The sequence below is a fragment of the Pteropus medius genome, unplaced genomic scaffold (genome assembly GCF_902729225.1).
Source record: "Pteropus medius unplaced genomic scaffold, Ma_sr-lr_union100, whole genome shotgun sequence".
Lineage (NCBI taxonomy): Eukaryota > Metazoa > Chordata > Mammalia > Chiroptera > Pteropodidae > Pteropus > Pteropus medius.
Window position 1 is genome coordinate 20,597,239 of NW_024344378.1, and position 288,358 is coordinate 20,885,596.

Consider the following 288,358-nt stretch of genomic DNA (forward strand, 5'->3'; position numbering starts at 1 on the left):
CTTCTAAAGATACTATCAAGAAAGTGAAAAAGCAACCCACATAATGAGAAAAATATTTGCAAATTACATATCTGCTAAGGAACTAGTATCCAGAATATATAAAGAACTCTCACAATTCAACAATTAAAAAATAATCCAGTTCTGGGAAAAAATGGTGTAGATGATAGAGGCTTTGTTCATTCCTCTTATGACCAAATCAAAGTAGTGACAGAAACACAGAACAAACAGCAAGTAAATTCACCAGGGATCTAGACAAACAGAAGCACTACAATTAGGGAGAGAAATAATTAATCCTCCTGCAATGGTAGAAGGTAGGACGGGGCAAAGACGCGAGGCTGCCCTGTCCTGAGCAGCTGAGTGGGACAGAGACTGCAGCAGCAAAAGGCAGCTGCAACTGCCTCTTAGAGGGGCCAGGTCCACAAGACTTTCGTGGTGATGGACCTGCTTTCACTGAGCACCAGCACTGGATGAGCTCCACAGGGGGCACCAGGGACTTACAGCGGGGCACTGAATTGTCGGAATGAGGGCCAGAGGTGAGGATCTCTCCTGGGCAGAGGTGCCAGCAGTATCCATTGTTCCTCTGTTGAGCCCTTACTCCCCACTTCAGTGTGTGGATGCAGCGCCACCATAGCTGAGACATCATCAAACTTCAAACTGGATAACAGAGGTCGCTCCACCTAGAGGAGCCTCCCGCAACTTGTGACCCCACTCAAGCCACATCCAGTTGTGTCCTGGGGAATCTGGTGTGCCTTGCTGAGCAGTGCCAAGACGCATACTGGTGACAGCTGTCCTTGGCTTCTGGTGTGGCCTCTTGAGGCAACTATAAGCACAGCATCTGTGGATTGCTTGCTGAATCTTAACAAGTGGCCCAGAGGGGCACAGGCTTGGGCTAAATTTGACCTGCAGCTGAACCCTTCAGGACTGGGAGACTTAGGATCTTTGCCTAGTACATAGAAACAGACACAGAAAGGCAGACAAAGAAGCGAAACCATATGAGAGAACAGAACAGAAATCCAAGAATAATGGAGTCAAGCAATTTAACAGGTGCAGAGTTCAAAATACTTGTTATAAAGATGCTCAATGAACTTAGGGGAAATGTAGAGGAATTCAGTGAGAATTTTAACAAAGAGACTGAAAAAGCATAAAAATGGAAATGGAAAGTATAAAAAGGATTCAGTCAGAAATGAGGAACACATTATCTGAGATGAAGAGTATATTAGATGGAATCAACAGAGTGAATAAAGAAGAGTTTCAAACAACTGATATAGAGGATGGGAAAGCCAAGGACACTCAATCAGAATGCCAAAAGAAAAGAAGTCAAGACTATAATAATTTAAGAAGTATATGGGACACTATTAAATGTAAAAATATCCATATCACAGGGGTACTTGAAGGAAAACAAGATGTTGAAGAGCTATTTGAAGAAATAATGATGGAAAACTTCCCTAATCTGGTGAAGGAAAGACATAAAACCTCAGGAAGCTCAGAGAGTTCCAAAAAAGATAACCCAAAGAGGCCCACACCAAGACACATCATTATTAAAATGCCAAAGGTTAAATATAAAGAGAGAATCTTAAAAGCAGCAAGAGAAAAGCAGTTAGTTACCTACAAGAGAGCACCCATAAGACTGGCAGCTGATCTCTAAAAAGAAACTATGCAGGACAGGGCTTGGCATAAAATATTCAATGTGATGAAAACCCAGGCTCTACAACCAAGAATACATTATCCAGCAAAACTATCATTTAGAGTCAAAGCACAGATAAAGAACTTCCCAGACAAAAATAAGCTACAGGAATTTATCAACACCAAGCCAATAGTATAGGAAATGTTGGAGGGACTTCTTTAAGAAGAAAGAACATGTATCAAAAATGTGAATAAAGAATGGTAATAACTACATTCCTATTAACAAGTACCTCAAATGGAAAAGAAGTAAATGCTCCAAAAGATAGAGTGACTGAATGGATAAGAAAACAAGACCCCTACATATGCTGCCTACAAGAGATTCGCTTCAGATTAAAAGACACTCACAGATTAAAAGGAAGGGGATGGAAAAAGATATCGCCTTGATGGACCCAGAGGATATTGCATTGAATAAAATGGGTAAGATAGAGAAAGATAAATATCTCATGATTTCATGTACACATGGAATCCAAAGAACAAAATAAACACTAACAATAAAAATGGAAATAAACTCATAGATACAGAGAATATTTTGAGAGTTACTAAATGGGAGGGTGTTTGGGAGGGACGGCAAAAAAAGGCAAAGGGGTTGAGAAGTACAAATGGATAGTCACAGAATAGACATGGAGACATAAACTGTAGCATAAGGAAAATAGTTAACAATATTGTAATAAACATGTAAGGGGGAAGAAGGGTACTAGATTTAGTGGAATGATCACTTTGTGAGTTATACAGATCTCTAATCACTATGCTGTACAACTGAAACAAATATATTATTGTATGCCAACTATAATTGAAAAAAACTAATTGAATTGTACAATGTAAATACGAGCAACTAATTGTCTATTATATTTCGATAAAGCTGGGGCGGGGCGGGTGGGGAGAATCTGACATCAAAAAAAAAAAATCCAATTTTTACATGGGCAAAGAATTTAAAAGACATTTCTCCAAAGAAAATATGCAACTGGCCATCAGCATATGAAAAAATGGTCCACATCATTAGTCATTAGAGAAATGCCAGTGAATGGGAGGAAGACATTTTCCTCTACCCTTCTAAATTATTCTGGCTGGTCTAGTAATTAAATTGCTATGAGACAGATTAACAAGAGAAAATAACCAAGTTTAATTATACACGTCCATGTGGGAATCCTACATATATGAGAGAGTCAGAGACCCCACATACATGATAGGTTTAGAGATAGAAAGATGAAATGGTATATATATATATATATACACACACACACCATTTATGTGAATATATATATATAAGAGGTTGCCTAGGACTGGGTTGGGGAGGTTGTCACTGGGAGGATATGAGGAGTAATTGCTAGGGGTAGGGGCAACAAAATGTGGTATGTATATATAGATATATATCTATATATTGCTCTGCGATAAGGAATGAGGTCAGGAGCCTGGGGCTTTAGAGGGGAGAAAGGTCGTTCACAGGATGATGAAAAGAGCAAGATGTTCAGTAATTAGATGTTTTACATGCCCTATTATTATAGAGAGGTCAAAAAAAGTTACTTTCTGGTAATAACTCTCATTATGGGCAAGGCCTCAAATTTAAATTCGTTAAGGGAGAGGTAAAAATCTCTTGAGCCTGCATGGTCTCAACTGTCTTCAGCTCAAAATAACTCACATGCCAAGTAACATATCTTGGGAAGGCCTGCTCTGAACCCCTTCACCAATCAAAACCATAATGAGATACCACTTCACACTTATTGGGGTTGCTATAATAAAAAAGACAGATAGTAACAAGTGTTCATAAGGATGCAGAGAAATTGGAACCCTCATAAACTGCTAGTAAAAATGTAAAATGGTGATGCTTTGGATAACTGTTTGGCAGTTTCTGAAAGGGTAAACATAGAATTACCATTTGACCCAGCAATTCCCCTAAATTGTTGTACACAAGAGAATTGAAAATAGATGTACACACAAAAACTGATTCATGAATGTTGAAGGCAGTATTATTCACAACAGTCAAAAAAATATAACCAACCCGAACATCCATCAACTGATGAATGGATCAACAAAATGTGGTATATCCATATAATGAAATAGTATTCAACAATTAGAATGAAATATTAATATATGCTATAACACAAATGAATCTTGAAAACATTATGCTAATTAAAAGAAGCCAGTCACAAAGGATTGCATATTGCCTAATTCCATTTATATGAATAGGGAAATCTATAGAGACAGAAGGTAAAATAGTGAGTGGTTGCCTAGGACTGGGTTGAGGGGGTTGTCACTGGGAGGATATGAGGAGTAATTGCTAGGGGTAGGGGTTTCTTTTGGGGGTACTGAAATGTTCTAAAATTGATTTTGATGATGGTTGATCTTCAAGTGAGTGAACTTTATGGTGTGTGAATTATATCTCAATAAAGATGTTATAAAAAATTGAGGACTCTGAAGAGTTTTTGTTTATATGAGTTATATCTATTAAACATTAAGCATATTAGAAGTTAAAACATAAATGTTTTAAATATTTATTTGTTTGAGATAATAAACCTATTCATGTTAACATAAACAAATAACAATAATTTTAAAAAATAACCATATTTTTCATAATTAAAATCATTTAGTGAGAGTAATGTTATTGTGCTACATTTTTATTAATATCTTTAAAGTCTGACTTAATAGAAGATACCTGAATTTTCATATCTGTTACCATATATTGTTTGGTTGAAGTATATGAAGAAAATCTAATCTCACACAGGCATATAGTAGGAAAAGGGAAGAGTATTTTAATAGCCTTTTAAAAGATCATTGTGGATATTCTTTGATACTATACTGAAACTCAGCAAGTGGTAGTTTCTTAAAGGTTAGTTGCAATGTGTAATCTGAAACCCAATCAATGAACTTTTCATCTTCTTTCACATTGGAATCCATTGGTCTTTTGTATATTGAATGTACCTTCCAATCATGCAAGATTCTGTAACATTGTACTTTGGTAATTTGGAAAATATTGGTTCACTGTTATGTAAATCTTCCAAAATGCTGACACATTTCATTCTACAATATCAAAACATCACATTCATAATATCATCACTGATTCCAACAGATGAGTCTTTAATTATTGGGAAGCTGTCAAACTTGGTGTCACATGTAAGATTTCCAAAATTCTAATTTTTTCTTGAAAGCATAATTTTATCATTGAAACAAATATTGAGAGTTGTTTCCTGGAAGTAATGATCTAATGTTCTGGAAAATGTCTGCCAAATATTCAAGTCTGAATATTTATAGCTTGCCTGTCAGTCATTCTTTCAAGTCAAAATGATGTTATATGAAAAAAGTGATTAATTCAACTCACGACTAAAATGATCTCACTAATGCTTTTCCTCAAGACATCCATTATTTTTTGATATATAGCAGAAGTGCTTTATGCATACTTCCTGTTTCATGACACAGAATTTTAAAAAGACATGTTCTCAAGGGTCATGTCTGCCTTGATTCCTGTCGAAATGTAAAGAGTTTACTTTACCCGCCATGACTTTGGTACAAATGTCAACATGATGGTGAAAAAATGCTTAACGGCTTAATGGCTTAATGTTATTATGAGACTCATTTTGGCCTCACAGGTCCCCTGAATGGTTCTTGGGGGATTTTTAGGGGTCCATGGATCACATGTTGAAAACTTCTGCATTAAATGCTTCTTTCAAAATCACGCATATAGAAAGTAATAGAACTACTACTTGAAACTAGGTCCTATTGCCTCCTAGTCTTATAGTTTCTCCATTGTACCACAGAGTGTCAAAATGAGTGTTATAGATATGAAGTATAATGTGAACTCTTATTAAAACCAAATAATTAACTTTCTACTAGAAATATAATCTACTAGAGGCCTAGTTAGAAATTCAGTTAGTGGTTATCAGCCAGATATGATATTTTAAGCTCGCCTAGCCCTCATCATAAAGATAGTTTAAATGGATGTTTTGAAACCATGAAGAGATAGGATATACTAGATGGGATACATCCATTTCATAGACAAAATAAAACTTAACTCCTATCGCCTTTGGTTAAAGGGCTTTCATGTACTTGAAATCATAGAGTCTTAAAACTAGGTGGAACTAGTTTTAAGAGGTAATCTAGTCCATTACCTCACCACACAGGAACGTCCTCAGAACATCTGGGACAGGTTGAACAATTCTGGTGAGGAGTGGCTTACCTTTTCAAGACATCATAAAAACTCAAGTTACTTTGACTTGACCTGAAATCGGCCCTCCTCCCTTCCCCCAGCACATTCTCAAATTCCCACATTTTCACTCCTTTATTCAGGAGCAATAAGGAATGGGTCTATTTCCTCTTCCGTGGCATATTTTAATCAGCTTCCCAGTCCCCTCATAAACTTTCCCCTTTATCAGTCTAAAAATGTTCAGTTTCTTCAACTTTCTTTTTGTCTGGACCCACTCCAGGGTTATTCGTTTTTGGTTTTGATTTGGAGGGCCAGGCATGGTCTTTCCTTACCTTTCCAGGTCTTGCGGCCAGTCTCACCTCCTCTATGCATTGGTCCTTGGTCACCATTCCCTTCTCTACTGATCGAGCCCTTCTTGTGTTCCAGGCACTGTGCTGTCTAGTGTCTTTAATTCTCAGAACATCTCTATGAAGTAGGTACCATCAACATCACCCCGCCCCCACCCTTTTTAAGGCATTCCAGTTTGAAGATTTTTGGTAACTATATTCAGCTGTATAACTACCACCCCAATCAAGACAGAGAATAGTTTCTTCACCCTAAAAGTTCCCGCATGCTTTTTTGCAGTCACATATGTGATTTTTTTAACATAAAACAACTTTGCGTATACAATTTTTTGACACTAGTGTTTCTCTTAACAGTATATATTGAACATCTCTTGATAGCAATTAATGTAGTTTTATAACATAATTTTAATGTCGACATAGTAGTCCATTAAATGAAGTTTTCATAATATATTTAACCAATGTCTTTTTGTCAGAGATCTACTTTTTACAACGTCCTGCTCCCTCTTCCTGGAATTATTTTTCTACTTCTATTATACTAGTCTATTTTTTTTTTTAATATCTCATCCTTCTTAGTCTGTTTGCTAATTCTGCCCTCTTTCTACCTATGAAGTGTTGGTACATCACAAGATTTTGTTCTTGAATCTTCTTACTTCTGTAACTCCTTCCTAAGTGATTGATTTTCTCCCTAGTTTCACTACAAACTCTTTGTATTTCATCTCTATTTCTCTTCCAAACACCAAGATCCTTATTCCCTACCGTCTACTGGGTATTATTTCCACGTGGATACTCTTCTTGCAATTCAAATTCTATCTCAAAAGTTGAACTCCTATTCCCTTTCCAAAACTTTTTTTTTTTTTAAATTTACTACCTATTTAGTAAATAGGTAGTAACCTATTTAGTTAGTCACCCTCTTCCAGTCACTCTGGCTAGAAACCTCAAAGTCATCTCACTCCTCTCCTCCCTCATATCACACACCTAATCAATTAAGTACTATTGATTTTACTCTAAAACGCCTTTCAGCGTGTGTCCTTCCCTTCCATTTTCACCACTATCAACCTAGTTTTTAGGTCTCAGGACCTAACTGATCTCTTCCAGCTCCCTCTTCTGGTCCTCCTTTGATCTGCTCTTTAAATTGCCACCAGAATTAACTTTCTGACACATGGAGATTATTTTCCTCTCCTGCTTGAAAAATATCTGATGGCCCCCTATGGCTTACAGAAGCAAGTCTAAACTTTCCAGGCGGCCTTTCAAGGTTTCCTTTTTACTTTTCCCTCCCACTCTGCCACTCCACCTTCCTGCTCCGTTTATATCACCACGAACGTTTCTGAACACACGTTCCTGCTTCTGCTTTACCCGGTGACTATCCGATCTTGAGTCTGTCTAGCTGTTTCCTTGGCATCGGCCTCTTACGTGATAGGTGTTTGCACGGTTGAGACAGAATTAAAAACAAAAAACTGGCCTTGCCTACTAGCCTGTGCTGGTTAGCGAGGTCTCACACCATCTCAAAGGCAATTATGGATTAAATGCTGGTGTATGGATAGTCCCAAGCTAGGAAGAGGCTCGGCAGGGGAGGAAGCTAAAGTCTCTACATTTTTTCATAGCAAAGAAGCATTGTATTTGTGCTGGGAAGGAACAATGTTCTCTATTCCGATGTAAAACTCTTCTATAGTTCTATGGAGCAGATGTCTCCCCAACCGAACCGTAGATATTTCAGTATTTTCCCCACTCCAGGGAATAGCACACAGATAGAACTAGGAGAGCAGAGCTCTGAGTCAGGTTCCCCTCCCCATAAGAGGCGACAGCCGACCTTTGATTCAAAGAGGGAGAGGCTGTAAGGATAGCATCTCCTGATTGGAGCAGATAGAGTCATACAAGCTTGGAGGCTGCTGATTGGCTCTGGCCGGGTCAGGCGCTTTTGGGCTGTTGTAAATGTAAATAGCTCTGTGACCGACAGTAACCCCGGTGAGAGAGGGTGGAGAGGGAGGCTCTTCCTCTCCATTCATGATTGCTACCAGCCAGGCCCAGACAGGCAGGCCCTTTAGCAGAGGGGGCTGGGCGGGACAAGGCTAGAGGTTCTGTCTTCGCACATCTTAAGCTTGAGCTGAGAGTTAAACCCCCACCCACCGGTCTGAGCTAGGGTTGGCAGCTTCCACACGCAACTGCTTCCTTTCTGTGCTCAGCTTTGGCTATTTAAGAGGGTTTAATGGCATGTTCCGTGCTAGGATAGAAGTGTTGGAGGTCGTTAGGAGGGTAGTTTTATGGGGTAACATTTATGGCTGTAGTGGGTGTATCACAGGGAGAGGGGAGCCTGTCTTCGCTTGTTCCTGGTCACAGAACCCTATTTGTCAAAAAGGCAAGAGTGGAGACAGTGTAAGGCCAGAGAGGTTCCTGCTACTCAGCTTTGCCTGATGATAGTCTTTTTACTAAAGGTGCAAATTGTCCCACCCTCTACTCCAGGGGAAAAAAGAAGACTGTGGGGTTGGAAATAGGGGGGAGGAAAGGAACAAGTGGGTACATGTTAAGAATAAAGGGTGACCTTTACACATTGCTGGTTGGAATATAAATGCTGCAGGCACTGCTGAAAATAGTTTGGTGGTTCAACAAAGAGTTAAACATAGAATTGCCATATGATCTAGAAACTCCACCCCTAGGTATATATTCAAATGAATTGAAAACAGGTATTCAAATATTTATACACAATTGTCCGTGGCAACACTACACATAATAGCCAAAAGGTGGGAACAACTCAAGTGTTCATGGAGAAACCAATTGTGGTATATTCATAGAATGGAATACTATTTAGCAATAAAAAGGAATGAAGCACCGATACATGCTAAAATGTGAGTGGACCTCCAAAGCATTATGCTAGAGATGGAAGCCAGACACAGAAGGTCACATATTGGCAGATTCATTTATATGAAATATCCCAAATAGGTAAATCCATAGAGACAGAACAGGTTGGTGGTTGCCAGGGCCTGGGTGAAAAGGAGAAAATGGCAAGTGACTCTTTAACAAGGATAATGTTTTCTTTTGGGGCAATGGAAAGGTTTTGGAACTAGATAGAGGTGGTGGTTGTACATTGCGAATGGACTAAATGTCGCTTTAAAATGGTTAATTTTGTATGTAAATTTTACTTCAATTTGTGTGTGTGTGTGTATGTGTGCGTGTGTGTGTGAAACAAAACCACTGAAGGGTGAATCTTCACTGCTGTCCAGAATTCTCTAAGAAAAGAATAGGACTACAGTAATGAGCAATTCTGTGCCCTTCACTGCCATTCACTTTCACTTTCTTCTCATTGCTCATTTTCTCTTTGAGTACAAAAATTTTTTAAACCTGGCAAGGCCCTGGCTACTCACTGCTCCAATGGGAAATGGCCCCTTTGGCCCCTCTGAGACCATCCTAGCCTAGGCCAGGAATCTGTGAGTCAGCACGGCAGACACTTTGCCTTTGTGAGCTCTCTGCGGCCTGGGTGTAGCAGGCTGGGCAGGACTGGGTGGAGGAGGGATAGGCCTGGGTCCTGAAAAGGGAAGGCTCTGCCTCCAGCAACCCCAGTTTAGAATCTCAGCTCCTTAGAGCCTGCAATTAAGGCCTCTGTCATTTGCCCCTAAGTCAGTGTACAAGAATCAGCTCTTTGCCTGTAGCATAGGTCACACCCCTCCCATTGCCTGTGACATTTCACACAGTTTGTCCCAGAGACAGAATTTAAAACAAGACATGAGATCTTTCAATAATTTAACAAGCACTGATTGTTTAGGTGCAGGAGACTTTTCTAAAAAAAAAAAAAAAGACGCCTTTAAGAACCTCAAAATCTGACAGTAGGGTGGAGTATTGTTTGGTAAAGTAGAGGAAATGTCAGATACCCTTCCACAGTCTGAAAGGAAAGCCCAAAACTCAGGTGCAATTAAATGTTAAAAATGGGTCATCAGGAGGAGTTGGTTCTTCCAAGAACAAAGGATGCTTCTGGAGTTTGACTTTGCATAAATTAAGCTTTGCCTCTGAATATAATTGAATATCACCAGCATCTACTTGAATATATTAGAGCTTTATGCATTCAGGGCTTATCTAGTTTGTCATCTACTTCACACCCAATAAAGAGAGTAGTTCTAGAGCTGGATCACAATACCATTATTCACAGCTTACTTTCTCTCTCGAAGAAATAAAATTGGGGTAATCATATTACCTGATTTCAATACAGCGTGATAACCACTGCATGCACGCAGTACCATGCCTGGCTATCTTAAATGTTGTTATTGCATCCACAGGTCTGGTGTGCTCAGAACTCGGATTTCTTGCATCAAAAGGTTGTTAAATTGGCATTTATGCAGGAGGCCTCAACCCCCTTAACTAATGTAGAATGTGGTATATGAATTTTTCTGAAGAATTTTCTATAGCAAGAATATCATCCTAGACTCTAGTTTATAGCAGCTTGCCTTCTCTCATGTGGCTGGTGTCTTTGTCCCTTTGTAGTTTGAGAATAGAGACCACATCACTATATAATTAAGAGAATATGGAGTGTTTCTTTTTATTATATTGGGAATTTCAGCTATTTACAATTAATGGTAAAAGTATTAAAACAGGGAATTTTTTCTCATACTTTTTTTATTGAGATGTATTTTATATTCCATAAAATTACCCTTTAAAGTATATGATTCAGTGGTCTTTGCATATTCAGAGTTGTGCAACCATCACTAAAATATAACTTTAAAATATTTTCATCATCCCCACAAAAAGACCATGTCCACTAGCAGTCACTGCTCATTCCTTGCCCCCAGCCCCTGGCAACCAGCAGTCTGCTTTCTATTCTAGACATTTCATATAAATGAAAGCACACAACATGTGGTCTTTTGTGTCTGGCTTTTTTTCCCTTAAAATAACAATACTAAAATTCTTCTATGTTGTAGAGGTATCAGTACTTCATTTTTTCTGGCTAAATAATATTCCATTATATGGCTATTAAATTGTGTTTATTCATCTCTTCATGGACATTTGGGTTGTTTATGAACTTGCATAGTTTTTGTGAAGACATGTTTTCAATTCTCTTGGGTATATATACCTAGTAGAATTGCCGGATCATATGGTAACTATGTTTTAACTTTTTGGGGGAACTGCCAAACTTTTTTCCAAAGCAGCTGTATAATTTTAGATTCCCCCAGCAATGCAGTAGGGTTCCAATTGCCCTACATCCTCACCCACACTTACTATTAACTCTTTTTTATTGTAACCACTCTAGTGAGCTTGAAGTGGTATCTCACTGTTCTGATTGGCATTTCCTTGAGAACTAATCACGTTGAGCATCTTTTCATGTGCTTATTGGCCATTTGTGTATTTTCTTTGGCAAAATGTCTATTCAAATACTTTGCCTATTTTTATTTATTTTTACAGATACTTATGGATCTTTATTTTTACATTTGCTTGTCACATGTAATATTTTATTGAAGGAAGACAGCTATAATTTCTCTCTCCCACAAGTTAATAATGTCAGCACTGACATTTAAAATCAGTAAGAATCCTGAATTATTATTTTTTCTCTAACAAAAAATTTTATTGAAATAGCAGAAAAAGCAACAAAATAACATATTTCAATATAATTTATGATATAAAATATATACATATCATACTCGTTTTTATTTTCATTTTTTAATTTACTTTAGTAGCTTAGAAACTAAACCTTTAAATGTACCATGTCTAGTTTCAAGCTTATCAATCTTCTTTTAGCACTTTTTATTTTACTTTGCCTATTTTTAAATTGGGTTGTCTTTCTAACCATTCAATTGTAAGAGTTCCTTTTATATTTTGGGTTCTAGTCTCTTATCAGATATGTGATATGCAGATATATTCTCTCATACTGTGAGTTGTCTTTTTACTTTCTTGATAGTATCTTTTGAAGCACAAATTTTAAAATTTTGATGAATTCCTATTTTTTTTCTTTTGTTGATTATGTTTTTAATGTCTTATCTAAGAAACCATTGCCTAACCCAAGGTTACAGAGGTTTATACTTTTGCTTTCCCTCACATGTTTTATAATTTTGGCTTTTCTATTCTGAGTTAATATTTATATGTGATGTCAGGTAGTGGGCCAATTTCATTCTTTTGCCTGCGGATTTCAGGTGTCTCAAAACCATTTATTAAAAAAACAATCCTTTCCTCATTGAATTATCTAGGCATCTTTGTCAAAATCAATTGACTAAAAATGTATGGGTTTATATTTATACTCTCAATCTATTCCATTGATGTATATGTCTGTCCTTATGCCAACACTACACTGTCTTGATTACTGACCCTTTGAAGTAATTTTGAAATCAGGAAATGTGAGTCCTCCAACTTTGTGCTTTTTTCAAGTTTGTTTTGGCTAGCCTGGTTCCCTTGAATTTCTATATGAATTTTAATACAGCTGTCAATTTCTATTAAAAAAAAGCAGTTGGAATTTTGATAAGGATTGCCTCGAATCTGTAGATCTTTGAGTAGTATTACCAACTTACATGAACATGAGATTTCTTTCCATTACCCAGGTCTTCTTAATTTCAATAATACTTTGTAGTTTATAATCTATTATTCTTATGCACTTCTTTTGTTAGATTGATTCCTATTTATCTTATTCTTTTTGATGCTGCTATAAAATGAAATCCTTTTAACTTAATTTGCATATTATTCATTGCTCGTTTATATAAATACAATTGATTTTTGTATATTTATTTCGTATCCTGCAATCTTGCTTAACTTATTGGTTCTAAAATATTTTTTGGTGTAGACTCTTTAGGACTTTTTTTATATACAAGATCAAGATCTGCATACAGAGATAGTTTTACTTATTCTTTTTTCAATTTGGATTCATTTTATTTCTTCTTATGCTCTGGCAGATTTTTTTTTTTTTTTTAGGGACTGTCATGGTCTTTCCTGTGGGGAAGGAGAAAGCTAGTGGCCACTGGGCATCAGGAATTTTATTTCTGTGCTCTTCCTCATTCTTTTCTTAAATTACTTTTTATTTTTTGTCTTATAGTTAAATCTTGATTAAACAGAGCCTTAACTTTTTTATATTTTCCTATACAAAACACGTCAAAAACAAGGGTTCCTTATTTTGCCCCTACGTGCTCTTATTTTACAACTCACCCTCACAGATAAACTCATACTTCTTTCCTCTCTCTCTCAATCTTGAATTCAACTGACTGAACATATTAAGTAAGTAATTAAGTTCTAAGAACTCTCCCCTTTTCTCTTCTTTCTTGGAACTTTTGCAGATAGGAATAAAAAAAAACAGCCCCAGGATTAAATAATAAACATATACAGATTACCTGGAGGAAGCACAGAAGTATGAATAATCTGAGGGAAAATAGCCAGGTGTAAAACAGGAGGAAGTGAAAAGTAGCAGAGCTTAGTAAGGATAAATTGTTTAACTTAGATGCCAGTTAATGGGAAACAAAGCAGACTTAGAAAGAACAGTGCACTTATAGAACTTATAAAAAAAAAAAGCACAGCCTGAACATTTTAAACAAGAGGGAAAGGGGTAGAAAGCCAGATATTAATTGATGAAGAAAATACCACTATCAACTTAAGTTATTAAGGTGCGGCAAGGCCTCGGTGAGTACACTTAATTTTGGATATGCAGAATTACTCTGTGAGAATCTTGCTTCCTGTCCAAGGCAAGGGCAACCTTACATTAGAAGGTGAGGGGGGATGGTTCTAGGAAACTCTTAGAAGCTTAGGTATTAATTATTAAGGTGATTCCTGTTGGAAGATGGAGCTTCTTCAAATTGTAAAACCCCACCTTTTCTTTTCACCCGAGGATTCCCAGGTGAAATGGTAAAAGCTAAAGCCTTTTCCGCCTTATGATCATGAAGCCCTCTCTATTCCGCGAATTGACAAACTTTCCCTTGGATTATTTTTCTTTCCTTCCTGTTGTTGTTAGTCAGCATTTCCAGGAAGCCACTTTATTCTGAGGAGGGACCACGTTTTGGAGAAATGACCTGGACGGCCCAGCCTAACTTGCAAGGTAAAAGACTGCCTTCCCAGAGAGTGCTTTTCCTCCTTCTAACTTCCTCTTGGGTCCATGTGACCATGTGACACAAGAGACTTGGCATTTCCCCAAGGCCAAAGTGTCAGCTGTTGTTAATGTGCTTGGTTTAATGGTAGCAGACTCCTGGTTTCCTGCTGCCAACGCTGAGTTTAACCTAAAGTTACCCTTCGGGAGGACAGGACGGGTTACTGGGGTGAGTCAATCATTGTAGCTTTTACTTCTTCTTTACTCTTAAAGGTACAGGAACAGGACCTAGATAGTAAGGTGGACCATAGAGATAAGTACCAGGAGAGTTTGAATCACAGCCAAAAAACTCCCAGACACAGTGCAATCGGATTCACTTCACTTTTATTATGAACAAACACAATCTCATCAGTATGACTAGCTTCAGAGTTATTAATAGAAATTATTCCAAAATTATTTTCGGGTCACAAATAACTACTATCCCACATAAAAAAGGAAAAATCCCACCCAATCAAGGAAAAGGTATCCTGTGTATGTTTCCATGGCAATGAGTTCATGCATTCTCAAATTTTGTCTGGCTAGTTATCCACCACTTATCCATTGGATTTATTCAATCTCTCAGAGAGAACTCTATAGATTAATGATAGTATCTGGGACACATGGTTCATGGTGGACACAAATTCATGGTGGATACTGCTACTATAAAAATAGTCAGGACTTAAGAGAATTCCTCTGCTGAAAGATCCCAAAATGCTTTATAAAAAGCATTAGTCACGCCTCAAAACTGCCCTTTGAGGTAGGTCAGTATTATTATCCCCATTTTAACAGAAGGAAAACTGAGGCACATTATAGTTAAGTGACTTGCCCTAGGTCATATAGCAAGTCAGTGGCACAGTGGTAGAAGAGGCCTTGGCCTTAACCACCTGCATAACATTGACATCTTGCTTTCTTTAACTTTTCATGCTGACCCATTCGAGCTACACTTATAGAGAATACACTCAGGATACTAGCAAATCAAGGAGAAAAAGTTTCCATTTTAAAATGCTATAACCACCTTTTAATCTAAAAGATTTATAAATCAAATACATTCAAATTACTTCCACCCTCCATCAAATGTGGGCACTTTAATACACACAGCCCTAAGAAAAGTTTCCAAAATGAAGCCCAGAAGGGAATCCTGCAAATAGCTGTATAATAATTCTCCAGCCAGGCCCCCTTTTATACCAGCCACTTCTGTAGGCTGTTAGGTACAAAGGAACCCCATAGAGGGAGTAAGGAGGGAGTGAGAGCAGGCTCATATGCAACACTGATTAGAAAAGATGTAAGGCACCCAAATAAGTTGTCAGCATACCCACAAAGCAAAGACAGTTAGAAATTCAGACTTGATCATATCTGAGTTTCCGGATCATTAATGCATCATTTGAATTCAGCTTTAGAATCTTAAAAAGTGTTCCTTACTCAGCAGACACCCCCTACCACACACACACACACACACACACACACACACACACACACACACACAACACACATCTATACACTGGGGTCCTCAGCCTGAGGACCCTGTCCAGCCTTGTGTAGGGTCATGGTGTGGATCAGATCGATAGAACATGATTAGAATAGAAAGATAAAGTTGTTTTTTTGATCATAAATTATAAAGTAGGCAACTGATGATCTGTGAAATTAAAACTATCCAAGACACTTCCAGGGGGTAGGTACACACGTCAGCAGATCAAAACTATAGTCATCTTTTGTTAGATTCTTTTCTACTGAGGAACAGCTCAAAAGACAAAGATACTTTTCGTCCAGGCTTACCCCTGTAGCCTCTATCTATTCAGTTAATACAGAAAGAAAGGCCCTCTTCCCTTTCACCGTTTTGGCTCAGCAGTGGACAGAGCATTTGGTATTGTACATTTCCAATCTTGATAAGAGTAAAGCCGGGCTTCTGCACTGATGACTGAGATACAGGGACAGGAGTGGTCCAAGGTTCTAAAAACACGTTGTTTTTTTCCAGATCTTTTCTATACTATTGTCTGCCCTAGGCTGTGTGGTGGGGAATGCTGGTTAGTTTGCTGAACAGAGACGCTGTTCAGCAAAGTTCATGGCATGTTAGATGCCAAGTCTCAACCAAAGCTTTGCAGCGTACTCTGGCTCCAGGGAACAAACAGGGCCTCCTTTCGAGTGAGGCACTTTGGAACTTGCCTTTGCTTCTTGTGCTTCCCAGAAAAGACAAAGTTCTCTCTTACTTCTATCAGCATTGCACTGTCAGCTAGGAGCAGAGACTAGAGCTGGGCAGGGGTAATGAGCAAAAAGGGAGCATCTAGTATTCTCTGTGGTTCTGACCCAGACAGAGGAGACTGAAAACAAACTCTCTTTACTCCGTGGCTGGCTCACCGGCATGACACAAGTACTTGGCTTGGCTGTGCATTGTGAGAGAGCTCTTGAGCCAGGGATGTTTCTAGTAGGGCTTTTCAGCCTCGTCTTGAGTCATCAATGTGGCAGGAGAGCACAGGGTTGTAGGTGGAGAGACTCTGGAGGCCAAGTGAAAGTGGCAGCTAGCTTAACTTTATAAAAAGAAACAGTGGTTCAGTGACCCTGAGCATTCTGTCTGCAGGAGAGGGAGCTGCCTGGACAGCAATAGCCATCACTGCTTCTGAATACACACAAAGGAGGCTGCCTGTCCAGAGTGGGGAATAAAAACATCAAGGAAGAGACAGAACCAATAGGAGAAATCTGACAGATAGGGTAGAGCCGGGAATGGATAATCATGATAGTTAAGACTCCTATCTGTCCCCAGGCAGTCCTATACTTTAGGCTAGATGTTAACAGAGAAGGAATGAGTGAAAGGGTCTGACGCTATGGGGAGAAGTCTTTTAGTTTTTACTCATTCCAAGGAGAAATATAAGAGAGTTAACATCTAACTTGTTTGAATAACCAGCTTTAATATTAGGATACCCAGTAACTTGTTTAGTAAACTTCCAAATCCAAAATCCCCAGGCAGGATGTTCTCAAAGTCCTTCTTCTGTAGTCATCTCTCAGGAACTGCCTAAGACCCTGTTCCTCAACCTCTCCAACTCCTGTCCAGCAGTGAGGGGAAAGTTGACAACCTACCTAATTTCTCCTGTTATTCAAGCATCCCTCTTTCAGAGGAACTCTAATATTCCAAGCAAGGTATACCTGTGTGTGTGTGTGTGTGTGTGTGTGTGTGTGTGTACACACACACACACATCCCACCAAGGCTGTATACTGCTAGCGTGACCCAACTCCACCTCCTAAAATCTTTCCTTTTTTGGAATGCTAACCACTACAGCACAATGCATTCCTTTTTTGGATGTCTGGAAATGCTGCCACCACTTTATTACTACAAGGGGAGCTGACCAATATCCTGATGGTGAAATGGCAGAACAGAAAGATGAAAGATGTCTGATTGCAGCAGAAGCTGCTTCTTGCTTTGTTTCCCACCTTATTCCATCCTTACTTATCGATCATACCATGCATGCTAACTCTCTCCTCTGACAATTTACCTGCTTTAGAAGCTTCATGCCAAACACACTTTTCCATTCCAGCTAGCAAATGCCTGGACTGAAGATAATTAACAGATGATTTCCCAGCTCTAGCTTGAGCCACCTACCTTGAAGCTCAGGACAGCTCAAGGAAAGAGTTATCTAGGGTAAAAACCACTAGTTTTGGATGACAGAAAGGTTGTCTAGGCTTCAGAAGCTGAACACCCACCAATGACTCACCAGCTGCTTGCCTGGGAGGCAATGAGGGGGAAGAGAAAGGAAGGTGGTAGGAACAAAGCAAAGGGCAATGGGTCTAGAAGACAGAGAAGAAAAAAAATAAGAATATTAGCTTAGCATCATGAAGGCAGAGTTGTTGGCTTTCAATACTTTTGCATTTTAAAAGAATACTGTACTGGAATGGGTTAACATCATTATCTTTAGCATCCTTTTAGCATTATTCAGTAGTTAATAAAAAGAACATTAAACCTCTGCCTGGCTGGCTTTTGGAAAAGGAACCCGAGAGACCCAAAACTCAACCACTCTTGTAGCTTCCATCTCCAGTTCTTTTAACCCTAGCCAAGATGGCCGCCTTGGATACCTTCTTCCGGTCATAAGCCAGACCGATGGCAGCCATGCAATCGATGAACAATGTGGTCAGGTTTAAGTGCCAGCGATATTCACTGGTGGAGTAGTCATAGGGAAAAGTGTGGTGGTAATTGTGGAAGCCCTCACCTAGAACAAAAACAAGGAGAAAAGTTATGGAGTTTTACTGTGGATTTCTGTCTTCCTGATCTTGGCACAATGGTTACTTAGCAGAGTATTTCAAACCTACTAGAAACTTGCTGTTGTCCAATGAACAAATAAAACCTGTCTCCTCTACTCTGAACCAAATAGATCCCCTCGGAGGCATCTTAAGAAAGGAATGGGAAGACCCTATTCACCCATGGATGTCTGGGAGCCTTTGTGGGAGGACTGGCAGTTTCTCTGAGGATAAGATCACTGGAGATAAACAGCTATTGCCAGATATGGATTTTAGATTGGAAACTTCCAGGGCTTTACTAAGTATTGGTCTGAGATCCTCAAGGCTCTATGGGTGGGGAGAGGAGAAAGTCCGGAATGAAGGGCTTTTGCTGTGTTTCTTACAAAGGTGAGCAGAGGAGTACACTTGCACTGGTACTACCCCAAGGGTGCAAGAGACCAACAGAATTGGGCAGCAACAGCCACAGGTCAGAAGAAAGGAATCCCGGCCCAGGGGCCCAAGATTTCTCAGCCACTACTGGTTCAATAGATTGCTCTGACTTTGAATTCTTTGAGCTTTGCACGGTGATGCTGATAAAACATAAGCTCTCTGAGGGAATCAGAACCAAAATGCTTAGATATTCCCTCTAATCGTTGAGAGTCTGAGATGAGTAGTTCGCTTTGCTGGATAGAGGAAAAACAAAGATTCATGATAATTTCTGTAACGGGCAAATCTTTGGAAACTCCACAGAGACTTCTTCACGCCTTAGCAGGACTCTTCTTTCTGAATTGCATTCAACAATAACAATACAGACAGACCCTTCTGAGGCCGGGGTAAAGCCAGGTAAAGAATAGCTAATAAAAGAGCATATTGAGCCTGTTGAAGATAAAAGAACCTCGGTAGAGTAGTAATGATATATTAATAATGAGCAAGTGAAGGAAGTCCTGCAAAGTAAATGACACCATCCAAGGCATCTCAAGGTACATCCTCTGTGACACCTAAATATCCACAGTGTGAACTGAGTAGGAGGGTGGAATGATCCCAAGGCTAAAGGTACTGACAGAGGATTCCTAAAATTTCCATAAACGACTTTGCAGCTAGGCTCTATATAAAGTACTAACCAGGCCTATACTTATCAGATTTAAAATTGAATCAGACACACATAGCCAAAAGGGGTTATAGGGTAGAGAAAAGGGGTCATTGGGTAGAAGAAGAAAAAGACTTTGCAAGTGGGGCAGCAAGATACAGCCCAAGAAAGGCTCAAGGGAGGTCAGGTTTGGCAGAGAGATGAGTATGTGACTGTAGGGAGGTAATTCAAGAAGAAAAGATTAGAAAGGGAGCTACAGGAGAACAAAGAGTGAAGTGATAAGGGAGGGGAGCAGCAGGTCTGGAGAAATAAGTAACTGAGACAAAATAAGATATTGGGAGCCACTATGAACTGAGAGAAAGAGGTCGAAGTTGGGGAAGCTTGCTCTAGATCCATTTCAAGTACAGGATAAATCTCATTTCAGAAACTTCCATTTCTATGAAAATCTTAGACTTATAGGGCCTAGGTGATTTATTTCACACATGGTTCAGGGTTAAAACAGGCATGATGGTAGAAGATGCCTGAAAGGAGGGCAGAAAGGCATGGAAGTTAAAAAGAGATGGAAAAAAAATACCTTTAGTACAGATGGTAAAGATGGCCAGGGTTGAGAATATAAAGGAATATTTTAAAGAAAAAAAAAATGAATGCTAGGCCATGGTGTGTATAAACATGGTGAACAGTGAAGTTGCCTAAACTGGATGACCAATAGCACTGATCACTGGGGAGGAAGAGGAGGCCATTGGGTTTGCTTAAGGAAAGCTCATTTTGGGCCTTAGTCAAGATCTATATTTAGTTGAAAAGAGTGGAAAAAAAAAATGGAGACAGATAGTAGAACCCTATTGTGCTAGACTGGCTATGGAGACCCATATTAGAGAGAAAAAAATTCATGAAGAGCTAGCATTAGATCAGCAAGCAGGCACTTGTGATCAAAGTAACTGCTTTATTGGGGGTTCCTTAAGCCATATTGGGGGGAGGGGATATTCTTAGAACACAATAAAGCAGAAAAAAAAAATAAACGACAGAAAACAAGAAAGGCAGGTGGTGAGAAAGGTCACCAATAGTTGCTTTGATGTCCATCTTGGAATAACCAAACGATAAGGCATGGCATACGCTTCAAGTATGGCCTATCTGAACACAGCAAGGAGATAAAAGAGAAGTTTACTGAATTAATTTATAAGTATTTAGTCTGTATTTTATAGAGCATATTTAACTATGAACCACTAGGCTTACTGCCACTGACACTATTGTTCTTTTTATGCATTCCCTGCCCCAGACAAGACTGTAGTGTAGCCCTGAAGTGACTGGAAAAAGGAAAACCCAAAGGGGCTCATTATACATAGCGTCTAGAGATTGTTTTAGAATCTAGAATCAAAGACATTATTATTTTTTACCCTTTCCTTTTTATGTAAGACTTGCTGCCTGACTCCCAAGAGTTTTCTAAGATATTGCCCCTTAGTTTTAGGGTGGAAAAACAGATAGAAAGAGGTCATAAACAGGTTAATCTTGTCTTTCTAGCTCCTAGCCTAGCCTAATACCCCAACCAAGAGACCACTAGATGTGGTCTAGCTGTGGACTGCTGACTTACCCACAGCTCCCAGTGAAACCAAGATATTCTCTCGAGGGTTAATGGTCTTGTCATAAGGGCGATATCCGTAAAGGTGGGCAGCACTGTTCACCAGCCAGGTAGCATTGAGCACTAAGATATAACGCAAGAAAGTGGCGACGTACAAGCTGTGTTGAAATGTTTCACCCCAGAAATACCAGGGCACAAGTGTGGGCAGGATGAAGCATAACAGCAAGATGCCAGGCTTGTAATACCTACATTGAGAGACCATATACAGAGTCAGTGGAGAGAGGACTCTTAGTCCTACCTGCTTTCTATTATCGCTGGGTTGGACTGTCTCTTTCCTTTTACGTTGTGAGTACAGTGTGGCATGAAAAAAAGCAAGAGGAAATGGAGTGGGAAATCTTGTGAGAATGTAGAGTTATTACCTCACTTTTTAGATGAGGCAATGAGGGGTTAAATGACTTTTCTAGGACTGCACCACTAGGAATCTGTGGAGCGAGAACTAGAATGCAGGTCTCCAGACTCTAAATCCATTGCTCTTTTTTATGGTAGCGTAATACCATGTAAAACAAATGAGGTACAAATCACAAAGTTCTCCTGCTCAGGCTGTTTTTCCATTCTGCCTTTGGGCTCCTTTCTCTTTCCTGCCAGTGTTCTTTACAGTCTCTGTTTAGCGTCTTGTCTCCATTTCCTGCCAGCCATCCTCTAATCCTTCCTCTTCTTGTCTCTCAGAGAGGCACCCTCAGTGTCCTTGATGCCTGTGGGTCTCTGTCCTTCTGGAGGCCCTGTCCCATTATTCATTGTCTCAATGAAGGCCACTGACTTGATTTCTTACATCTCTTCAGCAGTCAAGCCTTATACTCTTACATCATTGGCATTCCCTGCATCCAACTCCTTTCCATTCCTGCCACTGCTCCCCTAAAATGGACCCCCACGATCTCCTAACTTGTGGCCCTGCTTCTCACTCTTTGGCTCAATGATTTCCTTCACATGTCACGAGAATGACCTTTCTAAAGCATACCTCCAACCATGTCACATTCCTGCTCAAAAAACTTTTAACGGTTTCCATCCAATTGCCAATTGAATTAAATCCCATTTGCTTTTAAGACTCTATAAGAATAGCATCAGTCTCCCTCTCTAGTCTTAATCTGACCACACCCTATACTTCAAGCAAAAGGACTCTGTTGCTAGAACATGCTTTATGCTTTAGCTCATTCTGTTTTGTTTGTACTGTCCCTTCCCCTCTTGCACCTGTGAAAATCCCTATCCATCAGTGGATTCCAAAGCTACTTTCTTCATAAACCCTTCCCTGATGTTCCCTAGTACTATGAAATCTTCCTCCCCTTTGTGCCTTTTATTGGTACAGAAAATATTCTTCATGCACCATAGTTATTCAGACACCTGACTTATCTTTTCAAAGCCCAACAGGATACAAACTCCTCGAAGGCAAAGCCTATGACACACTCATTTTTGTATCCATGAGTTCCTAGGTCAATAAACATTTGTTGAATTTAACTGGTTTAATTAAGATAGCTCAGAAACGACAACAGTCTATGGCTGTGAACCTTGGGCTGTTAAAAATTAGGGTTTTAAATTATGATTTTGAACATACAGACCATTTTCTCAGCTTATGTTAAGTCCTAGAGGAAAAAAAGGGGGGGGTCCCCCAAACACCAGGTGCCCAGCTCCATCACTACTTCACTCACCTCCTCTGGAACATCACCAGCTTCTCGGCTTTTAGGTCAGACAAATCTAGCAAACCACCCTTCTCTTTGACGTCTGGGTGTTTGCGCACAAGCAGCCAACCCACATGAGAGAAGAAAAAGCCACGTCGGGCATTGTGGGGATCAGCATCTGTTTCTGAAAACTTGTGGTGGACACGGTGATCTCGGGACCATTCATAAACATCATTCTGGAGGGGCAGAGAAGAGGAAGGAAGGCCTGAGGAGAAACATACCTTAGGGAACTCCTAATAGATAGGCTTCAAGAGCCTGTGGCTCTCAGCCCAACCTGACAAAATACCCAAGAGCCAGCACTCTAAAGGAGTGTCATGGAGTTGCCTCCTCTTTTCCCCCAACTTGCCACTGAATGCCAAGTGGAAAAGCCACTTAAAGTCCCAGGACCACATGAATAGGACTGGCTGCTTCACGAAGGTTATACGATAGGCAGCATGGAGGTAGATCAGACAGTTTCATTGTGAGAGAATATTGCAATTCTTCAAGCAACGAATGTTGTAAAAGGTCTTTGTGGGGTGCGTAAGCCCTGGGCAGGGACAACATGAAACAGGCAGCCTTGTGTCCTAGGGTCCTGGTCAGTGGATGAAGCTGCAAGAAGCTCCATTCTGATGCCTTGGTAAGACACAGCTTGTACAACTCAACATGTCTAGGCATATAAATCATGAGCATGGCCACATTCCCAAATGACCTCTGAGACTCTTTCTATCCCTTAAAGAATGTGCCAATAACTTCCTTCTCACGGCCCCAACATCAGGAGCCCTCAAGGTACAAAGTGTTGTGGCACAGATGATTATGCAATCTGTTAAGTACCTGGGATATTGCCACGAAGAAGGGGACAAATTTGGTTGCTTTTTCCCCCCTTGCTACAAGCTATCCTTGGCCCACTGCTACCTTTTAATAGCGAGGAGTTTGCTTTCCCCAATTTCCTTCATTCTATCTCTGCCATAAACTTTCTGCCTCAACAAACCTCAAAACTTGACTTAGCCAGCCTGGCAGCCCAAGATAAGACCATAATGTTGGTCTCCCTCACCTCTCAGTGACACAATTTACTCATCTATAAAATGGGGATAATAATAGTAGCTACCTCCTAAGACTGTTATGTGGATTTAATGAGGAAATCTATGTCAAGTGCCTAGAATAGTGCCAGGCACATAAGCCAGTGCTATAAAAGTATTTGCTCATGACCCAAAAACAACAGAGTTCATGAGTCTGTGAAACATCCACTTCAATCCCATCATGGTGGAATCCTAAAATATTCACCTAAAATGGTGACTCTATTGCCCAATGTCTGCCCAGGAAACCAGTGTCAGTTCCTGACACTATGGCTCCTGAGAAGAGAGAACCCTAACAGCCAGACTGTGTGATAACAGAGGGACCTTACGGTAATATGTAAATCCTGTTAACAGAGAGTATTTCCTATTTATCTTCTATTTTCCTTTCTCAGTGACTCAGAAGTATGCTCGTGCTTTATGAGTTTAAGGACTGGGCCTGAACCTGAGGTGACCTTGAGGAGAGAGGAAAGCGAAATGCTTTGTCCATGTGTTGCTTCTCTTCAGGTGCTGATCTCCTCCATTCTGCTCCTGGATCACCGACAGAGTGGAGAAGAGAGCTGAGCAGAGCCAAATTCTTACCTGGAATGCCATCGTGTTGGCAATGATCAGGAAGAGCCGTAGGGGCAGCCGAGCTTTGTAACTTCGATGACTCCACAGGCGATGGGCTCCTGCGGTTATGCCCAGGGCACTGAACCCATAGCAGGAAACCACTGCCAGGAGGAAACAGTAGGGGGGTGACCAATCTGGGCAAACATGATGTTCTCTGTATGGCCGAGTCTGTGTCTTCTGAGACTTCGGGTGAGGCTCTGCTTTTCCCTGAACTTCAGGGACACCTTGGTCTCTTAGGTCTCTCTGATTTTACTAATCAAAAAATATCATCACTCTCATCCCCTTGAACTAGGAATTGGAATAAGCTAAGGAATCCCAGGAACTTCAGAAAGGTAGGACAGCCAGTTGTCATTCTCTGTCATGAGGGACATTATCCTGGGTCCCATTTCCTTTGGGTCTCTCTCTAAGTTGTTAAGGACCACAGACTACTCTCTCAGAGCTTAAGACCAAGGGTGGTCTTAAAATACTTAATAGTCAGTACGGTCTGGGCACTCACCAATTCGAGGGGCTCTGGGTTCTAGGGGACACTTGGGGAGCTCAGATCTATGGCTATTTACCAACTGGTACAAAGTATTTCAATATTTTAGCAGGTAGTGCGGCCACATTAGGGGACAATCCACCCTGTACATAAGTCATATCTGCACAGTGTCTTAAGCTTAGCTAAGAACTTTACATTCTCTGATTCAATAGATACCTTAAATGGGCTTGCATATCTTCACTTTGCAGTAGAAGAAAAAGATGCTCAGAGAGGTTGTGTTTATCTATAGTTACAAGGCCAGTAAGAAATAGAGCCACAGTCTGAAACTAGGTTTGCTGTCAACAAGCAGTTCATATTCTAACTATACTATCCACCTCCCCAAGATATACACACAGTTCCTGTGTCCCTCCTTTCAGCCTATACTCTCTTTGGCAAGGCTAATTCTAGACAATGGTGGGATATGCTCAAAGCTGTCAGTGGAGCACCCCAATACTGTCCTCCTTCACCTTCCTGGAGGCCTGCCATCTCACAAGGTGCCAGCTATAATCTCTAACTGGGAAGCAGTTTGCTGGGTATACCCATCTTCCTCTGCTCTAGTAGGCAGGGGCTGAGGCCTTGGTAGAGCAGTGACTGTTGACAATGTTTCATTCCTAGGGAAACAGCTAGAGACAATGGATCCTCAGTAGCCATAGAACCTAGCTGCAGTTGGAGACACCACACATTGTAACAAATTGTCCTGTGTTCTCCAACCATAGTTAGCAGTTTCCTAAACAGCCCTCATCCCCTCCCCTACTCTATTTTCCTCCTCCCTATCCTATTCCTCCTTCACGATCTGGAGGAAAACCAGGGAGCTGGAGTCAATCTCAGTGAAAGTTCTATCTCGTAATTCCTCTGCGCTAAGATTAGGGCTTCAGGTAATTTGCTGGCCTCAAACTATGTGGCAATTATCTTCCCAAAGACAGTATCTGCCTACATCTGTACGTACAAAAATGACAAAGTTGAGCCATAGGCAATGAATCACTAAGAAGGAAAAAAAAAAAAATGGCTTTGGACATGAAAGCAGAAGCACTCGGCTCAGAACCAAGGAAGCTACTGGGGTTGTTTCATGCCACAGATGACCCTGGCACGTTGACTCGGAAAGCAAGTAAGATCTTGGTATTAACAGGGGAACTGAGAAAAGAACCCAGGCACTCTGGTGCCTTTTCTGTCAACACCTCTGAGCTTGTCAAATAGAAGGCCTTATGTCAGTCAGTTGACGACTCATGCTCTACTAAAGTCCAAATAGATGGTTAAGCAAAATCTCATAGCTTTGGCCCTAAGAAAGAGATAAGTTTTGCCCCTTGGCCCTCGGCCCTCAGCGTCCTCAGGGCCCATCTCAGATGCTTTCCAAACTGCCCTGAGTCTGAGAAATGCTGTAAACATAACCAGTCCTTAATTTAACACTGTCCTTAGGGATAAAAGGAAAGGTGAGGCCAAGCTCCTAAAACTCTGAATGTGGGAACTCTGACCCTCCCCTGCTCTGTCCAAAGGTACAACACACACCCATGGGCAGGGCACAAAAAGGTGGCAGGCATGGCCTTGGTTTAGGGATAGCATTCTGCCACCTACACCAGCAGCGAAGGGTGGGGTGCAAGCAGAAGCAGTCTGGCCAAACTCTGGACTTAACCAAGCCTATAGGGAGTGCTGAGGCTGGAAGGGGCTTGCAGGCAACAAATCTACTTGTGAAAACTCCTCTCCTGCGGAGGAGGAGTGGAGAGAGGAGTGCACAGTCTCCCTGGGGAATCCTTATCCTGGCTCTTGATTCCTCATGCTGTAACTGAAGTTGGGCTGGGTTTTCAGAGGGGCTAAAGAACAGATGTCCCCCTCCTCTCACAAACAGAAGAAGTCTTCTGGTCTGCAGATGAACTGATTTCCTGTGCCTAGCCAGCTCCAGCAATGATACACAAAAAAAGCTAGGAGCACTACCTTCCTAATCCTAAAAAAGTACTGGTGTCCCCAGTTTGTACCTGGAAATACTGAGATCTTGAAGAGGGTATCACCTCTCTGTCTGTGGCACTGAGAGGATTTCCCAAGACAAAGCTCTAGGGAGCAGATCTCACCATCTTCAAACCTAAGAGGTCCTGGGAGAATCAGCTAAAACTTGGTCTACTAGCCCTTCAACATACCTCCTCTCCAAGAGTGCAGCGGCACCTGAGATTGCTCTAAAAACCCTAAAATTTCCTTGAGAGAGAGTTCTAGCTCAGCACTCTCAGAGAGTGGTAATGCAGGGCCCCTGGGTTTTTAGATTTCTCTGCTCTCCTCTCCCCAACTCAGGCTTATGGTGGCAGAGGTGAAAATGCCTGCAAAGCGCATGTGTGTATCCAGGGGGCAGGGCCCTGTTATCAGCCCATACCCATGGATCACTGAAAAGGCTGACCTAACGGCAGGCAGGTCAGGGACAGAATTGGGAACTCATTGCAGCAGCCTCAAGGCCAGGGTTGCTTAGGGCTCTCTTTTCTGGCTTCGTCTGGCTGTCCTGGGAAAGAGAGACTGCATGGCATCAGAAGGGAGGTGCTGGAGCAGGATAGATGGGGAATGGGACATAAAACAGTACTTCGACCTTATTTAATTCTAAAGACATTTCGCTGAGTGTTGCATACAGTTCCCAGGAGACCTACATGGAGTTACAGAGCACTGCAACTGTTTAACTTGGGTCATACAGGAGCCTTCTTCATCTTTTTCTCTAACAAATGAGCCTGGTTGGGCCAAGAGTCAGGGCAAAATAATCTTGTGGATAACCATCTCTCTGTTTCTCTCTCTTCTATTAACTCTCTTCCTGAGCAACTTCTCTTGCTCTCCCATGACTGTGCTCCGCATATACTCCACCCCTTGGAACCGCTGGTCTTGTCCCATGTTCCCATGCCTCCCAGGTAGGGGCCTTGATTCTTTTGTGGCTTGCAGGGTTGGGACAAGCAGCCAGAAAACTCTTTCAGGGAAAGCTAACCCTGACACAGGTCTACTCACTTCAATGTCCAAAGCACATGGTCTCAGGGCTCCCTCCCCAACACCCATATGAAAGGACCCCCAGCACTGACACTCTTGCCTCCCAGTTTCCCTAGCCTCTGTTCCCAGCCCACTTGGCCTCTCAAGCCATCAAAGAGAAATGGCTGGGCCTGAAAGGGCTGGCGTCTCTGTTCCATACAAGCTCCTACTTTATTAAAGAGTGGAGAGAACCTGCAGTACTGAGTCAGGAGGATATGAAAAACTCTTACCCCAGAGCCAGGTGTAGACCTGGCAGGTGGGGATCAATAGGATCCCATACAGGCCTCCCAAGTGTAGCAGAAACATAAGGATGATGTTCCTCCAAACATATTCAAGCTTGGGCCTTGGGCCCTCCTTATCCTTGTAGCTTGGGTCATAAATGTCATCTTTAAGTTCAGGGCCGATGTCTTCTTCCAAGTGTAGGAGAGTCTTCTCCAACTTGCCTTCTCCATTCTGCAGGATCCTGGAAGGAGGCGCTGTGATGGTGGTGGTGGTTGTGTAGGAGCTAGAGATCTGGGAGAGGAAGGGAGAGTCAGGAGAGAGACTACACGTGGAGGCAGCAGGGGCCACTAACTCCCTCATGAAGCTGGGGGAAGTGTGATGTATTGGAATAGACCCTGCTCCAATACCCAGGTTAACTGAGGGCTGGGTCTACCCTGATGGAAGAAAAGTAAGTCCCCAGGAACTGTGCAGATAGATAGATTGGGGAGGGCCGTGAAACCTCAAGAAGGGGCAACAGGAAGAAGTAAAACACTCGCATCCCTACGAACACACAAAGGAAAACCCGCAGGCATACATACGTAAAGGTACCGGCACGACCCAATTTTTCTTTAAAGCTTAAGAAACAAAAGTTGGAGAACCAAGTCCCGAATTACAGTCCACATTCCCAACAAACGAAGGCAGTACAAGTAGCAAAAGATGACCATGTCCTCCGCGGAGATCTCAACTCCTCCAACGAGTCACCTAGAAGCCCAGCTAGTGCCGGCGAACTCGCGGTCTGGGGCCAATGCTGGGAAGCTCACCTCCTCTTGCAGCAAGTGGGCCGGCATCTGGACTTTCTGATGCTGGGGTCACTTTCTCTGGGCTGACTGTGGAGTGGAGTTCGGGACAGCCCCAACAGCTGGGAGACTTCGGTAGCCGAGCCCGCTTTTGCGCGACGATGGGCGGCGCTGCGCTCGGAACCCTTCTGGCGCTGTGTGCGCTGGATCGGTGTTCGGATCCGACCCGCTGTGCGTAGATCTCTCCACGCTGGGGATTTAAAGGCTAGAGCTGGCAGCGGGAGACCGTAGCCCGTATTTCCTCAGACCCCTTTTATTCGCTGCCAACCGGGGCAAAGTACGAAGAGTTGGCTCGCCCTGCGAGCCCCGCATGGGCGGAGAGGGGAGGAGACAGAGCCTAGGCGTACTGGGGGCTGCAGACATACCGCGGCTAAGCCGCCGCAGCTCCTGCCCCTGGGGAAATGCTAATAGGCTTCTGTAGACTCTGGCGCGTCATTGGCCGAAGGGAATTTGGTGCCACCTCGTTCTGCGGTTCTCATTGGCTCGGCGCAATCTGCTGTTCCCTCTGCCGCGAGCTACTCGCTCCCCCTCCCATCCCTTTCTCCTCGGCTTCTCTTCCACCGGCCACTGGGTCTCTGCCCGGCACCCTGCTGCCTCGGAGGCACTTGGGAGCTTCCTCTCTGGAATATGGAGAGACCCCCTGTCCGGGAATGGGAAGTGGGTACCAGCCCAGGACTGGCCCCCAGGCACTTCGCGAATAGACGGGCACTGGGGAAGTTTCACAGAAAAAAGTAGAGAAGCCACGGGGGTGACCAGTATGCACAACTCTATCCTGCCTTCCAGTTCCCAGAGACCCTTGGGAGTGGGGACGTGGCTTTAAACCCAGGGTTGGGATTATAAGGGGCCTCTCTAGAGAGCGCGAGGGGCTCGGTTGGCTGCGGAACAATGGCTCTGCCCCGCCCACCAGCTGCGCGACGCTAACCAGAGACCGCTGAACTCTCCGGATCTCAGGGCGGGCGGTGCACGTCCATCCACATATGTGTGGACCTGCACGCGCACCGGATGTTCAGCCACTAGGCACGCCTGGCAGGGTCGTTCACCGCCAGGCACCAGTGGGAGATCCCACCCTTATGCTCAGGCCTCCAGAACGTGTGCGGGATGTTCTGGAGATTCTTTAGATTGTCAGTTTGTAATTCTGAAACCTCCATGGAGAAAAAGGCAGAAAGAACAGACGTGCTTTCACCCAGAAGCAGGAGAAAGGGCTATGTGGAGCAAAAATAGCTAACAGGTATGGACTTGTTACTGCAGGCCAATTCATAAGAATCATTTTATTTCATCCTATGTGACCCTATGAAGTGGATAGTCCATTATTCCCTTTTAAAGATGAGGAAAGTGAGATATGGAGAGATTAACAGCAGCTAGTAAGTGGTGGAGCTAGGAACTGAACACAGAAATGTGATGCTAGAGCCCAGACTCTTCATCCCTGCTCAGAACCGTGGGTCCTTGAGATGCTCTGACCTCAATGACCTGTACCTCATGCCCCCCGTCTTTTCTGGGCCTGTGGGAGCCTGACCATGAGAATAAGCTGAGAACCAAGCAGGCTATGCATTCTCTTAGCATCCTTCTGCACACATGCCTCCCCAAATACTATCCCAGAATCCTTCCTCTGGGAAGAGGAGAAAATAAGGACTTTTGTGCCAATGATTGCCTTCTCAGGAAGAGAGGCACCTGGGATTCCCTGGGAGGAGGACTAAGGAGCTCCTTGCTGGCTACTGGTCTCAGGGTCCTGCCAACGCTCTGACTAGTCACCAGGCACCTCCATTCCAGTCCCGGATCCCTGTCTAGCGCAGAAGTTTTGGATGAGACTAGATGTTTTCAGAAATGCTTGGCGTGTGGGAGAGAAGTCCACACACATGCTACTCCTTTTCAGGCTCTCTCTGCAATGTCTGATTTGCCTAATTCCTCCACCAACCTCAGCATTACTCTTCAAGGGAGAAGATTCAGGGTTTCTTTTGGGTTGTACCTTTAATCGTGGCTGAAAGTGGCTTTACCATTGAGACCAGCTTTCTTTCTCTTTAACAGCCTACATATATTTGACCTCGTTTCTTCCAGACCCTGGACTTCATCAAGGAACAATCTGAAAAATCAAGATTCCCTGGAAACTGCCCTCTTCACCATTTAAACTCTGACAGATATTACTGCTGATATTACTTAGTACTGGCATTATTACTTAGGTCAGGTGCTAGATCATTCATTTTCTGTCAGAGAAAGGGGAGGCCTGCCAAGACAAAAAAGTCGAAGTGGAGTATTTTATCCCTCTCTAAAGACGAGATACTACCCTGTGGGGCAACCTTTGGTTGTCTAGGGAAGGTTTGGGTTAGGGAGAGAGTTTCGGGAGAAATGGTCAGAGCCCATCTCATTGTTGATAACTACAATAGAAAGGTGACTGGTTCCATAGCTTGGACTTATTCCCTGAAGTGCATTCAGGGCATATCACATAGCTATAAGTGTGTCACCTATTACATTAAAATTCTCAGTAGCTTGCTACTGCCCACAAAATATGGCTGCATGTTAGGAGAGATTTTATGGGAAAAGCATGAGCTTTGATCAAGAAGTATTAGGTCAGTAACAAGTTAGAGTTTATAAATAAGTATGGGATCTGTCTGATCTCGGAAGCTAAGCAGGGTCAGGCCTGGTTAGTACTTGGATGGGAGACCACCTAGGAAGACCAGGTGCCATAAAAAAATAAAAAATAAGGGATTGTAAACTGACAAAGTCCTTGCAATCTGCGAGGTCAACCAAGGGTTGCCTCACCTAATAAATAAGTATGAGATCAATATTTGTATACAATCGAGTTTATATATTGACTAAGATAATAGATATTTTAGTAAATAAGAGGAAAGTACAATGCTTGGGAGCTGGGGATTAGAGCTATAAACCTTCCTCTATGAAAAGAGGCACAAGATACCATCCCAGTTTTTAAACTTCATTTTGATTCTTTAACTCAAGAGAGCAAGAAGAAACAGACCTCCTTTAGCCATCTTATATAAATAAGGTATCAATAGCAAGAAGTCACAGAAAACGATCTTCTTGTTCATTCAACCTGACTTGTGTTACTAGATTTCATAGGCAAGGAATTGTTCATATTCAGGACAGGGTCAGGAATTCAAATATATGCTTGGAAAAGTTCTCTGGTTCACTCCCATTTCTCTGGGTGTCCTGCTACTCTGAGCCTGGAAATCCTGGGGCCCTCTTATCCAGCACAGCCAGGTAACATAATGGACCCAGAGGGTATTTCAGTACAACAGTTTGCCAGAATTATAATTGTTCCTCATACCCTTGGGAAATCGTAATGACTTTTAACATGAACCTGATGAAAAGATAACTTAGTATTGAATGATACAGTTTTTGTGTCTATTTCAGCCACCACTCCCTTTTCCTTCATTAGCATAAAAAATTTAGAGGTGCTTATGCTAGAAAAAGAAAAAAAAACTATCTTAAATCAAGTCTTTGGTAGGAAGATAAATTGATTCACAAATATACTTACCATAGCATTATTTATAATATTAAAAATAATGTTACAATACATAATATTATGAAAAAACTGTAAACTTTGATACAGCTTTATGTAGCCCACACCAAAAAAATTTTGTATAAGAAGTATCTCCAGTGACATGGGAAAATATCCATACAATAATCTGAACAAGGTAGTAAAACAGTATTGCAAAAGGGAGAACAAAAAGTATTAGGCTGAGATCCTGGTTCTGAAATTATTGAAACATCCACTAACCTTGTGCAATTTACTTTGTTCTGTTAGCCTCAACTTCCTCATTTGTGATATGGAGATATTTGTTTTGTTAAATTGTGTGACAGTCACAGGGAGGTAAAGTACAGCATAGAGAATATTAGTCACTAATATTATAATATTCTAATAACTAATATGGTATCAGATGGGTACTAGACTTATCAGGATGATCACTTTGTAAGTTATATAAATGTATAATCACTATGCTGTACACCTGAAACTAATATAATATTACACGTCAACTGTAATGGCAAATTAAAAAAATTTTTTTTTGAAGATCATCTCAGGAAAAAAAACAAAATTGTCACGAATATTAAAGAATTTGTTAAGGTGATTAATATGCTGTTGGACACATAGCAAGTTGGAATTACAGTATTTGAAATGCTCCATGGTTTGACCCTAAACTTCTTCTTTCAGCTTTAATTCTTACTACTTGCTTGGTATAACTTACACCTTTGTCAAACTGTACTTTTACCTATTTCTATGATGGATGCTCCATCCTCCAACTTTTCCTCCCCCTCCACTCTGCCTGTCAAAATATTACTCATTCTTCAAGGACAAATTCAAGCTCTGTCTCTTTCTTAAAGCCTCCTCTGATTTTCACCAATGCTGGAATATGCTCTCTCTCATCTAGGGGCCTCCAGAGAGTTTACTCAATCATTTATGGCACTTCTTATGTAGACTTAAAAATAATTACTTACATGTATTTTATTTCTCCTATCAAACTTCAAGCTCCTTGGGACAGACAGGGTCTTTGCTGCCAAAATTGCAAAATAAATTTAGAAAGATCAAAGATACAATGTCAATATAAAAAATTATTCTATTCTACATACTATTAAGGAACAATTGGAGAATGAAATTTAAAAATATACTGTTTGCAATAGCATCAAAAATATCAAGCAAATACAAAAGAATATATCGAACAAAACATGCGGGATATCTACAATGAAAACTATAAAACATTACTGAGAGAAATTTTAAAATTCTTAAAGAATTGGAGACAGTCCATATTCATGGATAGGAGGACTCAATGTTAATCCATGGGTTAATTTAATGCCTACAAAAATCCAATAGGTTTCTCTGAGGAAATAGACAAGCTGATTATAAAATTGAAGTGGAAATGCAAAGGGTCTAGAATAGTCAAAATAATCTTTAAAAAGAACAAAGTCGGAGGGATTAAACTATTTTACTTCAGGACTTACTATTAAATTAGAATAGTCAAGACAGTATGGTGCTAGCAAAAGTGGACAAATTAATTAAACAAATTAGAAATATCAGAAATACAACAACACATATATGGTTAACTGATTTTTTACAAAGGTCCCAGGTCAATATAGTGTGGAGGAGCAGTCTCCTTAACAAATATTTCTGGAACAACTGATACCCGTAAACAAACCTTAACCTCCAGCTCACTCTATATGCAAAAATTAATTTGAGAGGGGTCATCGAGATAAATGTAAAACCCATAACCATAAAACTTCTATGTAAAACTACATGAAAATTCTTTGTGATCTTGAAGACTCTTAGGATAGGCCATAAAAGCAATAACCTAAGGAAAAAAATGGATAAATTAGATTTCTTAAAAGTTCGAGTTTCCTGCTATCAAAAAGAACTATTATATAACAAATAGACAAGCCAGAGAATAGGAACATATATCACAGCACACAAAAAGATAAATAACTCAATAAAAAATGGCAAAAGTTTTGAACAGACATTTCACAAAAAAAGATATAAAAATGGCCAACGAGCGCATGAAAAATTGCTCAACATCACTAGTCTTAGAAGTGATCCTCAAAGCATAAGCAACAAAAGAAAAAATATGTAAATTGGACTTCATCAAAAATAAAAAAATTTGCACTTCGAAGGTCATCAAGAAAATGAAAAGACGACCCACAAAATGGGAGAAAATGTTTACATATCATATATCTGATAAGGACTTATATCTAGAACATACAAAGAACTCTTACAGCTCAATAATAAAAAGACAAATAAAAATTGCATAGACTTTTAATTGAATAGACAGCCAATTAAAAATTGAATAGACATTTCCCCAAAGAAGATTCACAAATGGCCTACAAGCACATGAAAAAGATGCTCAACATTGTTAGTCATTGGGGGAAATGCAAGTCAAAACCAAAATAAGATACTTCATACACATTAGGATAGCTACATTAAAAAAAAGATAGATAATAACAAGTGTTAGTGAAGATGTGGAGAAATTGGAATCCTCATACATTGCTGGTGGGAATGCAAAATGGTGCAGCCACTTTTGAAAACAGTTTGGCAGCTCTCAAAAGATTAAATCTATAGGAATGGAAAGTAGATTAGTAGTTGCCTAAGGCTGGAAGAGGGTAATGGGGAGGCAAAAGAAGTGGTGATTTCTAAGAAGGGCAAGATTTCTTTGTAGGGTAATGAAAATGTTCTAAAATTGATGGTGTTGGATGCACAACTTTGTGAATATACTTACTAAAAGCCACTAAATTATAAAATTTAAATGGATAAATTGTATGATAAGTAAACTTATCTCAATAAAGCTATTAAAACAAAAACTACAATGAGATACCACTACACACTAGGATAATTAAGTTTAAAAAGACAGAACACTAAGTATTTGTGAGGACGTGGAACAACTGAAACTCTTATACATTGCTGGTGGAAGCATAAGATAGTACAATTACTTTGGAAATTGTTTGACAGTTTCTTATAGCATTAAACACCTATCTAAACTAAGATCCAGTGATTCCACTCCAAGCAATTTCTTCAAGTGAAATAAAAATGCATGTCCAAATAGATTTGTACAAGAAAATTCATTGCAGCCTCATTCCTTATAGCCTCAAATGAGAAACATCCCAAAGTTCGCCAATAGGAGAACAGGTAAATAATTGATGGAGTAGTCATATAATGGACACTCAAAATCAAAGAGAATGAACTACAAATACATGCAACAAAATGGATGATTCTCAGAAACATGCTCACCAAAGAAGTTAGACTCCTAAATTTCATACTGACTGATTCTCTTTGTATGAAATCTAATAACAAGAAACACTATTCTAACAAGAGAAGTCAGAATGTGGTTGCCCAGGATAGTAGTGCGATTTGATTTGGAAAGGGATCTGAGGGAAGATTTGGGTAATCGAAATGTTTTATATTTTGTTTTGGGTGCTGGTTACCTGAATATATACAATTGTCAAGATTCATCAGACCAAACACATGTTCTGCACATTTTATTGTATGGTAATTATACCTTAACTTGACTAAGAAATGTTAGGAACCAGAGTATGAGCCCAGAAGAAGGAGTCCTAAAATTTGCTGCTTCATTCATTCATTCATTCATTCATTCATTTGAAATGCAATAAATATTAAGTACTATTCTGGGAGCTGGGAACACTGGTGAATAAATCCCATGTTCTCTCCTTTATGGAGCTTACATTTTGGTAGCTCCACTAACAAAATAAACATATACGATGTAAGGTGCAGGAGGAAAAAGGATAATGGCAGTTCTGGGCATTGTCTTTGCTCAAGAGGAACTCAAAGCTTTTTTTTTTTTTTTTTTTTGTCTCCCACTTGCCCTATAAGCTTGGTGCTTCAGTGTTTATGCCTAATAATTCTCCTAGCTGAGTTCCCACTTGGCTGTGACTTTTCTGAGAACCCCTTTGGGGCATAGATATGATTATCAGGACTTGCCCATGTGTTTCCTGGGCTCAGTGCCTCCATCAGGTGAGGTCGACTTATAGAGTGCACATAGTTTGCTTGCGGGGGACAGTCTTAAGGCAGAGGAGCCAAGTTTCTTCACCTGGCTTCTCATCCCATCCTGACTTTGTAAGGAGTAAGAGTCTTTCTGAGGAATTTTGTGCCCTAGCTCTCATTTGATTTTGCTTCTGCTCAGTGTCCTGACAGCTGAACTACCTCCAGCACCTGCGCTGTTGCATTGGTCTGACCTGACTCACAGGGACACCTGACAGGAGGGAGGACAGTTAAAGGAATTCTCTGTTTCTTCCTACTGCTAAGAAGACAAAGATGTTGATTGTCCTGTCAAAATTTCCTTCTACCTGCAAAGAAAGGATATGATCCTAAGCAGGCCACTGCCAAGAGAGGTAAGAGAGAGTGCTATGCCTATTGAATGTGGCGGCAGTCTCAGAATGGTATCAACTCTCCCCGCCTCTCGTGTGGTGGCCTCTCTTTAGTGATGTCACTGCTACAAGCATGGTTTGGGCTTCCCACTTTAAGCACCCCAGAGAAAGTGCAGTAGACTTCCCTGGGAAGCCATGATCTCTCTGAAGAGGAGTTGTCCCGGTGTGGGGTGTGGGGAGAATGGCCCACTCCCAGAGCTTTCTAATGGAAGCAGACTTATGGGAGCTGTTGTTGCTTCTCCCTTTCTTACCTTCTATGGCTGTGAGTCACTCTTGCCTGCAAAATTGGCTGCCATGTGTGTGAAGATGTTCCTTCTTATTGACTCTGACCTGGCCTGAGCAAGAGTTTTGAAATGTACGGGCATACTCAGTTGATTAACGTCTCTCTGCTTCCTGGATTCGTGTTGAAGACTCTGGAATACTGGGACTTATGATACTGATGCTGCATTGTTTTGTGACCTAAAAAAAAATCACGTCCTTTGTAGGTTTCAGTTTCTTTCTCTGTGTCACAGTAGGCAAGGGGGTGACACAGTAGCTGACCATGTTTGGGAAATAAGTTGACCCTTGGGAGGATGGAAAATAACAAGAGCCTGTTTCTTTCCTAATTCTAGTCCCAGCTTCATCCCTGACTTGCTCTTTCAATGCTTTGTCCTTTAGTTTCCCTTCTGTGAAATGGGGCAAACTGACTTCAATTATCATGTTCTTCCCTCACAGGTGGGAAGTCAATCTACCTAGCTCTGGTCTCCCAGAGGTTTGGGGAAAGGATGAGGTCCCCTATGATAGGCTTTCTGCATATAAGTGACCTTTATCTCAGGAAATCATGTGCTTCTCACGGATGCCTACTTACGACATACAAGCCCTGGCACTGGGCACAGTTTGGGCCTCTCTTTTCTCTCCTCTTGACACATTTAGGGAGAGGGAGCATGGAGGCACATGCCTGGGATTCTGGGACATTCGTCTACAGAAAGAAAGAGAGAGAGAGAGTTGCAGTTCGGGATGGAGGCTACTCTTTCTGTAATACCTACCTTGAAATCTCTAATGTCTCCAGCCAGATGTCAAAAGGAGAGTAGGATGTTTACAGATCTTTAAACAACCTGGCTAGCCCACTCAACATGCCCTTCCTTTTGCCCTCTGGGATGACTGCAAGGAGAGGCCAGCAACAACCATAAGGATCCAAGCCTGGGGAGGTATGGTTTACAGAAGGACGAGCTGGGAGCCCCAGGGATGCTCAGGGACCTCAGGACTATCTCCTGCCACAGCTGCCTTCTAAGCTCTGTTCTTCATTACCTAAACTCTTTCCTCACTCTCTTACACTTTTTCACACAGAGCTAAGCCAAACTTTGGATTAGTAAAGATAAGTAAAGATAAAACATACCCTTGACCTACCCTATGAGTGACAGAAACTTCTCCCAGGTGCTGTCACTTCAGTCTCTCCAGATCTTGAGATTCAAATGTTACCTTCCTCAAATAAACAAGTGCACTGAGACAAATTGTGATCCAGCGAACCCCACATTGTCCATCCACATTGCCCATGGCATTGTGCTGTCAGGGTGAAAGGCCAGAGCTGTGCAAACTGTCCTCACAACCCTAATCTCAGGGCTTCCCATGGGACAGAGGGCAATGTGAACAAGGCATGAAAACCATCTCCCAAAGTCTGGGCCAGCGTTTGTTCCAGCCAGTTCTCTGTGCTGAGAGAAGGTGACAGGACGCTCCCAGGCTGTGAGCTCTTCCCTATACCGTAGTCCAAGCTGAGTCACAGGCAGCAACAGCTAGGAGAGCTAGTGTGGTTGGACTCCTCTCATCCTGCACAGAGGAGAGGGGACTGGGGGTGGGGGCGGGGAGGGGTCTGCCTTTCTGGAGCCTGTCTGGACACCACTGGTTTCTGGAGAAGTTTGAGTAAAATGGATGGGGCCCCTACATTTCTATAAGTATATTGGTTCACTCATTCAGCAAGTGTTTATGTAGAACCACGTGGACCTCTGCAGACACAGTGGTAACGCTAAGAGGGCCCTGACCTTGGGCAGTTCAGCCTAGTAGAGGAGATCCTTATGATGCTGGATAATGGAGCTTAGTGCAGGGTGCTATGGACTCCAGAGGAGAAGTGCACAAGACCAGCTTAGGAGGATCAGGGAAGACTTCCTGGAGGAAATGGCAGTGCTAAATCCCCAGGGGCCATTAGGATTTAGATGTGGAGAAGCTGACAAGTTTAGAGGCCCAGAAGAAGAAAAGAAACTCTAAATTGATATGCCACTGACTAGAACCCTCAAATATGACTCTTCCTGAGCCCCAGGCCAGAGAAATGGTGCAGCAGGCCATCTGCTGACTGACCCTGATCCAGAAGAGGCAAATGCACTTGTCCAGCCAGTTCCCAGTGTTACCACGCTGTCCGTAAAGCCATGACCTGCATACCTCTCCAGCCCTTTCCCCCCAGATTCTCCCCTGTCAAACACAGGACAAGTGTGTGCATGTGTGCATGTGTGTGCATGCTTGTATATGCTGGTGTATGTACCAGAGGAGGGGCTTCTACCAGGTTATTACTACCTATATCTGGGATCTAGGGATATGTCTGCAGGTCAGGTAATGAGTGTGACTGGAAACAGTTAATATCTTGGGGCAGAGTGTATGACCTCGGGGATGGACTAGACAGACAAGACCTGGAGACCAAAGTCTTAAAACCAGGGCTAGGCCGGAAATTTTTGCGGTCGCCTGACCACCCACAGGGAATCTTTCTCCAGCCTTGGGAAGCTAGCCCACAGCAGAGAATTCCATCTAGGATGGACACACAAAGTGGACAAGCAGATACGGTCCCAGGGCCTACAACAATAAATGAGCTGAAAGGGAAGTCTTTCCTGCTATGACTCTGCTTTGGAGTCAAAGTGGGAAGAAGAGACAGGCTGGCCCCAACCTTGCCTTTGTGGTCAGAGAGAGGTATACCCCCATTTGCTTTCTGTAGTGCCTGAAGGAGGTCACAGCTGTCTTCCGGAAGTCCAAACCAGGGCCTCCGTCTCTCCCATATGTGAAAGGTATTAGCCAATCCTAGCCCTTCACTCCCTTACCCTTGTTTCTTTCCTCTCCTCTTTCTCTCCCTACCAGTGGGCCCCTGCAGGAACTCTCTCCTTCCCCGCAAGGCAATCTTTCCCCAGTCCACCTAGTAGCCTCGTGCACTGGGGGAGCACAGACAGTCAGCCTACTCTCTTCCTGCCTTCCCTTTGCCTGACAGTAACCTCTTCCACAGCTAATGTCACTCCTGCTTTGCACTAACACCGCAGCTGAGCCAGGCCCAGCAGGGTTGCAAGATCCAGAGGGCAGCTGGCTCTGTCTAGAGCCAAGCTTCCGTGTCCTCCCCTACCCTCCCCTGTCCTCAACCCTTCAGCCTTCCTGTCCAAGAGTCTGCTCTCTCCCATTCTGTCTCTCTGAGTCAACGTATCCACGTGGGGGTTGAGTGTTGACTGGGCCCTCCCTGTGCCTAGGGGCAAGTCAATTCTCTTCTTGCTCTGTGGGAGGGAGAATGGAGCCAGAGTTCTGTGCCTGCCCCCAGGGAGCTCACAGATTTCTAAGAGAAATAGGACAAAGCACAACAGCCAACTGGGCAGGATAGTATCTGATGACGGCAGAGTATAAACAAACCATATTAAGTGGGGTACGTGTTCAGGGAAAGGAGTGGGCCCTTCCTTATGGAGGGACACCTAGAATTAATTAAGAGAAGAGAATGTGGTTTGACATTCTATTATTATTTACCCACATATTTACCCTTCTTTTTCAAGGCTAAGAGAAGATGTACAAGCTTGGGGTTACTGGGCAGAGGGATGATGTGATGGGGATTTATCAGGTACATCTGCTAGGTGTGTGGTAGGTACTTCATAGATTTTGTCTAGCAAAGTAGTTCTTTCCAAGCACAGAAACAAACATGCTAAACAGGGAGTGGGAAGGAGACTTGCAGAGTCTGGCTCCTCCATTCTCCCACCATCCATCACTGCCCCCATGGTCCCATCCAGCCTCTGTCAAACCTAGAACCTAAGGTCCTGGCTCCTGGGCAAGTTATAGCCTGAAAAGCCCCCTGGATCACCTAGAGGCATCATCCTTCTACTTTACTCCCCACCATCACCTTTCTTCTCCATGTCTCCCTGCCCAAGAGGGGAAGGGGAAATCCCACACTTGCCTTCGACTTCATCTAAGATGTAAAATAATGATGTCTAAGATGTAAACTGATATCATCGTGGTAGATTTCCAAGCAATTTCTCTGCTGCCCCCACACCAGGGATTAGCTGGATTTCTTTTTGAAGCCTGGAGTTATTTCCTTCTATTTCCCCAGGAGACTCTGAGTTTGCAATGTCATCCGGCCCAGACATGCTCTTGCAGAACTTTTGGTTTCCCCATGTCCTCCTTACAAGCAGCAGCCCAGAGAGCCAACGATATTTATTACATCTTTCTCAAGTCTATCTTTCAGCTGCGAACTGGCTGGGAGAAAAGAGGAGACACAGTAGGGCCATCAGCTGAAAGAACATTAGGAAAGCCCACCAGGTGCTATTGACCCAGTCGGTCCCTGTCATGCTGGACACTCAGCAGTCTTCTCCCCTAGCAAACTCCTTACCAAGCCTCTGCTTTCCCCAGACAAATGCCAACTTCTTCCTGAACCCCAAGAGCTACCTGGCCCTCTGGACCACCTGGTAAAGCTATGTGTGCCCTACTATGTACTTGGCTTTGGCTGAGGTCAGAACTTGGTGCCAAGGGAGGGTCACCTGAGATAGTGGGATTCCAGGAAAGGGGTGGGGCCTGGTGCTAGCCAGTTTCCTGCTAGGACAGGCTGTCACCTGGGCCTATGGGTCAGGGCCGAAGACAACATCCGGGTAATCCCATTACCTCTCTCATGGGTTCGGGGCTTATAAGCAAGAAGGAGCCAAAGGCAGAGTTATGGAAAAGGTAGGGCTTGCTTGGGAAGATACAGGCTCCTGAGTTCATCCAGGAGAGCAGAAACAGAGTCAGATGCAGGGGATGGGAAGAGCCTATTCTTTGGTCACTGGGGGAGGGGTGGGGAGAGGGGAGTGAAATAAGCAATGTGGTGAGAGGTGGAGTTTGAAATGTCCCCCTTAGAGGTGGAGAACACAGATGGCATTTGGTAGAGACTCCTAATGGCTGAGGGTATCCCTTCTCCACTGGAAGGTGTGGAGGCCACAAGAATAGGCCTCGCAGATGTCCAACTATCAGTAGAATAATTGGCCAAGAGCATTCACCTGGGCCACACTTCCAGGCAAGCAAGCAGCCTAGGAACTTTTACTTCCTAGGAGCAGCCCAGCCAATGATTGAGCTCAGCAGGGATACTAAAGTAGGCACTTTCCTGGGAGACACAGAACTCCGTGATGGTCTATTTTGGTTCTTTGAAGGTCATGGCAAACCTTTCTTAGACTAACTGCACTGCAGAAATCCACCCAACCTTCCTACTCTCTCTCCTTCACTCACGGTCAGACCTACATTGCGGTCTGACAGCGCTCCCTGCCTTCCTTGGCTTCCTCATTTCCCCTCGCAGGTGTTTCTTCCACTAAAACCCTCACAACCTTATCCAGTCCTGGCTTCTCAGAGGACCCAGATTAACGCAGAAGGCTACTAGGCCTTCAGAATGATAAATCCTAGGGGCTATGGACCTGTTAGCAGGGCCAGACATGAACCTTTAGAGTTACCTAAAAGAAAAAAAATAAGTCACAGGAAGGAGCTGAAGAGAGAACAGAGCTTCTGGTTAGGGACCCTCTGAGGGCACCGCCTTAGGCAGAGTTGATTTTTCTGCTCTTTTACAGAGAGACAGGGCAAGGGTTCTGCTGTCACCTGGTGGCCACTGTGGGCAAAGCACCATAGTGTCTTCCCACTCTGTTCTGTGATTCTGTTCAAAAGAATACGAGTGGAGAATTTGTTCTGGTGTTTGGGGTCCTCCGTATCCCTCATTTACAGCATAAATTATAGGAATTGATCCCAAACTTTACATTCAAACATTCCTCCTTTAAAATCAGCACTATATATTTTAGTATATCTGTGAATATACTAAACACTATTGAATGTGCACCTTAAATTCATGAATTATGTGGTATATGAATTGTATCTTAATAAAGCTGTCTTAAAAAATTAGCACCATAAGAGGAGTTGGAATGAACTGAGGCTTTTAGAACATGAAGATGAGGACAGTGGTTTCAGTTTCTTTGGACATCTTTAAACAGATATGCAAGAAGGTCACACAGTAAATGTTCAATAAATACTTAATAAATGACTTGTGCAGTTAATGGAGCCACTTCTTTCATTGTCTCACCACCCACCCTTTAACTTCTATACCCCTCCTTCTCCTAATCAGGTATCTATAGCCTTCTCACTTTCCAAGGTCACCTGGGAGATTCTAGTCTGAACATCCAAAGGATTTTATCAGAATCCTTGACCTTTCAGCACCATTTGATACTGTCAACTGCCAACTCCTTCTTAAAACACTCCTCTGACTTTTGTGTCTTGAAAATCCTTTGTTCTTCTCCTATTACGATTTTTTCCCTTTCCGGCTCTTCTTCTTTTCCCCAACTTCTTAAGCTCTTTTTTCTTTATTCAATCCTTTGGCAATCTCAACTGTTCCTGTGGTTCCAATAAACACTTCTAGCTACATGATCCCACCTCACACTTCCTAGTCTTTATTACTCTCTCAAACTTCAGCTCAAATTGCCCAACAACTTCTCAGATTTCATCATCTGAGTGTCCCATTAACACTTTAGACTCAAACATACTTAAAGCTAAATTTATCACCTTCATGCTGAATCCTACTCCTTTTGATCTTTCTCCCCTACTCCCTTTTAATAGCATCATTGTCCTTCCAGTTGTCCAAGTTTGAGACCTTAGATCTACCTTCGATTTCTCTCTCCCTTGCACTGTACTTCCCAATCAGGTGCTCGTCCCAGCACTCTGCCTATGAGACATCTTGTGTGTCTTTATATCCCTTTCTACTCTTTTTTCAGTCGTTCATTATCCGTCCCTAAACTAACAAAGGAAACTGCCAACTGATTTCCTTGCTTCCAATTTCACCCATCCTATTGTCAGACTATTTTTCATAAAATACTGCTTTGATTTTATTACTCTGTTCAGAAGCCTTCTTTGTCTTTCTATTGCCCAATGAATTAGAAATCTGGCATTTGAGGCCTTCCATATTTCTCCTAACCCTCTTTCCACTCTTAATTCCTATTCTTTAGCCAAAGTGGAATTGTTCTTTTAAAGCAGCACACAGTGTTCCTACCTGCCTGCCTTCGTACATACTGCTGTCCCTGAATGAACAACACCCAGGAAGTCATTATTATTGTAGTCAGACAGTCCTGAAGTCAGAAGTCTGATTCCAACATAAATTATCTCTCTGATTCTCAGTTCCTTCATCTGTGAATGGAAATAATAAAACTCTATCCCATAGGATGGTTTGAGAATTAACTGAGGTAACGCACGGCAAAGTGTCTGGCATGGGGTAGTTAATAAATGGCAGCTATACTTTATTTCTATCTCTTAAAATATTATCCATCTTTCAAAGTCTCAATGCCATTCCATTCAGAATTCCTCTTTTGACCTTCCAATTTTTAAACCCAATCTTCTTCCAAACCTCTGTTAGATGCTATGCTTCTCATTACATTACTTCTCATTGTAGCCATTTTCATACTTGTCACACATTTCACCCATATTCTTCCCCAACTGTAATCTCTAAGGAAGTAATTAACACGAAGTCTTGGAGTAAGCAGGTGATAAGTACATCTATTGCAGGAATGACTCCCATGTCAAGAAATGAACTGTAAAGATTTTTTTGCTGACATGGAGAGCTAATGTGGTGAAGGCAACCAGCCAAGAGGATCTCTGAGTCTGAGATGAAAAAGAACCTCGTTTTTATGAAAATAAAGCTCTTGGTTCTGAATTCCTGTTCAGGAAATTTTAAAAAAAGTTTTTGAGAACTTTATTGAGGTGTGACTGATACACAAAAAGCTGTACATATTTAATGTGTACAACTTGATGAGTTTGGAGATGAGTATACATCTATAAAACCATCGCCTCAGAAAATTTTTAATCAGTTTGTAGTTTCACCAGATCCTCTAGCTTGCTTATTAATTTCTGTCTCTTTTCCAGGTGTTGAGGAAATAATCAATTTCAGGAGTGAAAATGTGGTTGGATTCCATGTTTTACGAAAGGATCCAGTGCAAGAGTTCAAGCTTAGCTCAACTCACATTCCAGTGACCATGAGGGACAAAGATTACTGTAAGTCTTAACATTTCTTGCAGTGACATAAATTCCTCCTTGTTTGGTCCCTTAACTCGGTCTGTTTCCTTGTGCATATTAGCAAAAAAATATTTTTGAATCCCAGAAAAACTTGTTTGTTGCAGGGACAAGAAGGGGAAGGAGAGGTAGAAATCAGTAGTTCATTTCTCATTAGCCCCAGAAATTCGTGTCTCCTGCTGTATATCCTTATAGCACTCTGTATTTCTCCCTTGCAGAACTTTTTATGATTACAAATTATAAATTATTTGTGTATTTATTTAGTACCTATCTTCTTTACCAGAATGTAAGGTTTACCAGAAGTTAAGTTTCTGATGGTTTTATTTGCTGCTTCATCCCTAGAGTTAAGCATAGTCCCTACCATAGAGTAGGCATGTAGTAATAAATTATGTAGGCATGTGGAATAAATTATGACTGGAATGAGGACTCAGGATGGAAAAATATGTGTCTTCTATAATGGAGTCCTCAGAGGCTGGGACAAGGAGGTGTCCTGGGTGATTGCCCTGAGACCCTGACATGATGCTGAAAGTGAGCGCCAGGGGGATCTGCTCTGGTGCCCCCATCTCCCCTCTTTACAGGCTTGGGACATTTAGACATTTGGTGAATGGCTGTGAGGGAAAGAAGAATTGCATTCTCTCAGGTCCTCTTCCCCAAGCCTCTTTGTCTTCTCTGTCATATACCCCCTTTCTCTCTTGTGTCTTTTTCTCCTTCCCTCCCTTTTCCTTCTAGCCTGGTGTCTCAAACTCACATGGAGCTCTTTCTACCCCACTCTGCCCACGCCAGCAGGCAGCCTAACACTTAACATCAGTTATAGAACCCTGCTTGCCAAAGCTGGAATTCTGTCAAGAAGTGGTAATGCTGATGCATTACTTCAGGACCATGTGAGCACTGCATGTCTGGACTACACTCAGCAAGGACACATGAATATGGCCTCAGACTCAAATTTTCAGGCAACTGAAGACTGACTTCCTATTTCTGTTGATGGCATCATCTGTCTCCTATCACCTGGATTTGATTGGATCCTTCCACTTTTCTAATCTTCTGTAGAAGGCATAGACAAATGGACATAGGTATCCAGGAGATCCTCTAGAAATGAGAGAAAAATTGGAGGGTTTCATTCGAAAGTTTCTCTTGGGAGAGATGGAAAAAGCAAAATGTATTCTAACAGGATTTGTGAAACTGGGGAAGGGCTAGGAAGGAAGTAAAAGGTTAAAGTGAGTCATTTGGATGAGGTAGGTGGGTTGCCTACAGCCTCTCTGTGAGATCCTTGATGAAATAGAACAAAATGCCATTTTCTTGGCTTCCTGGGTTGGGACAGCTGCAACAGGATTTTGTACACCCAAACCTTCCAATGGATCTGGGTTGGTCATTCTGATGTATTGAGACTCGGGCTTGTGGAGGCCCCTGGGGTACTGCTGTGGTGTTTGTTACACAAAGAAAGGTAGGAGAGGACTCCCTTAGACTTACTCAGGTCTGCTTGCTTGGTCCACCATGTTTGTTGCTTTAAACTTGGGCTACTCAAAAGTCCAGAATTTTTTCTATGCGGATGACTCTGGTAGTATATTGATGAAGGTTAAGCTCTTACATGCAGGGTTCTTTCTTATAGATAAGTGATTTCCAATGTCTTCCATTGAGAATCATTGCCATAGTGGGCCACGTTTATGGAGTGTGTCCTAATATTTATGATTATTGGGGGGAAAAAGGTTGAGAGTCACTATGTGGAATTCAGAAAGTGGTTTGCCGCTTGCTTCTTCTTGTAGAATCTAGACTGTAGATTCCTTCCTCTAGAATATGGGAGGTGGCTTATCCCAGAAGAACATATGTAAAGAGCTTATAGGGAAATGGACCACCAGTTTTCATCTTATAGACTGTGATATCTCTGGGTTCTTTGTCAGGGCCTAGTAGATCTTAATAGCACTGAAGAATTTGGCTGTGTGGGCATAATGTGAAAAGGGAATGCTCTGGTGAAGGAAGTGGGCTAATCTTTGTCTTGATGTCTGCACTAGGATTTCATGTGACCAAAAAATTTATCTCAGTGAAGCAATGGGACCAATTCAATAAGTGAGCTGAGAGGCATCATGATAAAAAGGACTTTTGGTCTTATTATGTGTTTATAAAACTCATCTAAGAGGTGCTTTCATTCCAGGACTTTTATAATACTCTCCAGCTGAAATGCCATCATTCCATTCCATTGGCATCAGCTGGAATGGAATGGGGGCAACACAGAGAGTTATGAGACTCTTGTGCCTCTGAGAAGATAACAACGGAATCCTGGCTTAAGGTATCTACCTTAAACATGAACTGCTGTGCATGAGGAAATGCACAAGGGTGGATGCTGTGGTAAGATAACTAAATTTATTCTGTGCTTTATAGTATAGTGCTTATAAAGACATTAGATATTCTACTATTTTAATCCTAAAATAGTCCTTAAGGTCAGCAGGGTGGATAGGTTAACTGAGTCCCAAAAGGGACTTGGCCAGAACCATTCAGTCAGTAAATTGCTGAACCAAGAGTTAAACCTAGGAGTTTTGGTTTCAGGTTCAAGCCTCTTAGGTTTTGCTGAACTGATAAGAGGCAACCTGAGCCACGGGACTCCCCTGAAATTGGTTGCCCTCTTTAATAGGGTACGGTTACTCAAGAAAAGTTAAGTGCTATTAGAAGCTTGAGAACATAGAGAACGGTTGGACACAAAATCATCAGGAGATCCCACCTGATTACAACATCTGCAACTTCTTGAGTAAGATTAAACATCCTAGGAATGAAGAGCGCTTTTTGAAAAAATTCCTCAAGTGATGTTGCATAACCTGTGCTCCCAGGGTTATTATGGGTTGATCTACACCCATGGTGAGTACTCAGGACTGACAGAGAAAAGGAATGTTACCTAGGTAGGTGACCGTGAATAAAGCAGTTCAGCTCTGGCCATAAGCTCTCAGGAGTGTGGAACCTGTCACATGAAGAACCTCCTTGAGTTCATCCAAAGCCCCACTGATCACAGACCTCCCTAAGATACAAAATTATCCCAAAGGAATCAGAAATCATCTCCTGTTCCTCTCCCCACTTTGCTGGACTATACTGCTAGCTTCCTGTTCATCACCCCTGTCCCAGTGCTTAGTTTTGCAAGCCAGGGGTTCTTTTGCAATTATTTGAAAGCTTCTGGGTGAGAGATAAAAAAATCAGCTGATTTTATACAAAATGGTCAATACTGGCATGGTTCCTTATTTTTTGTCTTCCCAAAGAAAACAAGCACCTTAGAATGTGCCTCACTAGTCAATAAAATAGAGAGATGGGGACTCCTCCATCCAGGGAGGCTCACAGGCAAGCCTTAGCTCCAGCTCAGACAGAGTTAATTTCTTTAATAATATCTGGGCTGGGGTGGGAGATTCACAGAGCAGGCCCAGTGGTAAAACAGCCACTGCTTTTTTAGCTTGGTCTTGGATTTATCAAGGAGCTGAGCCCAGCCTTGGATTGTCTGGGGTCAGAATCTCTTTATGAGGACATTCAGGACTGGTGACTTCCACTTAGGCTAATGTTGGCTTCGGGCCTATGCAGCAATAAAATAGCCCAGATGGGAAGCCAGGAGTTGGAGAGAGGGCAGCCACTACTCCAGTCATCAAGGAGGATGTAACCACCCACACTTGTGGGGCCAGCCCCATTCTGGGCCACAGTACATACCTGTAGGCGAGCCAGGCAGGCGAACAGAGGTTGGAGCAGGGTGTGGTTGGGGGCTCATATCAGGGTTTTAATTCAGAGACCTGAGATTAAAAAGAAAGCAGAATAGTCCTGATATCTCTCATATTTCCATTTTGTGCTCACGCTTGTAGTTATAGGTCCACTACTAAGCAGAGCCATAAGATAAGGTTGTCAGCTGAACTGGGTCCAGATATCCACTCACCTTAAGGAGTCACAAGTTACAGTGTCCTTGCCCTTTGCTCTCTGATTTATCCTCCCATTCAGGGCTTAGCCTTTTCACTAGGCTAAGCCCCATACCCTTAAGAAGCACCTTTCTATCAGTCTAGCTTACCCCCAGGCCATGAGAGGACAGACCTCAGAAAAAAGGATACAGTCTGGAACTCTGAGGACCTTCTCCTATCCTCATCAGTGGTTAGAGACCCTGTCTGTTAAGTATATGAAACAGGGGGTTCTCCTTTTCCCTGAGCTATGGAGTGGAATAGGGAGGGGAGCCCCTCTTTTCCATCTCACTAGGGGACAGCTCAAGGTGAGACATTAAAGGAACCTCAGACATCATTGTCTGAGTCTCGTAGGGAGGCAGTACTTGTCAGTCTCCAGTCCTTGGCCTTGGTCCCCACCTCAATCCATGTCGGCCCTTTCAGGAGCTTTTAGTGGAAATGAGATCAGACCCACAATGGAGTATGCCAGCCTCCCTCTTCTCCCAGCTCCTCCCATTTCTCTTTCATCGCCTCTTCTGTCCAACTGAACTCCGGACCATCCCTCTATCAGGCCCCATCTGCAAGCAGCCCTCCTCTCCCTCCAGCATTCACCTCTTTCACCCCTCCTTCCTCCAGCTCTCAGTCTCCACAACTTCCTCATATTCCTCTCTCTCCCCTTGTCAAACCTCTGCCTCTCCCCCACCACCGTTCCCTCCCACTCCTTTCTTCTTGTCCCCTAGGACTTGTAGCAAGAGGGAGAGAGAGAAAGCCCCTGCCAGGATTGATGGTCATCCCTACCCGCTCCTCCTTATCCGCTCCCTCCCCCAAGCAGGCACAGATTTCCCCCTACAAAAGGCAGGAGGCAGATGCTGTGTTAGATCAGCTGCTCTAAGAATCCCTTTGCCCTCTGCTGGCTAGGCTGGGCCTTTGCTCCCTCTTCCTCCAGGTGGAAGTGGGTACCTGAAGTGTCAGGTCTCCCGCCTCATTCCCCATGAATTCTATGGAAAGTTCCGAGGGACAGGAGCTGCAAAATCTGGGGAGTGGAGCCTGGGACAACCCTGCCTACAGTGGTCCCTCTTCCCCGCATGGGACACTGCGGATCTGCACCATTTCCAGTGCAGTGCCCCCCCACCCCCAACCTAAGAAGCCAGAAGATGAATCTCAGGAGAACACACACGGGGTCCTGGTGTCCAGCTGCTGCCTTCAGATCCGTCGTGGAATCAGAGGTAACTGGTATGGGGATCATAGAGTCGGAAGAAGGGGTCACCAAAAGCTTTTACAGTGGGGAATGTGATCTGAAGAAGAGGTAAAAATCTCAGTGTCTCTTTAGGGTTTGTAAATTGTGTTTGAGCTACATGCCCCAGAACACAGAGCCCAGTCTAGTGGTCTTCCAGAGGTGGAACCTGGCACTGTCATCACTTAGGGGTACAGAAAGGGTATATGGGAGATAGTTTGAGGGAGGGCATGGATGTAGATACTCTAGATTGCCCCCGCCTAGAACAAAGGCCTCCTTTCCATGCCTTCATTCTTTCTGACCTAGTGTCTTCACCCCTGTCTACCTCAGGGACTTTGATGGAGGAGGGCAGGCATGGTTAGAGTAGCCAGATTCTGTCAAGGGATACGATAATAGGTGAGGAAAAGGGCTGGGTGGAAATAGGAGTAAAGACCAGGGATAACTGAGAGGAACCCTGCTGTTGGAGGTCCTGGGCACCTCTCCACTACCCCTTAGGACTTTGGGGAACGACCCTGACTGAGAACACTGCTGAGAACCGGGAACTTTACGTTAAGACCACCCTGCGGGAGCTTTTGGTGTACATCGTGTTCCTGGTGGACATCTGTCTCTGTGAGTAACATCTGTCTTTGTGTACAGTAACATCTGTCTGTGAGAAGCATCTATGTGTAAAACACCTGTGCACATGCTTCTTTGGGCAATATCTGTGGGGACAGCATCCATCTGTGTGAGCAAGTTGTGTCCTGAAATTTTGATATCGATTAATAAAATTCTATTTATTACCTTTCAGCTTAAGATCTTTTGTCTAAAAGGAACTTATCACTGAGTTCGAGAGAAGAAGGCAGGTTGTTATAAAGCTTTTAATAGAAGTTGTTTTGTCAAGAGTTACAGGATTTAAGTTCAAACCCTGATGCCTACTCAGCAGCCACTGTTTTCTATTGGTATGTAGAAGTTTTTACCCTTCTTTAAAGAGTGGAAAACCACTTCTTCCTGTTTGGAAACAAAATAGTTTGGTGGGTTTCACATAGTTATTATACTATGTTTGATCCATGTTTCTTAAGATGCAGGAAGAAAAAGATTCAGCAAATCTTAGAGCTCAGATCTGTAATTAAAGGATTAAAGATGCAAACAGTGTGGTGGTAGTAAATACAGTTAAGGTTCGCCCTTGTGAGAGACCACCATGCTGTAGGCACTGAGGAAAGCTACTCTGAAACTCTGGTTATGGACAAAAACTGGGAAGGTTTGGTCTCTAATTTGAGAGAAACAAGATAGAATAGCGAACCATGAAAGGATAGAGTCAAAGAATCATAGATAACAATAAAGTTGGACTCAACAGATCCGTAAGGCCTATAGATAAGGATGCTTTGTACTCAGTGAATTACTTCTTTAAAACCTTGCACAATAAGTGAAGTTTGGCTAGTTTCCTAGAGTCGTGTGTATATGTGTGTGCTGATTAAAGCTGCAGCTTAGATAGTACAACTAAAGTGCCTTCGATACTAGGTGGCCTTTATACCACAGAGGGTGCTATTCTTTTTAGAATGCATGACTCTTTTGAAAGTGGAATTCAAAGGCCTGATAACATCAGTGTTGATGGAAAATTTTATGATCTTTGTGAGCCACCCGCATTTGTGTGAACCCTCTAGGAAAGCTGAGCAGAAAACACTTGCTTCTGGCTGTCTTCTGTTGAGACTCACTCTGTAGGGACAGAGGGGGAAGTTCTGAGTGTTTACCATGGGCCATCAGCATGAACTGAAAGGAGACATTGCATGTAGAGAACAACGGTTGGCCCTGTGGGCACATTGTGGGGCCCATTTGATTTCTTTCAGCAAACGATTGTCAGGAATTCATTTGTTGACATACTGATTTTTGTCTTCACCATCTGCTAGAAAAGAGTTCCTCTCCTTTTTTCAGATCCCATGACAGCAGCTGAAACCCACAGGCAGATCCTTTCTTTATAAATGACTCAAATGTCTATATTTCCAGATTAGCCTTCGGAGCAAAATTACGAAGTTTCTAGCTCCCCAGAGTTATGGTGAACCAGTTCTAACTCTTCCATTTGGGGCTAGAAGGGGTGGAAGCATGGGTTATGGTAGCCTGAAAGTCCCATCCACCCATGTTCTCCACTTTTTGAGATCTCAATGCACTGCTGAATGCTAGATGGTCTGTGATTTCCTAAAGTCTGAGTTATAGACTCAATCCAATAAACACATTATTCTTGAATGGTCAGGAGCTTTAGAGGTCATCTAGTTCAAGGATGCAGAAATCCCTTCTCTAAAATCCCTTCTGTGATGTTTTGTCAAGTGACCATCCTGGGGAGTATTCATGAGGAATTTGCTGTTTCATGGCAAACCCATTCTACTGTCGGGCAGCTCTGTTTCCTTCCATCTGTGAAGTCCCATCCTCTGTGTCAGATTTTGGACTGAGGGATACAGAGATGACTGATTCCAATGTCTTTTAAGGGCTCACCTTCTACTTTTTAGAACTTTCTTTCTTCTCTTGAGCCATTTACTTCTGTGTTACTCTCTAAAGCCCTAATGGGTTCAAGGCCTGGCACTTCCAATTATCAGCTGTGTGATCCAGAGCAAGTTTGCTAACCTCTCCTAGCTTTGGATAATGATTATACCCACCTGACAAGATTGCTGTGAAGGTTAAATAAAATGTTCCACTAACATGCATAGTGCAGAGCCTAGCACATGATAAATAATATCTATTATTATTTTCAGCTCACAACACACTATAAAACCATACTGCAGTGTCATGAACCCAACCAGCAATGGAGGGTAAGAGAAAATTAACTTGATACCTTTAAACTTCTGTAAATCTCCAACTCCTATGGAGTTGGGCTCTCAGTAAAGACCTTGCAACCATTAAACTACTTGAAGGTGTGCCATTAAGTGCCTTTGACTTCGCAAATTGAAGTCCCTCTCTACAAAACTCCAGCCCCTTCAGGAACTTTCTTACAATAGAGAATTTGGAGGCCTTCACATTCTGATGTTCCTACAACAACATGGTAAAAGAGTACTTGTACTAGTTTCCTAGCCCCCATCCTCTCTAGGCATCTTCTTTCTTTCAGGCAACCTTGAGCCTTGGGCATGGTCTCAGTAGGACTACTTTGGCACTCTCCAAGGTCCTGACCTTACCTCTCTGGCATCCAAACACCCTGGACTCTGGCCATCTGCAACGAGACTGCATTCTAGTGAGGATGATATAACCCCTAAGGGGGTGGAAATAATTTCTTGAAGGGAAAAAAAAACCTCTTGGGTATTACAATAGATTTTGGCTCTCCAAAAGCCCACAGTAAATAAGTGAATATAGGGTATATGTGTAGTATTAATATTCAATTGGGGTAAGGGGTTACTTAAAAAAATGTCTAATGAGGCTCCTTGGTTGGGGGATAATGCAAAAAAGGTTGAGAAGCACTGAACTAGACCCACCTAATTTTGCTAATGGTAGGCCAACTGATTAAGCTCTCCTGTCTAAGAATAGGGATGCGAGTCCTGGCTATAGAGTCTGGCACAAAGCAGGGTGGCTGTTGTGTCGTTCTGTGGTGTACTGTCTTTTAAGAGCTGCAGTGACATGTGGTTGGATACGCATCTTTACCAGTGTGCTTTTCCATGTCAGCTCCCGTGACCAGGTTCAGATGTTCTAGGACCCATGTTCATTATTAGGGTAAGCACTATGGCATCATGAAAAGATATGACCACTGGAGTCAGACAAACTGATTCAGATACCAGCTCTGCCGCTTACTGGTTTTGTGACCTTAGGTACTTCCTTTTTGATAGAACAAGGATAATCACACTTATCTTGTGGAGATAACATGTATAAAGAATCTAACAGAATGACTGGTAGTAATTATCTTTGTATTATCTGGTGGAATTTCAAAACACTCACTTGGTCTTCTAGACTGGTTGTAAAAAATATTTTTCAAGAAAGAAGCCAATTTGAAAAGGCTATGCACTGTATTATTCTAACTATAAAACATTCTGGAAAAGGTAAAACTATGGAAATAGTGAAACGATCAACCTTTGCCAGGGTTCAAGGGGAGCAGGAGATGAATAGGTGAATCACAGAGGATTTTTAGGGAAGTGAGACCACTTGTATGATACTGTAATGATAGATACATGTCAGACTTTTGTCAAAGCCCATAGAATGTGCAACATTAAGAGTGAAACCTAATGTAAACTATGGACTTCAGGCGATAATGATGTGCCACTGTAGGTTCATCGATTGTAACAAATGTGCCACTCTGCTGTGGGGTTTTGATATTGGAGAAGACTATGCATATATAGGGGCAAGAGGTACAGGGAAAATCTCTGTACCTTCCACTCAATTTTGCTTTTAATGTACAACTACTCTAAAAAGTAAAGTCTATTGTTATAAAATACCTTTCAAGGTTTGTAGTTAGCTCCACATATAGGGATAGTGTCATTTGAGCAGCATCCACTTCTGCCATTAGACCTTTAAATTAAGGTGTTTTCTCCAGAAGACTCAGTTTATCACCACAACCACCACCATCATTATCATTAACACCACAAACAACAAATCTTTATTGAATACTCTTTCAATGTGCCTACCACTGTGCTATCTACATGATCTCATTGATTACTCTTAAGGATTCCATGAAATTGGTTCTGTTATCACTCCCATTTTACAAATCAGAAAAGGTTTAGGTATGTCAAATAGCTTGCTCAAGACCACACGTCAGTAAGTGACAGAAGCAGAAATCCAATTCAGTGACTTTTGGCTTGACTCAAATTCTAAGGCTTTTATCTGCTAAAGTCTACTACAGCATCTCTGCATACAGATGTGTGTTACACATTAATTTGTTAACACCCATCAACATCTTAGCAAAGATAACTCCCTGCCCTACCATAGTAGAAGCAGAATCTTGAGAGAATTCTACCAGCTGATTACTTTTCTTGTTGTGTTGTGTTGTCATATTTAAAAGATAATCTAAAAATCCTTAAAGAACATCTGAAATATAATTCACCTGTAATTCACCACCACAACACCGAAGATATTTTCACTTCTTCATATTGCCAGTTGTTATCCAATATTTTACTTAGTTATATCATGCTGTACACTTTCACTTACATAAACATTTCCTCATGTTTGTAAGTAGTTTTTATATTTTCATTTAATGATTATAGTCACACCACAATTAATTAAAACATTTCTCTCGTTATTTCAATATTTGCCTATTATAGGTAAATATGTCTATTCTTGCTGCTTTCTCCCGACTTTTGTTGAATTATTTCCTTGGGAATTTCCAGGGAGAGAGATTACTAGGAAAAAGATAGGATATATGTGTACTCAGTACTTTCTATTTGTTGTCATTTTACCTCTGTAAAGTATCATACAAATTTATTATGCCGCCGATACTGTAAGATCACACCGGTTTTGTCACAATCTCACCAACAATGAATATTCTCATATATGTTTTTTATTATTAAATTGGCACAAAATGTTACAATTTGCCTTAATTTATTTGTCATGATCACTAGTGAGGATGGACACTTTTCTCATGTTTTTATGTATTATGTATTTATTTTTGTGTAAATTGCATAAGAAACATGTTATAAGAGGGGCAAGGGAGAGGTTGGGGGCGGGGGTGAAGTTTGGAGAATTAGACCCTAGGTGAGGGACCAAGCACCAGGGGCTCATCCTCATGATCTGAGTTCTTAGGGCAGAAAAGAACAGCTAACAAGGTTGAAAATCACTTGTACAGCAATTTGGCCTGGGAAGGGCTCTAGTAAACTATTATGGTCAGCCCCACTCCCCACATTTTTTCCTCTCTTATGCTTTATTCTAGGAACTGGGTGGATCTAGATACTAGGGCTATTTGGAGAGTCATTTGGCTAAAACAGAGCTATCTTTTTGATGCAAGCAATGTGGGTGGACCATCAATCTTCTCATAATAACCATATCAGTTTTGCAACCCTTAAAAACCTTACAAAGAGCTTCCACACCTTTTATCTCAATTGATCCTGACGGCAGTCCTGTAAGGGATAGATATTATTATTTCTGTTCTACAGATTAGGAAGCTGTTATTATTGTCATTATGAATAGTTGAGGAATGATCAGTAATTCAGAATGGTCCCTAATGGGTTGATTAGTCCTATTCCTAGGCAGAGAAAGTGCTAGAGAATGATATTCCTGCCTCTACCCTGCCCCTCTCACCATCATGATATTTATGAAAGGGCTTCCAGCGCTTTGTTTTCTTGGCAGGATGGCTGTAGCCTTTTGTTGATGGAGGAAACATTGAGAGTCATTGTGTGGAAACAATGGCTGTTTGTTTTAGGAGACATTGTTATCTCAAAGGTGCACCTGGGACTGGCCCTGGCTAGGAGAGGCTGTGAGCTAGGACAAGCCTGGGTCTGGTCACCATGGAGTTGAGGAGGAGGGCAAAGACCCTTGGCTTTTGATAACTTTTGTCTACATGCCAGTTACTATCAACTGGATGCTCTTTATCCATTGCTGGTTGTAAGGAAATGCAGGCCTCTGTTCTTTTAGTGCTTTTAAGTTTCTGTCCATAGCTTGGTGGAATCTTGCATTAACAGGAGATGCTGAAGCAAGCTTGGAGATCGGGAAGGAGATGTCTTTCTTTTTTATTGAGATATAATTGTCATGTAATATTGTATTAATTTTAGGTGTACAACATGATTTTATATACATATATATTGCAAAATGATTACCACAATAAGTTAACATCCACCAGCACACATGGTTATAATTTTTTTTCTTGTATGAGAACTTTTAAGATTTACTCTCTTAGCAACTTTCAATATACAATACAGTATTATTAACTATAAGCACCATGCTGCACATATACCCTCAGAACTTAGTTATCTTTTAACTGGAAGTTTGTACCTTTGGCCACCTTCATTATTTCACCCACCTACCCTCACCCCGTCTCTGGCAACCATCAATCCGTTCTTTCAACATCTAGGTTTAGGGTACCTTTTTTAAATTTTATAAAGCAAAGCATGCAATTTTGTCTTTCTCTGTCTGATTTATTTCACCTAGCGTAAAGCCCTCGAGGTCCATCCATGTTGTTGAAAATGGCAGGATTTCCTTTTTTGATGGCTGAATAATATTCCATTACACATATAAAGATCATATTTTCTTTATCTATTCATCTGTTGATAGATACATGAAAGATCACATTTTCTTTATCCATTCATCTGTTGATAGATACATAGGTTGTTTCCTTATCTTGGCTATTGTAAATAATGCTGCAATGAACATAGGGGTGAAGAGATCTTTCCAAAATAATGATTTCCTTTTCTTTGGATAAATACCCAGAAGTGGAATGACTAGATCATATGGTAGGTCTATTTTTAATTTTTTTAGGAACCTCCATATAAGATGTCTTTCTTGACTGAGCATTCCTAGAATTGACAGGAAAGGATAGAAATATATTGGAGGTTTAGGAAATTATCTGTGGGTGAGCTTCTATTTCTTATATGGCTGTAATGATGGCAGAAAATAATTGGTCACATAGAACTATGACATTAATGAAGGCCTAATGGTGATGGAGACAATATAGGACTTGAAATAAAATGACTTGGTTCATATGATGGTACAACCAGTTATTAGCCATGTGCCTTTGGCAAGACAAGTCAAGAGACTTAAGCTTGATTTCCTTGTATATCAAATGAGGATAATGTCTGCCTTTTTGAGATTGGTGGGAAACAAATAGGGTACTTGGTATAGTGCCTGGCATATAGTGAGATTTCAATAAATATCAGTTTTCATTTCACATCAAGGTATAAATTAGGGAAATATTAAAATGTAAAGCTTAACCCACTACAAGACTGAGAACTGTTTGAAAGCACCCTGGTAATACTTATCAAGAATCAGAAAGACCCAGCCTTCTAGGAGTGGTTGCCAGAGATTAAGAATGGCCATGGGATGATGATGATTTCATGCCTTTCCTAGCATGCTCAGTTATCTGTGGCCCATCTAGACACAGAGAGTTACAAAGTCCTTTTAGTACCAGGGTGAAGTCATCTGAGCCAGCTTAATCTTAATAATAAGAATTTAGGCCTTGCCAGCAGGCTTTGGCCTGTGTTTTCCATAGCTGAATCCCCTGGTGTCCCAGAATTCCTAGGGCATGGATTACTGTTACAAAACCGGTGGGCCTGGACATATCCTATCGTCTAATGCTGAGTGACAGCCTAACATTTAGTTTTCTCCTTTGTTGGGCTGTCACTGGTTTCTAAGAATACAGCAGTACATTTAAGCGTCAGAAAAAGTTTTTATCAAGAACTCTGCTTTGATCAAGTACAGAAGAACAGGTCATACTAGCTGATGAAATTTAGAAAGTCTAGATTTTTATAGATGAGATTAGGCTAGGGCACTGCCAGTGTACGTGGCCAGAGAAAGGCGTAAGTCTGAGTACTGACTGACTCTGCCTCATGCCAGCTGAATGACCCTGAGCAAATCATATAAACTCTGAACTCCATGGTTCATAGGAAACTGCTCATGGGTAAGGTGAAATAATTAGGTCATATCTGACAAGCTACTAGGAGACATTGTGTGGGAAAGCTCTTTGAACATTATAAAATGTGGTACACAGGTAAGAGATTATAATAATATTAATAATCTCTTTATGCAATCGGGTAGTGGCAGCAGGAAGGCTAGAGTTTTAAGTTCGGACAGATCCTCAGGACTGTGGGAAGTTTCTAGAAATAAGGCGTAGTTTCTAGAAATAAGGTGTAGGACAGTAGTTCTCAAAGGTGTGCTCTAAGGGCCCCCGGAGCCTACTGAGACCCTTTTAGGGTGTTCGTGAGGTCCTCCCTTACCCAACTACATATTTGCGACAGGTCATGTTTCTTTCATAGACTTTAACCAAAATGACATATTACAACAGATTGAATGCTGAAGTGGATATGAAAATTTTGCTGTCTTCTATTAAGGCAGACTTTAAAAAGACTTGCAAAAATGTAAAACACTGCCACTTTTCTCACTCAATTCTTTTGCTTTGCTTTAGAAAATATAACTGTTTTTCACAAAAATGTGATTTATGTTGACATGAATTAATTTTGTTATCATTAGTATTTTTAAATGAATGAATTAATAAATATTTAAATTTTTCTTCTATTTTAATTTCTATAAGGTAATTATTGATAGATATAACCCAAATAAACAAAACCTTTTTGGGGTCCTCAATAATTTTTAAGAGTTTCAAAGGGGTCCTGGGAACAAAATGTTTGAGAACTACTGGCTTCAAGAATGAGTCTGAGCTGGTCAAATCAAATTATTTCACAACATGGAGGAAAAAGACAGATGAGACCATAAGAGCTTATTAGCAAAAGGTTCAAACTAAGGACAAGATTAAAGAATCAGGGTCATTCATCATTCAAATATTTATGAAGTCCTACTGTGTCAGGCCCTAGGCCAACTGTTAAAAACTTTGAGATACATGAGACACATCCCCTGCCTTCAAGGAGCAAAGGAGGCCTATATGTAAACCAATAGTGTGATGAATGTTTAGTGGAGGGGTGCTCTGGGACCAAAGGCAAGATGTGGGGGACCAAATAGTCATGGAGAGCTGAGAAATCTTGCAAATCTCAGAGGCAGACAACTGTTCAGTATGAGGAGACCCAAAGTCATTGCCAGGGAGGCCTAAAATCATTGCCATTTGCTTGCTTATTTTAACATTATTGGTTCTCAGCCTGGAGGAGGCAAGGGTTAGAGGGATTAGCAGATCTCAGGGCTTTGCCATAGTCAGAGTTTCAAAGGTCAAATATGAGAGAAAAATGTAAAACAGTATTTCTCTAAATTCCATAACAAAAAATTCTACCCTTCCGCATGACCATCTAATCAAATACTGATTTGTACTTCTTTAACCCTTCACCCTTTTCTCCCAGCCCACTAAACCCCCTCCCCTCTGGCTGTCCTCAGATTGTTCTCTATATTTCTGAGTCTGTTTTCAATTAGTTTGTTCTTTCTATTCCTTAGATACCACATGTAAGTGAAATCATATGGCAGTTATCTTTCTCTGTCTGACTTATTTCACTCAGCATAATACCCTCTAATCCATCCATGTCACTGGGAGTGGTAGGATTTCATTTTTTATGGCTGAGTAATATTCCATTATATATATGAGCCATAACTTCTTTATCCAATCATCTGTTGATGGGCATTTAGGTTGCTTCCATATTTTGGTTATTGTAAATAGTGCTGTCATGAACATGGGGATGCATAGATCTTTACAAATTATTGTTTTGGATATATCTTTATTAAAATTTTAACTAATACATTGTCCTTGTTTTAAAAAATGCACCAAATAATTTGGAGACTGTTAAAGACCATTGTTATTAACCACTGTTAATACTTTGGGTATATACCGTTTCAGCCATTTTCTAAGCACATATAAATATATGTGAATTTTAGAGAAGAGGCTTTGGTTGTTCTGCACTACAAGGCTGTGTGAAGTCACATGAATGCTGTCTATGAGATTAAATGTTCTTTGGTGGTGATAAAGTCAGTGTAAGAGGCTCTCTTAAGCTGTTAATGGCCAAGGCATAAATGCAGTATAGGAGGATGTCTTGAGGCACTTTGTGGGAAATAACCCATATTTTGAAATAGCTGCAAGGAACTGCCAGTTTGCAGCAAAAGTCAGGCTCAGGGACAATGAATGCTTCTTGCTGGATGCTTCTGCATCCTGGACTGCTTCTCCCAGCACCTCCTTTCTTCTCTTCTCTCTCCTTAAGCACTAGTCCACTTTGTTTTCTTCTTATCTAAATCTGCCCACTGCTTTGAACTTCTTCCTTTCTGTCCATTGTCTCATAGTCTTTGCCTGTCCTCCTGTCCCTGACACAGCCTATGGCTTCTTGAGACTTTTTAAAGGAGTCTCCCTGCTGGGAATTCCAAGGAAACATTTTTTAGTGTTGGTTCTTGAACCCCAGGGAAAGTTTGATAATGTGTTTCAAGGAGTTCATGCCATTCAAAGTGGCAAAGACATTGTTTCTATTTAAATTATTTAAAAATCAATCAATATATTAATTTCTTAAATGTCTTCCTTTTATATAGAACCACTTGAGAGCATCCTTGCTGTGTATTGAGTGAGCACACTCTATAGTAAAGAAGGTGATATATTTATCAGCAATGACTAAAGCCGTCCTCATATATTCTTCCTGAATTGCGTTGAAATTTTTCTTTTGCTATATATCTCATGAGCTAAGCATTGATGAGGCTACCCTTAACAGACCCCGTAAATCTAGAAAGAATCAACTCTTGGCAGTGGATGAAAATATGGTTTGGTCATATAATCTTTACAGAATCTTTGATGCATGTACCTTGAGCTACAAAATTACAGGTAAAGTCCAGGGCTTCTATGTAGTGAAGTCACTCATTACCTACCAACTCTACTACTTTAGGCACCATTCTCTGATTGTTTGTTATGACATTGCCTGAAATGGTAGCATCATAATTGGGGTAACCCCTATGTACATGTGGTTTTAGATCTGTGTTGCCTAGTTTCCCATCTTTCCTTGGGTCCACATTTTCAAGGACTCTACCTCTACCTATGGTACTCTTTAATATCAAGGGCTCCTCTTCTTATACTTCCTCAGTTTCTAGTATAAAAATCTCTTTTGTGCAGCTGGATATAGGTGGCAAAAGTCTTTAAACCTCAGGTCTATACTACTCTCCACGGCCTTAGTTTTTTCAAGATGATCAGTTTCTGGGAGATCTCAGGCAAAATTTTTCAAGGAAACACAAATAAGAGCAAGCGGTATTCTTCTGTAACCTTCTATGGCAATATGTATATAACCATCTCTGGCTCATCAGCCAGAAAAACCCCCATACTAAAGCAGGTCACTTATGTTATACTCCAGTTAGGAACTTCAGCTCTTGAAACTGTGTGCCCTTTCTCTTAGAGACCAAAGCTATATATGTCTTATATCTCTCTCATGGCATTGACTTAAATTCATGCTATGTCTTGGAGTTTCTGGACAACATAAGGACTATGTTATTTGGAGGGTGGTATTTTTCTTTCTAGGCTGGCTCTAAAGAATACTATTCATCTTCATCAGGACCTTTGACCTCCTGATTTGACTGCTGTCTTAATAAACTCTACAAGCTGTTCTGAAACCATGTAATAGTTTATAAACCATCAGCTAAAGTTATAATAAATCCATAGGAATCAATTACTTTGCTCTCCCTTGCATCTGAACTAAAGATTGAATGTATTGGAGAAGTTCCAGCAGCTAATCAACAAGTATATCCTTATGGCCTGTTCCTTAGTCCATCTCCAATCATGTAGATACTTGATTTTAGTATTTCCTCACCTGAGATAATCTGTTACATTAATTCAGCACGAACAAGTATTTATGAGTCTTTTATTAGTCCTCTCCTAAGATCTCAGAACTACCAAAAACTTTAGGGAGATCACTAATCATTTCCTGAATTCATTTTCCATTTCTCAGAATGATCACCTTCAGCCTGATTGAATTTCCTTCAAAAATGACTCAAAATTCTTTGGCCCTGAATCTAATTTCCTAAGCACAAACTAGCCATGTACAGTCATAGGTTCTCTAAAACTATAATCTTCTGAACCTAAATCCTAAACAGCTTGATAATGCTTAAAGACTTAGTTACTAAGGCCGATGTAAGTGATATAGTTCTCTTGGCTGTATTCTCTGTGGATACACTGATGTGAAATGCACTGGTTTTCTATAATACTCCGGTGACTACGCTGAGGACTTAACCCTTTCCTCACTTACAGGTCCCAACTTGCTTCTGCCTACTGTCCACCTTAAGAAACATGAGGCATTTAGAGTGCAACTTTGAATGACCTAATAGCATCAATCAGAGCGTGTAGGTGGAATAGAGAGAAAAGAAGAGAATAGAAGGAGGGATTGCCCAAGATCAACGACAACATGGTTCTTAATGGGGGACTTCCTACTGGGAAAAAGAAAAGGGTTCTTTGTGCCTAGTAAATGATTTTATCCAAGAGATCTGCAATTACGTTGGACTTCTCTTTATTTCAAGATAAGAATTTTGTGCTATCAGTTTGTTGTTTTAACTTTTTTTTTCTCTATGCCTATTTTAATTTTCTTAGAAAAGTTCCTTTTGCAAAGTACTCATTTCACATAGATGTATTCATATGAAATGCTTTAGTTGGGATATTGATTTAGCTGCAATAACAGTGGCTTAAATAAGGTAGAATTTTATTTCTCTCTCAGATAACAGTCTGAGGTATAAGAAGTCCTGAACTTTTTCACAATAGGTTTGACACCAGAACACAGGTGTCAAGAAAACCAATGCTAAGTCAAGCCAAAATGGGAAAGGAAAAGACTCATATCAACATCGTTGTCATTGGACAGGTAAATCCACCACTACTGATCACTTATTCTACAAACGTGATTAAGATCGACAAAAGAACCATTGTAAAATTTGAGAAGGAGGCTGCCAAGATGCCTGGGTCTTGGATCAACTGAAAGCTGAAGTGAGGTTGATATCACCATTGATAACTCCCTTTGGAAATTCAAGACCAGAAAGTATTATATGAACATCATTGATGCCCCAGGATGCAGACTTTATCAAAAACATGATTACAAGTACATCTCAGGCACACTGTGCTGTTCTGATTGTTGCTGCTGGTGTTGGTGAATTTGAAGCAGGTGTTTCTAAGAATGGACAGACCCATGAGTGTGCCTTTCGGGCTTACATACTGTGTGAAACAACTAATTGATGATGCTAACAAAATGGATTCCATTGAACCATCCTATAGCCAGAAGAGGTATGAAGAAATCGTTAGGGAAGTCAGCTAACTACAACCCTGACACAGTGGCATTTGTGACAATTTCTTATTGGAATGGTGATAACATGCTGGAGTCAAGTGCTAACATGACTTGGAAGGTCACCTATAAAGACAGCAATGCCAGTGGAACCACACTGTTTGAAGCTCTGGCTTGCATCCTGCCACCAACTCATCCAACTGACAAGCCTTTGTGTCTGCCCCTCCAGAATGTTTGCAAAATTTATGGTGTTTCTACTACCTCTGTGGGCCACGTGGAGAATGGTGCTCTCAAACCCGGCCCAGTGGCCACCTTTCCTCCAGTCAGCATCACAAACTGAAGTAAAGTCTGTGAAATGCACCATGAAGTTTTCAGTGAAGTTCTTCCTGGGGGACAAAGTGGGTTTCAGTGTCAAGAATGTGTCTGTCAAAAATGTTTATCATGGCAATGTGGTTGGTGACAGCAAAAATGACCCACCTATGGAAGCAGCTGGCTTCACAGCTCAGGTGATTATTCTGAACCACTCAGGCCAGATCAGTGCCTGATATGCATCTGTGCTGGATTGCCACACAGCTCATATTGTTTGCAAATTCACTGACTTAAAGGAGAAGATTATTTGTCTTTCTGGGAAAAAACTGGAAGATGGCTGAAATGTTTTGAAGTTTGGCAATGCTGCCATTGTTGTTGTGGTTTCTGGCAAGCCCATGTGTGTTGAGAACTTCTCTGACTGTCTTCCTCTGGGCCATTTTGCTGTTCATGACATGAGACAGTTTCTGTGAGTGTCATCACAGCAATGGACAAGAAGTCAGCTGTAGCTGGCAAAATCACCAAGTCTGCTCAGAAAGCTCAGAAGGCTAAATGAATATTATCCCAATACCTGCCACCACAGTTCTAATAAATGGTGGAAGAATGGGCTCAGAATTGTTTGTCTTAACTGGCCATTCAAGTTTAATAGTAAAAGACTGGTTAATGATTACAATGCATTGTGAAACTTTCAGAAGGAAAGCAGAATGTTTTTTGTCGACTGTTTTTTTTTTCATGCCTGTGGCAGTTTTCAAGTTATTAGTTTTTAAAATCAGTACTTTTTAATGGAAACAACTTGACCAAAAACCTGTCACAGAATTTTGAGACCCATTAAAACAAAGTTTAATGAAAAAAAAAGAAGTCCTAGACTAACACGGGACTCTACGATCAGGCTTCTTCTACTTTAGTGCTTTGCCATCCTCAACATATGGCTCCTATCTCATGACCCAGCTCTTCATCTAATGTCCATACTCCAGCTATCAGGAAGTAGGAAAGTAGAAAGAGAAAGCACATTCCCTCCATTTAAAGACATGAGCCAGAAGTTGTAAGGGGAAGCACATCACCCCACTCACATTACATTGGCCAGAATTTACTCAAATGGTCACCATACCTAGCTATACAGGAGGCTGGGCAATGTGATTTTCAGTTGGGCAGACATGTGCCCATAGATAAAAGTACATTATTGTGTAAAAGGGGGAGGAAAAGCATTGGGGGATAACGAATAGCCTGTGCCAGATAGTGGGATAAGAAATCTCGTCCATAGTTTGGAATCGGAGCAGCAAAAATTAATGGAACCCAGAGAAATCAAGGCACTTATAATCACTCTGATACAAAATCAGCATGGAAGCTGATGAGACCTGATTCTTTTCCACCAGGAGTATTTAAAGTGTTTAGCTGAGCTGTTGTGAACCTATTATCAGAGGTGGTTGGGGAGGCATATGAAGACAGTTTCAGAGCATTGCATTTTATTTCACTAGAAAGTAGAGATATCCATAAAATTTCCCTTCCCCCCAAATTATTTATGTGACCAAAGCCAAACTGGATCATGTGCCTAGAAATAGGTAGAGATGTTTCAGAGAGCTCCTCAGCAAGCCATGTGATAAGAGGGGCTCAGGAAGAGGACATCAGGAGAGCTCCAGGGTAAATTTATAGAATTGGTAAAGCCCGAGGAATTTCCAACTGTTCATTAGTTGGAAGATTGGTGGAACAGTGAAGTTCTATCCACATAATGACTTTCAGGGCTGGGATTGGGGGTTGAAGAGACCCCCAGGTTTCTAGAGATGCATCTTCAATGCTTTTCCTCAGTGCTGTCCAGCTTAAGAAGGGGCAACTGGCTTTTGAAAGGCAAAACTTGAAGGCACAGAATTTCCAACAGAGGAATAGCACAGAGACATAAAGGAACTATACTCTTGCTGGCAAAAACACCTCAGCTCTTTAAGTTTCTTTGTCAGTTAGTTGTAAGAAAGGATCTCACTCCTGCCGAAGGAGAGAGCTGTTAGAAAAGAACCGCTTTGTTCCATTAAATAGTAATTAGGGACAGGGAAGGAGCTCAGTAGCATAGGATGGCCTATACGGCCATCACCTGGGAAAGGAGGAGCACAACGCAACTGCTAACTTCTTGTTATTGCTCTGAGCTGGGAAGTTCTTCCAGCAGTTCAAAAGAAAAGACATTTCAAAACATTGGAATGGAAAAAATCAAGTTATTACCCAAGCTCATGATTAATAATTGTTACGATCATACTTTTTTAATAATAATATATTTATGCCCCACCTATGTCTAAAAGGGATCTGAGCCAACTTACATTAAAAAGCACAGATGCAATAAGATATAGCCCATTAGAACTATAATAAGAAGACAGAAAAAGAAGTGGGAAAAGATAGGGGAGGAAGAGAAACAGAAGTCCTGTAAATGGGAACAAAGCCTGAGCTTCCTGCAACCAAAGAAAAGAAGAAAACAGTTCTTATTGAGTAAGAAAAACATGCCAGTTAATAAGGAAATGCTAACTCTGGGAAGAATTGGCTTTGTTAAATTTTATGTAAGAGACATAGAATATTATAATGATAAAAGCCATGTTAAAAATTGAAGCTACCCTTCTTTTGACTGTTTCTTATACCTGGCCCCCTTAAAATTTATATTAAATCCTCATTCTATAAGGGCAATTTTTAGGAGTAGGGATACATGTGCATATACATACAGACACACACATATATGTGTGAGTATACATACACATATGTATATGTGTATGTATATATGTGTGTATGTACATATATACATATTTATAAACATATGTACACACATACATATACATACCCAGCTGCAATGTATATGTGTATGTGTATGTATATACATTTTTATTATATTTTAGAGAACTGCTTTACCCAGAAATAAAGCTTGGAGAGCCTCTGGGAATGAATGGTAGGTATGTTCCTATAATATCATCATCAGTTGGCTTGGTCAGCAAGCCCCTTTTAATATAGGGTAGCAATATTTTAATTAATGTGGACTTTGGTACAGATATGCTAAAGTCATCCACTGACCTCTAGGGATATCCAGAGACTAGCTCCATTTTCCTAAGAAATGATGCAATCTTTTTGAAAATGTCACTGTTTCCATATAGTTAAGGACTGTGTTACAATCAAGTAAAACCCAATAAAACCTGGCTTAAACTATAATGGGATTTATTGTCTAGGTAATGAAGGTCAAAGTAGATCACGGTAAAGGGTCGATCAATCCAGTGGCTTGTTGACATTGTCAATTACTCTTTCTGTTTCTGTTATCCAGTTCTGCCAGCTGCAGACTTTCATCCTAAGGCTAACTCTTGGGGCTTTCTCATTTATATCTAATATGAGAAAAAAGTTCCTAAAAAGTTCCAGAAATCTCTCTTAATGACTTCTTGGTCTGAAATGGGTTACATGCTAATCCCTGAACCTGTGATGGTGCCAAGGGAGAGGATTAGCTTAGGTCCAAGCTTCCTGTAGCGTCCTAGAGCTAGGGTTGGATTCAGCTTCTAGTAACATGTGAGATGATCCAGAGAGGTGAGATGCCTCAAATAAAACTATGGATGTTAGGGAAGCAGTCACAAAGTCCAGCACAGCATCCAGCACCTGGAAATTTCATCTCATAACTTAGAAACAAGAAGATTTTAAAAATGATTGTATTATTTTTATATTCTGTCATTACTATAGCATTAATTGAATGCCATGGGAATGAAGATAAACAAAATCTACCTATTATACTATTCATTATTTTTAAAGATCATTTTTTCCTTCAAGTTTTTATATTCTTGGCATTTAAAATATATTTAATTGTAATGATAGCGTGGAAATACTTTTGCATTGTTTTTATCACCATTTAAGTGGCTGTATCATACTCCATCAAGTGGCTCAGTGATATCATAATTTACTTATGTTTGCAATTTTTTACTATTATAAATAACCCAGGTAACATTTTTGCATATGTGATATTTTTCATTCTTTGGAACTCATCTATGTCAGAAGATGATTTTTGAGACAGATATTTTTATACAATATCCATTCAAACCAGAATGAAGAAATTTAAAAGTTCTTTTAAGATAATGATATTCTGAGTTTACCAAGTGCTTTTGCAGTTAACCTCCTGACTCAGATATTAAACTCTTCAAGTAGAGTTTTCTTATAAGGAATCTTATAATTTTGCATAATCCTAACCATTCAGACTGAGAGTCAGGGTCCCTAATCAGAAGGATTTTGAGTGGTAGATATATTAGTGTAATGTAGAATAGTGGCTAAATTCACAGTCTTTAGAGTAAGGCAGACCTGAGTTTGAACCCAAGTTCTACTTGCTTGCTATATGATTTTTGGACAAATTATTTAATAACATTTTGGATCTCAGTTATCTGCATTAAATGCAAATGGTAGTTCCTACTTTGTGAAGGTTTTTCAGGATTACAAGAGACAGATTATGCAAAACCCAATGAATAATAAGTATCAAAAAATGGTGGTTATTGTTATTGTTATTCAGAAACTATGAATTGAATCTGAGGCGGAGGTTAAAAGGCATGATATAGTTTGTCTAGAACTTAATTTCTGTCCAAGAGAAAAAAAAATCAGATACTCTTTATTGGATAGTGAAACCAACACCTGGTCTCTAAATCCCCTTCATAGCATTCTCATGCTGTTAATGTACTGACATATTGATATTTAATATACTGACTCAAATTCTGACTCCTTCTAGCTCCCACCCATTCTCTGATCCAATGTCATGTTTTAAAATACACAGAGCAATTCCACTCTTTCACTGGATTTTAAAGGAAGGAACCAGGAAGGCCAGCCACTGCCCATAGCAGAAACCCCTTTGCTGACACTCTCAGAGGTGAAATGGATGTTTGTGAACTGGTCTATTTCATAATTGAGAGCACTAGTAGTTAGGAAGTCTTTGCCTTTTGGGGAGGCAAATTTTCCCTCCTGTAATTTCTACCCCTTAGATACATTTCTGTCATTGGAGCAGAACAGAATTAGTTTACGATGGAGGCAGGCAGATTTGCATTTAAATCCTGGCTCTATTAGTTTTTTATGTTGGGCAAGTTACTTCAGTTCTCTGAGATTGGAAAATGGGGATAATAATAACACCTAATACACAGGTTTGTTGTAGGATTAAATGAAATAATCACGTAGAGTACTTAGCATAGGGCATATAAGATGTTCTGAGTGTCAGTGGGCATTTGACCAGGTGAAACCATTTCTCTCAGAACACATAGTCTTTACTGTCTTGGATGATAGTCGGAGATGTTATGCTTGGATAAAATGTTGACAGCCAATTCAGAGTAATGTTAATTCTAAACAGTAACTTAGAATTGGAGAATTAGAGAAGAGACAATGCTATAGCAACGAGTACCACCTAGTGGCCATCCAGAAGGTATAAGAATTTAATCAGGAAAAGTTCCCCTCACTGACCATCAGTTCCAACTGGGCGATGGGCTCCCAGCAGACAGAAGTTGGATTTCCAGCCCGTTTTCCAGATTCAGAAAAGTTCAGCCTGAGTACTCCAGATACTAAAGTTAGATAATCACAGATCTGAGTTAGAGAAAAGTCATTTATTGGACTTAATAGAGTGGAATGGGGAAATAAATGTGAAGTAATAATACTTCCTTCTTTGCCGATTCCCACCCCTGCCCTCCCTCCCCGCCGACCCCTGCCCTGGGAAAAGTATGATGTTGCTTGTGTGTAATCTGGGACCACATAAGCCCCTCTTTCTTCCAAGACTATGGACAAGCTCCAGTCCACCCAAGTCATTCCTTTTCCAGATGAGATGATTGGAAAAATATAGCCCAAGATTTGAAAAAGAAAATTCTTGAAGGGAATTGATCATGAGAAGCCGACAAATGCTACTTACATTTTTTTGGGTGTAATTATAGACTTAAAGAAAAGTTGCAAGAATAATACAGAGAATTCTTATACACATTCACCCTATTCAATCAGATTTCCCAAATATGAACATTTTACCATGCTTGTTTTCTTTTATTATTCTCATTCTCTCTCTCTCAGTCTCTCTCTCTCTCTCTCTCTCTCTCTTTCTTTCCCCCTCCCCGCTTTTTACACATACACAAACACTGGTTGGGAGTAAAATGCCCCATTACTCTTAAATACTTTAATGTGTATTTTCTACAGGACATTCTCTTATCAAAGTTAGAAAACTATCATTGATCTGGCATTATTACCTAATGAGCAGAGCTTATAATAATTTCACTAATTATTCCACTAATAGCCTTTATAGAAAAAGAAAAAATTATAGTCCAGGATATAATCCTAACTAAATGCACATAGTGTATTTAATTTTTGTTTTTCTTTGCTCTCTTTTAATTTAGAACAATTTTTTAGTCTTTCTTTGTCTTTCATGACCTAGATAAAATGTTGAGTAATCAAATAAATCATATTAACAAATTACAAGCTATAGAAAAAACCCCAAGAATCCATGAATTTATACTGACATACATAAATGAATAAGTAAGTAAGGAAGAAGCAAAAACTCTTCATGAAGAGAATATATGCAGAAAAGATGATGTAATGAGAAAATCACAACTGGACAACCATAACAGTAATAATCAGGCAAAATTCACCAAAAGATGCTAAAACTAGTAGGTGAAAGATTGATCAGTAACAGGATATTTACATAGTTTTAAAGTATTTCCCCACAAAATATGTATAATTACAAAGAGAAAACTAAGACTTTTACATTGGAGAAAGCTGGAAGATGCCATCTTAACAGAGATCAAAGTTAACATTACATAATATGTACCTTTGGTATTCCTTGCCAAATGCATAACTTGAATTTAAATACAAGGGAACATCACACAAATCTAAACTAAGGGACATCTGTTAAAAAATGGCTTATAATCTTCAAATTCTGCCTTTAACCAGAAAGCTCTACTTGACAGCTCTACTGTATGTTGGGTGTTAGTGTGGTTGAAGGAGAACCAATTCTTCAGAGCAATGGCCAAGTGTTTTTTGATCTGGGGATGCTCTGAGTCCTCTCAGAAGGCAACTGTGCCCTTCAGGATGTACCAGGGCCAGAGGTCCCATGCCTACCTCCTACAGAGTCTGCACAGTCTGTGGCTGCAGAGTCACTGACTCCAGGGTCCAGGAGACCACATCTTTATTGTAAGGTGTTTAGCCAGGGCCTTGTAGTACTCTAGAATTTGAAGGCACATGCCCAAGGGCATAAATATGACAAATAAAGGAAGCACTACCTGCTGCAGAAGGTGAAAATGTCTTGACTCTGGGGAGTAAGAACTAGGAAATTAGCTGGTTCAGGAAAAGAAAAGTGAATTTTCAGAAAAACAGTATCAGAGACAATTTCTGAGTGTTCAGTCCTTCTGAGGTGAGTTGGGAGGAAAAGAGGAGACCTTGTAGGCACAACTCTTCCTTAATGCAGTCCCTAGTTTCCCCAATGCCACCATCAGCCTCCCTGGCCCATTCTAGGGGGTGAATCTGATGAGCTCTCATCTAGGTAGCATCTCTGGTCCCAGGGCAATGAGATTTCCTCTGTGTGTGTGTGTGTGTGTGTGTGTGTGTGTGTGTGTGTGTGTGTGTGTGAGTGCGCGCGCGCGTACGCGTGCGCACGTGCGCATAAATGGAGATGGGAACAGAGAGCAGGACACAGCCTCTTGGGTTGATTTTTAGTGACCTATGGAATGACAAGCTCCAGTGCCTATTACTACACCAAAGTGATGTCTGAGCTCTTCTTACACACCTCTTCGAACACTGGAGTCTCCTTCCAGGCCATCAGCAGCATGGAGGACTTCTGGGATGTGAGTATGAGATTGCCGCTATCCCTCCCCTCTTCTTCTCAATGGTCTACAGACTGAGGTCACAGGCCAGGGTTCAGGGATATTAGACAGTGGATGATGCCATATTGAGACCAAGGTCATTCCAGGATCAGGCTAAGTCAAAGGTTAAGGCAAGAATTAATGAGTCAGACTAGAGTTAAGGTGGAGGTAGGTGAATGATCTGGGTGATGATCATGGAATCAAGCCATTAGTTAGACCAGTATTGGGAGTCAGAGATAAGGCTGAATTTCTAAATGCATTTAAAATAAAGAGTAAGGCCACATCAGGTGTTCTGATAAAGGTTCAGGAGTTGAGGAGTCCAACAGAAGTAGGCTGGAGACAGGCTGCGGCTCAGGGAGTGAGGGCAAAAGTCATTCTAAGGGTAGGGGTCTGCGTGAAGCTGGGATAGGCCCAACCCAGCTCGTGGTCTAGTTTGCCCAGGGCCCACTACTGGACAGTTTGTATTGGACCAAATGGTACAACAACCAGAGCCTGGGCCATGGCTCCCACTCCTTCATCTACTATGAGAACCTGCTGCTGGGGGTTCCAAGGCTGCGACAGCTGAGGGTCCGCAATGACTCCTGTGTGGTGCATGAGGACTTCCGTGAGGACATTTTGAGCTGCTATGACGTCTACTCTCCGGACAAGGAAGAGCAGCTCCCCTTTGGGCCCCTCAATGGCACAGCGTGAGTCCCCTTACCAATGTCACAGGGCTTGCCCCTCTGAGCCTGACACCATCCCACCAAGGTTTGGGAACCACTTCCTCTGAGCCTTAAGGGGAGAGGTAGAGGTAGAGCCTTGGAACACTCAGGGGAAATGGGATGGGGGCATCTCTCTGAGTCTCAACTGTGACTGTTTGGAGACCTTGATCTGGATCACTCAGGAACAGAGAAGGTACATGAGCAGACAGAACCATAGCCTCTGGACTTGTTTCAACACATAGTCAGAGTCACATCTGCCCTACTCTGTAGGTGGTCCTGCCAGAGAAAGCATTCTTTCTTGTCCAGAAGTTCCTCGGGGGTATGGAGAATGAATGAAGCATTGACACTGCCATATAAGTCATGGTTGGAAGAGTCTGACCCTTGGAACTGATAGGAGAGAGGGGTCAAGTGTGGTTGGGGAATTAGGGAAGAAAGGGGGAAAAGATTGATAGGACAGGAAAGAAGAGGGAAGAAATAAGGGTCCAGGGGGGAAAGTTTGTCATCAGAACAGAAAATCGTGGGGTGCACAACCTCAAGAGCAGAAATGGTCTTTTCTGGGTTGTACAGGGACTATTCAGGCTGGAGTCAAAAGCTTGGGGCTTGGGTTTGTCATCCATATCCTTAGGTAACATTATGAAAAATTAGGAGAATTATATTTGAGTTTCAGTTCTGCCACTAACTAGCTGAATAATCTCTGACATTTCTGAGTCTTAGTTTCCTCATTTGCAAAATGTGAATAATGTTTACCCTCAGTTCTCAAACAGTTGTTAGTATCAAACAAGATAATATACGTGAAATAGACATATATATGATTTGTATATATAATATATGTGAAACTGTAAAGCCCAATCTTGAAGTGTTGTCATTGCCTTGGGAGATCAGCTTTAGCTTGGGTCAGATCTCTGCTCAGATGGCTTCTTCCTTGGCAGGTGGACATATCACTCACAGAATGAGCTTGGGGGCTCCTCCCACTGGGGTCAGCTCACAAGCTACAGGGGAGGCGGCTACTACCTGGACCTTCCAGGAACCCGACAAGGCAGTGCAGAGGCACTCCGGAACCTTCAAGAGGGCCTGTGGCTAGACAGGGGCACTCGAGTGGTCTTCATTGATTTCTCAGTCTACAATGCCAACATCAATCTTTTCTGTGTTCTGAGGTAGGTCCCCTTTCCCCACTGCATCTCTCCATCCATGCTTCCTGGTTCCCTTCTCCTCTGCTGGAGACTCTTCCCTAAATGTGTACCATGTGGTGGGAGAGGGGAAAGGAAGGGATGGGAAGAACTATCCTAGCCCAGGCCCCACCAGTCGTCTCCTTCAGACTGGTGGTGGAGTTTCCAGCCACAGGAGGTGCCATCCCATCCTGGCAAATCCGCACGGTTAAGCTGATCCGCTATGTCAGCAACTGGGACTTCTTTATCGTTGGCTGTGAGATCATCTTCTGCATCTTCATCTTCTACTATGTGGTGGAGGAGATCCTGGAGCTCCACATCCACCGGCTTCACTACCTCAGCAGCATCTGGAACATTTTGGACCTGGTGGTCATCTTGGTGAGAGATAAGATATCTTGGACTTGGGATGTATTGGGAGGAGAAGGGGAATCTACCCTGACAGGGCTTCCAAGTTCTTTTCGGAGCCCTAAGTCCTCCTTATGACTTCTGATCAAACCCCTGTATAACAGCTCCCTGAGCAAGAGGTTGATGCTTCCCTGTCCCCACCCTGGGAGAGCCTTGTCTCCTACATCCCCACTCCCTCTAATCTGTGGTCTAGGCCCTGCTCTTTATGTAGTTGATATTCTGTTCTTCTCTTTCTTGCCTTTATGACCTGTCCCCTTAAAACTCCTTGTCTTCTCTCTTCTATTAAAATATTCTGCCTCTTTATCTTCATCTCCTTTCTATTAATAGGACACATTAATTTCCCGCCCAAGGCTAGAAAGTGATGGGGGAAATAAAATTACTTGGCTCTAGTTCTTTATGGCCCTTTACAACCCATGAATTTGCTGCTGACCCCAGAGCCTTCTCGTGGGCTTTAAGACATTCCCCAATCACCCTATCCAGTTCCATTTGAACCTGAGATAATCAATGACTCAGCAGCAGAGGATTTTTTTCCCCCACCTGTCTTACCTACCCCTGTGACTTCATCATTGAACTTCCCTTGAGATCCCACTGACTTCTCTGCCACCTCTAACCCCTGTGATGACAGCTCTCCATTGTGGCTGTGGGCTTCCACATATTCCGAACCCTCGAGGTGAACCGGCTGATGGGGAAGCTCCTGCAGCAGCCAAACATGTATGCTGACTTCGAGTTTCTGGCCTTCTGGCAGACACAGTACAACAACATGAATGCTGTCAACCTCTTCTTTGCCTGGATCAAGGTACCCTGGGATTCCTTGCTTCTGCTCTGCCTCAGGGCACTCACTCTCTTTTCCTCAATACTTATCTCATTTTCCTTGTTTGTTTTGGCAACTCCTGTGGCTTCCATAGTCCCCTGGTGCGGACTGTTCAAAGCTTTTCTCTTTTCTTCCTTAATCACTTGGTTCAACATGATCCTTCCAGATATTCAAGTACATCAGCTTCAACAAAACCATGACCCAGCTCTCCTCCACGCTGGCTCGCTGTGCCAAGGACATCCTGGGCTTCGCTGTCATGTTCTTCATTGTTTTTTTCGCCTACGCTCAGCTCGGCTACCTGCTTTTCGGGACTCAAGTGGAAAACTTTAGCACTTTCATCAAGTGCATGTGTGTATCCTGCCCCATTCACTCCTCCGTGGCCCCTCATCCTCCAGCTCCATGGGTGTGTGTATCCTTGGGGAAGCTGGGTATACTTGTGTGGTTGAAGCATCTGTGTGAGAGTCTCTGCAGGCCCTGGTGTGTGTGTGGTCAAATATCTGTGCACCTCACTCTGCCTCTGTCAGATTGGGTTGGAGGTGCAGGGAGGGGTCTGAGTTCACCGAAGAGCGGTAGTTAGGAAAGTGAGATGGGGGTATGGCTTGGAGTCAGGGATATCGTTAGCTTAGGCTCTGGGTGAAGTCCAGACCTGGTCTCTCAGTTTCACTCAGTTCCGGATCATCCTTGGGGACTTTGACTACAATGCTATAGACAATGCCAACCGCATCCTAGGACCTGCCTACTTTGTCACCTATGTCTTCTTCGTCTTCTTTGTGCTCCTGGTAAGGGTCCCTCTGAGAGGAGGGGATTTGGGAACTTGAGGGATAGAAATGCAGAGGGCCTGCAGGGTGGGGTTTTGATACTTCCTATGTTCTGCATTCAGGATTATGACGGGTTTCTCAAATGAGGGATGGGGTGTGGAGGCGGGGGCAGTCTCCTGAGAGTTGGCTGATGTGGTTGGTTAGTGTGGTCAGCACAGATAGTTTGCACAGTATAAGGGAATCTGCAGGCTCCTTCACTAAAATCAAAGCCCTATCCTCCAAGGATGAAAAGGGAGAGAAAAACATCTCATGAGAAGTGGCTGCACCTGGAAGTTTCTACTCCTATTCTCCAAGACTTCTCTTCCTCTGGGGATCTCTGGCTATTTCTTCTACTACTGCTTTGTATTTGTTCTTTCTCCCCACCAACCCTGAAACATCTGGGTTTTATTTTTATGAACAAAGCCAGCAGGTTTCTTTATTTGATCAATGCATGGGGATACAGATATAGATTAGGAGTAGATGATAAAAAGAGCACAATTATATTCTCATCTTGAAAAGGTTCTGGCTTCAGTGCTTGGTGGGCCCTTATATAGAAGAGGTTTGTGGCATATGTTGCAGTATTTTTCTGGCCAGATTACTGCAGCAATTGAGTGAGGACACCTGGTTGATGAGGGAGCATGATCTATCCCTAACAAGACTGTGCAGAAAGGCTGGGCTCTGGGGCCCCTGGGATGCAGGGGTTAGTGGGCTACAGAGCTGGGATCAAAAGCACTGGCTCCTTTAGAACATGTGTCTAGGAAATTAACAGAGTCAGTGGGCTCAATGCTGTTAGTGGGTCTGGGGGTGAGGACATACATCTCTGCTTTATCCTCTAGAACATGTTCCTGGCCATCATCAATGACACATATTCAGAAGTCAAGGAAGAGTTGGCTGGACAGAAGGATGAGCTGCAGCTTTCTGACCTCCTGAAACAGGTAACTACTCAGTCTCTTTGAGCTACTCATCTGTAGCAGGGCCCAGGTCTAAGGCTCTGTGTCCTTGTCTGTTCTGACCAGTATAGGGGCTTGTGCCCTTGTGTACCTTTGACCTATCCCTGGGAACCTGGCATCCTGTTGGTAGAAGTGGGGGCAAGGGATGGTGAGGAGGATGTGAGAACTGGTGCCTGTTTCCTTTCTTCTTCTAGGGCTACAACAAGACTTTACTGAGACTGCGTCTGAGGAAGGAGCAGGTTTCAGATGTGCAGAAGGTCCTGCAGGGTGGGGAGCAGGAGATCCAGTTCGAGGATTTCACCAATACCTTGAGGGAGTGAGCAATCACAGATCTAACTTTCTTTGACTTTGGTCTATAAGTTCTTGACCCTCAACCATATATCCGTTGCCTATAAGCCTCTGATTTTGGTCTATGGACCTCTGACCTTGGCTAATAGGCCTTTGTTCTTGGCGTATAGGTCTCTGATCCTGACCTTCAGAATTATGCCCTTGGTTTAAAGGTCTCTTACCATGTTCTATAATGTTCTGGAATTACTGAACCAATTCTTTAGGACTAATGTAATAATATTATTCCGTAATCACTGTATTTATTCCTCACTCCTACATAACTCTGATCTTGGTTCCATGCTCCCCCACAAATACTGGTCTATTCCCTTAGTCATTTTCTCTCTGCTTCCCTGTTAAACATATTAACAAACACTGAACAAATATACTATGAGATCAGCTGTAGGCTAGCCACAGAATAAGAAGCAGTTGATCATTGCTAAGGCATCCAGTGAAAGATAGGGCATAGCAAGAGGTGAGGCTAGAGAAATGGGCAAGGACTACATTGGAGAATCCTCAAACACCACTATGCCATCAAAAGAATAGGGTGCCTGAGGAATTTTAAGCAGGTAAGGGGTATATTTATAAAGATTAATTAACTCTGGTTGCATTATAGAGGATGGATTTCAGGGATAGGAAATAAAGCAGAAACTGAGGGTCGGGGGTGGTTATTTAGAAGCAAAAAGATTTCTTTGGAGTAAAACTTCTAAACCTTGAAGATCCTGGCTTTCCCATGTGGTTCCCTTCTTCTCAAGAGAGAGTCCTGTCAGAGTCATAATAGTGAGATCACAGACACAGCATGTCAGAAGTCATTTCATCATCCTATTCTCCTCAGACTGGGGCATGCAGAACACGAGATCACTGAACTTGCAGCTGCCTTCACCAGGTTTGACCAAGATGGGAATCGTGTCCTGGATAAGAAGGAGCAGGAACAAATGAGACAGGACCTGGAGGAGGAGAGGGTGAGCCTGGCTGGTTGGTGGAGAGGTAGTATAAGGAAATTGCTTACCCTCTCCTCCCTGTCAACACGCCCAGAACACAAACCCTAACTGAAAACCCGACAGATGAGCAGGAAAGGATTCTCTAGGATAGCAGTTCTCAAATTGCTGCACATTAGAATACTCTGGGAGTTTTAAAAAATCCTCATACTCAGGCCATGCACCCTAGACCAGAATCTCTTGGGTGGAGGTAGTTTCAAGGTCCAGACATCAGTACTCTGTAAAACTCCCCAGGTGATTCCAATGCATAGCCAAGGTTGAGAACTATTGCCCTAAAACATAGTGTTAGTGGGAAAAGGACCAATTGCCCAAGAATCCCTGACAATTCCCTTTGAAGACTTGCCTTCTTCTTGAGATTTTCAAACTCTGATCCTCAGCTGCCTCTACTCAACCTGCTTTATCCCTATCTAGTAGACCAAAAAGTCGAGGGCAGGAGGGACAGCACAAGAAATTTTGGTACGGTCCCTCCTCTCTCAAACTGAGTTGGCTTCGAGTGAACACATTAATCCAGGCCTCAAGGAGCTTATGTTCTGTTTCTTTGGGAGGCGATTCCCTCCCAGAGGCTGGGCCAGCTTTGTGTTCAGCACTATCCCTCTGATTCCATTGTCTCCAGAGTTTTAGAGGAAAGGGAATAGGAAGAACTAGAGCCCAAGGCCTGGTCCTGACAGCCTATTAGGCCAGGTGATGGAACAGAAACTGATGGCTTCCCAGAGTCATCTTCTCTCTGACCTCTGACTTCCTGATCAGGTGGCCCTCAACACTGAGATTGAGAACTTGGGCCAGTCCACTGTGAGGAATCCACAAGGCGAGTTGGATCGAGAGGCTGCCAGAGCAGATGGCTGGGTTTCAGGAGAAGAATTCTACATGTACGTGCAGCCTGGGGCCCAGGGCTGACTGTGTTTATATCATACCTTGAGCTTCTTTCTACAACCTCTAATCTCCTGTCCTAGCACAGGGAGAACTTGTCCTTTAATTCTCCCTACAAGGCTGAGCCTTACCTTCCTTGCACCTATCCAGACACATTGTTCTGTCCCCTATGCCCCTGTAGACACCTGGATCCCCAGACACATATTTCTGCTCCTTCGGTCTCTCTCAAATCCTGCACAGGCTCACAAGGAGAGTTCTGCAACTGGAGACTGTCTTGGAAAGAGTTGTGTCCCAGGTTGATGCTGTGGGCTCAAAGCTAAAAACGCTGGAGAGGAAGGGGCAGCTGATTTCCTCCCCTGGCACGGTGAGTGGCCCTTCACCTGGGTCCTCTTGGCTCCCCACAGCTGAACCTTACCATCTGTTCTACTCAGTTGATGGAGGCAAAAAATTTTTGAGAGACCTATTTTTCAGGTTCTTGGGGCAACATGTTCTCTACAGTAGTCAGTGTTATCAGGGGAGGTGAGGTAGGGAAAAAGCCTAAAAGTAGTTGCTTTGGCCTCAGGGCTGCCTTAGCCTCTAGTAGATGGTCTGGAATTGGAGAATCAGATCCAGATAAAGGAAAGTGGGACACAAAGTCCCCTTTCTAATGACCTGTCCCATTTTCTTCCAACAGGGAGAACAAGGCATTTGGGAGCACCTTCAGCCAGCTCCAGCTGTGACTCTAGCCCCCTGGGGAGTCCAGGGTGGGCAAGAGAGTGGTGAGGAAAGGGTCCTAAAGCATCAGACAGCAGGTCCCTCTCTCACTGTCTCCCCAGAAGGCCACTCTGCACATGCCCTTCTAAGCCAGCACTTCTAAACCAGCAGTTCCCACCACCACTACTGCTGCTGCTGAGTCCCACCTTGGGTTTGGCCTTTTGAGCCAATGTTTCTGTGTGTAGCTGGGCATCATACTTAGGCTTCTTACTCAGTGTTTCTGTGTGTAGTTATGTAGCTCTTTGTAGCTCTGTGAAATAACATTTCCCACTGGGCCTCTCATTCCCTATGCTCTAATATCTATTGCAGCGACTTGAAAAAAAAGTCAATAACAAACAATAACAGTATGGTAATGACTTTTCCTAAGCACCTGGATAGCCATGATTTGTGAAAAAAGCAGAAACCAAAAGAATAGCAAATTGCTTGCCAGTGAATCTTTATCCTTTAATGCATTTAGAGATCTGTTGCTAGCACCTACGGAGTTCTTGTCTTCCTATAGAGTTTGCCTGTAAAAGAGATAGGGAAGCCCTATAGGAGAGGAGACTTTCTCACCTGGGGAGATTACAGTGTTGCAGAGGAGTTAGAGTGACAATCTCCTCAACCTCCTGGGGCGAAGTTCATGAAGGCTCAGTGGAGGAACCTGCTCTCGACATCCTGCTGAACACTGGGAACTGAGGGGGCTGTAAACCAGCATAAAGATGAGGCCTGAAAAGACCTAGGCAAAGAAATGAACTCAGGATTTAGAGATCTTTAGACTAATATGCGTTGGGCTCTGACTCTGTTCTTCCATGGGACAGAGCGGTTTTCCTGGTGACTATCAATAAAAAGCCTTAGGAAAATCAGTACTTTGTACTTGCTTCTGGGATTGTCGGGGAAGAGGAGAAGTGGAACTGTGAGCCATCTTTGTACTTGGGCTGGGGAAAGCTCATCCCTGCTGGGAGGTCTAGAGTGGAGGCAGTGACAATGTGAAGGAGATGGGTTGCCCCAGGAGTCCCAAAATAAGAACTTCTGGCTCATAGAAATGGTTTGAACTGGTGGGCACTATGGTTGTACCATTACAGACTGGAGACAATGACCTAGGGAGACCTGGTTCTCAGGGTAACGAGAGTAAGGTAGCCCTTACTCTGGGGTGGGGGATAGCTGGTGTGTGTGTGTGTGTGTGTGTGTGTGTGTGTGTGTGTGTGTATTTGTAATGTGGGAGTGTGAGGAGCTGCAGATGTAAGACAACCAGATATAAGACCAAAAACTCCTATACTGAGATTTTGGCTGTACAGGTCGGCATCCCAAAACCTGCTATAAATCCCCTTTCCCTTCCCCTGTGACCTTTATCTCTTTCTCATTTTTCATCATCCGTTGCTCCCCAGTTGATTTATATCCACTCCCTTCACTCACCCAGTTCTCCCATTCCATCAAGTACACTCTATACACCCAGGAGACTTATGAAACAGCTAAATAGTGAAGATAACCAGTGTATCCTCAGCCCTAAAACAGCTACGGTCTAAGCTTTCTTACAGAAAGGCTGTATCAACCGAAGAGAAGTAGGTGCCAGCCTGCAGCTTAAGAAAAAGGGGCCAATAAATTAATCAAGACATTGGAAGGGAGAGCATTTCGGCTCAGGAATCAATGCCTGAATGTTTCCCTAAGTCTGAATGAGACTATTTTCAAAAGCATGGATTCCCTGAGCAGTCTTTGGTGACAAACACCAGCCTGGGTAACCTGTCTACGGTGACTTCGTCAGCAGGCCAGCCCCAAGACAGGTGATGAGTCTTACTAGTGACCCCTCCAGGCAGTGCCCGCAGTTTTGAGCGCATCCTCAGTTGCAGACGTCACGACTCTTGGCAGTGGATCAACTCACAATAGCCTTTCTTAGCTTCAATTTTGGCTTCTTACTTACATTTTATCACACACTATCGTGCGGCATGACTTAGCCGGAGGACAGAGCCGCAAACCCAGGGCTGGTGGGCGTGCTCCAAGTGCGCATGCGCATGCCTCCCAGACCCGGAAGCAGCGCGGGGACTAGCATGGCGGCGGTGACGGCGGCCGAAAGTGTCCCCGCGACCCAACGAGAGGAGCCGGTTCGAGGTACGCAGAGTCGATGGGGAAGAAGTGTTCAGACGGAGGCCTGGGGCTCCGGGGAGGGGCCCCAGATGACGGGGTTTACCTGGCAGGAGCCCACAGGTGGGAGGGGCGTGCCTATGTGTGAGAAAGTGTCTGTCAAGGCGTCTGAGGTGGTTGGTCGCGGAATCGAGTGTGAGCTGGGGCGGGTGCAAGGGAGCAGAATTGGCGTGTCAGGTGGGGCAAGGACGAAGTGAGGCATTTGAAACTATGGCATATGGAGAATGGAGCCGAGTTGATAGAATAAGTATAGGTGGAGGGATGTGGGGAGAGAATGCTGTGGCTGGATTAGGACCAGGTATGGAGCAGGACACTTACTCATCCTCCTTTGAGCCAGACGATGCCGCCGTGGAGACAGCTGAGGAAGCAAAGGAGCCAGCTGAGGCTGACATCACTGAGCTCTGCCGGGACATGTTCTCCAAAATGGCAACTTACCTGACTGGGGAACTGACAGGTGAGGCGGGGCCTGGATAGATTCGGGTCGTGCATCACTTGTTGGAGTTACGGTTTGGCTTGGGGAGACCTGGGAGGTGCTTCAGCAGCATCAATCTGCAGCTTCCTCCTTAGTCCCATGCCGTGAAACATGTCTGTCCGAAGTTTGGGGAGGTCATGAATGCGAAGGAAAGAGGTCCATTTCTTTACTGGAGAAATTCACAAACTACTTTCAGAAACACATAAGAATAATTAATCTAACTCGGCAGGCTTTCATAGTGTAGACTAAGGCTGGGAAAACCAAAAGAATTAATCAAGAAGTGCTTCCTTGCAGGAGGTGTATTTTGAGCAAGGTTGTGGAGCAAATGAGTGGCCAAAAAGGGGGATACAACTAGTGAGTGAAATGGTGTCAGCAAGCAGTTTGTTTGGCTAAAGCAGCTGTATTAACTGGGGCAAAGAGAAATGGAATTGGGGCTTGAGGAGTGACCTGCAGATTTAAGGACCTTTTAGGTTGATTCGAGGATTTGGTGACCCACCCTTTAGGACACGATTAATTTTTTGGTCCACGGTGTATTTTCAGGTGAACACATGATCTATGTGGAGGAGAGTCAAAAAATGAAGTCTGGTCCACTGTGGCCTCTCATAAGTGGTTATATTGTTTCACTTCCCCAGGAAATTGCTGTGAGCTAAATTTAGGAGCCAGATTCTATGAGAATAGGCTTGATGCAGAATAGAAGGGCTTATGAGTTTCTATAAGTCTGATTATCTATCTATCTATCTATCTATCTATCTATCTATCATTTCTGAGCAAGAGAAACTAAATAAAAATTTTGACTCTTTAAAAATTCTAAAGATTTGGCAATACTAGTCCCTTTTAAACGGACTAATGCTATGTAGTTTGTCCCCACCACTCCCTGTTTTCTCCCTTTTACCGAGACCTGGTGTCATTTGCCATTTATCATTATTCCTTAATTGTGTTTTTAGTAGTGATACAGAAAATGATTTTCTGCACTAACATCTCTATCAAAATTTGTTAAGTAAACGATAGACTACGATGACCACATAGTCCAATAAGTGGGAAGGAGCTTATTTTTTTGTGGAAGTGAATGATCTTATGTGTTTAATATGCAAATACCTGTCTCGCTTCACTCATTTACATAATCTGGCTGTCTCCTAGGCATTTAGCTCTCTTACCCTTGTTTTAAAGAGACTAATTCAATAGTAGTGAGCATGGATATGGAGGAGAGAGCCCCGAGACAGATGAGCGACATTTCAGATGAAAAGTAATGATGGTCTGTGACAGAGTGATGGTAAAAGGAATAAAAAGGAAGACATGGGTGCAAGAACATTACAGAAGTGGAATATATAGGACATGTTAAAGTGGGTATTGAGGGACTGGAGCAACCTAAAATGTGTTTGAGGTTTTAAGCCTGGGTGGTGCCATCAACCAAAATAGAAAGTTGGAAAGAGGAGCAATGTTTAGAGTGAAAATAATACTTTCAGTTTGGCACGACTGATTTTAGTTATTACCAGGACACCCAGGTGACTTGTATATGTGAGTACGGAGCTCAGAGAGTGATCAGAGGAGGAGAAACAGATTTGGGAGTGCTGTGAGCTGAAGCTATGCAGAATGAAAGTGGCAAAGAACTTTGGGCTAGATAGGAGGGCCTTGACTAAAATCTCAGAGAATGCCAGTATAGAGCAATTAATTTTTTTTTAATAACAATACTTACAGTACCTAGGTTTCCAAATGATTTACTTATTAAAAAATTAATTTTAAGTAGGTTGTAATTTCTTCCTGATTGTCATTCTTACTTGCATAAATGCTTTTTTGAGTTTGAAAGGAAGCTAGCATGACCCTGGCAATGCCATGGGAATATGCCATCCATATAAACATCAGTCATATGTCGCAGTTGAGAAAAGTTGAGAACCGATAGTCAAGGAGGTTGGATAAAAAGATCTGGCATAGAAACCGAAAAAGAGCAGTTAGAAAGAGATTAGAAAATCAGTGTAGTGTAGTATACAATGCTATAATGGCCAAGGGAGAATTTCATGAAGAGAGATCATAGTGTCAGATACTATAGAGAGGTTCAGGAGGATAGTAACTGAGAAAAGGCTATGGATTTCATGCTTAGGAGAATACTGATGACCTTGGAGCACGTAATTTCTTTGGATGGTGGGGCCACAGACCAGAGTGCAGGTGTTCACATGAGTAAATGGTGAGGAAGAGGAAGCAGAAAGTATACAAGCTCCTCTTTCAAAAAGGTTAGCAGTGAAGCTCCTTTGCTTTTCTGAGAAAATGATGTAAATGTAGCAGAATACACTTGATCTTAACCAAGAGGTGATAGATGTAGCAGAATAGAGTGAGTGCTTTGGGGCTGGAGGAAACCTGAATATATATGTAGATAGAGAGGAAGGTCCAGGATAGAGAGAGAATTTGGAAATGCAAGAGGAAGTATCGAAGAGAGGCTTGGAAGAGAGGCCCTGAAGTGGTAGAAGGATTTGAGATCAAGAGCACAGGAGGAGGAGTTGTCTTGGCAAGAACAGGGGCACTTCTGCCTCTTGGGAAAATACTAAGGTACAGAGAAGTTTCAAAGTGAGGCAGAAAGTTGAGGTGTTTATGTAAGTGGGCTTGGTTTTCGGGAAAATTGGAGTAGAAGCCATTTGCTTTGAGTAGGACTGGGGAAGGGAATTGAGAATTTGAGAAGCAGGCAGATAGTTTGGAAAAGTCAATGCATAAAATGCAATATAGAATCACACAGTAATAAATAAGTTACTAAGACGTGGTGAGTTCCTAATTGATTTTACATATATTTATGATGCAGTCCCCCAAATTACATGTTTTCATACTGTAGAAATACTAACACTATTTATTTCACTTTCTTTTCTTAGGACATAAGTTTAGCATTTCCCTTTCTAACCCAGATTCTGAAGTTTGTGGCTCTTATTTGGTTTAAATGGTTTGCTGATTGTTGCCTGAATTTCTGCTTAGACATTCATAGTATACAGGCTGAGTATAAATGTAATAGGTCAAAAGTGACCTGCTCCTTTGACATTCCCTAAGTCATGCCTTGAACTACCATTTAGCCTATAATTCCACATTCCAGTGATTTAAGACAAATCTTAAAGGCATCACATATTCTGTTTGTTTTAAAGCCACCAGTGAAGACTATAAGCTCCTGGAAAATATGAATAAACTAACCAGCTTGAAGTATCTTGAAATGAAAGATATTGCTGTAAACATTAGTAGAAACTTAAAGGACTTAAATCAGAAGTGTAAGTAATAATTTTTAAAATTAAACATGTTTGTAATAAATGTTCTCTTGTGCTTGGGGCTATGGAGAAGGAGAAGGAAATGAGCCCTGTCCTCAGGGAGTTCATTTCTGAAAGTGAATTGCAAAGCTAAGGTGAATTTCTTCCATTTTGAGGAGTAGCATGTTTTGGTGGTATGGTTATTTCTATTTTTGAATGTTGATTTGATCAGTTTATTTCTAGATAGGGATGGAGGAGAGGAAGGATGGCCAGATTCTCGTGAATTGATTTCACAATGAACTCCAAAAAGGACTACTTTATAAACAGAAAACCAGACATCTATAAATAGAAAATCCTAATCTAGACTGGTAGAATATATTTTTCCATTAACTTCTATTGTGTTCCTTGTCTCTAGGGCACCCTTTCTTGGTCTGGGAGTACCCAAGAAACGGAATCAGTTACGGAAAGATTGCTTGAGGAGCAAGGAATTTAAAAGAGACAGGAGATGAAAGAGACTTGTGTTGTCTAGGTTATAGTCATGCATGATCAGCTAGCTACTGTCTTCTAAAGCATTTGTCCTGTTAGTGATCAGAATCATGTCACCCCTAGTGTGTCTTATGTAGAGCTAGAGAGACACTAGCATTCTTACTTTTCTACTCTTTTTCTATACAACTTGTGGAGGCCATGGAAACATGGGGTCTGTCCTTGTTTTTAAAGATGCTGAACTGCAACCTTATCTGGATCAGATCAATGTAATTGAGGAGCAGGTAGCAGCTCTTGAGCAGGCAGCCTACAAGTTGGATGCGTATTCAAAAAAACTGGGTAACCATTTTTATTTGTTTTGATTTAATAAGAAATGCCAGTATGACCTTAGCTAATATTATAGTTAACATTTATGGTGTGCCTACAATGATCTAGTTTCATCCTCACAAAAACCTAGTGAGAATAATTTTTTTAAAATAATAGTAATAAAAATACATCAGGCGCTGTTCTTAATGCTTTACCCGTTTATGTTTTTTATCCTCTCATTAATCCATGAGGTAAGTACATGATTTTTATCCCCATTCTATAGAGGAGGAAACTATGGTTGAAGGGGCTAAGTAACTGTGAGGATACAAAGCTAGTATGTGGAAGAGCTGTATTCCAAACCACCTCTGTTTAATTATAATTTCAAGCTCTTAATTGTGGTTTGGCACCAGATTTTAAAAATGCAGATACATACGTCTTCAAAAACAGCGTAGTCATTCTAGGGTTTTCTTGAAGGTTTACTTTTCCTTTAAGAAAGAAACTGATACCTTTTTTTTTTTTTTAAGGGGGAAACTGATAGCTTGCTAACTGGCTATGACTCCTATAACCATGATTAAAAATAACAAAGTTTTTATCCTAGATATAATTTATTTTTTGCATCATTGACAATTGTTGACTACTTCAAGAGAGTAGTTTATAGCAGACTGACGGTTGACATGGGTGGTGATTAACAGTTTCATTGTTCACAATTAAATTTACTATATGGTGCCTGTGAACCTTACTATGTAGAAGGCATTTTACCCAGTGCTTTCAAGGTTTTAAAGAAAAAGTGAATCTATTACATTAAGAGCCCTATTTAATGGTCTTCTAAATCTTTGTATCTTTCAAAATTGCTTTCCTAGAGTGAGGGATAGGGATAAGAAAATAAAAAGTGAAACATACATTTACACTTCCTGAGAGTTCCAGTCTGTCTCCCAGAGGGTGTCTGGGATAGTGCCTGGAGAGGCAATGTCTGGTGCCTAGTAAGCCTCCTGGTGGCTCAAGGGCCAGTAAATCTGCTTATTTCTGGTGGAACCATCTGATCAGGTGCTGTTGATAGAGTTAGAACATAGTGAACTTATATTGGGTTCTCTATTCTATGTGTGTGTGTCTGACTCCTTACTTTAAGCTGTGCACATCAATGATATTTAGACAGATATCCAAATATCTGTCCTTAGCTAAAATAACATTTATGGTATGCCTACAGTTTGGATACAGTTTAGACAGCTGATGAGATTGAAACTAACACACTTTTTAAAGTGTAATAGACATTTTTGAATTTGCTCAGAAATGCTAATGAAAAAGTATCTTTGTAAGAGCCAGTTTTTAAAATATAGCTTTCTCTCCCTCCCCACCCCGGCAGAAGCCAAGTACAAGAAGCTGGAGAAGCGATGAAAAACTTATTCCTGTGCTGCTGCTGTGTCTTTTTTAATATGGAAAATGTTTTATAAGACCTGAATCCTGAGGCTGATGAATTATTAAAACTCCTCAAAAGGAAGCATGCTGGCCGTCCCAGAAACATCCCACCATTCAAGTAATCTAGAGGACTACTCCTGTATCCCCAGAAACTTACACTTATAACTCCTTACCTTTTACTTGAATGCTTCATTATCCAATCAGGACACAGAGCCTCTCAAAGTTCAGGATAAACCTAGGCTTGCCAGTTGAATCAAATGAGAGGGCCTGTTTTTTCTACATTATTTCCTTTCCTTTCCTTCCCTTTTTCCTTCCCTTTTTCCTTTCCTTTCCTTTTTCCTTTCCTTTTTCCTTTCCTTCCTTTCCTTTCCTTTTTCCTTTCCTTTTTCCTTTCCTTTCCTTTCCTTCCTCCCCCTCCCTTCCTTTTTCTTTTCTTTCCTTTCCTTACTGGATTACCAGTTTATTATAAAAGGATGTTAAAGGATGTGAATCAACAGCCAGATGAAGAGATACACAGGGCCAGGGCCAGGACAAAGGTGCTTCTGTCCTTGTGGAGCTTGGGGCCCCAATAAGGTGGCACATGGAAGCATTCTCGTTCACCAGTGTGGAAGCTCTCCCTCTACATTATTTTCTTAAATGGCTGGATTTTGAGTTACTGGATAAATGGTTGTTTTTTCTGTTAATGATGCTAATGTATTGCTAACAAGATTCTAAATTAAAAAAGGAAAACGAAACAAACTTGGTCTTTATAGTTTATCACTTTGTGAATGTCAGTAATTCGCTTTTCCGTAACATTGCAAATAACAGGAAATCTTAAAATAATTTCAGGCTAAGTCTTCTAGGCTGAGCAGAAACCATGAAAGGAGTATTGAGATAGCCTGCTGTATGTGATGGGCCCCTCCTGTCTCTTCTATGTGTGAGTCAGATGTCTGGGGATGGATGACACCTTGACATGTTCTCCATTTTGGAAATGTGATAAAGACAGAGGATATGTGTGTGTATGTGTGAGGTGGAGAGGTAGGGCCATCATTCACAAAATAAAGCATTTTATAAAATATCTTCCTATTTTTGTATGCAGTGTCAGGGGGGCTCCTGGGGACCTACTGGTCTTTTTTTTCAGACTAAAGATATCAGTGGATGGAGGATATAGACTGACCAGTCTGGTTTGGAAAACAGGCGACCATTTTCAGAATTGAGTGTTAGCAGCTAGGAAGGTGACCAAGGTCCCCAATTCTATCTCCAAAACAGTTCTTAACTTTCTGTTATTTCCAACTATCTCCGTTCCAGACCACCATTGTTTATTCTCTGCTCCTCTGGACTATTTCACTTATTTCTGCTCTAATCTTTATTATTTCCTGCCTTCTCCTAACTTTGGGCTTAGGTTGTCCTTTTTCCAGTTCCATGAGGTATATAATTTTAGGTTGTTTATTTGAGATCTTTCTTTTTTCTTAATAGAGACATTATAGCTATAAACTTTCCTGTTAGAACTGCTTTGCTACATCTATAAGTTTAGATATGCTGTGTTTCCATTTTCATTTGTCTCAAGATATTTTATTTTCCTTTAAAATTTTTTTTGGTCCATTGGTTGTTCAGGAGTTTGTTGTTTAATTTTCATGTGTTTGTGAATTTTCCAGTTTTCCTTCTGTAAATGAATTCTAGTTTCATTCCAGTATGGTTAGAAAAGATACTCGACATAATTTCTATTTTCTTGAAATCGTGGGTACTTGTTTTGTGGCCTAACATGTGATCTATCCTGAAGAATGTTCCATATGCGCTTGAGAAGAATGTGTATTCTAAAGCCAGGCTTGGTATTCATACAAGGCTCCTATTTTTTCCTTTTTGTCAATATCATTTTGTTATTTCTCTGACACATTGTGTTCAGCTATCTTGTTACACCTTAATTCCCACGAATGAGTTTTCTTTTCATAAGCTTTCCACTTTACAATAAATTATGATTTGTAAGAAAGTTTTAAAGATAATACAGAATTCCACAGATGAATTTTCGAATCTTACTGTTATTTCCTCTTCCTGAAATTGTTATCGATCCATGTTTGGCAAACTTCCACTCTTCTTCAAGATTCAGATTTGATATCTGTCTTCCTAGAGTGATATAGTTAGGTTGGGCTAGGTTAGGGCCCAACATTATGCTGAGAACTTCCTAGCAGCTCAGTAACTTCAATTGCCTCGAAATAAAAAATCATAACGTATTCCTTTTTGTCATTTTCCCTGGGCTGTGCTGTATTACCTATAAAGTAAAAATGCATGCTTAGTGTGCCAGAAAAGCAGGGCATTGATATTTATGAGACAGGGAACTTGATATATCCCAAAAAGACATTGGAGAAGTTATGAGGAAAACCAGAACTTTGTTCTTCTTCCTTAAACTTATTTTAAGTTTTAGTTAATTTTGAACTGCTTGTCTGCCGTTGGTGAGTCTTCCATGCTCTTCAGTTGTCAGGAACGCTCACCTTTGCTTCCATTTCCTTACATACTATTGTCTCCTACCAATTGGCCTGAACTTTCCAGAGAGTCAATATCATGAAAAAAACCAAGAAGGTAGGTGAGCTATTGTAGATTAAAAGAGACTGGAGATAGAACCAAATCCAAATGTGAAACTTGACTGGATCCTGAATGAAAACAAAAGGTATGAAATAAATTTGGGGGTGACAAAGGAACTTTATGGATTTGGGTTAGGTGATATTATTGAATTAATGTTTATTTTCTTAGGTGTGTTAGTGTTATGATTATGTAGGAGGATGCCCTTATTCTTAGGAAATGCATGTAGAGGTATTCCTGAAATCTGCCATTTACTTTTAAATGATTCATTGAGAATAAAAGTGCTTGTACACCTTGAAGGAGAGAGGAAGGGAGAGAAAGGGAGAAAATTTGGCAACATATTGACACTTATTGAATTGGGGTAATGGCCATTATTCTTGTAACTTTTTAATAGGTTAACACTACAAAATGTGTGTGGAGGGAATCTATCCTGCCCACTACAGTGATATGGTTAGGTTAGGCTAGGTTAGGGCCCATTATTGTGCTAGGAACTTCCTAGCAGTTAAATAACTTCAGTTGCTCCGAAATAAAAAATCATAATGAGATTCCTTTTTGTCATTTCCCCTCCCTCTCTCCTTTGCTCGCCTCTCAATTCCTCAGTGAAGCAAAACCACCCTAAAGAGTCTTCTGTCCCTCAGCACTCGCCGTAGGTAACTGAACCTTCATTGGTTAGAGTGTGTGACGTCATATTGTAGCGCGGCTGCTTTTTTCTGAGGAGCGCGGGATCGGTGTCCCCACTTTGAGTAGTCGTCCCAACCCACGCTGTAGGAACTGATGGCTCAGAAACCTCTGCGCCTGTGAGTGACCCTGAATCGGAAGCCGCTGTGTGTGTCTGTGTGCGTCTCTGTGTGTGTCTGTGTGTGCGCGCGCCCGTGTCTCCCGGCCGGGATCTCACGAGAAGCGAAGGGAAGATGAAAAGGGGAGGGTGAGAGCGGGGCATGCTGGTGAGCTCTTATCAGGTCTTGGCCTCACTGCGGCTGGCCTCTTTTCACCATTGTTTTCGCTTCCGAAGGGAGACATTTGGCGACATTCCTTGGGAGAAGCGGAAGCTCCCAGCATCAGGCCTCCGTGTTAGGCCGTGCTGACCTTTTGATACATCAATTCCTGTTCATTTATTCCTGCACTCCATTTATTAACCAAAATTTCTAGGCATGGAACCCACTGATGGGCCCTGGGCAGGATAGATAGATGGTGCTTCTTCCCTGGCGCACTTTTTCGAGGGAGGGGTGTGGGGTGTGTGTGTGGCGGGGTGTGCACCTGGCTGGTGAAAAGAGGACTTCATTTATCCATTAATTCAACAAATATTCAGCAAATATTTATTGAACAATTGTAGTGTGCCAGGCACTGTGCTGGGCGTTGCACAGATGAAGTTCCTGTCTTAATGTAGGTAATAGTCCAGAGGAACAGATACTAATCAAAGAATCCATATAAATGTAAGATTATGGTAGTGATAAATGTCAGGAAAAAAGGTTCACAGTTCTGAGAAGGTGTATAATTGGAGCATTTGCCTCATTGTGAGGACTCAGGGGAGTCAGAATCGAGCCTTGTTTAATATTTTTATCTTTAAAAATAGCGTGTAATATTTAAGAAAGCCTTGTCATGATCAAGTTTTCATTTTGGAAAGCGATTCTGGCAGTGTGGAGAACAAATTAGAGCCAAAATAGAGGACAGCTAGGATTAGATAAGAGTGATGGCAGAAGAAAAATGCAGGGAATTCATGGTTTATTAAGGAGATGAAATCAATAGGGCTTGAAGATAAGGTTTGGTTGTGAGTGAGGAGTCAGCACTGTTGGGGTTTTAGATTTCTATTTCTCTTCAGCGGGAGAGGAAACACTGGAAAAGGACCAGACGAGGAGATGATGAATTTTGAGGTGTCCTATGATGTACAAACTGGACATGGCTCTCCAGGAAACAATTATAATTACATGTGACAACTGCTATGATAGAGGAAGTGCAGGATCCCATCGGAGCACCAGGAATTGATGAGTGATAGGAGACAAAGGGCCTCCTAGAAGAGGTGGTGCTCAGAGATAAATAAAAATGCTTAATAGATTATTACAGAGCTTGCTCTGAGACGCTGTATGGATTTCTGGAATTTTGAAAGTGACTTTCTGAGCTGGTCAGGAAGACTTTAGAGAAGTGCTAAGCCATGAACGATGGGGAAAATTTACACTCAAGATGCTAGGAGAAGTAACTACCCCAGAGAATGGCAAGAGCAGAGAGTAATCAGATTGGCGGCAGGGAAGGTTTATGTTAGGGAAACTCAGAGAAGGCCCTGGGACTTGTGTAAGGCTGTGGTTCTGCAGGCAATTGATTTTCTTAATGTTTTTAAGTTTTAAACTCTTGGGTGTCTGAAGGATGGATTGGAAGAAGAGAAGGCATCAGAGGAAGTGTAAGCTTATTTATTTTGCATCTAATACCAGATTTATTATATTTCTCTCTTGATTTTGCCCCTGCCATATCACAGACTGTCAGTTGCTCAACCTTGCAGCTATCCTCTATCCTTCACTTCCCATCCTACTTCTCTCCACTTTGTGTTCAGGTCTTCAGAATTCTAGATTTCTCATCTGTTCCCCCCACCCCCACCCCGCCCCATCTTCATTTGACTTCGCCTTTTTTACTGATGTTTTTGCTTACAGTCAGTTGTTTCTTCAGACCACCTTTGACTGTGTTACTAAAATGATCTTTCTAAAACAGATACGATCATGTCATTTCTCAGCTTGAAAATATTCAGTGATATGGACAATAAAATTCACCAGAAAAGCAATGACAAATCAGTAAGAACTATATTTCAAGATGAGTTAAAAGACATTAAGGAAATGATATGAGAAGTGGAAAAAACATGTAAATCAGAATTATAAAAACTCAGAAATGAGATGATAGAACAAGTTACTTCACAACTTAGGGCCAGTCTGCCTTATGAACCTGAGCTCTTGCCACTTCCTACCTCCCTACCCCATAACACTTTACATATAACTCCTATTGTAGCCCTTTTCATATAAATGTACAATTATCAGAGTATCTCTCCTTCTCCGATTGTAAAACTGTTTGAGGCTTGAACTGAGTATTCCTCCTCTTTTTACTTCTAACATGTTCTTACAGTATTACTTGGCATATTGCATTTAGCATATTGTAGGTGGTGATAATATGTGTGTAAGATGTTTGAGAAAGGAGATTGATGGAACTTGGTGACTGGAAGGGAGATTTTTGACTCTCGGTGGTAGACCCATCCACGAAACTTGGGAAGAGAGGAGAAGAAGCTGGTTCAATTTCGGAGGAAATGATATGCTAAATTTTAGATATGGTGAGTTGGAGGTGTTGGTGAAACCGTTAGATGGAGCTGTCCAGTGGTCAGAAATAGTTCACATGCACTGAATGTCTCAGGTAACCTCAGAGAGACTGGGTCACATCTCTACCTGATCCAGGAAGATAAGTATTTACCAAACCTAGCAGGCCTATTCATGTTTCCTGAATTGCCTTAATGTTTATCTCTTGTTTGCAGCTTGGCTTGTGGAGATGTTGAAGGAAAGTTTGATATGTTATTCAATAGAGTTCGAACAATTCAGAAGAAAAGTGGAAACTTTGATGTAAGATGTTTCTCTTTACTGAATATAATTTTACTGTTGTAGTCGAACATACTAAAATCAAGTTTGGGCTCCTTTATTCATTTCTCAGTTGAACACATACTCTCTTTTTTTGTTAGATTGAGTTCCTTTTGTGAGCCTAGGAACTTAGTAGCTGCAGAGTGGTGGAAGAAGGGAGACCTGTTTACCTTTTTATATTTTTTGAATTTCAATCTTGTTACTTTATTTTACTGTACACGAACCTGAAAAAAAGACTAGCAGAACATCCCTAAGTGATTCTGACCTCTGGTTTGGGAAGCAGAAATGTGTTTCATGAGTGTTTGGTATAGATTAAGTCAGATAACATATGAGCAAATGCTTCACAAACCCAAGAACCATATATAAATGTTATGTGTGGTCACCAACTAGACTGTAAATTCTATTACAGATATGGGGGCAGTATGTTCATTGGGTTAAAGATTGAGTAAAGGCCAACAGGCAGGAAATGCGTTTTATATGCCCTGTATTTCTCAGGGTACCTAATGTTTAAAGTTTGTATTTCACAGAGTGATTCTTTTAGGTCTATTTCTCCATCTTTCCCTGGACTCCCTCTTCCCCATCCCCAATTTGAACTTGATAGCCAGTGAGCCAAAATTTAGTAGTTTATAGAATTAGAGTAGCTACTACAATTGCTGCTAAAGAATTCATCTATTGAAATTCTGCAAATTGATTAAGGAAAAAACTTGGTTTGTGATCATTACTTAGGATAATTAGCTGAATAAGGTTACTATCAATTATGTACTGATAAAAAAAATCTCATATCTGTTTAAAATACTCATTTTAGCTGCTGTTGTGTGTAGGAAATTTCTTTGGCTCCATTCCAAATGCTGAATGGGAGGAGTATAAAACTGGCATCAAGAAAGGTATGGAATTATTTTTAACAAATGATTTCTAACAAAGCTTCAAGGCTACACAATTCTTGCTGGGTTGTTTTTCACATGTTTTAGTTATTTAAGAATTTCCTTTTGAGCTCTACATTGATCTGAGTGGAATGCAAATGCATCTAAATGTTCACATTTTGAATTTGGTTGGATGTAGTTCCAGAAAAATCTAAGTATGTAGGAATTGAATAAATACAACCGTATCTTTTTCTTTTTCCTTTTTTTGTGTTTTTTCCTAATTATACATTGATCATCCTCTTTAAGATGTCACTTCATCAACCTGGTGACACCATTTAATAGGCTGCTAGGTTGGGTGTAGGATATCATAGTTGGTGAGCATATTCTACAGGTAGGATTGCAGACTCTTTACTTTTGCTATGATTATTTTTCCTATGGGGAAGCATTTCTCAAGTTTCAAACCAGATCTGGTAACTATGGTTTACTGTCTTTCTATCTCTAGCTCCTATTCAGACATATGTGCTAGGTGCCAACAACCAAGAAACAGTAAAATATTTCCAAGATGCTGATGGGTGTGAATTAGCTGAAAACATTACTTATCTGGGTAAGTTGACATTTTGTGTGTGTATGTGTTTATAATCAACATAATAAAGTGTCCTTAGGAATTAGTATCTGGATTTTTGTGGTTGGATTCGTCTGCCATTACTGCTTGAGAGAATGGGTGTTGGCAGAGGGATTCGTTCCCAAAGTTTGTGTCAATACCCTTAAAACTGGCATTTTTTCCCTTTGTGGTCTTTCCCACCTCCCTCCAATCTCCTTGTGTTCCCACAACCAAATATATACTCTTTGAAATAGAGGAATAAACTACTTGTCTACAGTGTATCAAGCACTTAAGGTGTAAATGATGTTTAAACTCCTTGTGTGTAGTCTCACCATTTAACATTGCTAGATATGTACAGCTTACTTGTTGGATTCCTAACTAGCTATAGTTCTAGGTTTCACTAAAGATTTTTGGAAACTCAATTTTTTACCTCCGATCTTTGGGTTTTTCACTCCCTTTGTCCTTTTTCTGGTTCCAGGTCCACTCTGCAGTTCCAGGTTAAGGTTGTTCTTTCCCCACGCCCCTGAATCTCTTCTAGTGGTTCTTTCAGTGTCTGGCTGTTTTAAAAAGCATTGTCAAATTTTGCTTTTGTTTTCCCTTCACCTGTTGTCAAGTTTGCAGCCTCTTGGAACATTCAGCTCATTTTTTTTTTCTTAAAATGGCTCCACTGCCCTTCATATTTCCTCTTTCTTGATCCCTCATTTCTCTAGAAAGCTTATACATTTTCTTTGCTGTGAATGTCCTTACTTTCCCTCCCCACTGTAGTCTGCCATGGCCTTTGTTCTCTACATCTGACTGTGGCCCTACTATAAGCAATCTCATCTTATTTCAATTATATGGGTCTCCTTTAGGCATAAAATCGAGGGACAGATTTTTGTTTCTTATTTTTAATCACAGTTGCGAGATATACATTTTGAAATTCTTTTGTTGTAGTTCCTAACATGGACCTGTCTTAATAGCAGTTCTAATTGTAGTTATTAGATTTGAGTTAAGACCACTACTGGAGATATTTATGGCAGCTGTTTTACCATATGAATTTAGTGCCAGGAGTGGAAAGAGCAGCTGAGGTATTTGGGTTATTTCTCTGCAAGATTTTTTGAGATCCAGTAAGAGGAGCAAACAATGAACTTGATAATAAACATGTGATACTGAGCTTAAAGTGCTGGCAAAACATCCAACATATAGTTGGATATGATCTTTCTAGAGTTTATAAACAAGGTCAATGTTGAAAGTATAGATTTTGGGGAGTTAGTCCCATAAAGATGAAAAATAAAGCTCAAGAAGATCACAGTTGTTAAAGAAATATAATGAGAAGGGAAGCAGGCAGATGATGGTACCTTATGGTTGGGGCATATATCTTCATCTAGAGGGTAGGCAAAGAGGTGAAAGTGATTAGAAGACTGTTGAGAGCGGTAAAGATGTTAAGTTTATAGACTAAATGAAGAGAGAACAGTTTCAGGAGTAGAGACTTGGCAATTAGTGACCTTTAGGAGAATGATGGGAGAGGGAAACTAGTGTGTTAAGAAACTAATTAAGAGGTAAGGCATTTAGGACAGACTACTCTTGAGAACTTTGTAACTGAAGAGGAAGAACTTTGTCAGTTAGTATATGTGTTCCTTTATTAGTATGTATATTAATTAGTATGTTTAATACTCTATTTTCTGAATGGAAAGAGCCAGTTGAGAAGAGACTCAGGTGAAAGGAAGGTGAAAACTGGTGGAGCAAGGTCTTGAAGGCACAAGTGAAAAATAAATTTAGAAGAGGTAGAGTTTCTAATTTTTCCTAAACAGTTATACTTTTGAAATGTTTTCCTTCTCTTGGAAGCTGCTGCCTTCATGAAGAATACATCTAGGCTGCACCTTCCTCAGAACTGCAGTTATTTTTTTCTTCTCATTGCTTCACCCCATGTCCAGGTGTCTGGGTTTCTTTCCCTCCATGTAGCATTTCCTCTAGTAGGCAGAAAGCCTTTCTCTTAATTAGTGTTTCCCAACTTTTTTCATTTGTAAGGCACCTGGGGTAAACCGACTAGCCAGGGACTCCAGCAGCCTCTACATAAGGGCTGCTTTTACTGAACAGCAATACTGTTGTAGCCATCCAACACTGAGGCCTAGCAGCCAGAAGGGGGCTCCAGGAGAGTTTACACTCATTCAGACGTGTAGAAGGCAGGGAAGTAGGAGAGTCGGTGGCAGAGATCGAGATTCATTTCCATAGTGACATGTCATTTGCAGTTTTGACTAAAACTTTTCCATGTTTCTTTGAACCAGGTCGTAAAGGTGTCTTCACCGGAAGCTCGGGACTACAGATTGTGTACCTCAGTGGGACAGAGTCCTTAAGTGAGCCAGTCCCAGGTTACAGTTTTAGTCCCAAAGATGTGTCTTTCCTGAGGACAATGCTGTGTTCAACATCCCAGTTTAAGGGTGTTGATATCTTGCTCACATCCCCATGGCCCAAATATGTGGGGAACTTTGGGAATTCTTCTGTGAGTAATGCTTGCTCAGTTGTAATTTCTAAAAGCAAATTGCATTGGCTTAATTTGGGCTTTTTTTTTTTTTTTTTTTGCTTTTTATATTGAGTATTTCGGCTCTTAGTACCTGTCAGTAGAAATCTTCTGTGAGTTTTTTTAGGATACCTAAAGCTATATCAACTGACCAAAGCAAAAGTTGATTCTATGAAAGCTCGATTCACAGATGAGATTGCTGAAATCTCAATTATGACTGAATCGTTCTTTAGATTATATTGTCTGCTTCAGGTACCGTCTCTCAGGCTTCCTCTTAATGTATTTTGAGTATTCACTAATTTTTAGTGAAAAGATTTATAGCTAGTGGCAGCTCTGCAGTCATATTTTCCCCCTTCCATTACAGATTATAGCTTTTTGCCTATCAATTTTTTTAAAAAATGGAATCATTATGGGATCGAAGATTGAGAGATACAAAGATGGGAAATGAGATGTTGGAAACTTGGTACTTCTCTAATGTGAAAGCTTTAATGTTGGGATGCATTGGAGCTTACCTAGCATTTGATCTTAATATTTTTATAAGCAGCCTAGAAGAGGATGTACACCAGGTTGGTGAGTGACAGCTATAATGGATCGGGAAATACTATATTGGTGGAAATAAGCCTAAGGAAGATCTGGAAAGGTCGTGTGTTAGTATAGAAAGCATCAGCTGAGCTTCAGTGAAGGGAAGTGTAAAAATGCATTTAGGGGCAAATGTCAATTAATAGATGCAGAGTTATCAGAAGGGGTCCAGAAAGGATCCTGTAAAGCAGTCTGCCACTTCAGCACAATATGTCTATACCAAAAAACCAGCAAGATACCAGGCATTGTCAGGGAGAATGTTGAAAAGGGACAATACTCTTCCCTTTCCACAAAGCCGTGATTATTCTTCACCTAGAATACAAAGGGCAGTGCTGATTGCAGTGTGGAGAAGATGCAGCAAAGCTAGGAAAGATCCAGAGGACTATTAAGCTGATGGTGGACGTGAGAAAGACACATGTGATGCTCTGTAAAGGAGGATCAGAAGAATGAGGCCCCTTCATTTTAGGGGTGCTAAAAAAGAATTTTGATTAAAGTTTATAAATAACCGTATAAGATGTAGGAGAGAAAACAATACAGTTCACCAGTTCCTAAGATGCTACAACTAAGCTCAAGGCCAATTCCCTGTATTCAGTAGAAGTTCTTTACTTACTGGAAAATTAACTTTGATGATTTTTTTATTTCCAGCTAATAACTTCTCTTAGAGTTTATACGTAATAGTGTGGATGAGAAGTCACATAATTTGTTGTTAATGGAAACTAGGGATGATCTGGGAACAAGCCTAACTTTTGACAAACTTTATGTTACAAACTTTACAATAAAGGCATGGTCGTGGCCTTCTACAAACCATGCCTTCCTTGACTGAAGTAAAATAAAGGTTTGCATACTTATGTGAAGTCCTTTTATATTCCATACTAAATATTCTGTGGATCCTTGGAGCCCTGAAAGCTAGCTTAAGTTTTATATTCTTCATTGTCTATCTGCATTGTCGGAACTATAGGTGCACAACAAAACGAATTATAGGAGCGTAGTGTGTGGGCTTCAGAGAGAGTTTACTTTCCAAAAATTAATAAACCCTGTTTTGGGTATTAATGTGAAGGACTTACCTTTTAACCTCTAGCTTCTAGCAGTTGTTCTTATTTCTGTATTTATAATAGCTCAGCTCTCCCTCTGTGTTTCAGAGTTCTCTGATTGCCATAAGTATGGAGTTTACTATGCAAACCCTACTGCCTAAATTTATATCTACATACAGATATCAAAGACATTGCAAAATGTCTTGTTATTTCTTTGCATTTTTTGTTACCTCTTAGGTCTGTAAAGATGACTGAGTTTCTGTTTACCAGGGAGAAGTGGATACCAAAAAATGTGGCTCTGCTTTGGTCTCCAGTCTTGCCACAGTCTTGAAACCAAGATATCATTTTGCTGCTTTGGAAAAGACCTATTATGAGAGGCTTCCATATCGGTGAGTAGCATTTTGTTCTTTTTGGCTTTTTGAAGAATTTGCCTTGGATTTTCTGTGTAAACTTCTCATGTTCATTTCAGCAATATAATGTCTTAGTTTCTTTTAGTTACTCAGGCACTGAAATGAGTGACTCTCAAGTCATTAAACTTCTATGAGTTTGTTCTCTAATTTGAAATACAAGGGATTGCACTATATAGAGCCCCTGAAAGGTTTGAGGGTCTGAGGTAACAACATTGTTTAATTATCATGGCTTGATGTAGCACAGTAACTCCTGTTTTGATCAGGTCAAACAGTACTCTTTGTATAGTCCTAATATCAATATAATCACTAGAAGTATTTCAGTTTGGGAATCAAGACCATGTATCAGTTTTTTCCTTCTTTTTTTTAAAGTTTGAGTGGAGGTAGAGTTTTTAAAGGATGTATTGCAGAGAAAATAAAACCAGTGATTTATAAGTGATAGAGTTAAGTAAAGTTAACTCTGAATTATCTTTACTGTAAAGGGCATGGATAATCCCTGAAATAATTTATGAAAACTTTTTTACACAAAAATAATGTATGTGTTGTTGAAAGTTAAAAAAGTATAGAAGAGCAAAAAGGAGAAAATAACCTGCCCTTTTCCCGTAATACCACAGCCTAAGATATAACCATAGGTGATATTTCTGTTATATCTCTGTATAACATTCCAGAAAATCTTCTTGTTCTTTAAAACGATGCACCAAAAACAGAAGTTATGAGAATAAGCCACTCAAAACCTCTTCAGCTTTTAAGGATCTTAGTACACATTTCTCTGAAGAATATATACCAATGGCCAATAGACACATGAAAAGATGCTCACATCATTAGCCATTAGTGTAATCCAAATCAAAAGCACCATATGATATCACTTCAAAGACGTAAACAATAACAAGTGTTGGCAAGAATATGGAGGAATTAGAACCTTCATACATTGCTGGTGGGAATGTAAAATGGTGCAGTTGCTTTGCAAAACTGATATTTCCTTAAAAGGTTAAACATAGAGTTGCCATATGACCCAGCAATTCCACTCCTGTTCCAATCAAAATGAAAATATAGGTTCACACAAAATTCGTACACAAATTATCATAATAGTATTAATCATAAATATTCATAATAGCCAAAATGTGGAAGTAACCCAAATGTTCATAACCCGCTGAATGGATTTAAAAAAAGAGGTATATTCATGCTATGGAATATTATTCAAGAAAAAAAGGAATGGAATACTGATACATGGGTGAACCTTTAAAACGTTATCTTTCTAAATGAAAGAATCCAGACACAAAAGATCACATATTGTATGATTCCATTGATATATAGTGTCCAGAATAGGCAAATTTGTATTGTTTTAAGCTACAAAGTAGAGATGGTAGATAAGTGGTTGCCAGGGGCTAGTTAGAGGGAAATGGGAAGTGACTGCTAATAGGTATAGGGTTTCTCTTTCCAGTGCTAAAAATGCCGTAAAATTAAATTGTGGTGATAGTTGCTCAGATCTGTGAATATACTAAAAACTATTGAGTTGTATACTTTAAATGGGTGAATTGTATAGTATTTGAATTAGCTCTTGAAGCTGTTTAAAAAAAAAACAACAAAAAACCCTGTGTAACTTTTTAACCAGAGTTATAACGAGAACCTATAACTATCATAATAAAAAATACTAGTGTAGTTAAATCTCTACTAACGTTTGCACCTAGAATTACAGTCAGTCCATGCTTTACATCCCTGTATTGTGAAACTTAAAGTTTTTCCTTGAGGAGCAATTTATCATAATTAAAAATACCATTCAGGGGTAGCATTCTTCATCAGTCATTTTTATTTTAAATGGGGGAAACGACTTCCCAACTTCTTTATCTGTACTTGCAATTTCCCTGTGGTATTGGTTTTTTATTGTTACTATAACAAATTATTCCAAACTTTGTAGCTTAAAACAATACAAATTTATTACCATATAGTTCCATAGGTCACATGTTTGACTGGGCTAAAATCAAGATGTTGGCCAGGTTGTGTTTGTTCCTAGAGGCTCGAGGGGAGAATCAGTTTCCTTGTCTTTTTCAGCTTCTAAAGGCCACCTGCCTACGTTCCAAGGCTCATAGCTCCCTTGCACTATCTTAAAGCCAGCGACTCTGACTGAATCCTTCTTACCACTCTTACCTTCTTCTATAGTCACTTCCCTCTCTCTTCTGCTTCCCTCTTTCACTTTTAAGGACCCTTGGGTTATGTTGGGTCTGTCCAGGTTGTCCAAGATCATCTCCCTATCTTAAAGTCAGTTGATTAGCACGTGATTAAATCCATCTGTCACCTTAATTTCCCTTTGCTGCATAAGCTAACATTGACAGGTTATGGGATTAAATCATGGACATCATTGTGGGAGGGACATTGTTTTTGCTTATTACACCCGGATAACTTAATAGTGGAAAATGTTAGCAATCCCTGAGGTTACTGCACTAGTTACTACTTGTGCTAAAGAAAGACACTTCTCAGGCTATTTCTTAATGTCTTCATGTATTACTAAAACTTCCATTTAATTACGAGTCAATCTGTTCCAGTCATTTTAACAGTTGGAGACAGTTGCATGTGAAACACCATGACTTTCACCTTAGACTGATACCAGTCCCATTTACCAGCTATGAATGTACTTGCTCCGTTTAAAAAACAAGTTGTAGCAGACAGACTATCTTTTGGTTATTTTCCTTCAATAATGTGACTATAAAATGTGTATTTTGTATTTTTTATGTAAAATGATATGCTAGATTTTTAAGTAAAATTATATTTTTGTAACATTTAGAAAATTTCTGAGGCATGAGGAAAATAAAGACCTCTAGGGATTGGCATCTGTATTAATGTTCAACTTACTAAAAATAAAAAAATATATCTAATGCTGTACCTTTTTTAATTACAAATAATAGTTGCTCAATGTGGAATAGTTATTAAAAAGCTCAAAAAATATTTTGGCATATGCAGTTCCCATATTTTTGTCTATGAAATACAGACATTCATGTATATTTATGATTTTTCTAGAAAAAATGAAATTCTATATATTACTATTTGAAGCATACTTTTTTCCACTTAAAACTCATTTCTTTTTGGTTTTCATTATTATACTTTTTATTACACCAAAGAAGAGAGAACAGTATAATGAACCTTCCTATCCTCATCACCTAGCTTCAGCATTTATCAACCTTGTGCCAGTTTTACAACTCTTTTAAAACTAAAAGTTGGAGTTTTTGTACTTTTCAGATACATGATGTTATTTTTCCCTAACAACAGCCCTGGAAGGTAGGGATGTTTATCCTACTAGATGGACAGGTAGCATCTTACTGGTGGCGATGGACTCAGGACTCTTTTCATGGCCTGATGCTGTCTACATATTTTACAATTGTAAATCAAAAGTAAAGTTTGTTGGTAACCCATTATCTCTCAAATATATTATAGAAACCACATCGTTCTGCAGGAAAATGCACAGCATGCCACCAGGTTCATAGCTCTGGCTAATGTTGGAAATCCAGAGAAGAAAAAGGTAAAGATTTGAGTATTTGGGAGTAGGTTAATATTCATTTTTGGCCTGATAAGTGTTTCTCTCGCCCAGTTTAGTATTCAGATCTTCTCCCCAACCACAGTGTCCCAGCACCTCAGTGACTCCTTTATAAAGATACGGAAATGAAGGGTCAGCTTTCCTTGGGTACTTTGTAGGATATTTTAGAGCCAGATTTGGGAAAACAGGCCCAGTAGAACAAAGGCAGATTTCAAATGAATGCTGTTTCTTTCTTCTCGTGTGATTGTCTCTGTGGGTATTAATGAATTTGCCTTCAGATGGTATGCTGGCTTTGCTTCTTTTAGCATCTTCATTTAGCAGAAGTATAAGGTCCTCTCAGAGATTTCCCTAAGTCCCCCTTTGGCTTTGAGAAATCTTAATGATACCTGGAATCTGTCTTTGCACTGGAAAACAGTGCAGGTGAATGAAGGTAAATATACCAGGAAAAGCACATTATTTTTCTTAATTCCCTGAGAGTATTTCTGATTCAGTAGGGCCAAAAGCAGAATTTTGTGGATTGAGACAGCTAACATCAGAATGATTGGTCAAAGGGGGAAATAGATAAATAATGTGGAGATTATTCCACTGTAACATACTATAAACAGCGTACATAAGAAAAATAAGCAAATACACATTTTCTCTTTTCTATGTCTTAAGCTTTTAAGACCAATGCATTCTTAGATTTGTAATTGTTTTTTTACTGCCTGTTCAAGAATGAATATCACTCACAGTATTATTCGTCTATTGCTTTACTCTCAGAGTTGTGAAGTTAGCCTCAGCCCTAAGCAGCTCATGCTTCATTCAAAGAGTATGCACATTTTTTAATTTGGCAAGCATTCTTAAATTCATCTCAAAATTTTCTTCCAGTTTACACCCCCCACCAGCAGTGTATGAATTTGTTTGCTTTCTATCCACTTTCTCATTCTCAGTTGGTAGTATCAAGTTTTTATTACGGTTTTTGCCATTCTGATAGATGAAGATGGTGTATCACTATTAATTAGTTACATTTCCATGATCTGTAGTGAGGTTAAGCATCTGTTCATATTACATCTAAAGTTCCCAGTACTGTCTACAGCCATGCCACCCTGAACATGCCCGATCTCGTCTGATCTCGGAAGCTAAGCAGGGTCGAGCCTGGTAAGTACTTGGATGGGAGACCACATAGGAAGACAAGTGCTGTAGGTGGAAAAAAAAATAAAGTTCCCAGTACCTGTGCCATTAGTCTGAAATTCTAGATATTCAAATGAATAATTTATTTCTTTGCTACTAGTGCCTAAAAAAATTTATCAGCATATACAACAGAAATTGTATAGTTTCAGAGGGAAAAACTAAGTTGTCCAATTTATTTTTCATTAGAAAAAAAGAATGACAGTGCCATGATTCTGTTGATGAAGTATACAAAGAAAGATAAAGGACTCAGAGGCAGAAGCAGTTTGTCTTCAAGGATTATGGAGCAAGTCCCTCTAGGCCTTGTATTGACTTTTTTTTTTGTAAGGGTGGAGACTTTGAATGTTGCTTGTCAGCGCTCTGTTAGCCCCTGCAGAGGTCACTGAGTTGGCACCTGATTTGCTAGGTATTTCATGAGCCACAGATGGGCCAGTTGCTGCCCTTTTAATTTTACTCAGTTTTGAAGCCTTCTGTGAAATCATCACTATAAAATAGATGGATTACATTTGGATAAATAGTATTTTCCTTAATGTTATATTATTTTTCTTTAAAGTATCTTTATGCATTCAGTATTACTCCCTTGAAACTAATGGATGCAGCAGAACTGGTAAAACAGCCTCCAGATGTCACTGAAAACCCTTACAGAAAATCTGGGAAGGAAGTATCCATAGGAAAGCAAATTCCTTCCCCTGAGGTATGTTCTCATTGAGAGTTGGCATTTTTCTGGGCAGGATTGCCCATTACATGTATACTTTTGCTGGTTATAGTTTAATTCATAAGACAAGTTTAATCCCTAGAATCTAATTTTTTTTTCCGTTGAGAAATCGTGGTGTTGTTTAGAAAGCCTTAGATTTCAAGTAAGCTCTTTTTTTATTGTAGTTTAGGGTTAACAGTTTCATATTTTAAGTCATTCTCTAAATTTGGTTCATGTTTGGGTTACACATGTTAAGTCTTTTCTTGTCTAAAGTTAATTCTCTGTTCTTAACTTTTCAGGCAAGTATCCAACAACTGCTCGGTAGCAGTTAATTTGTGATTTTTATAATGAGTGCTAGTAGGTAATGATTCACTCTGAAGAAATTTCTAAATAGCAGACTTTTCTGAAATTAATTTTTTATTTACTAAAGCAAGGAATGTCAAATTCCCTTTCTATCATACATGGTCTGCTTTCTCAAACTTTTTAAATGAGCAACCTTCTCATCTTTTTAATTAAAGACTGCAGTATGGCCCTATTGAGAGAGAAAGGGAAAAGAATTCAGGTGGGTTCATGTTGTTTTAGGCAAGAATTACTGTATACCTTTCATTTTAATTTTCTTTTCCAAAGAGATGAATTTGGTGGTATCTTGGATAAGTGTTGAGAAGTATGACTAAGAGTCCAGTCATCTTCTCTAGAATAGGCTGAAAGGGCTGGGAGGAAGGATAGACATGACATGGCAGGAATGTTCCTTTGTACGTGAATGGTTGGCTACTTATCTAAATGTTAGTTTAATATCATTTACTCTTCTACCTTTGGCCATTCCAGGAAGAGTCAGCCTGTCAATTTTTCTTTGATATAAACGAAAAGCAGGGAAGGAAGCGTTCATCTACAGGCAGAGATAGCAAGTCCTCTTCTCACTCAAAGCAGCCTCGCAAACCTCGTAAGTACCTTGGTTCCAGAGACCTCCTCTGTGAGCAGTAACTGTTATTTTAGCCAAGCAGCATTGTAAGAGAGCCTCTTCTGGCAGAAGAAAATTGTACAATGAGTCATTAGGACCAATAATAAAAATGAAATAATACAAAGATGGCCTGACTTTGAGGCTGAGACTATTCCTGTAAGAACTATTAAAACAGCCCCTTTCATTCATGTCTGTAAAACATGTGAGGTAAAGAGCCTACAGAACCAATAAAGATTCATAAAATAGAATAATCAAACTGGTAGAAAAGACTTTAAGGCTATTTCATTGAGGTCCTTTTTATCCACCCTCTCATTTCAAAGATGAAGAAGCTCACCTTGGGAAGGTAAACTTACTGCCCGGGGTCATATGGATGGCTAGTTGGATAGCTGGGACTGGAATTGGGGCTCCTGACACCCAGTTCTGTTTTCTTTCATTGCAGCCTATTGCCAGTTATATGCTATTTTCATCAGTATGTGGTTATTACTTTTGGATCTCCTACCTGTAGAATAGTTACAAATTCAGAATTTTTCTAGTAGAAGTTAGTTTCATTGATAATGGTGATGTGTTTGTGTGTGTGTGGTCATAGTGGGAAGAGAACAGGCCCAGCTCATTGTGGCAGTGCTGTATACCAGTCTTGCAGGATATAAAGATCGGACAAGGATTATTATTTGCTGGAGTTCCTAGACCATAGTAATGTTTGGCTTTCTTCCACATGAAGCTCAGCCTCCAGGACCCTGCTGGTTTTGCCTTGCCAGCCCTGAAGTGGAGAAGCATTTGGTGGTCAACATTGGCACACATGTGAGTTATTTCTATGGATCTTTTACAGAGGAGACACCTGTTTGTTTTCTATTCACTTCATTGAGTCATAATTTACATATAAAATTTACCCAATTAAGTGTACAATTCAGCAATTTTTAATAAGCTTACCTAGTTGTTCAACTGTCACATAATACAGTTTTGGAACATGTCCATTGCTCCAGTAAGATTCCTCATGCCCATTTACAGTGACTCTCCATTTCCACCCTCAGCCCCAGGCAACCACTAATCTACCTTCTGTCTCCATGGGTTTGCCTTTTCTGGACATTTCATATAAATGGAATCATAGAATATGTGATCTTTGTGTCTGGCCTCTTTTACTTAGCATAATATTCTTGGGGCTCATCCATGTTGTAGCATCTATCAGTATTCCATTCTTTTTATAGTCAAATATCCCATTGTATGCATATACTACATTTTGTCTATATATTCAATAAATGGACATTTGGGTTATTTTCACTTTATGGCTATAGGAATAATGTTGCTTTGAATGTTTGCATGTATGTCTTTGTGTGGACATATGTATTCATTTCTTTTGGATAGACACCTAGGAATGGAATTGCTGGCAAATTTATCTTTAACTCTTTAAGAAACTGCCAAAGTATTTTCCAAAATAGCTGTACCATCTTTTATTCCTAACAGTAATGTATGAGGGTTCTCGTTTTTCCACATCCTTGCTAACATCTTTTTATTGTCTCTTTTTGATTATAGCAGTTCTCCTGTGGTTTTGTAGTATCAGTTTCACGAAATTGCTTCCTCCCTTCTTCCCCCTCTGACAAATAGGTATGGATCTTCTAGGGTGATGCTTTTATGTACTTCTCGAACTCTATTTTTACTCCATACTAGTAAAAAGTGATAAATTCTCAGTGTTGCTTAGTAGTAGAGGCTATAGCTTCTGAATGACAGGAATCCCCACAGCCACATCGGGTATCTGGGAACCCAAGTAATAAAATAATAAGGTTGCTTGGTGAGTACTGAATCCAACTATGAGAACTGGATGATCTTGAGGATGATTTTACTCAGACTATGGAAACCTCTGATAAAGTATGTGTCTCACAATAAGGTCATCCTATTTCAGATTTTCTCAGATACTTTTCCTTGGGCAGAGTTCGATTAGGTTTTGAGTGATATCTTTGATCCTCATTTCGCTGGGATCTATATAGACCATTATCCTTTTCATTTACTGCGAATGAAAAAAGCTTAATTTTCAGGGTTGCATTTGTACCTTTAACACCTATGACTGTTTGCCAAGGCTCCTGAGGAAAATAATTTACAATCCATTTCTTAGTGTGTGGCACTTCTGCTGACAGATACTTTAATCTGTTTTTCATTGGCTTAGTCTAATTTTTGTTTCTGAGCACATTATCCTGACAATCTGAGGGCTCTTTATCATGGCCTCCTATAGAATGACTGATTAGCGTCTCTATTTCATCTTGCACTCTAAGTCAATCCCTCTCCTGCCTTTGTTGTTTGAGACTGAGTGGTCCCAGTCTTTTACATTTAATTTTTATGTCTTTATTATTGGCACATTTCCTAGCTCTTGGGGGAAGACTAAATGGGGTGCAGGCCTGTGGTACAATTGGGCTATGGAGCCTGTGGATGAACTCTTCAGTATGAAGAAGAGCAAACTTGAAAAGCTCTTGCTGTTAAGGGAATTCCTTTTTTGGATTATCTCTTCTAGATCTTTTTTCCCTCTTTGGATTAGTTTATGCCAGTCTTCTCTCACACCTTGTATGATAAGGCAGCCTTTGAACTGCTTTCTGCTTGAGAAGCTTCAGTAGGTTCAAAATGCCATGTAGAGGAAAAGAGATTAGGAATTGGTGATTTAGCTCAGTGCTGCTCTAGGCCTCAGGGAGAAATGACCCTTCCCTTCCATTTACTTTTTTGTTGCCCAGGGCATGACCCTAGGGGATAATCAAGGAAATGTATTTGTTTCTCATCTTGTCCTAATGCTAGAGGGGCAAAAGCATCTCAGGTCTTGATTGTGGCCCAGCCCAGCACTCCAAATAGGAGGCCACATGAGGATTTTAGCCTAGAGCCTACCTAGTAATCAAGTCTGCACTTAATATACACTGTCCTTTGTCCCATGGAAACCTTTTGGGAACCTCTGGTGACATTTGGGTATCTGGCAAAGGATTTAGAGTTTCCTGTGTGTATCCATTTCTCTCTATTTCCTTTTATTACTTTTCTCCCTGGCTTTCTTCCTCAAGGGATTTACAGAGAACTATGCTGATGGCCCATGGCCACACATTGGTAAAACAACAGGAAGCCCACTAAGAATCTTCAGCTCTGATGTGTTTGAAGCCAAAAGCCTATTTATACGCTGCTCATATGCTCCCAATTCTTTTGATACTTGAAGATTATTTGTTGCATCTAATTTCATTCTTCAGCAGGTACTTGAGAACGTTGTTGTTATAACCTCTAAAATCAGAATTTTTAAAGTTGTAGAATTTCTATTAATAGCCTCTTTGAGCACTTTTTTCACACCCCCAGGATTATTCTTTGTATAAGCTTTTCTCCCTGAAGAATCATACATGCAGTATTGATGTCTCACTTCTATGTGCTTCTTCTTCAGTGCTACCTTGCCCTGGCCAAAGGAGGCTTATCTGATGACCATGTCCTTATCCTGCCCATTGGACACTACCAGTCAGTGGTAGAGCTTTCAGCAGAGGTGGTGGAAGAGGTGGAAAAGTATAAGGCTACACTGAGGCAGTTCTTTAAGAGTCGAGGAAAACGGTGTGTTCTATTTGAGAGAAATTATAAGAGCCATCATCTCCAGCTACAGGTAGGAGCTTTGCCCAAGAACTTGGAAGGGCCCTATGGGGACCTGGTATTGATAAATATTTAAACTATGTTAATTTGAATAATTAATTTGATATTTAAATATTTGATTTCAATAGAAAACAAAATTTTTAAATATTTAAAATATTTAACATGAATTTTCACATTAATATTTAAATAATGTTCATTTAAAAGGCTAAAGAGTCTGGTGATTTCAGGGGAAGTGCCTGGTAAGTATAAGTGAACTGCACAGATAGTAAGTCCCTTGTTTAGAAAAAGAATGTGTAGTTGAGGAAGGTTCCAGGAAAGATGTGGGCTTTGACTGGTAGAGTTTGGAAGAGATTGGGTATTATGTGTGAAGCGCAACACGAGTGACCACTCAAAGGTAAGAAATAGTCACAGATCCTGCATGGGGCTAGCAGCTCAGACATTTGGAGATTGTTATGGATACTTTGTAATTGTGGTGGTTTTCTTTCTGGCACATTTGTTAAGTTTTCAAATGGGCCTGACTCTGCCACATATATTATATAGGAGCTGGCAAAGGTTTGATGACAAAGAAATTTCTCTCTAGCCTTTCCCATATCAAAGATAAGCTCCCACATGTGGCAGGCTACCTCATAAGTTTAAGTCCTTACAGACAGGCTGACATCAACCTGACTGGCCTGAGGAGAATCTCTACTGAGGGGTGTTCTCTACCCCTGTGATGGACTTGCTGCTTCTCAGGAACTATAGAAGGCATTACTTCTCTGGGACCTGCACAAAGAATTTCTTCTACCTTCTCCCCCTACCCCCAAACCCCAGGTCATTCCTGTGCCACTCAGTCGCTGTGCTACTGATGACATTAAAGATGCCTTCATTACCCAGGCACAGGAGCAACAGATAGAGCTACTGGAAATCCCAGAGCACTCTGACATCAAGCAGGTAAAACAAGAGGGGACATGTTAAACCTGAGGTACTAGTAAGGCATTCCAAAAATGTTAAGTAGGCAGGTGACAGTTTGCAACTAGAACATGAACTATTGATTAGATTGTAGACAAAGGTGGTATTACAGCAATGCCTCAGTGCTTTTCTGGGATGAGTAAGAAATTAGAAATTTCCTAAGGCAGGAACTTAGAAAGATGGTGCCACTGAGAGGATCTTTGTACTATCTGCCAGTCTGGCTTTTTTAGCTCTATTTCCAGTAAGGGCTTGGGATCTATAGCTGCTCACATCCTTTTTCTTGTGCTTCTAGACTGAATTCTTTGCCAAATTAAAACTTGTAAAAGATGAACTAGGATTTTAGATTTTCAAAACACTATTGTATATCCTTATGTAGCTCTGTTTACTTTAGATTGCACAGCCAGGAGCAGCCTATTTTTATGTTGAACTTGACACAGGAGAGAAACTTTTCCACAGGATTAAAAAGAATTTTCCTTTGCAGTTTGGAAGGTTTGTATATTTTTCTTATTTTAAATGTGTTTTCACTAGACCCGCTCTAAACAAGGGAGTGGGCTGTATAGACAGTTAAATAAAAAGCCGAATAAGAAACAGTCCTTGCCTCAAGGAACCAACAATCTTAGGGTAAGTCAGATATATACATATATGATAGTAACGTAATGCAGAATGTGAAAAGTACCATTACAAGAGTTTGAGGAACAATGTGCTTTAGAAATTCAGAGAAGAGAGAGCTCATGTCTGCTTAGTGAAAGACTTCATGAAAGAGTTGAAGTTAAGCCTGAGAGAGAATGAGGGCAAACATTTGACTGGGCATTCCAGCCTGAAGGAATAAAGTGCTACCATTCATTGAACATATGCTCTGTGTCAGGCACTCTGCTAAGAACTTTACATGCATTGCTTTATTTAACCTTCCCAACTCTGTAAGGTGGGTACTGTCATCTCAGTTTACCAATATGGAGAATGAGGCTCTAGAGCGGTGCCCAATAGAACTTTCCACAGTGATGAAAAAGCTTTTATAAATCTGCACTATCCTATACAGTAATAACTAGCCATGTGTGCCCATGAGCACTTAAAGTGTGGCTAATGTAACTGAGGAGCTGAATTTTTAATTTAATTTTAATTAATTAGGATTAAAATTTGTATATCTATATATAACTAATGGCTCCTATTGTAGACAGCATAGCTCTACAGTAGTTAGGTAGCTTTTCCATGGTCATAGTGGTAGGTTCAAACCCATGCCTTTTGGACCCCAAAATGTGTGGTCTTAATGTCATTATTCTATAGTGTCCTAAAGGTTTGGATGAGGCATTATTTCCGCTCATATCAGGGAGAACATAACTGCAAACCATATAGGGAGTGGTATAAATCAGGCAAAGACTGAAGACAGGAATTTGCTGACAAGAAGAGATATTGCATGGAACAGAGTCAAAATGTACATAGCAGTTTATCTGATGCTGGTGTCTCTGATATGCAGCTGTTTTTTTCCCTGTTTAGAACTGAGTTTTGAGTCAACTTTGAGCCCTTTCCTAGACTAATTTGGAAAGCCTCCAAGAAATTGCCACCATTGGATAAGTCCAGTAAATGTAGTTGTCTACATTTTCAGAAAGATAATTGACAAATGAGAGCAAGTATGTTAAGAGCTTCAAACATTTGACATTATCCTTTTGTTGTTGCCTCAGCAACAGGTGCAGATGTGAGCACTGATGACTTAGGCACTGACTGCACATACACACAGGTGCATAAGCCTACAGCAGTGATTCTTTGAATGATTTTATGCTCATGGTAGTTGTATTTTCAACACTGAGTATTTTTCAAAATATTAATTTACAGTTACATAGCATTTTATAATTTAAAAAAATACTTGAAAAGTCTTTTTTTCCCCCTGCTGTATAAGAAATGTAGTTCTCTTCATTTTACAGATGAAGTAGGCTCAAGGTTTGCCTAGGCAGCTAGAACTTGGCTCAGGGCTTCTGACTTTTAGGAGACTCGTATGATTTGTTTTCAGCTGTTCCATTTATTGTAGCTTCAAAGTGGAAAATGAACCATACAGATGAGCAAATAGTTATTTCTAATATATCAAAAAAAGTAAAAATAAATAAAAATATAAAGCACTGGCAATTAGAAGGTAGCTTGTGTGTGTGTGTCTGTATGTAGTTTTTACTCCTAAGAACTAAGATAAGTGTTGTTGATATTGAGCCTGTTCTATTGTGCCTGTGTAGGCCTGAATCCCCTAAAACAGGGATCCCCAAACCCCTGTTTTAGGAACCGGGCCGCACAGCAGGAGGTGAGCGGCGGGCGAGCAAGTGAAGCTTCATCTGTATTTGCAGCCCCTCTCAGTGCTAGTATCACTGCCTCAGCTCCACCTCAGATCATAAGGCATTGGATTCTCATAGGACCGCTGCCCTAAAAGGAAAGGCAGAAAGAGTAGGGTGTGATACTAGGTGCCTGACTTTGTACCATGCCCTAAGCAACTCTTGGTCTAATTTGGATGACAAAACTAGAGTTTAAAGCAGGATGTAATCACAGCTAGTTTGTTACTTTGATTGTGTTATCTCCATACCACACAAAACTCGTATTTTGCATTTCATAAGTTAAGAAAATCAGGACTCAGGGATGAAATCAAGTCATATTAAGTGACAGAGCTAGGAATGGAATTATCTCTGATATTTCTGACACCAGGGCCTGCCCTCTTTCTCCTGTGCCATGTTGCCTCTCTAAGTGCCAATAAATTGGTTCCAAGTTGTTCAGAGAAGTAAATGGGATTTGAGGGGTTAGGAAAGAGGTAGGATGTGAGCTGGTCACTTAAAATGGGTATGATTTTGATTATAATAGTGCCATTCTTGGCAGATATGACACTCAGGGCAAGAGAAATGGTATAAAGTCAGAGGAATTTGTATGCCTTCTTTGAGTGATGCTGAGGAGAGCTCTGGCTAGGGAGTGATAGGGGGGTTCAGATTGATACTGTTTATTTTGACTTTGTGGTCTTTCTGCAGGGAGGTCCTGGCCAGTGAAGCCATCCTTAATATTCCCGACAAGTCTGACTGGAGACAGTGTCAGATCAGCAAGGAAGAGGAGGAGACCCTGGCTCGCCGTTTCCGGAAAGACTTTGAGCCCTTTGACTTCACTCTGGATGACTAAGCAAAGGGAAAGGCACTTTATAAACTTCACAGGAAGTAGTAGCAGCCTGTTTTTTAAGAAAATACAGTCTTCCATAGGGACTGTTTCCCTGCCTCTTTTTTTTGTGCATTCCCACAGAACCTGTCTGAAGCAAGAGGCCTAAAATGGAATCTCTTTGGAAAAACTCACATTCTAGGATGAAAACCCTGTATTAAAAGCATGTCTGTCACCCAGCTCCAAGCACAGCTTTTATCAACCAACATTTTCAAAAATATTTAAACTATCAAATTAAATTCAAATACTTTTCCATGAACATTTAGGAAGTGCCTTATGTTCATGTTACCTATAACCACTGAAATGAAGTAGTATTTGTGTGTAACAGGAGCCAGGGCTTTAGGCCCAACTTTTATCCCAGGATCTCACAAGTGGCTTCTCCCTGAGCAACCTAGGATGGGGAAGGGACCTAAGGCCTTTGCCATTTTTCTTATAGCCTTTATTTTATTGATATAAAAGAGTTCATTCAGTCCTTCGGCAAATACTTAACTCCTGTGTGCTAGGCATTTTCTATAGCCATGTTTTTTTCCCAACATGGTTTCTTTTGTCTCAGAGTTTACAGTCTAATTTGGAAGAGAAGGGGCAGATTTAAGAAAAGATGAGTTCTGCTTTAGATATGTTGAGTTTTAGTGAGCTCGGATAATTATAAACTCATAGAGATCCGGATTTGTGATAAGGCTTTGGGATCATCAAAGTATAGGTGAAATTATGAGGATGGATAAGAAAATAAGAAAATGGTAGTACAGACCTACCACTCATAGAGATCTGGATTTGTGATAAGGCTTTGGGATCATCAGAGTATAGGTGAAATTATGAGGATGGATAAGAAAATAAGAAAGTGGTAGTACAGACCTAAGATGAAGATGACTACCTTGAAAATAGAGTGATCCAACAAGTATATGTCAAAGGAGCAGAGAGAGACAGACATCACAGGAGAATGCCATATCTTGGAGGCCAAAAGAGACTATTTCACTTAATCCTCAAAATATCAATGAGGTAGATATTTTATACATTTTATACATGAAACAAGACTGGCAAATTTGAAGTTTATGGATCCTGAGGTCAACCAGCCCAGGATTTTTAATAAAAGAGCTATGCAGCGTCCCTGTGAATGCCAGTGATCAATGAACTATGGGAAGCAACCAGGTTCCTGCAAAGATGGCCACTTCTCGGTGAGCGTAATCATGAGTATCCTCAGCATCTCTCCCTGGCTCTTCCAAGTGAGATTTAGGAGATTTCAGCCTCACTTGTGGAGATCAGACACACTCCAGTGTTGGCTATGCCATACACCTAGCAAATGAAGGCTTCATACTGTTAGGACAGCCCACCACAATCATCTATGCAGTATGCCCAGCTCTAAGGGATGTGTTGGAGGTAACATTTGTAATCACCTCCAAGTCTGATTCTCCAGCTTCATGGCTACCAAGCATGTATGGGAAACCAGAATTTCCAATACCATACATATTACTGATGACCAACACAACTTTGTAGCATGCAGGGTTCAATCTAATTGTATCATTCAAGAATTTTGGTGACAATAGACAACATTTGTTTTTGCCAAAAGCCTGGTCAATGCATATGCTGTGTCCACATGTAACATCTATGGTGTACAACCATATGTCACTGTTAGTTGTAATTCTGAGTTCACAGGCAGGGCTGTGCAAATGATGGTCCAAGTGCACATCTCAATAGAGGTTCAAGTGACCATGCTTAATGAAACCGACATATTTCTTAAGAGAATTTGAGTCCATGCTGATTGTGTTATACTTGGAGTGATTGGCAAGATCCCCAGATTCCATGAAGCTGTGACCAACTCTTAAAACGAGGAGCTGGTTTCCCTATGCTAAGGCAATCTGCTACTTGGAAGCACTTCTTGTTGCAGTAACCGCACTCCTGAAACGCCTCTGCAGCCCTCCATCACGCATAAAGCAATCCACACAACGAGGAACTACGGCACTGGCAAACCCATATCTGGATGACAGCAAGCTCTGTGAGGCATTTAGGGAGAAGTTACTAGGTCGAGAGAACATTCTTTACTTTGGAACAGCATCACATCCCTGAGTGCTTTGAGATTACAGGGGAGATACTGGGACAGGTATATAAGAAGAGCTGATCCCAACTCATCCATGGAACATGATTAAGGAGGCATGCGCGGGGAGGAAAAACTAAAGGCTAATGTATCAGTGGGCCTGTTAGCGCAGGATTCTGATTCCATAATATTTAAATCAGTGGAGGCTTTGCCAGTGCCAGCTCAGGAGGTGGTGGGGTTGGAGAATAGATGGCAGAGGTCTGAAGAAAGGTGAAGTGTAGATAGGAAAGGTGTGAAGTCTAAAAGACCAATACGGGACAGACTGGTTTGGAATATGATTTGAAGGAAATGTAGGGCCCGGAAAAAACAAGTGGGCTCTTTCAACCAGGAAAATGTCCAGAATACTTAGCGGTTTGAAAGCGCCTTCCTCTCTTTCCACTCTTTCGCCTGCAGGGTTGCTGCGGCGCCCTAGGAAAAGTTGGCGCGGGGCGGGGTTCCTGTGGCATTAACGGAAGTGACGCATCATCTCGCGAGAAGAAGGACGCGCGAGCCTCGGCGGCCCGGAACCGGCCTCAGTACCGTGGTGGAACCTGAGGCCGCTTGCCCTCCCGCCCCATGGAGCGGCCCCCGGGGCTGCGGCCGGGCGCGGGCGGGCCCTGGGAGATGCGGGAGCGGCTGGGCACTGGCGGCTTCGGGAACGTATGCCTGTACCAGCATCGGGTGAGGCGGGGCGCGCGAGGGAGCGGCGGTGGGTGTTTATCAAAGCCTCTGTGGAACACAGTGAATGTCAGTATGTGAGATCGTCGGTGAGACCTTGGGCAGTATTTTGGGCCAGTGAGCGTGTGTGTGTGTGTATGAGAGAGAGAGCGAGATTGATTGATTGATTGATTGTGCGTGTGAGCCTGGTGACTGAATCTGTAGTTGTATCTGAGGTCCTGGGTCAGCGTGTGTGAGATAGAGCTATTAGGGAGAACTTTGGGCTTGAATGTCAAGATGTGACAAGGTGTTTACTGAGTGTGGCAGTGCATGTGTGCTTCTGTGAACGTAGAGAGTGTTACGGTGTGTGAGGCAAATGCGCATCAGAGTGTGTGTTGTATTAGTGGATGAGATAATAGGGCTGAGGAGGGGGTCTACCTATTGGAACGTGTGTATTTGCGTGTGCTTTGAGGCCATTGTGTTATCAGTGGGTTTGGAGTAGACAAGGCAAGTTTTTTGGTGGGTCCACAGGTTAAGCTTTTGGAAGCAATAGGTACGCTTTGTAATTGGGAATGAGGGTTAGCTGCCGAAAATGACCATGACTTCACAAGGGAAGGAGATAGATTGGGAGAAAGGTGTTCTAGTCTAGTCGATGGAAGGCAGCAAACATCCGACTCAGGAATTTTGCACTGATTTAAATGAAAATGTTTAACCATTGTAGCAGCAGTTAATAATCATGTTTAAGCTCTTCATCTTTTGTTAACCTATGAAAGCTACGAATCCTTTGCCCAGAAAAATGCACAGAGGCACATCCATGCAGCATTATGCATTGCCATTTGAGAAAGTTCATGCTCTTCTGAAGGACATCCACAGACTTTTTAGATGTATAGACCCTAGACTAATAATATCTTCAGTATAGCCTTTGTTTTGTTAGCTGTAAAATGGTTATAATAACGTATATACATCACGGGTCTGTTTGAGAGTTAAGTAATGTGTGTAAAGCTAAATATAGTACTTGGCCCATGGTAAGCCTTCAGATATTAGCTCCTGCTGTTGTTGTGTTGTTGCTATTATCATCATCTTAATCATCATTAATTGACCATTAAAAAGGAAATGTCAGGATAAAAGTGTTCTTGGAAGATCTTTTTGTAAAAGTGAAATCTGAGTGGAAAAACATATGAGACGAGATGAGCAGTTAAGATAGTACTAAAATGCTTGCAAGAGGCCTGTGAATGGAGAAGTGAATTCAGGAGTAGAAATCATGATTTGCTGTCTTAAGGAATATAGGTGCGGGTAGAGAACCCATAATATAGGGTGAGAGGTAGAAGAGATGAGAGTCTACCTGGAAGGAACAGGCATGTTTGTGTGACAGTTACAATGACAAACGTCACTGATAGAACAAGAAATTTTGTGAAGTAGATTTCCAGATAGAGAGACTGTAGGAGGAACTCTTGGAGAGAGAGAGAATGAAAGATGAAAAACTAAAGCATTAAAGACTTTGAGAGCCAGACAAGTAGTAAATTTAATAATTCTCAAAGGGCGCATAAAGCACTCAAAGAGAAAAGAGAGGGAGCCAAGTACTTCCATTGGATGTTGCCTGTGGCCTTTTTATTGAAGCCTGACCATCAGCCTGGTCATAAGGAAAAAGTATGCATGCTGGCATGCTTTTATGACTGCTTTTCTTGGTTCCTGGTTGGGGACAGATGAATATCACCTTTTAAAAATTGTGGTAAAGAATATATAACATAAAATTTACCTTTTTATCCATTTTTAAGTGTACAGTGCAGTGGCATTAATACATTCACATCGTTGTGCTGCCATCACCACCATTCATTTACAGAGCTTTTTTATCTTCTGAAACTGAAACTGTACTTATTGAACAAGAACTTCCTATTTCCTCCTGTTGTGAGCCCCTGGCAACCACTATTCTACTTTCTTTCTCAATGGAATTTATCATTTTTTTCAGTGGAGGAGATTTGAGTCCTCTAGAATCTTAGAAACCTCTTAGGAACTTTCACGGTGTCCAGAGTGGACTTCCCCAAAACTGGGACATTTGACAACTAGGCCTGTAGTGAAAAGAGAAAAAATACTGTCAGGAGACTTGGAAACAGCGTCGTTACTTTTGCAAGCCTGACTTAGGGTTTGCATTTACAAGCTTTCAAGATCTTTGTGTTTTGGTGGAAGGCATGTCCCAGTATTTCATCTATACCTCTTAAATCACAATGAGAAAGAGAAAAGGGTGTGAGATGGTTTATTTAGCTGATTACTGTTCTGGGTGCTAAATGGTAGTGCCCAAATCAACAAAAACAGTATTTTCTGCCCTCAAGGAGATTTCAAGTCTCGTGGGAGAGGTAGACACAGAAATATTTCTAAGTACAGTATTGTAACCTATATAACGAAGGTATTTGTAAAGTAATATGGAAGCATGGCAAAATACCCAAAGAACTTCCTAGGAATAGGGTAGCACTTCTCAAACTGTGTTTGGAAAAACTAATCTTGTGAAACACTTTGAAAAAAGGATACTACAGCCAAATACATTGGGTAGATGCATATATAATATGCCTTCATTTGGAGAGTCATACCCACATTAGCATATTAAAAGCTCTGAGAAATCCTATAGTAAAGAAACTAATTTAATTTCGTATTTTCCAATTATTTCTTTGTGGTAAAATGTAACATTTACCATTTTAACCATTTTTAAGTGTACAGTTCTGTGGCATTAAGTACATTTACATTGTTGTGCAACCATCACCACTCTCCGTCTCTGGAATATTCCTTTTTTTTTTTTTTGCTAGACATAAACTTTCCACAGAGCAGTCTTTGTGAAAAGGTAGAATGCAGAAGGCCTTCACAGAGTATGTGAAATAGAAATTGAGAAGTTGAAGGATCTTACAGGATGGAATCTTTTTGGAATAGTTTCCTGCCTCATTTGTATGAGAATTTAGGGATTAATGTTGTTTATGGTTGGACCAGATTGTCTTCATGGTAGTAAAAACTTAAGTGGGACCTAGCTACAAACAGGTACCTGCTTAAAACAAAATAAAGGTTGAAGAGCATGAGGACTATGGTTGAGCTAGTTTGTAGTCTGTCTTAGTTCCTTCCTTCTATCTCTATACATTGACTATCTTATCTCTAGTTTCTACCTTCTACCGCTCCCCACTCTTTTCGCATACAAGTTATTTTCTATATATTTTCTTTACTCCTGTTTGGTCCTGACTGCTGTTCCTGGGCTGCATTATTACTATTGCCAGAATGTATGAAGTCTGGCTGTTTTCCCATAATGTGCACGAGGTGGGGTTTAATTTCAGTCAGAATTGGCTAAATTACTAATCATAAGCAAGAGATGTTAGGTTCATTTTATAAATATGGAAATAGAAGTACAATTATTGTTAGGAATTTTTAAATGTCATTTGAAATGCAAAGATTAAGAACTGATTTGGAGTTTTTTGTATTAGGTTTGGCCATATTAAAATTATTTTTTGAGGCCAAGAGCCCTGAATTATCCTCTTCTAGTTATGGTGGAGACTGGTGCCCTTGTCAGCTGTCTGCTCAGTCAGCTCAAAATGGGGATTGTTGGGGAGACAGGGTCTTTGTATTTTTCTAGCAGAATATATGAGACAGTGTTCTGAAGAGACCTGTTATAGAAACAGCATCAGTCACTTTTTGCTTGTGTGCTTTGGTGTATTTGGTCAGTTTTAAAGCATTGGTTTAATAGTTTCATGGCTTACCTAGTAAAAGCATTGGCTCAAGAGAGATGTAGATAAATATGTTCGATTAGTAAAGCTAAAAAGTTTTGTTTCTCTAGGTTGGCTTTTCTTTGATAGCAAGTAAATCTGCACAAGAACCGAATTTATATTTTTTTTCTGTTGATTTTTATTTTGGCAGGAACTTGATCTCAAAATAGCAATTAAGTCTTGTCGCCTAGAGCTTAGTACCAAAAACAGAGAACGATGGTGCCATGAAATCCAGATCATGAAAAAGTAAGTGAACTTGGCTTATATTCCTGAGTTCTGCAGCCCAGCTAGATGTCTTCATAGAGAAGGAGGCCAGGAATCTATTCTTCTTAGGATCTTTTTGGGAATATATTTTTCTCTTTTTCATTAATTAGATGTGTTCTATTTCAAATAATAATATCATATTATGATTAAGTAGGTTTACTTTAAAAAGTCAGCTTTTTAAACTAAAATCTAATAATACAGTAGGTGTTATTAGATTCACCCCTGTGAGGGCAGAATCTGTTTCTTCTGGATCTTGGTCAGTGCTCATCTCTTATTCTTTCTGGTTAAATAATAATCATTACTCTCATTTCTTTACTCTAACTTCTTTACTTTAAAATAGTGTATCTATTGCTTTGTAAAAAACTTAGCCCAAAACTTAGTGGCTTAAAATAACAAGCATTTAGTATCTCACAGTTTCCATGGTTTCGGAATTTGGAAATGACTTAGCTGGGTTTCAGAAGATCCCTCCTGAAACATCCCAGAATGTTGACTGGAGCTGCAGTCATCCAGAGGCTTGAGTGGGGCTGGAGTATTCACTTCCATGCTCATTTATATGCCTATTGGCTAAAGGCATCAATTTCTCATATCTGGGCCTCTCCATAGGAAAGCTTGATTGTCTTCATGACATGGCAGCTAGCTTTCCCCAAAGCGAGTGATCTGAGAAAGAGATGAAAGCCGACATATCTTTTATGATCTTTCCTTGGAAGTTGTACTCCATCCTCTCCACCATATTGTTTGTTAGTTAGAAATGAGTCACTAAGTACAGCCTACATACAAATAAGAGGAGGAGAATTAAACTCTTGAAGGGAGAAGTGGATATATTTTAAAATTTCCACAAGTAGTGTGCTAAGTTCTTTACAAATAATTCTTTTAGTTGTCACAGCAACCCTGTATTTAGGTATTATTCCTGTTTTATAGATGAGGAAGTTGAAGCTCATAGAGTCATAAAGCTGGTAGGTAAGAGAGTCTGGATTTGAAATAAGGACTTTTTGACTCTTTATCTGTTCTCAGTTCACTTTAATGCTTCTCAAACTTGGCTATATGGCAGAATCACCAGGAAAAATATGAAATAAAATTCTTGTTAAAAATATAAATTCTCATGTCCTAGACGTAGAGATTCTCTTTCCTTAGGTTCTTAAGACCTGGGGATCTATTTTAGTTTTGATATTCACTGCATCATGATGATGATAATGATGAAGAGGAGGAGGAGGAGGGGGTGGAGGAGGAGGAGGAAGGCTGGGATGATATATTGTTAACTTAAAAAAAGATGTTAGAAAACAATGTATAGCATGATTCAGTATGGATTGAAAATATATTTGTGCACAGATAAAAAACTGGAAGGTAATATGCCAAATTTTAATTTTTTTCATTTTTATTTTTTATTGTCTTATATTACTTGTTTATTATCATTTATACAAAATTTTAAATGTGTTCATTTCACCTCTGGATGACATTGTAAGTGATTATGGGAGAGGCAGAATGATAAAGGCTTTGGAGCCAGACTGCCAGATTTGAATCTCACTTGACCACCTACTTGCTTTGTGATCTTATATTGCTTAACCAATTTGTGCTTCAGTTTTCTCCTATGTGATGAGACTATTAATAAATCTACCTATAGTAAGATTCTTGTGACAAGTGAGTTAACATATGTAAAGTGCTTACTTCTTGGCATGGAGAAATATAATTGTAACACTGATAGTATTTTTATCTATATTTTTTAAATTATTAAAATGAGAAATTAGAATATTATAAATAATGCCAGCCTTTTTTTCCCTCACTGCCCCTCAACTTCCATTTCAAAGCCAGTCCCTTTTCATTGGAAAAAAATTTTTGACTAGGTTTTCCTCTTCTTGTTAGGTTGAACCACTCCAATGTTGTAAAGGCCTGTGATGTTCCTGAGGAATTGAATTTTTTGATTAATGATGTACCTCTTCTAGCAATGGAATATTGTTCTGGAGGAGATCTTCGGAAGGTAGTATGGATGTTTTGAGATAGTAAGGTAGTAAATGATAAGATAGTAAATCACAAACTTCAGCAGTGTTTAAATCACATTCAATATGATAATCTAGAATAAGGGTCGGTAAACAATGGCCTGTTACTTGTTTTTATGACTGCTTTTTTACTACAGCAACAGCATTGAGTAGTTGTGACAGAGACCATATGGCCTACAAAGCCTAAAGTATTTACTGTTTGGCCTTTACAGGGAATATTAGCTAACGCCTGATTTTTAAACATGTACTTTTTTGTTGGAGGTGATGTGTGCAGGATGAGACTGTATTGGTGATCTTAGATCAAAAATATCAATGTTTAAGGTGTTTATAAAAAAGTTTTTTCTCTACTGCAAATCTTTCCCATCTTATTTTAAATTTGCCATGTGGATACTTTTTAACATATGTGAGATTTTTCAACCTTTTTCAATTTCACATTTCTCCCCTTTATCTTTACTCATATAAGCCTTGTCATGAAATTTACATGTTCTCCGTATGAATTCGGTAATTTTCCCCATCTGATATTAATCATGACTTATTTTAATATTCTCTTAGAGTATAGTAATTAATGTGTCACTATTACTGTCCAGTAATATTGGCAGTATACATTTTTAGACTTCTTTTTTTTTTTCATTAGCTACTCAATAAACCAGAAAATTGCTGTGGACTTAAAGAAAGCCAGATACTTTCTTTACTGAACGATATAGGTATGTAATCAATATGAAAATACTATCATAATGTAATGCCCCTTTGGTCCATAAAAGAGATTCTATATGCTACCACAAAGCATATATTTTTAATAATATAAGAAATTGTCAGAAAAATTTAACTATTACTGTTGATGCTAAATTAAAACTAGGATATTTTGTTATTTTTTTGTTTTGTTTTTGACTAGGAGTCCATTTTTGACACATAGATGTCCAACTACCACTGATCAAAAAAAAAAAATGATGTGAAATGGCCTTATTCAGTTTTGTGCTCCCTTCCTCCCTGATTAACATAGTAATTTTATTTACCAGTGGCATTGCATCTCATGGGAATAGGTTCTCAAGTCAACTCTTAGGGTGAAATTTCTTGTTAATCATATTTAATCCTGAAAAATCCCTAAAACCCTTGGAGCAAGCTCAAAAGCCAGGAATATGTTTATATACTTTGATTTTACTTCTTTTCCTAGATCATGGAGGCTAAAGTCTAGTTGAAGAGAGTGATTTAGGTGGGAGGGAAAAGCTACAAGGATAAATTTAGGAATTTTCTCAATTGCTTGTTCCATTTCTTTTTAATGTTAATTCTCATTAGTTAAATGAGCATATATTATAATTTTCTGCCATATTTGTAAATGTTAATTGGATTTTCTGTGGTGAAAATCTGAACTGCTGTAATATCATTAATCATGTAGTTATGATGGTCCATATAAATTTGAGCATCAGAAATACAAAACTTGAGATGAATTTTTTTTAATTCAGTGCTTTCTCTGACCTCAAATAAACTTTAAACATTTTTTAGGGTCTGGGATCCGATATTTGCATGAAAACAAAATAATACATCGTGATCTAAAACCTGAAAACATAGTTCTTCAGGATGTCGGTGGAAAGGTAGGTGAAAACTGAAGAAATGTTTCGTACCATTTGAATACAGCCTTCCTGATATGGTTAGTCTTCGAGGTTTGATGCCCTTCCATAGTACTCTGTAGTTTTTCTACCCAGCCCTCACTACACTGTGGTTTTGTGTTTAGTTGTTTGTCTCCTCTGCTAATACAGCTCCATTAGAGAAGGAACTGCACCTGTCTTGTTCACTTCTGTTTTTCGAGCGTGGTGTCTAGCAGAGATAGTAAGCAGTGAGTATATAATTTATTAATCCTTACGAAACACATCCAGAAAAGACACACATCCCGAGTCTGCTTTTCTTTAAAAGTACATTTACATAAGTATATTTTTTGATTTTAAAAAAACTTTCATTTGACCTAAAAGTCCTAAGTTCTATATTTAATTAAAATTCAAAACCTTGATTTCTCAGATTCTTAAATGGGTCATCTTGAGAACCAAAAATTGTGAATTGATTACTGAAATATTTGTTTTTGTCAGAATAATTTGAGCAGTTTTCTTGCTGTTAGCACCCAAGTTTCATCCTAATAAAGACATAAAGCCAAGAGTCTGAACTTTGAATTCAGTTGTGTGGTCTTTTAGTTAGTGAAGATGGTGATGGGTTGGAGGTGATGAAACCTATGCTTGTTTGGCACCAACTGTCTCTGCCTTTTTTTTTTGTATCTAAAGACTAGGATATTCTTGAGGTTAGGTGGATATTTACATTTACTCACATTGATCTACTATAAGATGGCATGATCTTCAAGTTTGGAAGTCACCCTTACCTTTGCCTTTCAGTTTAATGGATCAAACTTATTCTGAGTATATTAAATAAAAATTAATAGCCAATCTGTATTTGTTTTTACCATGTACAAGGCACTGTGTTGAATTCTTTTCTTTCACTATTTCATTGAATCATAATAACAATTCTGTGAAGGAGGGATTGTTAGTAATACCATCATATAGGAAATTAAGAGAAATTAAGTAACTCGATCAAGAGCATGTGGCTAGTTAAGTGGTAGAGCTCAGGCTTGAAAGACATTTGTTATCCTAGAGCCCAAGCTCTTCACCACCATCCCCTCCAGACCCTTGTAAGACATTGTTGCCTTTCCTTTTCAAATTTCTCAACCATTTAATACTTATTGATTTGCAGATTATACATAAAATAATTGATCTGGGATATGCCAAGGACGTCGATCAAGGAAGTCTGTGTACGTCTTTTGTGGGAACATTGCAATATCTGGTAAGACGTGTTGTTTCTTTGAATATGAGTTTACAAGATTCTCTTTATTTCTGAAGGTCATTAATATAGTGGTTCAAAAATAAAGTAGATTTTATCTTATAGTGTGATGTTTAAAGCATTTTTTCTTTTTAAGGCCCCAGAGCTCTTTGAAAATAAGCCTTACACAGCCACTGTTGATTATTGGAGCTTTGGGACCATGGTGTTTGAATGTATTGCTGGCTATAGGCCTTTTTTGCATCATATGCAGCCATTTACCTGGTAAGAAATGGATGAGAACTTTGCTGTACTTAATGGGAATGGAACTTTTTAGTTGCCTGCTTTTTCCTTCTCTCTTTATGTGGTATAGTTGCCTTTTAAACACATAATTGAATAAAATTAAATGGCAGAAATCTTAGGGTATTTGTGAGAATCAGGTTGTCAACTGAGGTGACTTTTTTATAGGCATGAGAAGATTAAGAAGAAGGATCCAAAGTGTATATTTGCATGCGAAGAGATGACAGGAGAAGTTCGGTTTAGTAGTCATTTACCTCAACCAAATAGCCTGTGTAGGTAAGTATGTTTCAGTGAGGAAGTTCACCTCAGTTTCTTCATCATTGTAAAAGAAAAATAGAGTTGTCTGTTCCAAGTAGTATTATCCAGTAGAACTTTCTGTGATGATGGAAATATTTTATAGCTGTGCTGGCCACATGAAGCCATTGAGCCCTTGAAAGGTGAACAGTGTGACTGAACTGAATATTAAATTTTATTTAATTTTAATTAACAAGTGTAAATGCAAATAGCCACTTGTGACTAGTGGCTACCATATTGGACAACGCAAGTCTAGTGAGAACAAGAACTGCTGCCATTTAACTGATTGGTTTAAGTGCTAGGAAGATTCCTGGGATACTGAATTAAACGGGTTCCTTGGAGAATGGAACTCGACTTGCCTGTTGGAGTTGCCAGTAACTATCTTACCTATGTGAGTTTTGAGTTATTTTTTGTGGAAAAAGTTTCTTCCCTGTCATTTCATGAATTAATTGAAAGTAAGATACAAAATAATATAGAGAAAGGAAATGGACAACCTATAAAATTACCTTTTTCACAGTACTAAAGGAAAATTGGAACATAATGATTTTCACCCTATTTTTGTACATTTTCTAGTTTAATAGTAGAACCCATGGAAAACTGGCTACAGTTGATGCTGAATTGGGATCCTCAGCAGAGAGGAGGACCTGTTGATCTTACTTCAAAGCAGCCAAGATGTTTTGTATTAATGGATCACATTCTGAATTTGAAGGTTAGTTTAAATGGTCTGCTTCATAAGACTTGCATTAAAGTTAACAAGTTTATTTGGAAAATTAGTATAAATATATTTTAATAATCTTTTCCTAATGCTTATTTGGAAAATAAATTTATATTTTTAGAGATGATGCATTTTAATTTTTTTAATAAGCCTTCCCAGTTTTATTTTTAAGTTGTCTTTGTTGATTACTCCTTTGAAGCATCTTTTGAATTTTCCCCTTCTTTACATTGGTGCCATTATCGCCTCATTCATTTAGGTCTAATCATATTGGATTTGGTTTGATGAAGAAGGTTCCTACCTGGCTTACATGCCTCTATACTTTTTCCCATCTTGTAGTCCATGTAGCATGAACATCTTATAGTCCATGCAGCCCAACTCATTTTCTGAAAATACTTTTTTATTTTTCTAAGAAACTAACATAGTTTTTTCTTGCCTACCAAGTCAAGTCTAAACTGATCTGCCTTGCTTTTTTGGGCTTTCCTAATCCAGGTCCACCCCAACCATGTTCCTGCCTCATACCAGCTTCTTTTATCCTTTACTTCATTCAGGACCAGCTTGTAACTAACTGCTTATGCCATCAAGCTTTATCTTTGTGCTTTGAGAGATGCTATCCTTCTACCCAGAAAGATCTGTATCTGTGTTTATCTCCTTACCTGCACTGGTGCATATTCAACACTCCTTTTCTCTGAATAGTTTCTGCCACAATATTTTATTGTTTCTCATCTTCCACTCATGCCTCTCCATATAAATTGTTTTCTTCAATGCTGGAATTGCTTTTACTATTTTCATTAACAATCATGCACCCTACTACCACACCATCCCTACCTTGGCATTCTGTATAAAGCAGGGCATGTACCAGGTTCTCAGTAAATCTTCATTGATACGAATGAGAGGTTCTTTTATGCCGTATACCCAGAAACAACTCTTATCTGCAATCTTTCCGTATTTGTTGATTGCTTGGAATAAAAAGTATTTCTGAAATTGAAATGAGAATGTATAATCATATAAAGTTTTACTCTAATTTGGCATACTTTTTAAATAGAAACTTAAGCCCATATTGATGTCATTGTTGGCTAACAGTGAAAAGATATCTGGCTTCTTGATTTGATTTTCTTCTGTGCCAAGGAATAAATCATCCCTCAGTGTGTTAGCCAAGCAAGACTGGGTGATGCCCTTTAGTTCTTTGTTGCCTCCAGTAAATTTTGATTTTTATCTCAGATGTTTTTCAGACTTGTCATGGTAATCGTAGCATCATTTGTACTTTGAAGGGGTCCGTAAGCGTCTGCTTGTCATAGAGTATGGGGAAAGAGTCCTTCCTGTGTGTTTTGTGGTCTGTGGATTTTAGTTCAACTTGCAGCACCATTATTTACCTATCTGTGAATCTGGCAAATATTGATTGATTGATTGATTGATCAGGTTCAGTAATATCTTCTTTAAAGGATCAATATTACTGTGAGGTTTTCCAGAATAAGATATGCATACAATAGGATTCATAGTAGTTCAGGGATGCTTCCTAGACATGTTAATAACACTGAATTTTGAAAGATAAGTAAGAGTTAATCAGGGAAATGGGTAAGGAGAAAGATTTACAGGCAGAGGAATATCATGAACACAGAAGCATGAGCTGTAAAACAGCTTGGTATTATTGTAGGGCATTTTCCTAAGGTGTTTGTTTATTATCTTGTTCAATGAGGGAATAACGTAGTTGATTTGCATGTAAAAAAGAAATCAACAAAGAAGTTACTGAAATTTTTTTTCCTTTAAAAAAGTTTTGAGAGTCTGATCACATATTTTTCCAACTATTTATTATGAAAAACTTTATATATGTAAAAAAGCTGAAAAAAGTGTAGTGAACTTGCCACTGATGATAATGATGAAATAGGAGTATTTAATTATTCCTTCTTTGTCTCTTCTTTCATGCCCCTAAGAGTAACTATATCTCTAAGAGTCTCTCGTTGGTTCTCTTTTTCCATATTAATTTTTCTTCCTTTTCCTTGGCAATTTCTTCATTTGTGTAACTTTAGTTGTATAAACTGAATATGTATAACTCCCAAATTTAATCTTCTCAGTTGTGACTTTTCTGCAGAGTATTTATAACTTCTGTATAACTACATTTGGTGGTCCCATTGGCACCTAAGAATTTATTTAAAACTGAACATATTTGCTTCATTAAATCTTCTACTCATAGCTTTTCCTTTGCTTCTTACTTGCAGTATCACCTTTCCAGGTACCTAGGTTGGAAACTTTGACTACTCTTTTTTCTTCAATCTACATATCCAATTATTTTGTCAGATTTATCCTTTGAATGTTTTAACAGTTCTGAGCTTTTCAGGGTCTCAATTTAGAAAGCCTTCCATAGTTCCTTTTTGCTTATTGAATAAAGTTCAAACTCTTACAGTGGCATTCAGAATCTATCTTGGTCTCATTTCAGCCCTTCCAGCCTGATCTCCTATTATGTCTAAGGGGGCATCGTTTTAGTTAAATTTGAACTGGATTATTTATATTCTCTGATTGTACTCATCCCTTTCTACCTCTCTGTCTACCTTAGAAGAACTTTACTTCTTGCAATTTTTTTCTCATTCTAATCTTTCTTCTTTTTCAAAATTTAGGTCAAATAGTGCCTCCTTTAATAAATGCCCCTTTCTTCCTACCAAGTAAGCTCTTTTGGAATCTGCACAATGCATTATTATAGTACCAACTGCATTTTGTCTTCTATTTTAGTTCTCTTAATGTTTCTTGATATCTTCCATTTGACTATTATCCTGTGGAGGTTTTAAGGATCATAAGTTACGTTACTCAGTTTGCATACCCATACCACAACACACTTAATAGTATGTACCGTAGTAGACACTCATTAAATATTTGAGTGAGCAAAAGGATAACTTTAAGTTGTATTTCCTTTCCCTTACTTTTGCCCCCTCTGGCTCAGCTTTGATAGTGGGATATCATAATCACTTACCCTAATTTGACATATACCCTATATAAAAGTAAATATCCACTTTAGGATTTTTGTCCTAAGTTTCTGCTGTTGCTCTTAGTAGCAGCTGTCAAAGTGTGCAATCTATCTAGGCTGGGAAGGAATGGAAGGTCTCCCTTGGTGTACTTTTGTTGTACATCTATGTCAACTTTGGAAATTCCCTTCTCTTCCCCCTACCTTTTTTAAACATAAAAGGTTTATTATAAAAGGAAAGTTAATGCTTTGTCTCTGTAATAAGCATTTCCAGCAGAGAGAATTTTAATCATTTGCATATACTCAATGTAAGACATTGGAGAAACATAGGTATTAATTTTGTATGGCCTATCTAAGGACAGTGGAAGATTTAAAATCATGTTGTGTTAAAAGAAAAAAAACCTGACCTCTAACTCTGTGGCTGTCCTTGATTACCTGAATAATGTTTAACTCAGTTTCACACTTAATTTGGCCTGTATCAGGCTCCTGCTTTCAATGGGGCTTTAGGTGAGAGTAATTAGACTTTTCTTATCCAACTTTGGGCCCTTAATCAGGTCATTGCTCTAGGATTTGGCTGCCTTATCTGAAAAATGAGGATAACAGTGCTTCTTCCTATTTAAAGAGAGGCCCAGCTCATCTATCAGATGATTATTTCTTGAGACATTGTAAGGTGGTCAGACAGATATGAGTTTAGATCTAAGTTCTACCAATTGTTAGCTGTGTGATCCCTAACAAGGTCTCAGAGCTCTGATTTTTCCCTTTGCAAAAAATGGAGATTAGAAGATCTAATTAACAGGATGTTATGTTAAACATTAAGCACTTAACTCTGGTTGGCATCTACTAGGCATTTCATAAATGGGAACGTTTCCTTCCAGGTCTGTGATATGGTTTCTCAGAATAAATGTTGCCTTTTTAAATTGAGGTTTTTATTTCTTGATTTTTTTGCATCCTTAGAACTTTGAAACTTTATTCTTTGGAACTAACATCTGTTGTAAGAGAAAAGCAAGCTCTTCAGTTTTCAGAATGTCATTTTATAATTATGGAAGATATCTCACTTTGGAAAATGATTGAACCTTGTTTAGTGTAGAGATAATACCTTTCACTCATATTTTCTTAGTTTCTAGCACTGCATCTTTTATGTAGCAGATGATCAATAATCATTTCTCTTTTTTCTTATTTATTTATACAGATAGTACACATCCTAAATATGACTTCTGCAAAGATAATTTCTTTTCTGTTACCACCTGATGAAAGTCTTCATTCACTGCAGTCTCGTATTGAGCATGAAACTGGAATAAACACTGGTTCTCAAGAGCTTCTTTCAGAGACGGGAATTTCTCTGGATCCTCGGAAACCAGCCTCTCAATGTGTTCTAGATGGAGTAGTAAGAGAATTCTAATATACCTAGAAGAATATAAGAAATTTGCATAGAGAGAGATTGCATGCTCTGCATTTTGAAATCCCTTGGCGGGTGGTGCACATCTTGTAATTCTTTTAGTTTAATTCTACTCTTTTATTGCTTTGCAAGATAAACAAGATAGAAGAGAAACATTCGTTGTTTTGAACTTTGTATGATTTTCTCTTTGGTGCTAGTTCTCTCCTCCCTCTTTTTTTCCCTTTTTGTCTTAAGGCCCAGAACCTTGAAATTAGACCAGCAGTCTCATAGGTCCTGTCAGGATAAATGGATGGTATAATGATTATGGTTATGACCCTTTTTTCATTTTATTTGACTTTATTGAGGCATATTTTATATATAATATAATTTACCCATTTCAAGTGTACAATTCAGGATATTTTTGTTTTTTGTTTTAGTAAATTTACCTGTGCAGCTATTACCATAGATCAGTTTTAAAACATTTGCATCTCAATGTCTTCATATCCATTAACTGTTAATCTCCATTCTGCCCACCCCATGCAATCACTAATTTCTATCTTTTTGGATTTACCTTTTCTGAACGTTTCATATAAATGGATCATGTAAATGAATCATATAACCTGTGTCAGACTTCTTGTACTTAGCATTATGTTTTTGAGGTTCATTTGTGTTATAGCAGGTATCTATTTTATTCCTTTTGATTACCGAATAGTATTTCCATTCTATGGATATATGTTGTTATGAATTTTAGCTTTTGTCCTTTTGGGTTTGGTGATTTTTACTTTAGCCCATACTGAAGTTTTTAATTTATTTTTCCTAAACAAAAGTTTAGACCCTAAATCTGTATCTGCTAATGAACATTGACTTTGTTCATTTGCATTTCAGAGTAGGAAATCTGGTGCTTAAATACTTAGAGAACTTAGGGTGCTCAAAGATCTTTCTTTTTAATTGTTCGTTTCTTTTTTCAGAGAGGCTGTGATAGCTATATGGTTTATTTGTTTGATAAAAGTAAGACTGTATATGAAGGACCATTCGCCTCCAGAAGTTTATCTGACTGTGTAAATTATATTGGTAAGTCTAGTCCATTTATTGACTGAGCTTTAAACCTGAAATAATATAAGTTTGACTCAACATGATTACTGGAAATGGTCTTTGGTGTTTTTGTTCTGTATCTCATACTTTAGGTTTCTATTCGTGGTGAAAAATGAATTTCTATAGTTTGGAAGGTGAAAAGGTAGGTTTTAAATCAGCACCACCAGTTCCCTCATTTGGGAGACTTACTTTCCTGAGGATAGGCCTCTCACAGATGGAAGCATGAATCTTTGTTATTAATTAAGCCTACTTCTTACTTGTTCCTTCATTATTTAAGCATGTTCAAAAATTTCATTTTATCCTACGAATATAGCTTAATGTTTAAACGTTTTCATTTATCCTGTGAGAATTATTTTTTTCTTTTGAAGAAGTGGTCAATTTCTGTCTACCCCAAACCAAAATCAAGCACAAAATTGTAAAATCAAGAACAAAATTGGGCATAAGGGCTTAAATTATGTAATCATTCCTTTTCGTTTTTATTAGTTTTTTTTTTTAGAACAGTTTTATATGTACAGAAAAAATGAGCAGATAGTACAGAATTCTCATAATATTCCCCTCCCTCACACATACAGTTTTCCCTGTTGTTAAGATCTTATATTAGTATGGTACATTTTGTTACAATTAATGAACCAATGTATCAGTATTAACTAAAGTCCATACTTTATTCAGATTTCCTTATCAGGTGTCCTTTTTTCTGTTCCAGGATCTTATTCAGGATACCACATTGCATTTAGTTGTCATGTCTCCTTAGGCTCCTCTTGGCTGTTTCTCAGACATTCCTTGTTTTTGATGACCTTGGCAGTTTTGAGAAATACTGGTCAAGTATTTTATAGGATGCCCCTTTGTTACAATTTGTCTGATTTTTTTCCCCTCATAATTAAACTAGGATTATGGGTTTTTGAGAGAAAGTAAAGTGGCTTTTATCACATTACTTAAAGGGTACATACTGTCAACATGATTTATGGCCCTTGGTGTTGACCTTGATCACTTGGCTGAAGTAGTGTTTGTCAGGTTTCTCCACTATAAAGTTTAGTCTTTTAATCCCCTTTCCATACTGTACTCTTTGGAAGGAAGTCATTATGCAGAACCCACACTTAAGGAATAGGGAGTTATGTTCCCCTCCCTTTAAGGTGGAGTACCTACATAATTTATTAGGAATTCTTCTGTATGCTAGATTTGTCTTTTCTTTCTCATTTATTAATTTACTCAATAATTTATTATATCAATATAGATTCATGGATATTAGACTTTGGATTATAATTCAATACTAATTTATTTTGTTGTTTAAATTGTTGCAACTTTGGCTATTAGGAGCTCTTTCAGTTGGCTTCCTATGCCCCTTTTACTTGTCTCATCAATGAGAGTTTTCTTCTTTTAGTATTTTCTTACTTCCTGGCACTACAGTGTGCCTCAGACCCATCTTGTGTATTTCCTGCCCCAGTCCTAGAAGTTGCCATTTTTCCAAAGAGCCCTAGTTCTTTTAGTTGGAGAACAATACTAGAAACCAAGATCTGGACACTATGTGTATTTCTTACTACTGGAGTATCATTTCTTAGGCCCTTTCAGACTTTAATTTGTGTGTGTGTGTGTGTGCGTGTGCGCGTGTGCGTGTATATGTTTGTGTATTTAGATCAGGCTTCCCTCCCAGACTTTTAAAAGGTTTTTCGTTTGTTTGTTTGTTTTCGTTTTTTGGTGTATTGTAGGACGCCTCAGGAGTAAGTGTGGGTATATAAGTATATAAAAATAGAAGAAAGGTTAATGAGGCTGTTAATAATTATAGGGGAGGCAAAAATTTTTCCAGTTACATTATTTTTTTTGAAGTTTGCTTCAGATAATGTTTTCTCAATATGAACCCTAGTAGCAACCTCTCTTTGAAGGTTTTCATTAGAAAAGAATATAGGATGACTCTCACTCTTAGAGAATTTCATAATGTTAACATGGAATTTCATCATGTTAACATGTAATTTCATTGAACTTAATATACATACCTGCTGTTATTTTAGAAGCATTCCCTTTACCAAAAAAAGGGCAAGAGATAATCATAAGTAGATAATTTCATAAGTCTGGCATTGAAGAAAGTATATCTTATGAAACTGCAATTTCCCTGTATGTGTTCCTGAAGCTGTGTTGGTAGTCCAGCAGATGCAATTTATCATTCAGAGGCAGGAAAGACTGTGGCAGATTGTGGAGGAGATGGGACCTGATTTAGAACTTTAAAAAAATTTGGAATTTATACTAGTGGAGAGGAAAAAGAGTATGCCAGGTTGGAGAAAAACAAGAAAAGAGAGAGACCGGGATAATTGCAAGCTTTGTGATTATGTAGTGATTATGTCTTATCATTTTTATTCTCCCCCTCTCTGGAACAGGGCTCATGTACTGTGTTCAGTAAATGTATATGGAACTGAAGGAAATAGTAACAAGTGTTTTTCTAGCATCTATGGGAATTATATTTGTATGGGCAGGAAATCACAAAGAATCTTTACAGTCTTAAAAAATAACTCATCTCCTTTTTCCTGTCTTCTTACATGTAGTACAGGATAGCAAAATACAGCTTCCAATTATACAGCTGCGTAAAGTATGGGCTGAAGCAGTGCACTATGTATCTGGGCTAAAAGAAGACTACAGCAGGCTCTTTCAGGGACAAAGAGCAGCAATGTAAGCAGATTCTGTTGTTTATAGGGGCAATGTCATGTGCTTTAATGCTTAATAATCAATCTTGCCAGTTATCAATCAGTGTTCATATAATGCTAAAATATTGGGCCAATTTGGAATGTAATGTTTTGATCAGACTATTAGAATTCTTACTAATGGTCTGAAACCCTCTAATTTCAATAGCTTGAGAGTAGTTCTTGAGCAGAATGTCCTAATATAAAGAAGATTGTTTTATCATAGAATGTCATAGGCAGGAAGTCTTTAGAGACTAGATTCTAGAGATCAGCTATTTCTCATAGACTGATAATAGAAACTTAGCCTTTGAGCTTATAGCAATTTAAGTTTTTAAATTTTGTCTATTGTTTATGATTTTTTTTTTTCGATTATGGTTTAGGTTAAGTCTTCTTAGATATAATACTAACTTGACAAAAATGAAGAACACTCTGATCTCAGCATCTCAGCAACTGAAAGCTAAACTGGAGTTTTTTCACAAAAGCATTCAGCTTGACTTGGAAAGATACAGTGAGCAGATGACTTATGGGATATGTAAGTGTTTGGGTAATGTATTTGAAAGAAGTGTCTAGTGTCTTGAAGCCATATGCTATTTTGCCTTCTTGCTTCATAGCCAGTTGTTTCTCTTACATTTACATTAGAACAAGAAAAAAAGTACCTCAATCATTATAAGTCATGTTTTGAATGTTAGCTTGTTTTAAACTTTTAATTGAGTAGCTTTATGTTTGTTCGTTTAGCTCCAGAAAAATATAAAAGTAATTTTAAAACTTGTGTTTTTCAAACTTCATTTTTAAAATAGATACAAAATTATATTGGGTCTACGGCCATGCCACCCTGAACAAGCCCGATCCCGTCTGAAGCTAAGCAGGGTCGGGCCTGGTTGGTACTTGGATGGGAGACCACCTAGGAAGACTAGGTACTGTAGGCATAAAAAAATAAAAAATAAGGGATTGTAAGCTGACAAGGTCCTTGCAATCTGTGAGGTCAATCAAAGGTTGCCTTGCCTTTAAAAAAAAATCAAATTGAGATGACTTCTTAGCCAGGGAACTCTTAAACTACTTATCTTTCTATAAATAATTGTAGGTTTTTTTCCAAACCACCTACTCAGTAGTTTCACTTTTTTATTGTACACAGCCTCCATATTTCCAGTATTTGACTTTAAGCTTATCTACCTTCAGATGTGCTAAGGAAATGTAAAAAGCAGAGTTAAAATCAAATAAACTGAAGAGGTCACCACTAGCATTTCTGGTTCTTTGTTTTGTTTTTCTTCGTGAGACAAATTCTTTTTTGGGAAACAAATCCTGTTCGTATACTTGTCTTGAATAAAGTAGGTGTATCTCAATAAATGATCAACAGTGTCCAGTTGGGTAAGTTTACCCACTAGAGCTGATTCTATGATTGATGTTTTATTTTTAGTTGTGTATTATGGGTATTCTGGTGCATGGCAGAACATTATAATTATTTTACCAAATTGTCTTTGACTTGTCAGTTGTATATTTTATATGACTATTAAAAAAGAATGAGGTAGACCTATGCATACTGATATTAAAAGATCACCTGGATCTTTAATGGCAGTGATTTTTTTGATTTTGTTTATAATTTTTATTTTTCAACTAGAGTTGACATTCAGTATTATTTTATATTAGTTTCAAGTGTACAGCATAGTGGTTAGACATTTATATAATTTACGAAGTGATCTCCCCAATTAGTTCTAGTAGGCAGTGATGTTTTTAAGTTAGGAAAAAAAGTGAAGAAAGAAAAGTATGTGTAGATGTTCTCATTTGTGAGGGAAAAAGGTATGTGTCTATATAATAAATGACTAAAAATACTATCTTTTAGGATGGAGGATAAAGGGGAGGAAGGAAAGAATCTTTTTATATCCTTTTATAATGTTTGTTTTTTTAAAAAAAAATCATGTTCATGTATTATTTTTAAATTTATTTTTTTTTTATCAAAGAGAAATCATCTGTATTAGTATTGTAGTAACAAATTACTATAAGCCAAATGACTTAAAGCAATAGAAATTTATCATCTTACAGGTACAGAGGTTAAAAGTCCAAAATCGAAGTGTTGGTATGGCCATGCTCCCTCTGAAACCTGTGGAGAATAATCCATTTTTGCTTTTTCCTGGCTTCTTGGTGGTTTACCCAGCAGTCCTAGGTACTCCTTGGCTTGCAGCATAGCTCTTTAGTCTCTGCCTCTGTGGTCAAATGGAGCTCTCCCTTCATAGGTGTCTCTCTATTCTTTCAAGGACAATAGTCATACTGGATTAAAGATCCACCCTACTCCAGGATGATCTCATCTTAATTTAGCTAATTATATGTGCAGTGACCCCATTTCCAAATAAGGGCACATTCTAATGGGCTGAGTTAGGACTTCAACATACCATTGAGGGGACAACTCAAACTATAACATGGTTTTTGATGCTGATATGGGTAGGTTAGTAATTAAAGCTATGGTTATTTCTGAGATAACCAATTAAGACTTTTTTTTTTTTTAGCCTCAGAAAAAATGTTAAAAGCATGGAAAGAAATGGAAGAAAAGGCTATCCATTATGCTGAGGTAAAATCACTGAGTTTATTTTGTCTGTTTATTAATTTTTGAAGTCTCCTTTAGAAACTTTAGTTTCGGTATATATTTTTCACATCATTCCTGAATATCAGATAAATATCTAGTAGATGTTTTGTGTATGTAGAGGGAAATACTATAGTGAATAAAAACAAGGGCTTTGGGCAAATGAAACTAAACTGAAGCCTCAATGAGCTTCACTTTCCATATTGTATTAGTAAGGTTATACAGATTAAATGAGAATAAACAGTAAGTGGTAGTTTTCGTTGTTATTTTTGACTGGTTTGGAAAGGATGGCTGCAGATCCTGGTTTACTTGGGACAGTCCACTTATACCTGTCTTGCCATAATTATCAATAATACTCCCTTTTACTCTTAAAATTATACAGATTTGTACAATAAATTATATGGTCACTCGGTATAGATCATTCTCTACGTGGCATATTTCCTTCCTTGCCAACGGTGCATCTCTCCATGGTCCCACTAAATTGTTGCTCTCCTTGAGGCCAGTACCTACCCTGAGGACATGAGTAGGGCAGTTGGTATCCTAGGGTGGGAAATCCAGTGTCCTTATCTTTCTGTATCCTTATTCAAGGCAGTCAGGAACAAGAGGTAAATCATAGAACTGAGATGCAATGGTTTTGATGGCCGCTTTTTCTCTGTCTTATGAGTGACACTTCTATCCGTTTGCTTCTTAGGAGGAAAAACAAATGCTAGCAGTTTATTGTAGTCAGAAGAGAAAAGAGAAGCATAGGAATAAGTATGTTCTCGTGTAAAAGATTAAGTGTGAGAATCTGAGAGACAAAAAGGCTTGAACAAAATCAGTTTCATATTAACTTATTTAGTTCTCTTAGGGTAGCAACAAGTCATTCTTTGTCTGAGTTCTCTGTGTTGTGTGGTGGTGAGTCTGTCATTTCTTTTGTGTTTCATCATATTTTAGGTGGGTGTCATTGGATACCTGGAGGATCAGATCATGTCTTTGCACACTGAAATCATGGAGCTTCAGAAGAGCCCCTATGGAAGACGTCAGGGAGACTCGATGGAATCTCTGTAAGGATGTGTTCATGTCGTTGGTGTTGGTGTCTATATAATTTTTTTTGTAGCAGGTTGCTCTTTCTGTGTACATCTGGCAAATTAAGCCTATATGTGGTTATGTTCTATAGTTCTCCTTTCTGCAAATATGTTGGCATTATATTTAAAAAGGAATTTTTTTCTTAGTCACCAGAAATTTTAGAAATAACTCTTTGGGTTGACCTTTGCTATATTAATCACAGCTTTTTTTCATGTAAGTGTTAAAAATTTTTTCGTAAGTATTCTAAGTTACAAACTATTTCCTTACTTACCATACTTCTGGTCCAAGGTATTGTCTATTAAATGCCCTAAACGAGATTAAGTTCCTAAATGTTTGGATTAAAAACTTCAGATTTTTTTCTCTAATAACAAGCCATAATTTTTGCCCATTTAAGTGTTTCTGGTGCAAGGATGTTGTATATGTGGTGGTAGACCACAGCAGATTAGAAGTGTATTAAGTTTTGCGTTGTAAAATCTTGCTTATTACTCAGTGAAATTCTCTATAATATTCATTGGCAATATGCACTTGCTTTAAAATGGATCATTACTCTATTCAAATAATATCATTCCTTCCAATTGTGTATTATCATAGTCATTAAATGATCTTCACATACAGAAGCATGTTTTCTCTTTCATAGGGAACAACGTGCCATCAATCTATATAAGCAGTTAAAGCATAGACCTTCAGGTAAGACATTTTTATCACAGTACACAAAGGCATGTTTGGAAATGATCCCTAGCTTAACAAATCTAGGGGATTAGATTTTAAATAAGCTGCAGAATAGATTCCAGTTTTGGTATTTCCATTGAGATGTTTCTGGTACAATAGCTTTTAGTTTGTCAGAATTTAAGAGATTAGGAAGGCAAAGTAACAAGAAAATTGAGGTGGAAAATTTTTTAAAGTGAAAGGAAGGAATAAAAGAGAAAAAAGGAACTCAAAAGAGAGGGGAAGAGGAAGCAAGAAAATATGTGGGAAGATGGAAAAAATAAGTGCTGCTTAAGATTAGAGAGGTTGAGAAGAAGTTAATGCTGCAGGTTCAGGTGTGGAATGGTCAGAGGGAAGGCCCATGTGTGAGGCCAAAGCAGTTCACCTTGAAAATGCCTTCATCTGCATCTGGTCACTAAATGCTTATTTCACTGGCAAAACAATTCCTTTTGAACATCTGCTGAGTACAAAGTATGGTCTGCTGGAAAGAGCACTGGATTGGAAATTGGAAGCATTGAATTCTAGATTGGGCACTTTACTGACTAAGTGACTTCAGGCAGATTACTTAATCTTCATTTCCCTTCCCTCTTCTACAAAATGGGGTTGAAACCTTGCTTTCCTAACTCGATGAGTGTGGCAATGTATTTGAGAGGATGTTTGTGAAAATGCTTTGGAAACTACAAAGTATTATGTACCTGCAGGGTATTATTCTTCAGTTAAAAAACTGATTTGTTTTGAAGGATTAGAGAAGAAATAAAAAGTGAAGTCTGTGCCCTAATTTGCTATATACCTAAATTGTAAAACAAAACAAAACATGACTTTTTATACTTTAAAATTTACAAAAATATTCAAATGTACATGTGAAATTATATTGAACAAATAACATGATCTCCTCTACATAATTTTTATTGTAGTGGAATTTGTTTAATTTCTACAGACATTTAGGAAGCACATATAAGACCGAGGGTGAGGGATAGTTACAGGAGGTGTCCTGTAGTAGACGACATCTGAGATGAGCCTTAAAGAGTAAGTAGCAATAGCTAGGTGAAAGGAGGTGAGCTCTTGTATATCCAAGTGTAACAGGTGAAGACATGCATGTGTAGCGCTTAGCATGTTTGAAGAAATGCAATGTAACTGGATTGTAGAGTTTTAAGAGGAGAGGGAGGTGTGGTTGGATCATAAAGAATCTGGTATATCATGATAATGAGTTTGGATTTCATCCTGATGACAAAGAGAAACCCTAAAAAGTTTTAAGCAAGAGAATGGCTTGATCAGATTAGCATTTTAGAAATACTGCTCTGGTAGCATTGTGGACAGTGGATTAAACTGTGGCTAGGACAGAGACAGGGGCATTAATTATGAAGTTTTTGAAATAATCATAGCTCAGGGGCGGGGGAGGAGCATGAGCCAGAGCAGAGAGCCTGAACTGTGGCAGTGGGGTGAAGAGAATCATAAGGGCAAGAGAAATATTTAGGAGGTAGAACTGATAGTGTTGGGTGATGGATTGATTATGAGTGGTTGGAGCAGCTGGGTGCTGGCTAGGGCATTTGGGTGCCTGGTAAGACCACTCACCATAATAGGAATTATAGGAAGGATGACAGACTTAATGGGAAAAGAAGATGAATTCATTTTTGTACATGTTCTTTTTTTTTTCATTTTTGTCCATGTTGATGTTAGGTGTCAGTGAAACATTGAAGTAGAAATATCTAATAAACAGTATTAGATATGTATATATGTACAGAAGTTCTCAGTGTCATCGGTGGATTCTGCTACTTGAAGCGAAACAACGTATAACAAAACTAATTTTACCATAAACATTGATACAAACAGGAGTTAAGTTCCTATGGCATCTCATAAATGTTATAGTGAAATGACATCGAATGAAATGACATTATTAGAGTACTGCTGTATATATGTACATGTATATATAAACACACTACATATATACACATGTACATGCATATATATAAATATACATATATATGTATATGGATTTAATAAAGAAGTCTGGGCTAGATATTTAGCTATTTTGAGAGTAATTAGCCATAGGAATAAAGTGATCATCCTGAAAAAGTAGGTTGAGTAAGAAAGCCAAGAATGGAATCCTAAGGAATATCAACATTCGAGAAATGACCAGAAGCAGAAGAGCCTTCAAAGAAAATTGAGAAATGCCAGAATATGTAGAGGGAATGATATTATAGGAACAGAATAGAGAGAGTTTCAAGAAGAAAGTAATCAGTTGATTAAAATGCTACAGAGAGGTGTGGGTAATGAAAATGAAAATATTCAATGGACTAAGCAGTTTGGGCATCATCGGTGATCTTGACAAAATATAATGGACTTTTGAGAACAGAAACCAGATTGTAGTGGCTAAGGAGGCAGAGGAACAGAAGGAAATGGAGAAGTCAGTCTAGTCCAACAGTTCTCAAGGTGTGGCTCATGAACCCTTGAGTCATTGAGGTCAAAACTGTCTTCATAATACTAAGATATTATTTGCCTTTTTCAAAATGTTGACATTTTCACTGATGCTGCAAAAACATTGGTGGGTAAATAGCTTGCACCTTACTTAGCATGAATCAAGGCACTAGCACCAAACTATGCTAGAAATCATTACACTTTTCACCACCATGCAGTTAATAATTTTTAAAATATGCCAGTTTCATTTAAAAGTGTTTTTGATAAAGCAGTAAAAATTTTATTTAAATCTCAACCTTTGAGTACATGTCTTTTTAATAATGTGTGAGAAATGGGAAATACTCATCAAGTGCTCCTGCTACGTACTGAAGTATGATGAGTGCCTTAAGAAAAACCACTTCAGCCATTGTTTACATTGCTTTTTTGACTGGCTTCTTTAAGGAACACCATTTTTACTTGAAAAAATGACTGTCAGACAAACTATGGTTATTCAGATTTGGGTATGTGGCAGGTATTTCTCAAAAATCAATGAAGCATGCCTGTCACTTTAAGGGGGAAAAAAAACAGTATTAGTTGTCAATGATAGAATTGCATGTGTCAAGCAAAAAATTAGAGTTTAGGAAAATGTATCCATCAACTGAAATTTGTCAGCTTGTCAATACTCAAAGACTTTTCTGATGAGATTGGTGATGATATTAAAATGATTTGCAAAAATGTAAAAAATGCCAGTTTTATCATTAAATTTTTTTTTGTTTTGAGAAATAGTTATTTTTAATAAAAATGTTATTAGTTAATGAGTTTGTCCTTTTTTTTTTTTAAGTGAATAAATGTTTTTAAATTTCTCAGTTTAATTCCTGAAAAACACTTCAGAGTTCTAAGAATTTTTGAGGATAAAGAGGTCCTGAGACCAAAAGTTTGAGAACTTCTTATCTAAGCTATTCTTTTCAGAAGTTTGGCTGTTAAGGAAAGAAGAGAGGTGAGCAGCTAAGAGGAGACATAGAATCAAGGGAGATCAGTTTTCAGAAGGAAGACTTGAGTGCATTTATGTGCTTGGGGCCAAAAACCTGTGAAGAGGGAGGTTCCTGAACACACTTGAGAGGCTGACTCCAGGGAACAGTGGGAGGGATTAGGCTTGCTGCCACTGATGTTAGAGTGAGGATGAGTCTGGATACAGACACTTTTGTGGGTGTAGGGGTTGGAAGGTGAGGGTCTTAATGCTTTATGGCCTCCTATCTTAAAGAAGTGGGGTTAACTGTTAACAGAAGAGGTCATGACCTCAAAGATTTTTGAAAAGCTGGTACGTGCAATGGAAGATGTTGTTGACCCAGAACATTTAACAATCCAGAGTAGAAGTGAAAACCTGTGAATTAGTTGACAATCGAGGGAATGTTAGTATAATTTTTTGTTGGTAGTAATTAGTAGCTTGGATACAGGAACTGATAAGAGCAGATGGTTAGACTGATCCAGGATTAGGATTTTACTGATAGTATGAGACGATAAAAAAGTTGAAGATACTGGCAAAAGTGGTAGAAGCAATAGAGTTGTGATTAGAGTAAAATATTAAAATTTAAGATTTCAAATAGAGAAGTATAAATCTTTTTTTTTCTTTTAATTGGTATTCATTACTCCCAGTCTTCTGGCCAATTAATTAGATATTGCAGATGAAGATATACAGAATTCCATCCATTGACTCAGTGAACTTAACTTTCCACAGTCAGTGATAGCATTTGTTTGGATTATTTTTTATAAAATCTTCAGTAACCACGTGAGCACATCAGCATACATAGGGCCCAGAAATAAAAGTGCTATCCAGATAGTTTCTTCGAGTGACAAAACTATTTAGTTGTAACAAGTTTTGTCTATCGTTGGGCTTTTATAATCACTTGATATATGGTCTCTGGTGTTTTTCCTAGCTTAGAGTTGACTTGAGACTCATGTTCAGCTGAAAATGGTAAAAACCACCTTTCTTCATTCTCTGTGTTGGAGAAGGTTAACGTTCTGAGGTCTTCGACCATCTGAAAGAGCTTGTTATATGGGAAAGCTGTTGAGCCTGGTCTGTGGGATTAAGGAGGGAGTGCTCTTTAGAGAGGAACCTTTTTGGAGCCTCCATATCTAGCTGTTGGTGAAGGAGACACAGAGAGATGTGTGGAGAATAAAGATGAACTATGGGGAGGTCTTTGCAGTGATAACAAAAGGACACTGAACTTCTTTAAAACCTCTTTTGGTACTCTTTTCATAGTAAAATGTGGATAACAACAGTAGCCATCTCAAAGGACTCCTGTGAGGGTTAAATGACAAAATTATAAGTAGGTAATAGTAAATAATAATATTTTTGTATTTGAGATTATTGTCTAAGGATATACCATCATGATCCATGAGCAGCCTTCCAATTCTTAAGAACTTAGCCATTTTCTGAAATATAACAATACTAGTTTTTTGTTCGTTTGTTTTTGAGGTAACATCTCATAAAAACTGTAGAGCTCACTGTGGCCACACAACCATCCCATTTGAGGACATTTGTCATCTGCCAGTTTGCTTTAAGATGTCATACTACCCTCAAACTGAACTTTCAGGATGTATAGGTCCTTTTATTAGTATATCACATTCGGCCTAAGTTGGTCATATATATATATATACATATATATATATATATATATACACACACACACACATATACACATACAAATATATTTTGCTTTTAGATATGTATTTATAGATAATCTTAAAATCTTTTGGCTTAATCCAGTTTTGAATTTAAATGGAGATGTTATTAATTAAAAGTAGTTTAAGATTTTTAGAAATTTGTTGTTTAGAGGCTGATATGTCCATGCATAAGAGAGGTTATGCCCACTGATTGAGATCTTTTCTAGATCACTCCTACAGCGACAGCACAGAGATGGTGAAGATCATTGTGCATACTGTGCAGAGTCAGGACCGAGTTCTCAAGGAGCTGTTTGGTCATCTGAGGTAGAAAAATATTGTTTTATTTCCTACTGAAAAGCCAGGGCACTTTTATCATCTTCCTTTTCAAAGTGTAATACCCCTTTTTGATAAATATACTAGACTCAGGAAGAGTTCTGGGTCTGGTACCTTGGGTGGCTTTATCATAGCTGTGTGCATTTAGGTGTCCTGTTTGTGTGCTTGGCTTTGGAGATCAGTCATTAAATCTGATGTGATTGTGGTTCATTTCTCCAGCTGGGTTTGGGGTATGGTGCAGAGTCTTGGGGGATGTGTAAGTGTCTGACACTGATTTCCTCTCTCTAGCAAGTTGTTGGGCTGTAAGCAGAAGATTATCGATCTACTGCCCATGGTGGAAATGGCCCTCAGTAACATCAAGGAAGCTGACAACACTGTCATGTTTATGCAGGGAAAGAGGCAGAAAGAAATATGGCATCTCCTTAAAATTGCCTGTGTAAGTAACTTTTAATGAATTCATTAATGTGACATTGATTTGCTGTTATTCCCTGTGAAAGGGGTTTTTATCAGCATGATCTGGGTCCTCCTGAAGACCTGTATATTTTGTGTTGGGTTGATGCTTGTGTTCTTTGCTTGGTGTCTGACTAGCAGTTCAGATGCAGGACTTCATGATCACCCTTCATTTTCCATTATCTTTTCTTTTCTAGTCTCCTGTTTTTATACTCTTCCCAGCCTTACATCACTGTGGTATCCCAACCCAATTTGGGGTAGATGTGCCTGACTAGTTAATAAAACCAACACTTTGTTCAACTGCGTCTCTTTTTCCTCCAACTAAAGTGCAATTAAATAGGTATCTACATTTGGCTTTAGTCAATGAAGAAAGGGGCCAGGGACAGGATAGTTAGTATTTGTATGCAAAGGTTGCGGTAGTTCTGTACAGAAAGACTCTGGTTGTGCATATAAGCAATGATAGAAATGTAAGTCTTAGGAATATGGTAGGAAATTGTTTGAATCAGTGGAGGTACTAGCCTATAATCTTATTTTTATTTTCCTTCAGACACAGAGTTCAGCCCGGTCCCTTGTAGGATCCAGTCTAGAAGGTGCAGTGACTACCCCTCAGGCATCAGCATGGCTGCCCCCAACTTCAGCAGAACGTGAAAATCCTCTGTCATGCGTGGTAACTCCTCAAGATGGGTGGGTTCACTTTGTAACAATAGATAGCTGTGTTTTCAAGAGCAGTGGTAGGAATGAGGCAGTAGAACATAGTGGTTAAGGCAATCTTCAGTGCTGTGTAGACCAGGGTTCAGTCCTACTGTCCCTTTGTAATAAATAACCTTGTGCAACTAATTTGACTTTCACTGTTCACATTTGCTCACCTGTAAAATGGGAACTGCTGTGAAAATTCCGTTAGACAATGTATGTAAAGCACTGGGAAGTAAATATTCAGCAGATGTTACTTATTGTTAGCTCAATCCAAGTCCTAAGTTCTGTTATTGGTTCATCAGTTCTTTTACCCAAACTTTATTCCTTTCTTAATCATTTATCTCTGAAAAGTTATGCTGTCTTTTTGCATTGATTATTTTGGGGTCCTTGATCATCCCTCCAATAAATTGTTGAGTTTAATATATTTTAAAACTTAGTATTTCTAATGTCTAATTTTCAATGCCTTAAATCAGTTTCGCAAATAAGAACTGAAGTTTAAAGCCTTACATTTCTTTTAAGTCCTAACTCTTCTGCTAAAAGCCGACTGACTATCCATTTCTGTTATTTTTCTCAGCATAAGATGTGCCGTATCCAGAGCCAGTGGCTCTTTGCTAGCTTGTGTATTGTTGCTTTTCTCACAACTCATGGAGACCTCTACAGCACCAGCATTTCCTCGAAGCTCTGCCCATAATTAGTTTTGCAGAAGTGCAGCCATGTTACATCACTGCTCAGGAGGTCATGCAGTTGCACATTCTGCACTCTGCTTTTATGAGAGAAAAGCACATGGCAGGAAGGCAGGCTGATATCAGGTATTTTAATTTTTTAAAGAAAGCAAGTTCTAGGGTATATCTTGGGGTCATTATAGATTTGGCCCAATGTAACACCACCACAGCTACAGCACAGGCTATAATTAATTATACAGACTTTAGGAAATATTCCATTAATCAGAGTTAAATAAAATTTAATACATTACTAACCTTTTTTGCTTTCATTAAAGGCTTTAGGTTTGTTAGGGGATGCTAATGGTTGCAAATGTCACTTCTATACAGGTAATTTCCAATCTGAGGTTGTGGTTGTTGGCAAAAGTGTATCCGACAAGAATTTTAAATACATTTCAGTAGTAATACATTATAAAGGAAATTGATTTCAGTTATTTGTACCAGTGGTACTTTACCATCAAGGATTGGGAACTGTTAGCCTCAGTTTTTCCATCTGTTGAATAAGAGCTGAATTAGAATCTAGTTCTAAGCTCATAGTGGCTATCATCCATGGCCTAGAACTGATTCTAGTAGGGACTCTGAGAGTAGGTAGAGGTGAGGACAGAGGTCATATGGAAGAGGAAAGCATGGAAGGCGGAAGCCAGAATCAGGATTTACTTCAAATATAAACTTTCAGGGATACTGCTTATTTCTGGGCAGCTCCCCTGTGACACTGTTTTCTTCTGCTGTCCTCAGGAAATCAGCTTGCTTGTTTCCTTTTTTGTTGCTGTCACCTGTAGTTTCCAACCAGAGTTCACCTTCCCTGATCTTTACAGGACAGATAGACCTTTGTATTTCCTCCCCTACCTTTGTGTCTCTGAAGTAAGCATGCTGATGTTCTTACTACTTGTAAGGAAAGAGAAATATTCCAAAAACAAAAAGAGATCTTTCACTTGTCTGTGCCACAGGGATCTTTTTTGGGGGGAGCGGGGCAGGGGTAGGATTGTATTAAGTGCCACTTGTGTTTCAGAGGAAAATCAAATTGGAGTTATAGTGGACTTCTTATCATTAGAATTGGGCAGAGGCAACACTTGGAATAATAAGCAGGACTGTGCCTCTGAGTGGGAATGACGAGGAAACTGAAGACTATAGGAATCAGCTGTATTGAAGTGCTGGGTTGCACAGTTACAGGAAAGGCAGTGATCATCCTGACCTTGAAGACCAAAAAGTAGGGGAAATTCATATGCCCCTTTGCTGAATTTGAAAAGGAAAGGCTTTGTTTTTCAACCCACAGAGAGACTTTGGCACAAATGATAGAAGAAAATTTGAACTGTCTTGGCCATTTAAGCACTATTATTCATGAAGCAAATGAAGAACAGAACAGTGGAATGATGGTGAGTTTTATATGGATATATGTTCTAGGCATGTTGGGTGCAAAGGTTTTAACTTCCCATGCTAACCTTACCTGGTGTTGGAGATGCATATGGGAAATAGAAGAACTCAGAGGAGAGAGCATTTGAGGAATATACTTGACCTCAAATTCCCATCTTCTCTTACTCATAGATATACTAGGATTGTATCATCAGTAATCTTCAATAGTGGCATTTTTGGTCAAATTAAAAGAATGGTGAGCTTTCTTTGAAATGTGATCACGGAAATTGAATGGTTTATGTCTTTTTGCTTAAGCAGTCAATTTTCTCCAATAAGATGGGGCAAGATTTATATTATAATTCAAATAAAGTCACTGCTGTATACAAGATGAATACTGTTAATATAGTTGTAATTAATAGAAGTATTTCTGTTAAGATTTAATTACTGATTTGTTAAAACTTGGAGAAACTACAATAAAATGTTTACAGAATTAACTTTTACTATATTTTGTTTCGATGTCAACTCTTTGTATTTCCTATTTGCTCGAAATATTTATGAAAACTCTTTGAAATATATTTTTAATTAGCAGAAAATAAGGCAAACTCTCTAATTGTAACTTATTTATACTTTTGATTTTTCAGCTTTTGTTTATAAAATGTCCAAACATATAGAAAACTTACAAAAATGAATACCCATAAACCTACCACTTATAGTCAACATCTAATTATAACTTTTTCATGCTTGATTTTAGAATCTCGATTGGAGTTGGTTAACAGAATGACTTGCCACTTATTCACTGTCCCCAAACGATCTATGGAAGTTGCTTCCATATTGGAAATATATTTTCTCCCATGAAACCATTCTTCAGATACCATTCAGTGGAAGAAATGGCTGTGATCAAAAACTACGCATGATTTTACAAGAGAAATGTTTTGACTTTGGGTAATTTTAACCTCTGTAACAGATAGAGTTTTATCTCAGTGGACTTGTTTAAATACTGTAGCTACTTAGGAGCACCACCGCAATCCAAAACTTAAAACTTGCTAAAACATTACTTATTTAACTGACTAAAAATACCTTTTAAAATTTAACTTTTGGGCATAAGACCAAAAGTTATACAGAGAAGAAACCTCAGCTAACATGTGTTCTAAGTAAAAGTTGTCTACCTGTTTCTGTGGGAGAGACTGCTTACAAGTAAAATTGTACTTTTTGAAGAATAAGCCCTACCTCCTTGTGTTGCACTCAGCAGTGCTCTTCCTGGCATCATAAGGAGTTGAGTCATCCCATTTTCAATTTTACTTACATTTGACAGTATCCCTTTCCTACAGAAGGGATTGTGCATCTGTGCCTTAAATACCAATCGATTGTCATAAATCGTAAGTGTGCTATGTGTATATGTATTTAAGATGTACATTTAGTAATATCGAAGAGAAGATGCCTGTTAATTTATAATGTATTGAAAGCTTATGTTTTTTCATTTGTAAAAATGGGTCATTTGTTTCAGGAACCTTTCATGTCTTATCATAAAGATTTATAAAGGTCTGCACACCTGAATCTGTAATTCCAAAAAGCTCTGAAAACAAGGTTTTTCATAAGTTTGGTGACAAAACTCATTTGCTTGCAAGTCTAACCTGAACTGACATTTGTTATCCCATTTAGTGTGAATATTCGTTTATTTTGCTGCAGAAATATTTGGTGGAGAGGGTGCTGCCACAGACTGTTGGGGTTTTCTGTAGTATAGTATATGCACTGACTTGTCTTTCTAAAACCTGAAAATTTCATAATTCTGAAACATCTGGCCCTAATAATTTCAGATAAAGGATGTGGATCTATATCACCTGTTAAGTAATTTAGAAAATATTGCTTTTTAAAAAAATGTGAAATGCTTTTGTATTATAGACAGTTTTTCACTTTGTGTATTAAATGATTTTTAAATTACTTTTTGACTCTTCATTAAAATCAGATGAATACAGTTGACCTTTGAAAAATGAGTTGGTTAGGGGTGTTGACTCCCATGCAATGGAAAATCCACATATAACTTTGACTCTACAGTTGGCTTTTTGCATCTGTGGATTCAACCAACCAAAATTGGGAATGCAAAAGTACCATTTTTGATCTGTGGAATCTGTGGACATGAAACCCGTGAATGAGAAGGTCTGACTGTATTTATTGAAAAAAGAAAAAACCAAAAACATGCATATAAGTGGACCCACACAGTTCAAACCTGTGTTGTTCAAGGGTCAACTGTAGTTGAATATGGTTTGGGAAAATGTGAAGGTTCCGTGAAATGGAATTGGAGCACGAAATAACACAATGGGCTCCCACTGTATTTTCCTTAGGAAATATACAGGACTTATAGTAAAGAGAGTATTAGGTAGCTTCTTTACGATAGTCTTCACCTGAGATGTCCTATCACCACTATCCATTTCTAAAATCCATGCTCATATCTTGCCCTATAAACTGATGTCTTAGTTACACCATCCTCATTTTTGTTAGTAGTGTCATTTTCCTAGTCATCTAAGTCTGAAACCTTGGGATTGTCTTCTAACTTTTTAGTCTTCTGATACTAACGTTTCTCTAAATATGGAAATTCAGATTCAGCTGTTAAAATAGGCAGTCTCTTGCTTCTCTAGTTCTAGGTTTTAATCAGTAAACATTTATTGGGTACCTGTTGTTTGGAAGATACTGAGCTAGATGGCTAGTTCAGAAACAGTTAACAGTACAGTAAGAATGCTTATCAGTAAGAGTCTCAACACTGCAAGCCATCCAAGCATTAGCATTATTGTTAAAGTGTTTTTTAAATGTTTGTGTATTTTCTAAATATCATTGTAATAACTGATAAAAGATCTGCAGGGTGGAGACATTTTTATGGTGTGTGGTTAGGGTGATGGACATCAGGGCAGCCTGAGCTACATGACATGGGCAGGTGGTGTGAGTCTGAAGAGATTATTATAGTGAGATCTCCTCAGACTTGCTTTTGATGCATGAGCTGACCACTATTTTCTGTTGGGTGACAACTTTTCAGAGTTGAATGGCAGTCGTGAATTATACACATTTCATTCTCTAATTCAAACAATATTATGAAAAACTAAGAATCCATCCTGAAAGAGGGGCTGGAATGAGTCATTTTTCATTCTTTTTGCTTTTTGCAAGTTAAAATAGCTAAGCTCTGCAAATATCATTTATCTGGATAATGATAAGGTCCCAGACATTCCTAGTAAGTGCACTTATTGAAGAGAGTCCAGAGTGGTCTGGGAGCGCTTGCTTTAATGAAGACGAATTGATTCTATTTACCCTTTGCTATTTCCACTGTTACTACCATTCTAACTTTGGGCCTGCAGTTTCCTAACCACTTGGTTCTCTGCCTCCAGTCTGTCTCGTCTCTAAGCCATTTTGCAGACTCACTGGCCGTAAAGCACTGTTTTCTCATTCTGTTCTGCCCAAGAGGTTACAGGACCCTTCAACCCTTGTGTACTCATCCACTTATGCTCCCGTTGCTAGCCTTTCAAGGCTTACAGAAAGCATACTGCCCAATCTACTCTAATACACTGCCCTTATTTCCCTTGTATTCATCCATCTCACTCCCTTCTCTACTCAACTGTGTCCCTTTTGTTTTTAGTAATATATGCACATAATGATAGTTTAAAAGAACAGAAGAATATACAGTGAAAAAGTCTGTCTCTTTTCATTCTCTGGCCATCCAATACCTGGTCCCTGCAGAAAAAGTATATTTGAGCCTTTCAGAATCTGGGCCTAGCCCACCATCCCACTCCTTTCCATCATACTTGCTTCAAGTAAGCTCAAATGCTCCCTATTTTTCGTTTTCCTGGAGGATGCCCATTCCTATTGCTTGGATGGCCCTCATAAAGCCCTCATTAGATCAGCAATTCTGATCCAACAAGTGCTCAGGAAAATACGTGATTTGTGAATATGCGGCTAGACTGAATATCTTCCTCTTCTGAACTTCCACTTCACTTGCAACAAGTCTGGTCGCTCCTGAATTCAGTGCAGAATCCATGACTGAAACACGTGCTTGCCACACAGAGTTCGGTATAAACCACAAAATGACAAACGGAACAGCTACCACAGTGAGTGAGGGAATGGCTCTCCGCACAAGAACAAATTGGCCAGTTCCTTGTCCTCAGAGGCCCTCTCTTTTCTCTGCATCCCTGCTTACTCCATATTGCCGACTTCTCTTCTCTTCCCGAGCGGGAAACCAGCAGTGCACGGAAAAGAGCACACGTACCTTCACGGGATAGTGAACGGTAGATATCTGGGAGAATTTTGTCCTGTTCGCTCCCCGTCCCTTTAGTCGCCCGGCGATCCCTGCGTCGGCTTGCGTGCCTGCGCAGCCGCAGTGCCGGGCGAGTGGGCGGGGCCGGTTGTTGGCGGCGGTTGGCGCGGCCCGGGAGCTGGCTGCACGTGCGGGCGGGGGCGATGCGTCACTGATCGGTGAGGCGCTGCGGAAGGGTGGGCGTCCCTCCGAACTCTACGGCTGGCCCCCTTCTCAGTTAGTGCCTTCTGTCCCGGGGAGCGGGGGTGTCACGACGCTTACCGAGCAGGGGCGGCCCATGGACCGCCTCCGGCGGAGGAGTTGGCGAGGGGAAAACGGGTTCTGCGAGGAGGAAAGAATGAGGGAAAAGGGGCACAGGACTCCCCGGCTCGGCCTGCGGGAGGGAGCCAGTTGTCTGGACGCAGAGGGTGGAAACTAGAGGGGGTAGGCCTGTCACTTACGGGGCGGGGGGTCCTTTCCTCCCTTATTCAGGAGGAACAAGGATGAATATGACTCAAGCCCGGGTTCTGGTCGCTGCAGTGGTGGGTCTCGTAGTTGTCGTTCTCTACGCTTCCATCCACAAGATCGAAGAAGGACATCTGGCTGTGTACTACAGGTGAGCAGCATGTGCAGTCAGTTAAGGTACTAGAGCAGGTAGAAAGAGGACTCCTGGAGTAGTGTCTTAGAAGTTGTTCCCTCTGTCGCGTCCAGGGGAGCCCACTCCAGTTGTAGGAAGCGATTTTCGTCCCAGCCCTAGGGAGCGTATGGGGGCCAAGGCAGGCTTTTGCAGAGCACCCTCAAGGTTTTGGACAGTTTCAATGCTATGTACATTTTGTGCAGAGGTTGAAAGTCTCTACAGTTATTCCTAGTAGACATTAAGCTCAATTATTTGTAGAAAAAATTAAGGAAGGCAGCAGTCACTCTACTTGTGACGGAAGAGTTGGATAAATCATTGTATTCCATACAACTTGTACAGGCTTTCAGTTTGCAGCTTTAGGTGCTATTTAGAAACTAGTCCTGTTTGTGATGGTTCTTTAGATTTTTTTCCCCTTTAAAAGCCCTTAGTGTCTGGTTTTGGCTTATAAGGTCAAAACATGATGACTATGACAATTGTTTATATCTCTCCCCTGGACCGCAAGAGATACAAACAGAACATTGATGGGTCACCCTCCTCCCATCTTATCCTTTCTTTTAAAGTTGAAGAAAGGAATGTGTTGCTTTCTAGTTGAGCTCTAAAAGCTTTTCCTTCAACATAGTACCACCTGTTCCTTTTGATACAGAGGACAATTTTGATAATGATGTATTTGAAAGGGCTTCAACTTTTTGCTTGTTTCCATCATCCCCTCCAAAGTAATATTTCTACTTTTAGATCCATCCTGAGTCTTAGAAACTGCCTTCCCTGTGAAATGCTAGTTTCAAATAACAATTTTGATGAAATGTTTTAGCAAATGGAGGTCTAGCATAAAAAAAAAGACAAATTAGTTCATATTTCCATCTAGTTCAGAATTGTCTTCCTGGTAGTGAAACCAAGGAAAGGACTTTTTAAGGTACGGCTTTCAAAGCATTAGGGATAGACTTCAAACAGTTCATCGTTTCTTAGTTTTTGTTATGAATTCTTTACAAAACTGTATTTTCAAGATAGAAAGCTAAGTACTGTGAAGTTACTCTTCACTCTTTAAAATAGGACTTCTTTTATATATTTGCCCCCAAATGCCTCCTTTTTGTAATTTCCAGAATTTGGTGAACAAGTCCACACTTATATCCTATCTATTTATAGGCTTATTCCTTCAGCCTTTATCTGTCCATGCTAATTTTTTGTTGTTTTTATAGACTTTATGTCCCCAGTACTTTAATTGCCTGGTAGGTAGATTAGAAGAATCTTGAGCCTCAGAAGTTTTCTCCTTCCTTGAAAGTTTGTGTTACCTTCTTTTTCAACCTCATGATTAAATATATTATGTTTTGAACTGGCTTGTGTTGTGTACAATCGAAGCATAGCAACTAAGAGCCATTAGAATTTTTTTTCAAAGTGTTTCTCATATGGTTAAAGACCAAGGAGAATCCTCTGTACCTGAGAGCAGTGCTGGAGACCCAGAGGTATGGTTGGCCAGGCTTATGAAACAAGGTGTAATGCTGGCAGTTTAATGTGATTTTTTTTTTTTCACCTTCTTAGCTCTGGCATTTATTTTAGGGACCAGCTGTTGTTCGTCATGAGTAATTCATATTAGTGAGGCTTTAATAAGTCAATAGCATGAGTAAGAGTGAATGTTGTAGCATTTTAAATTTGGAAAGATAATTTTTCTTTATAATCTTGTGAAATTGAAACATCTTTTTGCAGGGGAGGAGCGTTACTAACTAGCCCCAGTGGACCAGGCTATCATATCATGTTGCCTTTCATTACTACGTTCAGATCTGTGCAGGTGAGTGATTCCTAGGGAAGCCTCTACACTGGATAGACAGGTGTGGCAGGAACAGTTATCACATTTGTGGGTGGAGAAAAATTTCATTATCGCTTAAGCAAATGGTGGTATTTATTTAAATGCAGGCATTAAAGTTCAGAGTACAGTTGTGTCACAGCACAAGTTGTGATTTTGAATCACCTCACTCTCTTGAAGTATATTAGAAGTAAGAGCTAGGTAGCTTGAAAGAACTCACTTTTCCCATCTCTATAGTGATATGCAACAGGTTTTCTGTTAATGCTATCAAAATAAAAGCAGGACTTCAGAACACAGTTAGAAATACAAACCAGTGATTACTTGGTTTACAAGAGTGTTTGGTTTCCATAGAGGCAGGCTCTTGGACTACTGTTAACAGTGGATCTGAATTTTTATACACAGCTTTTTTGCCTCACATTTTTGTCTGGGACATTAAACACAATTTTATGTGAATGTTTTTAGTGAATGTTCTATTTTGATAGCCTTCCAGAGTATTTGAAATCATTCTGATCATTGAGAACAGTGTCTTGGCCATGGGAGACACTTAGTAAATATCTTTTGACATAAGATGACAAAACAAGATTAAATTGTGACTACTTTTGCATGCTCGGTGTGATCATGAATCTTTGGATTCAGAAGTGTGTTTACAATCTGCTGCTAATTTTTCAGGATTTAGGAAAATTTAATATATTTAATCTTGTAATTTAAGTCCAAGCTTCCTGCTAAGTGAGAGTTTTATTACGAATACATAAATCCTCCAGGTTTTCTTCCAATTCTCTTTTAGATGGCTTAGAGCAAGAATTGTGTCTGTTTAAATGAAATATGTTCTTCTGTTAGTCAGACTGATTTTCATAGTTTTCCCATTTTTATTTTATTCACTCTTACCTAGGTTCTTGCTGTCACTTCTTCTCTCCCCATCTCTCTTTCATTTTCTCCTGTCTAAATCTTGCCAGCCTTCTTAAGGCTCATTGCAAATCCCTCTTCTAATCAATAGCTCTTAAAGTCTGTATTGTAAATTTTGGCCTTTGGTCTTATTTCTTTTAATAATGTCGTCTTATATTGTTCTCTAAGTTTTTGTGTGTATTTTCTTTCCAGAAAGTCTCCAGAAGGCAGGGGTCATACCCCCCATTTATATTTCTGACCTTTCTACTTGTGAAAGCAGTATGGTGTAGTGAGTGTGGGGCCAGAAACTTGGAAACTTAGGTTCTGGCTCTGGCACCAATTAGTTACATGACTTTGCAAAAATCACTTAACTGCTTTAGACTTCAAGTTATTATTCTTTCATGAAAAAAGGGGTTTTAATTACATGACCTCACCAACAGCCCAAACAACCTATAATGATGTTATCAATGGCATTATCAGGCCCTTAGAAATGATGGGCTTTTTTAGATCTGTTCAAAGCCAGGCAAATATGTCTCTACGTTCTTGGAGTTTGGTATGTTGAGTTATACTAATGGAGAGATATATGTAACAAATGCAGTATACAGTACATGTGTACACACACACACACACACACACACACACACACACACATTAAGCTATCATACTCAACAAAATGGAGATGAAATCAGTAAAAAAATTTTCAGTGTAAACTAATATACTTTGCATTTACAAAAAAATTAAATGCTGGAGCCAGTGTGACTAAATAGGAATGTTCTCTTTTTTATATGTGAAACAGTAACATCTAGAAAAGAATTATATTAATAAAACCCTTTTAAGAAATTGTTCTTATATGAATGAGACATAAAATTATTTTTAGGAATTTTTGCAACTCATTAGAAGATGTAGCCTTCACTAATCCCTTCATCCACTCTATGTAGAACCTGTCACTATATTTATCATCACTCTAATCTCTCAACCCTAGAGTTACATTCTATTCTTTTCCCTCCTGGAATATTGTATGCAGTCACTTACTAAAGCCTTCCTCTGTTATGTCTTCTGTATTGACCGCTTTCAGTTTCCATGGCTTTCACTAAATCAGCCTAAATAAATTAATGCTTTAGCTTCCCAGCTGGTTTTCTTGCCTCTAGATGTGCTGGATAATGAGAACTGCACCACATATAAGCAAAGGAATTAAGGAAAAAACATGTTTTTGAAAGGCTTATTTTGAGGCTGTATATGAGGTGGACCAGGGAAAGCCCAAGCCCCCCAGCAAATATTCAGAGCACTTGACCTGAATTACCATGTTCTCAGAATTTCAACTTTCATCTATATCGCCCCTTCTGCTTCAGGCAAGCCAGTCTGCTTCCTGTCACCTGTACACACAGTTTGTCCTCAATTTTGAGTATTTGAATAGAATATTCATTGAACCTAAGATGTTTCTCTGCCTTATCTGTTCTTATTTCTTTCCCTCTAGACCTGGCGTATAAATACTTTAGCTCAGAGAGCTTTTCAAATGATTGTTTTACTCTCTGCCACTTAATGCCTAACAATTCAATTTATGCTCTGTTATTTTATATCTGGTATGGATTGCTTTATAAGAATTTTATTTCCTGTGTTGGAATGTGAGCACTTTGGGAACAGGGACCATGCTTCCTTTTTCCTTTGTATTCCATGAAGTCATATGTTGCCGTGTGCTTAATAAGGTGTAGTATGTCTAGAACACACTCATTAGGTGCTCACTTATTGGAGGTCTTAGAGAGAAGTAGAAAGTCATTCTGGATCCGACAAAGGTGTGATGGGGGCAAAGTAATTACGTACCAGATCGTTGGTTCCCTATGAGAAAGCAGTGGTCGTGGTGGCACCTCTGTTAAAAAGGAAATCCAACAGATAATTTGAGATCAGTAGGGTTTAAACTAAAATATTGACTAATTTTAGAGGAAAAAGTTGCTGTTGAATTCAAGGGTACCTTTGAATTGTAGACTAGTCGTATGCATATAATAGTTATCTTTTACCTTCATTATGATAGTGGAATCAAAGTTCAGAGCACAAGTCCTAGCAGTAGTATCCTCGTGGGTAGGCCATGTAATTTATAATCCCAGGCCAGCAACTCCAGACAAATAAGGAGACTCCGAAAGGTTTGAAATTGAAACTTTTAGATTAGACATTGAAGCTTTTCTAGTGCATCCTGATTCAAACATTAGCTATAAAATATTTTGTCTCAAGGCTTTCATGTCTACTAGGATACAGAAAGAAATTACCGTGATAGCTAATCTTTGAAATTGTAACGGCGCTCCTTATTTACGCCTCAGCAGTTCTCCAGAGGTTTTCCTCTGGGACCAGTAGTTCTTTGACTGTATGTATCCCGAGTATTGATGAGATATTTTCTCCTCCCCAGACAACATTACAAACCGATGAAGTTAAAAATGTGCCTTGCGGGACAAGGTAAGCTTTCTCCTCACCTACCAACCTCCCTTTAGTTCTGATGGAGTTTCTGTTGATAAATTGTGATCACTTAAACATTTTCCAAATAGGCATGATAGTAACCTAGGGAGATTTCTCTTCTAAGCAATATTTGAGGAAAGCCCTATCTCCAAATAGGAGTTTTCCGTCTTAGGAGTTATTAGGGTGCTATTGAAAAAAATTGGGTTTTAGAGCCAGCAGACCTAACTGCGAATATCAGAACTGCCACGTCTGCTTTATGGAATTTTTTAAAAACACATTTTATTTTTTAGAGCACTTTTAGGTTCATAGCTACATTGAGCAAAAAGTACAGAGTTCCCATATACTCCTTGCCGCTACACGTGCCTTTATTGACTTTTCTAAGCTTAGTTTCCTCATTTGTAAAAATGAGGTAATAAGACCTACTTTGCAGAGTTATTATAAGGATTAGAATTAGTGTATATAAAGCACTTGACTCAGAGTAAGGGCTCAGTAACAGTTTAAAATGAAATCATCTCACCATGTCATCTGTAGTATTACATGCCACCTAATTTAGAATTTATGATTCAGTAGGTCTGGATCGAAGCCTGAGAATCTGCATTTCTGGCAAGTTCTCAGGTGATGCTGATGCTGCTGGTTTGAGGACCCTACTTTGAAAAATAGCGCCCTAAAGAATTTTAGGGAGAGACAGGCAAGCAAGGCCCAAATTATTTCTAGAGTATAACCAGTACATTGAATTATATCAAAAGTAGAATGCAAAGTTGAAGGTATGTTTTAAATGCTCTATTATAAATGACTAAAAAGTATCATTATTATAAGCCTATATAAAAGAGGCATTGACATCTATGGGAAGATAAATGCTTTTTAAAAGGGAGCGTATTTCCTGTTTTAAGGTATTTGATATTTGATATCAAGTTCTCCCTAGGTCTGTCTTTAACTCTGTTTTATGGATTCTCATTAGAGATGACTCAAAATTGGCAGCTGGTGAGATTTTGGGTAAATTTTATTTTCATCTTCATGCTTTCCTATAGCTCTCAGATTATTTTTAGTAAGCAGGTATTGCCCTTTTTTATGAGGAAAAAACTGGCATTGTAAATTGGTAGGAAGGCTTAGTTGTTTAGTTTTAAAATCTCTAACTTCATATACCTTAAATTGAGGTTCACATGCTCTCAAGATAGGAAGCCGTTAATTAACAAGACCTGTCTTTCAGGAGTGTCGATTTTACTTGAAGGTATGGGAGGGAAATTCTTTTTTTCATGTCAAAATAAATACAGATTAAAAACTAGATTAAAACTCTTGATGAATTATTCAGATAAGGCAGGAAACCAAAAGAATTTCAGACTGTGGCTGGCCTCCATACTTCCTGGAAAACCATTTTATTTGATTCCTTGATGGAAGAGTTTGAGAAGAACACTGTTTTAGCTGTTTTCAGTTAGTAAGGGCAAAGTACTAAGTAGTTCTATGTTTATAGGTTTAGTCTTCATGTGAGCTAATTTGATCACAGCAGTTACAGAGGTGAGCCTTTAGTTATGAGAGGAGCGGTGAGTATGTGCATAGGGTTATTTGAGTAGTAATTAGTGGGGTCATTTTAATGAGTCAGCAGTATATGTCTTTAGATTTTCCTTTTAAATTTCTATCATGTGTGATATGTCTGATGATCTTGGATTACAATAGATTAGTGTTCAGCTCACACATTTTCCATTTCTTTGATTTTAGTGGTGGAGTCATGATCTATATTGACCGAATAGAAGTGGTTAATATGTTGGCTCCTTGTGCAGGTATGGTACTGATCTATTCTGTCGTTTTTATGGTTATGATCAGAATATTTATAACTGAGAGATTCCCTGAGGAATAGAGAGGAACTTTTAAAGTTTTATGACCTCATTCACTTCTGATAGGTATGAAAAGAATCACTGGAATCTTCTTCATTTCTAGGGAATGGTGGCAATAGGTCACAAGTCCTGAACAGAGTTGACTTTCTGCAACTGTGGGGGTTAATCTTTGTTTTTAAAGAGCAAGTCAGTCATTGATTATCTCTAGAATTTCTGGACAGTAGCATTTTATCCTGTCAGGATGAGACATAGTTTTCTTGCATGCTGAAAATCTATAACAGATCAGTTTCTGGGCACATTGATTTGTGACCATAGGAAAATTTTTTTCTAGTTGAGATTTACTATAACTTGAAAAGCAATATGAAAGTCCTTAGTGTGGGAAAACATTTTCTTGGTAAAAGATGAAAACCCAGAGAGATGGAGTTGATACTGTTCAAATCAAAAACTTAATTAGAACTTCTGAAGAAAATCGGCTTTTTTTATGTTTGATTTTTTTATCCCAGTTTTTTTATTGTGGTAAAATACACAACATAAAATTAACATCTTAACCATTTTTAAGTGTGCAGTTCTGTGACATTAAGTATATTCAGATTGTTATGCATCCATCATCATCCATCTCCATAACTCTTTTCATCTTACAAAACTGAAATTCTGGACTCATTAAGCAATAACCCCCATTTCCCCTTTTCTCCATACTGTGGCAACTACCATTTTACTTTCTGTCTCTATGCTTCTGACTGCTCTAAGTACCTTATATAAGTGGAATCATACAGTATTTGTCTTTTGAGACTGGCGTATTTCACTTAGCATAATATTCATGTTGTAGCATACATCAGAATTGCTGTCCTTTTTAGGACTGAGTAATATTCCATTGTATGTGTGCAGCATATTCTGCTTATCCATTCATCCATCAGTGTACACTTAGGTTGCCTCCATGTTTTAGTTATTGTGAATAATGCTGCTATGAACATGAGTGTACATGGGGCACTTCGAGACCCTGCTTTCAATGGAAAGATCTGCCATTTTATCTTTATTATTAAAATTGGCATGCTTAGTATGTACACGATACTGTATTCAGCAAAAACAATTTAAAAAGATGAAGTTAGAATTTTTGTCCTAAGGAGTTTTTATTTTACTTGATGTGATACCAAATATATATTGGAATGTAAGTTCATGCTAAATTTCATGTCACTGGAACCAGCACAAATAACAAAAGGATTTCAGAGCAGAGAGCAGGTTGTATTGTATTAGTGTCAAGTGGATTTGGATTATATTTTTCAGTGGTTAAGTATTTTTCTTGTTTTTTTCATCTGCTTTCTCTGGAAATAAGTCAGTGGAATGGATTATGGTTTTCGGAAAAACAGAAGAAATTGCTGGTTCTCTAGCCAGAGATAAAGAGGAAACTGATCACCAATTTATTTGGAAATGACCAAGCAAATTAGTTAGTTAGCAAGTATTTACTGATGGCCTCTCCATCAAGGGAAGGCCAGTGGAGCAAGTCTTTGGGTCTGAAGGGAGAAAGCAGCATTTTTTTAATAGGCAGAGCATGGGTTCTGGTATGGTCTAGCATGTGTCCTTAGGTACATCTCTGAAATTCTTGGTTTCCTCAGTTGGATTTTTTTTTGTGTGTTCAAATTAAATGCTAATATATGCAAATTACCTGACATAAAGCCTGGCCCATTAAATGTTAGCTGCTTTCCCTTCTAGCCTGGTAGTGGTGGTTTTTTTATAGCCTTTAAAAACTGTCTTTTTGAAAATGGTCTTTTGCAGCTACTTCCTTTTTTTATTCCTACTGTTCCTCAATTAGTTCAGGCCCTCTTTACCTCTTAGCTAAACTTTTGCTTAGCGGTAATTGCCTTACACTTTTCTGCCTCTGATTTTTGTGCCTCATAATTCATCTTCATACCGCTGCCAAAGTATACATATGGTTGTGTGTCATGCCCTCACTTGAAAACATTGACAGTTCCTTATTACCGCCAAGATATGTATATTCTCCTTAGTATAGAATTCAAAGTTTGACCATTAGAATTACAAATGCAATAATGTCTGGAAAATTGAGCATGAAGAACATATCAAGGTTTGTGAGTTGTGTTCCATGTTTTCACTGTTTTTTGTTGTCACCTTTCTGCACGTGTAGTATATCACTATAACTTTTACCTTGGCTGAATTAGAAGATAAATGGGTAAACATGGATTGTACTTCTCCTTCAGTTTTTGATATCGTGAGGAACTACACTGCAGATTATGACAAGACCTTAATCTTCAATAAAATCCACCATGAATTGAACCAGTTCTGTAGTGCCCACACACTTCAAGAAGTTTACATTGAATTGTTTGGTAAGTGTCTTATTTGTTTTAAACATGTAAATAACCAATTGGAAATCTTTTTCAACTTGTTTATGGATGCTATAATAATATTAGTAAACATACTATTTGAGCAATTCTGACTATAGAGCAGTTGTCTTTAAAATACTTCTTAAGTTTAACATTTCCTATGATTAAATTAATAGTTACTCAGACAAGATATTTTAAGGGTGATAACCATTTTCTGAAATGCATAATATATAACTTGGTAGAATTTGGAAAAAGATCATTACTTACAGACTATATTCTAACTATAACTTACTAAAAATTAGCTTTGTTGCTATTTTAGTAGATAATTTGAGGAAATCTAGAAGTCTGTGTCTTGCAGTTTCCCAAGACCCACCTTCATGTTTGATGATTTGCTAGGACCGACAGGACTCAGTGTATAGTGTACTCACAGCTAAGATGTATTACAGCAAACGGATGCAAAGCAAAATCGGTGAAAAGAAAAGGCACATGGGTGAAGTCTGAAGGAAACTGGTCACAAGCTTCCAAGAGTGTTCTCCCAGTGGAGTCACACAGGAGGAATCAATTGGTGGATTTCATCTTAAAAAACTGAAATTCTGGACTCATTAAGAGTCCAGATTACTTAATTACTCCAGCGCGAAATGTTGTCTACATGGGAAGGTCACTAGAGCCCAGTTTTTTTTACTGGAGGCTAGTCACATAGGCACTCTCGACTCTTGGCTTAACACATTCAGACTCCTAGAAGGAAAGCAGGTATTCAGCATAAACCACATTGTTTAGATAACTAGGCACAGTGAGTCATTCTTATCAGTTCTGGAATAGTGGGAATCCTCTTTGAATCTAAGTTCCCAGGTGACAGCCAAGAACAACATGCAAACAGGCTTTTCTAAGGACCGTAGCTTCTGGCCTGCTGTTAACTCTTTTCTGCACAAGTTAGAAGTGAAAGTTCTAACTAGGGATTGGGTTGTTTCTGTTGGCTGCTCACTTCTTCCTCCTGCAATTCTTAGTGAATTTCTTAGAGGCAGGCATAGGGATGGTTAATGAATTTAGAAATCCACCAATTGATTCCTCATTGATAATTGACAACTACTGGATGGTGTATGAGAAAACTTATCTGTCCTGATTTGTCACTTCTCCAGTCTTTTTAATGAAGATAAAAGTACTTTTGAGGTGGATCGAAAATTCATGAGTTAAAAGGCCAACTGAAGTGACATCTTTATTGTCCATGAGTCTTTTTTTCCCACTATTTTTAAATCCAAAATAATGGCAGTGGTCTATGGAGATGAAATTTAGTTATTTGGGGCTTTTGAGTAAAGATCAAAGATAGGAATTCATGTTTTTTTTAAAAAAAGAATCAAGACACATATTAAGTAACAACACTGAAGATATTAGAGACCTAGATTCTCCACTTATTGGATAAATTTAGAATAGCTACTTGTCATCTTAATTTCTTTGTTCGATAATTCCTCATTTTCTCCTACACAACAGGAAAACTAAATATATGTATATATTCATATATGTGTGTACATATATAGTTTGTTTTTATATATATGTGAAGTATTCTAAGGTCTATAAAAGGGTGGTACCATGGAAACTTTAGGTCTAATAATGATTAGTTTTGTTTCAGTATTAATACAATGTAAACAAAATTTTTTGAGTGTTATGAGAGCTGTTGTTTTTGGCTTCAAAAAAACAGATCAAATAGATGAAAACCTGAAGCAAGCACTGCAGAAGGATTTAAACGTCCTGGCCCCAGGCCTCACCATACAGGTAAACTTTTTTTCTAGGGAAATTTGAGAACTTTGAATTTAATTGTCCTTTCGTCAGACTGTTTATTCAATAGTTATTTCATCGAAGTGCTATGGTGATTTATAGAATACTTTTCTTGGTTCTACTTTAGGTCTCTGCCAAAATAAAATACTCTTGTAGCTTATCATGGATGACATTTTCTTCTGAACTCTTAAGAGGTAACAGATAAGCTAAAGCACTTAGAAGGAAATAAAATCCATATACTGCTATGTGTGAGGCATTACTAAGATATAGTAATGGTTATAAATCAATATAAGAGTAATCCTTGCCCTCAGTAAGATTATGAAAACGGATTTCAATTATAAGATTTGAACACTAATTTTAGACAAAGTAAATGTCACAAAATATTAATTGACAGGTGAATTGATTGGATCATTATGACTTTAAGAGTTTAGAATTAGAGATCATTTCAAGAGATTATGCCTGGAAATAACTGATTAATTTGGGATTTTAGGTAGGTTTAGAAGAATTAATAAGATTTATATTGGGCCTTTTGAGCCATGCTTCTTACTCAGGGCTGCTTCTACATCTTTCCTTTCTAATAAAACTTCTTTTCTACTGTAAAAAAAAAAAAAGATTTATATGGGGGAAAGGAGTAAGGAAGGCAATTCAAGTGGATGGGATGGCCTGAATAAAAGCAAGGTAGCAGATTAACGGTGGTGGCATTGGGAGATAGAATGGTGAGAGGTTAAATACCTGCTTTTTTGGGTCAGTTTTTGTTTCAGATTGGATTGAAATCCATTAGTGGGTTCTAGAATCAGTTTTAATGGGTTGTGACCAGCATTTTAAGTAAAATGAAATTGAATGGGAAAAGAAACCAGAGCGCAAGTCATCTAGTAAGTTTTAAGGATCATTTTGTGAAATTTTAATTTGTTTTACATAAGTGTGTGGGTAGGTGTTTATTTTGGATGTCACTGTAAAATGTTTCTTACTATGGTCATGATCAATAAAGTTTGAAAGCCAAGGCTCTTGGTTACCTAAGAAGTGGTAATATAGCTTCTAGTATCCTTTCTCAGAGTTTCTAGGAGATCAGTTGATTGTTGTGGTGAACATTACTACAATTGAAGATAAAGCTTTTGTGTCACATGTCTCAAGTGTCATGCTGCTACTGAGAGAGTGTATTCACTGTGAATGATCATGTGTGATCTATAAACAAGACCTGAAAGATGGCGAGGGGTCTTCCTTGTCCTCGTTCATACTATGCCATTATCTCTGGTGGCTGCCTGCAGCTGGGAGCTGCCAAAGTTAAGCGGTCATTTGAACTGTCCAGAGCTAACTTGTAAAATCTCTTGATTGTAATTCAGTTGTGACTGGAGTAGCTTTTTCAGTTTTAAAGATAATAAATGTGAATGCCACAGACTTAGATTCTGTTCAGGTTATTAATTTAGAGACCTCATTCTTTTTAGCAGCTGCCTAGAATTCCTTGCCTTCTATTATATAACCATTTTCCTATTTCCATTTTTTTTGCTATTAGTAAGCAAAGGGTGGTGAACATTCCTGACACATCTCCTTTTGTGTACAAATTATCTTTCAGAGTGGCTGTACAAATCCACATTCCTACTAGCAGTATATGTGAATATTTGTTTCTCTATAGCCTCACCAACATTTGAAGCATTTCCTTATTTATGAGGTTGAGCATCTTTGGGTTTGTTGATTGTTTTTTCTTTTTTTTCACTGATGCATACATAATAATACTTTTATGTTCTAGATGTTTTTATACACACATGTGTTGTATATATTGTAAAAAAAAATGTTAGATATTATGGAAAAGATGAATAACAAAGTGAACTTGACCATAATCTTACTATGCAGAGTTAACAGTTCTGTCTTTTAAGACTCTTCTTAATGTAGAGGAACATGTTTGTTTATAGGTATAAGTAATATTAAACTAAAATAGAATCCTACCATACCTGCTGTTTTCACTAACAGTATAAAAGCATCTTTCAAGCCAAAAATACAGATTTGCTGCATCATCACTTTTAATGGTTTTATTCAGTTAATCTCAATGGCTTCCAATTTTTACTATTATATACACGCTGTGACCAAACTTATACATAAATTTTAAAAAATCTTTTCTTTAGGATAAACTCTTAAATGTAGGATTGATGAATCAAAGTGTATATACTCTATCTGGGGGCCTTTTGATACATATTGGCAAATTGCCTTTCAGAAAAAATTTTAGCAGCTTACACTCTCCCATCTGTAGTTTGCTGCACATTTGATTGTGTGAACGGACCCAAATAGTAGATGCATGCCTGTCCTTGTAATCTTTTTGTAGAAAATTAATCAGATATTTTGAATTATTGAGGTTGAAAGCCTAGGATATTTATTGGCTATTTGTTTATTTGTGAATTACTTGTTGTGTTTGCTCATTTTTTTAGTTGTCTGTTTTTTTCCATTGATTTAAATAAGCTATTTAATGTTATTCATCACAACTCTTTTTTTAAATGTATAAGAAACATTTTTCCTAGTTTTTACTTTGCCATTTAACCCCTGCCGCCCCCGCCGACAATTCTGAAGTTTTAAACATTTATGTTGTAATTTTAGTATTTTTTTCTTTGTAGTGTTTTACCATGCTGGCATACTTTAAGAGCCTTTCGCCACTTTAAAATATAGAAATTTGAGTAAAATCAAATTACAATATTTTCCTTCACTTTTACAATCGTTATTTTAGATTTAGATCTTAATTCATCTGGAATCCATTTTGATGTGAGTTGTGAGGCAAGACTCCAATCCCCATCCTCTCTAATTTGGCAGCAGCAGTAATTTCTGAATAATTTATGCCCCTGTCTCCCCCCTTGTTTGAAATATCGTTTATGTTGTATGCTAAATTCCATTATATAGTAGAGTCTTTTTTGGACTTTGTTCTGTTCCATCGATCTTTCTATTTCCTATCCTTTCATTACTTATTGAGACTTTGGACTTTTTCCATCAAATATACATTTCCTCTGTTTTTTTTCCTGTTAGTAAATGTCATCATCTTCCTTTAAGAACAATCTTGATGAATGGGAGGCATCTTTGACCCGCTTACTGATAACATCTAATCAGTCCACATATTCTGCTGATTCTACCACAGAAATCCACGTAAAACCGTTCACACCTCCATCTTCACTGCCACACTCTCTTGCCTGGCCCTCTGCAGTAGTCTCCTATCTTGTTTCTCACTTTCACTTTATCCTTGTCCATATCATTTTCTGTATAGCAGCAAGAAGGATCTTTTAAATTCAGTTACATATATTGTATTTATAAAAACCGTTATTGAATGAAAAAATGTGACTTTATAATACTTATGTTTTAAAGCCGGTAGATCAAGTTCTCCGTTGCTTTGGCTGCTTTAGTCTTGTTATAAAATAGTTTCTTGTAGTAGTTGGAATGCATTTTTTGGAATTCAAGTCTATTTTTCAGCCTTCCTATTTTTAACACATTACCATATGGTTTTGATAATTCAACTTTTTATTCGCTTTTAAAATCTGGTAAGATACATTATCTTTTCAAAATAATAGCCTTTGATATTTCTGCCAGCTTATTCTTCCAAATCATTATTGATATTTTCAAGCTATATCAGGTATCTCAATTGGTGTATAAGTTTTAAAATTGGGAACATAATTTATGGCTTTACTTAATCCTCTCACTTTTGTTTCTTTTAGAATATCCAACCTAGGTGAGAAATTCCTATCCCAAATTATATTAATACTCATGAATTTAATGAATTTTAATACTGTTAAATACGTAGTCTTTCTTCTTTTAAGCATTGGGGCATGCAAATTATTTTTGGTGAATTTATTGTATATCTGCAAGTTTGCTGAATTCACTGTTTCTAAATTTTTTTGGTTAATTTTCGTGTGTGTGTGTGTATTGTGTAAAATACTGAGATCTACCCTCATAGCAAATGTTTTCAATACATTATTATTGACTGTAGTTTCAATATTAATACAGCAGGTCTCTAGAGCTATTTATCTTGCTTGACTGAAACTTTATGAATTTCCATAGATTTTTTTTTGGTTATGAATTATGCCAAAATAAAAATCTTGACTTCCCTCTCCACAACATGCCAAATCATCCTATTTTAATTCTTCATGTAACACTCATAACTACCTGAAATTCTGTTGTTCATTTATTTGCTTTTTGTTGTTGTCTATTGTTGGTTTTTTCCCCTTAAAATTTTAAATTCCGTGAGAGCAGTCTTGCCTTGTTCTTTGACGTATCACGGCGCCTGGAACAAACAGGACTTAACAGGACTTAACTAGGCACGCAATTAGTTTTCGCTGTTGAATGAACATTCTTGTCACAATCACTATTTTAATTTTCCCCTTCTCTGTATTTATACTCCATTTTTCTTCTTGAAAAACTACTATGGCGAGTTAGAGTGATGAAAATAGGGATCCTTGTTATTTTTTTCTTATGTTATTTAGAGGAATGACTGTATTATATGCTGGCCTTTGGTTTAAAATGTATGTTTATAACCCAGGGGTCAGTTTCAACAGATATACTTATTTCATCAACTTTTTTTTCGCTTGCTTTACTCACTGTGTGTGCATGTGTGTACGTGTGTACGTACACATATGCTTGTGCTCATTTTGGCCATTGTTTTTGGATATCTTGTCATTTTATTTCTTAAATCTCTTACGCAACTTACTCATGGTATCTGTTGTAGTAGGTGTTTTTATTTTCACATTTGAAAATTATGAGATTTTTCTAAGATTTGCAAGCACATAGTATGTTCCTCAGCCTCATACAGCAAGATAGAAGTCTTCAGAAAGCAGTTCCTATTTTATGCTCTTTTTTTATAAGACTAAAAAGATAGATGGCTAGTCTCTTAATTAATTGCAACATGTCAGTGCTTCTCTCTGAATCATGCTAAAACATATTGGAACTCCTCCGTATTTGTGATAGTAACATGGTGAAATCTGGCAGCTCTCACAAATTCTGATTCTGAATATTTGTGTCTAGATAGCTCCATGAGTTGTTACTTACGGCCTCACATGCCTCACCTTTTAGTATGTAATGAGTTTTTTCACCACAATCCCCAGATTCTTATTTCATTTCACTCTAATTCTTGTATTTATTTTTTTCTCTTTACCTTGATCTTTTTTAAAAATTGTGTTTTGTTACTAGTTTTAAGTATATAGGACACTGGTTAGACATTTATATAGTTATAAAACAATTCCCCTAATTGCTCTTCTTGTATTTAGTTTTGATAATCCTAAAAATTGCCATATAGCTTTCTTTGTTCTCTTTCATGTAGGGAAAGCTGTGTTGTTTAAACATTTTTTAAAAGCCTTCAAAGAGGCTATGTGCTTAAAGGCTTTGTTGCTTAAACATTTAGCCAGTTTCAGAGGGAAATTAATTTCTTCAGATCAGCAAAGTATTTTGTGTGTGTTTGCAGAGTGTAGATGGGAAGTGAGGGATGTTTAGTAAAATCTAAAGGTTTTGAGAGATCAAGTCCTTGATGTAGAAAAGTCAGCTTTCAAAAAACTGCACTTTCCAATTATGTCAAAGTACACTATGGCTAGAGAAACAGTGTCTAGTAAACAGTGTCTACAAAGGCAAGTAGACTGTCCTAAATGAGATTCTAGGAAGAAAAAATATAAGCCGTTAATCGGTATTTGTTTTCTTTCAGCCTATTTATTTACAGCCAGTACTGAGTGATTACAGGAGGTGGTAAATTCATTTACTGTCTACTGTATTAAGTTGCATGGGTTTTTTGTTTTTATTTTTGTTTTCGACTGTTTCCTACTTTACAATTTAAATCTTAGAATTTTGCCTTCCTTTTGTTTCTTTGGTTTGCAAGTTTGAAAAGGAAACAGAAGTATCCAGCTAAAGAGTTCTGTGAAAGTTTTTTAAAGGAGAGCTTTTTCCCTAAAGAAGTTTATTTCTTCAAGGGGTAGAGTGGTTTTTCCTGTACCAGCCTTTTTTTTTTTTTTTTTTTTAACAAGCAGCAGCTTATCTTTGATTCTTGGTATGATGACAGGAAAAGTAGATTTTCTAATGGGATCCTCACGTGTGTTAGTAGGCAGCAGCTCTGTCAAAGTTGTTTTATTAGTTTCATTTGAGGAGCTCTTATTGAAGATTTATTTTTCAAATATATTTTGGATTTTTCACTTTTATTTTTTAGGCTGTGCGTGTTACAAAACCCAAAATCCCAGAAGCCATAAGAAGAAATTTTGAGTTAATGTGAGTAATATGCATGGGATCCCAATATTTTATATAGGGCTATCTACATATTAATATACCAGTCTAGAGGAAACTTGTGTGAGATATTACACTCTGGGGTTCAGTATATGTCTGTCTTCCATACTTAATTATAGTAATATTGCCTATTCTGGTGTCTTAATTCTCACTAGATTCTTAATAGTTTTCTCTTTACATATGGACATTTCAGGAGCAGCTTCAGTGGCTAAGGGTTCATTTTGCTGTAGAACTGTTGTCGGAAGCCTAAGGAGCTATAATTTGGTTGTGAAGAATACCTTGAATTAAATATTAATAGAGGAGAGAAAGTGTCCTAGTCGTTAAAGTTGAAGAGAGTGCTTGTATTTTGTTACTGTGTTATAATGGTAAGAATAGACACCATATTGGTATAAAGTTTGGTTTGTATGTGATCGTGTATCTAAATTTAGACCCGGATCTTTATAATTTGCCTTGGAAGCTTTGCCTGAGTTGACTCCTGGTAGTAGTCTCTTTTATGTCCAGGGCTGACTGGGTATGAGAAGCTACTTGCTTGACAGGAAGTTTGTTTCTAAGTGTTTTAGAAGACCCCCTTTAGGGGAGGACCTATTACAGTTGAAATGGCAGTGTTACTCACATGTGACAGGTAAAAAAGCCTTTAGGAAATTTGGCTGATTTGTTAAGAGGAAAAATAAGAAATGCTGGAATAGTAACCTTGCAAAAGTATAGAATAGAACATATATAAATACAGAGATCCAAAATGTAATAATAATACTTCTTTATGGAGTGATATACTTCTGAATCCTTATTGTTCTCAAGTCTATATCTTCCATTGTATATAGTTTTATTTTTCCTTTTTTCATTGTAGAAAAGGAACTCTTTTTTTAAAACTATAAAGCACAGAGTGCCAGACTGGATAGATCATGGGTCTGATCAATTTATAGAAAAAATATTTATTAAAGGCTCAATATGGTCTAGGGTTTAAATATGATGGATTCTCGTGATAGAAAGATGAATACTGTGTTCTCTGCCCTCAAATACCTCATAGTATCTAGAATGTCATTTTTTGTCTTTATCAATGTTGGCAGGAGGAATGCTTTGGGATAGATATTTTAGGGAAATCATTGGAATTACTTTTCAGATAATTCTGGATATTTCTTGATTTTATAGACTATTGGAATTCTAGAATGAAAGCCACCTTGGTATCATCCAGTCTAACCTCCCACCAAATAGTATTTTTTTAATACCATTCTTGCCTTGTGCACATGCTTAGTGATAGGCCAGTCATTTCCATTATTAGAAAGCTCAGATTCTTAGAAAAAATTTCCTTACGTTGAGCCCCAGTTCACCACCTAATAGACTGCCACCTAGTTATATCTTTTGTACAGCAAATAAGGGTGTCTGCCTGAGGGAGGGCTGGAATCCAGCTCCATTCTTCTTACCAAACCATGCACCTAAGGAACTGTAACTGCTCAGAGGTTGGTGCCTTTTGCTTATTAGCCCAGAGGTGCTGTATGGGCTAGCTGGAGGCTTAACAGCAAAAGAAGCATTTATATACTACTCCAGATCCTTCCAGATCTCGTGCCTTTCTATGATACAGTTAGAGGAAAAGGTCAGTTTAAAATTGAAAGGTACTAAGTTTTATTCCTGCCTCTGGATAACTTTGGGCAAATCATCGAACCTTTCAATCTCAGATTCATACATGTAAAAAAGTAACACCTCTCTTGTCTACCTTAATGGATCAGAAAGTTCTTGTTGAAGACCTACTGTAGGGTCAGAATTACTGCATGTGACTGCACATCATTTCTAATTTTTATAATATTTTGCTCCACAGGGAGGCTGAGAAGACAAAACTTCTAATAGCTACCCAGAAACAAAAGGTGGTGGAGAAAGAAGCTGAGACAGAGAGGAAAAAGGCTATTATAGGTACTTGGATTTCTTTCTGAAATGGATGTCTCTAAGTACGTGTGTTATGAGTTTGTCCTGTTCTTTGTCGACCTCATGTTAGATATTGATGGGACTCAAATAAGATCACGTCATTCATAGTAGAGAATTCTGGAAATTCTGGCATAGTCAGATGTCCTAAAGGCTTTAAAAGCACATCAGGCCAGTACTTAATTGTTTAGACTCCACCATGTCCTTGGCTGCTGCTTTTATCTTTTTCAAGGATGGGGAAAGTGGATGAGGTTTAAGGACTGCTCTAGCCTCTGGAGTAAAGTTTTTGTTTATATAGATTAAGAATAGGGAAGTTTTTGGCCAAAGCTCAGGATTATAGTATGCATCCTTGCTATTGACATGCACCTAGTTTTATCTGGATAGATATCGCTATCTCTGAAAGTACATCAGGATCGCTTATAGCTGATTTTGAATCACAGTGACTTCCCTAAAACTCTAGGGTACTGTGTGTTAGGCTCCCAGTTGTTTCTTCCTTGGGATACTGAAAGTTTAAGAAATTTTCCACTAAATACTTCAAATTTGCAGGAATGTACAGAAAACAGTATAATGAAAGATTAACATTTTGCCATATTTCCTTCAGATCATATTTTCTTTTAAGAATAAGTTTATATATCCCTTTGAAGCCTCCTTTGTATCCTTTCCTGGTCTTATTTTTTGACCTGTCTTAGTGTAGCTTCCATTCTGAAGTTGATGTATATCTTTTCTGCCCATGTTTTTATACTTTAGCTATAAGTATGTAAAAATAAACAGTTCACAGAATTATTTTAAATTATAAAAATGACTTTAAGCTCTACCTTTTATTTCATAACTTGCCTTTTTAAACCATTGAGTTTTAGTCATACGAAGACATGTAGATCTAGTTCATTTTTAACTACTGTGTATTTTATTCTAGGAGTGAACCTCAGTTTATTCTGATTGATTATTAATGAAGAGTTAGGTGGTTTCTATCTTTTCCTTATTACAAAGAGTGCTGCAGTGATGCCCTTATCCAGGTCTCTGTGCACACATACAAGAGTTTTCCTAGAGTTGTGCTACTCCACATAGCTGGGTCAGTGCCTCACCACCAGCTTTTTGGTTTTGATCCACAGTAAAATGAGTACAGAAATTGAGAATGGGTATATAGAAGTTCTTACAGCATTTTTACACAGTAATTTTATGTCTGTTGATTCTCATTTTAAAAAAAACTGGAATTTGTGCTTTCTTTTTAAAATATTTTTCCTAGTAATTCATTTTTATTATAATTTATAAAATATTGGCTTATAACAGATTGAAATAACAAAAATAAAGTGTGCTTTCCCACAGAGTCCTCTAGAATACAAATCTCAAAGTAGAATTACTGGGTCATGGAATATACACACTTTCAAATTTGCAACATATTACCAAATTGTTCTCCATTCTACCTTCTCTTCAGAACTGTTTAAGTTCCAGTTTCTATGCTGCCATATTGAAGTCCCATTTCTGCAATCCTCCTCAACCTTTAGAGTTGTCAGGCTTTTTAAAGTTTATGCCAGTTTGAGGGTGGACATGGTATCACATAATTTCAATTAAATTTCTGATTACTAGTATTGTTAAATATTATTTATTGGTCATTCAGATTTCTCTCTTTTTTTTTTTTGTAATACGTGAATTGCCTTTATATCTTCTGGATATCAGTCTCTTCTCAGGTTTATGCATTGCAGATATCTTCTCAACTTGTAGCTTGTCTTTGAACTTTATAATGTTTTTGACACACATACTTAATTTTCATGTAATCAAATTCATCAGTCTTTTCTGGTTTGCGCTTTTCCTGTCTTATTTAAGAATTCTTCTTAGCTTCAAAGTAATAATTTTATTCTAAAAGTTTTAATTAAAATTTTGCTTTTCATATTTAGATATTGAATCCATTGGGAATTTATTTTAGTGTTTAGTGTGACATAGGAAGTCAGTTTTATTTTTTTCAAATGGCAAGCCAGTTTTCTTTAGACTATTTATTGAATAGTTCATTATTTCCTCTACTTGTTTGTAATGCCACATCTATCATATAACAAGATTCTATATAGGAGTTGTTCTGTTGCTAGGGTCTCTATTTTGTTTCAGTTTCTTTGTCTGGGGCCTTCTCCAGTATTGCCTTGTTTTAATTATTGTAACTTTTATGTTAAGTCTTGCTTTCTCCTTAACTATTCCTCTTAATGGTTCCTAACTATTCCTAAAATTGTCTTAGACTGTCTTAGGCCCTTTTCCCCTCCATATAAATTTTAGAACCAGCTCCTCAAGTTCTGTAAAATATGGTATTAGGATTTTGGTTGAAATCACATTACCTCTATACATCACTTTGGAGAGAATTAGAAAATTTGATATTGAGTCTTATAAATCTGTTATATTTCTCCATTTATGAGAAATGTCTTTCAAAAAATTATAATTTTCTTCCTCAAGTTTTTGTACATTCTTTATTAGAGATTTATTTCTATATATTCCTCAAGTTTGCTATTATAAATAGACTCTTTTCTGAAGGTACTTTTTCTAACGGGTTTGCTTTTGTATAGATATGCTGTTTTGTTTTGTAGCATTTGCTCAAAAATCTGCTATTTTTAATAGTCTCTTGGATTTCCCATGTGAGTAGTCATATTATCTTCAGATTAGACAGTCCTGGTTTTTTCTTGGTAGTCCCTCACCTTTTAGTTATATTTTACTTCTTTAGGCTATGCCTTGTTGAAAAGAAAGATGCTAACAGGCATTCTTGGCTTGTTCTTAGGTTTAAAGAGTCCCAGTGATGTTGGCTGTTTGTAACTGTTATTGGGTTAACGAAGTTTCTTTCTGCTTCTTGCTCGCCAAGAGTTTTTATCATGAATAGCTGTGAAAACTTAGAATTTTTTTTATGTCTATCTGTTGAGATGACCATATAATTTTTCTTTTTAAAGTTGTTAATTGGTTAATTATATTAATAGATTTTCTATTACTGAATTATTTTGTCTTCTGGAATAAACCCACTGGAGCATAATATAGACAGTTCATCCCAAAGCATTTCATTATATGGTTTGCTGATTTCTTTAAAATGTTTGCTTTTATTTTCATAAATAAGATCAGCTTACAATTTTTTTTTCTTCATACTCTTATGCTCAGGTTTTTTTGTATCATGGTTACACTAGCCTCAAAATGAGTTGGATAACATTTCTTCTTTTTCTGTGTTCTGGAACATTTTGTATAAAATATGTATTATCTCCTCTTTGTAGGTTTGACGGAACTCACTTGTAAAAACTGTCTTGGTCTAGTGGATTTGTGCTTTTTTGTGTGCTTATTTGTTTTTTTTCTGGTAATTAACCTACTGATTTAATTTCTGTATTGGCTATAGGTTTGTTCAGGTATTTTTATGTCAGTAGTTATATTTTTCTAGAAAATTGTCAGTTTTCTCTGATATTTCGGATTTGGGGGCATAAATTTGTTTGTAGAATTTTTTTACTTTTTAAAACTCTACCAAATCTGTATGCTCCCTTTTTAATTCTAATATTGTTTATTTGTGCCTTCTGTTTTGCTGGTTCAGTTTTGCCAGAGGCCTGTCTTATTTATTCAGAGAACTAAATTTGGTTGGTGCTATTGTTATTTTCTTTTCAATTTTATTATTTACACATTATTTCTTTCCTTCTACCTTTTTGAGTTTACTTATTGTTTTCTTCTAATTTCCTAGTAAGTTCTGCTTTAGGTATATCTCAAGTTTATTATTAGTGTTCAGTTTTAACTATTTAAAAACATTTTCATTATGATTTCTTTTTTGACTCATGAATTATTAAAAATATATTTTTCACCTTTTGGTTGAATGAATTTTCAGGAGGCTATCTTTTTGTTGCTCTCCAATGTTATTGCATTATAGTCAGAAAATAGGATCTGTTATATGGATTCTTAAGTATTTGTTAAAATTTGTTTTGTGACCTTGTCAGTATGTGGTCCTTTTTTGGCAAATGTTCTATATGTGCTTGAAAAGATTGAATGTATATCCACTATATGTTGGATGCAGGTTTCTCTGTATATCCATTAGGTCGGGCTTATTAATGGTGGTGTTCACATCTTCTGTATTCTTCTAATTTTTGCCACCTTGAGCTATCAGTTAATGAGAGGCATGTTTAAAATCTCCCACTACAACCATGGATATTTTGACCTGCATGTTTTTTCTTTATGTATTTTGGGGCTATATCCTTAAGACCATTAGGTTCAGGAATGTTACATCTCCCTGGAGAATTGTGCCTGTTATGTAATAACTGTCTTTATCTCAAACATGTTTTTTTTGGCTTAAGATCTATTTTGTCTGATGATAATTTAGCTATGCCAGATTTCTCTTGGTTAGTTATTTTCTTGATGTATCTTTTCGCATCCTTTTACTTTCAACTTTTCTATGTCATTATGTTTTAGGTATGTCTCTTATAAACAGCATATAGCTGGATTTTGTTATCTTATCCAATGTGAGAATCTGTCTTTTAACTGGTGAGTTTAGTCTTTTTATATTTATTGTGGTTACTGCTATGTTTGGATTTTTTTATATCCTTAAATTTTGTGCTATTGACCATGCATTTTTTTTTTCTCTCTCTGCTTCTTTTTTCCCTCTTTTCTGATTGGTATTAAATTGATTGGATTTTCTTTATTCTTTTCTTTAGTTGATTGGAAGTTTCACATTCAATTTCTAGAATGTGTAACTAGTTGTTACCTGTAAATTGTTAAGCATACCTGACTTGACAAAGTCTACAGTTAATCATTCTTTCCATCCACTTCTTGAACAATACCTTGGAATGCTTTAATTCTTATCACTCTCCCAGTTTTTCATATTGCTGCCTAGTATTTGAGTTCATGTTGTTTGTATTTCCCTATTACCATCATCATCATTGAATCTTACAATAAATAATCATTTTGATTTTACGTGTGTTATGTAATTTTTTTTCCTCTCCACTGCTTCTGGCAATTCATTTTTTCTGCTAATTTTTTTTCAGTGAAGGCTAAGGAGTGGAAAACTTACTCAGTTTTCCTTGGTCTGAATTGCTTTAGTTTTTTCTTGGGTGGTAGTTTAGCCTATTGTTCTAAGCTTAACTAAACTTACTAGTCTTTGTTACTTTGGCAATATTATTTCACTTTTGTTTGGCCTCTTATTCTCTTCTCACTTTTAAGATTTTTCTCTCTGTCTTTGGGTGTTCTTCAGTTTCATTGTGATGTGTCTAGGTAGAGAAAAGCTTCTCGCTGGGCTGATGGATAGTTTGTTTAGTCTCACTGGAACTGTGGTCCTTTAGCTGTCTCGGTTTTATACAGGACTCTCAGTTCAAACATCTCAAGGCCTCATCTCCTGGCCCTGCCTGGGCAATAACCCAAGTCCTTCTCCCTTACTTGTCTAATAACCACCCCTAGGTATGCCGCCATACAGGCTCTCAGCTCTCCCTTTGCTTATGCCTCTTGAAGATCTCCCATTCTTTCTTAGGATCTCAGCCATACATTAAAAAACAAATTTGCCGTATTTTATCTAGGACTTTAAAATGTTATCTGAAGACTTTTATCATTAGTCTACTCCACTATTTTTCTAGAGCTAGAAGTTTGGTCCTGCTATTTATGGGTTTACCACCACATGTCAGAGAGCAGTGTTAAGTGGGATTATGGCAACAGTTCTCTTGTGTTGAAACATCATTCTCTGGGTTCTAGCTGTAGGCTTCAGATCCTTCACCTTTTATTCCAGTTTTATCTTGAGTTTCTGCTTATAGATAAATTTCTAGTCAGGTTGAACATAGTAGTCTGTTTTAGGATGGTACGATATAGATCAATTTTTATGCTGATGGGGGTAACAGAGAAGTATGCCCTAGAGTAGTTAATAAAGGATATGTCTTCTGGAAAGAAGAAACCACTTGGAAATTTTCTTTCCTTTATGCACTTCCCCTAGGGGCTAGAGATATGTTGAAATACCGACCTTCTTTGGCTGAAAAGAATTAAGAATTGCTCTTCAAGAATTGCAGTGATTGAAATGAAAGTAATAGAGTCTTTCTTTTCTGGTCTTGGCTCCTTTGTTTAGAACAGACGTTTACTAAGGGTGTTTCTCGTTTTCCTTGCCTATGATTGCCTGATGAAGCTAACTCGTTCACTCCCAACACTTATTTTCACATTCTCAGATGGATTATCCTGCTTTCTCTTTCATCTTCCACAGCAGTCAGAATATTCCTCCTCTGATACTATTTTCATTGTGTCACTTCCCTGGTGGTAACTTAACCGTTGATCCTGAGTATATTAAAGCTAAATTCCTTAGCCTGCTACTCAAAACGGGTCTTGTAGCTCTTTCTATTTTATTTTTTGATGTATTCTCGTCACCTGGCTCTGTATTACCTCTTCCTTGTGACTTGCTCATTAGTACTTTCTGTCTTTGTTTACGCCTTCTGCCATGTCCTCCTAGATCATGTCCATTATTTTAAGATTTCTTCCAGAAGACCTCTCCTGGTTTAACCTATCTTCCTTATTCTTTCTTCCTCCTGCCACATTATATAATTGTCTTATCTTGCCATACATTTACATTGCTCTGTTTTTGTTCTGAATACTTTCATGAAGTATTTTTTTCCTATTTATGGGCCATTGCCATTTAATCCCTTGAAATACTGGAACTGTTACCTTTTATACTCCCCCTTCCCAAAAAATTAGCACTGTCAAAATGGAACAGTGGAATAGGAAATAAATTCCCTTTTTTTTTTTTTCAGTTGTTTATATTCTGGATAGATAAAACTTAATGAAACCATTAGCCCATAACACCTTATGTAATTAAATGTTAGACTAATTAAATGTTAGATTGTATGCTGCTGATTCTAAGTACCAGTGGAAATGGGGAAATTTTTTTAGTGTGTCTTCTTTTGTGTATAATCATAGAAGCAGAGAAGATTGCACAAGTGGCAAAAATTCGGTTTCAGCAGAAAGTGATGGAGAAGGAAACTGAAAAGCGCATTTCTGAAATTGAAGGTACATCAGGGGAAAAAGAAGCTCTGACTGTCCTTATCCTCCCCTGCCTCAGAGATCAGGTTCTTGACAGTGGTAGGTAGGAAGACTTTCTGCAGAAAGTGGCTGGCCTGATAGTCTGGACAAATTTTTAAAAAATTGCCATAACATATTGAGCTCTTGGTTTAGTTTATGACTATAGGTAACTCCGCCTTTCATTTTCTATCTTTAAATTGGGGCCTGTTAGCTCCCACTTAGTTCCCAGGCAGTATGATAATTACCCATAATCAATTGTAAAGAATGTACAAGATGAGAAACCCCACCACAACCCATTTCTTTTTACCCGTCCACCAGCAACAACAAATTGCTGAGAAAAAAGAAGCCCAGGTTTTCACAGAGGCTCTCAAACGCCTTGATTTCACATAGTGAGACATTGCTGTTCTTAGCTCACGGTCTTAAAGACCAAACATTCAACCTCTTTTGCTTATGTAGTGCTGCTTCCTATCATTCTGTATTAACTGATTCTGGATCAGATTCGGAGGAAGTGGAGGCAATACAGTAAATAGAGCAGAGCTTTCATATCTGGGCTCAGTGATTTCACCTGAAGCCGAGAGCCCTGGCTGTGAGGCTTTGGGGAATGAGGGAGTGGAGGAAAGAAGGAGCAACTTTAGGTGGAAAACAAAGTGGGCTCAGATGAGCTGAGAGTTATTCAGCATTGACGAGAGTATTCCCCTTTGAGAAAGCTGTCTGGGGACTTGGGTTTGAAAACTGCTTGTGTTTTAAAGTAAAGTAAGTGATCCAAATGTCAGGCAGTGGTGAAAGGGACTCCTGCTTGAGGTAGAGTTTGAACTTGTACCCAGCTGAGGAAATGGATTACAACTTTCCTGTTTTGAACATCCTGACTCTTGTTTTGTTTGCTAGATGCCGCATTCCTGGCCCGAGAGAAGACGAAAGCAGATGCCGAGTATTATGCTGCACATAAATATGCCACCTCAAATAAGGTGACTAGCTGTCCATGCCACCCTCCTAGTAATACAGCTTGGGTTTGTTTTCCCTCGTGGGGGCATTTTAATGTCATAGAGGCAATTTTATCCAGTGTCAAGGAGGGGTAGTTACCATCATACCCTCTAGACCCAGCCAACGCTTAGCCAAACATATTGCACGCTCATTGGATAGAGAATTTTGTATATTTCCTTATAAAAGTGGGGAACCAGTATAAACATAATGCCTTATAGCCATTCATGTGTATTGTTATATAAGAGCTCAATAATCAGGAAAGTTGAGGGACTTGTGAAATAACAAGAATGATAAGAGTAGAGTTCGCTTAGAATTGTTTCCCAGATAAGGTAGCTTTTTTGGGTAGGTGCTAAGCTTGTTGAAAGCAATGTTTCTCATCATAGACATTCCTGGCATTTTGGAGTGAGATACTTTTTCATTGTTGAAGAATGTGTCATGCTTTACTGGACATTTTGCATCCCTAGCCCTTGCCGACTAAATGTCATTAGTGCTTACCACTTATTTTAACAGCACCACCCCCAGCCCACGCACATGTTTCCAAATGCCTTCAGTTGTGTACTCCTTGTTTACTGGATTTAAAACATGTTCTAGGCATGAGGAATTTCACGTGTAATAACTTGAGAAAGGTTAGGTGATGTATAGGTGACCAATTTTTGTGTAGGGACTGGGGTAGGATTAGGTCTAGTGAGTACAAGCCTACTTAGCAAAATTTATTTAAGAGACAGCTAGAGCCCCTGTGGTATTTTGAGAAGGGATGGAGATGACCAGTGTTTATAAGGTTAGTTGTAGAGTAGATTGGGACTGAAAGGGATTGCTAAGATGTATGATACATTTGAAGGATTAGAGTCAAGATTTAAGGTATAGATAGGGCTTAAACTCCTTCGATTTAGAAAGGAACAACTTAATCTGTATTCAGAAGAAATGATAAGACATGATAGGTTGACAGAATGAGAGGTATCAGTACTTTGAAATCCAGTATAAAATCAGAAGTAAACTTAATGTGTTGACGGACACAGCTCTATAGAAACGGAATGGAGTTTGGTCGAGATGAAAGCAAGATGAGAAACTTGAGTTTATAAAACTAGCAGTCCAAATCTGCATAGAAGAAACTGGCTGGGCACAAGTATCAAGACCTTGTCATTGAGGTCAGCCTTATGCTGAAAGGGGCAGTAGTTTTATGCCTCTTTGAAAAATGCTCTTCAGATATTGACCTACGTTAATAAGGCTTCAGGAAACAATTTGGTTATGCACTGTGACCAGATTCAATGGCAGTATTTCAGCAGAGGGTATGAGTCAACCAGAGGAGGTGTAGATCCAGTGAGTGGAAGACGTCAGAGGTCTGTGAAGGACAAGATGACTTTTTGCTGGAGGACGGGCTGGGACTTGAGATGAGGAGTAGATCATAGGGAAGGTTCTCAGGGGTTTTTGGAGGAGTATGTTTTAAGGATCGGAGGAAATGAATGAGTTTTAATCAAACCCAGAGAGATTTTGGTTGGATATGTCTTAACAGCACAATTTAAACAAAACGAAACACTGTGACAGGGAGAGAGATCTGGTGATTGACGAGCATCTGACCATCACAAACAGTTTAAACATCCAGCTTCTGGGTAGAGGCAAGAGGCCAGATCAGGTGATTTCTTGAGATCTTTTCCAGTCCTGGAATGCAGTCAAGAAAAGCACAATCACAGATGGTTGACAATTAGATTATGAGACCAGACCGTTCCTTTGGAGCTCCACCACTCTCATCCATTGACATGTTCACTTCTCAAGAGAGCCGGCAGAAATTCTAGGCTGATTCCAGGTTCAATTCAGCTAAATGAAATGAGAAAGTGTTTATGAAAGTCCTTTATCGGCCCCAGGTCACTACAGAACTGTTTGTTTTTATCATTACTTTGTGAGTTATTATTCATTGTTCTCTAAAAATCCTTCCCATCCCTCCCCTTTTTTTTAATTAAAAAATGAACAGCTGCTTCTGCATTAGAACAGGAGCTTGCTGAGGAACTTCAAGCCTGGAATATAGTTGTTAATGTGGTAGCCACACTTCAGAGCGAGAGAGGGTCATCGGCAACAATTCAGACTTGAGTGACGGTACTCAGGAGAGCAGTAGGGAAAACGTGTGTAAAGGAAGATAGAGATGACAGCTGCACCAGTGTCCTGACGTTTTTGCTCTTATTTGACCCCACACAGCACAAATTGACCCCGGAGTATCTGGAGCTAAGAAGGTACCAGGCCATTGCTTCTAACAGTAAGATCTACTTTGGCAGCAACATCCCTAGCATGTTTATGGACTCCTCTTGTGCTTTGAAATATTCAGATGGTAGGACTGGAAGAAAGAGCTCTCCTCTCCTCTCTAAGGAGGCTTTTGAACCCTCCGGAGAGAGCACTATCCAAAAGAAGGAGAGCATAGGTTGATGCAAGAGGTGGAAATGTTCTCCCATATCAAGATGCGGCCCAAGGGGTTAACTGGGAACATTGGTTATATGACTCTCCAAGCTGTCTGTTCTGCCTCTCCTGTGGTAGTCCTGGCTCATCAGCTGATTCCAGGATAAAGCCAGCTGTCTGGCCCCCAAATGGTCTTTTCAGCCGCCGTTTTTATCAAGTATGCTGTGTGTGTTTCTTTTCATACTGGTACTCATGAATGAGGGAAAAGTCTGATGCTAAAATACTGCCTGCACTGGAATGTTAAACACTAAATACATAACAAGCTGTGTTTTCTAAGCTGAGATCTATTGAATAATGTTTACATTGGTCCCTGGGGAAATGTGTGCTCAGCCATTCGAGAGAGAGGAGGCCAGCGAGAAGACAGCCAGGATGTGGTAAGTGTAAAGAAGACTCATTACACCTGGGACCCAGGCTGTCTTCCTGGTCCAGTCCCAGCGTTCATCGTGTGATTAGCATCTAGTCTGCCTAAGTTCCCCAGGAAATGATCTTCCACTTGAGCAACCATTTACTTGATACGATTTGCACCTTTTTGTTTTCCTTCAGTCAGGTTGGTGGCCTACTGGGACATGCACCTTGCCACTCAACCATAAATCCCTCCTAGCGATTCTTAATCACTGGTTTATTAGCGGGCTCAGAGATAGAGCTTAGTTTGAAGTTCGGAGAGAGATGAAACCTTTACTTCAAACCAAGCTCTAGGGCCCTGCGTCCTTCTCCTTTGAGTGATGACTGTCTGTGTCCCTGCCCCAGGCCATGTGTGACTAAGGTGCCTGGTTTCTAGCCACAGACAACTCCTTATATGTCACCTCTCAGCTCTGGCTGGCCAAGAGCAGGACAGGACTTTAACCGGAAATAGCAGCATACAATTTCTAGCTGTTCACTGCACAGTATTGTATCATAACTGCAGGAAGTTTTTATTTTTAAAACTGGATTTGCAGTATATTCATTGCTCCAGTACCTCTGTTTAAAGGCCAAATTCTAGGCTATCATGGTTACCAGCACACTGATTTTCCTCATTATTGTTTATCGGGAGCCCACATGGTGTGGAACAGAGTAACTTAGAAAGCATCTTTGGTCATCTTCGTCTCCTTTCTTCTTGGCCCTGAGATGCTAAAATCAAAGTTCTTCAACTTTGAGATCAGAATACCACAGTCTTCCTGGGCAGCCAGTGGATTTAATCTTCCATGAGAGGATGACAGAGTTAGTCTGTGGCTATGAGCAACCTGTTTCATCTGGACTTTTTTCCCTTAAGGTTAACTTTCCTGAAATTGTTTGCCCCATGGTTAGGCCCGAGTGTGTGCAGCTTGTTAAGCCACCTTTTGTGTAGACGGTGTTCAAGCCAGACAGAAAAGTCATGGGACCACTTCCAGCAACCTTTCAGCTGACTGTCCTGTCAGTCTCATGACATTTTGTAGATTGTGCCAAACTCTTTATATGGGAAAGGAATCCCAGACTGGAATGGGTCTTTTTCCTGGGCCTTATCCTATAGAGGTATTTGTAACATGGAGAGAATCATTTTTTCATTTTAGCTCATTTAATTGTATACATTCTCTTTATGACTGCATTTTGTGTTCTCTAGCCCTCCTTAAAAGAACTTTTAAACTATAAAAATGAACTCTTCACCTGTCATATATTGTTGCTGCAGATAAAAAATGATTGTTGTGGGAACTCTGGATCATTGACCTTTGTGCTTTCGTTCCTAGAAGATATTTCCTATTCCCATGAGCTAAAAGCTGCTGTCCCAAAGCGATGGTTGTGGGTTATCTTACAGGCCACAAGCCTTGGTGGCAGAGTTGAGGAACAGGGAATCACATTGTGAAGTTTTAAAGTACTTCCACCTGAACTCCCCATGGAGTGTGTGTCCCTGTGCTCATTTGAGCTCTAAGTCTGTCCCTCCTTCAGGGATGTTCTTTTTGGCAAATATACACTGTAATCTTGAGTCTAAATTTATATGTGAAATGCTACCTTTTTAAAAAAAAAATAAATAAAATTATTTTACTATCAGTGATTTGTGTTTTCCATATGTTTCCATTCTCTTCTGTTGTCTTAATAGGCTCCAAAGGCTGTCTTGTCCATTTCACTAGAACATCACTTCATTTACTAGTTTTACTTAACTGTAGTGGCTTTTCCTATACTCTTCTCAGAACACTGCCTTCCTGGTATAAGAATTTTTTAATAATGTTTTTCAGTTACAGTAGACATACAATATAATATTAATTTCTGGTGTACAACATAGGGATTAGACATATAGATGAACTTATGAAGTGATCACCCCAATAAATCTAGTACCTGGTGTAAAAGTTTTGAAAGCAGGGTTTTCACTCTTTCCTGACTTACAGGATTTTACAAGGGATGTTCTTCTGATTCTTTGTGGGATAAGCAGCTGGGGAAGAGGGAAGAGGGAGGATAGAGCAGTGTGCCCCACGGAGACTGCCTGAGAGCTGGAGGAAGGGAGGAGGCAGATATCTTGAGATGGAGGAAGGATACATTGTATCAGTTATAACTGGCAAAGGTGTGGTATAACTGACTTGACTAATTCAGCTGTTAGCCCAAGAGCCAGGGTTGGACCTGTCTTCCCAAGCTCTCAACATTCCTTCCTGGGGACAGTTCACAGTGATGTTGAGGCAGCAGGGCTTGGTAATTGATAGTTTTGAGGAAAGCAGCCTTTTTACTCAGGTGCCTGTGGAATCCAATCTCATAGCATCCTGCATCTGCTGTGGCAGACCAGGGAAGTTTAATTCAAACCAATTATCCCTTTGAAGTGATTTAGAATTAAGTGATTTCTTTCTTTTGCTGTGGGGAAGGAATTTTGTGAATTAGAAGTTGTAGCTTCTAATTGCTTTAGGGTTAAGTCCCAAATGTGAGTACAAGGCTCTTCGTGAATTGGCCCCCACTGACCTCTCCAGCCCATTCCTCAAATGTACCTTCTCTCTCTCTGCATATATTCCATCGCCTGGCCCGCTTTTCCTCCCCGTTAGTTCCAATTTTCCTTTGCTAACTCCTAATGAGTCTTCACTTCTTCAGAAAGGTCACCGTGAACTGCTTGCCCAGGTCAGCACCCCACAGTTCCCCCTTTCTAACTCTTTACACACCGCACATTATCTGCTAGCATCTGTTCTCAGACATGTTCAGCTCTTGGGGGGCATGGACTGCAAATGTGGCTTCCTTGCAGTACCTGTTGCCCGTGCCTAATAGGATGCCTGGCCCACATGAGTTAGTTTTGTTGCATCACAGAACAAAAGGATGAATGTGAAATGCAGGTTAAGTGAGTAGTGGGGAAAAAAGTACAGAGAAGTTAGGCTAGAGTGTCCGTGTCAGGACTTAATGTGAACCATGGGAAGTTACCTAACGTCTCTGAACCTGTTTACCCATCCCTGCAGGGCTCTTAAGTAGGTTCAGCCAGGTATTTTTATGCACCTAGCATAGTGATTTGCATGTGATAATTGTTGGCTGTGTTAGTTCACCCTATAGGAGTCAGTATATTCTCTGTCTCTGAGTGAACTGTTAGTTCCTCTAGTGGAGAGAGCACAGTGTCTGATACATATGAGTGCATCAGAATTATGAATTATGTCTTCACCAGCTATGAGCTAAGCTAGATGGATTTTAAATCAACCACAGCCTTCCAGGAAAATCAACAAGCTGGCCCAGCTTCTCAGCTTTCTCCTGATCTCTTGCCTTAGAATAAGCATTTAGAACCACAGTTGACCCTTGAACAGCACGGTTAGAGACACAGACCCCCAGCACAATTAGAAATCTGCGTATAACTTCTGACTCCCCTTACAGGTAGGTCAATTAACATGTTTTGTATGTTAAATCCTTACAGGTAGGTCAATTAACATGTTTTGTATGTTAAATGTATTACATACTGTATTATTACAATAAAGTAAGCTAGAGGAAAGAAAATGTTATTAAGGAAATCATGAGGAAAATACACTTACAGTATTTATTGAGAAAAAGTCGGGTATAAGTGGACTCATGCAGTCCAAACCCTTGTTCAAGGGTCAGCTGTAATTTACTGTTAATTTATTGATCCATTGCTCACTTCAAGTGTCCATTATTACATAGACCATAACTCGGAATGACATTTTACTTGTTTTCTTTACCATGTATCTTTGGAATTAATACTGTTCTTTCCACCTTTTTGTTTTTTACTGTTACCTTTTTCCATCCACTTTTCTACTTTCCATCTGCTACAGACTAGATTTGTGTCTCCCTAAAATTGATATGTTGAAGCCACAATCCTCAATGCGATGGTATTTGGAGGTGGGGCCTCTGGGAGGTAATCAGGTTGTGAGAGCAGAGCCCTCATAAATGAAATTAGTGCCCTTATAAGAAGAGACACAAGAAAGTTCTCTCTTTTGGCCATGTGAAGAGACAGCAAGAAGGCAGCCATCTACAAACCAGGAATAGGGCTCACCAGACACCAAATTTGTTAGCACCTTGATCTTAGACTTTCTAGCCTCCAGAACTATGAGAAATAAATTGTTATTTACGCTACCCAATTTATGTTATTTTGTCATAACAGCCCAAGCAGACTAAATCATCATCTAATTCTATTTTTTCAAAACTTTTTTTTATCTTTACTTCCTTTCTTCCTGTAAGTATTTATTAGGCATCTAGTATATGCTAGTTGCTGAGGCAACAAGAAGGCTTATAGCCTTATGTTTGGGGGTACAGGATAAGTAAATAAAAGACAAATACAGCGTGGTAAGAGCAGAGTAGACACTGAATGCAAGGGGCACAAATGCGAGTCAGCCCACCTCACAGTTTCTAGGAGGAAATATCGGGTTTGAGCCACATTTTTAAGGATGGACAGGAGGTAGTCAGCCAGCTGAAGAGTGATAGTGATGGTGGAATGTGTTCAAGCAATGGGAGCAATGTTATCGTATTTTAAAATTCAGTTGACTGGGTCCCTTTACCCCAACAGCCACGCATGCTCTTCAAGTGTATTTCACCACAGGCATCTTCCCACACTGGAAGCTACAGCCATTCATCAGATATGCATGAGAACTAATATCCCCAGGAACAACCCTCAACCAGTGGGAGATAAGGGTGCACATGGTCAGAAGGTGATCCCTAAAACATTTTCAGTGGAGACAGCACCCCTCTTGACACAACAGGAGAAACAAGATGAACATCAAATTAAATATAATTCAACAAATGTTCGTTGAGTGCTTGGTATGTGCCAGGAAGCCTAAACCGTGCGAAGTATTGGACCAAAAGCATAAACTGTGTACCAATAGCAAAATAGTGAATAAGACATATCTCTACTCTCTCATAATCAACAGTCTCATGGGAAGGTAGACCAATTCCAGCTATAATAAGATTATATAAATGGAAGAAATGTAGTGCTAGGGATGTGTGAAAACGAGAAGGGGGAAGATTAAGAATGAGAAAGTATGCTAGCCAGTTAAAGATAGGGATAACAACAATAAAAAGACAACCCTATTTTTAAATGGGCAAGGGATGTCAATAAACATTTCTTTAGAGAGGATACGTAAATGGCCAATAACATGAAAACTATTCGACATCATTAGTCATTAGAGAAATGCCATCAAAACCACAATGAGAGACCACTTCATACCCAATAGGATGGCTATAGAAGGCACAGTAACAAGTGTTGGCAAGGATATGAAAAAATTAGATCCTCATGCATTGATAGTAGGAATATAAAATGGTGCAATCACTTTGGAACATATTTTGACAGTTCCTCAAAATGTTAAGCAGTGTTACCATATAACCCAGCAATTCCACTTCTAGGATCTACCTAAAAGGATTGAAAGATCCACACGAACTGAACTATATACTTTAGAAGGGTGACTGGTATGGTTTGTAAATTATCTCAATAAAACTGTTATAAAAAAATAAATAAATAAAAGCTCAGGTGATAGTGTGAAGACATCAGTTCAAGAACCTTCCAGAAATGGAATGAAGTTTAATGTAGGCACGCCATTATTCATCAGAATGGGAGCACCAATGATGAGACTGGCAAAGTGGGTGTCAAGAGGGAAAGGTAGAGGTAGATCATGGTACAGGGTAAGTGTATCAATGACTTTTTCCAAAAGTTAGAAGCAAAATCTTTCAAGCAACGCCTTTCAGAATTTAAAATTAAGAACACAATACAGTTTACATTAGTACTCCAAAATATGAAATGTTAGGTATAAGTGTAACAATATAAGATCTATTTGAGGAAAAGCACAAAATTTTGATTAAAAAAATTTAAAAAGATAAAGGGAGAGATGTTCCATATCCACATTCATGAACAGGAAGATTCAATATTGTCAAGATGTTACTTCTCAATTTGATCTACAGATTCCATGCAGTCTCAAAATTCCAACAAGTTATTTTGTGGATACTAACAAACCGATGGTAGAGTTTATATGGAGAGGCAAAAGACCCAGAACAGCCAACACAATAGTGAAGGAAGGAACAAGATGGAGGCCTGACACAACCTGACTTCAAGATCTACTATAAAACAACAATAATCAAGACACTGTGATTTTGGCAAAAGAATGGACAAGTAGGTCAATAGTACAGAATAGATAGTCCAGAAATAGACCCACACACATGTAGTCAACTGATCTTTGACAAAGAGCAAGGACAATACAATGGAAAAAAGTCTTCCCATCACTTCCCAGGTGATGGAACACCTGGATATCCACATGCAAAAAAATGAATCTAGACACAGACCTTACACCCTTCTCAAATATTAACTTGAAATAGATCATAGACCTACATGTAAAACACAAAATTGTGAAACCCCCAGGAGAAAATCTAGATGACCTTTGGTATGACTATGACTTGTTAGATACTACAGCAAAAGCACAATCTATGAAAAAAATAATAAACTGTACTTCATTAAAATCAAAAACTCTGCAAAAAATGTTCAGAGGATGAGAAGACAAGCACAGACTGGGAGAAAACATTTGCAAAAGATACATCTGATAACGGACTGTTAACCAAACTATATAAAGGACTTAAAACTCAACAGTGAGAAAATAACCCAGTTGAAAAATGGGCCAGAGACCTTAGCAGACACCTCAAGAAAGAAGATACACGGATGGCAAATAAGCATATGAAAAGAAACTCCATGTCTTATGTCATTGTGGCAATACAAATTAAAACAACAATGAGATACCACCACACATCTATTAGAATGGCCAAAATCCACAACATTGACAACACTAAATGCCGATGAGGATGTGAAGCAACTCATTCATTGCAACATGGTACAGCCACTTTGCAAGACAGTTCTGTCTTGCAAAACTAAACATATTCTTACATATGATCCAGCAATTGGAACCCTTGGTATTTGCTCAAATGAATTGAAAACTTATGTCCACACAAAAACTTGCACATGGCAGCTTTATTCATATTTGCCCAAACTTGGAAGCAACCAAGATGTCCTTCAGTATGTGAATGGATAAAAACAAAACAAAACAAAACATTGTACCTCCAGGTGATGGAATATTATTCGGCACCAAAAAGAAATGAGCTATCAAGCCATGAAGAGACAGAGAGAAAACTTAAATGCAGATTACTAAGTGAAAGAAGCCAATGTGAAAAGGCTATATGCTGTATGATTCCAACTCTATGACCTGCAAAAAAGCAATACTATGGAGACAATACAAATATCAGTGGTTGCAGGGGTTAGGGGAAGGGAGGAATGAATAAGCAGAGCACAGGGGATTTTTAGGGCAGTGAAAATACTCTATATGATACTATAATGGTGGATACATGTCATTATACATTTGTCAAAACCTTAGAATCTACAACACTAGCATGAACAGTAACATATCTCAGGATATATGACCTATTTTTTTTCAAATTTGTGAATTTAATTATTTGAACAGTTTCAGAAAGTTATGAAAAATAAAATGCACCTTCATAGTTAATGAATCATTAGCGCTGAAAGGAAAGCAGTACATATAGGAAATTATGGTAGACTTTTTTGCTTAGGAAATCAAAAGTTGCAGATTCCGAGAATGAGAGGTAGGAAACATGAGTTCTTCCTAATCTCAATCTTCAGCAAAGTAAATAAAGTCCAAACCAATTCCAGTTTTTTGGGGGGGGTTTTTTGGTCCAAATTCAAGAACTGGCAGGTCACACCCCCTGCACAAGACTTTGCTTTCTAATGAGCAATCCAGACAGTTCCTAGCATGGAGTAGCTGAGATGAAGCTGCTGAAAAGCACTACTCTTGGTCTTGTGATTTGTGTCACTTGCCTGGTTTTCTTTTTTGTGTGGAAGGAAAGTCACAAAGGGAGAAGCTTGCCCACCTCAGCCCAACTACCCTTCCCATTACTAGGAAACTGATGCATCTAAACTTCAAGAACATCCCTGCCTCTCTCGCCAAGGTAAGGGGGTTTCATTCTGAGGCCGTTCATCTCCAGGTAAAGTTGTAGTGGATTCATTTTTAGGCTCTGAGACCACCGAGGCTGACTGTCTTGCTTGAATCTTTCTTAGTTTGACTTACCACTGAGGCGCTTTGGGGTATCTATCTCTGTATTACAAGACAAAAATTCTATTTCTTTCTGGACTGGATCACTTTAGAGCAGATAGTGAGGTATGTTGACCTGACTTGAGATATAGGTTGAATTTTAGTAAATGAGAAAATTCTGGTATCAGAACATATTTTAATTGAAAAGCTTCCAATCCCCTCAGCATGTAACACTTACTAAAGGCAAGCCCAGCAGATGTAAACATGCAATAAATACCCTTTTATATTATTTTTACTACTATTTTACACTAAATGATCTGTGGGACGCTTTGTGATCCTCCTTTGTGATCCCACTCCCTTCCCCAATGTCTTTCTCTGACATAGCCCAGCTCTGCTAACATGGCCGACATTCATTTTTGTGGAAATATGAGAAAAGATATTATCATCATGAGTTCGCTATGCAAGGGTATATTCTCCAGAACAACCTAAATGTTCATCAGTGGATAAATAAAAAAAAAATGTGGGAGATATTTATCTATATATCCTCATACACACACTGGAATATTATTTAGCCTTTAAAAAGAAAGAAATCCTTCTATTTACAACATGAATGAACCTGGAGGACATTATCCTAAGTAATTTAAGTTAGACACAGAAAGACAAATACTGCATGATCTCACATGTAGAATCTAAAATAGTCACACTTAGTGAAGCAGAGAGCAGAATGGTGTTTAAAAACCATTCCCCAATTGTTGGCTGTTTTAGGACTCTATTTTTCCTCTTGGAACAATGTGATTATATCTATATAAATTTCATCCTTTTTTATACCTGCTCAGCGAGCTCTCCCCCACATCTTGGCTGTTTCCTACTTATCTTCAGTTTAACTTTAAATCTTACCTCCTCATAGATTCCTGACCTCTCCATTTTATTAAGTTCTCCCATTATCATCCACACAGTACACTCTCTATCACTTCCATAGAATCATGCTTAATTTGTACTGTAAATGTAGTTTGTTTGGCAGTTTACTGCCTGTTGCTTTCACTGGACTCTTAAGTTTTGTGAGGGTTCCTGGGCTGTGCACAGTGTCTGACACAGCATAAGTGCTTAGTATTTGCGCAATGGTTGCATATTATAAATGAAGGGGGAAAAAAATGAATCCATGACTGTATTTCTAAAATGGAATCTGTGGGGCAAAGGCTATGTCACATGTAAATTATTACTTAATTTCTACCCAAGCCTCCAGTGGGAGATTTCACAATTGCACTTACACAGTTGCTTGAATCTTTCTCTGGATAGCCAAAAAGTATAACCCTGTTTACGCGTTGTACTTTGGATTCCAGCCCAGTGTGGTCTCACGTGGATAGGAGGTGGTGAAGAAAGCTCTGATCAACCAGGGTGATGAATTCCATGGCAGACAATATCTTCTAGTTATTTCTGATACCCTACAAGGATATAGTATGTTTCAGATCAAAATACAGATTAATTTTCTTAAGCAAAAAAATGATTAATTAACTTAATGAAAGTCTGTCCTGCACCAAGCAACTAATTAGATGCTACAATCCTGCAATGTAATCCTGATGCTAACTACCCAAAGTTAGTGCAGGCTCCTTAGGTTAAGGGCATTGTCTCCAACATGACTGCCCTCACTTCAGATGCTAGCCATAAGTTGAGGGGCCTCCAGGTCATCCATACTTCTGACCAACAGGCTAAAAATTTAGGGGTTCCTGTGACCTACTCAGGTTTAATAATTGGTAGAATTACTCATAGAACTCAGGAAGGTACCAACTTACAGGTTTATTACATAAAGGATGCAAATGAAGAGACATATAAGGAGAGTTTTAGGAGGCACCAAAATGCAGAGCTTCTCTATCCTCTCCCTGGGAATCAGAATGCATTAACCCCTTGGCACATTGATGTGTTCACCAACCAGGAAGCTCACCTGAGCTTTGGTGTCCAGAGTTTTTATTGGAGTGTCATTACATGGACATGATTGATTGAGTCACTGGCCACATGAGTGAACTCAATCTCTAGCTGCCTTCACTCCCTGGAAGTTGAGAGGTCAGACTGATATCCTTTGGCTCAAAGCTGCAACCTCCTAAATACATAGTTGGTCTTTCTGGTTTGGCCAGCCACATCTTGAAACTGTCTATAGGCCCACTATGGGTCTCCTCATTATCATAAACTCAGATGCATTCTCAGAGGCTCACCATGAATAACAAAGACACTTCTAACACTTGAGAAGTTCCAAGGGATTAGAAGTTCCCTCACAGGAACCAGAGACAAAGACCAGACACATTATTTTATTATATAACAGCTACTCTGGTAGCTCTATTGAGATGAACATCAAAAGTAGAGTCCAAGTTCACTGTAATGTAAGTCTGCAAATATGATTGTGATTTTAAAAAAAAAAAAACATTCTGGGAAACTTTTGAAATAAAAGTTGTTCCCCAGAGGTCTTAGGATTTAGGGAACTGGAGAAGTCATTCTTGGGGTGCCATTTTACATGGTACAAAGGCTGCAGCAGCACAGTGACAGGCAACAATGAACAAATGACTAGGCATAGATATTACTGTGTTTTCAATCACAGCCTGGTTTGGGAGGTGAGTCGGAGATGACTCACAGGAGGGGACAAAGTACTAGTCATGCTCTACGTCTTCAGTTGGACAATAAGCTCATAGATACTGTCTTACAGGTAATTTATTTTATTACATTTCAAAACTGAGATATGTGCTACATACATTCTTTCATACACACCAAGTGTTACCCAATAAAAAATCCTAGGACAGCCTGAAAACCTCCAAGCCACTCAAAATTGTAAAATTGCAAGTGTCAGAGAAATAGAAATTTAGTTCTGTTAAAGAACAAAATTCACCGATTAAATCCAATTGGCTTTATTAAGTGATTCATGAATTAGGCAGCATCCCATCTACCAACTAGAAGGGTATGCTCAGGGGTTGTACAAAATGGAAGGTTCGAATAAGCAGAGAGTGTGACAGGGGAGTTATTAGCAAAGGAAAGAAGGGATTTTGTAGGCCAGGTCCCCTACTTTTGGGGGGAAGGTCATGGCAGGGATTTTATCATGCATATTACCTGACTAGTATTGATCACGAAGTTCCAGACTGATCAGTTTAAAATTCCACGCCTGGAAAAGGCTGAAACTGCAATCAAGTTAGTTACTAAGTTTTTGTTTGGTGATGTGGCTTAGCAAAAGTGACTCCATTTTGGCCTGTAGTTTCTTTTACTAAAAATGGCCAACTTTTGATCAAGCCCTCAGCCTAACTGAGAGATATGATCAAAATTTAAGGCATTACCACTACTCTCAGCTTCTAGAAGCTTTTATTGATCCTCTGTGTGATATTCACAGGTCATGATGTTTTTATTTAATCCCTGTGATACTCACAGGACACAGCTTCAGGTTCAGAATCCTTAAATCGGTCTCCTCTTTGTTCTCTTTTTGACATTTCAGTCTCAGGGAGATCATTTGCTTGGCAGTTAGCAGTAGTGAACATGCATTGAGTTTTGAGAGGATACAACACATTGATGAAACTGTTGGTGCATTAAGAGAAATAGGAAATTCAGAATAAGTAACTGGTTTTGTACAGAGGAAGAAATTAAAAAGCATTGGTATTGAACATACTGAGTTCCTTTGCTCCTTTGTTTCTTCTTACTCAGATGAGGCCAATATTAGCTGCAGTAAATTTGGAGGAGAATAGAATCATAAATCTCATATTGACCTGCTTTGAAGTTGCTTATCCTCTCATAGAGAAAATCACAGATAGAACTAAACCATAATTTAGAGGGAGGGATATGAAGTATAAAAACAGACACTCAGGAAAGGGGCTTGTGACAACATATGCCATTTTTGACCATTTTTTAACAAAACCCAACGAAGGGCCTTTATGCTTGGGAATATTCTCTTCCCTGCAATGATTTCCCCTGCCCCATTCCATCATCTCTGCCCACTGTTGACCAGAGCTTGTTTTTTTTTTTCCCCTTTGTGACAAATAGTTCACCGAAACCGCAGAAGAGGTTGCGCTCTTAAATTGCCAGTTGCTGAATCCCTGCTAAGGGAGGCTGGATATGGTTCAAGGTAGACAAAAGAGATCAGCTTTAGAGAAAATTTGACTCCATGATGCAAAATACCTTCCTGCTCCTTGCTTCTTTTCCTAGGAATCCTTTTCAGTAATGGAGAGACATGGATGCAAATGTGATGCTTCTCCCTCATGACGCTGAGGAACTTTGGAGTGGGCAAGAGAAGCACCAAGGAGAAGATCTGGGAGGAAGCCCAGTGCCTAGTGGAGTTGCTCAGAAAAACAGAGAGTGAATTCCATCGACTAGCCCATTGGGGGCAAGGGAGCTTCCTACACACATGGCCCCCAGTCAAAGCTCCACCTTTAGGAGTTGCTCTATGGTCCATAGTCTACTCTATTAATCAGGGAGTTGGCTAGGAAAAAAGGGATGAGAAGAAAATGATCCAGAGCTACGAGTTAGGACTCTCAAATCCTTTAGTTTGGTCACATTTCTTACTTCAGCACTTACTGGGTGTGTAAACTTGGACACATTACTTAGCTTCTCTAAGATGCAGTTTCCACATCTGAAAAGGGGGACTAAAAATCAAACCTCAGAATGAGAGTTAAATATTATAGTTTGCAAAACATTTATACAATATCCAGCATGTGGTAAATGGTCCATGATACCGTTCATTGCTCTTATGACTATCGTAATATTCATTTAACAACATAATATTATTAGTAGCCTAGTGTAACATTATATAGCACTTAGTATTAGTATTATTAGAAGATGCTTACCTAACTGGGGGAAGTTTAGAGGAAATAAATTCTATGTGTAAATCTGAGCAGGAGTTCCTGTTCTTGAAATCCTGATGCAGGCTGATGAAAATTCTAAATGTTATGAATGGTTCTTTTCTCACATCAGCTCAGCCTTTTGACCCTACTTTCATCCTCTCCTGTGCTCCCTGCAAAATTATCTGCTCCATCCTCTTCAATGAGCATTTCCAGTACAATAATGAGACGTTCATTTCTCTGATGGGTATGTTAACTGCAAATTTTAAGCAAATCAACTCTGCATGGACTCAGGTAAGGCCAAAGCTGCATCTACACTTGTGGTTGATCTCATTGGTCCACTGGTAGCATGCAGGCAGTGTAAAAGGCTATGAGTTCCACTGACCTATTCCAAGTACAAAGTGCCAACGTGAACATTCATTGTCACCTTCACATATGTCGAGTGAATGAGTGCAGAGACACTTATCCCAGCATCACTGGAAGGTTGCCCTCTGCTTGCCTGTATGGGTTTACTTACACAAAAGAACACAAAAGGTTCCCAGTTGCCTATGTTTCTTTTAAGGCCCCTGCACCCAATTCCCCGCAGTATGGCTCCAGGGTTGGCCAAAGCTGGTCACGCACAACGAGCAAGGAGATGGGAAGAGGCCACTCTCCTGTATGTGGTGATCAGCCCCCCTTCTCTTCTGCTTAGGAGCTGGAGAGAGGGATTCTGCGTGGCTGGACCACACAGAGGGTTAGGCACTCCACTCAGAAATGCTGGTTCCTCTTCACAAACTGAATTTCCAGTGTATTCACTCTCATCCCATTTTTAGATTTATAATCTAAATGGCCCAAACTCATAAACCATCTCCCTGGAGAACACAAAAAATTTACAAAAAGGCTTAATGATATAAATATTTTATTCTGGAAAAAGTGAGAGCATCGAGAGTCCCTGGATCACAGTAACCCTTGAGGCTACATTGACTGTTTCCTCAGTAAGGAGGAGCAGGCACCATATGTGCCGTCTTTCCCTGATACTGTGTCTTATCATCCCGTGGGAGCACATGGAAGCACAATCATCCTTTGTAGGTAATTCTTTTCTTTAGGCGAAGCAACCCTTGGTAGACATCACAGATTGCAAGGATCTTGACAGCTTACAATTCCTTATTTTTTTATTTTTTATGCCTACAGCACCTTGTCTTCCTAGGTGTTCTTCCATCCAAGTACTAACCAGGCCCGACCCTGCTTAGCTTCCGAGATCAGACAGGATTGGGCTTGTTCAGGGTAGCATGGCCGTAGTAGGTAATTCCTGATATATTGATTTTTATGGCAATGGGGTACACTATTATCAGTAATAATAGAAATTCGAAAATAGTTCAAAGCTCTCTTTTTTCTTTGTATTTCTATTTAATTCCTATACATGGACATTAGAATTTAAATGTTCTTGATGCATTCTTATAATATGATGGCAGGATGTAAAAACCATATTTTTTGCTAGTAATATATTTGGTGTAACTGGAGGGCGTTGTGGTAATATCTATCAAAATTCAAAACACACATATAATTTGAAGAGTAGTTTCACTACTAAGAATTTATCCTGTGTGTGTATTTTCCCCCAAATAAGAATATTCACTGAAGCAATATTTGTAATATTTGAAGATTGGAAAAGCCCCAAATGTTAATTTAAAAAAGACTTTAAAAATTCCTCTATTTCTATAAAGTGGAATACTAAGCAAGCAACAGCACACAACAGGATGCTACTATTTGTGTGAAAATAGTGGAGGATATGTCTGTGTGTCCTGTTTTTTAATCCATAAGGTATCTCCCAAAGGATGATCATGAAGAGAGACTTATTTTCACTTATACCCTTTTGTACATTTTTTTTCTGTATTTTATTCCATGTGCCTGTATTGCCTACTCTAATAATTCTAAAATTATGTTTAAAGGAATATAAAATAAAGTAAAAATGAAAAAAGGAAGCTTTCACTTAAACAGGGATGCTTTATGATCAGCTAGAACTTGTATCAAATTCTAACCATGACACTTGCTGAAAGTATAACCTCGAGTAAGTTATTTTTCCTCTCTGAATCGCAATTTCCTCACACAATGTGAACAAAAAGAGAGCCTATTGGATATAGTTGAAGTGACGGTTCAATATGATTTATAAACAGGTCAGCACAGTGTCTGGTAAATGTGAAGCATCCAATATAAATGGTAGCTATCAATATTATTTTGTCATTTAAGTCTCACAAAAACCTTTTGTGAAGGAGGAAGACAGGCTATGTTTTTGTTATCTCACCCCATTTTACCAGCGAGGGACTTGGAGTCCGATTTAATAGATTCAAAGTTTCACCTTTCATTTTCTTCCATAAACACCTGAATTCAGAAAGGAACAAATTGTGAAAATGTAGGCTCTTTCGATTTGAGGCAGCAATTCCAGTAAAGCTTTTGTCTAGACAATATGGGTTGCAAACCCCTGTCTATCAACAATAGCTCTTTATTGCACATTGACCATAACATTGCTCTTCCCAGAGAGAATCATCCTATGACTCCATAAAACATATCGTATGATAGTGTCTGTGAAATAGCCATAACTCAAGACAATCACCAGGCACGCTTAAGAGTGCTCAGTCCTATTCACCCCATTGTAATTAAGAGTGTTAGCCTCGTTTATGAACCAAGGATAGCCATGGTAAAATATCACTCCTCTCTCCACTTTCTGGTTCCAGGGCACTACTGTAGTGCCATTATTTTCTTCGATCTTGTTCATTTGCAATCCAGAGAAGTTTGACCCAGGCTACTTTTTGGATTAAAATGGCAGCTTCAGGAAAACAGAAGAATACTCTGTACCCTTTTCTCTGGGTAAATACAAGTAAATCTATTCAAACAATACATGTGCACATTTTGGACAACTTTTAGCTTTACTGAATTTATGGCATAACTGATGATAGCAAAATCAATCGGGTGAAACTTACAACCACCCAAATCTGAAGGGAGCCATTTAAGTCTGTGTACCAGTAGGATTTGGTAAGTCACCTAGAGACTATTTTCTTGTTGGTTGATTTAGTATAATGCCAGTTTTTAAATAAACCAAAGCCAGTCAATCCAATTCAAATGTCACATATTACCAGGTAACAAAGGGACCTGCTTTTGCAAACTCTTATCCTTTGATCTTCCCTTTGTAATATTGATTTTTTTTCAAAACAAATATACGGGTTTTTTTCTTCTTCTTAAGTTATTAACAATTATTAACTTTTTGATTCTTAGACCCAGAGGCCAGAGGCCACTTCATATTCTTTCTTTTCTTCTGAAATCCCAAGCCCCACATACCCTTGCCTCTTTGCAAGAGTTGGTTGGCTCCCAGTTACTATTTCCTGTAAGGTCATAAACACAATTTAGGATTGGTCATCTCACATTCTTTTTCCTTGTCATTTCATTCAATTATTGAATTAGTATTTTCAAAATTAACAATTATGTGTTTTGTTTCTAATTACAATGATATAAGTGTTCGGCATAAAAAATGGAAACTGCAAAAGAGCAAGAGATACCAAAATTATAGGCAATTTCACCCTACAGAGATAATCACTGTTAATATTTTACTGTATATACTTCAAACAACTGTCTAGGTATATTAACAGATGCATATTTTAAAATAAAATTTATTCTGTACTATCTATTAGATAACCTGCTTTTAGTTAGTCTGTTCTGATAAAAGACAGACTATGGTATTAAATAATCTTCCACATAAACATATTTAGGCTGCATTATTTGATAGATGCACAAAGATTTATTCAATTAATCCATCACGGATGTTCAGTTTTCATCTAACTTATCAATGTCATAAATAACAATGTAAGTGACATCCTACTAGGTGAATCTCTAATTCCTACAAATAAATCCTGAAAAAGAAAATTGCCTAATTAAAGAGTGAAAATTTCTTTAGGAGTTTTGATATGTACTGACAAATAATCCTGTATTGATTTATGGTCCTCCTGCAGTCGACGGGCATTCCTTTTCTGATCAGTGTTTTCAATGGCTCTTAGGGGCATATTGTGTTTGAATATGAGCTACTGTATTTGAATTTGGAGCAAGCTAATGGAAATGGTTCTTCCTTCCAGGGAAACAGGCCTGGCCCTCATGGAGCTGTTCCTCTTCTTTACCACCATTCTGCAAAACTTTTCCCAGAAGCCCCTGGCTGAACCCAAGGAACTAGAGACCAGACCCCTTGTTACTAAACTTATCAGTGTCCCACCACCTTTCAAACTGTGCTTTGTTCCTAGATAAAGAAATTCTTTTCTTTTAACAATTTAAATCAAAGTACTTGTGTTTTCCTCTCATTTCCTGTACCCTACCTCCACCCCAAAAGCCTTTCTCTTCATTTTAAATACTGCCTAAGATAGAAACACTACTCACTGAAAATTCGATGGACATTTGTCTAAATCTACAAGTCCTTTAACAAAAAGGAGCTTGGTCCTGAAAATTCCAAGGATACAAACAATATAATTATACCCTATACAGTTCTTTATAAACCAAGCTTCAGCAGAATGAAGACCAGACCCACAGAAGGCCTTTGTCAGGGACAATCAGCAAAAAGTGGAGCCTTCACTCTTTCTGTGGCTTTGGAGATATGCCGATTTTCTGTAGTTTTCCAAAACAGAGAAATTAATATAATGGCTTATATATAATATTTCTATTTCCAGTTGAAAGCACTTATGTGATTTCTGCCACACGTACAAAATAAATCCTTCCACCATAGACTTTATTTGTATGTTTAACTTTATTTCAAGGCTTAAAAATTCCTTTCCTTGAGTTTGGACATTCTACAGTTAGGATATTATAAATAAATGAAATTAAATGATAACCTCCAATCACAAATCTCTCCCTTCCCCACCCCTATCTATTTGCAGCTATTGATTTGCATAGGGTCCAAAGAGCCTCCTTGGATAAAGAGTCAAAAACCAAGTCCACAGCTAGGATTCAGACAAGCTGCATCCTATTCAGAAAGAGGTAAGAGGTGGGGCTGAGAGGTGGGGCAAGAGGGAGAGATGCAAGAAAAGACGAAGCATTCCCAAGAGAACAGCTGCAGCAACTGGCCCAGCAACTGCCACAAAAGGATGGCTCAAACATCAGCAGGTAGCACAGCCTGCATGGACACAGGGAGGGAAAGGAGCTCTAAGAGTAGAGCTGAGCTTCTGGGTAAATACCCAAAAGAATTGAAAGCAAAGACTTGAACAGATATTTATATGCCCATGTTCCTATAAGCATTATTCACAATAGCCAAAAAGTAGAAACAACACAAATGTCCATTGATGGATAAATGGGTAAGGAAAATGTGATACACACACACACACACACACACACACACACACACACACACACACACACACACACACACATATACATGGCCACACACACAGACCACACACACATACATACAGTGAGGTATTAGCCTTAAAAAGGAAGGATATATATTCTGACACATGCTACAACACGGATGAACCTTGAAAACACTATGCTAAGTGAAACAAGCCAGACACAGAAGACCACATATTATATGATTCTATTTATATGACATATTCAGAATGGGTGACTCTATAGAGATAGAAAGTGAATTAGTGGTTGCTTAGGGCTATAATGTGACTACAAATGGGCACAGGGTTTTCTTGCGGGGTGATGAAAATATCCTAAAATTAGGTTGCGGTGATGATCACACAACTCTGTATATTCTAAAAACCACTGAACCGTACACTTAAACGGGTGAATTTTACAGTATGTGAATTATATCTCAATAAAGCTGTCTTTAAAAGATGAATATATACACAAGCAAAAAATCATTAATAATTAGCACAAATTGTCCTGATAAAGTAGAAGCATGATAACTAGTAAGTACTTTAAGGCTCATAGGGATCTTTTTTAAAAATTAATTAATTTATTTTAATTAGTTTCAAGTATACAGTTGGTTAGACATCTATATAGTTCGTAAAATGATCCCCCCAATTGCTCTGTCCCTCCCCGACCCTCCACCTAGCCAACATATTAATGCTAACTGCATTCCCTGTGCCATGCTCCCCATCCCCATGACCTTCTATCAACTACTAATTTGTACTTCTTTAACCCTTCGCCCCATTCTCCCAGTCCTCCAATCCCCCTCCCCTCTGACCGTCACCAAATTGTCCACTATATTCACAGGGATCTTTTAAACCCTGCGTCAGGGCATGCAACAGTCAAAACTCAAGTTCAAGACAATATCCCAGCTCAACACAAGCTGGAACATCAGAAGTATGGAATTGGAACAGGCCAGTTAAAGAGAAGGGAAGATCCAAATACCAGATATGACCAGAACTAGAGGGACCTGGGCCACTCGTGAGAGTAAACAATCCAGTCTGGAGCTTCCAAAGGGGCTGGGAAAACTCAGGCTAGACTGAGGCTGATGTTGAGATAGGAAAAAAAGACAGGAGAGATAGATTGAAGTTCATGCATAGATCCTGTTTGGTAAATAGTAGGTATTTCTACAAATTTGCAATTACAACAAGACAGATTTAGGACAAAATATCTTTGGCCTAGTGATGTCAAATATTAAGTCTCAAAGACCTTTGCATAATCTAGTACAAAAAGTTACACTATATTCAGAGTGGTCAGTTCTCTGAAGCTGCATTCAACTTCATATTTATGGTTATTTGGGATGAAATAACCCCCATAAATTTCCAATTCTCAAGGCTTTGATAGACTAGGCTTAAGAATTGTATTCAGGACTCTCTTTTTTATTTATCTTCTCTGTTAGTTTCTAACACGTAGGAAATATGTTTGATCTTCAGTGATGATCCAGTTGCTCAAACTGAAAAAACTTTTTGATCTTAGATAACAATTATTTTTATCTTCAGTGTCAGTGCTTGCTTCAGGAGGGAACATAGAACAGAATAAAGCTAATAGGTTTTAAAATCTGATCATATCTGACATTTTCTAGCTGTGTGATCTTGGGCAGGTCCAGACTTTCTCTGATCTTCATCTAAAAAATTAAATTAATAACACCTACCTTCTAGGATTAAGGAGTTGAAGTTCATTGATAATGTATGGGTTAGGAGGGGCTCATAAATGATGTGTTTTGTTATCTAGTCATTGAAAATTCTATCACAGTCAATGTAAATTAAGTTTTAAATTTTAAGCCATTCATTGCTTTTTTCTACTTTGTTTCATGGTTTAATGTGTAAAATTCTAGGCTTAGTCACTATTCAATCAATTAATATTTATTGTTATAGCTCTCTGATATAATAGTGATATGTTGGATTTTTAAATACTTTTTATTGTAATATTGTATTTCTCTGATGTAATCTATTTTAAGGTACATTCCAGTTTCAGAGATATTAAAATGTAAAATAAACAGCACCTTAGTAGCAATGAAATATAGTTGCCCCCTACTACATTTCGACTTATAATCTGTTACTGGTCCAGTTAACAGAGCTGCTCAAAGTCTGAATTATGTTAGTCCCTTCATTTCAGATGTCCAGATCACTTTGAGTCAAACTCTTTTCCAGTTAACCTTCTGCCTGATACTCTGATACCCTTATACCTAATATGATGTCATATCAGTAAATACATATTACCTTAGTTTTTTCAAACTCAGAAAGAACTTCTTTACTCATAACAAGGAGGATTACGCAGGTACAGGCTATTTACAAATTAGGCAATGCCGGTACACAGAATGGATTCAGAGTCCATGCCCTTCATGCTTCCCATTGGCCAGAGGGCAAAGTGAGCCAACATGTCACCGAACCAATGATTGGAAGTAGGGTTAGTCGGGGCGCGTGGAAGAGCCTGGGTTTCTGGAATTCCACTTAATCATTTCCTGCCCTGTCAAAAGTCAACAGAATGTTAATCCAGAGGAGAGCTAGCTCATTATATTTGTTAGAGCTTTTCAACATGTATTTAACACATGTTATATATCAAGTATAGAGGGGACTTGGAGTTCAGAAACAAATAAGATGTTGTCTCTGGCCTTAAGGACCCTATTTTTTAATTAGGGAAGACAACAAAAAATTAAGCCAACAATTATGCTATGTTTGTAAAGAAGTATGCACAGTTTTATGGAAACACGGAGGAGGGAGGCTGACATCAGACCAGGGGTAGTGATAGGAAAGGTTTAGAGAAAATGATGCCTGAACTTAGTTTGGAAACACAAATAAGAGTGAGTTTTCACATAGAGAGAGAGGATATGTTCGAAACCTCTGTTATGTTGGTGTATTTTACCATACTCTTTAAACATCAGAAAAAATACAGACTTTTGAAAGATTGCAAATTGTTGGTATGGGGAATAGGAAGGAAGGGTGTTGGGGAAGAGAGGTGTAGTAGGGGGCAACTATATTTCATTGCTAATAAGGTGCTGTTTATTTTACATTTTAATATCTCCGAAACTGGAATGTACCTTAAAATAGATTACATCAGAGAAATACAATATTACAATAAAAAGTATTTAAAAATCCAACATATCGCTATTATATCAGTGGGAATGGCAGGAGACATCAGGTCATGAGGGCCTTGTTGCTAGGGAGAGAAGTTCGAATTAACTAAGGAGAATGGAGAACCAATAAAGGATGGGAGGAGTGGAAGGGAGGGCGAGCGGGAGACGTGATACATTGATATTGAAGGACGATCGCACTGCTGCTGTGCACTGTGTGCGGTGGGAGGGCTTGAATCCCAGGCCGGGAGGCCGATCCCGGCAAGGATGAAGGAGAGCGGGACTGAGGCAGTGGCCGTGGTGGTGAAAGGCGAGGGGCAGCTGTGAGGCTCAGCAAGAAAGAGCACTGAGAGGGCTTAGAGGCTGAGTGAGTACCTTTGGGAATGGAGTGAGAAAGAAGAATTTAGAACGGCTCTTGACTTGGGCAACAGGTGGTGCAATTTCCTAAGAAGAGCTGAGATGGGGGAAGAGATGCTGCATTTTGATTCAACCAGGTTGCATTTGAGGTCCCTGAGGAATAGGCGAAAGGGGACGCATTCGAGTCAAGGCAGTAAGAAAATAATAAATACGGCTAACATACATAGCACTCTACAGTGCATGCAAAACTGCTATTAAAAAGTGAGGCATGGTGAGCGCGGATGATGCAAGGGGTGGGGCTCAAGGGGCCTTTGTCTGTTTCTAAAGCACATTGAAAACCCAACACTAGAGGTTGGGCTGGATTCAAAATGTAGAGGAAACCCCAGAAGGGCTGCATATAGAGGAAAGCATATTCAAGAATATTTGTTCTGGCAAATTCTAGTTGAAAATAGTGGGGAAAGGCCATTTTGAACTGACTTCCAACTCTTGAAACCAACTGAAAGCAAAATAAAAGATCAAAAAAATGAAAAAGAAACTTTCATCTTCAATAAATAAGGAAAAAGTTATAAAACAAAACTATGAAGAATGACTGTCAAATGAAGAGAATTTTGACCTAAAATCTATGAGAATGCAGATGCTACACAAACCTGCACAGACTTTGGGAAAGTGATCAATTTACTTAAAATTAAGTGTCGTGTTCTTGAGCATGGATTGAATAATTACTATTTAAAGACAAAACATGTGGTCGAAAAAACATAGGAGCATAACTATCACTATCCCTTAATGAACTATATTCTATTTTTTAGGGCCATTAGTTGGCAACTATTATTTCATCTTGTGAAGAGACACTTTTCTAAAGGTAAGTAATTACTTCAGTTTTCTTTTTTTTTTCTGTTACATATAAAAAATATAGTAATTTTTAGTTTTAAAAGCATAAAGACTTAAATATAGTAATTTTTAGTTTTAAAAGCATAAAGACTTTCCTGTAAAATTATTTATGTAGCTTTCTATCTGCAAATTGATTCATTTAACAAACATTAATTGAGCACCTAGTATGCGCTAAGTATTATTCTAAGCATTGAGGACAAAGCAGTGGAAAAAAAACCTTTATGCAACCTACATTTTAGTAGTGGATACAGACAAAAAAATGTACTATATAGTATTATACACGAACTATGTGGTATAATATATAAGAATTACATAGTACACCCGTAGGTAATAAGTATTATGAAGAATGGAGTAAATGATAAAGGGTAGCCAGGGACAGGTTTAGGTAAGGAGGTCAGTGCCAACCACTCTAAGGTGGTGGTGTTTGATCATGGACTTAAATGATGTAGAGACAAAAAAATCATGTAAAGATCTAGGAGAAGACCATTCCAGGCAAGGAAAATAGCAAATGCAAAGACCCTGGGGCAGAAATAAGCTTGGTATGTTCAATGAATAGAAAGGACTTTGTGACTGTTGCTTACTGGGCCTTTATGTCATTGTAACAATTTTTTTTTAAATGTTACTCTGTGGTAGGAAGTCACTGAAATGTTTGAGTGAGAAAATAATTTGATTTAATGTTTTTAAAACACATGGCAACTGTGTAGGGAATAAACTAGCAGGACAAAAAAAAAAATGGAAATAAGGAATATTCGAGGAGGCTGTTGTCCTCATCCAAGCAAGAAATTTATAGTGACTGGACTGGGATGAGAGAGGTCAAGGTGAGAGAAGTAGTCAGTTTCTAGGTGTATTTCCAAACAGACTGAGTATAGCTTGCTGGTTTGGGGAGTGAGATAAAGAGGCGTGTTGTGGATGAGTCTTAGGTTCTGGCGTAAGACATTGGGTCAATCATGGTAACATCTGCCAACATGGGTATTGATAGTCACCAACTGATAACAGTGTTTATTCCTAGCTGACGAGGAATTTTTATCCTTGTATTTTTCTTGTCAATTGTATCTTGTAAGTTGTCTGCATTTTTATAACAAACATATTGCATTTTTACATAGCACAGAAAGTCATTTTTTAAAAAGAATGATTTTTTGGGTAGCCTTAAGAACGAGAAGCCAGACTGCAGGCTCTTTTCACAATGTAACCAGGCATCCTGGTGTGGTGCTGACATCCCGGCTTTGGAGTCAGAAAGCTAATTTGTTCTCCAGACTTGCCAAATATCAGTTATGTGATCTGAGAAATTCATTCACATTTTAGGGATTCTCATATATGTAAATGGGAGATAATGGTCTCAAGAGAGATTAAGGTAAAGATCGAATGAGATTATGTGGGTAAAAGCATTTAATCATTTAATCATCCACTCGCCCAACAAGCATTCATTGAAACTTACTCCATGCCAGGTCCTACTCTAGCTGCTGGAGACACATCAGAAAATAAAAGAGATTAATTCTCTGCCTACGAGGTGCTTATATTCTCCTATGGAGAAAAGATAATAAACAGACAATTAAACATGCAATATGTTAGGTGGCAATAAGTGCTTTAGTGAAAGAGTAAGCAGGGCAAGGTGAAAAGGGAAGGCTGGGGACAGGACTGGATCCTCCTCATCCAGTTGACTCATTGTCACTTGGTGCCAATTGTGGACACAGTTTGTTTTCTGCAAGGCTCTGCTCTGGCTCCAGGGACTGGAGGGGTATTGGTGACATTATATATGGGTGCCTAGATTAGAAATCCTGATGTAAAGTAGGCAATTGGAAATACAGAGAAGTAGAAGCAAGAGATATAAGTTTGAGGGTCATCAGCTTACAGTGGGATTTGTGGGAGAGATCATCTGGGAGTACGTGCCGGTGAGAGAAGACATTCAAGGACAGAACAGCAGACTCCATCGGGGTCAGGGTAGGAAGGAGGAACCAACGAGCTCTTCCCTCTCAAAAACTATCCCCACACTCCCTACTCATTCCTCCACCTCTTTCATCGGGTTTACATCTCATTCAGATCCCAGATCTCAATTCATACGCTACTTCCTTCATTTAAAAAAAATTTTTTACTTAGCATATTGTACTGAAATTAAGTGGTGAACAGTAAGATAAATTAGTCTTGGTCTTCACTGAGTTTATCTTCTACTGATGTTGTGAGATTCTCAGAGAGATAAGACACCGAGGCTATAAGCAGGAAGCAGCGTTTATTGATGCCGGCACCGGCTCGGCTGATTCTTATCCAAAGGCCGAGCCCCGATTGTAACATAGCGGGCAGTTTTATACAGTCTCGTGCTTCCGCATTCCTGCACAGCTATAGATATTTTATATAAGGAAGGGGAACGTGGATTGCTTGCCAAGCTATAAGAAAACTGACATCAGCCCGGAGTCCTGGGAAAGGAGGGTGGGGCAGTCAGGAAATGGCCAGGCTGCCACACTGAGAGAGACAGTCAATCAACAAATACACGAGAAGAGAAATAAACAAGATAATTACAGACCAATAAGTCAAATACTCTGAAATAAACAGGAGCTAAGAGCAAGCATAACCAGGGGAGATCTCTTCAGATGAGATGATCGGAAGGTCTCCGTGTGTAGTTGACCATTGTGCTAAAATCAGAAGTATAAGATGAGCTAGAAGGAGAACATTCCAGGGGAAGAGAATTGGAAAGGGCTTGGTCTGTCCTGGGGACAGACTTTTTTTACTTACTTTCCATGCTGGGTCAGTTTCTCATTGTCTTACACTCTCATGACACTTAAAATCTAATCTCTCTGAGAGCGATTGGTGATTTGAATTGAACTGGACTTTTAATTCATTTATAGGTCCAGCCAACTAATATTTATTAATCAGGCTTAAATTACATTGAGATTGCTCTGCAGAAGCTCAGTTACTGCTGGAGGATAAAAAGAAATTTTAAAATTAAGATAACTGGAGGTATGGGTTTGGAAGGTTGGTTCATTTGCCCAAAGGAAGAATGAGTTGTGTAGATCAATAAGATAATATATGTAAAGCCTTTTGCATCTCTCTCTGTCTCTCTCTCTGTCTCTCTGTCTGTCTGTCTGTCTGTCTGTCTGTCTCTCTCTCCACTCTCCTCTTTCATCTACGATCTAGGGAGAGGTGACAGAAGGAAAGAGGATGATCTCTCCCCACCGCACTACTTGAGTTAAGTGTCCTTCTACCTCCTCCCAACCCTTTCCAAGTTTTAATGTGCTCCTCACATTTCTCTGGTGGGTTCTTCCTCCTGCTCCATACCTGTATTCATAGGAATCAGTTGAGTAGGATGGTGGGCTCACTGTACCAGAGGGAGTAGATCCCAGGCTCTCCTCCACCACTTCTTAGTTATATGCCTCTGGGCAAATCCCTCCTGTAATATGAAATTACATTATCCTCCTCTCCTGGCTGTTGTGGCAATAAGTAACCGTAACTAGTTGATACCCTGTGAGGCAATGTGGAATTGTAAAGTATTATTCATGTTTGTCTAAGCAGAGTAGAGACTTGGTGGTCCAAGCAGGGGCAACTTTGAAGACAGAGAATCCAGAAAGAAGGAAGTGCCTAAAATTAGGGAGAGAAGAAGAAAAAGAGAGAAGCCTGAGATGTCTTTTGGCCTGGCCTGTGATCATGTGCAGGGCTGGCTTCCCAGGATTTGAGTCAAGAGCCTGGAAGGATGTCAGACAAGTAAGCTTTCTACTCCAGCCTCCCCCCAAGAGCCCCAGCTCTACCCAAGACATAAAGTATTGAAGAATGTATTGGTTTCCTATTGCTGTAATTAAAAATGACCACAGATATAGTGGCTTCAAACAACTCAAATTGATTAACTTATAGTTCTGGAGATAAGAAGTCTGAAATGGGTCCCACTGGACTGAACTCAGGGTTTTGGCAGGGCTGCATTCCTTTCTGGAAGCTCTAGGGGAGAGTGTGTTTCCTTGCCTTTTGCAGTTTTTAGAAGCTGCCTACCCTTGGTCCCCTTCCTCCATCTTCAAAGCCAGCAATGGCTGGTCACATCTCGTCACTCCGATTCTAGCCCTCTGTCTCCCTCTTTCAGCTGTAATTACACTGAGCCCACCCGGGTCATCCCTCCATCTCAAGATCTGCTCTTTAGCAATCTTAACGCCAAATGCAAACTTCATTCTCCCTTGCCATGTGGCATCCCATATTCATGTGGTCTAGGGAGTAGGATGTGGGCAGCTCTCGGGGACCATTATTACACCTACCACAGGGTGGGACCGGACTCTCTGATCTAGTTCAGCTCGCACATATTCTCCAGCAAGCCCAGCCCTCTCTGACCTTCCCGAACTAAGTTAGGAGAGACTGCTTGGTGGTCCCATGTGGTTATATCCACCACTCTTCCCCCAGTGTTGTGCTTGTTCACCCATCAGTAACTTTGAGAATAGAAACTGTCTTTTTCACTATTGATTGTCTCTTCATGATAATGTAAACACCACATGGGCAGGGGTCTTTGTTGATTTTATTATTGACGGAAAATAATATAAGTAAAAACTTTAGCTTTTAGTAGTAAAGGATGTGTGTGTGTGTGTGTGCGTGTGTGTATCTATATATATATATTTGCCGAATGAAGGAATTAGATCCACAACACCTTGCATGGTCTCTAGCACAGAGTAGATGCTTAATGCTGCTGCTGCTGCTACTATTAATACTGCTAATAGTATTTATTGAACCCTTGAGTATGTGCCAGGCACTATGCAAAAGGCTTTACATATATTATCTTATTGATCTACACAACTCATGAGGAAAGAGCTATTTTTTTCTTCATCCTATACAGAAGGAAACTGAGATTTACAGAAGTTAATTAATTCACTCTAAGTCAGAAGTCCTACGAGGGAGTTGAACTTGTATTTAAAAGCATATCCCTCTGCATTATGCTAAGTGAAATACATTAGATGGAGAAAGACAAATACTGTATAATCTCACTTACATGTGGAATTAAAAAAGTCAAACTCATAGAGCAGAGTAGACTGGTGTTTGGGGGAAACAAGATGTTGGTCAGAAAGTACAAACTCCAAGCCATAAGATGAATAATTGCTGGGGCTCTAATATACAGCATGGTGACTATAGTTAACAATACTGTGTTATATACTTGAAAGTTGCTAAGAAAGTGGATCTTAAATGTTCTCACCACACACACACACCACTATGTGAGGGGATGGAGGTGTTAACTAACCCTATTGTGGTAATCATTTTACAACATATACATGTTTCAAATCATCACTTTGTACACCTTAAATGTACAAAATATGTCAGTTATATCTCAATGAAGCTAGAAAAAAATTTTTTTAAATATCATATCTCTCTGACACTCGAGCTCCATCTAGTTCTAGTTGCATTGAGAGGTATTGTATGCCTTCTGGCTTCAGGGCATATGCTCTGGTGCCCTATGCAGAATTCCAGGAAAAGAATGCCAACCTCAGCCCTGATAGACAGAGGGTATTCCCTATTTACAACAACCCAAAGTTCAAACAGGCAGGGAGGGTGCATCTCTCTCTCCTAGAGAATGGGAGTTATCTATTAAGTATGAGCGAGGTCCCCAGAAAAATTACAGGCACATTTGCCAGAGAAATGGGAAATATTCTGCAGAGGAACAATTTGGGGTTCTCTGGGGGCCACTAAGCCAAGCCTTCTACAATGATGGTAGATATTGTCCTAGATCGAGGATTTAATGTGCGACAGCGTTAGTAATCCTTTCTCAGCCTTCTCTCTTGATCCCTGCCTTCACCAACTGGGGTGTCAGGATCTCATCAGAAAATTAGATTTTAGCAGTGGTTTTCAGGCAGCAGCCCTGTGGTACTGCCCATTTGGTACTTATCTTGAGCCAACCCTCTGGACCATCTGTGGGACGGACTGGCCTGGCTATAAAGTGTTCACCCAATGTATCCAAGAGAGCATAACTGTCTTTACTGTCAGGTTATAAAAACACAGGATTTCCTTGGGAAAGTTTGCTGAAGACAGAGCAGCATGATGCAAAAGGAAAAGTCAATAACGAGTTTGTTCGGTTGTTCAACAGTTGGGCACCTATGCCAGGCTCTGTGCTGGAGGCTGGCGATCATCCTGGAGGGTAGGAACAGTGTATCAGCAGGGCTGCACTATCTCCTACCACCTACCACCTAGCACAGTGGCTAAGTGTGTAATAGACAAAGCAATAAGAATGGGAGAAACAAAGATGGATTATAGCGGCGATTGCAAAAGGACGTGAAGAAGATCCAGGATTTGGATCTGGGTTAAGCTACAAGGGGAAACAGCAGAAACAATAGCAGGACGGCAGGGGATGAGGGCACGCTCAGAAGACTAGGTGGTGCGGCCGGGCTGCACTAGAGTGAGGCGTTTGGATTTTATACCATAGTGCATGAAGAGACACTGGAACTTTGAGATTTTTTTTTTTAATAACTTTATTGAGATATAATTTACATATAAAATTTACCCATTTAAAGTGTACAATTCAATGACTTTTAGTAAATTTATTGAGTTGTGCATCCATCGCCACCATCCAGTTTTAGGATATCTTCATCACTCCACCAAGATCACTCATGCCCGTTTACAGTGAATCCCTATTTCCATTCCCGGCCCCAGGCAACCACTATTTTACTTTCTGTCTCTGTAAGATTACTTTGGCAGGAGATTTCAGATAAATAAGATCACGCAATATGTTTTATATTTTACTCCTTTCACTTAGCATAGTGTTTTTGAAGTCCATTCATGTTGTAATGTGTATTAGCATTTTATTCTTTTTTATAGCCGAACAGTGGTCAATTGTACAAATAAATTACATTTTATTTATCCACCAGTTGATGGACATTTGAGTGGTTTCTACTTTGGGGCTATTACGAATGATGCTGCTATGAGCATTCTTGTATAGAAGTCTTTGTTCTTTTGAGTAGGTACTCGGAAATGGAATTGTTGGATTGTAAGGTAAATTTATAGTTAATTTTTGGGGAACTGTACTTATTTCTTTTTTTTTTAAAACAGGTTTATTGAGATATAATTTGTCTACCATAATATTCACCTGCTTTAAGTATACAATTCAATGAATTTTGGTATATTTACAGAGCTGTCGAATCACCACAATTTAATCTTAGAACACTTCTATCACCCTGAAAAGAAATCTTGTGCTTATTTATAGTTGCTTTCCCTTTCCACTCCCAGCCCTATGCAACCTCTAATTTACTTTATGTCTCTGTGTATTTGCCTTTTCTAAACATTTCATATGAACTGGATCATATGATATTTGGTCTTTTGTGTCTGACTTCTTTCACTGAGCATAATAAAGTAAAGGTTCATTTATGTTGTACAATGTATCATTGTCAAATGATATTCTATTGTATGGATATACCACATTTTGTCTACCCACTCTTCAGTTAATGAATATCTGAATCAGTTCCACTTTTTATCTATTGTGAATAATACCACTGTGAATATTCACATACAAGTTTTTGTGTGGACATATGTTTTCATTTCTTTTGGGTAGATCCCTAGAAGTGAAATTGCTGGTTATATAGTAAGTGCACATCTAACCTTATAAGAAACTATTTCTAAAGTGGCTGCCCCATTGACATTCCCATTGGCAATACATGAGGTTTCTAGTTTCTCCCTATTCTCACCAACCCTTGTTATTGTGTCTTTTGTATTATAGCTGCTCTGGTGGACATAATGGGATATTTCACTGTGGTTTTAAGTTGCACTTCCTTAACGACCAGTAATGTTGAACGTCTTTAAATGTGCTTATTTGCCATTCATATATCTACTTTAATGACATGTCTATTCAAATCTCTTGCCCGTTTTTATAGTGGGTTGTTTGTTTTATTGTTGCGTTGTAAGAATTCTTGATGTATTCTGGATATATTATCGGATATATGACTTAAAATTCATTTTCTCAGTGATATCTGGTGAAAGATTTTTGAAGAGAAAAGGGACAAGACAAAGCTGTGCTTCAGAAAGATAGTCTGGCAGCAGTATGTGGGATGAATGGAAGGGGACAGAGAAGTCTCTTTTAATACACCTTTTTAAACTGTAATATAGGGAACTAGCATAGGCCAAGTTTCTCAAAATTCCCTGGGAATCAAAGGGTTATAAGCAGCTATTTATTGAAGCCTGTTTACAGTCCAGTTAATAGGTAAACCAGAATCAGTGAAACTAGTCAATCTGGGGGAGTGCAAAACCTTTCAAAAGATTTTCCTGCATTAGAAGAAGCAGAGAAATGGGGGAGGAGAGATGAGTGGCTATTCCAGAGCTACATAAATAATTTCTAGCTTTGGATGGGACAGTTGGGAACTTCCTTCCCAGGTGCTGTCACCCTGGTGTTTACTGGTGGGAAACTAGGAAGAGCTGGTTCCCAGCCCTTGTATTTTGATTGGCGAAGAAGCCAGGTTGTTGGGAGAGGTGGGGCCCATTTCAGTGGTTCTCTTTGAAAAAGCCCAGCAAGATGTCAGGCCTGCTCTCAGTCTTCCTCCACCTCCTCCTCTTCCAGTTGGTTGCCCCGGTGACCTTTCGCCACAGCCGCTATGATGACCTCGTACGGACGCTGTACAAGGTGCACAACGAATGCCCCTACATCACGCGGGTTTACAGCATCGGGCGCAGTGTGAAGGGGAGACACCTCTACGTGCTGGAATTCAGCGACTACCCCGGAATCCACGAGCCTTGTAAGCCTCGAGCAATTCTTGGAGTGTGTAGGGCTGGACCCTTCCTTTACAAATGCAGTGATCAGGGATGCGGGTCGGGAGGGGGGTCCTGGGGAGGTCTGCAGACCCCTCCACCTAGAAAGTATCACCTCTTCCTCAACCTATGCTTAGCCCTCAAATAGCCCCTGCCTCTGGGGAGCTGCAACACCAGTTCAGGCTCCAGTTCATTCTTCTTCTTTGGGTTCTAGTTGCTCAAGACCTTAATTGTAAAAGATGAGTCTTCTTCCCTTCTCCCATCCTACCCCTTCCATTCCTCCTATGACCCCTCTTTTCCCCTTGCTATTATTCTGTCTTTCCCTGTCCAATGCCTCAGGAGACATAAGCAGAAACAATCAGCTCTTCTAGTTCTGTCAGGAAACTGAAAGGTTTAGGGATGTTTTGGGGTGGGAATGAGAATGGGGTAGAGAAGGGTATCCTGGAGAGGGTTTGAGGCCTGAGGTATTAGTTTTATTCATTGGGTTATTTTTTTGTTAGTTCGTTTCAGTTATAAAAAGCAATCGATGTTTGGATTAAAATTAGAAATTAGAGAAGGAAAGAAAACTCACTCATAATCCCATCACTCACAGATGACTATTGTTAACATATTTGTGTACACCCTTCTAGAATTTTTCCTATGCATATTGAACCTCCCTTACATACACACATAATTTCTTTTATAAAATTGGAATCATACTATAAACTACATTTCTCATTTTATAGTCTTTTGTGAATAGCATCCAGGTCTGTAAATGTAGATTTACATCATCATTTGGCTGCATAATATTTCATTGCATGGTTGTATTTAACTGTGGATATATTGATAGACCTAAGTTGTTTCTAATTTCTCGTTGCTTCACTTATAGCAATTGTGACATTCAAGTTACGTCAGTTCCTCCTTCAAACTGTCAACTTCAAATCTCTCTTTTCCATTCCACTTCCATACCCTCCACCTTAGCCAACACTCTGCCACAGTCTGCTGAAATTATTGCCCCAGGTTCCTTCTGACCCCCTAACTCCTAACTGCCACCACTCTTTGAACCTTGCATTTAGCACAGAAATGCCTGGATAATTTCCCTAAATACTGATATAATCTTCTCAATCCCTTGCTTAAAAACCTTCACTGACAATCTCATAGCCAGTGGATTCTGTCCATGACAACTTCAGAATATTACAAGGTCAGAGAGGAGGGTACAGTGGGGGAAAGGAAGACTGTGATTAAGTGAGGACAAGGGCCTCGCTTTGAAACTCTACTTGCATAGCGAGCACCTGGTTTTACTCAAGTTGTTTGTTCATTGTGGAAGCTCGTGGGTGCTAATGGGCATTATAGAGTTAGCCCCTCACTCTGCACCCCCTTCCTGGTGCCTCCTCTACTTTCTAGCATCCAAGCCTTCCTTGAAACTTTTTTATACTATTTAGCCCTCATCGATCCTTCTTTTCTCCGATGCCTATAATTTAGCTGTTCATCAGTTCATTCCTTTCATTCATTTGTTATTCATTCCACAAGTATTACTGATTATCTACTATATACAAGCACTTTTGTAGACTCTGAATATGCAACAGAGAATAAAGCAAAAACCTTGCCCTCAGGGCCTTAATTCTAGCTGGGTAAGACTGGCAATAAATGGGTAACTAAGTAAATATATATTATATCGGAAGAAAATAAGTGCTATAGAGAAAATAAACCAGGAAAGAAAGACAGGGAATGCTGTGGAGGACTATGGATTGAGTGGAGGATGGAGGTAGGAAAATCTTCTTTATTGAGCATGTGATAGAGCATGCCATACTGATATCGGAGAGGAAAATGCTGCAGGCAGAGAAAAAAGCAGGCGCATGCTTGGCATGTATGAAGAACAGCAAGGAGGCTCCTGCAGCTCCAGCAGAGTGAACGATGGGAGAGCAAGAGACTAGATCAGAGCAGTACGGTCAGGGAAATCAAGCAGGAGGAGATCCTGTACGGTGTTACAGGTTTTGTAAAGATCTGGCTTTTCCTTTGAGTGAAGCAAGAAACCACTGAAGGGTTTTAAGCAGAAGAGTGACATGATCTGACTTAAAAACTTTAAAGATCACTCAGAACAGGGTTCAGCGGACTACAGCCCTAGGGCCAGTTAATTACCTTTTTTGATAAATGAAGTTTCTTTGAAATACAGTCTTGCCTATTTATTTTAGTATTGTCTGTGGTTGCTTTTGCTGCAAGAGTTGAGTAGCTGTGACAAAGACAATATAGCCCATAAGCCCAAAGTATTTCCTGCCTGACCCTTTACAGAAAAAAGTTTGCAGACTCCTGACTCAGGAGAATATGCTTTAATGGAACTAGGCAGATGCAAGGAGTTCAAGGAGGAAATTTATTGTAATAACCCAGGTGTTAGACTGGGGGCTTGAACCACGATGATAGCAGTGGTTGTTATGAGAAGTGGTTATATTTTGCATATATTGAAAATAGACAAAAGAATTTGACCACCTACTAAGTGCAAGGCACTATGCTAATTTCTACGGGGCAGTGGTTGCCAACTTTTGGATTTCACAGACGTTAAAACCAATTTTTTTTTTTAATAAATAAGAGAGATTGGAGGGGACTAAAATAGTTTTTTTTTTCCCAAATTTTATTTTACTGCTCAAAGATGTAGAATACTACCTGCCATCTGTTATCACCATTCTTGCCTAAAAGAAGGGATATTTTTACACGAAGAAAGTAAGAAAACCAGAGTCGGGGGAAGGGAGGAGAGGGGAGGTAGATGACGTAAAAGGGGTCATATAAGTGGTGACAAAAAGAAATCTAACTATGGGAGGTCAACACACAATGTAAATATATATGCCTTCCTGTTAAAATGTTTAGCTGAAACTTACTGGATTTCGTTAACCAATGTCACCATAAAAAACTTAATTAATTAATTAATTAATTAAAAAGGAAAAGTAAGAAAGACATAATCTAAGATTAAGGAAATGCACTAAGATCAAAGGCTCTGCATTATGGAGAATGCACTACATGATCCTTTTGGGTATTAGACATTCCTTTAGGAAAGATGGCTGTAGGTATACTGAGACGAATAACAATGAATCACATCCTAAAGAAAATTAAAAATCGCATACATTGCAAAGGCCAGGTCCAGTAAAGAAAGTAGGACATGTGCAAAGCTGGGTGAAATAGTAGAAAGTGGTACGTATCATAAAAGGGAAGTGCGACAGCAAGTTCACTCCCAGCAGACAGAACTCAAGTTGGCTTCACAGAGCCCACAAGGATGTTAAGGAAGATTTGGAAATGGGGAGAGGAAGAAGTCAAGAATCAGAAAAGTCATGGAGGCAGGAAGGTGGGTAGAAGGGAAATCATGGAGGATGGAGAGGAAATCACTTGGCCGGAGCTTTCCCCCTTCCTTTTAAAAGGGTTCAAGAACGATTTACTTTAAATGGTTCCAGACGCTCTTTTCATGACCTCAATTCTTACTTCAGTTGAACAGTGAACCTAGCCAAAGAGAAGATTAAGGAATAAGACGTAGGTACACTCCTTCCTACTCTGTGTCTCGAAACACAATGTTCTCAGATATGAAGGAGAGATTTTAGTTTCCTACCAGGAAAATTAAGTTTCCAACTAAGATAATTAAGAACTGTTATGTTATAACCTAGAGTACTTTATGTGATCAGATCTTGGGGAAAAAAACCACTTTTATCCTGAAAAAACTTGTCTCTAAACAGCAGGGAGCTACTGTAACCACTCTCTGGGCTTTGGTCTCCATCATATTAATTAGCTAGATGACCTCAGACAAGTATAACCTCATGCCTCTCCAGTATCCTCATCCTGAGGCTAAAAATGTCCACTTGAGGGGTTTTCTGTGAAGATTACCAATAGTGAGCATAAATGCCTAGTACACAGTAGGAGTTCAATAAACAGTAGTCATTATTATTCCTGGCATGAAGTTTTGTAGCATTTGTAATTGCAATTTGTTTGAATTATTATTGGAAAAGACCCAACGGAAGTATGAGATTCTCTTTGATCCATTACTGACAAAGAGGAAAAAGGTCCCTTTGCAAGATTAGGAATCAACTTGCAAGCTTTCCCCATCTTTTATCTTCCTGCATGTTTTTCTCACGCTCGCAGTGGAACCAGAAGTCAAGTACGTAGGGAACATGCATGGCAACGAGGTGCTGGGCCGCGAGTTGCTGCTGCAGCTGTCGGAGTTCCTGTGTGAGGAGTTTCGGAACGGGAACCAGCGCATCGTCCGGCTAGTGGAGGGCACGCGCATTCACATCCTGCCGTCCATGAACCCAGATGGCTACGAGGTGGCCGCCGCCCAGGTACTGAGCCTTGCGGTGAATAAAGCCATCTTAAGGAATAAAGTGCAAACCAGTAGACAATGTATCTTCTCTGTTCCACTGTCAATGTCATTATGTAATAGAGAAGAAACCAATAGAAATATAATCGAGTATGAACACTTGGCTTCAGTCCTTTGGCACCCTACGCCATGAATGTGGGCTCTCTCTGAGCTTCCTTTCCAGGTGACCTCGACACCTTTTCAGCTGACCTCTCTTTCACTGGGAGGATCAATGAGGCAATATTTGTGACAATACTTTGTAAACTGGAAAATACTATACAGGCATGAAGGGATATTGCAAAATAGACCTCCTTCCCTGACTTTTAGCTTGGAACCCTAAATACTCTACTGGCTCCCACAAGACACGTTTGCATTTGGGGAGTGGGGAATTAGGAAGATTGAGCATTTCCCGGAATTGCGGAGTAAGGGGTTAATTCGAGATTCTTCATACTTTCTTATATTCTGTAGGTTGTTTTCCTTTACTAGTATAGTACTCAGCTTTTTAAATTCTTCATTTTAGAGTTATATTTGCTGGGGAGAGATAAGAAAAAAAATGTCTGTGGGCTTTTACTTTATTTCCTAACATAAATACAAAATGTCAGTGTGCCTAACTTTAAAGTGGTGATACTTTTTGTGGCTGTGCATCAGAATCTTAAGTGAAGATTTTTGAAATACATATTCCCAGATCGCCCCATTCCCCTTCTCAATCTACCGAATTAGTATTTTCAGTGGGTAAAACCAGGCACCTGCCTCACACAATGATATATTCCTTCAAAAGCTATATTTAATCCTGATCTGTTTATTTGTGGGTTTCTTTCTTTCTTTCTTTCTTTCTTTCTTTCTTTCTTTCTTTCTTTCTTTTCTTTCTTTCTTTCTTTCTTTCTTTCTTTCTTTCCTTTTTTTTTTGAGAGGTGTTGTAAATTGAAACTTTTTTTTAATTTAAAAATATGTTTATTTGGAGTAGATGATAAATTTTTCATTTTTAAGGCTAGACTTCACTATAAATTAAAAAAATATTTTATTGTGGTAAAAATATTCAAGATGAAATCTATCTTCTTAAGAAAATTTTAAGTGTACAATGCAGTATTATTGACAATAGGTAGAATGTTGTACGGCAGATCTCCCAAACTTACTCATCCTGCTCGACCGCAATTTTATGCCCATTGTTTAGTGGTCCCCATTTCTCCCTCCCCACAGCCCCTAGCAACCACCCTTCACTTCCTAATTCCATGAATCTGACCACAGGGTCCCATATAAGTAGAGTCACTCAGTATCTGTCCTTCCATGACCAGCCCATCCCAAGAGTATTTTTAAACCTACCTGAGGCCGCGGGGAGTAGAGGCAGGGAGGGAAGCGGAGCCAAGATGTTGAACCAAACACAAATTTGACCCTTGCCATCTCACAACTGTCTGCTGACATGACTGAACAAATGAGAAAAGACAACTTTGACCCTCCACTGGAAATCAGACAGGCGCATACTGACATGCCTCAAGACTTGAGTTCCCAAAACAGCAGAAAAATTCAAAAGACGTGTAGGGGAGAACCCCAGCCTGGCTGCTCTCTTTCTCTTGGCCAATCCTTGTACTGCAGTAAGAAAACCGGAGAAATTCTCAGATCTCTAGTGGGATGAGGTGGAGTGGGAGGAAGTGGGGAGAACCCCTGCCAGCCCACTAAATTCTATAGCCATTTTTGGGGAGCCAGTCATCTCCACTCCCCTGTTGTATACTTGCTCAGAGGGTGCAGATCTTGAGCCCAAACCCAAGAAAAGACCCATTGGGTTCTCAAACTCCCAGAGCTACCTGTCATACCTATAAGAAACCTTCACAGGGAAGACCTGCCTGGTCACCAAACTTTAAAGCCACCTGTGGGTAAGGCAGAAGAATGCCCTCGCCTCCCCACAACGATGTCCAAGTCTTAATCCCTGGGCCTGAGAATATGTCACGTTACGTGGTAAGGGGGAATTAAGGTTGCTAGTCAACTGACCTTAGAATATATGGGATTATTTGGATGGGCCTAGTATAACCAATCACGAGGGTCCTTTAGATGTGAAATAAGGAGGCAGAAGGTCAGAATCAGAGGTTTCAATGTTATGCTGCTGGCTTTGAAGATGAAAGAAGGGCTCATGAACCAAGGAATGTGGGTGGCCTTTAGAAGCTGGAAAAGTCAGGAAACACATTCCCCTAGAGCCTGTGGAAGGAACGCAGCCCTGCTGACACCTCAGTTTTAGTCCTGTGAGACTTCAGATCTCCAAAACTCCAAAAGATAATAAACTTGTGCTGTTTTAAGCCAATAAATTTGTGATAATTTGTTACGGCAACAATAGGAAACTAATACACCACCAACCCTGTTTATGTGAACCCACTGTTAAGGGAATCCTTTACTTGCCTGCTTAACTAATGACCCAGTGTGAGCAGTAATTCCAATAGGTAAATTAATAAAACTCTTAATATGGACACAGGTAAGAGCTATGTTGATGTGAATAAGCAAGGAGTGAAAAACCTCTAGAAGAATAAGAAAAATCATTATCTTATAGAAGTGAAAAATCAAACTCCAAACAGAAAAATCAGATAAATGTTTTTCGCTGGGCAGAACTGATGTAGAAAATGTAAGAGGACTTCAAAAAAAAAAAAATTGTTCTTGGTGAAATCTAAAAATAAAATATGAGCAAGATGCCATGAAAAATGAAGAAATCTGAGAAAACTAAGATTTCTTAGAAAACTATGTGACCGGTAGTATATCTGTGAGATTTTAGCTGTCTGGCATCGAACCATTCGCCCTCTTCAAGGAACAGCCACCAAACTGGGCTCTGCTCTCTCAGTCCACAGGGCTCCCGTAGTCCAGGGGACTATTCCCCTTCTCCAATGCCACCCAAAACATTAAATGGAATTTCAATTTGGCAAAGGCCTTTGCACATATCTGTTTTCTACTGCTTTATATATTTTAGTTATGTATGTAAATATTTATCTCCTCATGTATAATATGAATTCTTAGAATGCTAGAATAATACTCTCTCATTGTTTCTTTCCCCAGTGTCTATCAGAGAGTGTATGGAAGATGGACTGGAATAAATGTTGGTTGACCAAATGGGTGAATGAATGAATATATAACCAAATAAATGAGAGAATTTGAAGTGTGAGCAGAGAAATTTGAAGTGTAAGCATGAGATTGATATTGCTCATAAGGAAGATAAGCAAGGATACTAAATTATAAAAAGTAGTAGGGGGGTTTATCATGGTGCAGCCACTTTGGAAAACAGTTTAGCATTTCTGGAAAAGTTAAACATAGATTTACCTTACCACCCAGTAGTTCTACTACTAGGTATCCATCCGCCCAAGGAAAAGGAAAACGTATGTCCACACAAAGAATTATACACGAATTTTTATAACAGCATTATTCACGACAGCCCCAAAGTGGAAACCACCCAGATGTCCATGTCCTGGGTTGAATAACATCCCCCCAAATTCATATCCACCTTGAATCTATGAATGTGACCTTATTTGGAAATAAGGTTTTTGCAGATGTAATCAGGTTAAGATAAAGTCATACTGGATTAGGGTGGACCCTAAATCAAATATGACTGGCGTCCTTATAAGAAGAAAGAAATTTATACAGCAGCACAAACAGATGGGGGAGAAGGCCATGGGAAGATGGAAGCAGAAATTGGAAGCATCTACGAGCTAAGGAACACCAAGGATTGGAGGCGACTGCCAGAAGCTAGAAGAGACAAAGAAGGATCGTCCCCTAGAGCCTTTAGCAAGCATGGCCCTGCTGACACCTTGATGCCAGACTTCCAGCCTCCAGAACTGTGGGAGAATAAACTTCTGTTGTTATTACCCTCCAAGTTTGTAGTAATTTGTTTTGGCAGCCCTAGGAAACTAATATAGTCTATTAATTGGTAAATGGGTAAACAAAACGTGATAAATTCATATAATGGAACTATTTATCTATAAAAAAGAATGAAGTACTGATACTTGCTCCAATGTGGAAGAGCCTCAAAAACATTGTCTAGTGAAAAAAACCAAACATATAATGTACGATCCCACATATGTGAATGTCTGGAAAAGGCAAATCTATAGAGATAAAAAGTTATTACCTAGGGCTGAAGGAAAAATGAGGAGTGACTGTAAATGGACATGAGTTTTTTTTTAGGGTGATAGAAACGTTCTTAAATTAGATTGTGGTGGTAGTTGTACAACTCTGTAAGCATCTAAAATTCATTGAATTGAACACTTAAAACAAGTGAATCTTATGGGATGTAAGTTATATCTCGGTAAAGCTGTTTTTAAAAACTAGGGGGTTTCATCCTGAAACATCCTACTCTTGTTAGAGCTTATTCTGAGATCTCTACCTCCAGCACGTGGTCCACAGGGAAACCTGAACCATGCCACTGAGGCTTTGGATAAGTTAAAAAAGAAAATGCTATATTGTTTGATAGATTAAGCCAATACCTAAAAAGAACTGTATGGTGTTCTTCAAACATAGGATCCATTCTGAAACTTCATGTTTTTGTCTCTCCATTTTCCCCCAGGGCCCAGACATTTCTGGGTATCTGGTTGGCAGGAACAATGCAAATGGAGTGGACCTGAACCGCAACTTCCCCGACCTCAACACCTACATCTACTACAATGAGAAGTATGGAGGCCCCAACCACCATTTGCCCCTTCCAGATAACTGGAAAAGTCAGGTATGAGAAGAAATTTGCATACAGAAACTGGTAAATTTCTTCTAGCAATCCTCGTATCACTAAACAAGCAAGAATTAAGCATTAACTCCATGTTAATGTGTCCAAAGCAATAATAATTGTGCCTTATGACTCTTTACCTTTATTCCCTCCCCTAGCATAAGGCCTTCCATGGAGCTCCTGCTCACACAATGTTTGATGGCCATGGTAATGAAGGAGGTGAAACAATATTTAATGGCCATGGTAATGAAGGAGGTGAAACAATATTTTACAATCTTACACAATTCTTAGCTAGTGTTTCAGTTGATTATTCTAGTATTGTATGGTGAATGCATCAAACAGTGTTATCCGTCCCTGTTTTATAGATGTTACGCTTATAGGTAAGAAAAACTTAAATCCACACAGCTAGTAATTGATGGAATCAGAGTTAAAACCCAGGTCTTCCAATTCCTAATCCAAAGTTCTTTCTACCACACTGTACTGTTGACACAGAACTCTAGCATTCTATAGAGAAATCTCTCTTACATGTGATGAACTATATGCTCATCAATTAGCTTTAGAAAGAAGTTCAGAGAGTCTCACCCTTATAGTTTTCCTCTTCCTTCTTTATTTGACCCTTGACCACTTTACCACACTCGTTTCCCTTTCTCTCTCTGTCAGAAGATCCCACCCGATCTTCTCAGGCCCTTCTCCCCAGGAGTCCTGTGGTGCCACCCCCACAGCATGAAGGTTTCTGCCTGCTCTCAGGAATAACTACTGTCGTCTTCAGAGCTTCACTGCCACTCTGTTTTTACACTGTTTGTGAACATGTAAATTTAGAGACTGGGGAGAGAAACAGAAAAAGAGATGTAAGGCTTTCTATTTGGAGTTTTCTAGATGGAATAGTCTCAGTTGGAAATGAAACAAAAGTCACGTTGACATGTTTAGATTTTATACAGCAGCTATACTCTTGGCTCAAGTAAATAATAAATCAAAAATATCTTTGTACTAGTCAGCATATCCAGCCAGAAGAGTGTTTTAATTTATCAGCTTATTGAAGTAAAATAAAGCAATTGAGCTAATTAATTAGATTCTCACTTGCTCCACTCTCTGAATCTTAGAAGAAAAAAAGAGAATGAGAAATAAGTCTCTCTTCCTCCTGGTGGGACAGCCTTGAGGGGGAGGAACAGTGAGAGGCTGGTTTTGTTCTAATGGAGAGAGGCTGAGGTCACAGAGAAAGGACTGCTTCAAAAGGGCTGAGCCCTGGTCGTGAAGCAGGACTGGCACCCTTGGTATTATATCCATTCTGATTGGGTGAAAATCAATCCCTATTCACCCACTTCTCCCTGGGATAGGAAAGATGGGGCCTGTGCCCAGGAAGAGCCATTAACACATTGACACCACATAACCTCTAAGCACATCCATCCTGAGAGGAGGAAGAACATCGAGGACTGTCAATTATTTACTTATACTGCAAGTCCAAGTGGATGCAAGGCTTTCCTTAGATGCCACTCACTAGCACTATAATATGCAATAGAAAGGGTGGAATTTCACTAATTAGCCAAGACTGGCCCATATTACACTATTTCTAATCCATGAAATTTGGGTATGATCACAGAAGTGGGCTCCACATGTCAACATTACAGCAGATGTGTTGGGTTAAGGAGGAAGTTGAAAACGATGACTTTAAACCAGCATTTTTTCAGATTTATTTACCAGAGCCCTAAATTTCTGCAAAGGCACCTCAGAAACCATTGGAACAGTGGATAAATTGGAGAATGCTTTCTTAGGGGCCAAAGAGAGGCCAAGCTAGGGTGTCTGTCTGTCTGTCTCACCCTCTCTCTTTCTCTTCCCTTCTCTCTCTCATAGACTTTATTTTTAGAGCTATTCAAGGTTCACAGCAAAATTGAGCAGAAAGGGCAGAGAGTTCTCATTTACCCCGTTTCTCATCAGCAACATCCCGTACCAGAGTGGTGCATTTGTCACAAGTGATGAACCTATGTTGATTCATCTTTATCACACAAAGTCCACAGTTTACATTAGTGTTCACTCTTCATGTGGTACATTCTATGGGTTTGGACAAATGTATCATGACACGTATCCACCATCATAGTATCATTCACCAGGGTTTCAGTGCCCTAAATGCTCTCTTCTTATCTATTTTGTACGTCAAGATTCTACATAAGGTGACATTTTGAAAAAGGGTTTCATCCACTTATTTAAAATTATCATGCGAAAGATCAAAATTTCTCCATCTACACTTCTCATATCTGTCTTATTCAGACATGCTACTGCCTCAGGCCACTTCCTGGCAAACTTATATGAACGGCCATTTGGTACCGTCAGTTGCAGCTTCTCCGCCAAGCTCTCCTCTCTCCTCAGGTGGAACCTGAGACCCGGGCTGTGATCCAGTGGATACGCTCCTTCAACTTTATTCTTTCTGCCAATCTCCATGGAGGAGCAGTGGTGGCCAATTACCCATATGACAAGTCCCTGGAGCATCGGGTCCGAGGTTTCCGTCGCACTGCCAATACCCCCACGCCGGATGACAAGCTATTCCAGAAGGTATGCAAAACAGTAGCTTGTCCGGCCATGAACTTGGGGCTTAGGAGAGTAACACAGGTCAAGTCAATAATGCAGGACCAGATTACGCACAGATCCACAGAAAATAATTGAAAACACTACTTGCTCATTAGGAGCTTATGCTCTAGTAAATTACATTTTTGTTTTGAGTATAAGCCATAAATTCAAGAAAAAGTAAATGTATAGGAAAGCTTTGTAGTACAATTACTACAGTGTAAAAAAGTATTTAATCTGATGACAAACAAGAAATATGCCAAAAGATTAATAGTGCTGGTGATAAGCAAGTGGCATTAAATGTGAATTTGGGAGACTCTAACTTGTAATTTTATGGTAGTGTGGCTGTATTAATGAAAAATAGACCATGCATGTAAAAAAAGATTTACATAATAGTTCGAAACAGCAATAGAATAAAATTAACAAATTATTTTATAGTTAATATATTAAGAACATAATTTATATAAATAAAATTAATAACATTAATTAATTATGATAATTACAACAACATTAATTATTAATTCATCAATTAATGAATTGCATAGAGAATAACACCAATTGTTTCTTGGCAAAGCAAGTATACTGTGATATATTCTTCTCCAATAATCTCTCTTTGTTCACTGTTATAAAATAGTAATGAAAAAGAATTAATAGAGATTCTAAACATATTCCTCTCCCTTCAACATGCATCTCTCACCCATAAACCATGGTTCTCTTAGTCTATGGCCATCCTACCCTGAACAAGACTCGTCCTGTCTGATCTTGGAAGCTAAGCAGGGTCAGGCCTGGTTAGTACTTGGATGGAAGATGACCTAGGAAGATCAGGTGCTGTAGGCATAAAAAAATTAAAAAATAAGAGATTGTAACCTGACAAGTTCCTTGCAATCTGTCAACCAAGGGTTGCTTTGCCTAAAAACAAAGAAACAAACAAACGGACAAAACCAAGAACTATCTTATTTGTTCTTTTCTTTTACAAAACTCAGCTAGAAAATGGAAAACCTAGAAAAGGATTAAAAAGAATGAATGGCCAATTACAAAGATAGTCACAGGGATGTAAAGTACAGCAAAAGGAATATAGTCGCTAGTATTGTAAGAACTATGTATGGTGTCAGATGGATGCTAGACTTACCAAGGTGATCACTTCATAGGGTAGACAAACACCCAAACAGTACGTCGTGCGCCTGAAGCTAATATAATATTGTATATGTCAACTATAATTGGAAAATAAATTTAAAAAAGAGAAAATGGTACACCTAGAAGGGAGCTTATTATCATCTAATGCCATCCTGCGGTTTGTACTTGGAGACATTTAGCCCCAAGAGAGTGGAAAACTCAGAACACAGGTTTTCTAACTCTAGTTCACCATACACACACACACTCACACACACACACACACACATATCTTTATGTCTGCTGGTATTTTCTTCACTAAGGCAAATAATCAGTTGTTTATACCTAGTGGGATTTCTTGGCTTCACTCTACTTTTCTGAGTATGAGCGTTGCCATATGGGTTGGGAACACCCATGGTCACTTCTGCCCACTTTTCCTACAGCTGGCCAAGGTCTACTCCTATGCACATGGATGGATGCATCAGGGCTGGAACTGTGGGGACTACTTCCCAGATGGCATCACCAATGGGGCTTCCTGGTATTCTCTCAGCAAGGGTGAGGAGAGGCCTGGGTGCAACAGTGCTGTGAGCTGAAGTAGAGTAGGGCTCGTTTCTCTTTCTAAAATTTTTTTTTCCTCAGGGAAACAACAGAAATACTATCGAATTTCGCATTCAAATAGAGATCTGAAAATGGCAAAGTCTTAAGTTAGCATTTAATCATTTTGCAGTTCATTAAAATTAAGGTAGGGACACCTCGTGGTCTTTTAAAACTGGTGGTTTACACAATAGATTAGGGCATAGGAGGGAAAATATGTAGTCAAGTGGTTAAGTGTGGGCTTCAAGGGTATATTGGGTTGAAACCCAGTTTGCTCATTTACCTGTTATGTGGCTCAGCCCAATTACTTAACCTCTCTGAGTTTTGGTTTCCTTATCTGTACATTAAGAATAACAATACTTGCCTCATAATTTTGATGTAAGTATTAAATAAAATAATGCACATGAAGCATTTAGAAATTCCTGGCTTATAAATGTTAGGCGTTTTCTCACTACCATGGAATTATGCTTCACATAGGACAGATGAGCAGAGGAGCCGGCCTGGACACAAACGGTTCCTCTGGTGTATGCTCTGTCCCCTGCCAGCCCATCTCTCATGAGCAGGAGTTTGCCAGGACATTGGCCATTGATAATGTAGCAGAAACCTCCAGCAAGAGGCTTCTCTCTCTACTCCTTGGGCCTTTGCCATCCCTCGGAGTGGAGATAGAACCTCTGTTTATGAACCTTCAGTAGATAAGGAAGCTAAGGATAGGGAAGAGGCTGAAGCAGGAAGCTGGGATCTTTTGGAATCATGTTTTAGCAGTTGTCTTTCCCCATCCTCTCAAACCTGACCTGCCCAGAGCCCGTGTAGTAGAAAGCTCTCTGGTGAGGACTGAGCTGATGGCTGGTCCTGTAAAGAGTGGGGAGGAAGAAGGTTAGGTGGCTGAAAATTCACTTGAACAAAAGGCAAGGAGACTCTGTTGAACTTTACTTTCTTTAGTTTGCATCAGGACAGCAATAGTTCTTTTTTTCCCTCCAAAATATAAAATATCAAGTATACTTTTTAAAATTATACTTGTTCCTCCCCCTCCCTTCCCATCCTCTGTAAAAGCATGGGCCATACCTCCGCTGAGAATCATTGCCCCAAATTAATCTGGTACAACTTCAAGGTCATTAAGTACATCAAAATGATTATTCCAACAGTGTGGTCTCTGGACCAGCATCCTCAGCATTATCTAGAACTTGTTAAAAATGTAACTTTGGGAGTCGCACTCCATATCTTCTGAGTCAGAAACTGTGGGGCTAAGACCCAGCAATCTGTATTTGACTGGAAGGTGCAGCCTTCCAGGTAATTCTGATGCAGAGAGAGAACCAATGTAACAGGCTATAGTTGTTTTTCAACTTTCCTCATTCTTTCTGTAATGGCTGTTTGCATGCTTTGGCTTAGCTAGCAGGTGCAAGTTGATTAAACGGATAATTTTTTTAAATGGATAACCCAAGTAAATTTGTGATATAAACACCATTCTAATCATCAGAAATATATTTGGAAATAATTGATCTAATGGAATAATATAGAAGATAGAAACAAACAAGTGTTCGATAGAGAAAAATCTAGCTGCCTTCTGCTTTTTCTGGAGTCTGTTTATCTTGGATAACTATTTTTCAGGTTAGTGCTATGTTCTCAGGTACGAAGAGGGATGTGAAAACGAGATATCTGTCTCATCCCTACCCTCCCAGGTCTGACCAACATCATAGTTCAAAGGGGAAATCTGTCCCCCGGAAAGTAGTACATGTGCACAGACTAATAATGTTAAGATGTGGCTAATAAGAGGACTTTGGGGATGCTAAGAGGGACGAGAAGTGAATTTAAGTTATGAAATGGAAAAGAGTTGAGGGTGGAGATGACAAAATGAGCATTTATGAAGAGAGAAAACTGGAATGATAGAAAGGCACGTGAACTGGGAAATTGGGGAAAGGTTTTATGGAGAAGGATAAATGGAGATCAAGAAGTAGAATGGAAGATAATGGGGTGCATACGGAGAAACTGTGATTAAAGAAAGTTGATGTGGGGCATCGGGTGGGAACCTGGCTATGCAAATCTGCTACTGCCCTCTTTCCCCTAGGAATGCAAGACTTTAATTATCTTCATACCAACTGTTTTGAGATCACGCTGGAGCTGAGTTGTGACAAGTTTCCTCGCCAAGAGGAATTGCAGCGTGAGTGGCTGGGTAATCGGGAAGCCCTAATCCAGTTCCTGGAACAGGTAAAGTTGAATTATTTAACCTTCATGGCTACAGAAAGAGAAGAGTTTTCCAATGGTAGGTAAGGTGGCTCAGGTCTCCTTTTTGCTCTGACTCGATCTGAACTTCTACCAATAAAATCTATCCATTCAACATTAGTGAGCATAATTATCTGTCAGAAACTACTAAATGCTGGAGATTCTGAGTAAACAAACAAATATCCCCACTCATATGGAGTTTCTATTCTAGTGGAAGAGACACACAGACAATAAATAAACAAAATAAATTTTATAACATGTTAAATGCAAAATACTATGAAGGAAGTCTTACAGAGAAGGTAACGTTTAAACAGTTATAAAAGAGGTATGGGAAAAAAACATGCAGATGTCTAGAGAAAGAAGGATTCCTCGATGAAGACACAACAGAAAATACAAGGCCAACAAGCACGTGAAAGATGCTCAACATCACTAGTCATTAGGGAAATGAACATCAAACCATAATCAGACACTACCTCATACCCATTAGGATGGCTACTGTTAAACAACAAACAATGACAGAAAATAGCAAATGTTGGCAAAGATTTGGAGAAATTAGAACCCTGTACATTATTGGTGCGGATATAAAATGGTATAGCCACTATGAAAAACAGTATTGCAATTCTTCAAGAAATTAAAAATAGAACTACCATATGAGCCAACAATCCATTTCTGGGTATATACTAAAAAAATACTGAAAGCAAAGTCTCAAAGAGATATTCGTACACTTATGTTTATAGCAGCATTATTCACGTTAGCCAAAAGGTGGAAGCAACACAAGTGTTCAACGAGAGATGAATGGATAAACAAAATATGGTATATACATAAAGTGAAATATCCAGCCCTAAAAAAGAAGGAAATTCTGCCACATGTTACAATATAAATAAGCCCCGAGGACATCATGCCAAGTGAAATAAGCCAATCACGAAAAGACAAATAGTCAAATTCATAGAGACAGAAAGTAAAATGGTGGTAACCAGGGTATGGGGAGAGGAGGAAATGGGAAATTGTTTCATGGGTATAGAGTTTCAGTTTTGCAGGATGAAAAAGTTCTGGAGATTTGTTGCAAAACAATGTGAATATGTTTAACATACTACTGAACTGTACGCTTAAAAATAGTTAAAATGGTAAATTGTACGTTATGTGTATTTTATCGCAATCTAAAAAACTTTTATTTAAAAAAAAAATCTGAGGCCAGGACACTAGTGAGACGGAAACAATCATGAGAATATGGGAGCGAGTAGTAGGAGGTGAGATGAGAGAGCAAACTGGGGCTGTGGCTTTATAGAGCATCATAAGGGCTTTGCTCTAAGATGAGTTTTGAGCAGACCTATGACATGATTTGATTTAGATTTTAACAAGATCATTCTGACTGCTCTACTGAGAAGAGATTATTAGAACAGGGTTGGGGAGGGGAAAGAGACAGAGAGAGTAGTTAAGGGCTATTATGATAATCTTTGTGAAGATCGAATGTAAAAAGATGAGACAGAAGAACTTTGAGGACTCTGAAATACAAATGTTTTATGATCATAGTTTTACAGTAAGTTTTTTCCTACAGGTACACCAAGGCATCAAGGGAATGGTGCTTGATGAGAATAACAATAATCTCCCTAAGGCTGTCATTTCTGTCAGTGGGATTAACCATGATGTCACTTCAGGTGGGTGGCCACTACCTAGCAGGATGAGAAAGAAGCTTCTACTTCTCCTTCTTCAGCATAATCAGGAGGCCAATAAGCCAGTGAGATGAGCAAGGACATCAAGGCCATTAGGGGTAGGGGACTGGAGGAAGAAAAGATGATAGAAGTGGGAACAGTGAAATCAGAGGCAAGGACCAGGAAGGTGCAAATGTAACATCTCTCAGCATCAGGAGCCACTTCCTCATACCATTTTGTTAGTGTTGTTTTATGGGTTTGAAGATATTAGTATCTCAGATACTGGTGTGAAATGGGTAGAAAAAAAAAAAGGACAACAAAACTGATGTTTAATCTTGTCCATGACAAAGACTTCTCGCTATACCTCCATTCGGGGAAAAGTTAGCAAGATGCATCCTATAGGCTTGTTGCAGGGCAAATTTAATGGAACCTCCTAGAATAGTACAGAATATCATGGCACAATGGTGTTGTAAACTGCCCTAGCTGAATTTGATCATGTACAACTCATAGGGACTTTTTGTTGTGTGTTTTGTGTTTTAAAGTAGAGCAGTAGCTACCAATGGTTAGGGACAGCTGAGGTCTGCCTGCATCCCACAACCTCCACACCGGAAAGGCTCAGCCATATTCTACCACACACACGTTTATTATCAAGCAAGCGTCTTACAGTTTAGACAGTCAGTTTAAATCGATGAAATCTCAACTTTAAGGAGATAATGTGTTCTTTAAGATGATCTCAACACATCCTATATGAAAGGCTCATTCAAGGCAAAGTCAGCAACATTCTAAAGGCAGAATTCTATAGCCTAATAATCAAGCAACAGATCACCAGAATCTTCTAGCCCAGTGGCTGGACCCAGGACTGTTTAGGTATCAAACCTCAGGCATCCCTAAGAGCTTCAGGGCTTCTTAGATTCTTATACCCTATTCACACAAGGGTGGGGAATGTCTAGCCAATCAACGTATATTGAATACCACTAATTTAACCAATAAGGGCCCACTTTGAACACCCATTATGCTACATTAATAAATTACTCATTTCACCAGTGGATAAACTCATTGATAACATTCATTATACCACTTAGCAAAGCGCCAAGTGTTGATTAGAGATAAAGATAGCTGAAGCTCTCCTAATACCTGTATCTGGAATTGGGCCTTTCTGATACAATGCTAGTTAACGCTCCCTCAGTTAAGAAAATGATAGCCCTGGGGTATGACTTAAACTATCCAACATATGTATAATGACATCCTGCTTTTGCCAAAGCATTTTAAAGTAAATTACAGACATTTAATAAGGGACAGAAAAGAGACTTTCTCATTATTTATTGTCTATCTGATTCTTAATTGCAGTGATTATTTCAATCGTTCATTGCTGTACACCTACAAGAAAATTTAAAGGCATAGTCACAATTGATTCTAAAGAGATATAAGCCAACAGAGAAATAGGCTTTCTTTTGAATTTTATTTTCTCCTTTTGGAGGTGATGGGAAAAAAATATTAAATGTAAAATTCTCAAAATCAGAACTTTAGTGGTCATTTAGTCCAGCCCTCTCGCTCAATATAAGATTACACACATACAGCACCACTAACAATGGTTGTCAGTCCCAGTGACACGAGTGCACGTTGTGCACCGAACACCTGTGTAGCCTTTCCAGGGCCCCTCATTCGCTCTCTGCTTAAGTGCTCACGATCTCATAAAGCCGTCTATTCCTTTCCTGGCAGCTCTGTGTGTCACAATAGTTTTTGCTTCTGTCTAGCAAAATCTTCCTCCCTGCAACTTAAACCCACAGTTCTCATGCCTGTTTCCTTAGGTGGACATTTCTTCACGGTGACTTTTTGAACATTGAAACAGAGGTCTCATTTAGTCTCCTTTACCAGGCAAAGGAGATATTCAACCTTTCTCCCGGCGACCCTTTACTGGACATGTCTGTTTTGAAAGAGAGAGTCTAGAATTAAACACAATACTCTCAGTGCAGAGAAGAGCGAAACTCCGACTTCTCAGGAGCTGAGGCCCACACTCCCATTATGTACAATAGCCTAAGATCGTTTTTAAATCTTAACCAGTTTCATCATGCTATTAAGAAAAATCAAGCTTGCGATCGGCTAATACCCTCAGATTGTTTTTCATATAAAGGTCCAATTTGGGGCAGATTTCTAAACAGCAGACTGAGTTCTATTCTTGACTTTTAGGTCATCACGGCGATTACTTCCGGCTGTTGCTTCCAGGTACCTACACTGTCACTGCTACAGCACCTGGGTTTGACCCAGAGACAGTGAGTGTGACCGTGGGTCCTGGAGAACCAAAACTGGTGAGTTAGGCGGACCTTCACAGCGCATTGTAAAGGTCACTTATACAAAATCACAAACAACCGATTGCATAGTTCTAATCTTTGCTAAGCTTCCCTTGCGCCATAAAAAAAAATTCATTACTCTCATACGCTAATTTTCATTCCGTCATTTTCCTATTATATCCTTCCCCACTTCCTTCTGACTTTTTGTTTTCTTCTGTTTAACATAGCGTAGTGATTAAAACTGCTGTCTGGTTCTAAATTCAGCTCATTTGTCCACAGACCGTGGACAAATTACCCAATTACTCTCATCCTCAGTTCTTCCTCTATAAACTGGTGATTATATACTTCCTTCACAAGAGATTGAAATGAGAAAGTGCATGTAAAGCATGCAGTACAGTGACTGACACCTAGAAAGTGCCCATCAAATATTTGTAAATGCCAGAGACCTTGACCAGATACCCGGGTTCCCATGGGTGGCATTCTTCTGGGCCATCGGCAAGGACTACCACCAGATGGCGCTCTGTCCCCTCCTGGTTCCCCGAGGGCCCAGAGAGCCTTGTTTCCTACTCGCCTCAGCGGAGAACAGGCTGCTCTCCAATATTCAAAACCCTCCATGGTTTTCTTTTATAGGTAGAATAAGAAGCAAAGAACTTTTTTCATCTACAGCCTGGATCTTTTGAGCTTTGGTTATATTAGATTAGAATCTCAGAGCTGAAGAGGCTCAGTGATTGTGAACACTAATTCAGTCCTATTTAATGATCATCTACAAGGCTGCTTCCTCACAGGTCAGCTCTTCCCTGGGGCCCCCTCATTCTGTCCAGTTTATTCTCTATATAACCCTAGACCCTCCCTCCCCTTTTTCTGTTAACTCAATGCAGTCAAGTCAAGTAGTTTGTCTTTTTAAATACAGTTAGAGGTACTATGTATCAGATACTATATGAGAGCTTTTCAGAATTATCTCATGTAACCTTCATAACAATCCTGCAAGGTAGATGTAAGCATCCACATTTGTGGGTGAGGAAATTGAAATTTCGGAAAGATCAGAAATTTGTCCAATATTATAGTGAGTAATTGGTGGGAGCCATGATTCAAATCTGTCAGCCTTTCAGGGCTACCTCGTTAGCCAGTATGTTACAGCCGGGGTCCCCAACCCCTAAGCTTTAAACCAGTACTGGTCTATGGCCAGTTAGGAACCGGGCCGCACAGCAGGAGGTGAGTGGTGGGCAAGTGAGCGAAGCTTCATCTGTATTTGCAGCCGCTCCCCAGCACTAGCATCACCGCCTCAGCTCCACCTCAGATCAGCAGGCATTAGATTCTCATAGGAGCACTGGTCTCTGGTGCCAAAAAGCTTAGAGACTGCTGTGTTATAGGGCCTCATGCGAAGCTCATAACCTGTGTTCATAACCCCTTTCTTAGCACAAGGATCAGGGTTAAGAGTTCTTTAAATCCTTTGAAAATTCCTCTGAAATTTCTTGAGTTTCCCTTTCTCTCCTCCCAGTCCCTCCACTTCCACCCACCTCTTGCATATTATAAATGACTTCTTGCAGAGGCAGGAAGCAAAGAGTGCTTCCATTGCAGCCCATTACCTGGTTCCAATTTCCCAAACAACAGGTTCTCTTTCCTTTTTATCTTTCCTTGTTATGCCCCCTGGGCCTCATTTACCCTAAAATCAAATGATAGTTTGGCAGCTGTGTGCCTAAGTTTTGCATTAAAGCAAGTCTATTCGGTGCCAGATGCAAACAATTGCAAAACCTCTTCAGTAAAGCGCTCTACCTCTTTACCTCCTTTGCCATATAGCCTTTAAATAAATGAACATTACTCATCATCGTGTCACATATAACTCAGAGGGAGAAAAATCTGTTTTTTGGATTCAATTCCCAGACACAATAACAACTAAGAATCCACTTATTGATCACAGTGGAATCTCTCTTCTCAGTTCTAAAGCAGCGATCCATCTGACTGGGGGAAGAGAAAAGAAAAAGATCATTGACTAGAGGGTTATAATTAAGACTCAGATACCTCGCAGAGTCCAGTGTTCTCTCCTTTGCTTTTTCCCACAGCCTTCCGGATGTCATGTTCCTTTCATTCTCTCTGTCTTTGTTTTATTGTTTCTATCTCTTCATTTGTTTGTTTTTCTTTCCTAGATTCTTGCATAACTATGTGGGCAATAATAATGACAATGCAATTGGTTTTGATTTCCCCCACTTTGGGGAAGTAGAAGAAAAGTTGGCTGTAGATTTTTGTGGAAGGGGCAGGAAATAACTCCACGAAAGCCCTCTTCCTTGCAAGTTTTTTCACCCGCAGCTGGCTTCAGCAGCTCAAACTGTTCCAAAGGCTTGAAAGCCAAGGATGCCTCGGGGGAGTGTAGTTAGAACACTGTGCCACGCCCTTTCCCTTTGCTCTCTGGGTTGTTTCTACAGCCCTTGCACAGCCAATATATCCCAGCTTGTCAGTCAGTAGCATCTTTACATCTGTTTGCCATGACCAGAAGGGACGGACGTTTCCATGTATTGCTGGAAATGATGCATTAATGCGCATGGAAAAATGGAATTTAAGATTCCATACTAATAATCTATATCATCTCCTATTTGTATTTCTGAATAATATGGCGGAAAATTTAGTTCCAAAAGTCTGAGGCATTCACTGGCATGCCTGAGCACGGCACCTGTGATTCATACAGTCAACATAAAAGGGATTATTATGGCATCATCAATCTTAATTCTTGTCCTAGGCAGGCAACAATATTGGCGAAATCATAGTTTGAGGTATAGTTTTTTTCTAATACATATAAAATAAATTAATATTAAGTTCATCCAGAAACTCCCTATGTATCACCAGCGATTATATACCATTTTGGGGGGTGTGGGGGGAGGGAATATTAGCCAAACCTATATGACAACCACCAGTGCTGCTCTGGGTTGTTGCTGTAATAATTCTCCTTAGTCCCCCGCCCTCAGAACCTGGAACTGTGGTGAAACTGGGTCCAAATAGGTCTTCCTCTGATTTCAGTTCCAGGAAGTAGAAAACTGACTCCATCATTCTCCTTGCTTCTTCCGTTCTTCCAGGTTGACTTCCATCTCAAGAGAAGCATCCCTCAAATAACCCCTACGAAGAGAGTTCCCAGCGCAGGGCCTGGAAGCAGAGTCTTACCAAAGAAAGTGCAGCCCCGGGCAGCCAAGTAAAACTGCAGGAGATGAGGCAGCCGCAGAGTCCCTGAAATCCACAGTGCCCCAGGCAACACTTCGGAAAGTCTTTGACCCTGTTCTCCAATTACATGAAGCATTCCTTCTATTTTATTATCTGGGACATATTTAAATACAAACATATTCAGGACAATTCAGAATGGTCTCCATCTGTTCCAGGGGTAGGCCCTCTCTGCTGCGGTAGTACATGGATTTGGTAAGATTTTTCCAATTCTGGGGGTGTGGTTTAGGTCCTGAAGGCTCCACGCCAGTCCGCACTGCATCCAGGGACTGGTTCTGGCCAGCTGGCCCCTCTGTCGCCAGAGTCTAGCACAGAGTCTGCAACATCATAGGTACTTAAGATTTCTGAATGAATGGCTGAGATGCTGAGATGATTCATCATTGATATTGTTCCATAGCAAGACCAAGTGACCAGTTCTGAAATCCCAGAGGACCATTGCAATAACCAATAGCTTCTTGATAACAAAAGGATTTCACACACAGACACCTAGTACCACAGCTAGCTACCCATTTTCTTACATGGCCATTTTAAATAATATGCATCTTTTAAAACATTTTCTGGGTAGTAAGTGTAACGCAGATGCTCCTGTGGAGTGGTTTTGCCCTGCCTCTGTGCCAGCGACACACAGCACTCTCCACCTTGCTGAGTTCCCCAGAATGAACTCATTTATTCTAAAACTGTTATTGAGCACGTAGATACTACCAAAGATTTTGAAGAGATGTGTAGTCTTTTACCACACATCACACAGCACACAAATTCATAACCCCCCATAGGGCATGTTGAGCTTCCCAAGCCACCTGTCCCCAGGGCTTGGTGGGGGTTCTTTACTCTGCACCCCGTTTCAGGGCTCAGCCTCAGACAGCGCAATCTCCAGTTTCCCTCATTTGTTTCATCTCCTCCCACCCTCTCTGCCTTCCCACTCCCCACTCCCAGCTTCTAACTAACCCAGCCCTTTCTTAACATCGAGTAATTTCGCTCCTCTCAACAAGTAGCCTTACACCCATCAGGAAACAGAGGTGCTTTGGTGGTGACAGCCACCTTCTGTAGGAGGCCACCCAAAATTAAGATTGACATAGTATTTACTTTTCTGTTATTTGAGCAATCTCTCAATCTGTGGTCAAAAGGAAAGCAAAAGAAAATATATCTTCCCATTTAGAAAGGGTATTCTCTCCTCGGGTGATTAATACTTTCTCTACATCTACATATTTTCTTCCTTCCCAATTTTAATCCCATAATCCTTGGTTCCCTTCTTGTCATAAAGAAGCAGCTACTTGAGAGGGCTCTTTTTAATTCAGTGAAATGTTATGCCTGCAGTTGCCATATGCCCTTGACTTTTCCCAGATTATCTAAATATCATTTAATTGTTTTCAAGTTGCCTGGTACATAGTCACTTAACAGAGGTGATGTTTGCAAAGTATGGTCACAGTGCTGTCCCCGACACAGTCACATAATTTCATTCATTCATTCCTTCCTTTGTGGGACACTTATTGAGCCCTTGATCTCAGTAAAAGCAGAGAATACAAAGAAAAGAAGATGCAGCCAGTGATCTCAGGACAGCCACGGTCTACTGGAGAAGACAAATAGGTCATTGCGCTGCATTACGATGATCGTTATGATTCTGTAAACTCTGGGGTAGCCGGGGTAAGGGTGAGGTGGGCGGCGGGGCGGACAGGGAGCCTTTGGAAAGGCCCTGTCATCATCTTGCGAAGATCAGGAAAGGCATCTCAGAGCTAGTGAAGTCCAAGGTGAGATATATGATGTCAGAAAAAGAGGCTCTGGCCAGGTGGAAAGCAATGGGGGAGCAAGAGTTAGGTTGAGGAGACCGCAAGGGCAGAGGTCTGGAGGCTGGAAGAGTGAGGCCTGCGAGGAACTGCAAGACATTCAGTATGATGGGAGGGAGGGAGGTGGTGGGAGCTAAGTGAGGTGCCAAAAGCAGAGGCCCATGGGGTAGGGAGAGACCAGATCACGAAGGACCTTTGAACCGTATTACAGAGTTTGGACTTCATCCCAAGAAGAACGACGAACCCTTGAAGGGTTCTACTGAGGGGAGTGGCAAAATCAGATGTAGAACGATCACTTTGACTGAAGCCTGAAGAGCTGGCTGGAGCAGAGGCAAGACTGAGTCATTGAGGAGACTGCTGAAAGCCAGGTGAGAAGGTGGCTTGAACCTGGGCAGGGCAACACAGATGAAGAAACGCCAGGCAACTCACGAGTTACTGAGTCCACCTTGGTTTTCCAGAGAGCTTCCCATTAGCCCCCTACAGCTTTCCTGTCCTCTTCAAGACTTCCAGTCTTCTCATTCACACGCCTCTTGCCTGCCACGTTGAAGATGTTAAGCACTAAAGGAGATGTCGGTTTTCAACCAAATCTTAAAGACTCTCCTGAGTAAAATTCACTCAACCTGGACATGATTTTATAGACAGACTATTATATGAAAAATACAGGGGCTGGCCATGACCATATGAAAATTTCTCACAACGTATTGAGGAAGGATGTGAAATCAAAAGAAGGAAGGTCCTCTGACTTTGAATTCAGCATTTTCCTGGCTGGGAGTCTTCTTATTTTATATATAGGATTTATTTCAAAGAGGAAATCTCCATACAGAATGTCAGCCTAGATAGATAGTGTTTCCTAAAGGGATAGAATAGTTAAGGGCATGGGTTTTGGACTCTGAGAGACCTGGATTTTAATCTTAGCTCTGCTCTTTATTTGCTGTGTGACCTTGAACAAATAACTTACCTTCTCTGAGTCATAGTTACTTATGTCAGGAAAAAAATAAAGATAATGTCTATCTCAGTTGGAGTTTGTGGGGAGTAAAGGTGCTACTTTTGTAAATCAGTAACCAGGGGAACATGGCTCCTGCCTCAGACCCTCTCAGAGGATAATGGCTCATCAGGCTGGCCAGTTGTAAGCCAATGAGTCCGACAGGACATCAAGGAATTTAGGATTGCAAGGGGGAGTTTGGATGTAAGAGAGTTTCATGAAGGGCTGAACCAAGCCTACACTTACCTCACTTTTTTTTTTAAATTTCATATACTGGAAGGTTTTTTATTAGTTCCTTATTCTTCCTGACACTTTCCCTTCTGAATCAAAGATTTCACGACACATCAATTCTCCTCCTCACATGATTAGATAGGAGAATTTCTAATTTTCGGACAGGATGATACCTAATGACTTTTAGACCTGGTTCTATTTCCCAAAGAGGTTTTAAGGGTTTCTGCTCTGGTAAACTGTAACCACCATGTCTTTGCATTTTGGTATGCCCTGCACTGAGAACACCGCCTGGCATATATAAACTCATCATACACATTTGCCGAGTGAATGATCTCAAGGATTATTTTCATATATTTTCCCCTTCTCTCCTCTTTCACTATTTTTCTTTTATCTAATATAAATAGTTTTAAGCATCTATTTTTTCAAAAGTATAAAACATGGTAAGCAGAATTCTAAGGTGACTCCCCATGACCCTTGCCTTATATAACTCCTTCCCTTGCATATGGACAGATCCTGGGACTATGATGAAATATCCCTCCCATGACTGTGTTGCAAATTTATCAAGGCCCCGAATCAGTCAATTTTGAGATAATCAAAAGGAAGGTTATCCTGGGTGGGATGAAGCCCTTGAGAAGGAGAGAGTTTCTCTGGCAGCCTCAGAGGAAGCAAGCAGACAGCTAAGCTAGGTTGTGAACTGCCTATGAAGGAGAGGAGCCCCTAAGAACTGAGAATGTTCTCAGCCAACAGCTAGCAAGGAAATGGAGACTGTAGCCATACACCATAAGGAAAGGAATTGTGCCGATAATCGGAACAAGCTTGGGCCAATGCCTGAGTGTGGCCTTGTGAGACTAGAGCAGAGGCTCCAGCTAAACCATGTCCAGACTTCTGACCACTAAAAACTGCAAGATAATATATTCATGCTCTTTGAAGCATGAATATCTTGTGCTGATATGTTACGTAGTAATAGAAAACTAATATATAAACTATCTCAAAATTTTTTTGTAAAGTAGGTAGGATATAAATACATAAAAACAAATAACCAGTTGTGATCATTGTACTAAGTTGTAGAGATGTCATACTCAACCTCAAGTAAGTGTATGTAAAACAAAGCACAGGAAAAAAAAAACAAAAAAATATATAATTCTTTTTAAATAAGAGGGCTGGCATAGTCAACTTTACCCAGAAGGTGACAACGACAACATTTTTGCTCTCTAAAGAGCACATTTCCGACAGCAGGAACTTTAGCCTTTGGAGAACTGTAGTATCTTGTCTCAAATAATTCCCATAATTTGCACCAAATTTCATGTTACAGGGTTGTGGACACACCACTGGCACAAATACTAAAACAAGAGAAAATGTAAAGCGTGCCCAGAGACTAGGGCTCTCCTTCCTTTCCCAAAGGCTCAAAATCAATAATCAATGTTCAACATCCCAACTTCTTCTATCCACCTTCAGGATACTTGGAAGGAAAAGAAGAAGTAGGAGCCCTCTTAAATAGACAAACATAGTTTCTCATGGTTTGAAATTTTATTCTAAAACAGTAAGATCCCAATACAACTGTGTCATGTTTTCATTTATTAAGAGATCTAGGATATGAATTCAGAGCAGTTCATGTATTGATTCATTCATCTGACAAATAGTTGAATACTGTTGCCAAATCAGACAGTGTGTTAAGAGCTGGGGAGACAGTGGTAAACTGGAGAGACAGGATTCCTACCTTTTTGGAGGTGGAAGGATTTGGAAGGAGAGACAGGGAATACAACAAGTTAATCAACAAATACATAAAAAGAATTAGTATCTGAGAAGTGGTGCTGAGAAGGGAAATGCTGGGAGATCTATTTGAGACAGGATGGTTAGGGAAGATTTCTCTGAAGAGGTGATATTCAGGCTGAGATGTAAAGTATAAGAAAAAAGGACTTACAAAGAGAAAAAAAAAATTCCAGGCAGAAAGAATAGCAAGTCCAAGCAAGGACACTGTGACAGGAAAGAGCTTAGCTGGTTCCAGCAGCTGCATATCTTGGGTATAAGGGTGTGTGTGTGTGTGTGTGTGTGTGTGTGTGTGTGTGTGTGTGTGTGTGTGTTAGCTTCCTGATCTATAACCTAACATGTTTGAAGCCTAACCCAGCATGGGTTCAAGAAAGAGGATAACATCTACATCCAAACCACATTGAGTCTAGTCATAAGTGAGCCAATGAGATTCACTTTTTCCATGGCCACAGAAAACACCCCTAAGCCGATCAGTCATCTCAAAAACAAGGACTGAGAAAGTGGGACAGCATGGCTTGGGACAAATCTGCCATCAGAACGGGAGAAGTCAAAGTTCAGGTGTCTGGAGCATCATTTTCACATATGTGGTGCTATGATTTGTCTGGTACGCACACCCTGCACTGACACTCCATCATGCCCACCTCCGTGCCTGGAATATTACTTCATTTCTACTTTAACACTAACTCCATTCTGACTAATAAACCATGAGTAAACATTCCCCCTGGGCAAATGCCTAAACAAACATCAATTCTCTCCCTCCTCCCAAAAGTTAGATCTATTTATAAAGGCTTTTTCCCTCTCAGTTTCTCTTATTCCTCCACCCTCACCACTTAATGTTCTTCCTCATGCCCTGTCCCCTCATGGGTCTTTCCTTCTCCTACCTCTATTCTCTTTGCTTCGCTACCCCCGCCCCCCTGCACCCTAACCCTCACATGATCAAAGCCCTGCCTGCTACAAGTGGGATGGAGCATCACCTAGAAGCAGGAAACCTGGATACATTACAGAATAGATGGCCAGCAGCCGAGGAGAAGCCCTTAGGGGTGGTGCTTGTTTCTGCTGACACACTGCTTCCTATTGCACAGTCCCAGGGAGGAGGCAAATCAAATCATCACTTGAATCCGTGTCTGTCCTCCAAGAGGAGGAAGAAAAGACCTCCTTGACTTCCTTTTAAACTGTCCCATGTGAGGTTTTTGGAATGAAGAGTCCATCCTGGGCATTAGATCAAAGGAGTCGAGTGAATTTCTTTAAATCCTTTCCAGAATCAGATGAACTATAAATAAACAAAGAAAGAAAAGGATCACAATTTAATTTTATTTATTTTTGTGTCTCCAAGTATTTTACACACACTATAGTTTATAGTAGACTTTTATTTCACTAATAAAACAATTTTAAAGTGAGGGTGCTATGGACTGCATATTTGTACTCCCCCCGAATTCATATGTTGAAGCACTAATATGGTGGTATTTGGAGATGGAGACTTTGGGAGGTGTTGAGTTCACAGGGTGTGTGGGAGGAGCCCCCATGATGGGATTAGTATCCTTACAAGAAGAGGAAGAGAGCTAGACATTTTTCTCTGCCATGCGAGGCTGCAGCAAGAAGAAGGCCTTCTACCAGCCAGGCAACTGGTCCTCACTAGAACTTGACCACGTTGGCATCCTGATCTCAGATGTCCCAGTTTCCAGAACTGTGAAAAATAAGTGTTTGTGGTTTAAGCTATCCAGTCTATGATAATTCGTTATAGCAGCTGCAGCAGATGAAGATGGAGAGAAAAATATAAGGTCCACTAACTTTCTCTTTTGGGCTTTCTAATTCTCTATTAAGGACAATTAGAAAAATACAATTGCTATCTATAATCAACATAAATTCATAAATATTTTAATGCCAAAAATTAGGAAAGATATACTCTCAGCATAAAAAAGTCTTTTAAGTTACTTTTCTCATTTTGCTGGAATAGTAAATATTTAATTTCAGACTGGCTTTTGTGAACCAGTAATTTAAAGATGAGACCTTTAATGATGTAAATAAATAAAAATGTATTAGAGGGGTTTCAGACACAGCTGGATCCAGGTGCCCCAGTTATGTGGTCTGGAATCTTTTTCCATTTATGGATTTCCTTGTCTTTGGTAGTGACATCAGTTTCACACATGCTCTCCCCGTGTGGGGACTAGATGACCAATGGCAGCTTCTAGCTTGTATTCTACCAACAAACTATTGATACTTGGGCTTGACTCAGTAGCACATATTGGGTTATGTGTCTGTCTCTAAAACTATCATAGTGACTCTCTGGTTGGTCATTCTGGGGTTATATGTCCACTCCTGGAAGGCAGAAGGTGGGTACGGAAGACTGATAGTAGAAGAGAGTTGCTTATCATTTAAAAAACAAAACAAAACAAGACACTGTTACTAACTAAAGAAGAGTGAATGGTTATGGACAAAAACAACAACAGGGTATTACAATTTTATTAAATTCAAGCACCATTTTAATTTTACCGTGACTCTTCACTCAAGTGAATTCATTCAACAAACATTTATTAGGCCCACCTATGTGCCAGGTACTTCGATAGGCAGTAGGGTTACAAAGATAAATTCACTTGTCCCTGAGAGGTAGATAGCTTTTTATAACAGTGTGTAAAGCAATTGAAATCAGCCCCGTCATAGGCCAAAGAATCATAATCCATGTTATCATTCAGTTTACTTGGTTAATGAAGACCCGACTTAGTATAGTAGGAAGCTAGATGACTCATTTCTGTGAAGCACTATACACTAATTTTAAATAGATTATTATCTCATGAGGTTGGAGGTAGGAGGATAATGAACTTGTCCACAGTTCAACAAGAGACAGCAGCGTGGCCCAGCTGCTTAAGTAGGCAATGCCTTCCCAGACTGTGCCAGAGAAGTACAGCATCACATCAAAATAACACAGGCACACCAGGCCACAAGGAGTTAGGTTTTCTCTGGAGTGTGCTATATATATATAGCTCCTGGCATTTTCAGGAAGGACATTGAAAGTTCAATACCACTAAGCCTTATGGATGTACCAGGATAAAATATTGCCAAGAGAAGAGAAACATGGCCAATCCAGAGCAAAGTTTTAAAACTAGCTGAGTGGGAAGCCCACAATGCACGATGAGAAGACTTTGAAATTGGTGGGTGGTGGTTTGAATCCTAGCTCTGTCATTTATGAACTCTGTTATCTTGAGCAAAAGAGATATTTCCCAAAATATAGGTAAAGAATCACAAGGAGTACTCAAGATGTTCTTCAGGACAATTCCGGTGGTGCAAGAGCCAATTCTGGGTGATGCTCCAACCGGGCAATAATAGATCACTTAGTGAAAAAGTTATCAATTTCTTTAGATACTTCTGAATTTGTCAAGGATTCTATTTGATCCTAACTTTCTAACACTGGCTAATTTTACTTTTTAATTTTTTTTTTTTTTTTTTTAACAAATGAGAATAGGCCTCTGGCTCACAACTAGAATTTGATACTGTTTTGTTTCCATTGTATTTATTTTAAAGATTACCTCCTATGAATTGCAATCTATATTGATTTTGCATTTATGGGAATGGTGCAAAATTTTCCTTAAGAGAAAGTAAGTCAATTTAAATAAATTTTTTTTTTAAAAAAATAAAGAAACGTAGTATGCCATTTAGTCAAGAATTATTATGTATTATGATGGCATTCTGAGAGTACAAGATTACGGCAAAAAGCGGTATAAGAATGATGAAAGTGTAGGAAGTGTGAGAAGCACCAGGCAGATTGTTGACTTCATGAAGCCTCGGCTCCTCATTTATAAGGTAAGGAAAACAATAACTACCTTGTTGAGTTGTTGTCATGATACGCACTAAGAAAAAAACAACTAATATGTTTTGGAGAAGGAAAAGATGAGCTTGATTATCTTGCTTCATTAATGTAGATAATTTGAAAAAGAAAACAAAGATCATTTATTTTATTTTTTTAAAAAAAACTTGATTTTATTCAAATGGGGGGAACTCTGATCCTGATTCTTCAAGTAATAAATATTTTTCCAGTGAATAAAAGAAAAAGAAAAGATAATATATGGCAGGTCTTTAATATAAGGCCAGTTCTCGGTGAACATTTGTTATAAAATTGCCTTCAGTATTTCAGCTTCTCCTTTCTTTCCTTCCCCTATCTCCTTCCAGATCCCAAATACCTTCCTCTTTCTTATCTCCTCATAGAAATAAGGAAGAGATCTTATAGTATCACTTTGATTTATCTTGAGAAATACACAATAGAGTAAATGGTTTCGCAAATATTATCTCAACTAGGCATTTGCATTTTAAGGTGGATTTGTTTGTTTGCCTGTTTGATTTTTATTTCAAATTTTGAAAGAATTTCGTGTTCCTCATTAAACCAATTTAAAATTTCTGCAAGTTGGTAGGAAGAGCAGGAGCCCCTGAGAAATCAATGTATAGGTTGATATAGTTGAAACTATATCAATATGTAAGAGCAGCCCTGAAGATAAACAAGCTACAGTTTTGTTGTTGTTGTTGTTTTTAATTTTAGAATTTGGAAGCTTCCTTATAGGATCCTTTGTCTTCTAGGATAAGCCAAACTGGAATTGGCTTTACTCTTGCCAACCGGTGTCTATTCACAAATGGAACCAAATGGCCTCTTTTCTTCTTCTAGCACAAGTCAGATGCCCGCCTTTTGAAATCATCTTGGACCTCCCCCCCCCCACTCCTTCTCCTAGAGAATATGAGATTTTCCCCATCCTTTCTTTCTCCATCCAACCTGAGTCTTCTTCTTTCTGTCCCAGTGCATTCTGGAACCATTTTTGATGAACAGTTAAGAGTATTTCCAAGTGATGTCTCTTTCTTCTCTGACATCTTAGAATGAAAGATGTTATGCCTTCTATATTCTACCACCAAGTTGTTGGACCACATCTTTAATAATAAAAATAAGCATATGTTATTTTATCTACACTCCTCCCTTTTCTAGAGCTGGACCCCTGCCTAGTCCAGGATTAATAACTAGTTGACTTTCACCATGAGCAAAGCCAGCTTAGATTAGTTTCAGCAGCTTGCATCAACTTGCCATTGCTAACAGCTTGTGGCTAGTATGTGATACATTCCAGAGGGAACCTAGAGGAAGTTGACTTTGATTTGGGGCCGAGCCATGGCAAATTGTTAGTTAGTCATACAGTCTATCTTAGCAGTAATGGACATTTCAGATGCAGTAAGTCTTGACAGGTTGGATTTAGGTTCAGACATAAGATCAAAAGATGACACACCCAAATAGTTTTGATCAATGAGATTAATCAAAATACACAGCAGTTGAATCATTCTGTGTTTTGGTTTATTGAGGATTACCAAAAAAAATCCACCTTTTTCATTTTAATATTACACAAATAGATATTATCATTATCAATAAAAAGCAGTTCTATGCACATTTATCTCTTTTGATACTTTTCATTCCACTCCCTTCAATTGAGAATATTTTATAATATATCAATACATTGACTTAAAAGGAAATTCAAACTCCTTACCATGGCCCACCAGGCCCAGAATGATTTTTGCCCCTGACTGTTTTCCAATTTCATGTCATAATACTTACTCTCTTACTCATACTGGCTTCTTTCCAGTTTCTGAAACGTACCAAATTGTTTTCCACTTCATGGCTTTACATCTTTAGTTTCTCCTACCTGAAAGGCACTTCCTCAGCTCTTTACATGGTTGATTCTTTCTCATCTCTTAGGTCTCAAGTAAATGTTACATTCCTAGAGACTTCCCTGACCACAACTATATTCAAAGAAGGTTCCCAACCCTTACTTTGTTCCTTAGCAGAACAGATCCTCAGCTAAACCACAGAGCACAGAAAATGTTTTGAGTGATTACCTTCTCAGTTCTCTCAAGGATTGTGTATAACATGTATCATTCTCCTTGCATAGGAGAGAAGTTAATTTATTACATACAATGGATGCCTAGGGCATTAGGGTTTAATTCTCTACCATCTAATCTATCATATCATCTGGTTTATTTCCTTCACAGTACTCACCACACACTGTAATTATCTGATTGATCATTTGTTTATTTGTTGTCTGTCATTCCACCCTAGAATGTGAGCTCCATGAGGGAAGGGAACTTGTTGTCTTGGTGAGACTGAATACCAAACACCTAGCACAACACCGGTTGCATTGCAAATGTACACTAAAGCTCTCTTGATGAGAGATAGAATATTATTTTGTCTTAGATAATTTAGAATCTTTTCAATGCCCTAGGGCAGTTGTTCTTAAACTTTAGCATACTCGTTAAAGAACCCACCTCCAGAGATTCAGATTCGATAACCAGATCATTCTAAATCTGACTCAAAGTTCAGGTTGGGCTGGGTATACGTTAAGACATCCAAAGTTGTTCTCTTTTTAAAACAAAGTGTTTGATTTTTATTTCATCTTGATTTCATATGGCATATAGACTTTTTGCCCCAAATATTAGAAAAGTACATCCTTATAACACAAACAAAATTGTGGTTAGCTGAATAGTAACAATACCTTCAAAAATAAAGGCAATAGATTTACAATGTTAATTACTTATTATTGAGAGAAGAAAAGTCATTGTTTTACAGGCAAATGAAGCATTTGCTAATAGTTTTGTCGACACAAGAACATTAATATTTTCTTAGAAAGTTTTCTGCCTACAGTGTGCACGTGCATCAAAAAGCAAAGTAGGAAAATAGGACAATGGTTCCTCAAAAATGAAACAGAATTACCATGTGATCCAGGCATTCCACTTCTGGGTATACACAAAAGAACTGAAAGCAAGGATTTAAACTGATATTTGTACACTCAGTTCATAGCAGCCAAAAGGTGGAAGTGAATGTTGGGTGGGAAACATCCATTAACAGATGAATGGATAAACCAAATGTGGTATATACATATAATGGAACATTTTGCTTTTAAAAGAAAGGACATTCTGACACATGCTATGAAATGGATTAACCTTGAGGACATTATGCTAATTGAAATAAGTCAGCCATAAAAAGACAAATACTGTGTGATACCACTTATATCAGGTACCTGACGGTAAGCGGAATGGTGATTGTCAGAGAGGAATGAGGAATTATTCTTTAATGAACGTGTCTCAACTTGGAAAGATGAAAAACTTCTGGAGATGGCTGGTGGTGATGGTTGCGCAACAGTGTGAACATACTTAATGCCACAGGATCATACGCTTAAAATGGTTAAAATGACAAATTTAATATTATGTATGTTTTATCACAATTTTAAAAAAAAAGCAAAGAAGAAAAGATAGTCTGATGAAATTTTTGACATCAAAGTTTATTTGTTATGCGTACACAGTGATAGAGTTGTGCATTTTTCAGAATCTTCGAGGTAGATCCTAGAAAAGCAACACACCAAGCAGTGTGACTCTGTGGCCATTAATACACAAGGGAACCCCGTGAGGATTCAGAACGAGTTAAAAAAGCATTCTCCTAGCCCTTCCCAGTTCTTGCATTCTGTTATTCCTTTCTTTTAAAATGTCAACGATGTCCTGACACTTTCCTCAGAAAAAAATGGGACAGACAAAAACGAACGCCAAGTGTTGTGAGCCGTGATAAAGGAAGCAGCTTCGGGGTAGCATACAGGACAGGACCACACACAGGAATTGAATTGGCCTTCTCTATAAACGGAATTTTGACTTTTTCCTGGGTTGCAGAGGGGTGTGGAGGTGAGGGAGCAGCAAGGGAAGACTGGAACTCGGCTCTTAGCCGGAGCTGCACGCAGGACTGAAGGCTCCGCGAGCTGCGAACGCCGGGGTCAGCGCGGCCCAGGTGCCTCAGTTTCCCCGGGTAGAGGTCCTCAGAGCTCCGCCCCCTCTGACGTCGCGGGGCTGGCGGGGCCGGACCGGCCACCAGGGGGCGCGAGCACGGGACGGACGCCGGGAGGTGGATTCGGGGACCGAGTGTGGCGCCCCCGGCCGCGCGAGGCGGAAGCCTGGGCGGGAGGCGGGAGGCGGGGCGGCCACGCTGACTCACACCGGATTGACCCGCCCGCCGCTTCCAGGGGCGGAGGTGACAGCGGCCCGGGACAGGCGGCCGCAACTCCCGCCGCGCCGAGGGACCGCCGGCCGGCGGAGAGCAGGTCAGGAGCCGGGCGGGGCCGGCGGGGAGCCTGGGTCGCTCGCTGCCTGGGGGCCGCGGGCGGAGGGGACCCGCGCCCCAGGGACGCGCCGCTCAGCGGGGCCTGCGCCGCCCCTTGTCCGCGGTGGCCGCTGCCCCGGCCAGGAGCCCCCGAAGGGCGGTGAGGCGCCGGGCCCTCCGCGTGGTCCTCCCGTCCACCGTCGGGTCGGGTCCTGTGAGGTCCCGGAGAGCTGGAGGGGCCGGGTGCTCCGCAGTCAGAGGGATGCGGACGTGGGGCTTTTCAAATGGTGTCAAGCAAGCCCGGGGCGCTGCTCACTCCACCGCCCCGCCACCCCGGCAATGAGGCGGATTTTGAGAGCTGGAAAAGAATTCAGCGTTAGGCTCGTCTGCTTATTTCACAGATGCAGACATTCTTCTGGCATGCTCAGAGTCACATCCAGTCGGCTTAGGAGTTAATGATTCTGTGTCAGGAAAGCTGGAGGGATGATCTCCAAAGCAAGAATAAGATCTGTTTAGCTAGAGATGCTAGTTTGGTTATGGTGGAGTTTTGCAGTTACCCATGGATACTTGCATTCCTGCCACAGGTACTGATGTCCACCAGGCATCAATTTCTCAAAGCGCTTAACCTTGAATAGGTTGACGTTGCTATGCTGTCAGTTGAATAAAGGAATATTGGGGTTGTCAACAGGCCAAAGCTGCTGCATATTAGGTGCTGTGGAGAATACCTGGGGTATAGAGCAACTTTTAAAATGCAAGAAAAACTCGTACTACTCCTTTAAAAGCGGCCTTATCCTTAATGAAGGCCACTCACAGCCTTATTCTGTAATATTAGTAATTTGCCTTTAGGCCTGTTTTACAGTAATTCTTTTACAGTAACAAGAGCATCATTTATTGAAACACTTTCTTTTCATAGTGATGCCGTGATATATGGCACACCATTGGTAGCGCTAATATTTATGATTTGAGCATAGTTTAGCTCCAACTGTTTGCATAACTGGGTTATGGGAGACAGTAGGACTGATTAATCCATAGTTGTATTTTGCAATACTGAAGTACCTGCCAGCATACAGGCGTGGTTTCTAAGAGTTAGCTGCATTTATTACTCTTGCAACATGAATAGACTATAGGTGACTAGCAAGTTAGCGTCCCTTAGTACACATTTTCTTTGAATTATTCAATTAAAGGATCTCTAAGGTCCCCTTCCATCTCTAAAATTCCCTGATTTTACATGTTAATTTGAAACATATGTCACTCATTAATGACAAAAAGTTTTACGAAAACAAATTTTAAAAAAAATTCTTCATGATGCTTAGCGAATCTTAAAATTTATTATTATTCTTAACCCTCCCAGTTACTTTATCACTGTTGGGCTAACATAAGTGAAAAGTGGTTTTTCAAGTTACAGATCCTTCAAAGTTAAATTCACTCCAATTCAGAGGCCGGAATGGAGTGCTTTGTGTGTGATAGAAAATAGCTAAAATCTAACCTGGGGATGAGGCCTGTGTGGTGCACAGGTATCTTTTGCAATAAGATAGAACATTCTGCCTCAGAAACTGATAAGATGTCTTTTTTGCAGGGCTCATATTGTGTGTGTTTTCGGCTGAGATATAATAATAATCTTCATAGACATTCTGTCCAAATATGTGTGAGTTATTTATTTTGTCTTGCAGCCTCAAAGCAGACCCTTTCCGTCCTCTTGTTTCTTCTTTATGGCTCTTCTCTTCTGAGGGCCCCTCTTACCTACAGAGATTCTTGTCACATTCTTCTTTCATCCACGTTGTAATTCATAGCCGCCTTCCAGCACTGATTGAACTTTACTTTTTCTCCTTTCAAAGAAAATGATGTTATAATTCTTGAGTCACCATTTAAGATCTAAAAACTAAGGATAGTTATTCATTTTTAGAACATAGGTCAAGTGAACAGTGTTTAGATTTTTAATCTTCTTGTGCTTGGAGGCTACAATCTAGAAAGCCTCCAGGGCCAGTAAAAAGTCATTTATATCTGCTTCAGAAGGAAACGCTTTTTTGCAGGATGCATAGTGACTCTCCAAATCCATTATTATTTCAACCCTCTCAGTCACTTTATCAGTGGGCTAAATGAGAGAAGAGTAATTTTTCAAATTACAGATACTTTAGTGTTTCTTAAATTTATGTGGAGACATTTTTTTAAATGACAAACACAATTAAAATAGAATTTCAATGGAGGCTTACATACCTATTGCCAGATATAAAGCTCGAGTTATTTTCTAGGTTTGTTTTTCTGCTGTTTCTGAAGTCAGTTAATGTATTACTTTATTACAGCATTATTACAAGATTATCTGCTCTGAAATTCTCAAGTGTGTTTTGTCTTCAGCTAAAGCGACCTTAAAATTCATTAAAAAAAAAACTTGCAACAAATTTCACATCAACTCAATTAATATTAAATAGTTTCTTATTATAGCCAGCTCAGAAAACATATAGATAGACTAATTTTCAAGACCGGATAACAGTCTCTTATTGGTCAGGAGTTAATTATGAGATATGAGTTTCTCACCTGGAGCAGAAAGTTAAAGTTGCAGCTATGAAATCAGATCATAGAACAGCTCTGTAATGAAAGAGCCATTAAACAAACCAAAGTGTTAACTTTTGGTTGAGTGCTTTATCCTTGATGCTATAAAAGTCAGCCATAGAAGGTAAAATAGACATAGAGTAACTAAGGTATATTATTTCATTTTTAGATTTGTAGAGTTTTCTAACATGAAGGATGTGATCACCAAGAACTGAGGCAACATAGTAGAGCAAATAGGGCATTGTGCTAGGAGTCTGAAGTTTGAAGGCATGGGTTTTGGTCCTGACTTATTCATTCATTCACCAAATATCCATTGAACATCTGTATGTGCCAGCTACTGTTCTAGGTGCTAGGAATACAGTTGTTACCGAAACAGACAAAGTCCTGCCCTCATGCAGTGGACATTCTAGTCGAGTGGAGGCAGACAGCAAATAAATATGTGAACAGATAGACAGGCACATGATCATAAGTGCTATGGAGAACTTTGAAGAGGTGTAACTGGGAAAAGGTAAGCGCGTGAGGGAGTGGTGATTACTTTTTATATACAGAGGTCAGAGAAGGCCTCTCTGCTAAGGGTACTTTTCATCTACGACTTGAAAGGAATGAGGGAGCAAGAGCAGAGGAATAAGCAAGTTTCAAGCCCTGATGCAGGCGTATGTTTGGCATGTGTAAGGAATGGCGAGGTCATGGTGACCAGGCTGTGCTCGTCAAGTGAACGAGGGGAAAGTGGCAGTAGATGAGAGATGGTGGGTGTGGGAAGGGGTACATAATTGTGTAGGCCATTGTAAGGTCTTTGGCCTTAACTCTGAGTGAGGGGGAAGCCATTAGAGGGTTTTGAACAAAGGAGCCGATGATGACATGTTTTAACAGAATCACTCCAGCTGTCGGGTGACAATAGACAGAAGGGAGACAAGGGACTTCCCTTTTAAACTTGCTGTGTGACCCCAAATCATACTCCGGAATTTTAAGATTCTAAGTAGTGTGGAATATTTCCATGAGAGGCTAAAGGATTGCATGCGAAGAGGTTCTAAAAGCAGATATAACTTCTACATGACCTGAAAACTTGATGCCCGACATGCCTTTAGCTAAATCACTCCAAATTAAGAGGTAATCAGGTCTTTTCAGTCAGGTTGTCAGGTCATGAGAACAAAAACACTGTTTCATGAATATTCTTTGCTGATCCCTTTAGTACTCTGCTGATCCCTGATTTTTCCCTTCCTGCTTGAAAAAGGATGAAAAGCTGTTACTCATCAACAGAGCTGGCAACCAAAGTAGCTTTTGTTATTAGGAGAGTTGGAAACTTCGGGGAAGGAAACAATTCTAATTTTATATTTATCATGGGTCTTTTCAATTCTTTTTCAACCTGCAAGAAGTCTAAAAGATTTCTTTTTTTAATTCCTTTACTCCCTTTCCATTCACTTTATGCTTCACAGGTACTCATTCTAACGCATTTACTGTGTTTCTTTTTGGATAGGATCTTGCAAAGTGGGGATGTTTGTTTTATATGTGTGTACATACTTTATAATGCTATATTTCATTTTGCTTTTTTTTCTAGGTACTCTTTTTAAGATCCGTCCATGTTTCTATAGATACATCCAATTCTTTTGAGTGCTGCATTATACACCATGCTGTGTGGGCACCATAATTTTACTAATCTGCTCTCTGTGTGATAGATACTTAGGTTGTCTGTACTCCCTAACACCACAAATATTGCTGCAGTGAGCTTCCTTATAAAGCTGCATAATATATCTGTGGGGTATATTCTTAGAAGGCGATTGCTGCATTACAGGCTTGCATGCACAGAGTTTGTGTAAATAATGCTGGATTCCTCTCCATCTGCACCAGTCTCTCTCTCACCAGAAGTGTTCAAGGGTTCCTGTGTCTCTGTGTCCCACCAACGCTCAGCTTTATCCAGCTCTTCATTTTTTTCTACTTTCATAGGTGCAAAGCGATATCTTATTCTTTTAATTTGTATTTCTTTGATAATTAACGATTTTAAGCATCTGTTTTACATGTACCTTCTTTTATAAATTGCTTATTTGTATCTTTGCCCATTTTCTATTGGAGTTGCTATCTGTTTCGTTGCTATTGACTTGTGGAAGTAATTTTGTAATAAGACATTCACTCGTTGTCACATTTCGACTGCAAATATCTCCTCATTTGGTCAACTATTAATTTTGCCTTTGTTTTCCTTTTGATCAAGAGAAACTTCTTAATTTGATGTAATCAAATAAATGAATTCTTTGACTTATGTTTGATGTTTAAGGAGTTTTAAGATGGCCTTTTCAAATCCCTGGGTCACAGCTATATCTTTAATCTACAGCCCGCTTTACATGTGGTAGATACGGATCCAGCCCTATTATTCAATTAATGAGCCATTTTTTCCAATAACATTTACAAAAACGTCCATGCTTTCCTCCTCTGAATTGTGGTACCCTCTTTCTCATATGGTTTCCATGGATACATTGGTCTGTCTCTAAGGCTCTGTTCTGTTCCATTAGTCTGTCAGTACTTGCTCCATTTTTTATTGCCCTGTTTTTATTATATTGATTTTGTAATATGACTGGCACAGCAAGTGCCCTGTCTCTGTTCTTCATTTTTAAGGTTACTTATCTACTCCTGGACCATTATTTTTTCTATAGAAAATGAGTTTATTACGTTTATCAAAATTATATTTCTGAGGAATTTTAGTTGGGATCACATTGAATTTATAAATTATTTGGGAGAGGCTTGACGTCTTTTTTTGATATTAACTCATTTCCTCCAAGAGCATGTAATGTGTCTCTCCACTTATTCAACTCAGTATTTTTAAAGAATTCTTTGCTTTATTTGGAAAGAATTTAAAACTAACAGAAGGGTTCTAAAATTAGAACAAAGAGCTTCTGTATATCCTTCACCTAGATCCACCAAATGTTACTATTTTGCCATGTTTGCTTTATTACTCCTTCTCTACATTTCTATGCATATTTTTTCCCCGACCCATTTTAGTTAGTTGCAGCCATTGTGCCCCTTTATCCTGAAATTCTCCATCAGCTTCTTTTAATTTAATTTTATTTATTTATTTTTTAATTTATTTTTTTTTATGGTGACATTGGTTAACAAAATCCGGTCAGTTTCAGCTGTACACTTTAACATCATCAGCTTCTTTTTAAGTCTTTTATTAGAACTTAAAAGTTTTCTCCATAAAGGTCTAGGAAGGCATTCTTGGTTAAATTAATTCCTAAGTATTTCAGAGTTTTGTTGCTATTGTAAATCATATCTCTTTTTATTATTTTGTAGTTGGTTATTGGTAGTGATTATTATAAGCTGATCTTGTATCTGACAGCCTTGTTTCACTATCTTATTCAAGTAGTCTGTTGATTTTTGGTTTTGCCCATAGTTAATCACGTCTTTTGAAAATAGTGATAATTTTGTTGCTTCTTTCTCATCCTTATACTTATTTCTTTGTCTTTCCTTACAGCATTGGCCAGAACTTTCAAAACAGCTGCTATACTAGTGGGCATCTTATTCTCAGTTTTAAAAGGAATGAGTCTAAAGTTTCCTCATTTCATATAATGTTTGCTTTAGGTTTTAGATGCACCTTTGTTGAGTTAAGGTAGTCTCCTCTATTCCCAATTTACTGAACATTTTCATGATATGTGAGTGTTAAGTCTCATCAAATACCTTTTCAGGGTTTGTCTACAAACAAATAAGGTGTTCTTAGGAGGCTGCATGCCCACATCATAAGCCTATACTAAGGTTAAGTTGCAAGCAAAAGAAGATTAATAAGAGTCTTCAATATTTATGAACCCTAAATATATAAATTTATGGTAAACATCTCATGATTCCAATATAAGTTTATTTCACCATTAGGTGAACTTTTTCCTCTTGCTGCTAAGAGTCAGAATTTAAATAGCTGGTGTGAAGAATGAAAACCATATTCAGCATCATAACTGTAGTTGTCAGCATGACTATAAATATAAGATATGTAAGATTATAGTTTCCTTACTCTGTGGGTCAGTTTCTACTCCAGGTATAAATCTTATCTAAGTATATCTCACAAAATATAGTTCAGCGGGTAGTTAATTCTTCAGCATCCATAACTGTTAGGGTGCTGGTTCTCATGGCCATCTCTCAAGCATCTCTGTATGGTTGGGTTTTTTTCAAACTAGCTATTTTTTCCTAATTATAAAAATTACACCTTTTTATTGTAGAAAATTTGCAAAATATAGAGAAGCAATTCTTTAATCCTGCCTTTTAGCACCAACTCCTGTTAAAATTGTTGGTTATTTTTTTCTCTCTGACCCTTTTTTGGCAAGGAGCGGGGCATGTTTGTGGAGAAGGAGCCAACACTTAAAATTGAGCTGTATAATTTGTATCACCTCTCCTTTTTCAGGGTTAGGCCATCAACTCATGTTTGTCTTGCTTCCAGTGATCCTCTAGGGGGGGAAAAAAACCAATAAGAAAGATTTGATTAGCTTATAGACATTGGGTAATAACTTGCTGATTATTTAGTAATTCCCAACAGGCTATGCCTGAGGGAGCTACTGCGCATGACAGCCTGGCCTCATTGTCACACTGTGGAGCAGTCATAGTCCAAATGCCAACAGACCAAAGACTAGCTTGGGGGAGGAGAAGTCTGTTTGATTCAGTTCAGTTAGTGTCTTTCTTCTTTAGACCACAGTTGCTTTCATCTTTCAGGAAATAAAGAGTGTGCAGAAAATAGTGGATATTTCTTTTCTTTTGACTTTGAAATAAACCCAACACAATTGTCTTGTTTCCCTAATCACCTTTTGCTAGTGTGATGAGTGGTGAGGGAGTGGTAATAAATAGAGGAAGTGGCAGAATCTATAAATTAACATTTCCTTCAGCTGGTAGATTCAATATACGACTGCCCTCCCCTCCTCACCCCTTCACTTTGCTGTTTTTTCCTTTTGCTGTAACACCTGTCATTTTCTAAAAGCATTGTCTGTCTTTCCTATCCCTCAAGGAGAAAGTTCTTCAAGGGCAGGAATCTTTGTTTTGTTCCCTGACAGATCCCAAGCACCTTGAGCTGTGCACATAGTGTGTCCTCAACAACTGGATCCATAAAACGATACATGAAGAGGCAGCACTGTGATACAGAGAAGGAAAATCTAAGGGAGGGGTGAGGAAACAAAATTCTCTTAGCCTCCTTGACAAACATGGGTTCAATAAGCTAGTAGAATCGTCATTTCCTCCTCTTTGACCTTGTAAGCATAACTGTCAACTCAGCCACAGAACTAATTTCTGTACATCTGTTTTAGCCCCTCCTGTGGAGCCTATGGTTTCTGAAAGTGGTGTGTGAGTGTCTGTGTTGCTGACAAGCACATGGTGGGACTCGGGCCTGGGAGCAAATAATCAGTGCTGACATTCTAGCCATGGCTTCTGGGCCCGGCACACGCTCTGCATTGTTCTCATGAGGTGATTCACTTAGGATAAATGATCTGCCCTATCAGCAGAAAAAGTTGCAATGGATGTGCCGAGTTGCGCTGAACTCCCCAGCCTCACACCCCATGTCCTCCCCCTTTCTAGCTTATTCTTTCCTCCCATTCCCAGCACTGCAGAAACCTTTTGGCTTTTCCGTCATTTCTGGATCTGTTTTAGGTTTGTCATGATGAACAGTCATGCTGTGTGTACCCTGTCACTTTATTATATAGCAAGGCCTCAATTATATTAATAGCACTATACACGGTGCTAAAAAACTAAAGTTGTCACAGATACACCGTAATGTTGTTCTAGAGGCCAATGCCACGCACCCAGTCTATCCCGTATAGACCATTATCGGACTGCTTTCATTCTTACTCTAGTGCTAGACACTGTTCCCACCACTTCTGCCAACAAATCCTAAACTCTGCTGCCCTCCCATCAAGTCTGATCTGAATCTACCATATACACTAATTTACTTCTCTGTCTCCACTTTCTACGGGTCTCTTTTTCTTTCCTACAACAATAATGATAACAATAAGTGTATTGTTAATTATAATTATGAATATTTATTTTTCCATTTTATAGGGTTTCATTCAAGAATGAATAAAGAATAGTAAGACAAATATCCATGTTTCCGACGCTCAATTTAAGACCTATAAAGCTGAGTTGGTTTCTATATTCGATCTTCCTGTGTATTTTTGTAGACCCTCTGGTCTAATGACTTTTATTTACATATAACAATAATACCATGATTGTCATCTAAAAAAAGGAACAGCACTTCCTTAATGTAATCTAGAATCTAGTCAATGTTCAAAATTTATGTCTCAGATTTTTTAAACTATTGATTTGTTTGAATCAGGATCCAAGAAATATGCACATGTTGCATTTAGTTTTTTTTCTTTTTTTAGTTAATGTGTTTCTTAAGTGGCTTTTAGTTGGTAAGTTCCTCTTTCTTTTTAATTTTAATTTTTTTATTACAGTTTACTTGTTGAAGTAACTGACCTTTTTTCCTGTAGTTTCCCACATTCTAGAATTTTTTAAATGGCTTTTGACATAACTTTATTGACCTATGGTGAGTTAAGTCACCCTTTCATCTGTCAGTCACTATAGGAGGTTCCAAATTATTCAGCTTCCATAAATAGAAAGTATGTACTGACCCACATAGCTTGGCCCAGAGGTCATTTCTGAGGAGTCTTCCAAAATGTCCCAGGTGTAGGGAATGACATTATCAACAGACCATCTCTATTTCAGAACATTTTGCCTCCAAAGGAATTTTATAACTCCTATTTGGCAAGGCATTTTCATGTTCCCTAGGGTTAGGAGAGAGTTGAGAAGCAAGTGAGTAGTCTGGTTTTCTTCTTTTAGACAGTGTTTGTTGCTTTAAGGATTTCTGGGGCTCAGTGCCAGAACCTCCTTGGGATATTATTGTCTTACAGTTTAGATCTGCTTATCAGGAAGCAGAATCCCTGGAGGGTCAGGTAAGAGGAGAACGAGTTTACATTAAAACTAGACTTTCGTTACTGCCTCTTGGGGTCTTGTATTCTTGAGCAGCTATTATTGGACTGTAGAGCATAATACTAATACATATGTTTTTCAAACCCACAGTTTTCATGGCCTGTTCTTTTTGCTGCCACTGTCTAGATGCTGTTCAGTCAATGTAATATCTGAACCACTATAGACATGAAGAGAGCCAATTTTTTTATTTTTCTTTTTTTAGTCTTGCTGCCTTGACCTGCTAGTCAACTGTGATAGTTCTGCAGGATAGTGAGTGAATATTAAGTAAGAAAAAAAAAGAAAATTGTTGAAATTTGAAGCTATGTTTAGATTTGCTTATTTAGTGATTTGAAGATTGTAAGAATAAAGTATCTCAATGACAATATTTTCATCTAGTTTTAAAGCCACATAAATGGTTAATAAACCAAGACTAAAAATCTAACACAGAATGAGACATTTAATAAATCGATTACAACCCTACTTATACTTTTATTATGAGGCTAATTGGTTATTTTAAGTAAAGATTTGCTTTACTTAAAAACATTGATAACAATAAAGTAATGAAAATCTTCATGTTGAATTTTACCAGTATGTTCATTCTTACATTCTGTTAAGTGAGAGTCAGATCTCGGTCAATATTCTGGTGTCTCCAAATGCTTAAAAATTAAAATATAATTATTACCAATAAAAGTGTTAACCAGAGAGGATTTGCTGGTTTATTGATTATTCTTCCTTGCAGTGATCAGTTAACAATAAAAATAAGCACGTCATATTCACACCCAAATCACAGATAGTAACAACAGACACATGAGATAATGTATTTGAAAAGCAATTTGTAAATATAATTGTACTGTACTGTATTGTAAAGCTGTGCCTTACAGAGAACTGCCATTATTTTGGTGAGGCTAGAGCTTAGGGTGTATGGTAGGTGCTCGGAGTATGAGGCTGAACTTATTATGGGCAGGGACCACATCATGATGAACTTTGTATGATATGCAAAGGAGTTTTAGATACTTCCCTACAAGTGATGAGTAGGAAGCCCTGTGGAACTTTAGGCAGTAGAGAATTATGAGATTTTTGTATTTAAAAAGAAAATCCTAGTTTCAGCATGGAAAATAGAACAGAGGACGATAAGACTGGTAGGTAATCATTTCAGAAGGTATTGTAGTAGTCCCAAAGACAAGATAATGAGAACCTAAAATAGGACAACAGCAATCTCAAATTTGTAAACTTCAAGCCCCCAAAAACAATTTTTAAAAGATCAGTGCATTTGAAGGATATAACAGTAGTGTCCATGGTTTTCCTAGAAGTATAGGGTAATATTTTAGAAGAGTAAATCAGTTAATTTCATATCCCTCTTCTATCCCTGGAAGGCATTTGGCAAAGGTTTTCTTGGACCCGTATGAGGGATCTCATTCGTAAACTGCTGCCAAATTCTTGTGGGTCTGTTGTGAATACACAGCTCATTTAAAGCTTAGAGTAGGGGGAAATGTCAGTTGCTTTATCCTCATGTCCAGTAACCATAGAGTCACATTACTCCCCCTTTCCCTGAAGAGGATAGTCACAGTTTTGAGGAATTAGCCCTGCCTAGAAGTTGCTGCCTCATCTGTATTATTTATGTTACAGTCAGTCTGGGCTATGATAACAGTTTTCCTCCTTCTCCTCCTCCTCTTCCTTCATTAACATCGGACGGGTCTCATATCTGACATTTACTGAGTGCTTATCATTAAATGCTTCACTTAGATTATCAAATTTAATTCTCACAACTGTCTGTGAAGTAAATTGTTATGTTTTCTTCAGTTTACAGATGAGGAAACTAAGGTTCAGAGGGGTTTACATAACTTGCCAGCAGTCACATAGCTTGACAAGAGGCAGAGCCAGAAACTGACCCTAATTCTCTCTGACTTTAGAGTCTGAGCTCTTAACTGTTATGAATATAGTTATTACTTAATATAATTTAGTAGCAAATATGATTTCTCTTTTTAAATTAGCTCTTTGATATAGCCCCGCCCAGTTACAATCCATGTAATCAAACACTATTACCTATCCCCCATTCCCAGCTCATAGCAGATATGAAACACAAGTGTATAACATTTGTAAAACATGAAGTGCAGGAAATCTTCATGGGGAGGGGTAGAATAGGGAAGATATTTAAATTTCTAGCTTTTTTCAGTGCAGAAGACTCATGTATGCCTTTACTATTTTGCTTGAAATAGAGCATTTTCTGAAATAGGAGAGACACTCATTTTTTAAAATTGAGATATAGTTCATATAGCATAAAATTCGCCCCTTTAAAATGTATTATTGAGTGGGGTTTTTAAAGTATATCACAAAGTCGTGCAACCATCACCACCTCCAATTCTAGAACATTTGTATTGCTCTAAAAAGAAACCCATGCTCTCCATTTCTCCCTCCTGAGACACTATTTTCAAACTCACTGTGACCAAGACACAACCCAAATCTATGAAAAAGATTTTTAGAATATCCACAATCCCTCTATCTTTAATGCAGATGATAACAACAACAACACTGGTGTATAGTTTACTATGTGTGAGGGACGATTCTAAGTGCTTTATATATATTTATTTAAATTTCACTATGATCCTATGAGGTTCTGTTATTAAACTTATTTGACAGATGGGGAAATTAAGGCCCAGAGAAGTTAAATAACTTGCCTCATATCATCTAACTTTAATAAAAGATGGAGCTAGAATATAAATCCGGGCAGTCTGGCTTTGTAGTCTGTGCTTTTAATTATTACATATGTTTTAAGCTGATCATATTTATATTTGAAAATGATATGAAGACCTTGAAAAGATTATGCCAAGTGAAAGAAGCCAATCACAATAGACTGCATATTATATGATTTCATTTATATGGCATGTCCAGAAAAGACAAATTTGTAGAAGCGGAAAATAGATTAGTGGTTGCCTAGGGCTGGAGGTGGAGGGGTGACTCTTGAATGAAATTTCTTTTTGAGATGATGAAAATGTTTTAAAATCAATAGTGGCGAAGGTTACACAGTTCTGTGAATCTGCTAAAACTCATCAAGTCGCACATCTTCAGTGAATGAATTTTACAATATGTTAATTATAACTTAAGAAACCTGTTTTTAAAAAATGATATTAAGAGAAACAATCAGAATGATTTTTCTTAGACTACCTTTTTCTTTATCTGAAAAAAGAATTATATGTGCAAATACACGCACACACTAATATAGGCAAAAAGAATCCCTACCTGTAGGGCATACATGGGTTAAGGACTAATTCTATAGGCTTCAGAGAGGAGCTATCATTTTAACTGGATCTTAAAAGATAATAGGAGTTTATCCAGGTGATGAGTTATGTGCGTTTTTAATGGAAGAGTAAGGCACTCAGCTGCTTCAGTCAAAACATCCAACATGTATATTGTTCTTTTTTATTTTTGGCTGTGCAACAAATAACTTCAAAATTTCAATGGCTTATCACAATAGTCGTTTACGTTCATTCTCATAGGTCCGAAGACTGGCTATAGTTTGGCTGATCTAGGCTTGGCCAGGCAAAACTCTGTAAGCTTCCATTTAGGTTCAAGTCTGTTCCCTTGTCTTCATTCTAGGGCGTAGGCTAAAGGGATAGTGACTTCCCAGGGCATACTCTTCTCACGGTAGGTTATAAGGAGACAGGCCGAACTATATAATATGGTTTAAAGCTGCTTCTGTTCATGTCATCTCCACTGACATTCATCAAGTCACATGAATAAGTCCAAGAAAAATGTTTCAGGGAAAAGTATGCTCTGCCCACAGTGGGAAGCAGTGCATGATTACACAGCAAATGGTATAAATACATAATTCTATTACAAGAAGTGAAAATTTTGAATAGTGTTTTGATCTACAGAGTATATAAGCAAAAGAAATAGCTGAACACAGCAGAATCAGAGATGAGAATGGACTTGGGTATAGGAATGACTAAAAGTTGTCAGAGTATGTCAAGAATGTTAGAAGGTTGGGGACAAATTGTCAGTTGTGATTCACTGATTCTTGACGTGTTTGAATTCATTGTTGCTGGTCTGAATTTTAATTCACAGCACTATGGTGTAAAACCATTAAATAGATCTTGATTTATCTAAATCATATTTTACCTATTCTAAGTCTTCCTCCATCTGGCTGTTGGAAAGTTTAATTTTAGGCATCACTGGAGCTCTTCTTCCTTCCCTGCACCCAGTAGTACCAGAGAGATTCCTGGATCTACATGGTGCTAGAAAACTGGAGCAGGGGCCGTGTCTTTAGGCTACAGTGGCTGCTTCCTACTATTATAGAAAAACCTATCATTCACATATGCAAACTTAGATTTAGAGAATTTTTTTTAAAGTTTTAATCTGTGAACCCAAGAAGTTTAATATGAAACATTAAAAAAAAAAATGCTGTAAAATGCTTCTGTCTCTGATGGAATAACTGGTATCAGACTTATACTCTCAGTGTAAACCACTATGAAACTGGGGAAAATATGTGAGGCAACTGTTTTCAGGCACCGAGCAACAGGCAGCACAGGGCTGTGATCCTGGAGAGAAAAGAAATACCAGGTGAGTCCCATAGTCACTCTGGCTCTTTGCCTGGAGGCACTTTCCCAACTACAGCCTAGAGAGATGGAGTTCAAGTGAGAGCAATGGTCTCACTGAATTGAGGAGGCCGAGATTAGAGTTTGGGGCTACTAAGATGGCAGAGATTTGTAGGCCAGGGTAAGGAGGAGAGGAATAGTAAATGTGTAGAGGGACAGGAATTTGTTTGGGGAGTTACCTCAAATCTTTGGCCACGGGTTGGGCCAAGCATGCACAGGGCTAGACTGTGAGGTCTCACACAGAGTGGCTGCTGTGGGGCTAAGAGCGGAACAAAGAAACCTGAGGGTGCACAGTGCTAAGAAACGTTGGAGTTCTAGTCCAGCCGGAGTGAGAGACCTTCATGGGCACTTGAGGCATTCATTCGAGACCTCGATAGGACAGCTTTAGGAGTGATAACATCCTAGAATAAAGGCCATACCTCAAGACTAAGGGCAAAGCCAAAATAGACCCACCTAAATGGTATAGAACCAATCCTAACAGGATCAAGAGGATCTTCCAGTAGTTTAATTGCTTGTCAAACCAAAATTCAAGACGCATTAAAGGAACTAATATAATTCAGACTGTGTACAACACATTATCCACATGTTAACATACAGTAAAAATTACTAGAATACAAAGAAGTGAAAATACGACAGATAAACAGATATATGACCCATACTGTAGGGGAAAAGATACAACACATGATGTGCTGGCCCAAGTGATGGATTAAGGACACGAGGAATTTAAAACAGCTAATGTAAATATGTTCAGATATTTAAAAGAAGAGATGAACATAATGAATGAATAGATTAGCAGAGAAATGGAATAAAAAGAGCCAAATGGAAATTCTAGGGCTGAAAAGTATCATAGCTGAAAAAATGATTAACTAGATGGCCTTAACAGAGCAGGAGAGACACTGCAAAAGAAAGGGGCCAGTGAACTAGAAGACAGATAAATAGAAGTTATCTAAACTGAAAAACAGAGAGAAAAGAGTTGGGGGCAGAGGAGAACAAAGCTGTAGTAACTGTGAGACAAAATCAAGTAGTTTAACATGTCTAACTGGAGTCCTATAAAGAGAGGAAGAAATAGTATTTGAAGAAATAATGTCCAAAACTCCCCCAAATTTAGTAAAAAGCATCAGCCCACGGATCCAGAAAACTCAGTGAACTTCAAATAGCGTGTAAATATGAAGAAAACTACACCTAGACTGGGAAAAAAAAATGGCGTAGATGATTAGAGGCTTTGTTCATCTCTCTTGCGACCAAATCAAAGTTGTGACAAACACAGAGCAAGCAGTGAGGAAAGTTGCCTGGGATCTAGATGAACAGAAGCACTACAACTAGGGAGAGAAATAATTAATTATCCTGCAACGGAAGACAGAAGGCTGCCTGGTCCCTAGCAGCAGAGTGGAGCAGAAGCCATAGCAGCGGAAGCTGCAGACACCTCTTAAAGGGGCCGTGTCCACAAACATACTTTTGCAGTCATGGACCTGCTCTCTCTGAGCATCAACACTGGGTCAGCTGCTCAGGGGGCTCTAGGGACTTACACGGGGACAATGAGTTGTTGGAGTGAGGGCCGAAGGCAAGGATCAGAAGTGCCAGTGGTATCCGTTGTTCCTCAGTTGACCCTTCCCCTCTCCCAATGTGCAGACTCAGAGCCGCTGAGATGTCATCAAACTGGATAACAGAGGTCACTCAGCCCAGAGGATTCTTGAAACTCCGCCTATCCCAACTCCTGGCCTCACTCAAGCCACATCCATGTGTATCCTCAGCAAGTCAGGTATTCCTTGCTGAGCAGCGCCAAGACTCTAGTGGCAGCTGGCCTCGGTTTTGGCATGGTTTCTTGAGGCAACTATAAGCACAGCATCTGTAGATTGCTTGCTGAATCTTAACAGGTGGCCCCAGAAGTGCATAGGCTTGGGTTAAATTTGGCCTGCAGCTGAAACCCTCAGGACTGCGCCATTGGACACCTACTACACAGAGACTTAGGAGCTTTGCTTAGTACATAGAAACAAACACAGAAAGGCAGCCAAAATGGGAAGACAAAGAAGCAGAAACCATATGAGAGAACAGAACAGAGATCAAGGAATAATGGAGTCAAGTAATCTAACATGCAGAGTCCAAAAGAGTGGTTATAAAGATGCTCGATGAACTTAGGGGAAGTATAGTTTAATTCAGTGAGAACTTTAACAAAGAGATAACAAACATAAAAATGGAAATGGAAATTCGGAAAGGGAACCAGTCAGAAATGAAGAATACATTATCTGAGATAAAGAGTATGTTAGAGGGAATAAACAGAATGGATAAAGAAAAGGATCAAACTGCCGATATTGAGTATGGGGAAGCCAAGGACATTCAATCAGGATCAGGATGGCAATAAAAAAGAAGCCAAGACTATAATAATTTAAGGAGCCTATGAGAGACTATTAAATGTAAAAATATCCATGTCGCAGGGGTACCTGAAGGAAAACAAGATATTGAAGAGCTATTTGAAGAAATAATGACAGAAAACTTCTCTTACGTGGTGAAGGAAATAGACATACAACCCCAGGAAGCTCAGAGAGTCCCCAAAAAAGACGAACCCAAAGAGGCCCACACCAAGACACATCATAATTAAAATGCCAAAGGTTAAATACAAAGAGAACCTTAAAAGCAGCAAGAGAAAAGCAGTTGCTTATCTACAAGGGAGCACCCATAAGACTGGCAACTGATTTCTCAGAAGAAACTATTCAGGACAGAAGGGTTTGGCACAAAATATTCGACGTGATGAAAATCCAGGATTTACAACCAAGAGTACTTTGTCCAGCAACGCTATCATTTAGAGTCGAAGGACAGATAAAGAACTTCCCAGACAAAAGTTAGCTAAAGGCATTTATCACCACCAAGCCAGTATTACAGGAAATGTTGGAGGGACTTCTTTAAGAAGAAAAAACATGTCTCAAAAACATGAATAAAGAATGGTAATAACTACATTCCTATTAACAAGTACCTCCAATGGAAAAAAATGAAGTGTTCCAACCAAAAGAGAGAGTGACTGAATGAATAAGAAAACAAGACCCCTACATATGCTGCCTACAAGAGACTCACTTCGGATTAAAAGACACACACAGACTAAAAGGAAGAGGATAGAAAAAGATATTGCCTTGATGGATCTGGAGAATATTGCGCTGAAGGAAATGGGTTGGATAGAGAAGACAAATATCACTTGATTTCATGTACATGTGGAATCTAAAGAACAAAACAACAACAACAAAAGCAGAAATAAACTCAAAGATACAGAGAATATTTTGAGGGCTGCTAGAAGGGAGCGGAGTTGGGGGGGCGGAAAAAAATAGGCAAAGGGATTAAGAGGTACAAATGGATAGTTGCAGAATAGACATGGAGATGTAGAGTGTAGCATAGGGAAGATGGTTAATGATGTAATGTGTAAGGGGGAAGAGGGAGTACTAGATTTAGTGGGGTGATCGCTTTGCGAGTTATGTAGATTTCTGATCACTGCCATACAACTGAAACTGGTATATTATTGTATGCCAACTATAATTGAAAAAACTTATTGAATTGTACAATGTAAATATGAGTAACTAATTGTCTATTATGTTTCAGTAAAGCTGGGCGGGGTGGGGAAAGCAATTAAAGAAATTCTTTTAGGGTAAAAAAAAAAAGGAAAAAGAAAAATACGCCTAAGCACATTGTAATCACCTGCTGAAAACCAAAGATAAAGAGAAATGAGGAGATGTTGGTCAAAGGATACAAACTTTCAGTTATAAGGTAAATAAGTTCTGGGGATCTGATGTACAGCTTGGTGACTGTAGTTTACAATACAGTTATATATACACGTGAAAGTTGCTAAGAGAATTCGATTTTAAATATTCTTACCACCAAAAAATATATAATTATGTGAGGTATAAATGTGTTCACTAACCTTATTGTGGTAATCATTTTACAATAGAGAAGTATATCAAATCATCATGTTGTACACCTTCAACTTACACAATGTTATATGTCCACTATATAAAAAAAGAGATGTTGTAAATATGAAGATGTTGATATGTTGAAAGTAAAAACAAAAATAGAAAAAGACCATGCCAACAGTAAGCCAAAAAGCTACTCTGGCTGTATTAATGTCAGAAAAAGTAGGCTTCAAGGTAAAGAGCTTTACTAGAGATAAAGAAGGACATTTATTATGATAAAAGGGTTAATTCATCAAGATGACATAAAAATTCTATATGTGTGTTTAACCTAATAACATAGATTCCAACGTGCATGAAGCAAAAACTGACAGAATTAAAGGGAGAAACGGACAAATCCCTATAAGAGTTAGAGATTTGACATTCCTTTCTCAGTATTGACATAGGTTAAAAAGTCAACAAGGATATAATATGATCTGAATGATGCCATCAATCACCTTAACCTAACTGATATTTATGGAACACTGTTCTCGACAATTGCAGAATGTACATTCTTTTCAAGTGCACATAGACACTCACTAAGATAGTTCAGATGCTGGGCCACAAAACATCTCAATAAATTTCAAATAATTAAAATAATACAAGTTATATGTTTTCTGACCAGAGCAGAATTAAACTGGAAATTAATAACAGGAAGATCTCTGAATATTTGGAATATTTGCAAAGTAAATAACATATTTCTAAATAAACCAAAGTTAAAAAAGGAAATCATGTGGGAAATTAGAGACTATTTTTAGTTTAATTAAAGAGAAAGCACTGCATCAGAATCTGAGATGCAGCTAAAGCATTGTTTAGAGGGAAATTTATAACTTTAGATGCTAATATTAGAAAAGAAGAAGGGTTTAAAATATGTTATCTAAATATTCACAGGAAGGAGAAAAATTAAACCTAAAATTGAAGGAGGGAAATAACAAAAATAATAGAAGAAATCAGTGAAATAGAAAACAAACACATTTAATAAATGTAGACACATTTAATAAAGCCAAAAGTTGGTCCTTGTATAAGAGTAACAAAATTAATAACCCCCTAGCAAGACTAAGAAAAATAGGAGAGAAAATACAAATTTTCCATATTATTATAGATCATACAGATGTTAAAAGATTAATAAAGGAGTATTTTAAACAACTTTATGCCAGCAAATTTAAGCTTGGATTAAATGGACAAATTTCTTGAAAAATACAATTTGCCAAAACTGAGACAAGGAAAAATAGAAAATTTAGATAGCCCTGTATCTGATAAAAGTATTGAATTTTTAATTAAAAACCTTTTCTTGAAGTACTCCAGGCTTATATTATTTCACTGATGATTTCTAGCAAATATTTAAGGATGAAATAATACCAGTCTTACAGACTTTCAGAAAATAGGAGGAAGAAACACTTCCTAATTCATTTTATGAGGCTCGTTTAATCCTTATACACAAATTTGACAAGGACATTTAAAGAAAAGACTATAGACTAGTGTCCCTTAGGAAGGTAGGTATAAAATCTTCAACAAAGTAGTAGCAAATCGAAATGTCCACTATAAAAAGAATAACATATCCTAAGCAAGTAGGGTTCCAGGAATGCAAGGTTGATTTAACATTTGAAAATCAATGTAATTTACCACATTAACAGAATAAAGGAGAAAAAAAAAATGCTTATCTCCGTAGATGTAGAAAAAGCATAAAATTCAACACCTATTCACGATTAAAAAAAAAAAAGAAATCAGAACAAAACAGTATGTGGAATTGGAGCAAAGTCCTGAACTATGACCTCTGTTACCCTGGCAGGAATCCCAGTTATCAGATGTGCTAGCTGCCTAGATGACCCAGCAGAAGACTCTGCAGTCTCGAGGACACAATTAATTGGCCTATGATTACACGCATTTGCTGTTTGTTAGGGAATTAATATTCTAGCTTATATCACCTTCCAGACATGACTGTTAGTTTCTATAGCAATTTTGTACTCCTGTTAAAATATCACCTTTGTTCTCTATTACAGCAGTCTGTAATACAAATCTCTCGCCTAGTTCTTCTCCCTTTATCTTATCCTAGCTGCTATTTGTAACGATTCACTCCCAGATACACAGGTTTCCATATAGATATATTATTTCCTTTACATCATATTGTCGCCTCTCTTCTGTCAGAGATCTCTTTTATGTCAGGGGAACCTTTCCACTGTTGAATTTTAAATGTGAACATCCTGATTTAAGACATTAAATCCTCATCGTTGCCATCTGAGGAATCCGCTGTTTGTTGGGTTTGCTTTGTCTTGGCGTAACTCTGAATAGAAACTACAAGAAGATTCCATATACATTTTTCTGCTAAGTATAGTGGCCTCTTCTGGTTCTATACATGGCAAGTTTTAATTTTTGGCATTTGTTTGTATAAAGCTGCTGGTCCCTTTTTTCCATGATGCTTGGATGTCGGTGCTCTTAAAATGATCTAAATCACCCACCCTGAGAATGTAGTTATTTTAAACTCCAATTACAGGTTTTTTTCCTCCTTATTTTTCTTCCTCTGAATCTTTAGTTTTCTGAATTCCTTTCCAGATTTATCTAAAGTACCAAAAATACTTTAAGATAGTTTGAAGAGTAGAGAGACTTCTCATGTCTTTTAAAATCTTCTTTAGCAGAAAAACCAGCTTGTACTTAAAACAGATAAGGAAAAGAAACAAGATGTCTACCTTGCAGATCTCTGTGCATTTATTAACACTTGGGTTAATAAATTTTCTTAGCCTTTCCTGGAAACTCTCCTAAACTCTGCCTGTTTTCACATGTTTGTTCTTGCTATCTGCAGCCTCACCCTGAAGCTTTCATTTTATGGTTTTATCAGCAGTTCTGCAACTACTATCTTATGTATTATCTGGGCATTTATTACATACACAGCGTATTGGAGCCGTCAGTTTTAATGTGTCACTAAATTTTTTAGCTTAGACATGTCCAATGCATTTAGTTATGAGTCAGAAATTCTTAAATTTCCTCCCATAATTGAGATTCATGCATAAAATTTGTGAACCTGAGAGAGAACTTAAGGAACTCTTAGGTTAACCTGTTTGAAAATGTTTCTTTAGTGTACATTTCCTCAAATTTGGTAGGTTCTGAGACCTTAATCCTGGGACCTCCCTACACTAGCGCAACTTTGTTGAAAAGACAAAATCGATACAGAGATTTATAAGCAAATTTTTAAAAAGTAGCTTAAAAAGAAGAAAAACATTAGCTTAATATGGGGGGTGGGAGGTGAGGGTAGAATCTTTAAGTTAGTTAAAATAGCTATATCTTAAGAGTCAATTCTAAAACTTGCTTAAATAAATATATGTATTAGGATGTTTTAGATGAGAGTTGTTCAGTTTAAATCCTGAAAAGGACTGACGGACCCTTCCACAACTGGCACAAACTCTGATCTATATCTTGTTCCATCTGCTGAAGCTATTGCCTTCCAACTTGGGATGCTCGAATGAAGCAAAATCTCATATAAATTGTAAGACAGTATATGATAGCAGATTCCTTTGCTACCCTTGTTTCTCTGATCACCTCACGTAAGTCAGGACAGGCTTTTCATTTTTTCTTACAGTCCAGCATTCCATAACCTGCTTAACCAAAGTGCAATGTGTGAGTCTGTGCTGCTGCCATCAGGAGAACATGGCAGGTAGGCAGAAAATGCTGTCGAAGGAGGGCAAATGGGCCCAGGCTCTGCTACTCAGCCCCATGGGGAGCGCCATGATCAAGAAGGGTTCTATTTTTCCTCTTCATCCATTGCTAGTTGACTGAGTAATCACCTGGCAATGGCTGCTGACCTTCTCTCTAAAATGAACTCCAGTGACATAAACCAGAGGAGGAAATGCTGTTTTCCTAGCTTTTCTCATTTCCTTCCTGACACAGATGAGACTTCATTTTCTGATACTTCTTATCCTTTCACAAAGGAAAGAGACTGTTCATTTTAGCCCCGTATTGTCAAGAGTAAGAGAACTGTGCAATTGCTTTTGGGCTTAAATATTCTCATTTTTAGGACTTGAAATTTTAAAAATGCGTTCCCATTCCCAAATGGTAATATTTTCTGGAGAGTTCAGTTCCAGGACATAAGAAAATTTCTAGATGCTCATGAATACATATTCCACTGAAGACACCTATACTGAAGAGTCCCCACAAAGAAGAGCCTCTTCCTCAAGCTCTACTCAGGTAGCGATATACCTGCGCTGCTCCAGCACTCCCCCTTTGCAGGAGCAAACAAGAAAGGAGAAACCATAGTCTGCTGTTTTTCAGTTAAGGAAACCCCTTCAGAAATTTTGTTCTGGAAGTCTAGAATTTAGGTTTATACTATGAACTGGGCAATATTAGGAAGAAAGTAGAAGGCGTCACCATTGCTTTTTGAAAGAATATAGTAAATTTTCAAAACTCTAGCACCTTGTATCCTACTTTCCAAGTAGTAAAACATTGCTTAGAATTTCAAAATAAGAATTCAGAGTTTGGGTCCTATGCACCAAATTCATCAAAAGTGGGGCTAATTTGAGGGGGGAGGTGGATGTGGGGGAACCCAGGCATCAATATATTTCTAAATATTTTTTAAAGCCTTCAAAATTTATATGTCTAGCTCTTATCGCTCATCTGGATTTAGAATGGTACATTTAGGAAACTAATTTTGTAGTTTCCTGTATTCTCTCCATTTTTTCCATGCATAGTTCTCATAAATCCTAAAAATCCTTTTGGAGATGTATCCATGAGGGGCCCAGCAGACTGTAGAAGGCACACACAAATTGAGTAATTTGAGGATGTCCTACTTAGAATAGAATGGGCAGGAGAGCTACCCCAGGCCCAAAGGGGCAGAGAACCAGGTGGTTATCTGACTCAAGAGAAAGCTGTTTTGCAGGGGGCCTTTGACGGTAGCTGTGGCCTTTAGTAGAACAACACAGCCACTCACAGTCCAGTGGGGAAGCAGCCAGGGGAATAAATACCCCAACCTCACTGGCCCTTTACCTTCAGATCTCCTACTGCTGCCACCCATTGGCTGAACCCAAATGGAAGCCAGGGGCAAGGGACCTCCTGGATGTAGTTCTTGTGGATTAGCCTCATGAAGCGCAGAGCAGGGTGGGGAAGGGTGGAGGACAGACCTAGAGGGGACATGGAAGATATAGCACATGTCCCAGGTTATGATCTTTTCCCAAAAGACTACATTGGAAATGACTTATTATGCTCTTTACTATCAGTATCTATAAGGTTAAAAATTTATAGTTTGTGATGTCAGAAGGAAGATTTTTTAGTAAATTATATCTAGACTTATAGCTATGTTGCTTATTAAAAACTACTCAAGTTTCTCAGGCCTTTCACATTCTCTCACATTTTATGACATACATTTAAAAACCCTTTTTATTTGGTAAATATATATAACATAGAGTCTACCATTTTACCATTTTAAGTGCACAGTTCTGTGGCATTAAGTACGTTCACACTGTTGTACAACCATCGCCACCATAGTCACCATAGTCTTCGGAACTTCTTCATCTTCTCAAACTGAAACTGTATCCATTTCTGCCTCCTGCCATCCCCTGGTAATCACCATTCTACTTTTTATTTCTATGAGCTTGACTACTCTTGATACCTCATGTATATGAAATCATACCATATTTCTTTTTATGACTTAGCATAATGTCTTCAAGGTTCATCTTTGTGTAGCATGTGTCAGAGTGTCCTGTATGTATACACCACATGTTGTTTATCCATTCATCTGTCAATGGACTCTTGGGTTGCATAAAATACATTTTTAGGTGTTATTTTATTTCTGAATATTAATACATTTGCTCTGATGGCTTTACCTTTTTCATGCCCAGTCTGGTGTCTCACAAATCTACAAGATAATATAAGAGCAAGAGCCGTTGGAGCTGAGACATGACAGGTGGGTGAGCAGGAGAGAGGGGCATCATTTGGAGGAAGCAGAGAGTGGGGAGTCTTTAAATATGTGGAAAGACAGGAGAATCCACCATAGATAAAAGAAACAGCATATAAACAAAGGAGCAAGTTCTAGACAGAAAGTGCTTTATGGGAGCAGAGAGCATTTTGATTAGATAGGACGGCACTGAGGACTACTTAATGAATAAGTGGCATGAGAGATGGTTAAAAAAATTGACGTTTGACCTGAAAAAATGTGCTGTACCAGATAAGTTTAGAAAAGTTGGATTAAAAAGAATTCTTGGCTAGATTGTTTCAGTCTTTGATATACTGGTATATTTTATGCTCCTCCAAGTGGGAAATATGATTTTTAGCCTTGTATTTTGGAGCACGATGAGTAGTATCCTCAGAATGTGTTTTGGGAAAATGGTGGGAACCAAGCTAACCTTCCTGGGGACAGGAACTGTAGCTTATCCCCCACACAATATCTTGACTGTTCCTTAGTATATCATGGGAATGAAGTTGGATTAAGAGGTAGTCCATAGAAGTGAGGTACTAAAAAAGTCACTGCAGATTTAAGAATCTGTCTCCCTCCCTCTCCCCTTCTCTTCCCCTTCCTCCCTCCCTTCCTCTTCCCTCCTCTCCCTGCTGTCTTCTCCTCCTTCCACCTTCCCTCCCTCATATAAGCCTAAGAATCTCCTTCTAAGGTTAGTGGTCAGTGGTCATGTTATCTGAAGGGTTTTGCTTTTTCCTATGTAGGGTAGATACTTTGAGATAGGAGGCCAGTTGCTTAGGACACTAGAGGAGAGTAAATGCTCCTATCAGCCACCAACAGGATTAGGGAATAAATATTTAAAGAATACTGGGTTAAAGGGTCATCAAATGATTAGCTGACTCAGTAGAGCCAAATTTTTAGCTTGTATAGCAATGTGATTCCATTTGGCTTGATAAATATTTGTCGAATATGTGAATGAATAATAGAAAATAGGAAGGCCTTGTAAATTCTTAAGCAACTGAGTAATATGTAAAAATCAACAGTCTAAAAGATTTACCAAGTTCACTGACAGATTAGTGGGGAGAAAAGAACTATACTTTTGACCAAGAAGAGAGAGAAATGAAACTTCCAAAAAAATCTATAAACAAATAATAAACTCTAGTTAAGATATACATATATATATATATATATGTATGTGTGTATGTATGTATGTGTATTTACTTAAAAGTACAAATCTATGTATATGTGTGTGTGTGTGTATATATATATATGTATGTATGTGTATATGTGTGTGTGTGTGTGTGTGTGTATGCCAGAGTACTGAAAGGAAATGTCTGTGGTTTATTTTGAAATGTATCGAAAATAAAATAAAAATAAATATTTGAAATGCACCAAAAAATAACATGGATCGATAAATGGAAAAAGAGGTAGGTAAGTAATAAAGTAACTGCAGGAAGATGCTAATGGTAGAATCTAGGTTGCGGGTATAAAATTCTTTCAACTTCACTCTTTGAAAATTTTCATAATAAGATATTGGAGAACCAAAGAGAGGAAAATGGAAGCCTAGAAGATTTTGAAGGAGTAATGAGTGAGATATAAGAGAAGCAGTGTCGATAGTAAAAAGAACATGGGCATTGGAATCAAACAGATCTGAACTGAGGTTCCGGCTTAGCTGTTTGCTAGAGAGTTAGGCGTGTTGCTCAGTGGAAGTGCTGGGATTTGAACCCAGGCACCCTGGCACTAGGGCTTGGGTCTCTACCTTGTGGTATGGTGATGATACAAGCTCCTAGCTCACTGTCTGGCATGTGATAGATTCTTGAATGGTAGCTGTTGCTATTAGTGTACTTACTGTCTGTGGGCAGTAGAGGATGAAGGCTGAGATTTTAATGTTTGATCTGGAAGATTCCTATGACACTGTTATGCAAGCTGGAAGGTAAACTATTTGTGGAGACTAGATAGTTTAGTTTTAGATAAGTGCAAATGGAGATTTTGATATGAACGATTTCATATATTTTCCTAAAGTTCAGTAAATCATTTGTTCATCAGATATTTGAGTGTTGTATGTGTTGAGCACTACTCTAGACCAGTGAAAAAAACAGCCCCAAGTCTCTCTCCTTATAGAGTTTTACATGTTAAAAGGGCTCGAAGAATTAAGGATCTTTATATTTCAAATGCAGAATGACTCTCCAAAGGTGAAAGTGTAGGCATTCACCAGCAAGAGAAGAAGGTGTTGTTTTCACAGCAGACTTTTCCGATGTCCCTGACATCTTGCCATAAAAGCAGTTATTTCCTCTGCTTTCTTTCAAGCCCATCTGTGTTCTGATTTCCTCTGCAGTTCTTTTTACTTCCATCTGGAGTTAATGGAACAGCTTATGTAAGCTATTTAGGATTGTTTCAAAATATATGTTCAGGCATCTAAACTGAGACAGATAGGAACAATTATAGTTGCTTTTCATAGTGTATACTATGAGCAGAGAAGCCTGAGATGAAATCCATGATATTTCACTCTAAACAGAGGGCATTAAGATCTCCTTCCTGGTCTCATGTATGAATCCTGTAATTTAGCCAGGCTCTGACTTCAGCACCCTTCCAGGGTGTGTATTCCTTGGCAATTATATACTCATTCCAATAGGGTAGGAGGTCAGTCAGTAAAAGTATTTTTTGAGCCAGACCCTCCTCTGTTTCTGAGTCATTTTCTGGTAGAGCAAAAAGGTTCTCAGGGAGAAGCTTTAACTCTTTCAGATGGCAAAGGTTACTTCTCAGTGAAAAGGGTAGCTCTCTAAGTCATCCTACAGGGCTTATGTGAATTCTTTACTTGGTACTTTAGATAATGAGGTATATATGTAGTCTAATGGAATTGGAGAAAACGTAGTAGAAGGAAAATAATATCCACATTGGCCTAGTCTTGAGGTGTTCTAATAACGTATAGATGGCAAAGAGGTTTGCAAAATATTATGTTTGTTTTAGGAAAAATATATTTATGACACCACCCTTATGTGGAAATCTGACATCTGGCAACTTCAGCCTTTTGGAAGACAGCCAGAAACTGAGAACGGGGCCTCAGAGCACATAAAAAATAACTGTTGAAAAACTCTAGCACTAACACATGTATTTTACCACCGCAGAAGACTTTGTAGCCTCTCATTTAGAGCTTGTTTACTTTTTATTTATCTGGGAATTTTGAATATTTTTGGCAGTGTATGCGTGGTTTCCCTTCCCTAGCAGATTATAAACAACGATCTAGAAAGAGGGTGGAAAGTTGACAGAGGAGACAAACTCATAGCAGAAGCAAGGCTGACATCAAAAGAGAAAGACCTAAAAGTTAAACAGTGCTGGCATTATGTATTACAACACAGTACAGTCACTATGGTCTTCATAATGAGCTTGCATCCATCAGCCAAAGAGTAAATCATGTGCAGTGTCTTCTCTTCTGTTGAAGAAGGCAGGGAGGTACATAATATGTCTGTTTTTAAACATGGTCCAAGTTAACCAAGTTTTGAAGGTTGAAATGGTAAATTCCGTAGTGCTTGTATACTTGAAGTAGCACATCCTCTGGTGATACTGTATCAGTGACGCAGATTTGAGCTTGTAGCTGATTGTGGAAATGATGTTTAGTGGTAACTGCCGCCATTTATGGAGCACCTACTGTACCAGCCCTGTCCCACGTGCTTTCACACCATCAATGTCCTGGATAAGGCTCTGGAGACAGACAGATCTGGCTGCCCAGTTTCATCTCTGACTTCTGTATGACCTTGGGCAGATTACGTCACCTCTCTGAGCCTGTGTCCTCTCCTAAAAAACGGGTACCCATAATATACGATGGGGTTGTTGTGAGGACTCAATGAGGGAATTACATAGTACATGTGTGATTATAATTAGATTATTTTTAATACTTAAAGAAAATATGTGGTAGGAGAAGGCAGAGGATGTGGGGAATGTTACTAGCCACTTCTCTCTTCCGCTGTACACCCAAGTCATCTCATTATAGAAAAAAGTTCCGGTAACACAAAGATATGCTCCTTTTACTTAACAGTACAAATCTAATATATAATATTTAACTGTGTTGCAAAATATGCAAAATATATATTATGCAAGATTCATTAAAATCTTATTGTCACTCTGTGTTAATATACCGAACTATATTTATCATAGGCCTAACATGTTTGTCCACATCATTGTTTTCTTAGATTTTAAACTCAACAGAGTTATAATCATCTTTTTTTTTGTAATTAGGCACTTAGTGCCTTTTGAAATAATTATATTTATATGTGAGATAAAAGTTAGAACTCCCATATCTACCAACACCAATGAATATTTGATAAATGAAGAACACAAATAAATAAAGAAAAATAGGCTTGGGGCCCAGATACTCTAGAGAACTTCAGCTGCTCCTTGTAAAAGACCTAGAGAGAAACGTAGCTACCCACAGCTGATTGTTTGCAGGTGGGCACATACTCTGTATTTTCTCCCTTTCTGTTGCTTAAACACACCTCATCTTTTTATGGATTTTTACTTTTCAGTACATTTGAAATCTCAGCCATTGAGGTATGGTCCTACTGCTATTCTTCACATCACGTTACATATTTTTTTTTGCAGACACAGTCTCAGTAGGTAAGAGCCAGAATGACCTCTGTCTGAATCCTGGCCCTGTGGCTATGAACTCTGTGAATGTGGACAAATTAGGTTTCCCAACTTGCTGAGCCTCAGTATCCTGATTTCAAAGATGGTTATGCGGAATAAATCAAATGCCGTATTTAAAATTCCTACTTTTTAAATACCATATTTAAAAACTACCCTGTTGCCTGGTACTTGAAAAATGTTCATTTCCTTATTGCCCTCTTCGGGCATATTGAAAAGTCTATATTTCCCAACTTCTATCTTTTCTACCACTCAGGGGTGTAAGTCACTTTTTCGTTTTCAAGTCCATAATGACTTTGAGAATCAAATGAAAAGTATATGAGGAAATTATTGTTTTAAATGAAATAAAAGACAGTTTGAAGTCAATAGTTTTGACTTCATTATAAATATAGCTTAAGCTTTATTATTTTCAAACAATAGGTCTGTATTACAGTAACTTAAATATTTATGATTGCCCATTTCTTTAAACCTTTCTTTCCAGATTACCAAATATGGAACCTGGCTCAGTGGTTCGAGCTATCTTTGACTTCTGCCCTAGCGTATCAGAAGAACTGCCTCTCTTTGTGGGAGATATTATTGAGGTGTTGGCTGTGGTGGATGAATTTTGGCTTCTAGGAAAGAAAGAGGATGTTACAGGTAAGAGGCTCATAATTCGTTATACATAAAATGGACCACAGGCCCTTTCTTCTTTCCACATTAAAAATAAAGATTAAGTGGGAGCCTGAGTCAATAGACTTCAGAATCTCTTTGTGTTTTCTGTAAGTATTTACTGTGGTTTCTGCCAGCAAGGAGAGAATGTCTGTTACCATTGCATCTCTCCTCACTCGTTCTTTCAAAAGGTTGGGATGGTTAGATTCCAGCTGTCCCCAGCCCGATTTTCTGTTCACTTCTTTACTGTCCATTCCCAGGTCTTTATCCTTTATATTCAACACCATTATTTTTCTTATGAAAATACATATTACTCCTCTTTTTAGAACCCCCTGTTGTTTACCATTGCTTTTCGCTAACTTTTATCTCTGATTTATGGAACATAAGGTGCTCTCTACTATATTTTTTTCTGGCTGGCTTCTTTGAACTTTTCCACCCTTTCTTTCATTCTATTCAAGGGAGCATGATGCATCCTGTTCACTTCTTCATATATCCATGGTTGGCTCATGTTTATTAAAGCTGTCCTCTCCCCTAAATGTACCTACTTCCTGTTCTCTATGCACTTGGTTTCTTTTCTTCTATTCTTTTAAATATACTTTAGCACCAATTTCTTGCATTAATTAGCTTGAGGAAGAGTGGAAGTTTGCGCTGTGCACCTATGTTAAATTCAGTCCTTAACTTATGTATGTTTATGTATGTCTGGGCTGGAGTGTGCTATACTGTTCTTAGAACAGACTCCATTCACACTTAACCCACATTTGGGAGAGAATTGATTATTTCCTAGTAAAAATGATATCGCAGCGGAGACAGAAATGATGAGTAGGAGTTAGCAAGGCAAAGAGGACAGGCAGAGAGAATTGCTTGCCTAAAGGCCCTGGAGCAAGAGAGAACATGGAGGGACTGAGAAAAGTTCAGTATGGCATGAAGTATGAAGGTTGAGGAAGGGGAGATAGTGCTCGGGAGATGAGCAGAAGTTAGATCATGGAGGACATAGTATGCCATGGTAAGGAGTTATGGAAATAGGAAACCACTAAGTGCTTTAAGATTTTTATCAGATTTTTATAAAGCTTATGGTTACAGATTAAAGGATGATAGGAAGGGACAAAACTGAAGACAGGGAAGTGGCATAGGAGGTTGTTACAGTAATCCAGGTGAGAGATGCTGATGGCTCGGACCAAAGTAGTGGGTCTGGAGGTAAGTGGACAGATAGAAGACATATTTAGAAGTTGGAATCAATCAAACTTTCTGATCCTTTTCGACAGATAGGCCCTGTCTTTCTACTACTACCTATTAAAACCCTACCTATCTTCAGACTCATGCTATCTTTATCATAAAATTAAAAGTTTTTTTCCTAACCCATTCTCTACCTTCTCTGAACTTCCATAGCAATTTGCATATCTATGTTGTGACACTGGATTTCAGAATTGAATTATTGGTTATGTCTGAACTAGATTTTGTCTGCACTAGACTTTCAGATCTTCGAAGGCCAAGACTTTCTTACTCATTTTTCCCTCTGCAGTGTGCCTTGCATAGAGTGACACCCAATACATGCTTATTGGATTGAATTGCATTCTCTGTGTTCTTACTTGGCAAATTTTTAATTCAGAGTGTATAAACAGGCTCAGAAAAAAAGTTTTTTGTTCTGGTACACAGACAGAAAAAGAAATTTCAATATCGGAAATATTTGCTTTTATTTTCAGGACAGTTCCCCAGTAGTTTCGTGGAAATTGTGACCATCCCCAGTCTAAAAGAGGGAGAAAGACTATTTGTCTGCATCTGTGAGTTTACATCCCAAGAATCGAGCAGTCTTCCTCTCCATCGAGGTAAGTTCATCATCTAAGAGTAGACTATTTAAAATTAGATTGGTGGAGTTGGACCATTTTGACAACTAGATATTTTTTGGAGTTTTTAGAAGTAGCTAACCTCTAGAAAGTCTTCAGCAATACCAAGATAGTGCTGACAATGACAATACCTTATACTTTGGCAGCATTTTACAATTTCCACAGTGTTTTCTTGCCAACATATTTATAGCATTTGATCCTCAACACAGACCTGGAGGTAGCAATGTGGGTATTATTAACTGCATTAATAAATAATGAAAATGAGATTTAAAGAATTGTTACCTGCAGATAAGAAGTTTTGGCCTCAGAATGTGAAGTCACATCACCTGATTACCAATCCAGTATCCTTTTTCCACTGCCCCATGCGGTGGCCACATGTCAGACTACATTTATTTTTTTCTCTTAAAAACCGATATTGCTTTGCTAACAATATTACTATTAATGCATAATAGTAGGGCAGAAACTGTGGTGCAGAAAGAGACATGTAAAATAGCCCCATTTTACTACTCTACATTAGGTACTGTTATTAAAGTTCTTATCAGAACCAGTTTAAAAGGAGGCAGTTTCAAACAGGTAGTCATAGCCATGTCTCGGTGATATTCCAAGTATTTCTCACTTCTTGCACTCCGATAGACACTCTAAAGACGGACTATAAACCGCTTCAACAAGTGTACTTGATTAAGTCCATACATTTCTGCATAAGCACAGACAGACACCAGTAGTATTCCACAAACTTGGCTTATGATCAGTGCAATTTTGTGATGACTCAGAATAGTCATCAAAGTGGTAGATTTTATTGGGTATGTTATTAGTATTGTACTTGCTCTTTTGAGTATGGCAATGAAGGGATAGGCTTAATTTCTTAAAACGTGCACATGTGTGTGTGAGAGAGCGAGTGTGAATGTGTGCACGTGTGAGTGTATATGCAGGGGGAAGGAGGAGGAGGAACCTCACTAACCTTCCTAACCCTTAGTGAGAAGAAAGGAATATTAGATTTTGACCTTAATCTCAAAATCAGGTTTGAGAGTTTCTTACACTTGACTTTACACTGAGCCTCTAGCTCTGTTCTGTGTACTTCCTTGCTAATCATGTTAGAAAGGCAAATAGAACTAAATCATGATATTGTAGCAGGGAACCTTATCTGTCCCTACTCAGAGCTGTCCTATTGGAGGGCTGTGTTCCACGTCAGGCCGGTCAGAGGGAGTGGAGAAAGGGTTTTCCCTGGAGCTGTGCAGAGGACGTAGATGACACGGGCTGATCCTTTCCTAGACCTGGTTCCTGGAGCAAATAGTGGGTGTGGGAATATACTAAGTGGGAATATGCAGTATGTCTACAACGTTTGAGGAATTTGAGGGCATTGCTTCTGGAAGTAGCTTTTACATATCATGTAATCAATCAAGTCTTAGGTACTAAAAAGAGAATTTCGTGCTGAACGCCTTCCCTGGGAAGACTAGTCTAATGTGTCCTGAATGTGCTTTGCAGTTACCTCAGGGATCCCAGGGCCACTTTAGATTCTCAGGAAGACCCTGGCGTGAATCACTTGTATGAGGCTGACGCAAAGTCTGGCTGGGTCCTGGAATCTGTAGATCTTATCTTGACCGGCTTTTAACCAGTGAAGCCTAATGAGCTTATAGATGTTAGTGGAGCCCAGAGGAAGGGGATACAGCCCAAGGGGGACACAGGAAAAGAGACTAGACAGAGATGTACTAATCATCAGTGGTTTTATCTGGTCCTCTTCCCCAGTAAATGCACTGACTATTTAGCTCTCTTTCCCTGTACGCTTTTCTCATCTCTTTTGGCTCTGTATCCTCCAGTTTGAGGATGGGGAAGTTAGGCGTACCTATGCAATCTGCCTTTTTCTGGGAAGCTGAGTGGGAGACACAAATGACTTTAATTTCTCTTGTTTTCTGTACATGACAGTCCACACTAACAGATATTAATTTTACTAATTGGAAACAACATTATTAAAAAATGAAAGCACATCGAGTTTATAAGACTCGAGTCTAGGCTTCCTGATTTTCAGGTGTACTGCTTGGAATGGCCTTTCTACTTCTTAGACTGAAAATATCTTTTCTTACTACATCAGTGGTTCAGAGCATGAGTTGTATACATTCCTATATCCTTGTGCTCTAGTACTGTGAATCCTGTTCCCTAAAACTTTTGTGATTTAATATGTCAGGACGGGATTTGGAAACTTTAAAAGCATGTGAGATCATGTTTGAGATCTGTTTTATTTTACTATGCTAACTTTAATTAATTTTTATTTACTTGCCTTTCAGAAATATGGGGATTAATAAGAGAAAAAAATGATGTATTTTTAATTATAAAATTATTTTATAAAATATGTAGATATATATGTATTCAGATAAGGCCATATAGCTTAGGGGATAAGGATCCTGATGTCCCTAGGTTTAAAGCCAACTCCACAACTGAATAGCTGTGACTTTGGGCTTGTTACTTAAGTTCTCTTGGCCTTAGTTTCCTTATCTTTAAAATGAGGCTAATAATTCCTATCCTGGGGCAGTTGGGAAGATTAGATGAGGTTATACATGTAAAGCATCTGACATAAGGTAAACACTTAATAAAGATTAGCTACTTTTATTATTCTTAACCCGGGATTCCTGGAGTTCATAGATGTGCTTTAGGGGACCTTGGTTCCCAAAAATTTTGTGAAGTTTTGTGTGCATGTACATTTTCCCAAGTAGATTCTAACTGGAATCGGAACCACTAGTGGTTCTTCCAGCAGGTGTCACCCTTCTCCTTCCCCCGAAGCTATCCACTTGCTTTGTACTGTTACCTGTATTTTGAGTTATATTTAAACTCAGCAGTAAAGTTATCTCTTAGAAGCATCGATGCAGGTGGGCAGGGCCACTGACTGTCTTAAAACATAAAAGAGAGGGAAAAAAAAGAGAGCGAGAGAGAGAGAGAGAACAACAAAATGAGAATATGACAAAGAAAAGACAGAGGAGAGAAAAAATAATTAATAGGAGTTATAATATATCATTAATAATTGCCTACATAACACAGAATGCTTATCCCTTGCCTAAACCTCGTGTTTCTAGGCTACCTCTCCAACCACCAAAAAAGACCAATAAAAAATTATATTTATCAGTCAAAGCACTTGTGTCATAAATTTGCAATGTCATGTGTGAGATATCAGGATTAAGGTTCTGATATGGCTCATATGGAAACCTAAGCACAATATCTGGTCAGTCTGCGTAAAGCACGCAGTCCCCTGAGCATTAGGGTTCAGTGAGAGACCTAACTCCCACAGTCAGTTATATTCAGATTCTAAGAAGTTTTGCATTTGTTCTTATCATCTTATTCCTAATGAATTTCTTATTTAAATTAAAAAATCCATCCAGAAGAAACAAACAGTGTGATACTGGGAATAATTGTGCATGAGTGAAAGGCTCAGGCTGCCTAAGAGTCACCATACTTCCTATTTTTCTGTTCTCCAAATCTGGTCACACTGTCTTGCAGGAGTTCCCCATGTTGTTGCTTCAGAAGTCTGGAAATGACCACTGAGTAGCCTCCATTCCTATGGAATCGCCTAGGATGCCAGGGGAATAGCATGACTCTCTGAAGAAAATGAGAGACTCGTGCAAAAAAAAAAAAAAAAAAAATACAGTAACCGCTATAAAATAAGGATGTTGAACAAAGTTATCTCTAAAGTACTTTTCAATGTTTAAATAGTGATTTTTTTTTTAAAAAATCAATTTTATTATATAGTAATAACCAACAGAATGAAAGTCTGCTAGGTAATAAAGCTTCTCAAAACAGTCACCCAGCTGAAAATAGGAAAATAAGGCCTATTTAAAGGATTTCATGGAGATCTGGCAAAACAAGGAAAATATTGTAATTCTACAGTTTAAGAAGTCCAGTTCATTTCAAAGGCAGTTGTGTGGGCGTTATGTCACGCTTTTATTCTTCTGATTCACCAAAAGGTCTCTTGTGTTTGAACAATAGCTGTGTCTCTAGTGAGTTCCCACTGTGGTCCTGATGGAATTGCCTTAGATTTAGTGGGGAAAAAATATCTCTTGTAATTCTCAAGATCCCATGCTCTGACCAGTGAATACCGAATCATAAATTAAATGAGAATAGAAATATAGGACCAAGACCCTAGTTTTCAGGAACATCTAAGCAAAACAGTATTAAATCAGTGAAAATGTATTGGGTGCCTACCCCTAAAGTGCAAAATTTTACGTTAGGTGCTATTTAGTATATAAAGATATAAGTGTCCAAATTAGTGATATAAGGAATAATTTCTTTAATAGTCAGCAGATGGCCCAGATGTATGTGGGCTTCTAAGGTTTTTTTTAGAAAAGCATGCTAAGGTTTCAGGTGGAGAGGCTTGAATGAGACAATGAAAATTCCCTTGTGTAGAAGAGGGTCTCATAAGTGAGGTAATATTGTGTAGCTGGGGTTTGCGTCAGAGGAGATTATGATGGAATATGAATGCCAAATTGCACTGAGGTGAAAACATAAGTTTGGGTCAGAGGAGATTATGATGGAATATGAATGCCAAATTGCACCGAGGTGAAAACATACCTTTAGGTAGCTTAGCAACTAAACATCTTAAGAGAGTGTCCAAAGCAAACTTATTTTTTATATATTTCAGGTAGTAAAAATAGGATTATTAGAGAAGAAGCCTTTGGCAGTAGGAAGAAGCCTTTGTGCCTCATGATAAAAGTTTGAACAGGGAAGGATATGATAAAATTGGTATAGTTTTAATTTTAGGCATGAATCATTTGGTAGACTAGATGAGATAGTGTCTGTGGGCAAGGTTTATAAGAGAGAGATGATGGGAGTTGGAATAGGGTGGTTGCAAAGAGCAAGTAATAGATGGAATAAATATTTTGAAAGAAGAAATTAGAGAAAAAAGAAAGTTAGTAGCATAGAGCTAGTTTTGGAGGGAAGATAAAATTCATTTACTAGGGAGTTGGAGTTGAAGAATCGTCATCATTAGCAGATGGAAAATGAATGCTTGCCACGTGAAAGGCATTGTACGGACTCCTGAAATACAAATGAGAAATGGTACCTACAATAAGGAATCTGTTATTCACTTGGTGGGAAGATAGGACAGACTTAGTTTTTTAAAAAAAACAAAAGCATATAAGTTGATACTCTAAAAGATAATCCAGTTTTCAAATATGCTTGACTGAAAAATGACTTTTATGATTTTACTAGGTGCTTTGTTCTCTCTTATTTTACTTGGGCCAGTTACACTGTATTCCTCGATCACTTCTACTCAAGAAAGTAAAGTCGTGTGCCTGATCTCTTCTGATCTCAGAAGCTAAGCAGGGTTGGGCCTGGTTAGTACTTGGATGGGAGACCACCTAGGAATACCAGATGCTATAGGCATTAAAAAAAAAAAAAAAAATGTTGATTAGGTGTCGAGTAAGAATTAAGTTAAAATAAGATTAAAACTGATAATCTACAAAATGAATAGTTCATAATCAAATCATTAAAAGTTTGTCATGAAACAATTTATTGCAAAACTATAATTTTTTTAAATTAAAGTGAATCCTTTAAGACTGAACTTTAATTTCATTTTTTCCAGAAACAAACGCTGTCTTTCTATCCTTTCTTTACCTTAACTTTTTCAACAGTAAGACAGATGCTAACTGTTTAGCTTCTATTTTATGAAGATAACCTGAAACACCAGTATTGGAACTATAGCCTATTTTCAAAAACAAAAGCACTGATTGCTAGAATATTCCTTTAAGATTTCATTGTGATGTATTTCCAGGGTAAGAATGGTTCAAAAAGGCCTTGAGAAAATAAACGAGTTTATTGCCCACACTTTATGCCTCCAGCAAAGAACCTTTTCCTGCAGCTTTCTTTGTTCTATATTTGATACTGAATGTAATTTAGCATGAGAAATTAGATCTATCTATTCAAAGGACTATAGTGGATATGAATATACTGTTTATCATTTATAAAGTAATCTAGTGGCACAGACTGTGAGGATATTGTTTATATTAACATTTCTCAAATGTTTTGATCTTGGGATTCCTTTATTCTCTTAAAAGATATTGAGACCCTAAAGAGCTCTTGCTTATGTGGGTCTACTAATATTTACCATATTAGCTATAAAAACTGAGAAATTTAAAAAATATTTATCAATTCATTTTTTAAAACCCATGGCATAGTAAAATAAATAGAGCATTTTTATGAAAAATAACTAGTTTTCTAAACAAAGAACGTTTGGTTTTCACAACATTGGTTTATATTTTGTCAAATCGCTTTAATATTTGGTTTAATAGGAGGAGACTGGATTCTCATATTTGTATCTTTCTTCAGTCTGCTGCAGTATGTTGTTTTGACTGAAGTATATGAAGAAAAAAATGATAGTTTTGACCTAAAAGACCCTCTGAAAGGACCTTGGGGAGCCCCCCTCACTAGGGTCCAGTGGACCACACTTTGACAACCACTGGTTTACCGGAATGTTCAATATATTGTCACTAAATTGTCAAAAGTATTCATGCCCTTAAAACTCTAGGCATATGTTTCCTGGAATTGGATTGATGTTTAAAATCATGAGTTACACTAGTAGTTATAGTAATGTTCTTCTGGGGTGCCTGCTGAGGTCACTATCTTTGCTTCTCTTCCTTTAGGTGACTTAGTGATTCTCGATGGCGCTCCCACTGCTGGCTGGCTGCAGGGCCGAAGCTGCTGGGGCGCCCGGGGCTTCTTCCCATCCTCCTGTGTTCGGGAGCTCTGCCTCTCCTCACAAAGCCGGCAGTGGCACTCACAGAGTGCCCTGCTCCAGATCCCAGACTATTCAATGGGACAAGCCCGGGCACTGATGGGGCTTTCTGCCCAGCTGGATGAGGAGCTGGACTTCAGAGAAGGGGATGTGATTACCATTATCGGAGTTCCTGAACCAGGCTGGTTTGAAGGGGAACTCGAGGGTCGAAGAGGCATTTTTCCAGAAGGTTTTGTAGAGCTTTTGGGGCCCTTGAGGACTGTGGACGTGTCGGTAAGTTCTGGAAAGCGCGATGACTGCGTTATTAATGGTGAAGTAGATACCCCTACAGGAGAGGAAGAAAGGGGACCAGAAGAGGAGGACGAGCAACCAGGGACCTACGGAATTGCCCTCTATAGATTCCAAGCCCTGGAGCCGAATGAGCTGGATTTTGAGGTCGGTGATAAAATCCGGATTCTGGGGACCCTGGAAGATGGCTGGCTAGAAGGATCACTGAAGGGCAGGACAGGCATCTTTCCTTACCGGTTCGTAAAGTTATGTCCTACAACAAGGGTAGAAGAAACCGTGGAACCGCCACAGGAAAGCAGCCCTACCGTGGTCCCTGAAACGTCTTTGAATGGCTCAGAGGACTCCTTAGGAGCAGAGGAAAAAGGACATGAATCTGCAGAGTACACAGCAGAGAAGTCCAACTGTGTTATTTCTGAAACATCCGCTTCTCCCCCAGATCGTCTGACCTCTGAGAATGAAGTGAACAAAATCTCTCATCTGTCTGAGGGCACCCCTGGGGGGTCCCCACAAAGCCAAGGCGCAGGGTGCAAACAGCCTCTTGCCAATGACTCTTCCACAAAGGACCCTTCAGAGGTAGTCAGTGGCGTTTCCTCCCAACTTCACGTACTTTTTCATCCTCAATTGCAGAAAAACCACAATTGTTCTAGAGCAGGAGGGAGCCACCCAAGCTCAGAGCACTTCTCTGACCTTGTCCCTCTAGAAGCAAGGACTAGAGACTATTCTAGCCTACCTTCCAGAAGAATGTGCTCGCAGCCGAAAACCCTTAAGAAGCCAGTGTCTCCTCTTCACAGCAGCCTTTCTCTTTCAGCCTCTCAGGGGGTCAGACCTAGCCAGTGGAGCCCTCAGCTCCAGGGCTGGGCAAGGTATGCTAAAAAACACCACACGCCCAAAGAAAAAAATGCTGCCTGCTTTTGTTCTG

At 39.2% G+C, this 288,358-nt stretch overlaps 8 protein-coding genes, 2 long non-coding RNA genes, 1 other non-coding gene and 4 pseudogenes across 25 annotated transcripts in view; 11 read left to right on the plus strand and 4 right to left on the minus strand.

The window, feature by feature from the left end:
* Positions 1-17,429: 17,429 nt before the first annotated feature.
* Positions 17,430-29,377, minus strand: SCD (stearoyl-CoA desaturase). Its single transcript, XM_039871505.1, has 6 exons — positions 28,949-29,377; positions 28,157-28,439; positions 24,398-24,528; positions 22,737-22,942; positions 21,049-21,281; positions 17,430-18,369 (listed from the first exon to the last, which is right to left on the minus strand). The coding sequence occupies exons 1-6, from the start codon at positions 28,973-28,975 to the stop codon at positions 18,170-18,172; spliced, it is 1,080 nt and encodes a 359-aa protein (XP_039727439.1). The 5' UTR covers positions 28,976-29,377; the 3' UTR covers positions 17,430-18,169.
* A 4,065-nt stretch (positions 29,378-33,442) lies between these two features.
* LOC120609210 (uncharacterized) lies at positions 33,443-49,079 on the minus strand. Its single transcript, XR_005654704.1, has 3 exons — positions 49,017-49,079; positions 48,797-48,876; positions 33,443-33,486 (listed from the first exon to the last, which is right to left on the minus strand). It is a non-coding gene; the product is annotated as an uncharacterized LOC120609210 (long non-coding RNA).
* A 411-nt stretch (positions 49,080-49,490) lies between these two features.
* Positions 49,491-81,709, plus strand: PKD2L1 (polycystin 2 like 1, transient receptor potential cation channel). 3 transcript variants are annotated; one of them, XM_039871507.1, is made up of 15 exons: positions 49,491-50,237; positions 50,741-50,854; positions 71,956-72,083; positions 72,534-72,787; positions 73,732-73,956; positions 74,118-74,346; positions 74,999-75,169; positions 75,351-75,532; positions 75,843-75,963; positions 76,818-76,916; positions 77,126-77,247; positions 78,091-78,217; positions 79,001-79,119; positions 79,302-79,484; positions 79,794-79,924. In XM_039871507.1, the coding sequence occupies exons 1-14, from the start codon at positions 50,003-50,005 to the stop codon at positions 79,438-79,440; spliced, it is 2,265 nt and encodes a 754-aa protein (XP_039727441.1). In that variant the 5' UTR covers positions 49,491-50,002; the 3' UTR covers positions 79,441-79,484; positions 79,794-79,924. The 3 variants fall into 3 exon arrangements, with proteins under 3 accessions (XP_039727441.1, XP_039727440.1, XP_039727442.1); XM_039871506.1 differs by having other exon boundaries at positions 49,494-50,237; positions 79,361-79,484; positions 79,794-81,709; XM_039871508.1 differs by lacking the exons at positions 75,351-75,532; positions 75,843-75,963 and having other exon boundaries at positions 49,494-50,237; positions 79,361-79,484; positions 79,794-81,709.
* Positions 81,710-81,799: 90 nt separating this feature from the next.
* Positions 81,800-88,231, plus strand: BLOC1S2 (biogenesis of lysosomal organelles complex 1 subunit 2). 2 transcript variants are annotated; one of them, XM_039871522.1, is made up of 5 exons: positions 81,800-81,955; positions 82,326-82,442; positions 85,577-85,696; positions 86,390-86,494; positions 87,822-88,231. In XM_039871522.1, the coding sequence occupies exons 1-5, from the start codon at positions 81,853-81,855 to the stop codon at positions 87,851-87,853; spliced, it is 477 nt and encodes a 158-aa protein (XP_039727456.1). In that variant the 5' UTR covers positions 81,800-81,852; the 3' UTR covers positions 87,854-88,231. The 2 variants fall into 2 exon arrangements, with proteins under 2 accessions (XP_039727456.1, XP_039727455.1); XM_039871521.1 differs by having other exon boundaries at positions 81,880-82,051.
* A 2,854-nt stretch (positions 88,232-91,085) lies between these two features.
* Positions 91,086-115,155, plus strand: CWF19L1 (CWF19 like cell cycle control factor 1). Of its 5 annotated transcripts, none has more exons than XM_039871512.1 (14): positions 91,086-91,224; positions 93,930-94,014; positions 94,835-94,913; positions 95,392-95,493; positions 97,755-97,969; positions 99,868-99,986; positions 103,431-103,515; positions 105,251-105,391; positions 106,217-106,331; positions 107,068-107,147; positions 109,741-109,950; positions 110,748-110,867; positions 111,277-111,374; positions 113,876-115,155. In XM_039871512.1, exons 1-14 carry the CDS (start codon positions 91,202-91,204, stop codon positions 114,018-114,020), a joined length of 1,617 nt encoding a protein of 538 aa, XP_039727446.1. In that variant the 5' UTR covers positions 91,086-91,201; the 3' UTR covers positions 114,021-115,155. The 5 variants fall into 5 exon arrangements, with proteins under 5 accessions (XP_039727446.1, XP_039727448.1, XP_039727450.1 ...); XM_039871515.1 differs by having other exon boundaries at positions 91,131-91,224; positions 94,851-94,913; XM_039871513.1 differs by lacking the exon at positions 91,086-91,224 and adding an exon at positions 91,245-91,263.
* LOC120609932 (uncharacterized) lies at positions 104,598-104,715 on the plus strand (annotated as a pseudogene).
* LOC120609779 (small nucleolar RNA SNORA12) lies at positions 110,403-110,550 on the plus strand. The gene has a single exon (XR_005654839.1). It is a non-coding gene; the product is annotated as a small nucleolar RNA SNORA12 (small nucleolar RNA).
* A 1,449-nt stretch (positions 115,156-116,604) lies between the features above and the next one.
* On the plus strand, positions 116,605-149,835 carry CHUK (component of inhibitor of nuclear factor kappa B kinase complex). 4 transcript variants are annotated; one of them, XR_005654702.1, is made up of 22 exons: positions 116,624-116,802; positions 120,664-120,758; positions 122,634-122,748; positions 123,402-123,471; positions 124,268-124,356; positions 125,498-125,587; positions 125,721-125,845; positions 126,029-126,136; positions 126,728-126,863; positions 131,009-131,203; positions 132,163-132,265; positions 134,818-134,941; positions 135,333-135,484; positions 137,451-137,512; positions 138,458-138,567; positions 139,227-139,276; positions 144,580-144,676; positions 144,974-145,121; positions 145,683-145,819; positions 146,403-146,637; positions 147,821-147,920; positions 148,649-149,835. XR_005654702.1 is itself a non-coding variant. In XM_039871509.1 (21 exons), exons 1-21 carry the CDS (start codon positions 116,698-116,700, stop codon positions 148,676-148,678), a joined length of 2,241 nt encoding a protein of 746 aa, XP_039727443.1. In that variant the 5' UTR covers positions 116,605-116,697; the 3' UTR covers positions 148,679-149,835. The 4 variants fall into 4 exon arrangements, 3 of the variants coding, with proteins under 3 accessions (XP_039727443.1, XP_039727445.1, XP_039727444.1); XM_039871509.1 differs by lacking the exon at positions 146,403-146,637 and having other exon boundaries at positions 116,605-116,802; XM_039871510.1 differs by lacking the exon at positions 146,403-146,637 and having other exon boundaries at positions 116,698-116,802; positions 145,683-145,802.
* LOC120610184 (uncharacterized) lies at positions 135,767-135,878 on the plus strand (annotated as a pseudogene).
* Positions 145,648-152,240, minus strand: LOC120609209 (uncharacterized). The gene is made up of 2 exons (XR_005654703.1): positions 152,144-152,240; positions 145,648-145,846 (listed from the first exon to the last, which is right to left on the minus strand). It is a non-coding gene; the product is annotated as an uncharacterized LOC120609209 (long non-coding RNA).
* ERLIN1 (ER lipid raft associated 1) lies at positions 152,238-184,397 on the plus strand. Of its 3 annotated transcripts, none has more exons than XM_039871517.1 (12): positions 152,238-152,349; positions 152,663-152,786; positions 154,506-154,587; positions 157,880-157,926; positions 159,640-159,701; positions 161,966-162,091; positions 163,782-163,855; positions 170,010-170,068; positions 171,894-171,985; positions 178,868-178,957; positions 179,855-179,934; positions 182,138-184,397. In XM_039871517.1, exons 2-12 carry the CDS (start codon positions 152,674-152,676, stop codon positions 182,360-182,362), a joined length of 1,050 nt encoding a protein of 349 aa, XP_039727451.1. In that variant the 5' UTR covers positions 152,238-152,349; positions 152,663-152,673; the 3' UTR covers positions 182,363-184,397. The 3 variants fall into 3 exon arrangements, with proteins under 3 accessions (XP_039727451.1, XP_039727454.1, XP_039727452.1); XM_039871518.1 differs by having other exon boundaries at positions 152,261-152,407; XM_039871520.1 differs by lacking the exon at positions 178,868-178,957.
* A 6,165-nt stretch (positions 184,398-190,562) lies between these two features.
* Positions 190,563-199,958, plus strand: LOC120608939 (cytochrome P450 2C23-like; annotated as a pseudogene).
* Positions 196,791-196,909, minus strand: LOC120610147 (uncharacterized; annotated as a pseudogene).
* Positions 199,959-213,460: 13,502 nt separating the features above from the next.
* CPN1 (carboxypeptidase N subunit 1) lies at positions 213,461-236,717 on the plus strand. 2 transcript variants are annotated; one of them, XM_039871524.1, is made up of 10 exons: positions 213,506-213,612; positions 213,797-213,971; positions 218,080-218,276; positions 222,822-222,977; positions 225,336-225,518; positions 227,084-227,195; positions 229,297-229,436; positions 231,007-231,106; positions 233,288-233,406; positions 236,454-236,717. In XM_039871524.1, exons 3-10 carry the CDS (start codon positions 218,109-218,111, stop codon positions 236,568-236,570), a joined length of 1,095 nt encoding a protein of 364 aa, XP_039727458.1. In that variant the 5' UTR covers positions 213,506-213,612; positions 213,797-213,971; positions 218,080-218,108; the 3' UTR covers positions 236,571-236,717. The 2 variants fall into 2 exon arrangements, with proteins under 2 accessions (XP_039727457.1, XP_039727458.1); XM_039871523.1 differs by having other exon boundaries at positions 213,461-213,971.
* Positions 236,718-249,312: 12,595 nt separating this feature from the next.
* DNMBP (dynamin binding protein) overlaps positions 249,313-288,358 on the plus strand; it is a 91,773-nt gene continuing 52,727 nt past the window's right edge. The window contains exons 1-4 of one of the 2 annotated variants that reach the window (XM_039871526.1): positions 249,313-249,452; positions 278,432-278,586; positions 280,299-280,421; positions 287,060-288,358. The exon at positions 287,060-288,358 is cut by the window's right edge and continues 711 nt beyond it. In XM_039871526.1, coding sequence (XP_039727460.1) covers positions 278,442-278,586; positions 280,299-280,421; positions 287,060-288,358 — 1,567 coding nt within the window. In that variant the 5' untranslated portion in view covers positions 249,313-249,452; positions 278,432-278,441. Of the gene's footprint in view, positions 249,453-271,027; positions 271,084-278,431; positions 278,587-280,298; positions 280,422-287,059 lie in introns of those variants that run through there. The other variant, XM_039871525.1, reaches the window with a different exon arrangement.

Bases quoted from the DNA above. Each gene is read 5' to 3' on its own strand.
- SCD (XM_039871505.1), bottom strand. From the start codon at position 28,975: ATGCCGGCCCACTTGCTGCAAGAGGAG. The intron at 24,529-28,156 runs GTAAGAGTTTTT...TCCTCCTGGCAG, and splicing joins GGTCTACACCTGGCTCTGGG to TGGTTTCCTGCTATGGGTTC. The intron at 22,943-24,397 runs GTAAGAATTTGG...CTGCCCCTCCAG, and splicing joins CCAACACGATGGCATTCCAG to AATGATGTTTATGAATGGTC.
- PKD2L1 (XM_039871506.1), top strand. From the start codon at position 50,003: ATGAATTCTATGGAAAGTTCCGAGGGACAGGAGCTGCAAAATCTGGGG. The intron at 75,533-75,842 runs GTGTGTATCCTG...CTGGTCTCTCAG, and splicing joins AGCACTTTCATCAAGTGCAT to TTTCACTCAGTTCCGGATCA. The intron at 77,248-78,090 runs GTGAGCAATCAC...TATTCTCCTCAG, and splicing joins TTCACCAATACCTTGAGGGA to ACTGGGGCATGCAGAACACG.
- BLOC1S2 (XM_039871521.1), top strand. From the start codon at position 81,895: ATGGCGGCGGTGACGGCGGCCGAAAGTGTCCCCGCGACCCAACGAGAG. The intron at 85,697-86,389 runs GTAAGTAATAAT...TTGTTTTTAAAG, and splicing joins AAAGGACTTAAATCAGAAGT to ATGCTGAACTGCAACCTTAT. The intron at 86,495-87,821 runs GTAACCATTTTT...CCACCCCGGCAG, and splicing joins TGCGTATTCAAAAAAACTGG to AAGCCAAGTACAAGAAGCTG.
- CWF19L1 (XM_039871512.1), top strand. From the start codon at position 91,202: ATGGCTCAGAAACCTCTGCGCCT. The intron at 91,225-93,929 runs GTGAGTGACCCT...TCTTGTTTGCAG, and splicing joins GCTCAGAAACCTCTGCGCCT to CTTGGCTTGTGGAGATGTTG. The intron at 111,375-113,875 runs GTTTGTATATTT...GTCTTTCTGCAG, and splicing joins TTTCCTTTGCAGTTTGGAAG to GGAGGTCCTGGCCAGTGAAG.
- CHUK (XM_039871509.1), top strand. From the start codon at position 116,698: ATGGAGCGGCCCCCGGGGCTGCGGCCGGGCGCGGGCGGGCCCTGGGAG. The intron at 131,204-132,162 runs GTAAGAGAATTC...TTCTTTTTTCAG, and splicing joins AATGTGTTCTAGATGGAGTA to AGAGGCTGTGATAGCTATAT. The intron at 145,122-145,682 runs GTAAGTAACTTT...ATTTTCCTTCAG, and splicing joins ATCTCCTTAAAATTGCCTGT to ACACAGAGTTCAGCCCGGTC.
- ERLIN1 (XM_039871517.1), top strand. From the start codon at position 152,674: ATGAATATGACTCAAGCCCGGGTTCTGGTCGCTGCAGTGGTGGGTCTC. The intron at 152,787-154,505 runs GTGAGCAGCATG...ATCTTTTTGCAG, and splicing joins CATCTGGCTGTGTACTACAG to GGGAGGAGCGTTACTAACTA. The intron at 163,856-170,009 runs GTAAACTTTTTT...TTTATTTTTTAG, and splicing joins CCCCAGGCCTCACCATACAG to GCTGTGCGTGTTACAAAACC.
- CPN1 (XM_039871523.1), top strand. From the start codon at position 213,752: ATGTCAGGCCTGCTCTCAGTCTTCCTCCACCTCCTCCTCTTCCAGTTG. The intron at 227,196-229,296 runs GTGAGGAGAGGC...TCTTTCCCCTAG, and splicing joins CTGGTATTCTCTCAGCAAGG to GAATGCAAGACTTTAATTAT. The intron at 233,407-236,453 runs GTGAGTTAGGCG...CCGTTCTTCCAG, and splicing joins GTCCTGGAGAACCAAAACTG to GTTGACTTCCATCTCAAGAG.